Here is a 243793-nt window from a genome sequence, read left to right on the forward strand (position 1 = left end):
GATTACAAAGTAAACACTACAAACTTTCTTTAAATAAAGAACTACTTACGTTTGATCATTGATATGCATGTAAAAAGCTCGTCATACACATTAGCAGCACGTTAGCTGCACAACAACTGCAGCCACCCTCCTCCGGGGAACGAACTGTAAATTGCTCTCCGCCGGGCGGTTTGCCGATCCACGAAAACAATCGACAATCCAGTCGTCATGTCAAATAATCCAGGATAGTTATGTGTGATTTTCCGCTTCAGAGACTGTGAAACATCACTCGGTTCGGGTTAGCATGTCGGCTAGCTGTCATGCCTTTTGGTTTGTTTACATTCTCCGAAGCCGGGGAGGGGAAATGACATATGTCCGATTTAGGTGTCATAAAATATCGTTTGGGAGGTGCGACAGTAAAGGTGAAGTCGACAGTTTTGACCATTATAGAGTAATTTTGCCATGTCGTCCTGAATAAATGCATTTTTATTATTTCATATTCCATTTAGCACTAGACTGTTATTTGTCATGACCATGCCATTTATTTAGCAATTGGGGAAAATACATGGATAAAAAGAATATCCTGTAAAAATATTGAAGTAAAAAGACAGAAACAAGGACATTTTGCAGCTCTCTTCGTCTCGTTTTCCTCGTTGTGAATAGTTCCCCCTCGACGGGCTGACTGGTCCTTCTCAAGCCATTTATATAGCTATTGGGGGAAAATACTAGGATAAAAAGAATATCCTGTAAAATATTGGAGTAGAGCGACAGAAACAAGGACATTTTGCAGCTCTCTTCGTTGCGTTTTCCTCGTTGTGAATAGTTCCCCCTTGACGGGCTGCCTGGACCTTCTCAAGCCATTTACAGTGCCTTGCAAAAGTATTCGGCCCCCTTGAATCTTGTAACCTTTCGCCACATTTCAGGCTTCAAACATAAAAATATGAAATTTAATTTTTTTGTCAATAATCAACAAGTGGGACACAATCGTGAAGTGGAACAACATTTATTGGATAATTGAAACTTTTTTAACAAATAAAAAATTGAAAAGTGGGGCGTGCAATATTATTCGGCCCCTTTACTTTCAGTGCAGCAAACTCACTCCAGAAGTTCAGTGAGGATCTCTGAATGATCCAATGTTGTCCTAAATGACCGATGATGATAAATAGAATCCACCTGTGTGTAATCAAGTCTCCGTATAAATGCACCTGCTCTGTGATAGTCTCACGGTTCTGTTTAAAGTGCAGAGAGCATTATGAAAACCAAGGAACACACCAGGCAGGTCCGAGATACTGTTGTGGAGAAGTTTAAAGCCGGATTTGGACACAAAAAGATTTCCCAAGCTTTAAACATCTCAAGGAGCACTGTGCAAGCCATCATATTGAAATGGAAGGAGCATCAGACCACTGCAAATCTACCAAGACCCGGCCGTCCTTCCAAACTTTCTTCTCAAACAAGGAGAAAACTGATCAGAGATGCAGCCAAGAGGCCCATGATCACTCTGGATGAACTGCAGAGATCTACAGCTGAGGTGGGAGAGTCTGTCCATAGGACAACAATCAGTCGTACACTGCACAAATCTGGCCTTTATGGAAGAGTGGCAAGAAGAAAGCCATTTCTCAAAGATATCCATAAAAGTCTCGTTTAAAGTTTGCCACAAGCCACCTGGGAGACACACCAAACATGTGGAAGAAGGTGCTCTGGTCAGATGAAACCAAAATTGAACTTTTTGGCCACAATGCAAAACGATATGTTTGGCGTAAAAACTACACAGCTCATCACCCTGAACACACCATCCCCACTGTCAAACATGGTGGTGGCAGCATCATGGTTTGGGCCTGCTTTTCTTCAGCAGGGACAGGGAAGATGGTTAAAATTGACGGGAAGATGGATGCAGCCAAATACAGGAACATTCTGGAAGAAAACCTGTTGGTATCTGCACAAGACCTGAGACTGAGACAGAGATTTATCTTCCAACAGGACAATGATCCAAAACATAAAGCCAAATCTACAATGGAATGGTTAAAAAATAAACGTATCCAGGTGTTAGAATGGCCAAGTCAAAGTCCAGACCTGAATCCAATCGAGAATCTGTGGAAAGAGCTGAAGACTGCTGTTCACAAACACTCTCCATCCAACCTCACTGAGCTCGAGCTGTTTTGCAAGGAAGAATGGGGAAGAATGTCAGTCTCTCGATGTGCAAAACTGATAGAAACATACCCCAAGCGACTTGCAGCTGTAATTGGAGCAAAAGGTGGCGCTACAAAGTATTAACGCAAGGGGGCCGAATAATATTGCACGCCCCACTTTTCAGTTTTTCATTTGTAAAAAAGTTTAAATTATCCAATAAATTTTGTTCCACTTCACGATTGTGTCCCACTTGTTGTTGATTCTTGACAAAAAAATTTAAATTTTATGTCTTTATGTTTGAAGCCTGAAATGTGGCGAAAGGTTGCAAGGTTCAAGGGGGCCGAATACTTTTGCAAGGCACTGTATATAGCTATTGGGGAAAAATACTTGGATAAAAAGAATATCCTGTAAAAATATTGGAGTAGAGCGACTGAAACAATGACATTTTGCGGCTCTCTTCGTCGCGTTTTCATCGTTCTGAATAATTCCCCCTCAATGAGCTGAATAGTAAAACCGATAAGCCCAGTCTACCGCTGACGTCATCCGCCTTTTGGGGACGCTAAAGCCCTATAATGGTAGGCGTGGCTAACCGGCAGATTAAAAAACTAATTTCTCGTCATCTGCGCTTTGTTAAACTGTTGTATATAGTCGAATCGTCTCAAAATATGATTTTAATTCACATAATAATGCCATTTAAGACTTTTTTTCTCCTGTCCTATGCTCTTTAATCTTTGCGTTAGCGGGGGTTTAATTAGTCGATGGAGTTGATTTCAACCACCATTGACTCGCGCTAACTTAGCCACCCCGGAGCCCTGAAACTAACAAATAATTGACAAACTGCACGGAATTTGTTCAAATCCAACTCCAACGACTAAATAAACCCCCGCTAACTCCAAGATAAAGGCTAATGTCAAAAATTCTGAACTTCCCCTTTAAAATAAAGACCTAGCTGTTAAAATATTGTACATAAAAGTTGTAAAGCAATAAAACAACAAAAATTAATGAAATGAACAAGAATCCAACGTATTTCATAACGAGTCAAAATCATATTTCGAGCAGATCATGTGACTAGCACCTAAGAGACTAGCTTTTGCTTTGCTAAGCCAAAACTACACCTGTGGAGGCAAGATGGATATTTAGAATTTCTGTAACCCTAAGCTTTCAAACGCAACCAACAACAACTGAGCTTGGACAGTTTTATATATATATGTATTAGGGCTGTCAAAATTATCGCGTTAACGGGCGTTAATTTTTTTGATTAATCACGTTAAAATATTTGATGAAATTAACGCATGCACTGAATGAGCCGCTCTCGCATTGCCTCAAACAGATTTCAATGATGCCGTTTATGGACATTAAGAGTGAAGAGAATGCCACCGGCCGCTTGGAGGCAGCGCAGCGCCGTTCCATACTAATGTTATTCCTTCTAATAGTGGGAGAATTAGTAGTTGTGAAACGTTTATGCTGTTGCTTTTTGCTCCACACATATTTCGATAAGTTTGCTTTCTTTTAGTGGCAATTAAGTGTCTCTTGTTGTATTTTGGGTAAGATATGCACAGAGATATATCTGTTATAAAGGCGAGTGGACACAGGCGTTCTTTGGGCTGCGCCGTTTATTGGCAAAAGCTTCTGCAACTCCTTCACAACAAACAGAAGTATCATTTAGTGAAAGCAGAACAAAAATAATATTGCTATCTCTCAAAAAAAATAATGTTCACAAAAAGAAAAGCACTTCAATTTGTAGTAATGAGACCCTATTCTCACACAGCTAAACAACAATGCAAAGTGAACTGGCATTACTCAGAGTTGGTCACTCAATTCTTATTATTGTTATTTTTATTCTTATTATTTTATTAACTCTACTTTTGATTGAAAATTGTACACGTTTTATTAAAACGAAAATATGAAGAGGGGGTTTTATTATAAAATTACTATAACTTGTAACTATAACATTTATCTTTTATGAACTACAAGTCTTACTATCCGTGGATCACAAACAGAAAGAATGTTAATAATGCCATTTGTGGATTTATTGTTATAATAAACAAATACAGCACTTATGTACAGTATGTTGTATGTATATATCCGTCTTGTGTCTTATCTTTCCATTCCAACAATAATTTACAGAAAAATATGGCATACTTTAGAGATGGTTTGAATTGCGATTAATTACGATTAATTAATTTTTAAGCTGTGATTAACTCGATTAAAAATTTTAATCGTTTGACAGCCCTAATATGTATATATACAGTATTGGCAAAAGTTTGGCGACACCTCAAAAGTGGATACTTTGAAGAATGTAGAATATAAAACCTGCTTTCAGTTATTTCACTTTTTTTTGCCATTCCACCTGTACATTCATTATTTTGATGTATTCAGAGAGGATTTACAATAGTAGTGAAAATATATAAAACGTAAAAATGTTTAGGTGTGTCCAAACTTTTGACTTTAGTTTCAGTCATCAACATTCTTTGCCCCCAGCCCCACAAAAGTTCAATTCAATTCAATTTTATTTGTATAGCCCTAAATCACAACAAGGATGTCTCAAAGGGCTTTGCAGAGGCAATATAATACACAATCAGAAACAGCAAGTAAAGCAAACAAAGATGAATAAAGCAAGTTCAAGTCCTGGGCATCCCCGATCCTTAGACCCTCCATGTCGGCAAGGAAAAACTCCAAACACTCCAGAGTCTTTGGGAGAAAATGTGAAACCTTGGGGAGTACCACAATCAGGAGAGATCCACTCCCAGGACGGATAGACAGGAAGCACCAGGACTGCTAATGGGAATTAGCAGGATGCAGTGGAGTAAAGGAACAAGAAGAGGTCCATCTAGCCAGATGAGACGGGGGTAGTAACGAGGACGTCCATCCAGCCAGGGGTCCGGACAGTCAGGAGGCTGCACCTGAAAAATAGCCCCTCCCCAGAGGGAAGGGGGGAAAGGGGACACCGGGTGACTAGTGATGAAGAGACTAGACAACAAGATATTAACAATGGAAAATAGAAATAAAGTAAGACAGTTGGTAGGTAGAGTGAGAAAAAGGAGATAGAACTCAGTGGCTGTACTTCCCCCAGCATTATAGCTTCTAGTGCAGCTTAGACTAAACTGTGAGTCTACTCCAACTTCAACTAGCCTGACCATAAGCTTTGTCAAATAGGAACGTTTTTAATCTCATCTTAAATGTGCAGACTGTCTCGGCTTCTTTAATACTAGCTGGAAGCTGATTCCATAAAACGGGGGCTTGGTGGCTAAAGGCTCTAGCTCCGACAGTACTTTTAGAAAACCTGGGAACAGGCGTTAACCGAATATTTTCCGTCATTGACCGGTTTTTTAAAATGGCGACGGAAAAAACCAAGAGAGTCTGGCTGCAGCCCGCCTCTCTCAGTACCCTGCGCCGCTCAGTACCCATCCCGCAGACAGGAAGTGACGCAATATCGCAGCTCTCAGACCGGAAATGACAACATGAAGCAGCGCTCGAGCTCCGAGCTTCCGGTTTCATCGTAATAGTTAGCGTCCATTCGAACGTAAATACTAGTTTACTTTTCTTTTCGCACGTCTTTTATTTTCGGTTTCAGCATCACTCATTATTATTTAAATAATAATTTATTTACATGCTCCTTAAATTGATTTGGTGTAATCGGGAGATTAACTCTTTAAGCGCGGTCAGTTTGTTAAAGCCTGCTGATTTTACCAAAATGAAAAACACGGTTACAGTACATCAAAATTAAAATACACACTACTGCAATAAAGGTTTAATTAGTGACTGAAAGATCGCCTGTGACCTATCACAGTGTGTACTTTAGTTTGTCAATTGTAAAATATACTCCAATTGAGAATCATTACAAAATTGCTGTCATCCTTACATTTTTATGAACGGAGACATTAATATAGCTTCATTACAATTTAATGTATCTAAAACGTAATATTCTCTCAATGTTGCAACCAAACCAATTTTGTCTTTCATTTTGCTACTTAAATTCATTCATGTGGGTGAAGATCCTAATTAACTAATTCAGAAACTATATTAAACTTTCTGCTCCAGGAAAGGCACCTTTATTTCAAACAGAAATGACAAAAGTTGTCATGTGTTAGTTGTTTTTTTCTTTTATCCCAGACAATAGTTGTAGGTTGTTTTAATTACCTGACATTTTTCGGCAAGCACTCCCGCCTTCATCACAGGTAATTAAAACTACCTACAACTAACATCTGGGATAAAAGAAAAAAAAAAAAACTAATTTATAAGTGTAGAAAAATGAACTCAATACAACCAGTTCTGGTGTGGTAAACTTTATTTTTTTTAGTTTTATTATTTTTTATTATTATTGAGAGAATAGATCTTTTCTTTAGTCAACAATCTCCTCAAAAAAGGTAAATCCATCTTCCAGATGGTTGAAACAGAACTTGAATGGCTCCAAGACATTGTAGTTCGTGCTCATCCTCTTCCATCTGCAGGATGCTTGGGAACTCCTACTGCATTGATTTTTTTTTTCCCCCTAGCCCTGTCCGAGGCTTTTGTGCTGTCTTGCACAATCCTTTTACCAAAACTGTTCATTGGAAAAGAGAAAGAAAAGAGCTATTTGAATATTACATAAGTAAAATAAAAATGATGCTTTGTTAATTTTATACTTGATTTTTCTTTTCAGGCATTGCATTAAACTAGGTATATAAACAATCTTACCATTTTTTCCCGCCATATCTTTTTGGAGTGGGCCACCACTAACTTGAAGGAGCTGTGGTTGCACCTCTTCCTAAAAATAAATCAGTGAATAAAGGGGGGCATGTTCAAAAGTGCGTCAGAGTAATGGACACTAAAAAGTCTTTAAAAGCTGACCTCACCAATTATATTCAAATTTCTCTTCTGTAACTGATAGACTGGTGGCACTTCACCCTGCAGTAATGCTTTTGCCTCATCTGTCCAATGGGCAAACTCTTTCCTGTGGCTCACATAAGTTGAAAAAATACAAAAATAAGTATTCCACATTTTCCAACAAAGAATTAAGGTGCTGTGCACCTACTTTCCTATGAATGCCATATCAACAGTTTCAAAGACTTACCATGCACCCAAGTTTGAAATTGTCCGCTAGCAATATACACCACCACTTCCTCAGAGTTGGCATATCAGTCTAACAAAAATTAAAAACAAGTGTAAATAAAGAATAACGACAAGGATATTTTGTAGCCCAATTTGAATGATTCGGTGAACTTCATTTTACAATGGTTAAACTCAAAGAGAGCATCCAGAACAGTGCAAAGAGCATACTACAAATGGATAAATGAATACAAATATCACAGAGGACAAAATTGGACAGTTAAACTCACCTACCATCAACATGAAGATGCCACAGTCCTTCCCCTATGGCTGTCCTGGAAAACCCTAACGTAAGAATTTAACCGAGTCACTTCCTTCAAGTTTTGAATCAATGAATATACACACTTTTACAAATACCTCTATTTCACTTCCAATCCTCTTTTTCCATGTCCCCCTGTTGATTGACTGTCAACGTTTTCTGCAATTGAAAATATAGGTTCATATTAAATACAGTAGTTAAACAATTACAAACATGTTTCCATGCATAAGAACACCAACCAGTCAGGTTTAAATGATTCATGCAAACAAAACAAGGGCGTAGGTTTGCATAGGGACGGTAGGGACATAACACGACCAACTTTTCAGGATGCTAAAGTTGTCCCCACCAACTTTTCAGCAACCTTATTTGCATTATATTCGTCCCTACCAATGTTGAGACCGGGCCAACGTCCTTGAAACAAAACATTCGCAATTTTAGAATTTTGCTTCAAATGATTGGATGAATCATCTGGAGTGCAATTCTGCTTTAATTGAAGGGGCAACATAAAAGGATCGACTGGAACATACCTTCAAAACCAAACAAGGCTATTCTGGATCATCATGGAAACGCCATGCCAATATGAATGGATACTGAATTTCATTAGAGATAACAATAGTTCCCTGATCTCATGATTGGATCTGTTTTTCTTCCCACAAAAAATTGGAATTTGGGTCATTTAATTTGTTATGATTTGACTGTTCTTTGAAAATGAACCAATGCTCCAAGTTGTAGTTGTTACTAATCAGCCTTACAGGCAAATGCATGTGTGGGTCACATCCTGTAGGCTTTCACCATGTTGCAACAACATAGGGGTCAGCCACAAATATGGTCCTTCCCTGAAAAATACATAATCTATACACACGGACATATGTTATATAAATACAAACGTACGCAGACACCTACATGAGCCCATACAAGCATTCTGTAGGCTACATAGTTAAAATACCCTACACACGCCAAAAAATACTTTTTTATACCTTTGAATGAGCTACTTGTTAGACAAGTTATAAATATGCATTTCATATCTGCAAAAAACAAACACAAAAAGTTACATTTTACTTAATTGTACAAGTGACATTATGTTCTTTAGAGAAACTAAATCCTCAAAATTCACAGTTGATTCCATTTCATTGTTCAGGCCAACGTTCCAAAAGTCAGCACGTGTCAATCAAACTTTCTTTTTTTAGACAATCAACACCATTTCTGGCCTCTTTATATTCAAGATTTGCATAAGCTAATGAGAATGTTGATTGGTTAAATAAACAAAGAGTAAATAATCAATTATGTCCAATTGTTAACTAATATAAGGAATAATAAGCCTATCCAGATTTCCACTGAGCACAACATTTGTCTCAGACATAAAAACATACCAGCCGTTCCTGGGCAGGATGAGTTTGAACCGTCCATGAAGCTCGGCATGGTCTTATATTGTCACCATTGGTCCTGTCTGCCACGTGGGTTTTACTGTGTTCGATGTCTATCAAAAAAAAAGTGTTAAGCACAGTCCAAAATCTAAAGTACATTACTACTTATGCTACTTACTTCCATTTGGATCTGTGTGACATCCCTGTATCTGCATGGGAAGACTACCATTTGGGGGTCGTGATTTAGTTTCTTCCCAATGGGGTGGTGATCTTGGAGCTAGTAAAAAAAAACAAAATAATGAAAAAATATATAGCTAAGCAGAGTAACAATATCAAGAAAAAATTACAACCTTGTCCTATTTGGATCATGTGACAACATTCAAACGACAAAGGACCAGACAAAACAAATGAAGGCAAAACAACAACACCATACAACAACAAAAACAGCGAGCTGCGAATTGCAGGCATGTACATAATGAAAAATAAGAGTGCAATATAATGAAAACTACACAAAGAAGACTGTTCATTGTGAAAAAAAAATGTAAAAAGCATTAGCAGCATTAGCCAATTCGCTGCTGAATTCATCAGTACGTATTAAACAATATAAGTAGAGCAAAGTCACATGCAGTTAGTAAAGGAATACATTATTTAAATTACATTAAGAATACTAGATATAAGTACGGTCTTTTGAACTCAGAATAAACACTTCATATTTTCACCGCAAGTGTTGTTTAACTATTTAACATTTTTAAACATGCATACGCTTTTAAAAACTTTTTTTCAGTGCGGCCACTTACCGTGTTTTCTTCGCGAGAGGTGAAATAACGTAACTTGTTTTCGTCGCAAGGGTTGACGAGATTTCCGGTCTGAGGGGACTGAGAGCGGCGGTATTGCATCATTTCCTGTCTGCGGGATGGGTACTGAGAAGAGCGGCGCAGGGTACTGAGAGAGGCGGGCTGCAGCCAGACTCCTCTCGAAAAAACTGATGTCCATCTGTCATTTTGACAGGTTGCAATTCACACCCCAGACCACAGGGCGGCGAGTGATATTAATTAGCTATTGTCTCTCTTGATGCATGACGTCGTTGGCCTTACTCGGAAAAATGTAAGGCAACGGAGTGTCCGAAGTTTCTTCAAAAAGTCCCAAAACGACGATGGTGTTGATAAAAGAGGTGAAAAAAGAGGGACTGATGCAGTGGAGGATGAAGGACAGCCTCTGCAACAATCCCACTTGAGACATTTGATTATGCACAAGCCGGCACGCAATGGCGTACCGCACGCAGGCTATTTTTAGACCGTGACGTTGCATCGTAAAGCGGAAGTAAAGCCGAAGTGGGACATTATAGACCCACCCTCGCATAGACCTGACGTAAAAAGTGCTACTTTTCTCCGGTAATCTTTCAAAAACGAACATGCCGATCACGCGTTGCTTTTTTGAAACTTGTAGAAACGACTCTAGACATTACGACACATGAAGGATGTTTTCTTCATACGTTTCCGGGAACCAAAAACTAGGGAGGAAAAAATGTTAAGACCGAATCAACTTGCGCGGACTTTTAACACCAGCTCGGCGAATTCATTCACGTTTCATATGCAGTAAACATTATGTTGGGTTGGCATGGTCTTTCAGAGGACAAAGAGGTAAGCCATTTTTATATTTTTAACTTAATTTTTTAGCGTAACGTTGTGCCGTACTGCTTCTGAAAAGAATTACAATGGTATTTGACTGCCACTGTTACCGTTTCTGTTATATATATAAAAAAAACAACTTTAGTAAGGGGGAAGTGTAAATAAATTATAGGATTAAGATATGTTATCAATGAAAAAATTACAAGTGTTCGTTGGCTGTCACTGAGTAGCATTTGCGATCGCTACACAAAGCTAACTAAATTACCCCCAAGAACGGTAAGAGACGTAGGACAACCAGAGGATATATAAGAAAGACAGGGCTGATGGTAAAGGGTAGCTTGTTGAAACAGGAGAATGTCATTGTCAGTCGCGTCGATAAAAAAGCTAAAGCTATGCTTAGGTCGGCTCGTAGCCTACCTACTGGGGCCACAGTCAGCTGTTTTTGTCACTGCGGAGAAAAAGTTACATATTCATCTGCTTGATGTGTGATGGCACAGTGTGGATTCTCTGTTAAGCTTGTTCGGACAGAATATTAATTAAAAATGAATGAAAACTAAACACTAGTGAATATCTTATTATTATCATTTTAAAAATTTAAGTGACGGGTAAAAATAGATTATGGCCGGATTTTTATGACCCTGTCAGTCAAAATGACAGACAACGAAAAAGTCTAGCGCAACCTCTGCCTGGGAACTACCAGTAGACCTGCATTCTGAGAGCGGAGTGTTCTGTTGGGGCGGTATGGAACCAGAGCATCGGTGAGATAAAATGGCCCCAACCCATTGATGGTCTTAAATGTAAGAAGGAGGATTTTAAATTTAATTCTAAACTCGACTGGAAGCCAATGAAGAGCCTGGAGCATAGGGGTGATGTGCTCTCTTCTATTGGTTCCTGTTAAAAGTCTTGCTGCTGCGTTTTGGCCAAGCTGAAGACCTTTTCGAGAACTTTTAGGACAAGCTGCAAGTAGGGAGTTACAGTAATCCAATTTCGATGTAACGAATGCGTGAATTAATTTTTCTGCATCGTTTTTAGATAAAATATTTTCAATTTTGGATATGTTGCGCAGGTGAAAGAAGGCCGTTCTGCAGGTTTGTTTAATTTGAGCTTTAAACGGTAAGTCAGGGTTGAATAGAACTCCTAGGTTTTTAACTATGGTGCTGGAGGCTACACTTACATTGTCCAGAGTGACTATCTGGGCAGCTAAAGAATCTCTCACACTTTTCGGGCCTATTATAAGGACTTCTGTCTTTTCAGGGTTAAGTAGAAGATAGTTAGTGCTCATCCAGGTATTTATATCTCGGACGTAGGTGCTTAGTTTGTCCACTTGCCTGATCTGCTCAGGTTTAATTGATAAATACAGTTGTGTCGTCAGCATAACAATGAAAGTTAATGCTATGTTTTCTGATGATACTACCTAGAGGAAGCATATACAGCGTAAACAAGATGGGCCCGAGGACCGATCCATAACTAACTCTAGAGTACGGTGATGATTGCTGGTTTAAGTTGACAAACTGGTACCTATTAGATAAATATGATTTAAACCAGCAGGGCTGCTCCTCTAACGCCTATGTCACATTCTAGTCTCTGCAATAAGATGTTATGGTCGATTGTGTCAAAGGCTGCACTTAGGTCCAACAGAACCAGGATCGAGACTAATTCAACGTCAGCGGCTAGTAACAAGTCATTAGTTACTTTGACTAATGCAGTTTCAGTGCTATGATGAGCTCGAAAGCCAGACTGGAAATGTTCAAATAAACTATTGTCCTGTAGGTGCTGACAGAGCTGTTTAATTAGCACTCTTTCAAGGACTTTGAGAGAAATGGTAGATTAGAGATAGGTCTATAATTGGCCAAGATGTCAGGATCAAGACTAGGTTTTTTCAAAAGCGGTTTAATAACTGCATATTTAAATGACTGCAGCACGTAGCCAGTAACTAATGAGGTATTTATTATATTTAGGATAATGTCAATAGCTAGAGGCAGGGTCTCTTTAAAAGTTTGGTTGAATCATCCACAGGAGAGCTCCAGCAAAGGGCGGTGGGATGGGCGGCTGGGCAGAAACTCCATGCTGCAGTCCCACTGCCCTAAGCCAAGCTCTCCTATTTTAATGCATACATTGCACTACCCTCCCCTCACACTCCCATCACGGTGCTGGGTGATGGCTGCCAGTCGGGAACCTGGCAGCCACAGTAATAGGGTGGTAGGTGGGTCCCACACTTTTTCCACATGGCGTGGCTCCTGGGGTGTGGCCTCCCTTCTGCCTGGGCTGCCGGCCGTGGGGGCGGGTTGGGGGGTCGGGGCTCCGATCTTGCATCGCCCCGTGGCCGTTCCTGGGCGTTCTCCTGCTTCCGCCTCCCCCTCTCTTCTCTGGCTGGGCATCCGCCTTGCGCTCCGTTGCAGGTCGCTGGCTGGGCGCCGGTGTATCTGCGGGGTGTCGCCTGCACCGGCGGGGGGACCCTGCCTTGCCTGGGGCTTGGTGGGCCGCTGGGGGTCCCGTGGCGTGCTGTGGGGTTGGGGGGCTGCGGCTGTGGCTCGTGGCCCGGGTGGGTGGGCGGGCGGGGGTGGGGGTAGACGTGGGGTTGGTGGGGCGTCCCCTCCGGCCATCCCTGAAGGCCAGTTGATGGGTGCGCGGGTGGCCCGGGGGACCACCCTGGGTCCCGGGGGGGGGGACGGCTCCTTTGCTGGGCTGCAGGAGGAGGGATGGGCTGCGCTTCGCCCCCCGGCCCCCTGCCCTCCCTCCCCGGGCTGGCTGGGTGGGGGCCGTGGCCCTGGGATGGCGCCCGCGCGGCTTCTCCGCCCGTCTGCGTGGCTGTCGCGCGCCCGGTGGGGCTTGCGTGCTGCTGGATGTGGTAGGGCATGCTCGGGTTGGGGGTCCCGGTGCTGGGATTGGCGATGCGGCGGCGTAGGGTTGGTCGCCAACGGGCTCACACTCATAAGAGATTCACACGATTACTGGGTTCTAGATCACAGAACTGATTTGTGTACACTCTACCCCTTTCAAGCACTTGGCTTATAAGCTTATAGACACCCCCACCTACATCCCCCCACACATGGTGTAAACCGGAAATACACCTCGCTGACGATAGCACCAACATATTAGTGACTCGTCTAGTTGTTCAATGTATTTCTTGTTTTGTTTGTGTATGTATTTCTTTTCTTTCTTCTTTTGTATTCCTTTTCTTCTGTCCCCCCATAATCCCTTCCTGTTCGCTGTTTTGTCATAATAAAAAGATATTTTGAATGATCACAATGGGAGTATGTCAGACTCTCAATGTGAAACATTAAAACTGTTCAGACTATTCGGGCACTTAGATTTCCATTCTCTGTGTCAAACAGCTGAACAGGACAGGTTTTTAAAAAAAAAATTAAAAAAAAAAATAATAATAAAAGTTTGGTTGGGATCGGGTCTAGGAGGCACGTTGATGGTTTGGAGGACATTATAATTGAAATGACATCGATTTGGTCTACAGTGGTAAAGTTATTTAATGTTTTAGAGGGGTTTATAGGAGATTCTGAATTTTTAGTCTGCACTTTATCAGACCTAGTAGTTGGAAGTAATTCATTTATTTTATTTCTAATAGTTGCAATTTTATTGTTAAAATTTTTTAGCAAGTCATCACAGCTAAAGGTGGTTGGGATATAAGGTTCTATTGAGCTGTGACTGTCAGCCTTGCTGCAGTGCTGAACCTAGGATTATTTTTGTTTTCATCTATTAAGGATGAGTAATATCTGGTTTTAGTTGTACGCAAGGCCTGTTTATAAGTCACTAAACTGTGTTTCCAGGCAGAGAAAGTGTGCTCTGTGTTGGAACGGCGCCAAAGTCTTTCTAATTTAATTGTTTAAGAGAGCGTGTTTCAGCATTATACCAGGGAGAGGCTCGTCTCGGCTTGACAAACTTTAATTTAGGGGGAGCGACAACATCGAGAGTAGTCCGCAGAGTAAACATAACACTATCAGCAAACTCGTCATTAACAGCAATGCCGGACATTATTCCTTCATAATCAGATGAAATGGAAGCAAATATTGGCTGAATTATCGGTTTATACTCTGAAACAGAGCGATCACATAATGTCCTTTTCATCTGAGTTCTAGTCACTAGTGAAATATGAGTTCTAGTCCCTAGTGAAGGATTATCTTGGAAGCACAAACTGAAAGGTAATTAGAAAATGATCAGACAATACAGGGTTGTGAGGATGGACACTAAGATCACTGATCTCTGTACCATAGGTTAAAACCAGGTCCTGGGTGTGCTTGTGACTGTGAGTTGGTTTATTTACATTTTGAATGAAGCCAGTCCCATCTAGTAGGTCATTAAAGCCTTACCAAGAGAGTCACCGTCATTATCAACATGTATATTAAAATCCCCTACAATTATAATTCTATCCCTGCTTAGCAAAATAATGGATAAAAAGTCAAAGAAATCTAACAAAAACTGTTGAGTAGGGACCAGGGGGACGGTAAACCACTATGAAAAGTGTTGAGGTGGTTGCAGCTCAACGTTTCATTCGTAGGAAGAATTAACGGAGAATAAGTTGTCTTTTAGCCAAAACTCGGCGTATTTAATTCCCCTTCACATGCGGATACATCCTCTCTCATTGCTGTCTTCACAGGCGATCCCACAAATCAAAGTCGCCAAAGTCAAACACAAAGAAGTAATAAAAGTAGCACTTTAGACAATTAAGTCCCATTCTGCCATCTTGTGGCGAAAGGTTAATATGTCAATAATAACAAGCAATAGGAGCATTGTTTCCACATCAACTGAGGACACATTTATGAATACAAAACATTTCCTCCACCATTTCTCTCAACAAAAAGAACTGGTTTTTGGTTCTTCCAGTTAGCATCTATAATTGATAGCAATAGACTTTCAAAGGAGTTATAAATTTAATTAGCTTTACTTTTTGGGCTCATACCTAAACAAGATATTACTGCCACCCCCCCACCACGGACCGTGCTTCTAGCTGCGTGAAAATTCATGTGACTTTGGGTTGTGGATTCATTAAGTCTAAAAAAGTCATCCTGCTGAAGCCAAGTTTCAGTCAGGGCCAAAATATGAATATTATAATCCCCAATTAAGTCATTAACTAACAGAGATGTGGGCGAGATTGACCTGGTGTTTAATAATCCGCATTTTCTATATTTATTGAAAGTTATTTTATTTTCACTGCAATCAGGGGCTCTATGTATTAAATTTTTTGGCCTCGTTTCTATAGTACTCTGTTTTCTACTGTTCACTATACGAGGCACGGACACAGTCTCTATCTTCTGTCCTAAATGTTGGATTTGTGACAGCGCGGAAAAAGACGAGTGATCACTATTAACAGAGTTGTGTTTTACACTACAACACTGGGCCCGGGCCCCCACTCTGGACTGTCACTTTGGGAGACTAAGGCTACGTTCATACTACAGGTCTTAATGCACAAATCCGATTTTTTTGTGTTTTTCCGACTCGAGTGAGGCATTAACTTGACGGTCTGAACGTGACAAATTGCATAGAACGGGACCATTTCAATTCCGATCTGGGTCACTTTCGTATGTGGTCTAAATCCGATCTGGGCCACATTTTTCCAGACTGTCGCGGCGGTCTGTACTGTCCAGTCCCGCAAATCGGATTTAATGCAGCAATTACGTCATCAAATAGCGAGAGAGTCATTACCGTAGCGATGCAGCTGTGCGTTATTAGCGCCTAGCTTGCAGTGAACACGGCTTTTGGGGAAGGGCTGGGCTTTACAACATTCATTCATTCATTTTCCATGCCGCTTATTCCTCACGAGGGTCGCGGAGGTGCTGGAGCCTATCCCAGCTAACTACGGGCAGTAGGCAGGGGACACCCTGAACTGGTCGCCAGCCAATCGCAGGGCACAAGGAGACATACAACCATTCACCCATACACTCATACCTATGGACAATTTAGAGTGTTCAATCAGCCTACCATGCATGTTTTTGGGATGTGGGAGGAAACCGGAGTTCCCGGAGGAAACCCACGCAGGCACGGGGAGAACATGCAAACTCCACACAGGAAGGCCGAAGCCTGGGATTGAACCCTTGATCTCAGAACTGTGAAGCAGACGTGCTAACCACTCAGCCACCGTGCCGCCTTTACAACAGTCATAAAAAATAAAAATGGGTTGAGGATAAGCCTGAGAATGCTCAGTTTTGTCTGTTCCAAGTGAGCAATATTTCAACATTGCCTACACGGCCGAGAGTCGGGGCAAACTGCCCGTATGTGTGTGTGACGTGCACGGACAGTGCGTGCATGCTATCGATCCATATCAACTTTGAATATAAGCCTAAACGGGGATTATTTATGTCTGTTATTTGTGTCCTCCTTTTGAAAAGCAAAATATGATATCCCTGGAATGACGGATGACGTGTGTCATTTGTTTTGATGCTTCTGCGCATGCGGGTCTTCTTGGTCAGCGCGTGTCGGACTGCGAATTAGTGCGCATGCGTAATACTTGAACGGTCTCAACGGACAAAGGCAGTCTGAACGGGCACGCCAAAAAAACGAATATGACAAAAAATCGGATTCGTGCATTAAGACCTGTAGTATGAACATAGCCTAAGTTTGGCGGCCATGTTTCGAGTTAAGAGAGCAGCACAAATCGGATGAATGCCGTCGTTACGTACGAGGCCGGGCTTCCCCCAGAACGCATGCCAATTATCAATAAAGACTGTCGTTTTCTGGGCACCATCTAGACAACCAGCAGTTAAATGATGAGAACTGAGAGTACATCTCATCATTGACCAGATTAGGCAGAGGACTAGAGAATGCTACGGTGTCCGCCATCGACTTAGAAAGCTTACACACCGAGGCTACGTTTAATTTAAGCACCTCAGACGGTCTCCGCTGGGCGTCGTTATCGCCTGCGTGAATCACGGTACAGCGGAACCTCTTCCTACTCTGCTTTAAGAGCCTGAGGTTTCCTTCGATGTGACCGACTCTGGCCCCTGGGTAACACCTGACAGACATCGCCGGGTGGTTCAGCCGGTGTGTCGCTGGGGGGTCAAACCTATTGCTGACATGAAGCTGCTGGTGCACTAAGGTTGTGTGTTTACCACTACGCTTCCCCCGTACAGTCACAAATCCATCCTTAATTTCCCCCGGCTGCACGGGGCTCGCTGGGGGGCTAACTGCGCTAGCATCCCTGCTACCGCAAGCACGACCTGCGGGCCCTGCAACTACCTGGCTATAGCTCGGATTAGCTTTCGTCTCTAGAGTGCAGAGCCGTGCTTCTAGCTCAGAAACCCTGGTCTCCAGCCCTGAGACTAAGCTACACTTCCTACAGCTACTACTGTCCTCGACGAAGGAGCCAGGGTGCTCGCTATGCATACAGCACACTGAGCAGAAAAGACAGGAGGGAGAAGGCAGAGGGCTAGCCATGGCTCGGATAGGCTAGGCTAGCAAGATAGAGCTAAAGAGGAGAGTAGTTTTAATCCACGAGCAGGCGTTTACGCTGTTAAATCGTGGTAAAAACAAATTGAGGAGCACTAGGAGAGTCGAACCTGCCTAGGATCGATTCTCCGATGTGTCCGTGGGATAAAACAAATTGAGGAGCACTAGGAGATTAGCGACTAGTAGCAGTGCTAACAAACAAACAATGCACTCACCGGATGTGACGCCAGCAACCGTTTAGATGGAAAAGTAAAACTCCACCTATGGTTACAAACACTGACAATAAAATGTCCATAAAAGCTGGTTACAAACTGTAGAAGTGCTGGCTGTTTTATTACCTGTAGGCTTTGTTTCGAGGGTTAGGGTCGCGTTGTGCTGTAATTCCAAGTGCTTCCTTGTTGAATTGGATGTAGAGTTTTTAGCGGCCGACAGTCTTTTTCAGCCAGCGTAAAGTTTGCAACTCACCGAGATATTTTTGTCATCTTTACTGGACAGAAATTTGAAGTAATGGCTGTATTTCCAGTGAGCAAAGCATCCATTTGCGGTATATATCCTGCCTTTCACTGTTAGCCTCGCTGCCTCGTCAGAATGCTATGTTGTTGACCGCCGTGGCAGACAGCGCCCAGCCTCAAACAGCATTGTAATACACGTGACCCTATTTTTTTTCCCCGATGAGAAATGCTCTTCGTACATGACTACAGTATTCTTCATTCTACATACATTATGAGGCAAAAACAAAATAGTAACGCACAGGCACTAGGGAAACTAACTTTAATCGGATTACTGGCTTGGGAAAATGAACGCGTTAGATTACTCGTTACTGAAGAAAGCAATCAGATTACAGTAACGCGTTACTGACAACACTGCTTATAACTCAATGTGAAAAGTAAGGTGTCATTATCATATCTTGGGCAGAAAATAATACAAATAGCCAGCAATCAAACAATTGAATGCATTCATTCGTTTTCCATGTTGCTGATCCATCTTAAAGTGTATGTCAACACCTGGGGAAATGCTAATATTCCATCATTTATCCATAAACGAATGCCTTTTGGATTCATATCATGTCACTTCGTGTAATTACACACATCGCAACACCAAGAAAATGAGAGAAATTTGGGTCAATTTCAAGCTAAAAAGACCCGCCCCCGAGATCCCGGAAATCTGGCAGATTGTGGGCGTGACATCAAAACAAGGAAACAACCGCCTCAGTGCTTTAGCACTGAATGGCGGCGATGATGGCGGACAATTACGTTTCTAGTTGCAGCGACGAATCCGACGTAACGAACATTCTTCTAATGGTGAAGAGGAGAGTTATGAACCTTTCTTTGGTGTTTTGGGTTATCAATTTGAGCCCAAACGAAAGCCAATGCAGCCTAATGAAAGGACCATTGAGGGGAGCAATCACACTGATGAAACCCCGACAACAGTTCGTGTGGGGAAACACCAAATGGTATGTTTTGCATTTCTTTTTGTGAAGCTGATACACCGTGACCGCAAAGTAATGTATAGAATAATTATCATTTAATATGTTATATTCAGTTGGACTCTCAATCTTATCCAATGGTGCTAAAAAACTATTTACATCACAAACATACATGTGCAACACGGAAATGGCGTAAATTAACGCTTAACGACACGGCGAAGTCATTAAGTGAGAGGGCTACGTGCAGTTGTTATGTGACCCAAACATGGCAAACGTAAGTTAATATTCCTTTCTTTAAAGAAAGTTTGTAGTGTGTACTTAGGAATCGCTGCATTTGCGGTCCTTTTTAACGTTACGCGCATGCCAACTTTGTCAGAACACCGGCAATGTGCGGCAGAAAAATACAGCAAATATAAAATAGCATTTGTTTTTAGCCCCGTCGTGTTAAGTGCAGGGAAAAAATACAACTCACCTGCTGAATCAGTGGGAGGGCTGAGTTTTGTTTCGTTGAGACGAGATGGGAGAGTGAGAGAAGCTAGCATCAAGCTAGCGATGTTGGAAATTGTAGCACAGTTTTCAGCGCGCTCCAAGCGATGTTGGGATATTCCGAAATGACTTTAATCCAGAACTTCGGTAGAGTTGTTGTCTCAAATGTACGCTTAAGTCGCTGTGATTTGCGATCTCTACAAGCTGATATTCCTGTTCCACAGACATGCTCGAATCACTCGATTTATTCACATACGGGTCACGAATTCACTCCTTCGCAGTTCGTGGGTCTTTAGTGATAGGGAAGTAGCATAAATTTTGTTTTCTTTGAGGTTGTAGGCACATCTTCTGGCTCGTCAGGTTCCCGTTTCCCTGTAAAATTGCAAAATTAGCCCTCTTAGCACTGACGAACTTTACTCATTGTCTGCGTAGTCCAGCTCTTTTTCTCACGTTCGGGAACTCATGGGGACTACATTGCGACAAATGGCTATTTGTAAACCACATAGCATGACAGGTTTAAACCATTTTAGCTATTTTTTGATAGAAAAGGAACGCAACTCTCTCGTCGATAAACAACGATGGCACCTGCCTCGACCTTTTGTTTCCTTGTTATGACGTCTCCGCCCCATTCGGCTGTTTCCGAACACTTTCGGAAATGTTCGTCATTTTCGATCTATTTTCGATAATTGCTCATTAATGTGATTGATTTTTTTTGTTAACTTTATCAATATTTGTTATCTTGGCACATAACGGTTCTATTGATGTCTCACACCCCCTTTGCGTTTTCATACCCTTTAAATACGACAAAAAGTTAGCTATTTTTTATGTATTTACTAAATCTTTAGCCACAGGTGCTTTTTAACTGAACTAAATTGGTAGCGGTAAAGTACACTATTTAGTAATTTGAACCATCACACTAGTTGTTTCACACAGTATTTAAAAAAACATTTTATATCAAGTACATTCCACTGAAAAACAACCCGATACAGTAAAGAAAAAGCACCACATCTCTTTCCAGGAAACATAACTTTATTCAGATTTAAGTTCTATTTTACTTTGGTCACCATATGTATCGAAGAATATCAGAAGAACTTGTCAGTCAAAATCGAAGTGGCTGACTTGAAACGTCTGTCAAATGAGAGAGAGAAAAAAAGACAGGCTCAGGGAATGATTTGAAATTTAGAAACAAAACAAAAAAACGAAAATAGAACTGTACTAGAGATTTTAGTCATGTATGAGCTATAAAAAGGAGGCATTTGGGTCAGCCTGATAGCAAAGGTTTTTCTCTTATTCAAACAGCGCAGGCGTTGGATTTACATGACAAAGTGTACGTGCTGCACAAAAAATGGGGAAAAAAAAGGGTAATTCAATATTTACTAATTTTTTTTATTTTATTTTTTATAGTTAGCTGCTTCTCACATACAGGCCTATTATCCATCAATTATTACATTATTACTTATTACAAACACAGACATTACACACTTGGTTTCGTGGTTTTAATTTTCAATGTGCAAACGATATCGGTACATATTGAATAGGGTTGTGTATCCTTTGGAATTGAACGGTTCCGATTCTGATTCCACTTTTCGATTCCGGTTCCGAACGATTCTGATTCTTTTAAGAGGCGGCATCAAAAAAAAAAATAAATAAAAATTACATTATATGAACTTCTCATAGGGCTATTTTTGTATATAAATATCAGTCTGTGAACTTAAATGTGATGAGGATTCTTTCCACAAGAGTGCACTTTCACAAAGGTGTTCATTTTTCAAAAACATTTACACATATTCTTTTGCCATACATGCACCTTAGTTGGGAGCTACGACCAAGCATTAGTATACAGTGAGGCAAATAAGTCTTTAGTCAACCACCAATTGTGCAAGTTCTCCTACCTAAAGATTAGAGAGGCCTGTAATTGTCAAGATAGGTAAACTTCAACCATGAGAGACAGAATGTGGAAAACCCCCCAGAAAATCACATTGTTTGATTTTTAAAGAATTTATTTCCAAATTAGAGTGGAAAATAAGTATTTGGTCACCTACAAACAAGCAAGATTTCTGGCTGTCAAAGAGGTCGAACTTGTTCTAACAAGGTCTAACGAGGCTCCACTCGTTACCTGTATTAATGGCACATGTTTAAAGTCATTATCGGTATAAAAGACACCTGTCCACAACTTCAGTCAGACACACTCCAAACTCCACTATGGCCAAGACCAAAGAGCTGTCGAAGGACACCAGAGACATAATTGTAGACCTGCACCAGGCTGGGAAGACAATCTGCAATAGGTAAAACGCTTGGTGTAAAGAAATCAACTGTGGGAGCAATTATTAGAAAATGGAAGACATACAAGACCACTTATCATCTCCCTCGATCTGGGGATCCATGCAAGATCTCGCCCCGTGGCGTCAAAATGATAACAAGAACGGTGAGCAAAAATCCCAGAACCACACGGGGGACCTAGTGAATGACCTACAGTGAGCTGGGACCACAGTAACAAAGGCTACTGTCAGTAACACAATGTGCCGCCAGGAACTCAAATCCTGCACTGCCAGATGTGTCCCCCTGCTGAAGAAAGTACACGTCCAGGCCCGTTTGCGGTTCGCGAGAGAGCATTTGGATGATCCAGAAGAGGACTGGCAGAAAGTGTTATGGTCAGATAAAAACAAAATAGAACTTTTTGGTTGAAACACAGGTTCTCGTGTTTGGAGGAGAAAGAATACTGAATTGCATCCGAAGAACACCATACCCACTGTGAAGCATGGGGGTGAAAAGATCATGTGAAGCATGGGGGTGGAAACATCATGCTTTGGGGGTGTTTTTCTGCAAAGGGACCAGGATGACTAATCTGTGTAAAGGAAATAATGAATGGGGCCATGTATCGAGAGATTTTGAGTGAAAATCTCTCCCAAAGCAGAGAAGATATAGCATTTGCTGCAACCACACACTGTCATGGTGCACCACTTCCACACAGTCATGGCCACTTCCCATCATGCATTTGGGAAAACTCTATTCAAACACTTCGTTTAGCCCAACGAATACACTAGATGGCAATATTTAGTCACAATATACAAACTCACATGTATCCTTTAAGAATTACAAGTCTTTTTATCAGTGGATCCCTTTCACAGAAAGAATGTTAATAATGTTAATGCCATCTTGTGGATTTATTGTTATGATAAACAAATACGGTACTTATGTACAGTATGTTGAATGTATAAATCTGTCTTCATCTTTCCATTCCAACAATGATTTACAGAAAAATATGCTTTTTTTTTTTTAGATGGTTTGAATTGCGATTAATTATGATTAATTTTTAAGCTGTAATTAACTCTATTAAAAATTTTAATCGTTTGACACCCCTAATATTTTTTAATTAAACCGTTTTCTAATTGTATTTAATGTTACAGACAAAATGTCTCACACTCATCCAGAGTCTTTAGTTTTGGTTTAAAGATTGGTTCATAATAACAACAAACATCCTCCCCTGCCATTTATTGTCGCACTCACAAAGTGTGGCACCGAAAAAAACTTGGAACATTGTCAGCATTGTCATGTTGGACAATAAAAAAAGATACTTGGAGCAATTGAATTACGTTTTATTTATTTATTTTTCTTAATGCATTGGCAAAATGTATATGATCGGGAAAAATTATCGGGAATGTTTGGAATTGAATCGGGAGCAAATAAAAGCAATCGGATTTGGAAATATCGGGATCGGCAGATACTCAAACTAAAACGATCGGATCGGGAGCAAAAAAACATGATCAGAACAACCCTAATATAATATAAAACATGTTTTTTCTCACTTATTTCCCCCCAAAGTACGATTATGAAAAATGTATATATGGCGGAAAACACTCAGGTGACTCGAAGTTCCGCTTTGAGACCCCCAATTTAGCCAACTTTCAAAATTGTCCCATATGCATGTGTGATACATCATTGGAAAGCTTAAAATCTCAATTTTCCGAATGGATAAAAATTTTGAACAGGAGGGCATTTTAGAAAAAAAAAAGTTTTTAAACAGCAAAACCCCAACTGGAGGCGAGAGCACGCGAGAGCAGAATTACAGACGCCATGACTTTAACGAAATATTATCGAGTGCTTACCTTGTTTCGATCCAAAAACTCCATGTAGCATATATCACTGAGTGTCAAGACACAGCTGTGAATGGCCACAGCTGGATTTTGGGGGGATTTTATGGGTGAAACATGGTAATTCAACGGGTCGCGATGCAGAAATCGCAGACATCAAGGAGTGGTTGAGAGTTTATTTTTCATATATTTACCTTTTTAAACTTTTTTTCCAATTTTTTTTGTTTGGGTCGATTATTTATCATCTAAAATATCGGAGAAAATGTGACAGTAACAAAAAAAATACAATTAAGCGATAGTTATGAGGTAGATATCCGTGACTTTTTTACGGACGCCATTTTTTTCATTGTGACATAATTTGTTTAAAAGTTTAAAATATGCGAGTGAATAATTTTTTTAAGCGTTTTTTTTTTTTTAAACGAAATATGAGACATCAATTAATGATTATAAGCTAAAAACAACAGACATTTTCAATGATAAATATAATTAATTACCTTTTTTTTACAGCTGGGTTGAAATAAAAGCGGTTGCGCGACGTCTGTAAACGGGGGTTTTCAGGGCAAAACGGACAAATTAAAAATAGTTCGGAGGCTTCATGTGCCATCAATCTGCTATGGCAGCTTATAGACCCTACCCACGTGATGTCACAACTCCGTCCTCCTGACTGGTGCCGCCCAATTGTCCGTCAACACATCGTGTTTACCTGTTACGGCTACGTACATTCCTCCTATTTACGGCGTGTTTTTCTGCTCGTTAACATTAATAATCAAAATGGTGAAGGCGTGTGTGGCGGTCGGTTGCAATAACAGAGAAGATAGACGGAGAGACTTGAAGTTCTACCGGATTCCGAGAGACCCGGAGAGGAGAGAGCGAGATGGGCTGCTGCAATTCGACGAGAAAACTGGGCTCCAAACGATTACCACAGATTATGTCGTAGTCATTTTATATCTGGTAAGATGCATTTAATATATATTTAGAGGGTTTTGGGCTGACAACCACAATTAAGATCATTGCTAGGCTAATCGCCGACAACATACACGTATGTATGTAGTGAGAGTGCTATCGCTAAACCATATAAACATTAAAAGCCCTAGCTCCATTGACAAATGACATGAAATACATTAGACTTGACAGTGGATATTAGCAAGAACAAAAGATTTTGAATTGAAAATTTCGTAACTCACCTTTCCAAGCACAAGATAGATTCCTGCCGAATTTTCGTGGCCGAGGACCTGTTTCACCCAACCAGCAACGAAGTATTTATAAGCCTCCAAGCTCTTAAAGTTTTTCAAACTTTTGTGAGAATAGGCCGATTTTGTGTGGACAAGATAGTTGTAAATATCAGGGTAGCTAGCAGATGTCAGGCAAATACGGCGAAGACAGCGGGTCGAAAAACATCGATTTAGGCATCAAATATGGATCTGGCGAATGGATAAACTAAAGCTTTTCCACATAACGCCTTTTATGCAACGCACCCAGTGAGTTTACGGCATCCGAAAGCACCGGGTCTTCCACGAAATGCATTATAAATTGCTCGATCAAATGAGACCATTGATAATACAGACACAAAATGACGGACAAGGGGGCGGAACAATACAGCGATCACGTGATTTTGTGACGTCGGTGGGTAGGGTCTATTGACATGTTGTTCTATCAGACACAACAGTTGTTTTGGCTTCAAATGCAGCAGTTTCTTTTAAAGAGGAGTGCAAGAGCAGAAACTGCTTTTTCAGTCTTGTCTGTGTTTTCCGCCATATATATTTTCATAAATGCTTTTTAAGCACTTGAAATGTAATAATTATGATCCGTTTTAAACATAACTGTCCGACTGAATCATTTTTAAACAAGAATAAAGTACTGTAGTAGACAAATGCTTGGCTTTATGAAATGCTTGTTTTTACCTAACATGGCTGTGACTCTTGGAGTGACATGTAGAAATTGCAAACTCCTCATAATCACTTCTGGCGTTTATTTAAATGTCTTGAAGTCTCCACATTCTCCCCCCACAGACACACACATTCATTCCAGCCCGCGCTTCCTTGCAGAAACTGTTTAACAAGTTAAACGATGATTGACAGATTGCTGCCTGGCTTCTTTAATAAGCAAGTGCCGCAGTGACTGTGAGCTGGGAAAGGGGGTGAGAGAGGCTGTGCGAGTGAATGAGCAGAACAAAGGTTTGTGGATAGGAAAAAAAAACTATCGCACGTCCTTGCGATGGGACTTTCGCGCATGCGCACATCGCGATGGTGATGTTTAACCCGAAGACACCGAATGTGTCGGCAGCGACGCGTTTACGCATATCGTCTTTGAAGCTTCGTCATGCTGTAATTACGTCACCCACGTGCCGCTGGTTGGTCTCATTTGAAAGTGCGGAAGTTGATGTCTACACCAGTTTTTATTTGAAGTCAATCGACCAAGAAAAACGGGAGATAGTGTCATTTGAGTTTTATAGTTTTATTGCACTCATAAACATGCATTCAAACGCTGCATGGACCATGTATCTATCTTCATATTTTCATCATTTTTTGTCCTTTTTCAAAACCGAAAGTAGCGCAAAAGACTACATGTCAAGATGTCAAGAAGGACGAACAGAATGCGATCATTTTGAATAAATTTCCGAACGAGGCGCCAACTAATGAAAGGGAGGCATGCGACGCAAGCAACGGCCGGTTGGTTTGAGCGAGCGACTTTGAAACGTGCAGAATGAATCTAAAAGTACATTTAGCGCAAGCCAATGCATTATTTCATTAACTCAAGGAAGAAGATGAGCCCTATTTGTTGTCTTTTTCTTTGCATGAGTCGGCGTCTCGGCGAATAGAAGTGACGGCAGCGCGCAAACGGCGAAAGAGTAGGGTGTGTGACGTTGTGTGTGATGCTGCTCTGTGACCTGTTCAAGCTTTATTGAGTGCGCAAAAAACACAAAAAGAAAAAAAAAACAACCTTTATTGGGTCGCATGCCTGAAAATTGAACTGAACTACTTGTCAATATTTTTTAAAATACTTTTTTTCAATGTTATATATATTTTTTCTTTACTATAATCTTTTCAATATTTATGTACATGTGTGTTCGAGAAGCTTGATTGCATGTAGGTATATACTTTTGATAAGGTGATGGGTACAACACCTAACTTCACAAAGAGATATCCTCCAAATCCTTTTTGTGTTAGATGATATACAGTGCCTTGCAAAAGTATTCGGCCCCCTTGAATCTTGCAACCTTTCGCCACATTTCAGGCTTCAAACATAAAGATATGAAATTTAATTTTTTTGTCGAGAATCAACAACAAGTGGGACACAATCGTGAAGTGGAACAACATTTATTGGATAATTTAAACTTTTTTAGCAAATAAAAAACTGAAAAGTGGGGCGTGCAATATTATTCGGCCCCTTTACTTTCAGTGCAGCAAACTCACTCCAGAAGTTCAGTGAGGATCTCTGAATGATCCAATGTTGTCCTGAATGACCGATGATGATAAATAGAATCCACCTGTGTGTAATCAAGTCTCCGTATAAATGCACTTGCTCTGTGATAGTCTCAGGGTTCTGTTTAAAGTGCAGAGAGCATTATGAAAACCAAGGAACACACCAGGCAGGTCCGAGATACTGTTGTGGAGAAGTTTAAAGCCGGATTTGGATACAAAAAGATTTCCCAAGCTTTAAACATCTCAAGGAGCACTGCAAGCCATCATATTGAAATGGAAGGAGCATCAGACCACTGCAAATCTACCAAGACCCGGCCGTCCTTCCAAACTTTCTTCTCAAACAAGGAGAAAACTGATCAGAGATGCAGCCAAGAGGCCCATGATCACTTTGGATGAACTGCAGAGATCTACAGCTGTGGTGGGAGAGTCTGTCCATAGGACAACAATCAGTCGTACACTGCAGAAATCTGGCCTTTATGGAAGAGTGGCAAGAAGAAAGCCATTTCTCAAAGATATCCATAAAAAGTCTCGTTTAAAGTTTGCCACAAGCCACCTGGGAGACACACCAAACATGTGGAAGAAGGTGCTCTGGTCAGATGAAACCAAAATGGAACTTTTTGGCCACAAATCAAAACGATATGTTTGGCGTAAAAGCAACACAGCTCATCACCCTGAACACACCATCCCCACTGTCAAACATGGTGGTGGCAGCATCATGGTTTGGGCCTGCTTTTCTTCAGCAGGGACAGGGAAGATGGTTAAAATTGACGGGAAGATGGATGCAGCCAAATACAGGAACATTCTGGAAGAAAACCTGTTGGTATCTGCACAAGACCTGAGACTGGGACGGAGATTTATCTTCCAACAGGACAATGATCCAAAACATGAAGCCAAATCTACAATGGAATGGTTCAAAAATAAACGTATCCAGGTGTTAGAATGGCCAAGTCAAAGTCCAGACCTGAATCCAATCGAGAATCTGTGGAAAGTGCCGAAGACTGCTGCTCACAAACACTCTCCATCCAACCACACTGAGCTCGAGCTGTTTTGCAAGGAAGAATGGGCAAGAATGTCAGTCTCTCGATGTGCAAAACTGATAGAAACATACCCCAAGCGACTTGCAGCTGTAATTGGAGCAAAAGGTGGCGCTACAAAGTATTAACGCAAGGGGGCCGAATAATAGTGCACGCCCCACTTTTCAGTTTTTTATTTGTTAAAAAAGTTTAAATTATCCAATAAATTTTGTTCCACTTCACGATTGTGTCCCACTTGTTGTTGATTCTTGACAAAAAATTTAAATTTTATATCTTTATGTTTGAAGCCTGAAATGTGGCGAAAGGTTGCAAGGTTCAAGGGGGCCTTTTACTTTTGCAAGGCACTGTATATAATTTTCTTTTCTCACTATTTTGCACTGTATATAACCTGTTTTGACCACAGTATGTGTAAAGGCCAAAAACGCCTATGACCATACCTGCTGTTTGTGTTGAATTGTCAAACATAAAACTATTCAATCTTATTTTTTTTCTATTGAATAAATATGATCAAGCTTCAAAACGGTTGGTCGAGCATGTTTGGTTGTCTGTGGGACGTCAACATTACAATTTTTTTTTTAAAGATTTTGGGATTTTTTTCTCTTTTTGGGTCCAAAATGTGGATTAAAAGTGGTCAGTGAAGAAAACAACAGTTTGGACATGAAGTTCAAGGTGTCCTGAAAAAAGGGACCCAACTTGGCCATTGTAAACAATTTTTTCTTTGTAATATAAAGGCAACATCAAACGCATGCAAATTCGGCCAAAATAGGCTTAGGTGTTAAAGGGTTAAACGGTATATCGTTCAGGCTTACTTGAAAGTTCCTCTCTGAGACCCCCAATTTGGCCTAATTACAAAATTGTCCAATTTGCATGTGTGATACATCATTGGAAAGCTTAAAATCTCAATTTTCTGGGGGAAGAAAATTTTTGAACAGGAGGGCATTTAAAAAAAAAAAAAAATTTAAACAGCAAAACCTTAACTGGAGGTGAAAGCACGCGAGAGCATAATTATAGACGCCATGATTTTAGCGAGATTATCGTGTACTTACCTTGTTACAATCCAAAAACTTCATGTAGCATGTGTCATCGGGTGTCAAGACACAGATTCCAATGGCCACAGCCGGATTTTGGGGGGGATTTTAGGGGTGAAACATGGTACTATTACTAGGGTCGCGATGCAGAAATCGCAGACATCGAGGAGTGGTCGAGATGTTCTTTTTCATATATTTACCCTTTTAGGCTTTTTTTCCCCCCAATTTTTCTTTGTTTGGATCGATTATTAACATATTGGGGAAAATGCGACAGTAACAAAAAAATAAAATTAAGCCATAGTTATGAGGTAGATATCCGTGACTTATTTACAAACAGCATTTTTTTCCCATTGTGACGTAATTTGTTTAAAAAAATAATTCACTCGCATATTTTAAACTTTAAAAGTCGTTTTTTTTTTTTTTAAACAAAATTTTAGACATCAATTAATGATTCTAAGCTAAAAATGACAGACATTTTAAATAAGAAATATAATTACTTACCATTTTATAGCTGGGTTGAAAAAAAAAAAGCGGTTGCGCGACGTCTGTAAACGGGGGTTTCCAGGGAAAATAAAACAAGCAAATTAAAAATAGTTTTAATGCGCTGAATGATTGACTGTAGTTTAAGAGTAGATTGCAATTCATTCCATTTAAGAGTAGCATAATAGCTAAAGCCAGTTCTGCCAACATTAGTGCGTGTGACTGGAATGTTTAGGGTTAAGTAGTTAGTTGATCGTGTTTTGTATTTACTGGATTTGAATGACAGGAGAGATGTGAGGTAGTAAGGACGTTTACATAGAAAAGCCTCATAGATGAATAACATGATGTGAATATTTCTTCTTGACTGTAGTGAAGACCAACCAACGTTTTGATAAAAGGTACAATGATGAGTGCAGAAATTGTCATTGGTGATGAAATCTAGTGCACTGTGATAGACCGGCTTTAACTGACGAAGAGTTGATGGAGCTGCACGACAGTACAGGATGTCCCCATAATCAAGAACAGAACACAATGGTTTTTCGGTTCGAGGTTGACAGACAGCCTTTGATTCTATACAGGAAGCTAAGTTTGAATTTAAGTTTACGAATTAGATGATGAATATGAGTTTTGAATGATAAATTACTGTCAATCCAAATTCCTAAGTATTTGTATGAATCAGTGAGAGAAATTTGGGTACCATTTAGGTATTTGATTCCGGGTAGGTCATTGTCGGTAATGGTGGAAGTGGAGAAAACCATGTATTTGTTTTTTTCAGCATTTAAAACTAAATTGTGCCCCTCACCTCTGGAACAAGTTACCCGAACATCTGAAGTATGCTCAAACTGTTAGCTCCTTTAAATCAGGGCTAAAAACGCTTTTGTTTGGCACTGCATATCCATAACTGTCTATATATTTCAACCTACCTGCCTTCTATTCCTCTTGTGCTTATCTCCATTGCTGATTTCAATGATTATTAGTAGTAATAGTTTTTGCTTTATTTTAATTTTATTTTTATTTATTTATTTTTATTCTGTGATTAAATGCGATCTTTTGTCTTGGTTTTTACGTTGTGTTGATTTAAATGTGATTTTTATGGTCTTCATGTGATGTAAAGCACTTTGAATTGCCTTGTGTTGAATTGTGCTATATAAATAAATTTGCCTTGCCTTGCCTTGCCTTATGAAGAGATCTTTGTAAACAATCAAAAGCAGTCTGTAAATGAGTCAGAGCTAGAGCTGTGGAAGAAACAGGAGGAAAATCAGCAATCATCAGCAAAAAAGTGGACATTACAACATTGATTAGGAAGAATAATATTATTAAAGTGTATGTCAACACCTGGGGAAATGCTAATATTCCATCATTTATCCATAAACGAATGCCTTTTGGATTCATATCATGTCACTTCGTGTAATTACACACATTGCAACACCAAGAAAATCAGAGAAATTTGGGTCAATTTCAAGCTAAAAAGACCCGCCCCCGAGATCCCGGAAATCTGGCAGATTGTGTGCGTGACATCAAAACAAGGAAACAACCGACTCAGTGCTTTAGAACTGAATGGCGGCGAAGATGGCGGACAATTACGTTTTTAGTTGCAGCGAAGAATCCGACGTAACGATCATTCTTCTAATGGTGAAGAGGAGAGTTATGAACCTTTCTTTGGTGTTTTGGGTTATCAATTTGAGCCCAAACGAAAGCCAATGCAGCCTAATGAAAGGATCATTGAGGGGAGCAATCACACTGATGAAACCCCGACAACACTTCGTGTGGGAAACACCAAATGGCATGTTTTGCATTTCTTTTTGTGAAGCTTATACACCGTGACCGCAAATAAAGTCATGTATAGAATAATTATCATTTAATATCCTATCAACGGTTTCGCTCTGCCAACCAACACAAATATGAATGGGATTAGAGCAGGGGTCCCCGGTGTGATTTGGGTCTTTTTTTCACGGACCGGTGTCCCTCTTTTATATTCAGTTGGGCTCTCAATGTTATCCAATGGTGCTAAAAAAATATTTACCATCACAAACAGACTGATCATGAGCTGTTGCTTGTGCGACCTTGGTGGAAGGGGGACGGGTCCCGATAAGCTTTGGCTTTTTTTCCGTTCCCTTTGTCATGTCTCTTTTCATCTTCTTGGAGAAAACAAATATTTTTTATCTTTCTTTTCTTCCTTTCTTTTCTTCCCTTATTACATGATTTAATGCTGATGATGATGATGTTGATGTGATGATGATGATGACAAATGACAATGACAATAAATTCAAATTCAAACATACATGTGCAACACGGAAATGGCGTAAATTAACGCTTAACGACACGGCGAAGTCATTAAGTGAGAGGGCTACGTGCAGTTGTTGTGTGCGCCAAACATGGCAAACGTAAGTTAATATTCCTTTCTTTAAAGAAAGTTTGTAGTGTGTACTTAGGAATCGCTGCATTCGCGGTCCTTTTTAACGTTACGTGCATGCCAACTTTGTCAGAACACCGGCAATGTGCGGCAGAAAAATATAGCAAATATAAAATAGCATTTGTTTTTAGCTCCGTCGTGTTAAGTGCAGGGAAAAAAATACAACTGACCCGCTGAATCAGTGGGAGGGCTGAGTTGGTTTCGTTGAGACGAGATGGGAGAGTGAGAGAAGCTAGCATCAAGCTAGCGATGTTGGAAATCGTAGCACAGTTTTCAGCGCGCTCCAAGCGATGTCGGGATATTCCGAAATGACTTTAATCCAGAACTTCGATAGAGTTGTTGTCTCAAATGTACGTTTAAGTCACGGTGATTTGCGATCTCTACAAGCTGATATTCCTGTTCCACAGACATGCTCGAATCACTCGATTTATTCACATACGGGTCACGAATTCACTCCTTCGCAGTTCGTGATTGGGAAGTAGCATAAATTTTGTTTTCTTTGAGATTGTAGGCACATCTTTTGGCTCGTCAGGTTCCCGTTTTTCCCTGTAAAATTGCAAAATTAACCCTCTTAGCACTGACGAACTTTACTCATTGTCTGCGTAGTCCAGCTCTTTTTCTCGTGTTCGGGAACTCATGGGTACTACATTGCGACAAATGGCTATTTGTAAACCACATAGCATGACAGGTTTGAACCATTTTAGCGATTTTTTGATAGAACAGGAACGCAACTCTCTCGTCGATAAACAACGATGGCACCTGCCTCGACCTTTTGTTTCCTTGTTATGACGTCTCCGCCCCATTCGGCTGTTTCCGGAACACTTTCGGAAATGTTCGTCATTTTTTATCTATTTTCGATAATTGCTCATTAATGTGATTGATTTTTTTGTTAACTTTATCAATATTTGTTATCTTGGCACATAACGGGTCTATTGATGTCTCACACCCCCTTTGCGTTTTCATACCCTTTAATGTATAACGTAAAAAGGAGTGGTCCAAGGACAGACCCCTGCAGCACCCCATTTTTAATAGTAAGTGGACTTGATTGAACACCGTCAGCAGCAACAGTTTGTATTCTGTCTGTAAGGTAGGACTTAAACCACTTGAGAGCATTAATATCTAAACCAATGGCCTGCAGTTTATGAAGAAGAATTTCATGATCAACGGTATCAAATGCTTTTGAAAGATCAATGAAAAGAGCAGCACAGAACTGGTTGTTATTAAGAAAGGAGACAATGTTATTTAAGACAGAAACTGTAGCTGTAATTGTACTGTGACCTGGGCGAAAAATAGACTGTTGCGGTTGAAGTATGTTAGATGAGTCAATAAAAGAACGTAGTTGAGAATTGATCAAAAATTCAAGAATTTTATATAAAAACGGAAGCTTGGATATTGAACGGTAATTATTGAGGTCAGAGATGTCACCATTTTTATGTAGCGGGAGAACAGTAGCAGTTTTCCAAGAGGTTGGTATGATGCCAGAATTAAGGGTTTGGTTAAAAATATGAGCTAAATATGGACTGATAAAATAAGCACTTACAGTGCCTTGCAAAAGTATTCGGCCCCCTTGAACCTTGCAACCTTTCGCCATATTTCTGGCTTCAAACATAAAGATATAAAATTTTAATTTTTTGTCAAGAATCAACAACAAGTGGGACACAATCGTGAAGTGGAACAAAATTTATTGGATAATTTAAACTTTTTTAACAAATAAAAAACTGAAAAGTGGGGCGTGCAATATTATTCGGCCCCCTTGCGTTAATACTTTGTAGCGCCACCTTTTGCTCCAATTACAGCTGCAAGTCGCTTGGGGTATGTTTTGCACATCGAGAGACTGACATTCTTGCCCATTCTTCCTTGCAAAACAGCTCGAGCTCAGTGAGGTTGGATGGAGAGTGTTTGTGAACAGCAGTCTTCAGCTCTTTCCACAGATTCTCGATTGGATTCAGGTCTGGACTTTGACTTGGCCATTCTAACACCTGGATACGTTTATTTTTCAACCATTCCATTGTAGATTTGGCTTTATGTTTTGGATCAATGTCCTGTTGGAAGATAAATCTCTGTCCCAGTCTCAGGTCTTGTGCAGATACCAACAGGTTTTCTTCCAGAATGTTCCTGTATTTGGCTGCACCCATCTTCCCGTCAATTTTAACCATCTTCCCTGTCCCTGCTGAAGAAAAGCAGGCCCAAACCATGATGCTGCCACCACCATGTTTGACAGTGGGGATGGTGTGTTCAGGGTAATGAGCTGTGTTGCTTTTACGCCAAACATATCGTTTTGCATTGTGGCCAAAAAGTTCAATTTTGGTTTCATCTGACCAGAGCACCTTCTTCCACATGTTTGGTGTGTCTCCCAGGTGGCTTGTGGCAAACTTTAAACAAAACTTTTTATGGATATCTTTGAGAAATGGCTTTCTTCTTACCACTCTTCCATAAAGGCCAGATTTGTGCAGTGTACGACTGATTGTTGTCCTATGGACAGACTCTCCCACCTCAGCTGTAGATCTCTGCAGTTCATCCAGAGTGATCATGGGCCTCTTGGCTGCATCTCTGATCAGTTTTCTCCTTGTTTGAGAAGAAAGTTTGGAAGGACGGCCGGGTCTTGGTAGATTTGCAGTGGTCTGATGCTCCTTCCATTTCAATATGATGGCTTGCACAGTGCTCCTTGAGATGTTTAAAGCTTGGGAAATCTTTTTGTATCCAAATCCGGCTTTAAACTTCTCCACAACAGTATCTCGGACCTGCCTGGTGTGTTCCTTGGTTTTCATAATGCTCTCTGCACTTTAAACAGAACCCTGACACTATCACAGAGCAGGTGCATTTATACGGAGACTTGATTACACACGGGTGGATTCTATTTATCATCATCGGTCATTTAGGACAACATTGGATCATTCAGAGATCCTCACTGAACTTCTGGAGTGAGTTTGCTGCACTGAAAGTAAAGGGGCCGAATAATATTGCACGCCCCACTTTTCAGTTTTTTATTTGTTAAAAAAGTTTAAATTATCCAATAAATTTTCTTCCACTTCACGATTGTGTCCCACTTGTTGTTGATTCTTGACAAAAAAAATTAAATTTCATATCTTTATGTTTGAAGCCTGAAATGTGGCGAAAGGTTGCAAGATTCAAGGGGGCCGAATACTTTTGCAAGGCACTGTAATTGAAGAAGATATGGATCTAGATGTTCTGCACCAGCATTTTTGGAAGCCTTCCCTTTACTCAAAATTTGAATGATATCAATTCAAGTGAATGAGGATATCTGGTGAGGTTTGGTGAATTAAGACTTTAATAATCTATTTTTGGGAGCAGAGAAAGCTTAGTTTTCCACCATATATTTCCAGAAGGGCTCTTATTTTTTTTAGAATTACAACTCTGATTTTTTTTCCCTTGCTTGAACAAATGGATGCAAAGCTTAACACAGTGACGGTTGGAGAATAACCATCCCTCAGTATGGCGGAGGAGTTACCTGATCCCTTACTTCCCTGAATACCTCTCTGTGGGTGTACGCGTCTTCGCGCTCTGTGTAATGGGTACCCACGTCATTAGCCGTTTTAGCCTCGGCAGACATTTCGATTGCCTTGCCGTAATCACACCTGAAAAGGAAGTTATGCTTAGTTATTTCATGTCAAAATAACGTGGGTCATAAGACAACTTGTATTTTATGTGCGCTAGGATCAGACAGTCAACCCGTTCGGGCAGTTTATGGATGAACATGGCTGTTATGGCTGTTATATTTGTATTCTGTTAACATTTGAAAATGAATGTGCACTAGTGGCTATCCTCAACAATAGATCTGCTCTAAAAATTAACTTTTTACATTGACCACATTGTAACTTTGAAATATTACCAGTTCCAAAACTCGAAAGGAAACAGATCACCAACCTTTCTACTGTTTTAATTGCTTTAATGTTATTTCATATACTAGTCCTTCACAAAAAATTAGCATATTCTGATATAGGTCATTATTTTCTGTAATGTACTGATAAACATTAGTCTATCAGGATTTCATTTTCCAGCATGATCTGGCACCTGCCCACAGTGCCAAAACCACCAGTAACTGGTGCACTGACCATGGCATCACTGTCCTTGATTGGCCTGCTAATTCCCCTGACCTGAACCCCATCGAGAATTTGTGGGGTATAGTTAAGAAGAAGATGAAAGACACCAGACCTACAAATGCAAATGAGCTGAAGGCCGCTATCGAAGCATCCTGGGCATCAATAACACCTCAGCAATGCCACAGGCTGATTGCCTCCATGCCACGCCGGATTGATGCAGTAATCCGTGCAAAAGGATTCCCAACCAAGTACTGAGTGCATCAATGGACATTTTCAAATGTTTGATTTAGTTTTGCTGTTATAAAATTATTTTTTTACTTGGTCTGAGGAAGTATTCTAATTTTTTGATATAGGATTTTTGAGGTTTCTTAAGCTGTAAGCCAAATTCAGCAATATTAAAATAATAAAAGGCTTGAAATAGTTCAGTTGATGTGTAATGAATCCAGAATGTATGACATTTTTGTTTTTTTTAATTGCATTACAGAAAGTAAAGAACTTTATCACAATATTCTAATTATCTGAGACAGTCCTGTATATAGGAAAGTCAGTTGTGTCCTCACCTTGGATGTTCGACATGTCCCAATGATTCGTAAGCAAAGGCACATTTGTTGTCGATTTCGATGGCTTCTTTGATGAGGTCCAGGCCCAACTCACACAAGCGTCTCCAGTCCATGCCTCGTTTCCACTGGAGCTGTAATAATCTGCAGTAAAACAGGGATCGAGAATTAATTTAAAAGTCCCATAACATCTTTTCAGCTGACACTTCACACATTCAAGTTACAAAGTAAAAGAGAAGGCAAAAAAAAAATCACCTTTCAGGTGATATTGCTTGGCATTATAAGGTCTCCTTATGTGCATGTGTGGCATAGGCGGATTTTGACTTTTGGGGCAAAGGGGGGCACAACATGTTGATGACGCAGTGTCAGCAAAAAAATCTAACTTACAAGAATATTTATAATAATAAGTTGTGTTTCCCATCATTCCTTAGGGGAATTCTAAATCAGGCTGCTGGAAGGACAGCTATACTTATCGCCAAGATCATCATCCATTGAATATGGTACACCCGCCAGTGTCGTGCTGAAGGAATTCGGCCACCCGGGCCAAGCCGCGGAAACGGAGACAGCCGAACGAAGTGGCGCTCTGCTGACGCCGCCCCCAAAGAGACTGGTGGGGGCAAATATTGCGCACGTTCCCTTCCTGTGTTAACCCTTTGTACTAACTCCATGATCCAAAAGTTTGAAGAAGGCTCACCGAAAACAAGTTGACAATTTATTCGTCGACAATGGTCAAAAAACAAGGTCAAAAACATACGACGGAGGGACAATTCTGGATCCAGGGTCGTCAAAACAACGGCTACATAGCAATGATCCCGAGCAGCAAAAACGTTTGCTATCTCAGTGTCCAGTCTTTTTTGAAAGCTGCCGTGGAGTGGGCCGGGCCGAAGGTGTGGCTGGGTGTTGTCTTGGGATCATCCCTCTGTGGCCGGTTTTGGGCGGTTAGATTTGTGCGTGGCTGGGACGTGGTTGCCACAGCGGCCGACGCTGGTCTTGACGTCCCAAGCGCCCGCTATCAACTTTGTTATCCTGGCTGGGCGAGACCCTACTTGGTTTAGGACAGAGCGCCCTGCTCTTTGTCCTTGGAGTAGCCGGGAGAACGGATTGCAGGAGTTGGTGCGTCAATCTTGCTCGTGACGCACACTTTGGGCTTCTGTGATAAGATGGCGTTGTGCATCTATTCTGCTTCTCTTCATTAAACTATGGTGTGCTATTTATTTTCTATTCGATGTTTTAGAGTAGTACAAACAATCCTACAGTACAAATGAGAAATTATACTATTCCCTGATTGATTGTATTACGTGTGTTAGAGTAATGCAAACTGTTAGACTGTGCCTACGAGAAACGGTACCATCTTATTCATTTCCCCCTCAAAAGCGCCGACAGGGCTGATAAGGTGATTCACTTTACTGTGTCCAAGGGCATGGAGTTAAGTCTGCCTAAACTATAGTTAGATGCTTTACTATAATGAATGTGTTAGAGTTTTAGAGTAATACAAACAATCCTACAGTACATATGAGAAATGATACTATTCCCTGATTGATTGTATTACCTGTGTTAGAGTAATGCAAACGGTTAGACGGTGCCTCGTTACCTCAGTCAAAAATTGTATCTCCTGGACGGAGCTGGGGGAGGTATAGTTGTGTCTTCATTATTCAAAAAAAAAATTTTTTAAAGTTGCATCAATCAAAATATATATTTTCAATAAAAAAAGTCACTTCAATCAAAAAAAAAGTTTGAATGCAAAAATAAATTTGAAACTCAGAAAAATGCATTTAAAAGCTATTTTTATTTGAATTTTTTTTTTTTTTTTAATTTAAGTCAATTTTTTTTGATTGGAGCATTTTTTTAATTAATGTTTTGTGTTAGAGCCACATTTTGGCTTGGACATTTTTGTCTTTATTATTGAATTAAAAAATTAGTTGCTTCTTACAAATTTTTTTTTTTTTTTTTTTTCAAAAGAAAAATCAATCAAAATAAGAAAATTTTCAATCATAGAAAAAAAAAAAGTTTTTGAATGCAAAAAAATATTTGAAACTCCAAAATTTGCATTTGAACACTTCATTTTTCATTAAAAAAAAGTTTTGATTTGAGCAATCCCTTTTGTGTTTGGGCCATATTATGGGTAGGGTTGCGCTAGACATTTTCGTTGTCTGTCATTTTGACTGACAGGGTCATAAAAATCTGGTCATAATCTATTTTTACCCGTCACTTAAATTTTTAAAATGATAATGATGACATATTCAAAAGTATTTAGTTTTCATTCATTTTTAATTAATATTGTAACGCTTGCTTGGGGCGAAAAATTAGACACGGAAGTCGTGGTATTTTTCTCCCTCTTTTTACTCTGCTTACCGCCAACACCAACAAAACAACAACTCCGCCGCCAAAGAAAAAGAGGCAACTATATAGACCCCAATCACCAACATCACACAATGATCTTAATTGTGGTTGTCAGCCCAAAATCTTCTAAATATATATTAAATGCATCTTACCAGATATAAACTGACTACTACATAGTCTGTTGTGATTGTTTGGTGCCCAGATTTCTTGTCGAATTACAGCAGTCCATCTCGCTCTCATCTTCCGGTCTCTCAGAATACGGTGGAACTTCAAGTCTCTCAGTCTATCTTCTCTGTTACTGCAACCAACCGCCACACACGCCTTCACCATTTTGATTATTAATGTTAACGAGCAGAAAAACACGCCGTAATAGGAGGCATGTACGTAGCGGTAATGTGTAAACACAACGAGCTGACACACAATATGGCGGCTCCAGTCAGGGGGGCGGAGTTGTGACGTCATGTGATTGGGGTCTATACACAGGCTGCAATCTAGTCCACCAATTGGATGACGCGCTGGCACACCGGGTACACCAATAAGAACCTCGCATTGATGTGTCAATCACGGTGCCGCCGCCAGACCCCGGTGACGCTACAATATTCCAAGAGAGTCTGGCTGCAGCCCGCCTCCCCTCCAATATTCTGACAGAAAAGCCAATGACGTCATGCATTAAGAGAGACAATAGCTAATTAATATGCTCACTCGCCACCCTGTGGTCTGGGGTGTGAATTGCAACCTGTCAAAATGATGGACGGACTTCAGTTTTTTCCGTCACCGTTTTAAAAAACTGCTCAACGACGGAAAATATTCGGTTAACGCGACCCCTGGGTAGGACGTCAATAATTACCCCAAAAAGTTGCTTCAATCAAAAAAAAAAAATTCAATCAAAGGAAAAAATCATTTGAAAAATAAAATTGCCCTCCCCTATTTATTTATTTATTTATTTATTTATTTATTTTAATAATATGCAAAGCAAATGACCGTCTAAAGTGCTAGTCACATGATCTGTTCGAAAAATAATTTTGACCCATTCTAAAAATATCTTTTTTTGTTTTCTTGCTTTACAACATTTCTATACAGTATTTGGCGGAAAACACTCAGGTGACTTGAAGTTCCGCTCTGGGTCCCCCAATTTGGCCAACTTTCAAAATTGCATGTGGGATACATCATTGGAAAGCTTAAAATCTCAATTTTCTGGGGGAAGAAAAATTTTGAGGGCATTTTTTAAAAATATATATAATTTTTAAACAACGAAACCCTATCTGGAAGCGAGAGCAGAATTAAAGACGCCACGATTTTAAGATATTATTATTTAGAGATATTATCGCGTATTTACCCTGTTTCGATCCAAAAACTCCATGCAGCATGTATCAACGAGTGTCAAGACAGAGCTGTGAATGGCCACAGCCGCATTTTTTGGAGATTTTATGGGTGAAACATGGTGATATAACATGGGTCGTGATGCAGAAATTGCAGACAACACGGAGTGGTCGAGATTTTTTTTTTTTATCATATAGTTACCCTTTTAAATGTCATTTTTCCATTTTTCTTTGTTTGGATCGATTATTTATCATCTAACATATCGGGAAAAATGCGACAGTAACAAAAAATACAATTTAGTGATAGTGATGAGGTAGATATCCGTGACTTTTTTACGGACGCGAAATTTTTCATTGTGATATAATTTGTTTAAAAGTTTAAAATACGCAAGTTTTTTTTCCAAGTGTTTTTTTTTTCCTTTCATTTTTTTTAAAGTCATTTTTCTTTTTGGGACTAAATATTAAACATAAATTAATGATTCTGAGCTAAAAATGACAGACATTTTGAATAACAATAATTACTTACCTTCTTTTTGTGGCTAGGTTGAAACAAAAGCGGTTGCGTGATGTGTGCAAACAGGGGTTTTCAGGGTAAAATGGACCAATTTAAAATAGTTCGCGGGCTTAAAGCGCCATGAATCTGCTATGGCAGCATATACACATATTGTTCTATCAAACACAACATTTGTTTTGTCTTAAAATACTGCAGTTTCTTTTAAAGAGGAGTGCAAGAGCAGAAACTGCTTTTTTAGTCTTGTCTGTGTTTTCCGCCATTTACACATACACATACAGTGCCTTGCAAAAGTATTCGGCCCCCTTGAACGTTGCAACCTTTCGCCACATTTCAGGCTTCAAACATAAAGATATAAAATTGTAATTTTTTTGTCAAGAATCAACAACAAGTGGGACACAATTGTGAAGTGGAACAAAATTTATTGGATAATTGAAACTTTTTTAACAAATAAAAAACTGAAAAGTGGGGCGTGCAATATTATTCGGCCCCCTTGCGTTAATACTTTGTAGCGCCACCTTTTGCTCCAATTACAGCAGCAAGTCGCTTGGGGTATGTTTCTATCAGTTTTGCACATCGAGAGACTGACATTCTTGCCCATTCTTCCTTGCAAAACAGCTTGAGCTCAGTGAGGTTGGATGGAGAGTGTTTGTGAACAGCAGTCTTCAGCTCTTTCCACAGATTCTCGATTGGATTCAGGTCTGGACTTTGACTTGGCCATTCTAACACCTGGATATGTTTATTTTTGAACCATTCCATTGTAGATTTGGCTTTATGTTTTGGATCATTGTCCTGTTGGAAGATAAATCTCCGTCCCAGTCTCAGGTCTTGTGCAGATACCAACAGGTTTTCTTCCAGAATGTTCCTGTATTTGGCTGCATCCATCTTCCTGTCAATTTTAACCATCTTCCCTGTCCCTGCTGAATAAAAGGAGGCCCAAACCATGATGCTGCCACCACCCTGTTTGAAATTGGGGATGGTGTGTTCAGGGTGATGAGCTGTGTTGCTTTTACGCCAAACATATCGTTTTGCATTGTGGCCAAAAAGTTCAATTTTGGTTTCATCTGACCAGAGCACCTTCTTCCACATGTTTGGTGTGTCTCCCAGGTGGCTTGTGCCAAACTTTAAACGAGACTTTTTATGGATATCTTTGAGAAATGGCTTTCTTCTTGCCACTCTTCCATAAAGGCCAGATTTGTGCAGTGTACGACTGATTGTTGTCCTATGGACAGACTCTCCCACCTCAGCTGTAGATCTCTGCAGTTCATCCAGAGTGATCATGGGCCTCTTGGCTGCATCTCTGATCAGTTTTTTCCCTGTTCGAGAAGAATGTTTGGAAGGACGGCTGGGTCTTGGTAGATTTGCAGTGGTCTGATGCTCCTTCCATTTCAATATGATGGCTTGCACAGTGCTCCTTGAGATGTTTAAAGCTTGGGAAATCTTTTTGTATCGAAATCCGGCTTTAAACTTCTCCACAACAGTATCTCGGACCTGCCTGGTGTGTTCCTTGGTTTTCATAATGCTCTCTGCACTTTAAACAGAACCCTGAGACTATCACAGAGCAGGTGCATTTATACGGAGACTTGATTACACACAGGTGGATTCTATTTATCATCATCGGTAATTTAGGACAACATTGGATCATTCAGAGATCCTCACTGAACGTCTGGAGTGAGTTTGCTGCACTGAAAGTAAAGGGGCCGAATAATATTGCACGCCCCACTTTTCAGTTTTTTATTTGTCGAAAAAGTTTAAATTATCCAATAAATGTTGTTCCACTTCACGATTGTGTCCCACTTGTTGTTGATTTTTGACAAAAAAATTAAATTTCATATCTTTATGTTTGAAGCCTGAAATGTGGCGAAAGGTTGTAAGATTCAAGGGGGCCGAATACTTTTGCAAGGCACTGTATATAGAAAAGTCAAATACATGCAATGACAGTTTTCATCCACCAGGGGGCAACTGCTTAAGAGCGTCACCCTTACCCTTTGTGAACATAATGGTTGGCGTTGTCTGGTTCTACTTCAATACACTTGTCGTACATCTTGTCTGCCTTGCTGAAGCGTCCCTCCTCGGTTAAAGCCTGGGAAAGACAACGAAAGAATGTTAAAGTTCAGTTGTCACAGTAAGAATGAATACACATTGCTACCTGAGCGTATAGTGCGTAGCCCTCTGCACAAGTGGGAAACCTTTTGATAACGTCCTGGAATCCATCCATGGCTTTCTGAACGTGTGTCTTGGATGGGAAGAGCTCGGCCTTTGCTTGTTTGTACTGAAGACCACAATTGTCTCTTTTAACCCAAAATATTCAACAAACGTGATGGATGGTCATTAAAACTCACCAGAGCGAAGGACCTCTGCGCCTGGGTGAGAGCAAAGTCAGGTCTGAGCAGGATGCTTTTGTCAAAGTCTTCTACAGCTTCATCCGCCTGGTACAGCACCATGTTAAGCTGAGAGTAAATAGAACCGCAGTATGTCACCTTTGGGAGCCCAAACGTCCACTTTTGCTCAGACTAGACCTCTTTTGATATCCTATTTTAACCGTCTGGCCGGGTTTTATAAATTCATGAAAAAATCCGGTTTTTATGATTTTTCACGGGACCAATTTGAAGAGAATCCCTCCGGCCGCTGGGGGGCAGCACTTGCCTGCGTTGACGTGGCTCCTACGAGTATTAGCGGGAGAATGAGTAAGTCTTCTTCTTGTTTTTTGTTGCCAGTTTACGCCTTGCATCATGGGACATTACCGCCATCTACTGGGTTGACGGTTTGGCGGGAGATCAGGCAGTTAGAGACCACAATAAGGAGTAGTTCTGTGACGTTCATAGTAGGGCTATCAAACGATCAAAATTTTTAATCGAGTTACTCACAGCTTAAAAATGAATCGCAATTAATTGCAATTCAAACCATGTCTAAAATATGCCATTTTTTTTGTAAATTATTGTTGGAATGGAAAGATAAGACACAAGACGGATATATACATTCAACACACTGTACATAAGTACTGTATTTGTTTATTCTAACAATAAATCCACAAGATGGCATTAACTTTATTAAAGGGTATGTAGCAGCAAAGGGGGTGTGAGACATCAATAGAACCGTTATGCCCAAGATAACAAATATTGATAAAGTTAACAAAAAAATCCATCACATTAATGAGCAATTATCGAAAATAGATCGAAAATGACAAACATTCCCGAAAGTGTTCCGGAAACAGCCGAATGGGGCGGGACGTCACGACAAGTGATTGACAGTCGAGGCGGAGCCAGGTGCCATTGTTTTTTAACGAAGAGAGAGTAACGTTGGGGTTTGTTTAACGAAAACATCACAAAAATGGTTCAAAACTGCTATGCTATGTGGTGTACAAATAGTTATGGATACTATATTCCGATAAATGAGTTCCTGAACGCGAAAAAAAAAGCTGGACTACACAGAAAATGGGTAAAGTTCGTCCGTGCAAAAAGGGCTAATTTTCTCGACAGCCTCCGGCACGCTTTTCTGTGGTGCGCATTTTCCAACTGAAAGCTTCTCGAACTATGGACAAGAGAAATCGGGTTTTGCTACAAGATTGCTGCTCAAAGGAGATGCGGTGCCGACCATACAGGCACAGCCACCTAAATGTCCCGAGATATCAAGAGAGAGAAAGATGACTGGTAAAGGAGGCTAAAGCTAAGCAAAGGAGGGAGCAGCCAAGCTCGAAATGGCCAGAGTGAGTACTCTTTTATAATTAAAAAAAAAAAAGTCACGCATTGGATACAGGACTCGACACATGTATAAATTATCGTTCGTAAAATATATAGAACAAATCTTCTGATCCCGTTCATATTTGTGTCTGTTGGCAGAGCGAAAAGCTATGATAGCGCAATATATGATAATTATTCTATGCATTCCTTTATTTTGCAGTCACGGTGTATCAGCTTCACAAAAAGAAATGCAAAACAAATCATTGGTGTTTCCCACATGATCTGCTGCCGATGTTTCATCAGTGTCATTGCTCCCCTCAATGACCGTTTAATTACGCTGCATTGGCGTTCGTTTGGGCTCAAATTGGCACCGATTAAAGCTTTGTAACTCTCCTCGTCACCATTAGATGAACATTCGTTACGTCCTTCTACGTCGGATTCGTCGCTGAAACTAGAAACGAAATTGTCTCCCATCATCGCTGCCATTCAGTATTAAAGCACTGAGCCTTTTTCTTGTTGAAGAAACAGCCCTCACTGTCAATTCTGAATTCTCTTTTATTGACAACGAGGGGTGTTTCTTCATGAAGGAACCTGGAATATGTGCAGGACGAACACAATGCATCAGCATAAACAGCTCAAAACACCCCTAATTCTCCCCACACTAGAAGGAATTATATTGATGCAGACAGGCGCTGCCCCCCTAGTGGCCGGTGGCACTCTCTTCACTTGTCGTGACGTCACGTACACAATCTGCCAGATCTCGGGCGCCGGTCGCTTTAGCTTGACAATCGAGCCAAATTTCTCTCATTTTCTTGTGTGTAATTACACGAAGTGGCATGATATGAATACAAAAGGCATGCGTTTATGGATAAATGATGGAATATCAAAATTTTCCCAGGGCACTACATCCCCTTTAACTACGTAAGGTACTGATTGAAATACACCACAAGGTGTCAATAGTGAGCCAATGTGTTTGTTTTTTCCCTGACTGACGTTGTAGCCGTTTTTTTTTTTTTAGACTGGGTCTATTGTGATTCACGTTCATTTGAGTGCTGGCTTCACAACGAACAAGACCTCTGATAGTTTGTATATTGTGAAAAAACATTGCCATCCAGTGTATTTGTTGAGCTAAACGAAATGTTTGAATAGAGTTTGACCAAAGTCTGAGTAAGGTTTATGAGTATTTTGCATAGCTATTTTGATTGGGAATGCCAGTTCTCTTTGCATTTTTGTTTAACTGTGTGAGAATAGGGCCTCATTAATACAGATTGAAGCGCTTTTCTTTTTGTGAACAATTTTTTCGAGAGATGGGAATATTACTTTTGTTGTGCTTTCCCTAAATGATACTTATGTTTATTGTGAAGGAGTTGCCCAAGCTTATGCCAATAAACGGCGCGGTCCAATGAATGCCTGCGTCCACTCGCCTTTTGTTTTTTGTTTTTTTGCCTCTTAGCTCTCGCAAAAAACACCGTCATTGTATTGCGTTTGAGGCAATTCATGAGCAGGTCATTCCGCGCATGCGTTAAATGCGTCAAATATTTTAACGTGATTAATTAAAAACTTTAATTACCGCCCGTTAACTGGATAATTTTGACAGCACTAGTTCATAGTGCTCCATACACCTTTCAAGTTTATCTCTTAAAGGGTATGAAAACGCAAAGGGGGTGTGAGACATCAATAGAACCGTTATGTGCCAAGATAACAAATATTTATAAAGTTAACAAAAAAATCAATCACATTAATGAGCAATTATCGAAAATAGATCGAAAATGACGAACATTTCCGAAAGTGTTACGGAAACAGCCGAATGGGGCGGAGACGTCATAACAAGGAAACAAAAGGTCGAGGCAGGTGCCATCGTTGTTTATCGACGAGAGAGTTGCGTTCCTTTTCTATCAAAAAATAGCTAAAATGGTTCAAACCTGTCATGCTATGTGGTTTACAAATAGCCATTTGTCGCAATGTAGTACCCATGAGTTCCCGAACGCAAGAAAACGAGCTGGACTACACAGACAATGAGTAAAGTTGGTCAGTGCTAAGAGGGCTAATTTTACAATTTTACTGGGAAACGGGAACCTGAAGAGCCAGAAGATGTGCCTACAACTTCAAAGAAAACAAAATTTATGCTACTTCCCTATCACTATAGACCCACGAACTGCGAAGGAGTGAATTTGTGACCCGTATGTGAATAAATCGAGTGATTCGAGCATGTCTGTGGAACAGGAATATCAGTTTGTAGAGATCGCAAATTACGGCGACTTAAGCGTACATTTGAGACAACAACTCTACCGAAGTTGTGGATTAAAGTCATTTCGGAATATCCCGACATCGCTTGGAGCGTGCTGAAAACTGTGCAACAATTTCCAACATCGCTAGCTTGATGCTAGCTTCTCTCACTCTCCCATCTCGTCTCAACGAAACAAACTCAGCCCTCCTACTGATTCAGCGGGTGAGTTGTATTTTTTCCATGCACTTAACACGACGGGGCTAAAAACAAATGCTATTTTATATTTGCTGTATTTTTCTGCCGCACATTGCCGGTGTTCTGACAAAGTTGGCATGCGCGTAACGTTAAAAAGGACCGCGAATGCAGCGATTTCTAAGTACACACTACAAATTTCTTCAAAGAAAGGAATATTAACTTGCGTTTGCCATGTTTGGCGCACACAACAACTGCACGTAGCCCTCTCACTTAACGACTTCGCCGTGTCGTTAAGCGTTAATTTACGCCATTTCCGTGTTGCACATGTATGTTTGTGATGTAAATAGTTTTTTAGCACAATTGGATAACATTGAGAGTCCAACTGAATATAAAAGTGGGACACCGGTCCGTGAAAAAAAGACCCAAATAACACCGGTCCGTGGTGCAAAAAAGGTTGGGGACCCCTGCTCTAATCCCATTCATATTTGTGTCAGTTGGCAGAGCGAAACCGATGATAGCATATTATATGGTAATTATTCTATACATTATTTTGCGGTCACTGTGTATCAGCTTCACAAAAAGAAATGCAAAACATACCATTTGGTGTTTCCCACACGAACTGTTGTCGGGGTTTCATCAGTGTGATTGCTCCCCTCAATGATCCTTTCATTAGGCTGCATTGGCTTTCGTTTGGGATCAAATTAATAACCCAAAACACCAAAGAAAGGTTCATAACTCTCCTCTTCACCATTAGAAGAATGTTCGTTACGTCGGATTCGTCGCTGCAACTAGAAACGTAATTATCCGCCATCATCGCCGCCATTCAGCACTGAAGTACTTAGCCGGTTGTTTCCTTGTTCTGATGTCACGCCCACAATCTGCCAGATTTCCGGGATCTCGGGGGTGGGTCTTTTTAGCTTGAAATTGACCCAAATTTCTCTGATTTTCTTGGTGTTGCGATGTGTGTAATTACACGAAGTGACATGATATGAATCCAAAAGGCATTCATTTATGGATAAATGATGGAATATTACCATTTCCCCAGGTGTTGACATACACTTTAATGTCGATCATTTGTCTGGTCTATATTGGCTTATATGTGTCCAGAGATGCAGTATATTGTATTAGTCTTATTACGTATTACTTGTTCTGCGTTCATGTATCCTGTTGAATGTTAGTATTATATTTATGGATGGGAATCGAGAACCGGTTATAAGAACCGGTTCCACATGTATCAATTCCATGGAATCGTTTGGCAGATTTTTTAACCATTCTCTTATAGATTCCTAACAGTACTATCAATTTATACATAGCCTATTGTGTGTGTGTATTGACTGGACGACATTTCCATGGGTCTGCATTACAGTATTTTTCGGACTACAAGTCGCACCTGAGTATAAGTCGCACAAGCCATAAAACGCCCAACAAAGAGAAAAAAAACATATAAGTCGCACCGGAGTATAAGTCGCAATTTTGGGGGAAATTTACTTGATAAAATCCAACACATAGAACAGATATGTCATCTTGAAAGGCAATTTAATATAAAAATACAATAGAGAACAACATGCTGAATAAATGTACAGTGTACAGTGCATGAACAACAAAATGCGAATATACTGTCCTCACCAGGACGCTACCGCTCGGTCCTGGCTATATACAGCGAACTCCAAAAAGACAATGCTGGACGTCCGCATAATTTGCTGAATCAATTTGGTCCTCGACAGCAAACAGGTTCGCATCAACGTAAATAAATGATTATTAGGTACTATTACAGCAATAACGTAACAGGTTAGCATGCATTCGCTAGCATTAGCACACCGTTCAAACAACCACACAACTGGCTCTAAGTGTCCGATTGCGGGTGGAAAACACACAACAACAACAGAAAAGATGATACACGCAGGCATTGCCTCTGCAGAGATATTTTAAAAGCATAAACAATGAACGTAGGTTCGCAGCAGTCTTTCTCTCTCGCTAACTCACTCACTCAGAGCTACGTAGCTGTCTGTCTTCTTCTGGCGTGCGAACGCTCTTCTTCACATAAACAAGTGCGAGTGCGCTCCCACGTGGGCGTGAAAGCGCCACAAACTAAATGCATCCATTTCAATATAAAAAAAGTCAATAATACAATTGAACATACATTGCCAAAGGCAGAACGCGAACGTGGCCATAGCTATTAAGAGTTATTCAGATAACTATAGCATGCTAACAAGTTTACAAAAACATCAGTCCAAAACACCAAAATAACATGTGAAAATATATCATAATGTGTTAATAATTTCACACATAAGTCGCTCCTGAGTATAAGTCGCACCCCCAACCAAAATATGAAAAAAACACGACTTATAGTCCGAAAAATACGGTATATCTTTTTTTTTTTTTTTTTTTTGCGTTTTTATTGTTTGATTATTTTTTTAGTAAGAATAAAGCCTGTTGAGTAATACAAATATTTCCATCTAGTACAGTGGGGCAAATAAGTATTTAGTCAACCACCAATTGTGCAAGTTCTCCTACTTGAAAAGATTACAGAGGCCTGTAATTGTCAACATGGGTAAACCTCAAGAGAGACAGAATGTGGGAAAAAAAAAAAAAAAAAACAGAAAATCACATTATGATTTCGATATCCATGACTTTTATACAGACGCCATTTTTTTCATTGTGATGTAATTTCTTTAAAGGTTTAAAATATGCGAGTAAATAAAATATTAGACATCAATGAATGATTCTAAGCTAAAAATGACATTTTGAATAATGTACTTACCATGTTTTCATGGCTGGGTTGAAACAAAAACTGTTGCGCGACGTCTGTAAACGGGGGTTTCCGGGGTAAAACGGGCAGATTAAAGTGTATGTCAACACCTGGGGAAAAGCTAATATTCCATCATTTATCCATAAACGAATGCCTTTTGGATTCATATCATGTCACTTCGTGTAATTACACACATCGCAACACCAAGAAAATGAGAGAAATTTGGGTCAATTTCAAGCTAAAAAGACCCGCCCCCGAAATCCCGGAAATCTGGCAGATTGTGTGCGTGACATCAAAACAAGGAAACAACCGGCTCAGTGCTTTAGTACTGAATGGCGGCGATGATGGCGGACAATTACGTTTCTAGTTGCAGTGACGAATCCGACGTAACGAACATTCTTCTAATGGTGAAGAGGAGAGTTATGAACCTTTCTTTGGTGTTTTGGGTTACCAATTTGAGCCCAAACGATAGCCAATGCAGCCTAATGAAAGGATCAGTGAGGGGAGCAATCACACTGATGAAACCCCGACAACAGTTCGAGTGGGAAACACCAAATGGTATGTTTTGCATTTCTTTTTGTGAAGCTGATACACAGTGACCGCAAAATAATGTATAGAATAATTATCATTTAATATGCTATCATCGGTTTCACTCTGCCAACCGACAAATATGAATGGGATTAGAGCAGGGGTCCCCAACCTTTTTTGCACCACGGACCGGTGTGATTTGGGTGTTTTTTTCACGGACCGGTGTCCCTCTTTTACATTCAGTTGGACTCTCAATGTTATCCAATGGTGCTAAAAAAATATTTACATCACATACATGTGCAACACGGAAATGGCGTAAATTAACGCTTAACGACACGGCGAAGTCGTTAAGTGAGAGGGCTACGTGCAGTTGTTGTGTGCGCCAAACATGGCAAACGTAAGTTAATATTTCTTTCTTTAAAGAAAGTTTGTAGTGTGTACTTAGGAATCGCTGCATTTGCGGTCCTTTTTAACGTTACGCGCATGCCAACTTTGTCAGAACACTGGCAATGTGCGGCAGAAAAATACAGCAAATATAAAATAGCATTTGTTTTTAACCCCGTCGTGTTAAGTGCGGGGAAAAAATACAACTCACCCGCTGAATCAGTGGGAGGGCTGAGTTTGTTTCGTTGAGACGAGATGGTCCCGAGATGGGAGACTGAGAGAAGCTAGCTAGCATCACAAATACAAGATGTTGGAAATTGTAGCACAGTTTTCAGCGCGCTCCTAGCGATGTCAGGATATTCCGAAATGACTTTAATCCAGAACTTCGGTAGAGTTGTGGTCTCAAATGTACATTTAAGTCGCCGTGATTTGCGATCTCTACAAGCTGATATTCCTGTTCCACAGACATGCTCGAATCACTCGATTTATTCACATACGGGTCACGAATTTCCTCCTTCGCAGTTCGTGGGTCTTAAGTGATTGGGAAGTAGCATACATTTTGTTTTCTTTGAGGTTGTAGGCACATCTTCTGGCTCGTCAGGTTCCCGTTTCCCTGTAAAATTTCAAAATTAGCCCTCTTAGCACTGACGAACTTTACTCATTGTCTGCGTAGTCCAGCTCTTTTTCTCGCGTTCGGGAACTCATGGGTACTACATTGCGACAAATGGCTATTTGTAAACCACATAGCATGACAGGTTTGAACCATTTTAGCGATTTTTTTGATAGAACAGGAACGCAACTCTCTCGTCGATAAACAACGATGGCACCTGCCTCGACCTTTTGTTTCCTTGTTATGGAGTCTCCGCCCCATTCGGCTGTTTCCGGAACACTTTCGGAAATGTTTGTCATTTTCGATCTATTTTTGATAATTGCTCATTAATGTGATTGATTTTTTTGTTAACTTTATAAATATTTGTTATCTTGGCACATAATGGTTCGATTGATGTCTCACACCCCCCTTTGCGTTTTCATACCCTTTAAAAATAGTTCGGGGGCTTAATGCGCCATGAATCTGTTATGGCAGCATATAGACATTGTTTTATCAAACAACAGTTGTTTTGGCTTAAAATACAGCAGTTTCTTTTAAAGAGGAGTGCAAGAGCAGAAACTGCTTTTTCAGTCTTGTCTGTGTTTTCTGCCATACATTTTTTTTCATAAAACTGAATTTTTCTATCCAGACGGAAGAGGCACAATTTAAATATAATAAAGTTATACAGGCCATCTTTGAGTGATCTTCGAGTAAAATTCAAGTATCTCAAGGCCGGGCCGAGTGTCCTTTTCTTTGGAAATCAAAATATGGACACCCTATCGTTACTCCTACCTGCCCCCTGTGATGGTACACATCGGGATTGCATGCGTCGATCTCTGCTGCCATGTTGAAGTGCTTTCTGGAAAGCAAGCGTTCGTGAGTCTGGTTGTACAGGCTCCCACGCTTGATGAGGGCGTTGGCACGCAGCTGCGGACAACCATGGAGAAGAAAATGAATGAGCAGGTATATAAGGAAGCATTTTAAATAGGATTTTCCCCAGTGCTTTATCAGGCTGGTAGGCCACCATGCTTAGATCTTGGGGCTTTGGGTAGATTTAGTGTCTCTGCCTACTAGCAGAAGTGTGCCATTATATAACAACACTCTTGAGTTATAAAGTGTAGCAGTCCGCGTTTATCGTGGACTGTCAAAGCGTAATAGTGCTAGCATTCCCGCGGCATCGTTTGTGAGAAGACGAGCTAATCACCAGTATAGGCTGACAACATGTTTTATGATAATACAGAAGAAGAATTTAAGGCTAACTTTTTTTTTGTTATTAATAAACAGCCACATTTTGCTTAGACGAAGTTGCTATACTAGCGAGCCACTTGCTGTGTTCGTGAGGCACTATCGGATTTTATTGCTAAAGAGGACTAATGATTTCTACCACGACATAAGAACAAGTTAAGGCTAGCCATGAGTAGTTTTAGAGATTTAAAAAGAAAGGACATCCACATTATGTTACAACGAAGCTGCCATGGTAGCGCTAGCACTTACAGCCTTTAACTCCGAGTTACTATGGAGATTTTAAAGCGCCTACGACAGTAAAAAAAGTTTAAATAGCAATATTATGTGAATTAGAATCATTTTGAGACGATTCGACTATATACACAACCATTTGGCAAAGTGCAAATGACGAGGAATTAAATCTTTTAATCCGCCGTTTAGCCACGCCTACCATTAAAGGGCTCTAGCGTCCACAACAGGAGGATGACGTCGGCGGGGTCATGGTTTCATCTGATTTAGAATTCAGTCCATAGAAGAGGAATTTTTCAGAAAGGAAAATGTGACGAAGAGAGTAGCAAAATGTCATTGTTTCTACTTCAATATTTTTACAGGATATTCTTTTTATCCAAGTATTTTTTCCCAATTGCTAAATAAATGGCGTGGTCTTTACAAATAACAGTCTTGTGCTAAATGAATATGAAATAATAAAAATGCACTTATTCAGGACGACATGGCAAAATTACTCCATAATGGTCAAAACTGTCGACTTCACCTTTACCGTCGCACCTCCCGAACGATATTTTATGACACCTAAATCGTGCTTCTGTCATTTCCCTTCCCTGGCTTTGGAGAATGTAAACAATGGGAGGCGTGACAGCTAGCAGACATGCTAACCCAAACCGAGTGATGTTTCAAAGTCTTCAAAGTGGAAAATCACACATAACTAGCCCGGAACATTTGACATGACGACTGGCATGTCGATCGTCAACGCTGATCGGCCAACCGCCCGGCGGAGAGCAATTTACAGCTCGTTCCCCGGAGGAGGGTGGCTGCAGTTGTTGTGCAGCTAACGTGCAGCTAATGTGCATGAGGAGAGCTTTTTACATGCCTATCAATGATCAAACATAAGTAGTCCTTTATTTAAAGAAAGTTTGTAGTGTTTACTTTGTAATCGCTGTATTCGCGGCTATTTTTAACACAAAGTTGCAATTTCTGATCGGTCGGAAAATTTGACAGAACACCGGGAACATAAAGAGGGCAGTAAGCCGAGTAGACTATAGCCTAACCGATAAAATGCAAGCCACCTACATATTAAAATGATCCCAGTATTTGACATAATACAGAAAACGATGTTTACTCACTTCCTCAATATCCACCGATAAATGGGAACCTTTTGAAACCCCAAAAAGGCGCACACGTTTCTCTCTCATACAGCAAGAGTTTTCTGCAGCCGTTTGGCTGGCGTGATGCGAAAAATAAACGTATTAATCCGCAAAATCAGCCGAATCCTTAGTCCTTCCCATACAACAGTACGGCTGTATAGTGAAGAGGACTCCTTCTACCGTACACGTCACAGCGCCCTCTTTCTCAACTCGAGACTGTTGCCAGAAGTCACTCATTTTCGTGGCGCGGGATTCAAAAAACTAAATAAATATAGCGATCGCTTCCACATACATCCAAGCGGTCCATTTCATTCAGGACTAGGGTTGTCCCGATCCGATATTTGGCTCGGATGGACTGCCGATATGCGCAAAAAAATGCGCATCGGTATCGGGTCGGCCGACACGGATATATTCCGATCTAGACCACCGATACAGTTTTTTTGTGAATTCCGGTCCGGGTTTCCCAGCGCACCGATTTACATAATACATTCCAGTTTTTTGCTTTGGTTTCCCTAAAATCCGGTCCGCATTTTAAGGCACACCTTCAGCACACTAGCATTACCGTCTCCCAATTTACCTCCGTGGCATCTCCTACATTATGACTGCAATGTAAGTTTAAAGTTAATCGGTAAAAATGTCAGCTGTCACCTGAGCATCTTGAAATGCTTGTCTTTGTCCCCATCATGCTGGGACTGCATCCAGGGCAAACAGCTGAAGGGAATGTGTAGAATAGATGGAGATGGAGCAACAAAGTGTGGAGAAGATTGGAGAGTAGAAGCCATTTTTGGTTTAAAATGGTATTATTTGCACTGATTTTTTTAAAGCCTTGTTACAGTTGTTCAAGAGCAGAGAACTGATGCTGAGTTAATTGTTTATTTTCCACTGAGGTTGTTTGTGTGTTTTGCTTTCTTAAGACCGTTTACAATATTATTTGCACGTTTTACTGACTGAATATGCCATTTCTGTTTGTTATTTATTATGTTTTGTGTTTATCACTGAATAAAAAGGTCAGTTTCTTGTTACCAACCATTGTGTGTTATTCAAACTCGCCTAATTCAGCTGGGTAGTTGTTATCAAGAGTACTAAAACCATTTTCAACATGAGTCTGACACAGAGGTTGCGCTAGACTTTTTCGTTGTCTGTCATTTTGACTGACAGGGTCATAAAAATCCGGTCATAATCTATTTTTACCCGTCACTTAAATTTTTAATAATGACATATTCACGAGTATTTAGTTTTCATTCATTTTTAATTAATATTCTGTCCGAACAAGCTTAACAGAGAATCCACACCGTGCCATCCCACATCAAGCAGATGAATATGTAACTTTTTCTCCGCAGTGACAAAAACAGCTGACCGTGGCCCCAGTAGGTAGGCTACGAGCCGACCTAAGTATAGCTTTAGCTTTTTTATCGACGCGACTGAGAATGACATTCTCCTGTTTCAACAAGCTATCCTTTACCATCAGCCCTGTCTTTCTTATATATCCTCTGGTTGTCCTACGTCTCTTACCGTTCTTGGGGGTAATTTAGTTAGCTTTGTGTAGCGATCGCAAATGCTACTCAGTGACGGCCAACGAACACTTGTATTTTTTTCATTGATAACCTATCTTAATCCTATAATTTATTTACACTTCCCATTTACTAAAGTTGTTTTTTTTATATATATAACAGAAACGGTAACAGTGGCAGTCAAATACCATTGTAATTCTTTTCAGAAGCAGTACGGCACAACGTTACGCTAAAAATAAGTTAAAAATATAAAAATGGCTTACCTCTTTGACCTCTGAAAGACCATGCCAACCCAACATAATGTTTACTGCATATGAAACGTGAATGGATTCGCCGAGCTGGTGTTAAAGTCCGCGCAAGTTGATTCGGTCTTCACATTTTTTCCTCCCTAGTTTTTGGTTCCGGAAAAGTATGAAGAAAACATCCTTCATGTGTCGTAATGTCGAGAGTCGTTTCTACAAGTTCCAAAATGCAATGCGCGATGCATGATTTTTGAAAGATTACCGGAGAAAAGTAGCACTTTTTACGTTGGGTCTATGCGAGGGTGGGTCTATAATGTCCCACTACGGCTTTACTTCCGGTTTACAATGCGACGTCACGGTCTAAAAATAGCCTGCGTGCGGTACGCCATTGCGTGCCCGCTTGTGCATTATCAAATGTCTCGAGTGGGATTGCTGCAGAGGCTGTCCTTCATCCTCCACTGCATCAGTCCCTCTTTTTTCACCTCTTTTATCAACACCATCGTCGTTTTGGGGCTTTATGAAGAAACTTCGGACACTCAGTTGCCTTGACATTTTTCCAAGTAAGGCCAACGACGTCATGCATCAAGAGAGACAATAGCTAATTAATATGCTCACTCGCCGCCCTGTGGTCTGGAGTGTGAATTACAACCTGTCAAAATGACTGATGGACTTCAGTTTTTTCCGTCACCGTTTTAAAAAACCGGTCAATGACGGAAAATATTCGGTTAACGCGACCCCTGGTCTGACAACTACGTAAGGAGGCAAAATAACTTTAATACGTGCTCAGATTGGCCGGTATTGGTATTGGCCAGTATCAGTATCGGATCGGAAGTGCAAAAACCTGGATCGGAACATCCCCATTCAGGAGCATAAAATACCGCGTGTATTATGAAATAAACATGCTTTTTTGTGTAACAGGCAGTGTAAATGTGATTTTTATGATCTTCATGTGATGTAAAGCACTTTGAATTGCCTTGTGTTGAATTGTGCGATATAAATAAATTTGCCTTGCCTTTTGTGGTTTCAGGCTGGCTATATAAAAAAAAAAAAAAAAACAGTATGGACAAAAACAGTACGACTTGTGACACCAGTTGGCTGTATATGAATGACAAGAACATAGCATATTAAGGAGAAGGATGCCACTTGACATGATTTAATTTGAATAACAGATTTTTGGTTATTGAAATCTTTCAGTGAACCGTATTTCTACATAGAAAACCTCATATTAAAACACAGACACCTGCGGCTTATAACATAGTGCATTTTTTTTTCTCAAATTTTGGATAGTGAAGCTCTAGGTGCGCTCTGTAGTGCCGAATTTACGGTAATCAGGGCATCGATAGTGAAAGCTGACGGCAACCCAGCTCACTCCCAACCCTGTACATGCCACCATCCTTAAAGTGCATATGACACGAAAAAGCATGTTTATATCATAATACACGCGGTATTTTATGCCCCTGAATGATATGGAGCGCTTGGATGTGTGTGGAAGCGATCGCTATATTTATTTAGTTTTTTGAATCAGCGCCATGAAAATGAGTGACTTCCGGGTTCGGTCTTGCATTGAGGAGGAGGGCGCTGTGACGCGTACGGTAGAAGACGTCCTCTTCACTATACAATGTATTGTTGTGTATGAGGACGAAGGATTCAGCTGATTTTGCGGATTAATACGTTTATTATTTGCATCACGCCAGCCAAACGGCTGCAGAAAAATCATTCTGTATGAGGGAGAGGTGTATGCGCCCTTTTAGAGTTTCAAAAGGTTCCCATTCACCAGGGATATTTACTGTGGGACCATTGGACTTGCATCTTGTTTTGTATTATGTCGAATACGAATACAGCGATTACAAAGTAAACACTACAAACTTCTTTTAAATAAAGGACTACTTACGTTTGATCATTGATAGGCATGTAAAAAGCTCTCCTGGTGCTCATTAGCAGCACGTTAGCTGCACAACAACTCCAGCCACCCTCCTCTGGGGAATGAACAATCGACAACTCAGTCATCATGTCAAATAATCCAGGGGAGTTATGTGTGATTTTCCGCTTCGAAGACTTTGAAACATCACTCGGTTCGGGTTAGCATGTCGGCTAGCTGTCACGCCTTTTGGTTTGTTTACATTCTCCGAAGCCGGGGAAGGGAAATGACATACATTATGTCCGATTTAGGTGTCATAAAATATCGTTCGGGATGTGCCACAGTAAAGGTGAAGTCGACAGTTTTGACCATTATGGAGTAATTTTGCCATGTCGTCCTGAATAAATGCATTTTTATTATTTCATATTCCATTTAGCACACGACTGTTATTTGTGTCATGACCATGCCGTTTATTTGGCAATTGGGGAAAATACTTGGATAAAAAGAATATCTTGTAAAAATATTGAAGTAAAGAGACAGAAACAATGACATTTTGCTGCTCTCTTCGTTGAGTTTTCCTCGTTGTGAATAGTTTCCCCTCGACGGGCTGACTGGTCCATCTCAAGCCATTTATATAGCTATTGGGGATAAAAATACTTGGATAAAAAGAATATCCTGTAAAAATATTGGAGTAAACGCTCACATATCTTCAACAGCGCCGATGAAGCCGAACACTTCGTTAAGAAAATTCAGTCGGATGACCAACCAGACTGAGGTATGGATGAACAGATGACACCGTGGAAAGGTGATCTAAAACTACTGTTGGAATACTAATTTGATATCCTGAGGCTGTAGAGACATGAGTGGAGTTCAGAGTGAAAGTTAATTTGTTACACAGTTCTGATTTCTCTCACTCCCCTGCTTATTGTTAAGGGACAATTTACTGATTTAATATACACTGTTCAACTAAGAAAATATGGAGGTCTCATCATTTGTTGAGCTGTTTTAAAAGATTTATTTGAATTACAGTAGCAGAGTAGTTAGATTTATTCTGTATTTTAAATTTTACATCAGCATAGCTATACTGTTCCTCACATGGTGTGGACCAGCTTTTTGCTTTCTGGAAGTCTAGTCAATAGAGGGGGGTAACACCTGATGGGAGAACATTCAGGTGGATTGATAATGGTTAGGGGAAATGGTTTTTTGTTCTTTGTTCTTTTTGTTTTGTTTGAAATTACTCAAGTGTTGGGGAAATTCCAAATCATTTACTTATATGTCCGTTGATCTAAAGGTCAAAATTACATCCTGGAACTGCAGAGGGCTACAAAAAGCAAAAAAAAATCAAACAAGTTATGAACAGGATTAAAACATTACAGTCTAATATAGTATTCCTTCAAGAAACCCATCTAACACAAGAAAATGAGCTCAAAGTAAGGAGGAGATGGAAAGGTAAAGTTTTATCAGCTCCCTTTACCTCTCAGGCAAGGGGTGTCATGATTTTGATTCACGATTCTATTCCACTACAGATTGTCAATGTTATCAAGGACAAGGCAGGACGATACCTGATTATTCAGGGAAGAATTCTCAGGGAACAATTCATTCTGATAAATATCTATGCCCCGAATACAGATGAACCCAAATTCTTCCAGAACTTATTTCTTACTATTGCTTCTTTGCCTGGTGCTTGTATTATGGCAGGCGACTTTAATTGCACTTTAGATCCACAGAAGGACAAAAGTACAGGAATAGATCAATCACATTCGAGAAGCAGAGGTGTAATTCATAATTTCATGAAAGAAATTAATCTAGTTGATGTTTGGCGAGCGGACAATCCCAATGGGAAAAAATATTCATGTTACTCCAGTACGCATCAGTCATATTCCCGTATAGATTTCTTTCTGGTTTCAGCACTACTAAGATGTAAAATAAAGAATGTTTCCTATGATGCCATTCTCCTGTCAGACCATGCCCCAACCTCCTTAGTCTATTATGATCCCAAATTGGTCAATGATATTCCTAAATGGAGATTTAAAACAAAATGGATGGCGGATACTGGCTTTGTTAATTTTCTAGATGAACAAATTAAATACTATTTTGAAACAAACAACAACAACAGAAACGTCAGGAAGTATTAGATGGGAAGCGTTTAAAGCCTTTATCAGGGGACAAATAATTAACATTACAAGCTCTAAAGCCAAAGAAACTTATATGAAAACAAAATCTTTAGAAACAAAAATTAAGAAATTGGAAGGAGAATACTACCAGTCAGGTTCTAAGGATACTCAACAAGAACTTTTCCAACTTAAAACACAATACAATGAAATATCTGCTACCAAAGCTTTATCAAGTTTACTACGACTTCAACAGACATTCTATGATCAAGGCGAAAAGCCTGGCAGAGTGCTCGCATGGCGCATCAAACAACTACAGAATGAAAGACTTATAAGCTCATTACAAAACGACAATAATGAAAATATTGTAGATCCAATTAAAATGAATGAAATCTTCACAAAATTTTATGAAAAGCTTTATAGCTCAAATATAGATCCAAATACAACTGAATTGAATAATTTCTTGAACAATATTCAAATTCCTAGGATATCAAACATAATTAAAGAAGAATTGGAGAAAGATATAACTTTGGCAGAATTATCTCTGGCTATTGACAACATTAGAGGAGGAAAAACCCCTGGACCGGATGGGATACCCATAGAGGTTTATAAAAAGTACAAACATAGACTGTTAACACCATTATTAGAAATGTTTAAAGAATCTTTTCATAATGGAATCCTCCCAACATCCTTAAGAGGAGCTTTAATCACGTTGCTGCCTAAACCAGGCAAACTGAATAACAAGTGTGAAAATTTTAGGCCAATCAGTCTATTAAATGTGGATTTTAAAATTTTGAGTAAAATAATAGCCAGGAGGCTTGAGAATATAATGCCAAATATTATTGACAAAGATCAAAATGGCTTTGTACAAGGTAGGCAAGGCTTCCATAACGTTAGGAGAATCTTAAATATATTACTCAAGGAAAAAGGAGCAACAGATACAGCATTACTGTCATTAGACGCTGAAAAAGCTTTCGATAGGGTCGAATGGCCCTATTTATTTGAAATTCTTAAACGTTTTGGCCTTGGAGAAAATCTTAATGGATAAAACTACTTTATACAGAACCATACGCTGAATCGTAATAAATCCAAAACTATTAAAATACAAAGAGGATGTAGACAAGGAGACCCCGTATCCCCTTTACTATTTATTATGGCTATAGAACCCCTGGCAATAGCAGTAAGAGCACACCAAAATATAACTGGTATAACAATTGGGCAACAGGAACACCGCCTGGCTCTATTTGCAGATGATATAATATTTCTTAAAAATATAGAAAAATCCATTCCTGAATTATTAGAACTTATTAACATATTTGGAAAATTCTCAGGATATAAATTAAATCAATCAAAATCATCAATAATGCTTTTAAATCCATTAGAAAGTAGAAGCCCCCCTAAAACTGCCACTCAATTTAAAACCGTAGATTGTTTTACATATCTGGGCATTCAAATTGTCCCACGCCTCGAAAATATTGCAGCCAGTAATTATGAACCATTAATTCAAGAAATTTCAAAGTCGCTGGATAGGTGGGCACCCATACCAATGTCACTAATAGGGAAAATAAACATCCTTAAAATGAACGTACTGCCTAAATTGTTGTATTGGTTTCTAAATATTCCACTTCCTCCTCCAAGTAGCCTGTTCACTCAGCTTAAAAAATTGTTAGGTTTTTGTGGAATAATAGACGGCCTCGGACTCGACTCTCACTATTGTACTTACCCTTTGATAGAGGGGGACTTAAGTGTCCTAACCCACTCTGGTATTACTGGGCAGCACAGCTGAGAGCAATGATGTTTCACTTCTCAGAAGGAGACGCTCCTCTGTGGAAGAAAATGGAGGAACTCCAACTAACTATGCCCCTTCCTACATACCTATACTCAGCAAGCACTAAAATCCTAAAAAAGAATACAAAAAATCCTATAGTAAAAAATATGATTACAGTGTGGCATCAAGTTAAAAAATATCTGGGAGAAACGTCCTCTCTCTCTCTGCCTTCAGCCCAATATGGAGAAATGAATCCTTCCCTCCAGGGAAAACAGATGGGGGATTTAAATCTTGGGCTTCCAAAGGACTAAGAAAAATAGGAGATCTTTACAACATGCAAAAGGTTCTGATGACATTTGGAGAAATAGTTGATAAATTTAATATACCACGTAATCACTTTTTTAAATATGTACAGTTGAGAAATTTCATCAGAACGCACCAAAATCAAATGCTATGCTTTCCCGAAATGTCTACCACAGAAAAACTAATGAATGATAATTGTTTAAAGTGCCTGTGACACGAAAAAGCATGTTTATTTCATAATACACGCGGTATTTTATGCTCCTGAATGATATGGACCGCTTGGATGTGTGTGGAAGCGATCGCTATATATATTTAGTTTTTTGAATCCCGCGCCAGGAAAATGAGTGACTTCCGGCTTCGGTCTTGCATTGAGGAGGAGGAGGGCGCTGTGACGTGTACGGTTGAAGACGTCCTCTTCACGCTACAGTGTACTGTTGTGTATGAGGACGAAGGATTCAGCTGATTTTGCGGATTAATACGTTTATTTTTCGCATCACGCCAGCCAAACAGCTGCAGAAAAATCATTTTGTATGAGGAAGAGGCGTATGCGCCTTTTTGGAATTTCAAAAGGTTCCCATTCACCGTGGATATTTACTGTGGGACCGTTGGACTTACGAGGAAGTGAGTAAACATCTTGTTTTGTATTATGTCAAATACGAATACAGTGATTACAAAGTAAACACTACAAAATTCCTTTAAATAAAGGACTACTTACGTTTGATCATTGATAGGCATGTAAAAAGCTCTCCTCATGCTCGTTAGCAGTTAGCTGTTAGCACGTTAGCTGCACAACAACTCCAGTCACCCTCCTCCCGGGAACGAACTGTAAATTGCTCTCCGCCGGGCGTTTTGCCGATCCGCGAAGACAATCGACAACCGGGTCGTCATGTCAAATAATCCAGGCTAGTTAAGTGTGATTTTCCACTTCGAAGACTTTGAAACATCCCTTGGTTCGGGTTAGCATGTCGGCTAGCTGTCACTCCTTCTGGTTTGTTTACATTCTCCGAAGCCGGGGAAGGGAAATGACATATGTCCGATTTAGATGTCATAAAATATCGTTCGGTAGGTGCGACAGTAAAGGTGAAGTCGACAGTTTTGACCATTATGTAGTAATTTTGCCATGTCGTCTTGAATAAATGGATTTTTATTATTTCATATTCCATTTAGCACAAGATTGTTATTTGTCTTGACCATGCCATTTATTTAGCAATTGGGGAAAATACTTGGATAAAAAGAATATCCTGTAAAAATATGGAAGTAAAGAGACAGAAACAATGACATTTTGCCGCCCTCTTCGTCGCGTTTTCCTCATTGTGAATAGTTTCCCCTCGACGGGCTGACTGGTCCTTCTCAAGCCATTTATATAGCTATTGGGGAAAAATACTTGGATAAAAAGAATATCCTGTAAAAATATGGAAGTAAAGAGACAGAAACAATGACATTTTGCCGCTCTCTTCGTCGCGTTTTCCTCATTGTGAATAGTTCCCCCTCGACGGGCTGACTGGTCCTTCTCAAACCATTTATATAGCTATTGGGGAAAAATACTTGGATAAAAAGAATATCCTGTAAAAATATTGGAGTAGAGAAACAATGACATTTTGCGGCTCTCTTCGTCGCGTTTTCCTCGTTCTGAACAATTCCCCCGCAATGGGCTGAATAGTAAAACCGATGAGCCCAGTCTCCCGCTGACGTCATCCACCTGTTGGGGACGCTAAAGCCCTATAATGGTAGGCGTGGCTAACCGGCAGATTAAAAGACTAATTTCTCGTCATCTGCACTTTGCTAAATTGTTGTATATAGTCGAATCGTCTCAAAATATGATTCTAATTCACATAATAATGCCATTTAAGACTTTTTTCTGGTGTCATATGCTCTTTAAGGAGGGGTTTAATTTCCAAAATGTATAAACGCCTGGTAGATGGAAGCACAGAATCATCTGCAGGACGACTGGGGGCATGGAGGGAGGACCTTGAGGAAGATCTCTCAGTGGAAAAGTGGGAAGAGGCATGTACTAAAGCACAACTGAGAACTACTAACACCCGCCTAAGACTACTGCAATACAATTGGTTGATGCGAACGTATATAACCCCAGAAAAACTTAACAGATATAACAGTGCTATACCAGATACTTGTATTAAGTGTGAAGAAGCAAAAGGTACATTTTTCCATTGTATTTGGCAATGTACAGAAATACAAACATTTTGGCAAGAAGTGAAACAATGTTTTCAAAATATTTTACAAATTCAAGTACCCTTAATTCCACAGCTGTTTTTATTAGGTTTATACCCAGATAAATTGAAGATTAAAAGGAATCAACGAGTATTTGTAGATTTAAGTATACTGACAGCAAAGAGAGTAGTAGCCCTCTCATGGAAGAACACCAGGAGACCAACACTGAGCAGGTGGTTATCTGAGTTATCTTCAACGCTCCCCTTAGAGAAAATTACCTATACAATAAAACACCAACAGCATCATTTTCATCAGATATGGGACCCCTTCATTTATTATGTGTCAAGAACAGATCTGTCATGTGTGATGGAAGAGCCCGGGGATATGTAAACAGTAGCCCTCTGCAGTAATCAATAGAATAGAAATGTGTGTGGGGGTCTATCTTTTCCCCACTTTTTGCAATACAGTGAATTGAAATGGACTAGAACTCATTATCTTGACCCCCAACCAAGAGACAGAGTAATTTGATGTGTTTGTGTTTGTTTAATACATGTTATTGTATTTTTGTTATGTTGTGGAAATAAATAAATAAAAAGACTGTTGGTAAAAAATATATATATATTGGAGTAGAGAGACTGAAACAATGACGTTTTGCGGCTCTCTTCGTCGCGTTTTCCTCGTTCTGAATAATTCCCCCTCAATGGGCTGAATAGTAAAACCGATGAGCCCAGTCTACCGCTGACGTCATCCACCTGTTGGGGACGCTAAAGCCCTATAATGGTAGGCGTGGCTAATCAACAGATTAAAAGACTAATTTCTCGTCATCTGTGCTTTGCTAAATTGTTGTATATAGTCGAATCGTCTCAAAATATGAATCCAATTCACATAATAATGCCATTTAAGACTTTTTTTCTCATGTCGTATGCTCTTTAAGTTTCCTGATATTACAACTAGTGATGCACGATAATACATTTTTCAACCGAGATCGATAACCGATAATTTCCTGCCCTTTCCACCCGATAACCGATAATGTCACGCCGATAATTCTATTCAAATATGTATGTAAACTTTTAAAGTATACAAAGATCAAATGTTACTGTGCAAAAATGTAATTTAGTGCTATTTTTTTCCAAATCAAATGTGAACAAGTAATAAATTCCAACATCTAAATAAAGACAGATTGTCTGACATTGTGTAATGGTAAGCTTTTGGCAACAATTACTTAAAGAGTAAACAATCAAGTTGCATAAAAATGCCTTTAAAAGTAAGCCGTTCCTAACATATATCACATTACTACACTGCAAAGACACCTTAAAACTAGCAGAATTGGACAAAACCGTTGATTGCGCACATTTGGAGGCTAAATCAAATACAGTGGTACCTCTACATACGAAGTTAATCCGTTCCAGGACCTTGTTTGTAAGTCGAAATGGTCGTATGTCGAGCAGGATTTTCCCATAGGAATACATTATAATTCCATTAATTCGTTCTACAGCCCAAAAACCTTCACTAAATCCTTAAAAAATACTGCTGGTACTATTACAAATGGCAATTACACATAGCAAAACAAACAAATTATAAATCAAAATCGGAATAATAATAATAATAATTCCTGTATTAATGTAACGAATCGGGTTCTAATGTGGCTGACGTTTTTTGCGGACCCGGAACGCACCGCGGGGCTGACGTGCCAGAGACAGACCGGTGAGCTTGAGTTTCACTTTCACTTTGAATGTTTTCTTGAGAATTGCGGCAGACAGGTGTTTTTGTTTTGAATAAGTTGTGAAATAAATGATAAAAATGTGGCGAAGTTGGCGATTTCTCTGTAGATGTTACCACAATAAGAATTTTCAGCTTAACTTATAAAGACTGGCGAACGATGGTCGGAGGAGGACCGTGGAGATGTATTGTTGAGCCATTTCACGGATGTCCACCCTACGCTCATATTTTTCTGTCATTTGCATCTTCATTTAGAAGGTAAGCGTCAACTTTTTCCTTGTTTCACCACCTATACCAACCTTTTCTGAAACCAGTGTTGATTTGTCACACAAGAAAATCCGCCGTCCATCCGTCTGCGGTGCTGCCATTGTCGTCGTATTTCGAGCATGTCGTCGGATGTAGAAACAAATGGCGAGTCAAATTTTACGTCGGATGTTGAAAAGTTCGTGTGTCGAAGCGATCGTATGTAGAGGTACCACTGTATACAATTATTGGATTGCATTATCGGTTTAGTTTCGTTTTATCTGCATTATCTGTGTGACGTCATTGCCATTTTTGCCATTATCGGCCGGTAATTATCGGTGACCGATATTATCGTGCATCTCTAATTCCAACCATTCATCCATCCATGGGATCCGGTGCTACTAGCAAGTGTACCTTGACGTTGGCTTCCTGCATATTGATGATGCGGTCCAAGTCGACACCAGCGTCCACTTCGTTGCGAGTCAACAGGTGAAAGGTGGCGCGCAGGAGCAGCGCCTCAGCCATGTAGCAGCCCTCCGAGTCCACCTCCTTAGTGCATTCGCTGATGATTTTGTCGTAGTCCTCCTCATCCATGTATTGCTTGGCTTTCAGGTAGCCCGAACTCAGGTGGTGACTGTTGGGAGAAATGTTTTTGTAACGAGTATGAGCAGTGTTGTTCAGAGCACCACTGAGGTGACAAAATAGTGGGCATATCAGGTAGATCATGTTTGGCTACTGGAGAGCAGCGGCAATGAATAATGACAAATTTGTTTGATTGAATGAAAAGTGTATTAAAGAAATGTGATACAGAGACATATTTCCAAAATCTGACTGTGTACACAATTTAAAGTTGATCAACAGAGAGAGGGGAAAAAAAAACAAAAAAGTTTGCTTTCCCCACCCCGACGTTCGTAAGTTACAGTCAACAGCATGAATGAATGCCTTCAGTTTTATGGAGATACAAGGTGGGTGTCCATTTGCGCTACTTGAATCATTACAAGTTGAATGGGTATTTGAAGTGCTTGACTTGAGTCGTGGGGAGAGAAAAACGGACTGCAGAGCCTCCTACCAGACCCTGACTTGTATTGAAGACAAGGAAAAAGGATCGTCAGGCTCCTGGCTCAAGTTCTAGCTCGCCATCCGTATGTTGGAGTGGTCCCAAGGCAGGGCAGGACCACCTGGCCTGCATGAACCAACCAACCCAGTTACAAAAAAGCAATACTATTCACATGTTAGCATTAGCATGTTAGCATTAGCATTTTAGCATTATCATGCTAACATAAAAATACACAATAACAAAACACCAAGACATGAAAACGCAATAGTATTCACTTGTTAGCATTAGCATGCTAACGTAACAAAATACAATAATAAAGCACCAACAGACAAAAATCGCATGAACCCATAAAGTAGTGTAAGTTAGCATGGTGGCTAATCCGCTAACAACGGATGGAAAAAAATTCAGACTCACCGGTTCACTTGGATGTAGTTGAGCACACACACACTAAACAGGTCTCCAAAACAATTAAAAAGGTCTGTGGCCTATACTGCGAACGGAGTTCAACCTCCCCAGAAGGAATCCTGCTTACCAGCGGGTAACCGGAGTTGACAAATCCTGGTTATCTAGTTTGTGGTCAATCGGTGCTACGACGCCGATTATGAGGTTGATTAGTCGAACCTACAGTGCCTTGCAAAAGTATTCGGCCCCCTTGAACCTTGCAACCTTTCGCCACATTTCAGGCTTCAAACATAAAGATATAAAATTTTAATTTTTTGTCAAGAATCAACAACAAGTGGGACACAATCGTGAAGTAGAACAAAATTTATTGGATAATTTAAACTTTTTTAACAAATTGAAAAGTGGGGCATGCAATATTATTCGGCCCCCTTGTGTTAATACTTTGTAGCGCCACCTTTTGCTCCAATTACAGCTGCAAGTCGCTTGGGGTATGTTTCTATCAGTTTTGCACATCGAGAGACTGACATTCTTGCCCATTCTTCCTTGCAAAACAGCTCGAGCTCAGTGAGGTTGGATGGAGAGTGTTTGTGAACAGCAGTCTTCAGCTCTTTCCACAGATTCTCGATTGGATTCCGGTCTGGACTTTGACTTGGCCATTCTAACACCTGGATATGTTTATTTTTGAACCATTCCATTGTAGATTTGGCTTTATGTTTTGGATCATTGTCCTGTTGGAAGATAAATCTCCGTCCCAGTCTCAGGTCTTGTGCAGATACCAACAGGTTTTCTTCCAGAATGTTCCTGTATTTGGCTAAATCCATCTTCCCGTCAATTTTATCCATCTTCCCTGTCCCTGCTGAAGAAAAGCAGGCCCAAACCATGATGCTGCCACCACCATGTTTGACAGTGGGGATGGTGTGTTCAGGGTGATGAGCTGTGTTGCTTTTACGCCAAACATATCGTTTTGCATTGTGGCCAAAAAGTTAAATTTTGGTTTCATCTGACCAGAGCACCTTCTTCCACATGTTTGGTGTGTCTCCCAGGTGGCTTGTGGCAAACTTTAAACAAGACTTATTATGGATATCTTTGAGAAATGGCTTTCTTCTTGCCACTCTTCCATAAGGGCCAGATTTGTGCAGTGTACGAGTGATTGTTGTCCTATGGACAGACTCTCCCACCTCAGCTGTAGATCTCTGCAGTTCATCCAGAGTGATCATGGGCCTCTTGGCTGCATCTCTGATCAGTTTTCTCCTTGTTTGAGAAGAAAGTTTGGAAGGACGGCTGGGTCTTGGTAGATTTGCAGTGGTCTGATGCTCCTTCCATTTCAATATGATGGCTTGCACAGTGCTCCTTGAAAGGTTTAAAGCTTGGGAAATCTTTTTGTATCCAAATCCGGCTTTAAACTTCTCCACAACAGTATCTCGGACCTGCCTGGTGTGTTCCTTGGTTTTCATAATGCTCTCTGCACTTTAAACAGAACCCTGAGACTATCACAGAGCAGGTGCATTTATACGGAGACTTGATTACACACAGGTGGATTCTATTTATCATCATCGGTCATATAGGACAACATTGGATCATTCAGAGATCCTCACTCAACTTCTGGAGTGAGTTTGCTGCACTGAAAGTAAAGGGGCCGAATAATATTGCACGCCCCACTTTTCAGTTTTTTATTTGTTAAAAAAGTTTAAATTATCCAATAAATGTTGTTCCACTTCACGATTGTGTCCCACTTGTTGTTGATTCTTGACAAAAAAATTAAATTTCATATCTTCATATTTGAAGCCTGAAATGTGGCGAATGGTTGCAAGATTCAAGGGGGCCGAATACTTTTGCAAGGCACTGTATGTCAACCCAGTCAGAGTTACTTCACATCTACTAGTGATAAACTCATTCCAATTCACACTGGAAGCTTGTTTTTATGTTAATTAGTTGTTTGTAGAATATCTTAGAATGATTTCCTGACCAATGTATCGATAATCGTTGTATCGCTATATCGTCAGATCGTCGTTATCGTGAGCTTTGTATCGCAAATCTTATCGTGAGGTACCAAGATGTTCCCACTCCTAGTTAGAGGAATGTGAAATTTCCGATTCTTAGATTATTCGCCGATGATTCGGCCATGGAAGATTCCAGAAAGATTCACAAACATCTAAATTCTAATTATTTATTTATGTCAGGTAAAGCGGAACAAAAACACAGCGTTAAGGACGCAACAATAATCGGTTTTATATTGAACCGTTCGATATGCCCTCTTCGATTCAATACGCAAAAACATTCGATCCAAACAAAAAGCTCCCAAAAAATGTATTTTCCCAACTTTTTTTTTTGTCCAGCGCATATGTTTATTTCATATTTTCCGCAGTATTTCATGCTCCTGAATGAAATGGACCGCTTGGATGTGTGTGGAGGCGATCGATATATTGTTTTTTGAATCCCGCGCCATGAAAATTTGCGACTTCTTGGATTGACGAGGATTCCGAATGTGACGTCAGCGGGATAGTCATCTTCAATATACAGTGGGGCAACAAGGTATTTAGTCAACCACTAAGTGTGCAAGTTCTCCCACTTGAAAATATTAGAGAGGCCTGTAATTGTCAACATGGGTAAACCTCAACCATGAGAGACAGAATGTGGGGGAAAAAAAAAATAACAGAAAATCACATTGTTTGTAAGGCTGTCGCAATATGCAATAATTCCATTTATCGCACGGTAAATAAAAATGAAGGCGATAATTTTTCCGCTGCGATTTATCGCCCGTGCGGCTGACGTGCTGTTAAAAGTTCGGCTTCCTTGTTACCAACTACGCAAAATGCATTTTAGTTCTGTTTTTAGTTTAGTGCAGTTTAAGTTTAGTGCAGGTGGGGAAAAAAAGAGAAAAGGTGACGCTTACCATTGAAATGAAGACGTTAATGACAGCAAAATGCAAATGTGCATCCATGAACTGGGTCGTAGAATGCCGATCTCGGCCGGCGGTCCCCCTCCGTTCGCCAGTCTTTATAAGTTAAGGTGACAGTTCTTATTGCGGTAACATCGCCTAAGAAATCGCCAGCTTCGTCAGGTTTCAAATCATTTATTCCATCAACTCGCCGAGTTTCCACTGCTGTTGACGCCAGGATCGAAACAGAAAGTAAAATAGCGCTCTCCTGCTCACCGTCAGGCCCGCGGTGCGTTCAGGTACACTAAAAAAAAGTCCGCCACATTACGCGGTGCGTTCAGGTACACTAAACAAAGGCCGCCACATTAGAAGCCGATTCGTTACATAATTACAGGTACTGTACGGTATTATTGTTATTATTGCTATTATTATATTATTGTTATTCTGATTTTTATTCATATTTTATTTGTTTTGCTCTTTGTAATTGCTATTTGCAATAGTAACAGCAGTATTTATTTAGGATGTAGTGTGGGTTTTTGGGCTGTGGAACGAATTATTGGAATTATAATGTATTCTTATGGTAAAATCCTGCTTGACATACGACCATTTTGACTTACAAACAAGCTCCTGGAACGAATTAACTCCGTATGTAGAGGTACCACTGTATTACACATGAAACGCCATAGCAGAAGCTATGAGGGGAAACGTTTTCATTTGCCTAGATCAGGGGTGGGCATTACGTCGATCGCGATCGACCAGTCGATCGCAACGCTAGTGTGGGTAGCTCGCAGCATCAAAAAAAAAAAAAGTTTTTTTTTTTTTTTTTTAAATGTACATAGTTGATTATGTTATGTGAGCAAACATAATTTACCGTCCATTTTTTATTTATATTTTTTTAAATGTACAGCTATTTGTGTTTTGTGAGCAACATATTTTTTGTAGTTCACCCTCCTCTCTTAAGGTAGATCGCGGGAGGTTGTCTCATTTAAAAGTAGATCTTGGAGCAAAAAAACATTGAGCACCCCTGGCCTAGATGCTTAAATTATTAAGTGGAATTTTATTTTTCTTAAAAAAACACATTTTATTTCTTCTGTGTTTCTGTGCAGTATTAATATTGTTGTCTTTTCCTAAAAAGTATTTTGGAATTTAAGAGTAAACATTTATTGCGTTTAAATGGGTGTACATGATCTATTAATATATACTGTATTCTCACAGTGTTATTGTATTTTTTTTTTAATGGGGGGGGGGGTGCAATAATATCGCATATCGCAATAATTTATGAAATAATTTATCGCACACTAAAATTTGTTATCGCGACAGGCCTAATTGTTTGATTTTTTTAAATAATTTATTTGCAAATCATGGTGGACAATAAGTATTTGGTCAATACCAAAAGTTCATCTCAATACTTTGTTATGTTGTACCCTTTGTTGGCAATAACGGAGGCCAAACGTTTTCTGTAACTCTTCACAAGCTTTTTACACACTGTTGCTTGTATTTTGGCCCATTCCTCCATGCAGATCTCCTTTAGAGCAGTGATGTTTTGGGGCTGTCGTTGGGCAACACGGACTTTCAACTCCCTCCACAGATTTTCTATGGGGTTAAGATCTGGAGACTGGCTAGGCCACTCCAGGACCTTGAAATGCTTCTTACGAAGCCACTCCTTTGTTGCCCTGGCTGTGTGTTTGGGATCATTCGTCATGCTGAAAGACCCAGCCACGTCTCATCTTCAATGCCCTTGCTGATGGAAGGATATTTTCACTCAAAATCTCTCGATACATGACCCCATTCATTCTTTCCTTTATACTGACCAGTCGTCCTGGTCCCTTTGCAGAAAAACAGCCCCAAAGCATGATGTTTCCACCCCCATGCTTCACAGTGGGTATGGAGGTCTTCGGATGCAATTCGGTATTCTTTCTCCTCCAAACACAAGAACCTGTGTTTCGACCAAAAAGTTCTATTTTGGTTTCATCTGACCATAACACATTCTCCCAGTCCTCTTCTGGATCATCCAAATGCTCTCTAGCGAACCGCAGACGGGCCTGGACTAGGCCTGTCGCGATAACAAACTTTAGTGTGCGATAATTTTTCTCATAAATTATTGCGATATTATTGGGCCCCCAATTTTTTTTAAACCAATTTACAAAAACACAGTGAGAATACAGCATATATTAATAGATCAAGTACACCCATTTAAACACGATAAATATTTACTCTTAAGTTCAAAAATACTTTTTAAGAAATCACAACTAAAAACAATAGACCATGCCTCTTAAGTAAAAAAAAAAAAAAACAATATTGATACCGCACAGAAACACAGAATAAATATAATGTGTATAAAAAAAAATTGCACCTGAATTTTTCTTTAACTAATTAACTAACCTAATAACTTTTAGGCAAATGAAAACTTTTACCGTCATAGCTTCTGCAATGGTGTTCCATAGGGATGCAACGATACAGTTAAGTCATGGTTCGGTACGATTTTTGATACGGGGGACACGATTTTTGAGCCGATTCAATACATTTAATGCTCTGTAAAAAAAATAACAATTATATTTTTGTTTCGTTTTTTTGGTGTGTTTTTTTTTTTTGTTAACGAGCAAAAATTAAATTGCCATCATATAAACATGCATTTTAGTGCATAATATTTTTGTGCTTACTTCTTACTGATCTGAAAAAAATTTGTATGAAAGTGCTGAGAACAATCTTTACTGTTTGTAAAGTGAGGGAGGGCACACTGTTGATTGATACAGCTCTCTGAGTAGCTAGGTTTACTACATGAGCAAGACATCCTATTTGTGGTCCGAATCCATCTGTGTCACGTACTGAATTAACAATATTTGCAACATTATCTATAGTCACTGGTATGGATTGATTTGGCCTTCTTAACTTCCATTCAGTCATGACAGTTTAGAATTCATCGATGTAGTATATGGACTACATGTCCCATAATCACTCTGGGCTCACGTAGCCAATGGCATGGAACGTAGCACATGTAGTTTGCCATTTCATGATATCTAGTGTCTGCGCGCATTAAGAAAGTTAGCAAGCGCCGCTGAAGTCACGTCTGCACATTACTACACAGCACCAGCAAATGTCAAAATGACTTTCATAAACAGGACGAGTTTGAAGGAGCTGTTCGTTGTCAAAGCGAGGTTGTCCGTAGCAGCCAGGTCGGTAACAATGTTTTGGCGGACTTCGTCGTAAATATCCGGCGTTGTGCTCCTGACGGAGCGCCCACACGTCAACAACACCGGCGCGCCATAGATGGTCTACAGTCACCCCGGAGGACTGACGCGGCCGGTATACGTTGAACAATAGGATATAATGGGAACGATTGGCTCCGGCGCTAGTTTTTGCCGGACCTGGAACGAAGATGCATTTTGCGCAGTTGGTAACGAGGAATCCGTACTTTTAACAGCACGTCTGCCGCACGCGCGCACGCACGTGCACGCGAGGCGATAAATCGCAGCGGAAAAATTACCGCCTTCATTTTTATTTATCGCGCGATAAATGGAATTATTGCATATTGCGACAGGCTTAGCCTGGACGTGTACTGGCTTCAGCAGGGGGACACATCTGGCAGTGCAGGATTTGAGTCCCTGGCGGCGCATTGTGTTACTGATAGTAGCCTTTGTTACTGTGGTCACAGCTCTCTGTAGGTCATTCGCTAGGTTCCCCCATGTGGTTCTAAGATTTTCGCTCACAGTTCTTGTTATCATTTTGACGCCACATCTTGCATGGAGCCCCAGATCGAGGGAGATTATCAGTGGTCTTGTATGTCTTCCATTTTCTAATAATTGCTCCCACAATTGATTTCTTTACACCAAGTGTTTTACCTATTGCAGATTCAGTCTTCCTAGCCTGCTGGAGGTCTACAATTTTGTTTCTGGTGTCCTTTGACAGCTCTTTGGTCTTGGCCACAGTGGAGTTTGGAGTGTGACTGACTGAGGTTAGACTAGAAAAGGTTAGACCTCTTTGACAGCCAGAAATCTTGCTTGTTTGTAGGTGACCAAATACTTATTTTCCACTCTAATTTGCAAATAAATTCTTTAAGAATCAAACATTGTGATTTTCTGTTTTTTTTTTTTTCCATATTCTGTCTCTCATGGTTGAGGTTTACCCATGTTGACAATTACAGGCCTCTGTAATCTTTTCAAGTAGGAGAACTTGCACAATTGGTGGTTGGCTAAATACTTATTTGCCCCACTGTATATAAAACTAGATGCGAAATGACAGACTCGGCGGCATTAGCATATGTATAGAGAACTAGATGCGAAATGACAGATTTGCCGGCGTTCATAAACGTCTCTGGAAGGCTCTGTTGTAGCCAACCTAATTAACTTTTTATCGAAAATACTCTTAAATTGGCAAAATCTTGACTTGAATCTATCCTTAAATGATGAAACAGTTTTAAAACTTCACATGTCGAAAGTAGACAAAAGGGAAATTATGGAATAACGGGAGCAATTTTGAAAACCAACAGTTGATTCACAACAGTAAATAGTTTAAAGCTGCCAATACAGACTGGGTACTTGAGATTTTTTTTATTAATGTTGTGAACTGTTAACATGTTACTTAAATAGTAGTTTGTTTAATAAGCCTGAGAGAATTTTTGTACAATTTTGGAACTAATGTACGAAGCATTAAAGGGTATATAGTGCCCTGGGAAAATTTTAATATTCCATCATTTATCCATAAACGCATGCCTTTTGTATTCATATCATGCCATTTCGTGTAATTACACACAAGAAAATGAGAGAAATTTGGCTCGATTGTCAAGCTAAAACGACCGGCGCCCGAGATCTGGTAGATTGTGTGCGTGACGTCACGACAAGTGAAGAGAGTGCCACCGGCCACTAGGGGGGCAGCGCCTGTCTGCATCAATAGAATTCCTCCTAGTGAGGGGAGAATTAGGGGTGTTTTGAGCTGTTTATGCTGATGCATTGTGTTCGTCCTGCACATATTCCAAGTTCCCTCATGAAGAAACACCCCTCGTTGTCAATAAAAGAGAATTCAAAATTGACAGTGAGGGGTGTTTCTTTAACAAGAAAAAGGCTCAGTGCTTTAATACTGAATGGCGGCGATGATGGCAGACAATTTTGTTTCTAGTTTCAGCGACGAATCCGACGTAGAAGGACGTAACGAATGTTCATCTAATGGTGACGAGGAGAGTTACAAAGCTTTAATCGGTTTTATAAGTTACCAGTTTGAGCCCAAACGAACGCCAATGATGCGTAATTAAACGGTCATTGAGGGGAGCAATGACACTGATGAAACATCGGCAGCAGATTGTGTGGGAAACACCAATGATTTGTTTTGCATTTCTTTCTGTGAAGCTGATACGCCGTGACTGCTAAATAAAGGAATGCATAGAATAATTATCATTTATTGCGCTATCATAGCTTTTCGCTCTGCCAACAGACACAAATATGAATGGGATCAGAGGATTTGTTCTATATATTTTACGAACGATAATTTATACATGTGTCCAGTCTTGTATCCAATGCGTGACATTTTTTTATTATAAAAGAGTACTCACTCTGGCCATTTCGAGCTTGGCTGCTCTCCTCCTTTGCTTAGCTTTAGCCTCCTTTGCCACTCATCGTCCTCTTTCTTGATATCTCAGGACATTTAGGTAGCTGCGCGTGTATGGTCGGCACCGCATCTCCTTTGAGGAGCAATCTTTTAGCAAAATCCGATTTCACTTGTCCATAGTTCGAGAAGCTTTCAGGTGGAAAATGCGCACCACAGAAAAGCGTGCCGGAGGCTGTGTCTAGAAAATTAGCCCTCTTTGCACGAAGGAACTTTACCCATCGTCTGCATAGTCCAGCTTTTTTTTTCGTGTTCGGGAAGTCATGGATACTATATTCTAGGGTTGTTCCGATCATGTTTTTTTGCTCCCGATCCGATCCCGATCGTTTTAGTTTGAGTATCTGCCGATCCCGATATTTCCCGATCCGATTGCTTTTTTTGGCTCCCGATTCAATTCCGATCATTCCCGATAATTTTTCCCGATCATATACATTTTGGCAATGCATTAAGAAAAAAATGAATAAAACTCGGACGAATATATACATTCAACATACAGTACATAAGTACTCTATTTGTTTATTATGACAATAAATCCTCAAGATGGCATTTACATTATTAACATTCTTTCTGTGAGAGGGATCCAAGGATAGAAATACTTGGGACTTTGTGTATTGTGACTAAATACTGCCATCTAGTGTATTTGTTGAGCTTTCAGTTCAGATACTGCAGCATGCCCCAAGGCATGATGGGAAAGTGGAACCATGATGGGAAAGTGGAACCATGACTGTGAGTCATCGTAAGAATGGATATACTATCTCTGCTTGGAAGACAAGTTATGGTGTAAAGACAATGATTTATTGCAGCCTTGTTTCACAAAATCTTCCCATGATAGTCCTAATCATGGGGTGGACTTATGCAAAACTATAATCAAATGAAGGGAGATGTCAAAGGCAGGCAAATATCATATTACTCAATTGTTGCTGACCTTTAACTCTCTACGTAGGTAAAATGGCGGCACAACAGATTTAGTATGACAATGAATGAAAGGGTCATACATCGCAAATAAGAATAGCTTAAATACTTTAATGTGATTCATTTATAAATCATGTAAATACCGCCCTCTTCAGGATATTTACGAAAACCCAATGCAAAGCCTACACTAAAGACTGGATGACAGTAACATATTATTTCTGTAACATTAAAAACAATTAGAAAACGATTAATTAAAATATTTGTATATTATAAAATGGCATGGCCGACATGTTTTTGCCGATTCCGATACTTTGGAAAGTACGTGATCGGACCCGATCGATCGGGAGGCCGATCGGGGCATCTCTACTATATTCCGATAAATAACTATTAGTACACCACATAGCACAGCAGTTTTGAACCATTTTTGAGATGTTTTCGTCAAACAAACCCCAACGCTACTCTCTCGTCGTCAAAAAACAATGGCACCTGGCTCCGACTCGACTGTCAATCACTTGTCGTGACGTCGCCACCGCATTCGGCTGTTTCCGGAACACTTTCGGGAATGTTCGTCATTTTCAATCTATTTTCGATAATTGCTCATTAATGTGATTGATTTTTTTGTTAACTTTATCAATATTTGTTATCTTGGCACATAACGGTTCTATTGATGTCTCACACCCCCTTTGCCGCTACATACCCTTTAAAAGCAGCTAAAAGCTGGGGGGGTGGTGGGGCATCAATAATCAATTTGTTGCCTCTGAATCGTAATCGAATCGTTAGGTGCCCCAAGATTCCCACCTCTATTAACCATGGTGGCAAAATGTTCTCTAGTACCTAGCTGTGACCTCGGCGGCCTCGCCCTCATTGTCCTTGTCTTCATCTTTCTTCTCGCCCATCTGTAGCGGCTGCGAGATGATGTCATCGGTGAAAGAACCAAAGTAGGATTTGATGTACTGAGGAGAAGGCATCGTCCACTCTCGGTTCTAGAACCCAAAGAAAGGTTTTACTATTTTTTTTGTCGAACAACGTGGACGTTAATATCAAAAGCACAGCACACACCTTATATTCGTCTAGGGCCTTATTTCCCATAGGGGGCGTCTTGCTCTCCTCGTTCAGCTCGTCCTCCGGGATAGACGGAGCGATGCGATCTGACAGAAGTAACGCAACAACCGTTAACATACCTGTCAAGTTGTACGGTTTCGGCGTAATTTGTTCAAGTGAGCACTGATTTTTAAATGTGTACACCATACATTAAAAATCTGTACGTTTTTCTTGCATTCCGTTTTTCTTTCTCCGGATTTCAGCAGCGAGACAATGTGCGTTACTATGCGTTACTACGTTGGTTGAAAGACGTGAGAAAAGTCATACACGGAGAGAGAGGAGAGTGTTTGATGTATGTTTGATGTTTGATGTGTTTGCTGTAGCAAACACGATGCTAGTTCAGATGGCTCCAATAGTTCCTGACTGTAGCCGACAGCCTACAATCTACGCCTACATATCACATGCATATAGAACTACATGTGAAATGACAGACTCGGCGGCGTTAGTTCTCAGGAAGGCTCTGTTGTAGTGAACCTTCCTAGCGAACTTTTTATCTAAATACTCCTAAATTGGCAAAATCTTGACTAGAATCTTTCTTTAAATGATGAAACCGTTTTAAAACTTTCACATGTCGAAAGTAGACAGAAGGGAACTAATGCAAAAACGGGAGCAATTTTAACAACTTTTACAGTTTATTCACAACATTAAAGACTTCCAACCATAGGAAAGGTTACTGTGTTTTTTGAAAAAATGAGGAGGAAAAAAAAAAAAAAAAAGAAACATAACACCAGTTACTTTGCCAAGTAACCAATTACTCTTACATTCAGGTAACTGAGTTACTAACAATTACTTTTTGGGAGAAGTCATTTGCAACTGTAATTAATTACTTTTTAAAAGTAAGATTAACAACACTGGTCATGAAGATGGAAGTCTGCAGAATGAGAAGTGACGAAAGCGGAGATTTTATTTTGCCATTTTGTTGCCGAACACAATTTACCTGCAACTATTGCTGATCACTTCTCACAATTAGCAAAAGAAATGTTCCCTGACTCAAAGATGGCATCGGTAGGTTAATTTTATCAATTGACCTTTTTAATTTATAATTGGACACACTAACGCAGTGTTTTTTCCAACCAGTGTGCCGTGAGAGATCGTAAGGTGTGCCGCGAGAAATTATCTAATGTCGCATTTATATATAGCGGAAAACACAGACAAGACTGAAAAAGCTGTTTCTGCTCTTGCACTCCTCTTTAAAAGAAACTGCTTGATTTTAATCCAAAACAACCGTTGTGTTTGATAGAACAATATGTCTATATGCTGCCATAGCAGATTCATGGCGCATTAAGCCCCCGAACTATTTTTAATTTGTCCGTTTTACCCTGAAAACCCCCGTTTACAGACGTCGCGCAACCGCTTTTGTTTCAACCTAGCCATAAAAAGGTAAGTAATTATATTTATTATTCAAAATGTCTGTCTTTTTTAGTTTAGAATCATTCATTGATGTCTAATATTTAGTTTAAAAAAAGAAAACGACTTTAAAAAATTATTCACTCACATATTTTAAACTTTTAAACAAATTACGTCACAATGAAAAATTTGACGTCTGTAAAAAAGCCACGGATATGTACCTCATAACTATCGCTTAAGTGTTTTTTTTTTTTTTGATGCTGTCGCAATTTCCCCGATATGTTAGATGATCCTAACCTTCCAAGCGAACCTAATTAACCTTTTATCTAAAACATTCCTAAATCAGAAAAATCTTGACTTGAATCCATCTTCAATACAGTTTTAAAACTTTCACATGTCAAAAGTAGACAGAAGGGAAATTATGGAATAACGGGAGCAATTTTAACAACTTTAACAAGGCAAGGCAAATTTATTTATATAGCACAATTCAACACAAGGCAATTCAAAGTGCTTTACATCACATGAAGATCATAAAAATCACATTTAAATCAACACAACGTAAAAACCAAGACAAAAGATCGCATTTAATCACAGAATAAAAATAAATAAATAAAAATAAAACAAAAATGAAAATAAAACAAAAACTACTACTACTAATAATAATTGAAATCAGCAATGGAGATAAGCACAAGAGGAATAGAAAGCAGGTAGATTGAAATATATAGCCAGTTATGGATATGCAGTGCTAAACAAAAGTGTTTTTAGCCCTGATTTAAAAGAGCTAACAGTTTGAGCATACTTCAGACGTTCGGGTAACTTTTCCAGAGGTGAGGAGCATAATAACTAAATGCTGCCTCACCCTGCTTGGTTCTTGTTCTTGGAACATGCAGAAGACCGGTTCCAGACGACCTTAGGGGTCTAGATGTCTAATAGGAATCGAACAAGTCAAGCATGTATTTTGGTCCAAGGCCATTAAGTGTTTCGTAAACGAGCAGTAGTATTTTATAGTCTATCCTTTGACTCACTGGAAGCCAGTGTAGCGATTTCAAAACCGGTATAATGTGGTCCAGCTTCCTTGTATTTGTAAGGACTCTGGCTGCAGCATTCTGTACTAGCTGCAGCTTCCTGACTGATTTAAAAAAAAAAAAAAAATTTAATCAAGACCTGTAAATATACCGTTGCAATAGTCCAATCTGCTGAAAATGAATGCATGCATAAGTTTTTCCATGTCTTGTTGAGTCAGAATCCCCTTAATTCTGGTTATATTTTTTAGGTGGTAATAAGCGGATTTAGTGACGGACTTTAGATGGCTATCAAATTTTAGGTCTGAATCAATAATTACGCCAAGGTTTCTGACTTGATTTGTAGCTGTAAGTGACATTGTGCTAAGTTGGCTGCTTATCTTTGACCTTTCCTTTTTTGGCCCAAAAATGATCACCTCTGTCTTCTCCACACTTAACTGGAGAAAATTCTGGCACATCCATTCATTGATTTGATGAATGCATTTACTCAGGGAGACTAAGGGACTATAATCATGTGGGGACACAGAAATGTACAGTTGTGTGTCATCTGCATAGGCGTGATAAGAGATGTCATACTGTTCCATTATCTGAGCTAACGGAAGCATATAGATGTTAAATAAGAGTGGTCCAAGAATTAACTCTTGAGGGACTCCACACGTGAATTTGGTTCGTTCTGACTGATAAGTTTCCGATTGACACAAAGAAATCCCTATCATGTAAATAGGATGTGAACCACTGAAGAATAGTGTCAGTAAGCCCTACCCACTGTTCCAATCTGCTGAGTAGTATGTTGTGATCAACCGTGTCAAATGCGGCGCTGAGATCCAATAGTAGCAGAACAGATGATTTGCCTGCATCGGTATTCCGACGAATATCATTTAGGACTTTGATAAGCACGGTCTCAGTGCTGTGTTGTGGCCGAAATCCAGACTGAAATGAGTTAAAAAGATTTGTTTTGCATCATAAAAGTCTGGATCTGTTCGAACACAACTCTTTCGATAATTTTCGATAACAGTTGATTCGAAAAAATAAATTAATTGAATTTAGTTTAAAGCTGATGATACAGAAGGGGGACTTGAGTATTTTATTGACTGTTTTAAAATATTAACTTGATACTGAAATAGTAGTTTATTTAAACCTGAGAGGCTTTTAAAACAATTTTTATCACTAATGCACGAAACATTAAAAGCATCTAATAGCTTGGGGGGGTTTGTGGGATTTTCCACTGAGGTTGTTTGTGTGTTTTGCTTTTTTGAGACAGTTTACAATATTATTTGCACGTTTTACTGACTGACTATGCCATTTCTGTTTGTTATTTATCATGTTTTGTGTTTGTCACTGAACAAACAGGTCAGTTTCTTGTTACCAACCACTGTGTGTTATTCAAACTCAACGAATTCCGCTGGCTAGTTGTTATCAAGAGTACTAAAACCCTTTTCAACAAGAGTCTGACAACTAATTAAGGAGGCTAAATAACTTTTAAACTTTAAAGCATGCTCAGATTGGCCGGTATCAGTATCGGCCAGTATCGGTATCAGATCGGAAGTGCAAAACAATATCAGTATCGGATCGGAAGTGCAAAAACCTGGATCGGGACATCCCTTTTTTAAATCAATTCTAAAATGGACCGGAAGCCAGTGGAGCGATGATAGCAAGGGGGTAATATGTTCATGTCTAGGTGTACTGTACCTGTTAAAAATCGAGCAGCAGCATTTTGAACAAGTTGGAGACGAGAAATCTAGGACTTGGGAAGACCAACATAAAGCGTGAATTGCTTTTTCAAGGTCGTCGCGAGTAAGAAAAGGCTTCACTTTGGCCAAGAGACGGAGCTGGAAAAAACAGATTTTTAACATGCGTCTTAAAAAAGGACAGGGCCGTTCCTGACCAGTAGTTTGGTTCCCTAGGCAACACATTTGCTGGCAACCCCCCCCCCCCTTTTTTTTTTTTTTTTACCACATATACAGGACTGTCTCAGATAATTAGAATATTGTGATAAAGTTCTTTACTTTCTGTAATGCAATTAAAAAAACAAAAATGTCATACATTCTGGATTCATTACACATCAACTGAACTATTTCAAGCCTTTTATTATTTTAATATTGCTGATTTTGGCTTACAGCTTAAGAAACCTCAAAAATCCTATATCAAAAAATTAGAATACTTCCTCAGACCAAGTAAAAAAATAATTTTATAACAGCAAAACTAAATCAAACATTTGAAAATGTCCATTGATGCACTCAGTACTTGGTTGGGAATCCTTTTGCACGGATTACTGCATCAATCCGGCGTGGCATGGAGGCAATCAGCCTGTGGCATTGCTGAGGTGTTATTGATGCCCAGGATGCTTCGATAGCGGCCTTCAGCTCATTTGCATTTGTAGGTCTGGTGTCTTTCATCTTCTTCTTAACTATACCCCACAAATTCTCGATGGGGTTCAGGTCAGGGGAATTAGCAGGCCAATCAAGGACAGTGATGCCATGGTCAGTGCACCAGTTACTGGTGGTTTTGGCACTGTGGGCAGGTGCCAGATCATGCTGGAAAATGAAATCCTCATCTCCATAGAGCTTTTCAGCAGATGGAAGCATGTAGTGCTCTAAAATCTCGTGGTACACAGTTGCATTTACTCTGGACTTGATGAAACACAGTGGACCAACACCAGTAGCTGACATGGCTCCCCAAACCATTGCTGACTGTGGGAACTTCACACTGGATTTCAAGCAACTTGGATTTTGTTCCTCTCCAGCCTTTCTCCAGACTCTGGCGCCTTGACTTCCAAATGAAATGCAACCTGTGAACAGCCTGCTCTTTGAGAAATTTCTTTTTGTGTCTTACCCTCCTGATGGAGGGTATCAATGATGGTCCTCTGGACAGCAGTCAGATCAGCAGTCTTCCCCATACTTGTGATTTAGTTTACTGAACCAAGCTGAGTGTTTTTAAGGCTCAGGAAACCCTCGCAGGTGTTTCGAGTTAATTACAGTAGATGATTCAGGTGATTAGTTGAATAGCCTACTTGTATACTTTTTCATGATATTCTAATATTTTGAGATAGGATTTTTGAGTTTTCTTAAGCTGTAAGCCAAATTCAGCAATATTAAAATAATAAAAGGCTTGAAATAGTTCAGTTGATGTGTAATGAATCCAGAATGTATGACATTTTTGTTTTTTTAATTGCATTACAGAAAGTAAAGAACTTTATCACAATATTCTAATTATCTGAGACAGTCCTGTATTTAAACACTCACACTGAAAAAGCACATTATCTCTTTGTAACTGTATTATATTATAAAACACAACGAACAAGTGCAGAAATTAAAAGAAAAATGCTGGAACAACTATTCAAAAACACCAATAAAAACACTTCAAAAATGAATGCATTAAATAAATTACAATTGTTATTACAATATGATTAACACCCGCCCACACGAACCTATATAAAGAAACACAGAACACTTTAAAATGAATTTTTTTTTTTTTTTTTTTCACCTTGACCTATAACCTTACTCAGCTTGTCTTTACTGATGTAAAAGCATCTATTGCACTTTCAAATGACAGTTGTTTTGGAAGGTGCACTTCTTTCCTGGACTTGGTGGGCTTGGACTTGGTGCTGATGTGGATACGTTCGCTGTAAAAGATGGCCCAGGATGTACAGAGATAGAAGGAAAATATTTCAGAAGAGCATTTACAAAGAGAAGAAAGTGGAATGTTACATTATATTAGTCAAATAGTTGTTGATTGTGAAACTAGCATGACATAACCATAATAGCGCCTAAATTCTGGCAGCCTACTGTACCTGTCTATTGGATCTGGCCACTATCTTTGATAGGCGTAGTTAAAAGAAAATAAATTCTTGAAGCACAGCAACTACACAGGACTATCCAATAATTTAATTTTTGATTTAATATATGATAGCAAAAAATAATAATAATAAATTGAATATGTTTTTACTTGAACTTGATCGCCATTTTAATTAATTAATGACACATTTAATAACAAATGTTTGCATTTAAATCCGTGGCACTTTTAGTCCCCCATACCGCAGAACTTTTAAATTATTAATTGCATATTTAATGGTGTATTTATTTAATTACCCTTGGCACTTTTAGGCAAGGCAAATTTATTTGAAAAGCGCAATTTGACACAAGGTAAAAGTGGTTCACATCACATGAAAATAAGCAAGACAATTTTAGTCTCCTATACACTTTGTCCAAATTTGTCTAAAATTGGAGGGGGAGTAAATTTAACTGAAACTAATCCACAGCTGGCTGAATACAGAAAATATTTCTAAAACAACAGCCTAGCTAATGATACAGTATAATTTAGCTTATGCACTAAGTCATATAAACTCTATGTAAATAACCGCTAGCTTGCAGTTGCGCCAAGTCTTCGTGCTTATGCTGTTGAAAACAATCACAACAAACCTGTTTTTCTTCACGTCTTTGCTCTCTTCTTTCTTTTTCTTTTGACTCGGAGGGCTTCTTTTCATGAAGTTGACTTGTCACCGTAACGTCGCTCAATTGCAAAGGCTAAAAACAGCCCCTTCAGGTAGCTCTCTGGTCTGCTGGGTGGTGAGAGAGACTAGGGTCTGTGGTGAAATTATCGCATCACAGGAAAAAGTGAAACGAGCAGAAGGCACACTAGAAAATGATTTCATTATTATTTAAGGACTTATTATGAACGGTTTTGTTGTTTTATTTGTTTTATTGCTTTGTATAATTATTTGAATACTCCTTTCATCAAATAGTATTTGAATATTTTTCTTGATGCTTTGGACGCTGGTGTGCACTTAGGCGGTTGCTTAGCTCGCCTTATGAGCGGCACGGGTCTGAAAAAGGGAGCCAGAGCGCCAGAGTTGGGCTCAAGGGCATTTAACATACAAGGTGTGCCAAAAGCAATATATTCAGTTTTGCTTTCGTTAAGATGTCAAACGTTTTGTGCTAGCCACTGCTTCACATCGGATATGCACTCCATTAATTTAGTGAGAGCAGTTTGTTCGTTGGGTCTCTGGGGGAGATACAGCTGCAGATCATCAGCATAAAAATGGAAAGATATATTATGTTTTTTTATAATTGATCCTAATAGAGCCTTGTGGCACCCCACAAGACAGAGAGGTTTGTGAGGAGGAAAATTCCCCAATCATTGCCGAGAAGATCCCAGGTACGATTTAAACCACTGTAGAGCATTACCACGGATACCTATAAAGTGTTCTAAACGAGATACAAGGACTGTGTGGTCAACTGTATCAAATGCTGCTGTGAGGTCTAGTCAAACAAGGATTGCTGGGTTTCCATTATCTACAGAAAGGGCAATGTCGTTGTGCACTTTTAACAGTGCTATGTCTGGACCTGAAGCCTGATTGGAACTTGTCAAGGGTGGAGTTTGCCTCTAAAAATGTTTGCAATTGAATTAAAACAACTTTTTCTAGAACTTTAGAAAGGAAAGACAAATGGGAGACGGGTCTAAAATTGGACAGCACAGAGGAGTCGAGATTTTTTTTCGTAAGAAGGAGTCTGACAACAGCCTGTTTGAAGGCAGCTGGGACAGAACCGGAACTGAGAGATAAAAAGTTACTTAGGTTCGCTAGGAAAGTTCACTGCTACAGAGCCTTTCTGAGAAGTCTACTGCTTTAAAGAGCATACGACATGAGAGAAAAAGTCTTAAATGGCATTATCATATGAATTAGAATCATATTTTGAGACGATTCGACTATATACAACAATTTAGCAAAGCGCAGATGACGAGAAATTAGTCTTTTAATCTGCTGGTTAGCCACGCCTACCATTATAGGGCTTTAGCGTCCCCAACAGGTGGATGACGTCAGCGGTAGACTGGGCTCATCGTTTTTACTATTCAGCCCATTGAGGGGGAATTATTCAGAACGAGGAAAACACGACGAAGAGAGACGCAAAATGTCATTGTTTCAGTCTCTCTACTCCAATATTTTTACAGGATATTGTTTTAATCCAAGTATTTTTCCCCAATAGCTATATAAATGACTTGAGAAGGACCAGTCAGCCCGTCAAGGGGGAACTATTCACAACGAGGAAACGCGACGAAGAGAGCTGCAAAATGTCATTGTTTCTGTCTCTTTACATCAACATTTTTACAGGATATTCTTTTTATCAAAGTATTTTCCCCAATTGCTAAATACATGGCATGGTCATGACAAATAAAAGTCTTGTGCTAAATGGAACATGAAATAATAAAAATGCATTTATTCAGGACGACATGGCAAAATTACTCCATAATGGTCAAAACTGTCGACTTCACCTTTACTGTCGCATCTCCCGAACGATATTTTATGAGACCTAAATCGGACATATGTCATTCCCCTTCCCCGGCTTCGGAGAATGTAAACAAACCAAAAGGCGTGACAGCTAGCCGACATGCTAACCGAACCGAGTGATGTTTCAAAGTCTTGGAAGCGGAAAATCACACATAAATAGCCTGGATTATTTGATATGACGACTGGGTTGTCAATTGTCTTTGCGGATCGGCAAACCGCACGGCGGAGAGCAATTTACAGTTCGTTCCCCGGAGGAGGGCGGCTGCAGTTGTTGTGGAGCTAACGTGCTGCTAATGTGCACGAGGAGAGCTTTTTACATGCCTATCAATGATCAAACGTAAGTAGTCCTTTATTTAAAGAAAGTTTGTAGTGTTTACTTTGTAATAGCTGTATTAATATTTGACATAATACTAAACAAGATGTTTACTCACTTCCTCCTAAGTCCAATGCTCCCACTGTAGTCGGGCTTGTTTTGGACAATATCCACGGTGAATGGGAACCTTTTGAAACTCCAAAAAGGCGCATACACCTCTCCCTCATACAGAATGATTTTTCTGCAGCCGTTTGGCTGGCGTGATGCGAAAAATAAACATATTAATCCACAAAATCAGCTGAATCCTTCGTCCTCATACACAACAGTACACTGTAGCGTGAAGAGGACGTCTTCTACCATACACGTCACAGCGCCCTCCTCCTCAATGCAAGACCGAAGCCGGAAGTCACTCATTTTGATGGCGCGGGATTCAAAAAACTAAATAAATATAGCGATCGCTTCCACACACATCCAAGCGATCCATATCATTCAGGAGCATAAAATACCGCGTGACGTGTATTATGAAATAAACACGCTTTTTCGTGTCACATGCACTTTAAGATGTTGGCTGTTTACTAACGCCGCCGAGTCTGTCATTTCGCATGTAGTCCTATATGCATGTGATATGTAGGCGTAGATTGTAGGCTGTCGGCTACAGTCAGAAAATATTGGAGTCATCTAGCCTAGCATCGCGTTTGCTACAGCGTCACAACAAACACTCTTTTCCCTCAGTGTCTCTCACTTTTCTCACGTCATCCAACCAACCTAGTAACGCATAGTAAGGCTCATTATCTCGTTGCAGAAACGGTGACAAAATCCGAACGGAGAAAAAAACGTAATGCACGAAAAACGTCCAGATTTTGAACGTAGGGCGTACACATTTAAAAATCAGTGCTCACTTGTACAAATTACGCCGAAACCGTACAACTTGACAGGTATGGGCCGATGATTTGTTCTCATCAGCAAAACAGCCAGAAGGATTTGCTGACTGTCCAAGTGAAACTTTTTTTAAAGGACCGATTTCTGAAGAGGTCAGTTTACGCACAGAGTTAATCACATGATAATAATAATAATATAATAATAATTTAACACCCCCCCCCCACACACACACACACACACACAATTCACGTAGGTCACCCTTTTTGACTTCAAAACGGCGAATTTCACCAAAAGGTGAAACATTTTGAAGCCATTAATTTAGTGTCAGGACCGATCAAGGTTTGACTAGTTTTACTCACCTTCCAGGCATTCTTTCTTATCGTCCAGTCTTCTATTAGCCTCGTAAAGCTTCAAGAAAGCTGCGTAGTTGTGTGGGTCGAGCATTAGTACCCGTGATCTGTCTCGCGACACTTCAGTCCATTTCCTCTATAGTAAAAGGCAACCGTTGGTAACAGAAAAGTTTCCCATATGCAGCAGAGTCACAAGAAAGCGCTCTTTGCTAATTTAGGAGAGTATGTGCCAACCTGCTTCTCATAAGCCTCCGCTCGGTTGCGATAGAACACCGACAGGTAGCTCTTCTGTTCAGTGGGGCAGAGTTCAATGGCCTCTGTGTAACACTGGATGGCGTTCTCATACTTGGCCGCCTTAAAGTATTTGTTGCCTTTTTGATTTGCCTCTCGGGCACGTTCAAAACGACCCTAAAAAGGGGAGAAAGATGTCTATTAGGCCAGTGTTTTTCAGCCGGTGTGCCGCGGCAGTGCCGTGAGAGATCGTCAAGTGTGCCGTGAGAAATGATCCAATCGGTCTTTGTCAGTTGATGTAACGCTTGCAACAGCTGCAGCACATTTTATACGGCTATGGTCGTCTCGTTTGAAAGTGCGGAAGTTTAGGTTTACTCTCGTTTTTACTAGGGCTGTCAAACGATTCAAATTTTTAGTCGAGTTAATCACAGCTTAAAAATTAACTAATCGTATTTAATCGCAATTCAAACCATCTATAAAATATGCCATATTTTTCTGTAAATTATTGTTGGAATGGAAATATAAGACACAAGACGGACATATACATTCAACATACTGTACATAAGTACTCTATTTGTTTATTATAACAATAAATCAACAAAATGGCATTAACATTAACATTCTGTTAAAGCGATCCATGGATAGAAAGACTTGTAGTTCTTAAAAGATAAATGTTAGTACAAATTATAGAAATTTTATTTTAAAACCCCTCTTAATGTTTTCGTTTTAATAAAATTTGTAAACATTTTTAATCAAAAAAGAAACTAGTAGCTTGCCATTGTTGATGTCAATAATTACACAATTCTCACCTTAAAAGCAGTCGCACCAAAGCGCCAGCAGAGGGAGACAAAAAAAACAAGTAACAAGTGGCCATGACACTGTTCTCTCATTTTAATCTGGGCATCTGCGTTAATTGTAGAGGTGTGCAAAATTTCCGATTCTTAGATTATTCGCGATCCGGCTGTGGAAGATTCGAGAACGATTCACAAACATCCAAATTCCGATTATTGAAATATGCGAAGTAAAGCAGAAGTACAACACACTGAGCGGCCCGTGCGGTCTTCGGGAGCGAGAGTAGCTAAACATCATGCTTCTCATTACCCGGCCCCTCGGGTAACGCCAATGCTCAACTCTCGGCTCTAGCTCAACTCATGCCACGAGATTAAAAAAACAACAACATACCTGACTGCTGCCGAAAAGCTGCTACAAAGTACATCCACATTATGTTGCGGTAGATATCATTTATATACGACTAGATGTAATATAGATTCAGTAGCGTTAGCAGCACATCTACAAAAAGTTAGATGCGGGCGTTAGTAAACGGCTGCCATTTTAAAGCAGTACACTTCCCTGCAAGGCTGTTGTAGCGAACCTTCCAAGCGAACCTAATTAACTTTTTATCTAAAATACTCCTAAATCGGTAAAATATAGACTTGAATCTATCTTTAAAATAATTTTAAAACTTTCACATGTCGAAAGTAGACAAAAGAGAAATTATGGAATAACAGGAGCAATTTTAACAACTTTAACGGTTGATTCACAACATTAAATTAATTGAAAGTAGTTTAAAGCTGCTGATACAGAATGGGGACTGGAGTTTTTTATGTACTGTTATTTTTGTATATTTGTTTACTGCTATATGTTAACTTGATACTGAAATAGTAGTTTGGTTCAGCCTGAGAGTATTTTTGAACAATTTTGGAACTAATGTACAAAACATTAAAAAAAAAAAAAAAAAAAAAGGAGGGGGGTGCATCAATAATCGTTTTATAATCGAATCGGAGCCTCTGAATCGTAATCGTAATCGAATCGTTAGGTGCCCAAAGATTCCCAGCTCTAGTTAATTGCGTCAAATATTTTAACGTGATTAATTTAAAAAATGACCGCCCGTTAACGCGCTAATTTTGGACACCCTTATTTTTACTTGAAGTCAATCAACCAAGTAAAACGTGAGATAATGACATTTAAGTTTTATTGTCCACTCAAATCAACATTAAAACGCTGCATTGATTGTTTGTTTAGGTCCATATTCCCATCATTTCTTGTCCTTTTCCAAAACCGAAACATATCCAAGGATACACTTCTGACGTCACAATGGAAGCAGACAATGCGACAATTATAAATATGGCGGAAAACACTCAGGTGACTTGAAGTTGCGCTCTGAGACCCCCAATTTGGCCAACTTTCAAAATTGTCCGATATACATGTGTGATACATCATTGGAAAACTTGAAATCTCAATTTTCTGGGGGAAGAAAAAACTTTGAACAGGAGGGCAAAACAAACACAAGAAAAAAAAAAAAACATTTTTAAACAGCAAAACCCTAACTGGACGCGAGAGCACGCGAGAGCAGAATTAAAGACGCCACGATTTTAACGAGATATTAATAATAATATTAATACATTTATTTCTAGAGCGCTTTTCAGACCACACAAAGACGCTTCACAAAAGACATGGAATCACAGTACGATCAGGGGTCGCGTTAACCGAATATTTTCCGTCGTTTACAGTTTTTTTAAAACGGTGACGGAAAAAAATGAAGTCCATCCGTCATTTTGACAGGTTGCAATTGACACCCCAGACCACAGGGTGGCAAGTGAGCATATTAAGTAGCTATTGTCTCTCTTGATGCATGACGTCGTTGGCCTTACTCGGAAAAATATCAAGGCAACTGAGTGTTTGCCTGGCACGGCCAGACTGTTCTCCCTGTATTTTTCAAACAGAGAGAAAAGTCTGGGACACAGCCTCTCGAGTAGGTACAAAATCAATCGACAAATCAGATTTGTTTATTTGCGTGACGTGCTCTTCAAGAGTAACGTCACTCTTGCGCGTCGAAAGTCGTCTCTACATCAACACGGATGGCGACGGGAAAGCCGAGAATATGTTCCAATCCGCGGTATTCAGTTTTAAATGAGCTAAAACACATCGACACGAGTCATTGACAACAGTCTGTCTCGCGCTAGCCATGTTGAATAAACTCCGTTGTCCTCGTATGTTTACTTCCGCGCGCAAGTCCCTCGTCCTGCCCTCGTTGCTTTGTATGGAGTTAGATTTTAACTCCATAGCTTTGCTAACGGCACGTCTGCCCGTCGCTGATTGGTGCACTCCGCTGTCTGTTTGCCTCTTGTTAAGCTTGTTCGGACGGAATATTAATTAAAAATGAATGAAAACTAAATACTATTGAATATGTCATTATTATCATTTTAAAAATGTAAGTGACGGGTAAAAATAGATTATGACCGGATTTTTATGACACTGTCAGTCAAAATGACAGACAACGAAAAAGTCTAGCGAAACCTCTGAATACGATATAAAGGTATTAGAAGGATAAAAGATTAAAAGCAAAATAAAGAGAAGTAAAGATATAACAGAGCTAGGGGTTATGGTGGATAAGAAAGAGTGAACAGGCGTGTTGTCAGTCTGGATTTGAAGAGTGATAGGGTAGATATGCTGCGGAGATCAGGGGGTAGGGAATTCCAAGCTGTGGGGCAAACTGACTAAAAGCTCTGGAACCAAAGGTGGAGAGGCGGACACGGGGGACGGAGAGGGGGAGAATAGTGGTAGGGCGAAGTGGACGGGTTGGATTGTTTAAACGGAGTAGATTGCAAAGGTAAGGAGGGGCCAGGCCGTGGAGTGTTTTGAAGGTGATGATGAAGATCTTGTAATTGATTCTTTTTTTGACGGGAAGTCAGTGAAGTTGACGGAGGATGGGGGTGATGTGGTGTGTTGCAGGGGTTCAAGTGATGAGGCCTGCTACTGAGTTCTGGAGGAGCTGGAGTTTCTGGAGGGACTTGTTAGGGAGACCGAAGAGCAGTGAGTTACAATAATCGAGCCGGGAGGCTATTAGATTACAGACCAGGGTGGAAGCGGTATGGCGGGTGAGAGAAGGGAGGAGACGAGAAATGTTGGTATGGTGGAAATAGGCTGATCTGGTGATGCTGTTGATATGTGACCGGAAGGAGAGCGTGCTGTCGAGGATGACACCCAGACTCTTAACCTGAGACGAAGGTAAGATCGGTGCATTGTTGATGATAATAGAGAACTTATGGACATGAGAGAGCATGACGGTGGTTCCAACTAGGAGGACTTATGTTTTGGAGCTATTGAGTAGGAGGAAGTTAGAGGAGAACCAAAAGTTAATGTCATCCAAGCAGAGGGTGAGGGAGGAAGGTGGGAGGGAGGCAGTTGGTTTTGAGGAGATGTAGAGCTGGGTGTCATCCGCGTAATCCGTGAATGTTGTGTTCGCGGAAGATGGAACCGAGGGGGAGAATGTAAATGATAAAGCGAAAAGGCCCCAGGACAGAACCCTGGGGCACGCCAGCGGAGACAGGGAGGGAATTGGATTTATGCAGCCGAATTTGATGAATTGTGTGCGGTTGGACAGGTAGGAAGTGAACCAGGATATTATCGCATACTTACCTTGTTTCGATCGAAAAACTATGTAGCATGTATCACCGAGTGTCAAGACACAGCCGTGAATGGCCACAGCCGGATTTTGGGGTGATTTTATGGGTGAAACACGGTGATTTAACAAGGGTCGCAATGCAGAAATCGCAGACAACGAGTGGTCGAGATTTTCATATTTTTACCCTTTTAAACATTATTTTTCAATTTTTCCTTGTTTGGATCGAATATGTATCATCTAAAATTTTGGGGAAAATGTGACAGCGACAGAAAAAATACAATTAAGCGATAGTTATGAGCAGATTTGTCAATGAGTAACGCGTTACTGTAATCCGATTACTTTCGTTCGGTAACGAGAAATCTAATGCGTTCATTTTTCGAAGCCAGTAATCTGATTAAAGTTTGTTTCCTCAATGTCTGTGCGTTACTATTTTGTTTTTGCCTCATGATGTATGTAGAATAAAGAATACTGTAGTCATGTACAAATAGAATCTGAATAGAAAATATTGCTCTTGAGTTTGACAGTGACATCGGATGTCACGTTTTCTCATCGGGGAAAAAAAACGGGTCACATGTATTACCATGCTATGAGCGCTGTTGGCAGCCAACAAACAACGTAGCCTGGCTATCTCTCAGGATGCTAACAGTGGAAGACATGGGAGAAGGACCACAAACGGCTGCATTTGCTTATTGGACATAAAGCCATGACTTCACATTTACCTCCAATAAACATGACAAAAAATATCTCCGTCCGTCGCAAACTTTGCGCTGGCTCAAAAAGGCAGTCGACTGCTAATAACTCTACATCTAATTGAAGGAACCACTTGGAATTACAGCACACCGCGACAAAAATCGAAACAAAGCCAACAGGTAACGAGACACCCAGCAATTTTAGAGTTTGTAACCAGCCTTTATGTACATTTTATAGTTATACTTTGCAACCATAGGCGGAGTGGACTTTTTGTGTGTGTGTGCGAGTCCAAAGCAAAAGAGCGAGTCCAAAGTTTGGCCACGCCTCATCATTTGTGCGTTTTATATATTTTCACTCCTATTGCAAATTATCACTGAAAATATCAAAACTATGAATGAACATGAGGAATTATGTACATGAAAACAGGTTTTATATTCTACATTCTTCAAAGTATCCACCGTTGAGGTGTCTCCAAACTTTTGGAATATACTGCATGCGTTATGAAATACTTTGTAGTAGGCCTCAACGATATATCGTTTAAACATCGCCATCGCAATGTGTGCGTGCGCAATAGTCCCATCGCAAGGACGTGCGATAGTTTTTATTTTTTTTAATCCACATACGCCCTGCTTTCTGCTCTGCGCACATCCTCACACCCTTCCTCTCCCAGCTCTTTGAACCTCACAGTCACTGCCGCACTTGCTTATTAAAGTGAACGATGCGGGTATCTTTGATCTTGCCAAAGAAGGGGACATCAAAGCGCAGCAGGTGTCAATCATCGTTTAACTTGTTAAACAGTTTCTGCAAGGAAGCCGCTTTGGAATGAATGTGTGTGTGTGGGGGGGGGGGGGGGGCGTTTGAGACTTATAAATTAAATGCCAGAAGTGATCATGAGGAGTTTGTATTTTCTACATGTCCACCAAGAGTCACAGCTAAGGTAGATAAACAGAAGTATTTAATAAAGCCAAGCATTTTTCTACTACAGGACTTTATTCTTGTTGAAAAATGATTTGATTGGACAGTTATGTTTAAAATTGATCATAATTATTATATCTGAAGTCCTTAAAACCATTTATATCCATTTGTGTATATATATATATATATATATATATATATATATATATATATATATATATATATATATATATATATATATATATATATATATGGCGGAAAACACTCAGGTGACTTGAAGTTCCGCTCTGAGACCCCCAATTTGACCAGAATTCAAAATTGCCTGATATGCGCGTGTGATACATCATTGGAAAGCTTAAAATCTCAATTTTCTGGGGGAGGAAAAATTTTGAACAGGCGGGCATTTAAAAAAAAAAAATTTTTTTTTAAACAGCAAAACCCTATCTGGTGGTGAGAACACACGAGAGCAGAATTACAGACACCATGACTTTAACGAGATATTATCGCATACTTATCTTGTTTTGGTCTGAAAACTCCACCTAGCATGTATCACTGAGTGTCAAGACACAGCTGTGAATGGCCAAAGCTGAATTTTTGGGGGATTTTATGTGTGAAAAATGGTAACATAGCAAGGGTCGCGATGCAGAAATCACAGACATCAAGGAGTAGTTGAGATGTTCTTTCTCATATATTTACCCTTTTAAATGTTATTTTTCAATTTGTCTTTGTTTGGATCGATTATTTATCATCTAACGTATTGGAGAAAATGCGATAGTAACAATAAAAATACAATTAAGCGACAGTTATGAGGAAGATATCAGTGACTTTTTTACGGACACCAATTTTTTCATTGTGACGTCATTTTTGTAAAAGTTTAAAATATGCGAGTGAATAATTTTTTTCTAAGTAATTTTTTTTTAATTGAAATATTAGACATCAATTAATGATTCTAAGCTAAAAATGACAGACATTTTGAATAATAAATATGATTACTTAACTTGTTTTCATGGCTGGGTTGTAACAAAAACGGTTGTGCGACATCTGTAAACGGGGGTTTTCAGGGTAAAACGGGCAAATTAAAAATAGTTCGGGACCTTAATGTGCCATGAATCTGCTATGGCCGCATATAGACATATTTTCGTATCAAACACAACAGTTGTTTATGCATAAAATACAGCAGTTTCTTTTAAAGAGGAGTGCAAGAGCAGAAACTGCTTTTTCAGTCTTGTCTGTGTTTTCCGCCATATATACATATATATATATATATATGTATATACACACACACACACATTTTTTAAAATCATACTTTGGGGAAAAAGTGAGAAAAAAAACATGTCTTATATGTATCTCTTTCCAATGCTAAATCTGAATAAAAACATTGAGCACACACACAAAAAAATTAAAATTTGGGGGGCGGGGTGCGCAATTTTGCGGTTTTTCACTTATCGCGGCGGGTTCTGGTCCCCATTAACCGCGAAAAACGAGGGATGCTGTCAAATGCGAAGTTGCGAACTCTCAGGATGCTGACTCTAAAATGACGAGCGGTCAAATGACTTTTGTTAACGCTGCCTTTATTTGGTTAACAAGACTCAGGCACAATACAACACACGCGGGTATGCAAGCTCAAACAACAGCCTAATAGTACAACCGTGTATCGGATTAGCTGCCGTAAATCAAGTGTCGTTATTGCCACAAATGTAAACAAAGCGCTGCATAATGGATACGTGTCAGACAGCGGCTAGTTCGGGTGGCCCATCAGCGGCTGTGACGTCTGCCCATCCGGCGTCAATCAGAGCACGCCACGTTGGGAGTGGAGGCAGCCAGTTGGCTGACGCGGCAATCAGATGACTGACAGTCTCAAAAAAGATAATTAAACGATGAGGGCCGTCGCACCACTCAGAAGTGCAGTGAGCAGCGTGGGTAACGGTTAAATGTAAACATGGAAGCAGGTTGGCCCTCCGGGTGGGGAATTCAAATGAAAAAAGAATATAGATGGAACAACTCTCAGAAAATGTAAATAAGTTGGTTTGATTCAGCGATTGGCTAGAGGATGAGTAGGGAAGAAGACCACATTTATGTGTACACTACACACACTTTGCACAGATTATAAATCATACCTGTTAAGTTGTAGAAATTGCAAATAGGGAGATTTCTGTTTGCCAACCCCTATGACGCGCGTGACAATCGCTAAGACAAAATGCAACCATTTTTTTTCAAGTTCATTTTGGTCACAACATGTGTAAAAATTAACTACACTGTCAAATAACCTCTTTTTGGTGGCATCAGAGATAGTCTTCAACTTGCTCCATGTATTGTCTGGCATCATGTGATACTGCTATGTTGCCTGTGTCATGCCAGTTCTCCTTGTTCCTGTAATCAACATCTAGGATATCCTCAGCTTTCCTGATCACATCCATTTGCACAAATTTGGACATCAGCTTCCTCAGCAGCCTCTTCATCTCATCAACCATCACTCCAATTAGGGTTACGTCAGACTAAATCAGCAAGATTAAAAACATTAATTACATCATCTAGAAAATTAATCATATTTGTTTTTAAAAGTATCTTTGTCATGGCAGTTTTTTAATTGAATTGTAACCTAGAATTGAAACTATATTTTTTGTTTCAGCACAGTAATAATGATATAATGTAATAAAGTGTATAGTATACACTTTAGCTTTAGCATAATAGCGAATCTAAATGATTAAACTTCAAGTAAGTAACGATACGCTTTCTCACTTAAATTCATATATTGTGGGGGTAGGACCGCAGTGGTTTAATATTCCATAATGTTTGATCCACGAAAACACAGAGTAAAGCAGCGACTTCTTCCTCGTCATCGTTCTCCCATCATTAGCTCTAATGCTATTAGCATTAGGCTAGTTAGCTATCGCTGGCAGGTAAGACTTACGGCAATTATGTTGACGAACGTCGTTTTTCCCGAATACTGGAGGCCGACCACGGTCAGCTCCATCTCTTCCTTCCAAAATAAAGACTTGAACCAGTCTAAAAGCCGGTTTATTAGTGCCAGCATCTTGGGAAGTCGGTGGTGCTTCGCCTCTTCCCTCCCTGTCAGAGGGGGAGGGAGGGCAGGGAAGTCGGAGACGGCCAGGCTATTCGTTGTTGGTCACGTTCCGAATCGGGCCGAATGGTATCGTTACAAAACGGTGACAAACAAAAACGTAAAAAAAAAAAAAAAAAAATTGACATTTTTGGAAAATCGGGAGATTTGGCTTTTTAATTGTGAGGCGTGAGCATTAGGGTCAAAATCTGGAGTCTCCCGACCAAATCGTGAAACTTAACAGGTCTGATTTAATAAATAATACTGTTTCAGTTACTGGTCTAAGGCTCTGTTGTGTGTTTGTTTTTGCAGAGAAAAAAAATTTCTTCAACAGAAACAATGTTAATGTTAATGCCATCTTGTGGATTTATTGTTATAATCAACAAATACAGTACTTATGTACAGTATGTTTTAAAGCCGATAATGGCAATTATGACGTCACACCGATAATAGATATTCTAAAAAATTCAACCGATAACGCAATCCGATAATTCTATACTTTATTTAGCCTTCAATTGTGGTGGTGGTGGTGGTGTTATACTTATATAGTGCTTTTTGTGCAACCGACACAGTTTTGTCTAATTCTGGGCCGGCACCCCAACCCCACCTTAAGTTATTTTTGTGCAATTAAGTAATTAATTTGTAAGCATTATGAATATTAATTAATATACAATGATTCGACGTTGGAATTTACTACTTGCTCACATTTGATTTGGAAAAAGTAGCGATAAATTGTATTTTTGCACAGTAACATTTCATCTTTTTTATAATTTAAATTTGTATATATGTATATCTTTTCAATTGAGTTAACGGCTTGACATTATTGGTTATCGGCTGGAAGGAGAAGGTGATTATTGGTTATCGGTATCGGTTGAAAAATGCATTATCGTGCATCACTAGTATGTTGAATGTATATAGCCGTCTTGTGTCTCTTTCCATTCCAAAAATAATTAACAGAAAAATATGGCATATTTTAGAGATGGTTTGAATTGCGATCAATTACGATTAATTAATGTTTAAGCTGTGATTAACTCAATTAAAAATTGTAATCGTTTGACAGCCCTAAATAACCCTTACTTTTCAAGGCTGTGGTCATAAAGTTAATGAGAAACTTGAAACTGTTCAGTGTTGCAACTGTTCAATTTTGCACATCAGATATTTTTTTAAAGAAAAAGTCTTAGCCAAAGTTATTTATTTTTATTTTGTTTTTCAAAATATCAACATTTCAGAATATTGTATTTTCTGTTTTTGAGCAAAATTCTTTGTATAGGCTAATCTTCCTATTGTTGAAAGCACAAAAGTGTGTCATAAACAACTAGCACAATTATATTTTGCAGTTTGTTTTCTTACTGTACTGAAAATGAACCGAACCGTGACCTCAAAACAGAGGTACGTACCGAACCGAGATTTTTGTGTACCGTTACAGCCCTAGTGGCAAGTAGCGCCATCTACTGTCGCAGAGTTTGAAAAAGAAACGAATGAGTCTCGGCCCAAAATCAGATTGTTTTTGTTTTTTTTTGCGTGAGAAATTGGACGTGTGTGCTTGAGAAAACAGGCAATTGCGTGAGAGTTGGCAGCTCTGATTTGAATGAATAGGTTCAAAACGGTTCGTTGAGCATGTTTGGTTGTCAATAAGACATCATATTATAAATTTTGACAAAAATTTGGATTTTTTTGTTGTTGTCTTTTTGGTCCCAAAATGTTGATTTATAATTGGTCAGTGAAGAAAACAACAGTTTGGACATGAAGTTCAAGGTGTCCTGAAAAAAGGAACCAAACCAGGCCATTGCGAACAATTCTTTCTGTGAAATATAAAGGCAACATCAAAGGCGTGGAAAATCAGACAAAACGTGTAGCATTTAGTCCTACCTTGCGGTTCCATAGATACACGGCTGTCACCCCGACTATGGGCGCGCCGAACAGCAGAGCGAGCTGCCAACTGGGGACGCCGGTGCCTGACTGCGGCTCGAATGGCTTGGAGGCAGCCATTATGAGCAACCCTGGTGTGGCTAGCGAGTCAGCAGCACTGGGCCAGTCGTCTTCTGCGCAGCGTATGCCGTGCGGAACTCTGGGATATGAGATGATGGAGGGAGATATGGGACAAAAAGATTTGTTGTCGTGTTTACACATTCATGTTCGTATATAAAATATTTGTGTTCTTATATAAACATTTGTATTCATATTTACGGATTCGTGTTCATAATTAGGCCTTTGTATCTGTAAACACAAAATTCTGACGTCAGATTTTTTGTGGGTATGTAAATACTAGTGTTGCACCGATACCATTTTTTGGTACTACAATAGGTAGGATGTGTCTGAGAACTTTTGTACATGTCCTTACATGATCAAACTTAAAGTAAATATTCCTTTCTTTAAAGAAAGTTTGTAGTGTTTACTTTGGAATCGCCGCATTCGCAGCCATTTTTAACATTACGCGCATGCGCCAAACCGCAAGGTAGCAATTTTTGATGGGTTGCAAAATTTGTCAGAACACCGGACTCACGCAGCGACCGACTGTCTTCTCCGGTTCTCACGTGTCCGCCCGAGAAGTGCCATTTTCGGCTTGGGATCGTCACGACGACCGCCCTCACCTACGGTTCTCCCTCGGCCGCCGAGAATGCGCTTTTTACGGGCCGTTTGCCTTTTGGCTTTGACATTTAATACAGTGGTAGGTGAGGAAAGACCGCTGTTTACTGTGTCTAAAAATGATTATAGCGGACAGCCGGAAGCCAAATCAATTAAGACGCCACTTGAAGACATTAGAACCCAATCTCATTGATAAGCCGCTTGGTTGTTTTTCAGCGAAAACGAGCCGAATATTGCCAATAATTGTCCCGCTTTGTCAGTGTTATATAAGTAAACCAGTGAGCACTGTTAGCATGCTCAGTGGAAAATAACCCCACACCATTGAAAACTGGAGGTGATACTGTGAGCAGTGAGCAGCGAAAATAAAAAGTGTCCTTTTGTCCAAGGACACTTTTTTTTTTTTTCAATTCGGTTTTGTTTTTTCGGTCAAATTTTTTGGCATATTGTCCTCACGAGTTAATGTTTCTAATCAATTAGAATTTGTTATTATTTACTGAGTTTATTTTTCAGTACCAAATGTTAAAAATGTACCTTGAGTCTATTTTTACAGATTGGATGTGAATTTTTTAAATTTTTTTTTAAATTCAGGCAAATTGATGAGCTTTAAAGTGTATGTCAACACCTGGGGAAATGCTAATATTCCATCATTTATCCATAAACGAATGCCTTTTGGATTCATATCATGTCACTTCGTGTAATTACACACATCGCAACACCAAGAAAATGAGAGAAATTTGGGTCAATTTCAAGCTAAAAAGACCCGCCCCCGAGATCCCGGAAATCTGGCAGATTGTGGGCGTGACATCAAAACAAGGAAACAACCGGCTCAGTGCTCTAGTACTGAATGGCGGCGATGATGGCGGACAATTACGTTTCTAGTTGCAGCGACGAATCCGACGTAACGAACATTCTTCTAATGGTGAAGAGGAGAGTTATGAACCTTTTTTTGGTGTTTTGGGTTATCAATTTGAGCCCAAACGAAAGCCAATGCAGCCTAATTAAAGGATCATTGAGGGGAGCAATCACACTGATGAAACCCCGACAACCAGGCCCGGAGTGACTAATCGGGAGCTTCTGGACGATTCCCGATGGGCCGGTCGGCCAGATGGGCCGGTCCGGGTTTTATATATAAAAAGAAAAATTACACAGTTATAATTTTTTTTGTTTGGTATTTATTTATGACAGTGTCAGTGAGTATAACTTACATTCTGTTCCCGCTGTCCCTGTGGGCCGTCTTTAAAAAAAAAAAATATATATATATATATATATATATATATATATATATATTTCCCCCCAAACACATCCTCACGTGTGCAGACGAAAAATACAGCATGCAGCTCCGCCCCCTAATTGTAGTCTGCATTGAGCCAAATTAGCTGCTATCTCGGTGCTCGGATGGATAAAAAGAGCAAGGGTGGCGCTGAAAAAATAAGAATTAAAAAGAGAAAAGCACTCGTTAAAGAATCGGCAAAATGCGCAATAATATCTAATTTTTTTTTAAGCAACGACCTCTCTGCCTCAAACTACAGAGGATTACAACAAAAGTGGTAAGGCCAGATGGCGTATAAAATGCAACTTGCACCGTTTGATACGACAATATGTAATTGTGGAAACTTTGGCTGCTTGTAGCACCTCACAAGGGGTATGTAGCAGCAAGCATTAGCCATAATGAACACACAGGTGCAGAGCTGGAAGGTAGGATTGCCATGTTGTTCAGTGAGTGAAAATTAGAATTAATATAATCAATTACGTGGCATTTTTAAAGTGGAAATGGAAAATGGATAATAGTATCATTAGAAGTTGTTACAACGTGCAATACTTTTTCATATTGTTATGTTGCTATGTTTGTTTTATCTGTAAGCACTCATTTTGTTTATTTATGATGTTGTAGAAAAGGTCTTATTTATTAATTGATTTTTCAAGGGTATCATTTAATATAGTTTTTTTAAATCCATTTTTAAATTTTAATGAGTGGGCCGGTCTGAGGCACAAAATTCCAGGGCCGAAAATGGGTCCCACTCCGGCCCTGCCGACAACAGTTCGTGTGGGAAACACCAAATGGTATGTTTTGCATTTCTTTTTGTGAAGCTGATACACCGTGACCGCAAAATAAAGTAATGTATAGAATAATTATCATTTAATATGCTATCATCGGTTTCGCTCTGCCAACCGACACAAATATGAATGGGATTAGAGCAGGGGTCCCCAACCTTTTTTTCACCACGGACCGGTGTGATTTGGGTCTTTTTTTCACGGACCGGTGTCCCTCTTTTACATTCAGTTGGACTCTCAATGTTATCCAATGGTGCTAAAAACTATTTACATCACAAACATAAATGTGCAACACAGAAATGGCGTAAATTAACGCTTAACGACACGGCGAAGTCGTTAAGTGAGAGGGCTACGTGCAGTTGTTGTGTGCGCCAAACGTAAGTTTATTAACTTACGTTTCTTTCCTTTCTTTAAAGAAAGTTTGTAGTGTTTACTTAGGAATCGCTGCATTCGTGGTCCTTTTTGATGTTACGCGCATGCCAACTTTGTCAGACCACCGGCAATGTGCGACAGAAAAATACAGCAAATATAAAATAGCACTTGTTTTTAGCCCCGTCGTGTTAAGTGCAGGGAAAAAATACAACTCACACGCTGAATCAGTGGGAGGGCTGAGTTTGTTTCGTTGAGACGAGATGGGAGAGTGAGAGAAGCTAGCATCAAGCTAGCGATATTGGAAATTGTAGCACAGTTTTCAGCGCGCTCCAAGCGATGTCGGGATATTCCGAAATGACTTTAATCCAGAACTTCGGTAGAGTTGTGGTCTCAAATGTACGTTTAAGTCGCCGTGATTTGCGATCTCTACAAGCTGATATTCCTGTTCCACAGACATGCTCGAATCACTCGATTTATTCACATAGGGGTCACGAATTCACTCCTTCGCAGTTCGTGGGTCTTTAGTGATTGGGAAGTAGCATAAATTTTGTTTTCTTTGAGGTTGTAGGCACATCTTCTGGCTCCTCAGGTTCCCGTTTCCCTGTAAAATTCCAAAATTAGCCCTCTTTGCACTGACGAACTTTACTCATTGTCTGCGTAGTCCAGCTCGTTTTCTCGCGTTCGGGAACTCATGGGTACTACATTGCGACAAATGGCTATTTGTAAACCACATAGCATGACAGGTTTGAACCATTTTAGCGATTTTTTGATAGAACAGGAACGCAACTCTCTCGTCGATAAACAACGATGGCACCTGCCTCGACCTTTTGTTTCCTTGTTATGACGTCTCCGCCCCATTCGGCTGTTTCCGGAACACTTTCGGAAATGTTCGTCATTTTCGATCTATTTTCGATAATTGCTCATTAATGTGATAGATTTTTTTGTTAACTTTATCAATATTTGTTATCTTGGCACATAACGGTTCTATTGATGTCTCACACCCCCTTTGCGTTTTCATACCCTTTAAAAAAAAACGTAAAAACACAAGGCAAGAAGAGGGATTATTTTCTGACTGGCATGTTTTAAATGCTCAGCTGTAATACAATCGGTACAACCAGCCTTATTGTTTTGTAGTTCAGTAATAGCTTTGTGGATTTCATCCGGGGTTATCACTAAAATCTCACTGAGGTCAACATTATCCGGTATGTATATATCACTTAATACAGTTAAACAGCTCATAGTAGTGCTGTCTCCATAATTCCGCAATGTTGTTCGAGCCACATACTCCGTTAATGTTAAAAGGCAAGGGAGCTTTATAATTATTCAATATTTTCACCTCTTTCCAAAAGTCACTGTATCTATGATTACTAGAGCTTATTATTAGAGCCTACATGTATTTAAATCAGAGGATCACTTTAAAAGTGATGATGAGGATCTTGTAGTTGATTCTTTGTTTGACGGGAAGCCAGTGAAGTTGACGGAGGATGGGGGTGATGTGGTGTGTTGCGGAGGTTCGAGTGATGAGGTGTGCTGCTGAGTTCTGGAGGAGCTGCAGTTCTGGAGGGACTTGTTAGGGAGACCGAAGAGCAGTGAGTTGCAATAATCGAGCCGGGAGGGTGAAATCGATAGAGCTACTTGCTTGCAAAAAAAAACAAAAAAAAACGTATTTTTCTGACTATAAGTCGCAGTTTTTTACATTGTTCGGCTGGGGGTGCAACTTGTACAGACCTGTTAAGTTTCACGATTTGGTCGGGAGACTCCCGATTTTGACCCCAATGCTCACGCCTCACGATTAGAAAGCCAAATCTCCTGATTTTCCCAAAATGTCAATTTTTTTTTTTTTTTACGTTTTTGTTTGTCACCGTTTTGTAACGATACCATTTGGCCCGATTCGGAAAGTGCCCAACAACGAATAGCCTGGCCGTCTCCGACTTCCCTGCCCTCCCTCCCCTTCAGAGCCGGAAAAGCCCAACCAAACATCTGACAGGGAGGGAAGAGGCGAAGCACCACCGACTTCCCAAGATGCTGGCACTAATAAACCGGCTTTTAGACTGGTTCAAGTCTTTATTTTGGAAGGAAGAGATGGAGCTGACCCTGGTCGGCCTCCAGTATTCAGGAAAAACGACGTTCGTCAACGTAATTGCCGTAAGTCTTACCTGCCAGCGATAGCGAACTAGCCTAATGCTAACAGCATTAGAGCTAATGATGGGAGAACGATGACGAGGAAGAAGTCGCTGCTTTACTCTGTGTTTTCGTGGATCATACATCATGGAATATTAAACCACTGCGGTCCTACCCCCACAATATATGAATTTAAGTGAGAAAGCGTATCGTTACTTACTTGAAGTTTAATCATTTAGATTCGCTATTATGCTAAAGCTAAAGTGTATACTATACACTTTATTACATTATATCATTATTACTGTGCTGAAACAAAAAATATAAAGTTTCAATTCTAGGTTACAATTCAATTAAAAAACTGCAATGACAAAGATACTTTTAAAAACAATTATGATTAATTTTCTAAATGATGTAATTAATGTTTTTAATCTTGCTGATTTAGTCTGACGAAACCCTAATTGGAGTGATGGTTGATGAGATGAAGAGGCTGCTGAGGAAGCTGATGTCCAAATTTGTGCAAATGGATGTGATCAGGAAAGCTGAGGATATCCTAGATGTTGATTACAGGAACAAGGAGAACTGGCATGACACAGGCAACATAGCAGTATCACATGATGCCAGACAATGCATGGAGCAAGTTGAAGACTATCTCTGATGCCACCAAAAAGAGGTTCTTCGACAGTGTAGTCAATTTTTACACAAGTGTTGTGACCAAAATAAACTTGAAAAAAAAAATGGTTGCATTTTGTCTAAGTGGCGCGCGCACGTCATCGGGGTTAGCAAACAGAAATCTCCCTATTTGCAATTTCTACAACTTAACAGGTATGGTTGTACTCTGGAGCGACTTATGTGTGCAATTATTAACACATTATGATATCATTTCACATGTTATTTTGGTGTTTAGGAGTGACACTGAAAGTTTGGTAAATTTGTTAGCATGTTCTTGATGGGAGAAATATAATATATAATATGACCCGGAATGAAATGGCACATTGGGTTGATTCCCTTAGTGACTGTATCAGCCTATTGTGATGAATCCCTTTTATGACTATAACCTTATTTTCGCCACTTTGGCGTCCTTATGATGTCATCTTCGCTACTTTGGCGTCCTTATGATGTAGGATTCCCTTTGCCTTGATGTTATCTTCGCCACTTTGGCGTCCTTATGATGTAGGATTCCCTTTGCCTTGTTTTCCTCGCCACTTTGCCATCTTTGTTATATGTGATTGCAAAACATGTGTCACAAACACATCTAGCGATATCATTGGGCGAGTGGTCATCATCTGAGAAAGGAGGTTGGCCCCCTCTCGCTGACGTGATGTACCACTATAAAAGCTAGGATTTTTCCTTCCCCTGTTAGTCAGCCGTGGTAGTCGTACGTATCGCTCGGCCTGTATTCCTCTGCAACTCTCTCGGGGTGTTGGCTCTCCGCCTGCTTGTCAACGGTAAGAGTTTTGATTGCTTAATGTAATATCTTGTGTGCTTTAACAGTAGCGCAGGGATCTTAGAAGTGACAATCTGTATCTAGCGTTATTGCTTGCTTTCTTCCTTTTTCTACATTAAACATTGTATCGTTCTAATAAACTTCATTCATTTGCAATTTCTAATCAATAAACATTGTCTATTTGGCGAAAGTGTGCCTGTCTATTTAATAAACATTGTCTATTTGGCAATAGTGTGCCTTTTGCTGACTCACTGCGCACCTTGAAATTTCGTAAAACAGTTCTTTATGCTATAGTTATCTGAATAACTTAATAGCTATGGCCACGTTCGCGTTCGGCCTTTGGTAATGTGTGTTCAATTGTATTGTTGACTTTTTTATATTGAAATGCATGCTTTTAGTTTGTGGCGCTTTCACGCCCAGGTGGGGGCGCGCTTGCTTTGTTTACGTAAAGAAGAGCGCTCACGCCAGAAGACCTACAGCTACGTAGCAGAGTGAGTGGGCGAGTTAGCGAGAAAGAAACATGACTGCGAACCTACGTTCATTGTTTATGCTTGTAAAAAACTACAGAGGCAACGCCTGTGTGTATCATCTTTTCTGTTGTTGTTGTGTTTTCCACCCGCGATTGGACACTTAGAGCCGGTTGTGTGGTTGTTTGAACGATGCGCTAATGCTAGCGAACGCATGCTAACCGTTTTTGTCATTGTTGTAAAAGCAGCTAATTATCATTTATTTACGTTGATGTGAACCTGTTTGGTATCGTGGACAAAATTGATTCAGCAAATTATACGGACGTCCAGCATCGTCATTTGGGAGTTTAGCCCGCTGAATAGCCAGGACCGAGCCGTAGCGTCCTGGTGAGGACAGTATATTTATCTGGTCTTTGCTTTTTGGCAAAGCCCGATAATTTTATTCTGAGACTTTATTGTTATTATTTATTAATCAACTTATTCTCCGCATTTTTTCGGCGCGCCGCACAGCCCGTACCACTGCACCGATCGGCACCGTTCAGGTATCGACACGTCCGGAATTTTCGTGTGACTGGCTTTTTGTCAAACGGCCCCGAAAAATTTTCAGTTTTCACGTAAACGCCGATTTTCCGATTTTTAAAAAAAAAAAATTCAAAACGCTACTTGTCCTACGACTTTTGACCAAATCCCATAATTCGGACATCAAAAATTCCGGGACGGTGAGGGGCATAAAGATTGTTTACAGAATTTGGAAAAAATTTACGGTTCCCCGGTAATTTGCCAAAAACTTTCCCATTCATTTTAATGGGAAATGTCCCATTCACTTTGAATGGGATTTCCAATAGAATCTACATTGCATTGTTGCCATTCACGGTCATGTATGTAAAATCTATTGATGCTAATGGACTTGAATTCAATTGACTATATGGATGTCGATGCCATTGACGGCCATGGACCTCAAAAATTTTTCCCATTCATTTTCAAAGGGCAAAAAACAACATTTCCCCAATCAACAAAAAATGACCAGATATCAATAAGACGTGTCCCCCAAACGACCCCGATTCCATTGACGCTGATAGGGGGTGCTGCCATTGACGGCCATGGACGTACAAATTTCCCATTCATTTCTCATGGCATTTACTTTGTTTAATGCCATCGACGGGCATGTTTCTCCATTGTATTGATGCCAATGTACTTGCTTTCCATTGACGCCTATGTAAGTCGTTGCCATTGACAGCCATGAACGTCCCAAAATTTTCCCATTCATTTACAATGGGGAAAAAACAACATTTCCCCAATCAACAAAAAATGACCAGATATCAATAGGACGTGTCCCCCAATCTTCCCCGCTTCCATTGACGCTTATAGAGGGTGCTGCCATTGACGGCCATTGATGTCCAAATTTCCCATTCATTTCTAATGGCATTTACTTTGTCTAATGCCATTGACGGGCATGTTTGTCCATTCTATTGATAGCCCTGGGCGGGGGTAAGATCTGTATCTCCACACAGCAAAGACCAGAAGTAATTTCTCCCAAAATTGCAGTTTCTAGTCATATTTCGTTGTTCATGCATCATGTAACATTATCATACTGTGCACCTATTCAGCATGTTGTTCTCTATTGTGTTTTTATTAGGGCTGTCAAAGTTAACGCATTAACGAGCGGTAATTTTTTAAATTAATCCTGTTAAAATATTTGACGCAATTAACGCACAAATGCCCCGCTCAAACATATTAAAAGAACAGCAAAGTGAAAGGTGTACTTGTTGTGTTTTTCGGAGTTTTGCCGCCCTCTTCTGGCGCTTGGGTGCGACTGATTTTATAGGCTTCAGCATCCATCAGCATTGTGTAAGTAATTATTGACATCAACAATGGCGGGCTACTAGTTTATTTTTTGATTGAAAATTTTACAAATTTTATTAAATCGAAAACATGTAGAGGGGTTTTAATATATAATTTCTATAAATTGTACTAGTTATTATCTTTTATTTATTTTCTATAAATTTGTATAAATATTTATATATTTTGTTATATATTTATATATTTTATTTATTATTTTTATTTATCTTTTAAGACCTACAAGTCTTTCTATCGTTTTAACAGAATGTTAATAATGGTAATGCCATCTTGTTGATTTATTGTTATAATAAAGAAATACAGTACCTATGTACCGTATGTTGAATGTATATATCCATCTCGGTCTTATCTTTCCATTCCAACAATAATTTACAGAAAAATATGGCATATTTTATAGATGGTTTGAATTGCGATTAATTACGATTAATTAATTTTTGAGCAGTAATTAACTCGATTAAAAATTTTAATCGTTTGACACCCCTAATTTTTATATTAAATTGCCTTTCAAGATGACATGTCTGTTCTATGTGTTGGATCTTATCAAGTAACTTTCCCCAAAAAATGCGACTTATACTCCGGTGCAACTTGTATATGTTTTTTTTCTCTTCGTTGGGCATTTTATGGCTGGTGTGACTTATACCCAGGTGCGACTAGTAGTCCGAAAAATACAGTAATCTAATATTCTCTTGTTTATTTAGCACCTTTGGATAACTTTGAGAGTCCAACTGAATGTAAAAGAGTGTTTATTCACCACAACAAAAGCTTCTCGAGCAAAATAGTATCAGGGTGAAAAATTTGACAGAAATCTGGCTGTGAACGTGTGTAAATGTGAAGTCATCAGCCAATCAAACTAGCGTTTGATGGGGTAAAATGGACTAGCATATTCAGCAAGTGAAGAGGGGTCAATGCAAGTCTCAACGTATTGAAAGTACCTTAATTAGGGCCCGAGCACTAAGCGTGCGAAGGCCCTATTGTTTTGCAAAGGATTATTATTATTATTTTATTTTTATTTTTTTTTCATGGCAAATGAAAACGGCCACGAAAAGTCACGAAAATTTGCACATACGTGCGGAAAATTGTAAATTTCGATAATTTTGCAATGTTGCAAAAACATGTAATAAAATGGCTCAGTGGCGCCCACTTGAAATTTTAAAATTGGCCTATAACATTAGGGTCTGTCAGCGTAGAGCAATGAAATTTGGGGGGTCTATACCTTGTCCAAAACCGCTCCAAAAAAGCATTTACACCCATATTCCAAACCCAACAGGAAATTGGTTATTTTGGATCGAATATGAAATTTTTATCGATTTACAGGGTGCACATTTGAGACCTTTTCGCCGAGGGAGTTAGTTGGATCATCTTCAAAATTGGTGACTGTTCAGGAGACATATGAGATCTTAAGTTTTGAAAATGGTGCGTTTTCATTCACGGGTCTGACCTGGGCGTGGTGCCAAAGTCGGCCATTTTTTCGGCAAAATGACAAATTCAGTAAATGGCTAATAGTTCGTTGACACAACGTTCAATCTTTTTCATATCTGGCATGTATGTGCGGTATCCCACCCTTAACATGAGTGCATTGAAATATTACCCATTAGGCCTAGCGCCCCCTGGTGAGAACAGGAAATGCCTTTTTTTATGAGACAGGTTCCTCCTCCAAGGGAAAAAAATCTGTTGACCTCAAACCTGCATCAGGGGCACCTTAAGACCTGTGTTCAGGTGCCTGATTAAAAATATTGAGGTTTCGTTGAGGCGGAGGGGTCCAAACAGGAAAGTGAAAATAATCGTCAACAATTTGTCACGTAAAAAACTTTGAAAAGTCATAACTCAGCAGATATTCAACATATCTGCGCCAAACTTCCCGTGCTTGTTGAGCGTCATACCCTGAAGGGTCTTGTAAGGGTCATTTGCATCAACTCTACAGTGCCAACTAGTGGCGACAGAAAGGAGTTTTAAAAAAGGCCTTTCCCATTGGGTTTTTTCAACGTAGAGCAATGAAATTTGGGGAGTATATACCTTATGCAAAACTGCTCCAAAAAGTCTCTTGCACCCATTTTCCAAATCCAACAGAAAATCAGGTATTTTGGATCGAATGTGAAATTTTTATCCTTTTGTAGTACAGTTTACGTTTGGAGGCCTGAACATGCACGAACACTCACCATATTTTGCACATACATGCGGCTTTGCGTGTATTTCAATAATCTTGCGATGTTACAAAAAAATGTAACAAAAGGGCTCAGTGGCGCCCCCTTGAATTTTTCAAAAAGGCGTTTCCTATTAGGTTTTTTTAACGTAGAGAAATGAAATTTGGGGAGTCGATACCTTGTGCAAAACTGCTCCAAAAAGTCTCTTGAACCCATATTCCAAACCCACGGGTCTGACCTGGGCGTGGACCTAAGTCGGCCATTTTTTCGGCAAAATGACAAATTCAGTAAAAGACTAATAGCTCCTTGACACAACGTTCAATCTTTTTCATATCTGGCATGTATGTGCGGGATCCCACCCTTAACACGAGTGCATTGAAAATTTACCCATTACGCCAAGCGCCCCCTATTGGGAACAGGAAATGCCTTTTTTTTTCTAAACAGGCTCCTCCTCCAAGGAAAAAAAAATATATTCACCTGAAACCTGCATCAGGGGAGCCATAAGACGTGTTCAGGTGCCTGATGAAAAATACTGAGGTTTGGTGGAAGCAGAAGAGTCCAACAGGAGAAGTGAAAATGACTGAAGCCCTTTCGTCTCACCACAAGTTTTGAACAGTCATAACTTCTACAACATATCTGCGCCAATCATCTCGTGCTTGTTGAGTCATACTCTGAAGGGTCCTGTAGGGGTCATTTGCATCAACCCTACAACGCCAACTAGTGGCAATAGAAATTCACTCATTTTTCTAATATATGTCCAGTTCTTTTCAGGTTGGTCATTATAGTTTCAAGACCTTTTTAAATATTTATTTTACGGCCCATGTCCACATGTCTCTGTCTGTTGCCGTGACGACCCTTTATTCGCTCCTTTTTTGTAGTACTCTGTCCAATAGCGGTTTTTATCTATTAGGTGTGTGAATGTAAAGAGGCGACTTTCGAGCATGTTAGGTTCTAATGAGATGATTAGAGAGGACGATCTGCCACCACCTTGACCTGCACTGTCCGAGTTGCGTGACGTCCGAGTTGCGCTAGATTGCGAGGGCCCGTTCAGTCCTGCTTGCAGGCCTAATTCCCTTTATAATGGTAGGGTTAATTCTATCCTTGTGACATGGGATGACAATTTGAATTATTTATATAATTGTATAATTATAAATGCATAATATAATGCAAATAAGGTTGTGTAAAAGTTGGTAGGGACAATATAAGCATCCTGAAAAGTTGGTAGTGATATATCCCTACCGTCCCTATGCAAACCTACGCCCTTCGTCTGAACATAATGAAAATAATTCACTTCATAATGGTTAGTTATTTTCTATCCTTATATTTGGGAAGACAATCAAGATTACCCATACAACTGAACTCATTGTATCATGCAAATAGGTGGCTTATAAGTTGGTGGGGTCAATTTGAACATTCTGAAAAGTTGCTAGTGTTATATCCCTACCGCCCCATTGCAAACCTACGCCCTTGATATCTACAGACCCTACTCACCTACGTCACAATATGACATGTTGCTGTATCCGGCCGCCATATTGTCCGTCATTTTTTAGACCTACTCTCATTGTTTTCAATTAGTCGTGAAAGTTATAGAGCAATTCATGGAAGCCCCGGTGTTATCTGACGCTGTAAACCAGACATGTCCAAAGTCCGGCCCGGGGGCAAAATGCGGCCCTTGGTCGAATTTCATCCGGCCCCCAGCCTCTGTCATAAAATCAATAACGTCTGGCCCGCACACAGACTTAATAAATTGGTCAGCAATACTGCTACCAGCATATGAAGTAGCTTACACACTAAATGCTGCTCCTCATTTACCCGCTAAGAGGCAACAGCACTCTACGCAACATTACCCTGTGTGACCCTTCCAGTTTTCTAAAATGGCGCTAACAAAAAAACAAAAAAAAGTTGACTGCGACAGCCGACGCTTCAAGGATAGGGGGAAATTTGACTATTTCTTCACTGAAATACACAACAACTGTGTCTGCCTGATTTGCAAAGACACTTGCTGTTTTTAAAGAGTTCAATGTGAGGCGATATTATCAAACAAGACAAGAGATGTACGACAAGATTAGTGCTGCAACAATTAATCGATTAAGTCGAGTATTCGATTACAAAAAAAACTAATTTTGTTACTTCGAGTATTCGTTTAATAAAAGTGCCGTTTTAATGGTTTATTTTGAAAGTGTTTGCAATTAGTTTTATTGATGAGGGTGGATACACTACCCTCTGGTCTGCCTCTTTTCACATGGCTGAATCCAACTGCTCCCTGTTAAGACCAACATAAGCTTTTTAAGTTTTTATTTGAGCTAATGTTTTTTAATGCATTCTCAATTTAGTTTATAGGTATATTTAGACATTTTTGGTGGGAATTTGTGTCTGAGCCATTTGTTAAGAGCATTGTAAAAAAAAAAAAGGAAAAAAAAAAAACATTAGCATTTAAGCTAACAGACTTTTTCTATGTAAGTTAGCCAGTTGTTCTTATGTCGTACATTGATCCTCATTTATCCTCAGAGAGTCAAAACAGAATGCCATAAAGGCTAGTTGCGAGATTGTTTAAATTATTAATTAAAAGTAATAATAAAGCAAATGTGACACATAGAATGGCTTGCTAAGATTTGTTTAAATATATTGTTCTACGTAAAGGACGTCAGCCAGGATCGGCCCCCCATATTTTTACCACACCAAATCTGGCACCCTTTGCCAAAAGTTTGGATACCCCTGCTGTAAACCCATTGGATGCGTTGCATAAAAGGCGTTATGTGGAAAAGCTACAGTCTATCCATTTGCCAGATCCATATTTGAAGCCTAAATCGATATTTTTCGACCCACTGTCTTCGCCCTCTCTGCCTGACATCTGCTACCCTGATATCTACAACTATCTAGTCCAAACAAAATCAGCCTATTCTCACAAAAGTTTGAAAAACTTAAAGAGCAGCACTCCAAGCAACATTACATTACCCCGTGTGACCCTTTACTTCCAATTTTCTAAAATGGCGATAATAAAAAAAAAAAGGTGACTGCGACGCGTCAAGAATAGGTGCATATTGGACTATTTCTTCAATAAAATACACAACTGTGTCTGCCTCATTTGCAAAGAGACAGTCGCGGAAGATACGCAACGAGAATTTAAAGCAACTTGAAGCTAATTTAATTTCACAGCAGCAGTATTTCGCAAGAGCCCGAAGGTCGAAAGAACGCGACAAAGGCGAGATTGTTGAAATTATATATTAAAAAAATAATAATAATAAAGCAAATGTGACACACAGAAGGGCTTGCTAAAATTTCTTTGAATGTATTGTTCTACGTAAATCAGCCCAGGTAGCCCCCCACATTTTTACCAAACCAAATCAGGCCCCCTTTTCAAAAAGTTTGGACACCCCTGTTTAACCGATGATCCGTAGACGAGGCCAGCTTCTTTCACTTGTTACCAGCTAAATATTATTCAAAAAATAAAGATGGTGGAACAAATAAGCATCTTGAATTTGAAACAGTATGTTGTCGGCGATTAGCCTAGCAATGATCTTAATTGTGGTTGTCAGCCCAAAACCCTCTAAATATTAAGGTTGCACTGATGCCGATACCAGTATCGGCAGGGGGCGCCGATCCGGCCCGAATTGGTGGTATCGGTATCGACGAGTACCAACATTTAGGGCGCCGATACCATGTACTGACATCATTTGAACGCAAATATACTGTCCTCCCCACGTGAGCGAACTTCCCTAAATCAGTACATCTGTATGTCTTTGTCTTGAAATGACCACACGAAATTTACACCTTCGTCTTCAATATTACGGATGTATACTACAACTCCTATCCGGGATGTTAGGCTGCTCATTTAACATGGTATTCACAAATGATTGGCATGCACAAGCTAACGCTTGTTATTGTAGCGCCGATGGGATCAGAAAGGTTAAGACTGTGGGAGACTCAGCAAACTCATGGTTTAATGATGAACAATGAGTGGCAAATTAAGAGCCTCGTACTTCAAACTCGTCCTGTTTATGAAAGTCGATTGTAATATGCTGGTGTTGTGCAGTAATGAGCAGAAGTGACTTCTGTGGCCAGAAAACACTCTAGCGGCGCAGCACGCACACTAGATATCATCAAATAGCAATCTAGATGTCCTATGTTAGATCCCATGCCATTAGCTGCGTGAGCCCAGAGCGATGCGTAGTCCATAGACTACATTGATTAAATAGAAACCGCCATGACTGAATGGAAGTTAAGCAGGCCAAATCAACCCATACCAGTGACTATAGATAATGCTGCAAATACTGTTAATTCAGTACATGTTACAGATGGACTCGGACCACAAATAGGATGTTTAAATATAGCTGCTAAGAGAGCTGCAGCAATCAACAGTGTGACCCACTTTACAAACAGTAAAATAAATAAACTTAAAAAAATAATAATGATAATAACAGTTGTATTTTCTGTTTCAGAGCATTAAATGTATTGAATTGTATCGAAAATCGTACCGAACTGTGACATAACTGTATCGTTGCATCCGTTATACGCATATATATATATATATATATATATATATATATATATATATATATATATATATATATATATATATATATATTTTTTTTTTTTTTTTCAAACAGAGTGGTATCGGAATGGTATCGGTATCGGCCGATACTGCACAGCCAGGTATCTGTATCGGTATCGGGCCCAAAAAATGGTGTCGGTGCAACACTACTAAATATAGATTAAATGCATCTTACTAGATATAAAATGACTACTACATAATCTGTGGTAGTCGTTTGGAGCCCAGTTTTCTCATCGAATTGCAGCAGTCCATCTCGCTCTCCTCTCCGAGTCTCTCGGAATACGGTAAAACTTCAAGTCTTTCCGTCTATCTTCTCTGTTTTTCCAGCCGACCGCCACACACGCCTTCACCATTTTGATTATTAATGTTAACGAGCAGAAAAACACGCCATAATAGGAGGAATTTACGAAGCGGTAATACATTAACATGACGAGTAGACGGACAACATGGCGCGGGGGCATGGCTGTGACGTCACGTGAGTAGGGTCTATTGGCTGCCATTCCAAGAAATTGGAACGCTATCGGCTGCCATTTCAAAAAATGTCCGAAATGGTAGAATGAATTTAAGACGCAACTCGTATCGGCATTTGCTGCCACTTGGTGTAACTCGCAACACTGTTGGCAGCCATTAGTGCCAGTTAACGTTAAGTTTGGTTATTTTTTGAAATTCTTTTCATGTCCCAATTAGGGGTGTGACAAAATATCAAAATGGTGATATATCGTGATACTTTGTATCCCAAAAGGTTATCGAAATGCTCCTGCCAAGAATCGAGATATCGTTTTAAAAAGGTGTCAATGTCTAAAAAATAAATAAAAAGAAAGGAGCCAACAAGTTGCTACCAAAGTCTTCCACCACAATAGTGTCTCAGTTAACTCTAAAGCTGCACTGACGGTGCTCGACAACCCATTTAGACTGGAAACGTTCGTTCATTCGAAACCAGAGCGTTCAGTCATTCTGTCCCAATTTTTAAGGCGTTTACAGTAAGCTTGAGAACGATAAACCGATACGACCGGATATCCGGTTTTACAGGTGAGAGATACAGCTGTATCGATTGTAAAGTTACCATTCGACAGTAATTTGCCATTAAATATTCAACGAACCGATTGTAGAGCTATAATTCGGCTATCGCGAGCACAAGAATCGGCTTCTAATGCCTAATTCAATGCATTGCTTAATGGAATGATAATTTAGCTTTTACTTCACTTGCTGCGCTTGTGTCATTCACCACACAGCGCGCTTAGATTGAGACCGCACGCATGCTATAATATGGACAAGCACAACTCACGGTATGGTTGCCTCTACTTCCCATGCATTTCGGCAGAACCGCTACTAGTCGCCGTCATTGCCCGATCGTCACGGGCGTGCCACAACGCGAGAGCTAACAAAACCACTGTAACGCACGCTCCATAGCTTTTTCTTCCCAGCCCAAAACGAAAACGAAACCGGTAGGGACAACAAAGCAACATGCTAAAACAATGGACAGTTTGAGCACCGACGCCAGCGACGTGCAGCGATTGATTTTCAACGCACCCAGGAAATACAAAAGTCGGACTTCGAAGTGAGGAAGGCAGCCAGATCTGTTCGCATGAGACAGAGCTAGTGTGAAGTGAGGAGCGGTACAGGGATTTTGAGTTTTTAACCCTGAAAAATAACCCACTACAATGGTGGAAAGGGCAGCACGCTCCTTTGGAGATTTTTTTCCCACGAAACGCAGTCTACTTAAACTAATCCACATGTTAATGTTTATCTTCCTCAAGAAAAAAATCTGCCCTTCAAAAAAGATATGGACAGTGATGAGGAATAAAAAAAAATGTGGAAGCACAGGCATAAGTGAAAGACTCTGCTGTGTATAAGGTAAAAGTAATGATTATTGACCTGTCTGTCTAAAATGCCATGTTTTTATTCCCCCAATTATACCAGTGGTAAAGCATAATTTATTTATGATAACATTGCGGGTTTAATTCTTTTTTTTCTAGAGCTGCTGCATATAATTAATATTTTTTGTTGGTAAGATGTTTACGTTGAAAGTTTGCACTTAAATTGCTTACCTCTTGTGTTTGAAACACCAGGAAATACACTAATTGATTTACTGCACTTTATTGTTTTATTGTCACTGCTTTATTGTCACTGGAGTTTTATTTTATTATAAATCCCATCCAACAAAATGACGGTCATATAGTAAGCCTTATTTTTAACATTGGTATGAAATTTTGTTGTTTAATTTTGCTATTAGAAATGTGGTCTTTTTTATATGTTTAAAATATTGTTCGAACACACACAACAAATGTTTACTATCTTATCGTTTTCACTCTGTATCGAACCGTATCGTTCTTAAACTGTATCGAATCGGTCGGCCTTAAAAACGTATCGTTTTTTTAATCGAATCGTAACCTGTGTATCTAGATACATATCGAATCGGCTTCATGCCAGAGATTCCCATCCCTAGTTTACAGGTCACTTGCTGTTTTATTTGAGGGCATTTGCAGGTCATTTCCTGTTGAGTTTGAGTCACTGCCTATGGCGGAAAACACTTAGGTGACTTGAAGTTCCGCTCTGAGACCTCCAATTTGTCCAAATTTCAAAATTGTCCGATATGCACGTGGGATACATATTTCGAAAGTTTAAAATGTCAACTTTCTGGGGGAAGAAAAAATTTGAACAGGCGGGCATTTAAAAAAAAACAACAACAAAAATTTCAAACAGCAAAACCCTAACTGGACGTGAGAGCAGAATTAAAGATGCCACGATTTTAATGAGATGTTATCGCGTACTTACCTTGTTTTGATCCAAAAACTCCAAATGTAGCATGCATCATCGAGTGTCAAGACACAGATGTGAATGGCCACAGCTGGATTTTTTGGGGGATTTTATGGGTGAAACGGTAATATAACAAGGGTCGCGATGCCGAAATCGCAGACATCAAGGAGTAATCGAGATTTTCATCTGTTTACCCTTTTAAACTTTTTTTTCCCCAATTTTTCTTTGTTTGGATCGATTATTTCTCATCTAAAATATTGGGGAAAATGCAACAGTAATGAAAAAAGTGCAATTAAGCGAGTTATAGTTATCTGTGACTTTTTTACAGACGCCAATTTTTTCCACTGTGACGTAATTTGTTTCAAAGTTTAAAATATGAGAGTGAATAATTTTTCAAAGTCCTTTTTTTTTTTTTTTAAAAACGAAATATTAGACATCAATTAAGGATTCTAAGCTAAATATGACAGACATTTTGAATAATATAATTACTTGACTTCTTTTTATGGCTGGGTTGAAACAAAAGCGGTCATACGACGTCTGTAAACGGGGGTTTCCAGGGTAAAATGGACAAATTAAAAATAATTCGGGGGCTAATGCGCCATGAATCTGCTATGGCAGACATATTGTTCTATCAAACACAACGGATCTTTTGGCTTAAAATTCATCAGTTTCTTTTAAAGAAGGGTGCAAGAGCAGTTTTGTCTGTGTTTTCCGCCCTATTCATTTGAGTGATTCCCAGGTCACTTCCTGTTCTGTAACTCAAAATAAACAGGAAGTGACCCATAAAATACACCAAAATCAACAGGAAGTAACTGAAAATCAACAGGTAAATGACCTTAAAGAGCATACGACATGAGAAAAAAAGTTTTAAATGGCATTTAAATGGCAAATTGGAATTATTCAGAACGAGGAAAACGCGACAAAGAGAGCCCCAAAACGTCATTGTTTCAGTCTCTCTACTCCAATATTTTTACAGGATATTCTTTTTATCCAAGTATGTTTCCCCAATAGCTATCTAAATGGCTTGAGAAGGACCAGTCAGCCCGTCGAGGGGGAACTATTCACAACGAGGATTTTTTTTTTTTACAAAATATTCTTTTTATCCAAGTATTTTCTTTTTATCCAAGTATTTTCCCCAATTGTTAACTCGTTCACTCCCAGCCATTTTCACCAGAGCAAGGCCCTTCGCTCCCGGCCGTTTTTTCCAGATTTTGACTGATTTTGCAAGGCCCACAGAAAATTCTGTTCCATTGCTATATAAACATGGAACCCACCAAAAGAAAGATTAGACTCTCTTCTTTCAGCAGACAAAAAAATTAAGTTCATATCTTTTTCCATTCTTTAGAAATCAGCATTAGAAAATGGCTTAGTTTGAGCAATTTTCCAATTTCTGATTAAAAAACGGAGAAAATGAGCTTTTTGTAAACGCATACATTTCAAACATAAGTTTGACTTTAACACGGCTTTTTTTTGCTTCAGTGACGACCCAAACATCTGAATAATGTTTGCCTTTTGCAAAATAACATGAACAACCAGCCAAATAGAGCTTTTGATAGCAAAGTAGCATTTGATTCACACATGACTACTGAGAGATGACGGTTTGTCGCCGAGATGACGCCGTTGTCGCCACGTCAGCCGTGTAAACTTTTCCCTCATCGTTGTCTGTCTCACAAAGATGTATTATTTTTGCGTTTCTGCGGGGTCTGCTTGGCGAGCCGCTTTACTGAGGGTCTCACTCGTTTTGCGCAGTTTTGAAACGCCTGGCCTTCCAGGCGTCCTCTCGTTGTTTTGTTCGGTCGGAGCGCCGCCTGGGCTCCTCCGCCAGCGCTCTAACAATGCTGGCCGGCCGTTCACTGCTGTTGAATCGGGTTGCCTGGTCTTGCAAAATGCGCTACTGCCCTCCAGTGGCCAGTTTGATTGCTTTAAAAGGGGTTTGGAGTGTTGTTCTTTGTTTATGCTTTGAAGCGGTCTGCAATGTTAAGAGTCTTTAGCTCAAATGCTGTGTCCAGCTCTTTTACTCTCCTGCACTCTGTGAACTCTCGTACACTCTCTCTAATGAGCCGGAACGCGCGCGGCTCTTTATAATGTGTCACGTGACTGTGACGCAGCCGGTAACGTGCTCGGCCAAACAGACACACAAGTACGGTGGGTGAATTATGTCCAACAAAGGGTCACCACTAGCCTGGCTCTGCCAGACTATTCTCCCTGTATTTTTCAAACACTGAGAGAAATAGTCTGGGAACCATCCCATTAACGGCCTTTTCGAGCAGATACAAAATCAATCGACAAATCAGATTCGTTTATTTGCGTCACGTGTTCTTCACGAGCAACGTCACTCTTGCGCGTCGAAAGTCGTCCCTTCAGCAACACAGACGGTGAACGGCAGAGCCCAGAATATGTTCCAATCCACGGTAAAATCAGTTTTAAATGACCAAAAACACATCGACACGAGTCACTGACAACAATCTGTCTCGCGCTAGCCATGTCGAATAAACTCCGCTCTCTTCGTATGTTTACTTCCGCGCGCAAGTCCGTCATCCTGAAGTCGCCATTTTACTAACGTCACGTCTGCCCGTCGCTGATTAGTCCACTCCGCTCTCTGTATGCTGTGGCTTGCTCCGCCCTGGAAATTGTTTCCGTGGGAAGGGTGGCCAGACTCAATAGCTGGAACAGCGTTGAGTCTGGTGTACCAGGCTAGGTCACCACACAGGTCCCCCCAGAATTCACCCACAAAAGACACCAGGCGCAACCCGAATCAAAAGTACGGAACGGAAGGGTTGCGCGGCCGGGGCGTCCGTCAGACGACCGAACGGACGGTCAGGCGGCCGTCCAGGATGCCAGAGGCGGGACGCCCAAGCAGAACAGTCTGGAGGACGCCCAGGATGCCAGGCAGCGGGCGACCGAAAGCGACGGTCAGGCGGCTGTCCAGGACGCCAGATACAGGACGTCAGAGCAGAACGGTCCGGAGGACGCCCAGGACGAGGAGCGCGCCGTGCAGCACCGCCCAGGCGAGGCCGGAGAAGCGGACGCCGAGAGAGGCGGCACGCATTGCTCAACGGCGGTCGAGACGTGCGATGAGCAGCACCACCCGGTCGAAGCTGCAGACGAGGGCGACGGGCGCGGTGGTCAGAATCGACCGGTCGAGGCCGGAGACTAGGGCGATCGGCGTGGCGGTCGGAGTTGCCCAGCCGTAGATAAGGGCGACAGGCGAGAGGAACCAAGTCGACCGGTCGTAGCAGGTGCGGGGGAAACGCCGAAACCGGAGCGACGCCATCATTGTCAAAAGGCGGTGGACGAGGAGAGACGTTGGGGGCGGCGTTTGCTGGCGCTGGCCGATGTGCAACCTCGGAGACTACCGGAGGCGCCGGCACAGCAGCAAGGCTAGCGGCGATGGCCAGCGGCGTAGGCTGATGACTGACCTCGGAGACTCCCGGAGGCACTGGAGTGAGGTCAGAGGCGGCGGCGGCCAGCGGCGCCGGTAGAGGGGCGACCTCGGAGACTTCCAGAGGCGCAGGTGCTGGAGCGACGTCATTAGGAAGGCCAGAAGCAGGCGCAGCAATGACGTCGTGAGGCGAAGTGTCGCCGAGAAAACCAGTGCCGGACGGAACGCCGTCGAGTGGACCAGGGCCGGACGGAACGCCGTCCAGTGGACCAGGGCCTGATGGAACGCCGGCGAGTAGGCCCGAAGCAGACGGGGCGTCGTCGAGAAGGCCGCAGGTGGACGGGGCGTCGTCGAGTAGGCCACAGGCGAGCGCACCGTCGTCGAGTAGGCCGTAGGCCGGCGCATCAGCGCCGAAGCCGAGAAAGCCAGGGACGGGCGCAGCGGCGTCGGTGGAGAGTGGCGCCAGAGCCGAGGCAAGCGAGAGCGGGGCCGGAGGCAAGAGAGCAACGTCGGCGTCGGGAAGTGCCAGAGCGGAAGCGCGCAGCAGTGGAACGGGTACCGGGACAGCAGTACGGCTGCGAGGAACCGGGGCGGAAGTGCCGCCATCTATGGCGGGTACCCCGGGCAGCAGGGCTCTCGAGGCGGGCACCGTGGGCGTCAACGAAGTCAACTTGTATGACGGTACAAAAAGTCTGAGGAGGTGCGCCTTGAGCCCCGTGTACTTGTCGACCTTCGGTGGATAAACCACGAAGCGCTGTGCCCTGACCACCGTTGAGTACCCGAGCGCGGCCACCACGTGGTAGAAGCGCATGTTGTCGTCGGAAACACCACGGAAGACGAACTGCTCCTCCGCGTTAGCGAACCACGCGGCCGCAGAAGACTCGTTGAATGTCGTCAGCTCGAAAAAGCTAGAGTCCGCCATTGCAATAAAGTGTTCAAAATGCCTCTGAGACTTCAGCGAGGCTCGTCGGGGTCACCAGTAAAGCGGTCTGCAATGTTAAGAGTCTTTAGCTCAAATGCTGTGTCCAGCTCTTTTACTCTCCTGCACTCTGTGAACTCTCGTCCACTCTCTCTAATGAGCCGGAACGCGCGCGGCTCTTTATAGTGTGTCACGTGACTGTGACGCAGCCGGTAACGCGCTCGGCCAAACACACACAAGTACGGTGGGTGAATTATGTCCAACAAAGGGTCACCACAGCTTCTTATTAAAAAAAAACGCAAAAGATGTATAAATACGTTTCTGGGACAGTTAAGCATTTAAAAATAGAACGTATTTATACGTTTCTGGGAGCAAATGAGTTAAATAAACGGCATGGTCATGACAAATAAGTCTTATGCTAAATGGAATATGAAATAATAAAAATGCATTTATTCAGGATGACATGGCAAAATTACTCCATAATGGTCAAAACTGTCGACTTCACCTTTACTGCCGCACCTCCCGAACGATATTTTATGACACCTAAATCGGACATATGTAATGTCCCTTCCCCGGCTTCGGAGAATGTAAACAAACCAAAAGGCGTGACACCTAGCCGACATGCTAACCCGAACCGAGTGATGTTTCAAAGTCTTCGAAGCGGAAAATCACACATAGCTCGCCTGGATTATTTGCCATGACGACTAGGTTGTCAATTGTCTTCGCGGATCGGCAAACCGCCCGGTGCAGGGCAATTTACAGTTCGTTCCCCGGAGGGGGGCGGCTGCGGTTGTTGTTGTTGAGCTAACGTGCTGCTAATGTGCACGAGGAGAGCTTTTTACATGCCTATCAATAATCAAACATAAGTAGTCCTTTATTTAAAGATAGTTTGAAGTGTTTACTTTGTAATAGCTGTATCAATATTTGACATAATACTAAACAAGATGTTTACTCACTTCCTCGTAAGTCCAATGGTCCCACAGTAGTCGTCGGGCTTGTTTTGGCCAACATCCACGGTGAATGGGAACCTTTTGAAAGTCCAAAAAGGCCTCTCAACGCCTCTCCCTCGTACAGAACGATTTTTCTGCAGCTGTTTGGCTGGCGTGATGCGAAAAATAAACGTATTAATCAGCGCCCTCCTCCTCAATGCAAGACCGAAGCCGGAAGTCACTCATTTTCATGGCGCGGGATTAAAAAAAACTAAATAAATATAGCGATCGCTTCCACACACATCGATGCGGTCCATATCATTCAGGAGCATAAAATACCGCCTGTATTATGAAATAAACATGCTTTTTCGTGTCACATGCACTTTAAATGGCCAAAATGACCTCATTGCCTGGCAATGGCTGCCAATGACGGCCATAGAACGAATGTTCATTCGCTGCCACTCTCCCACTTCAAATGGATTGGACGTCTACTAGTGATAAACTCATTACAATTCCCAGCAGAAGCTTGTCTTTCGGTTTCTTAGTTGTTTGCAGGGGCGGACTGGGACTAAAAAGCAGCCCTGGACTTTGACTCAGCCCAGCCCACAAGAATCGCTGTACATAGACCCTCTAGGAGAATTAAAAAAAATATTTTATTGTAAAATGGATCAATTTCGTTCACTTTGAGAGAAAAATGAAGAAAATGTGTCTAGACTTTGACTGTCTGACTTGGGGCGCTCAAAGTACTGCAAGGCTGAACTGGAGTTGGATTCATCTTTCTCTATAATCAACCTGAATAAACAAATAAAAGGATTTATTTTTGAAAGCAGATTTTATGTATTCAATTGATTATAATAACACCTATCCCCTGTGTCTATAATATGACTTCATTGTTTATGCCATAATTAATCTTGCCACGCCAATAATAAATTTAAATGAAAATACAATAAACATTTCAAGACAAATCCTGTATACATAACCTTTATTGGAAAGTATTAACCAGAAAACAAAACGATATATAAATGATTAAAAATATATATCATATCAATTTAACTACCTAAACTTTAAAGTAAAACCATTCATTTTATTAATATTTTGTTATATTTCTTCTGAATTAATATTGCTGCTGCGTGTGCATAGGTTGTTTTACAGCTAAAATGTTTTTTGCTGGCACTAGCCCTTTAATTGCCATTTATTTCATTTAAATTGTAGCTACCTGGTGGATAACAATTGCCAATATACCTAGCAAGTAACCCTCTTCATTCCATCAGCCAGGTGGCAACTAGAAAGTCCGCCAAAGCTCTTATCGCTCTATCCTTCTCTGGTGGCTACCACTACCACCACTATTTAGTGTTTCAAGATTTATTTATGTGATATTTTTTTGGACATGTATTTTCTAATGGGTGCACACTTTAGTTAATATTTGTCTGAATGCTTACTAGATTTTATTTGCCATTTTGTGGTAACGACCACAGCTGTGTAAGATCTGGCACCTACCATTCTGAAGGGGGGTTATTTAAGTTAAGTTAATTATGATTGTTTTGGAGTAAAGTTTTCACCGTTTAAATGCACATTAGTTATTGTTTGATTATATGTACATTTTCATCTGTCATTGTTTTATTAAGTTACAATGTTTGGCTAATTTGTCATACCTCCTTCAGGTGGTCGTTAGTAGAGTCCAACCTGATTTAAACGGCCACAGAGATGTGTCTGGAGGTCAGGTCAGTTTGGTTGAAGCCTTTTGTCATGTTGGCCTCTTTTATGTTGGGCCCAAGATATTTTGTTAAACTGTTGTTTTGTGACTTTATTAAATTGAATTTTTACCTAAGTTGAAACACCAGTGTCCACGTGTATGTTTGGTCCACTACACTTTCCCTTTCATGGGCCACACCAAGTCTTTCAGCCAGGCGCATTGCTGCCACCTGTCGGATTGGATGCGAACTGTAGATAATCACAGAGTATAGCGGGGATAAAAACAGTTGCCACGTTTACATGGAGCCAAATATTCCAATTACAATCGGAATATTTGTTCAAACCGAATAAATGTGTTCCATATAAACACCTCATTCGGAATGAACAGGCCCAAACCGAATGGAATTTCATTCCGATTCACAGGGGTGGAATATTCCTTTTCCCAAACCGATTAGAAGTAAAATTATATCATGTAAACAGGGAAGCGGAATGGTGTCTGGTTGCGTTCTTTCTGCGCATGCTCCGTACTGACGTGGTGACGTCACTTGGTGACGTAAGTAACGTCACTTGCAACATGGCTTCCAAGCACACGCACAGCGCACCCACACAACTTTTTAAATGAACGGCGTATCATTCTGAAGTTTTGTTTCCACTCGAAAAGTTAAAACAGCAGCTGATCTGACGATCGATCTCCATGTTTTGCAACGTGACGCTTTGTTTTGATTAATCTGCGCATGTCAGACGGCAGTTGTCAAACGTCCTTTCGGAATAAAGGCAGTCACATGTAAACGCTGGATCGGAATAGATGAAGTGACATGTAAACAGCTGATGTGAAATTTCCATTTGGAATGATTTGAATCGGTATGAATAAAAGTCAGCATGTAAACGTGGCTAGTGATGTATGTATGGCGGCAGCCGGCCGTCCAGAGCACCGGCCGTTCTGTGATCCTCCAGAAGCTACAGATTACCAGTCCGCCCCTGCCTCTAGTTAACAGCATATCAGTGCTAATGCAAAACAATGCAAACTGACTGCACAAAATTGCATAGGTGGTGGCGGGCGCGGATGCGCGTGCACAACCCGGAAGTACTCCTTTCAACGCACACGCGGTCAATTTAGCCGCAAAACGTGGCGGCAACTAACCTATTTACACTCAATCGGACTTACAACACATCCCACAGATGCTAAACGAACACATCACCTCACGGCATAAATTTGCAACACGCATTTGATGTAAACAAAGCTTACCAACTTGGAGCGATGACTGCCCGTCGTTGCTACGGCAAAGCTACGAAATGGCCGCGCATGCAGGGGTTCCAACCTTTTGCTGATACCCACCTTCATTCACCGATATCCACAGATCAACATTCCCTCGCAACGTCTCAACACTCTGCTCGAATGTCCACCCACCTGGCCCATGCCACAACCAGTGTTGTTAATAACGGCGTTAGAATATAACGGCGTTACTAACGGCGTTATTTTTTTCAGTTATGAGTAATCTAATTAATTACTTTTCTCATCTTGGCAACGCCGTTACCGTTACTGAGGCAGGAAAGGCGTGCGTTACTATGCGTTACTAAGTTGGTTGAATAAAAAAACTCTGAAACGGACTCATGGAGACGAGAGAGCAGAGCAGGAGTGGGGAAGACGCCGTTGCAACCGCGATGCTAGGTGGCCGACAAACAACGCCCACATGACACGGTAGATATCATATTATAGAACTAGATGCAGATTACAGACACAGCTGCATTAGCAACATATTTTAAAGTGCCTGTGACACGAAAAAGCATGTTTATTTCATAATACACGCGGTATTTTATGCTCCTGAATGATATGGACCGCTTGGATGTGTGTGGAAGCGATCACTATATTTATTTAGTTTTTTGAATCCCACGCCAGGAAAATGAGTGACTTCCGGCTTCGGTCTTGCATTGAGGAGGAGGGCGCTGTGACGTGTACGGTAGAAGACGTCCTCTTCATTATACAGCTTACTGTTGTGTATGAGGACGAAGGATTCAGCTGATTTTGCGGATGAATACGTTTATTTTTCGCATCACGCCAGCCAAACGGCTGCAGAAAAATCATTTTGTATGAGGGAGAGTTGTATACGCCTTTTTGGAGTTTCAAAAGGTTCCCATTCACCGTGGATATTTACTGTGGGACCATTGGACTTATGAGGAAGTGAGTAAACATCTTGTTTTGTACTATGTCAAATACGAATACAGTGACTACAAAGTAAACACTACAAACTTTCTTTAAATAAAGGACTACTTACGTTTGATCATTGATAGGCATGTAAAAAGCTCTACTCACGCACATTAGCAGCAAGTTAGCTGCACAACAACTGCAGCCACCCTCCGGGGAACGAACTGTAAATTGCTCTCCGCCGGGCAGTTTGCCGATCCGGCGAAGACAATCGACAACCCAGTCGTCGTGTCAATAAATCCAGGCTCGTTATGTGTGATTTTTCGCTTCGAAGACTTTGAAACATCACTCTGTTCGGGTTAGCATGTTGGCTAGCTGTCACGCCTTTTGGTTTGTTTACATTCTCCGAAGCCGGGGAAGGGAAATGACATATGTCCGATTTAGGTGTCATAAAATATCGTTCGGGAGGTGCGACAGTGAAGGTGAAGTCGACAGTTTTGACCATTATGGAGTAATTTTGCTATGTCGTCCTGAATAAATGCATTTCTATGATTTCATATTCCATTTAGCACAAGACTGTTATTTGTCATGACCATGCCATTTATTTAGCAATTGGGGAAAATACTTGGATAAAAAGAATATCCTGTAAAAATATTGTAGTAGAGAGACTGAAACAATGACATTGTGCGGCTCTCTTCGTCGCGTTTTCCTCGTTCTGAATAATTCCCCCTCAATGGGCTGACTGGTCCTTCTCAAGCCATTTATATAGCTATTGGGGAAAAATACTTGGATAAAAAGAATATCCTGTAAAAATATTGGAGTAGAGAGACTGAAACAATGACATTTTGCGGCTCTTCGTCGCGTTTTCCTCGTTGTGAATAATTCCCCCTCAATGGGCTGAATAGTAAAACCGATGAGCATAGTCTACCGCTGACGTCATCCACCTGTTGGGGACGCTAAAGCCCTATAATGGTAGGCGTGGCTAACCGGCAGATTAAAAGACTAATTTAGTAATTTCTCGTCATCTGCGCTTTGCTAAATGGTTGTATACAGTCGAATCGTCTCAAAATATGATTCTAATTCACATAATAATGCCATTTAAGACTTTTTTTCTCGTGTCATATGCTCTTTAAGGACTACATGCGTTAGTAAACAGCCGCCATTTTAAAGCAGTAGACCTCTCAGGAAGGCTCTGATGTAGAGATCCTTCCTAGCGAACCTAAGTAACCTTTTTTTTTTTTTTTTTTTTTTTAAATCTAAAATGCTCCTAAATCGGAAAAATCTTAACTTATCTTTAAATGATGAAACAGTTTTAAAACTTACACATGTTTAAAGTAGACAAAAGGGAACTAATGCAATAACGGGAGCAATTTTAACAACTTTAACGGTTGATTCAAAATTTTAAATGACTTCCACACATAGCAAAGGTTACTATCGAGTACCCTTGTGTCTAGTTAAGTGGAGGGTAAATAATTGGCTAGGGCCAATTGTCCCCCAAACCCTTTAAACTTCACATTGCGTGACCTGTTTTTTTTTTTGTTTTTTTTGAGAAAAAAAATAAAATTATCACTAGTTACTTTGCCAAGTAACTAATTACTCTTACATTCAGGTTACTAACGCAATTACATTTTGGGAGAAGTCATTTGTAACTGTAATTAATTACTTTTTTAAAGTAAAATTAACAACACTGCCCACAACACATGTGACGCGGGACCAAAACAGGAAATAGCTAAGAGGTTGTCATGGAAACACGTATGGGGAACCTTTTATTTTAGCATTTTCTATTCAAAATGCTCTTCGTACATGACTACAATATTCTTCATTCTACATACGTTATGAGGCAATGAAAAAAATAGTAATGCAGAGACACTAAGGAAACTAATCAGATTACTGGTGTGGAAAAATTAACGCGTTAGATTACTCGCTAAGTAATCAGATTACAGTAACTGACAACACTAGTCCGTTGGGGAGGTCGAATCTCGGATTCAGGAGGAGCAGTGGAGTTTTCCTCCCCGCCGTGGAACCGTGGACCAGTACTGCACCCTCATTTTTGGGGGGGTACATTATTTATGCCTGTATACATCTAAACAAAACAAGTTGAAAACGCACTGTAGTACTTTGTGTGTCAAATTCGCCTCATGTAGCACGTTTCACCTATGTAGGACATTTTGGCAGGACACCGGTGCCAGACTTAAAGTGCCTGTGACACGAAAAAGCATGTTTATTTCATAATACACGCGGTATTTTATGCTCCTGAATGATATGGACCGCTTGGATGTGTGTGGAAGCGATTGCTATATTTATTTAGTTTTTTTGAATCCCGCGCCAGGAAAATGAGTGACTTCCGGCTTCGGTCATGCATTGAGGAGGAGGGCGCTGTGACGTGTACGGTAGAAGACATCCTCTTCACTATACAGCGTACTGTTGTGTATGGGGACGAATGATGCAGCTGATTTTGCGGATTAATACGTTTATTTTTCGCATCACGCCAGCCAAACGGCTGCAGAAAAATCATTCTGTATGAGGGAGAGGCGTATGCGCCTTTTTGGAGTTTCAAAAGGTTCCCATTCACCGTGGATATTTACTGTGGGACCATTGGACTTACGAGGAAGTGAGTAAACATCTTGTTTTGTATTATGTCAAATACGAATACAGCTATTACAAAGTCAGCACTACAAACTTCCTTTAAATGAAGGACTACTTACGTTTGATCATTGATAGGCATGTAAAAAGCTGTCCTAATGGTCATTAGCAGCAGCCCGTTAGCTGCACAACAACTCCAGCCACCCTCCTCCGGGGAACGAACTGTAAATTCCTCTCCGCCGGGCGGTTTGCCGATCCGCGACGACATTAGACAACCGGGTCGTCATGTCAAATAATCCAGGATAGTTACAGTGCCTTGCAAAAGTATTCGGCCCCCTTGAATTTTGCAACCTTTCGCCACATTTCAGGCTTCAAACATAAAGATATGAAATTTAATTTTTTTGTCAAGAATCAACAACAAGTGGGACACAATCGTGAAGTGGAACAACATTTATTGGATAATTTAAACTTTTGTAACAAATAAAAAACTGAAAAGTGCGGCGTGCAATATTATTCGGCCCCTTTACTTTCAGTGCAGCAAACTCACTCCAGAAGTTCAGTGAGGATCTCTGAATGATCCAATGTTGTCCTAAATGACCGATGATGATAAAAAGAATCCACCTGTGTGTAATCAAGTCTCCGTATAAATGCACCTGCTCTGTGATAGTCTCAGGGTTCTGTTTAAAGTGCAGAGAGCATTATGAAAACCAAGGAACACACCAGGCAGGTCCGAGATACTGTTGTGGAGAAGTTTAAAGCCGGATTTGAATACAAAAAGATTTCCCAAGCTTTAAACATCTCAAGGAGCACTGTGCAAGCCATCATATTGAAATGGAAGGAGCATCAGACCACTGCAAATCTACCAAGACCCGGCCGTCCTTCGAAACTTTCTTCTCAAACAAGGAGAAAACTGATCAGAGATGCAGCCAAGAGGCCCATGATCACTCTGGATGAACTGCAGAGATCTACAGCTGAGGTGGGAGAGTCTGTCCATAGGACAACAATCAGTCGTACACTGCACAAATCTGGCCTTTATGGAAGAGTGGCAAGGAGAAAGCCATTTCTCAAAGATATCCATAAAAAGTCTCGTTTAAAGTTTGCCACAAGCCACCTGGGAGACACACCAAACATGTGGAAGAAGGTGCTCTGGTCAGATGAAACCAAAATTGAACGTTTTGGCCACAATGCAAAACGATATGTTTGGCGTAAAAGCAACACAGCTCATCACCCTGAACACACCATCCCCACTGTCAAACATGGTGGTGGGAGCATCATGGTTTGGGCCTGCTTTTCTTCAGCAGGGACAGGGAAGATGGTTAAAATTGACGGGAAGATGGATGCAGCCAAATACAGGAACATTCTGGAAGAAAACCTGTTGGTATCTGCACAAGACCTGAGACTGGGACGGAGATTTATCTTCTAACAGGACAATGATCCAAAACATAAAGCCAAACCTACAATGGAATGGTTAAAAAATAAACGTATCCAGGTGTTAGAATGGCCAAGTCAAAGTCCAGACCTGAATCCAATCGAGAATCTGTGGAAAGAGCTGAAGACTGCTGTTCACAAACACTCTCCATCCAACCTCACTGAGCTCGAGGTGTTTTGCAAGGAAGAATGGGCAAGAATGTCAGTCTCTCGATGTGCAAAACTGATAGAAACATACCCCAAGCGACTTGCAGCTGTAATTGGAGCAAAAGGTGGCGCTACAAAGTATTAACGCAAGGGGGCCGAATAACATTGCACGCCCCACTTTTCAGTTTTTTATTTGTTAAAAAAGTTTAAATTATCTAATAAATGTTGTTCCACTTCACGATTGTGTCCCACTTGTTGATTCTTGACAAAACAATTAAATTTCATATCTTTATGTTTGAAGCCTGAAATGTGGCGAAAGATTGCAAGATTCAAGGGGGCCGAATACACTGTATGTGTGATTTTCCGCTTCGAAGACTTTGAAACATCACTCTGTTCGGGTTAGCATGTCGGCTAGCTGTCACGCTTTTTGGTTTGTTTACATTCTCCGAAGCCGGGGAAGGGAAATGACATATGTCCGATTTAGGTGTCATAAAATATCGTTCGGGAGGTGCGACAGTAAAGGTGAAGTCGACAGTTTTGACCATTATGGAGTAATTTTGCCATGTCGTCCTGAATAAATGCATTTTTATTATTTCATATTCCATTCAGCACAAGACTGTTATTTGTCATGACCATGCCATTTATTTAGCAATTGGGGAAAATACTTGGATAAAAAGAATATCCTGTAAAAATATTGAAGTAAAGAGACAGAAACAATGACATTTTGCGGCTCTCTTCGTCGCGTTTGCCTCGTTCTGAATAATTCCCCCTCAATGGGCTGAATAGTAAAACCGATGAGCATAGTCTACCGCTGACGTCATCCACCTGTTGGGGACGCTAAAGCCCTATAATGGTAGGCGTGGCTAACCGGCAGATTAAAAGACTAATTTCTCATCATCTGTGCTTTGCTAAATTGTTGTATATAGTCAAATCGTCTCCAAATATGATTCTAATTCACATAATAATGCCATTTAAGACTTTTTTTCTCGTCTCATATGCTCTTTAAGTCCGCATTGCCGACAGTAAGTCGAATTCATTCCGAGTGAGGGTTGGACTCTGCCAAGGCTGCCCTTTGTCACTGATTCTGGTCATAATTTTTATGGACAGAATTTCTAGGCGCAGCCAAGCGTTGAAGGGGTCCGGTTTGGTGGCCTCAGATGATGTGGTGCTGTTGGCTTCATCAAACCGTGACTTCCAACTCTCACTGGAGCGGTTCGCAGTCGAGTGTGAAGCGGTTGGGATGAAGATCAGTACCTATAGACCGGCGTATTTTCTGGGCGTCCTTGATCTATGACAGATCACTTTAATTCGCATTTGATTTATGATCAGTACAATGTGCAATCACCGCCAAAGTTTGCGCTCTCGTTGTAGCAGTGCCGTCTGACAGTTATGTCGGGAGATCCATCAGTTTTCTGGAACGTCGCCTAGGGACTAGTATCAACATGATGCTTGGAGCAGTGGTTTTGTCCGCTGGTGTGGTTATATCTAACCTGAGGCGCAAAACAGGAATGCTTCAGTGTGACTTGAGGTGAGTACATACACCAGTTTAAAGTTTACGTTTCAATCCCAAAAAAAAAATGTGTGCCACATCCAATACATGGGTCAGGAAATCATTTAACGAATTTCTACAACAAAGAAAAACAACCTCTTTTCATTCTTCTGCGGTGAATTCCAATAAGTTCATCACGAGTAGACGTCCAGTCCATTTGAAGCGGGAGGGTGGCAACGAATGGATGAATATTTTCTGCCATCCATCCCAGTTCAAACGGACTGCACGTCTATAGACCCTACTCACCTACGTCACAAAATGACGTGTCACTGTATCCGGCCGCATATTGTCCGTCATTTTTTAGACCTATTCTCATTGTTTTCAATTAGTCGTGCAAGAGCAATTCATGGAAGCCCCGGTGTTATCTGACGCTGTAAACTCATTGGACGCGTTGCATAAAAGGCATTATGTGGAAAAGCTTCAGTCTATCCATTCGCCAGATCCATATTTGATGCCTAAATCGATATTTTTCGACCCGCTGTCTTCGCCCTCTCTGCCTGCCATATTCTACCCTGATATCTACAACTATCTTGTCCACACAAAATCAGCCTATTCTCACAAAAGTTTGAAAAACTTTAAGAGCAGCACTCTAAGCAACATTACATTACCCCGTGTGACCCTTTACTTCCAATTTTCTAAAATGGCGACGATCAATAAAATGTTTTTTTTTTTTAAAAAGGTGACTGCGACGCGTCATAGGTGCATATTGGACTATTTCTTCAATAAAATACACAACTGTGTCCGCCTCATTTGCAAAGAGACAGTCGCGGAAGATACGCAACGAGAAATTCAAGCAACTTGAAGCTAATTTAATTTCACAGCAGCAGTATTTCGCAAGAGCCTGAGGGTCGAAAGACAATGCCACAAAGGCGAGATTGTTAAAATTATATAATAAAAAAAATAATAATAAAGCAAATATGACACACAGAAGGGCTTGCTAAAATTTCTTTAAATGTATTGTTCTACGTAAATCAGCCCAGGTAGCCCTCCACATTTTTACTACACCAAATCAGGCCCCCTTTGCAAAAAGTTTGGACACCCGTTTAACCGATGATCCATAGACGAGGCCAGCTTCTTTCACCTGTTACCTGCTAAATATTATTCAAAAAATAAAGATGGTGGAAGAAATAAGCATCCTGAATTTGAAACGGTATGTTGTCGGCAATTAGCCTAGCAATGATCTTAATTGTGGTTGTCAGCCCAAAACCCTCTAAACATAGATTAAATGCATCTTACCAGATAAAATGACTACTACATAATCGTTTGGAGCCCAGTTTTCTCGTCGCATTGCAGCAGTCCATCTCGCTCTTCTCTCCGGGTCTCTCGGAATACGGTAAAAACTTCAAGTCTCTCCGTCTATCTTCTCTGTTTTTGCAACCGACCGCAACACACACCTTCACCATTTTGATTAATAATGTTAACGAGCAGAAAAACGCCATAATAGGAGGAATTTACGAAGCGGTAATGCGTTAACATGACGAGTAGACGGACAACATGGCGCGGGGGCGTGGCTGTGACGCCACGTGAGTAGGGTCTATAGCATGTCAATGACAGCTTAGAAGTTAACTTTGCGGCATTTTGGTTCATTTCCTGTTGAATTCGGATCACTTCCTGGAGATTTTGAGGCATCTTTTAGATGTTCATCGAAGTGCACTGTCTCTATTAAAAAAAAAATATATATATGTATATATATATATATATCAGAGGTTGCGCTAGACTTTTTCGTTGTCTGTCATTTTGACTGACTGGGTCATAAAAATCCGGTCATAATCTATTTTTACCCGTCAATTAAATTTTTGAAATGATAATGACATATTCACTAGTATTTAGTTTTCATTCATTTTTAATTAATATTCTATCCGAACAAGCTTAACAGAGAATCCACACCGTGCCATCACACATCAAGCAGATGAATATGTAACTTTTTCTTCGCCCCAGTAGGTAGGCTACATATGGAACAAGGAAATTAACAGTTCACCTGCTGTGGCCTGAACGCAGTCTCCACACCTTCCTCCTGGTGCGCATGGACTTGAACGGCGTACCGCAAGCAACACGTCACTTCCACTCATTAATACTCATGACATTAGCTACTCTTGCTAAGTAGGGACAAGCCACCGTTTGTCCCTAATAGGAAATGAATGGAAATCGTGTACGAAGGAGATGTTTACAGCGCTAAGCCTACCAATTCTCTCCGAAAATGATGCGCCTGGTGCCAAATTGACTGGCAAAGATGTGGAAGTTAGTGTCGAAGGTTGAAAAAGACATAAAAAACGAGCCGACCTAAGCATAGCTTTAGCTTTTTTATCGACGCGACTGACAAGGATATTCTCCTGTTTCAACAAGCTATCCTTTACCATCAGCCCTGTCTTTCTTATATATCCTCAGGTTGTCCTACGTCTCTTACCGTTCTTGGGGGTAATTTAGTTAGCTTGGTGTAGCGATCGCAAATGCTACTCAGTGACAGCCAACGAACACTTGTAATTTTTTCATTGATAACATATCTTAATCCTATTATTTATTTACACTTCCCCTTTACTAAAGTTGTTTTTCTATACATATAACAGAAACGGTATCAGTGGCAGTCGAATACCATTGTAATTCTTTTCAGGTCATTCATTGTCAGACAGAAGCACTACGCTACGCTAAAAAAATAAGTTAAAAATATAAAAATGGCTTAGCTCTTTGTCCTCTGGAAGACCATGCCCACCCAACATAATGTTTACTGCATATGAAACGTGAATGGATTCGCCGAGCTGGTGTTAAAGTCGGCGCAAGTTGATTCGGTCTTCACATTTTTTCCTCCCTAGTTTTTGGTTCCGGAAACGTATGAAGAAAACATCCTTCATGTGTCATAATGTCTAATCGTTTCTACAAGTTCCAATAAAGCAATGCGTGATCAGCATGTTCGTTTTTGAAAGATTACCGGAGAAAAGTAGCACTTTTTACGTTGGGTCTATGCGAGGGCGGGTCTATAATGTCCCACTTCGGCTTTACTTCCGCTTTACGATGCGACGTCACGGTCTAAAAATAGCCTGCGTGCGGTACGCCATTGAGTGCCTGCTTGTGCCTAATCAAATGTCTCAAGTGGGATTGCTGCAGAGGCTGTCCTTCATCCTCCACTGCATCAGTCCCCCTTTTTTCACCTCTTTTATCAACAACATCGTCGTTTTGGGGCTTTTTGAAGAAACTTGGGACACTCAGTTGCCTTGACATTTTTCCGAGTAAGGCCAAAGACGTCATGCATCAGGAGAGACAATAGCTAATTAATATGCTCACTCGCCGCCCTGTGGTCTGGGGTGTGAATTGCAACCTGTCAAAATTACAGATGGACTTGTTTTTTTCCGTCACCGTTTTAAAAAAACGGTCAACGACGGAAAATATTCGGTTAACGCGACCCCTGATATATATATATTACAGATGCACCGATACTGGTATCGGCAGGGGGCGCCAATCCAGCCCAAAATGGTGGTATCGGCGAGTACCAACAAAGAAGGCCACGATACTATTTACCGGTCCATTATTATAACATTTGACCGCAGCATTTTTTTTTTCCACCTGCCGCTCACTACACTCTCTCTGTGTTGTGTGATGACACGTGAGCACCAAGCAGCTATCGCTATTGGCCTGCTCCAGACCAATGAGAGCGGGCCACTCCTAACCAATGACAAGGCCGCTTTTTTATATGGAGAAAACACAAACCAGGAGAAATGGCGGCGGTCGGGAAGTATTTCAAAACAGAAATCCCGTCAATTAAAATCAATAACTGCATGCAAGATTTGCGGCCTGAAAGTTTCGAGATGTGGAGTTAAATCGGCCAATTTCAATACCTCGAACCTGATAAAACATTTAAAGACGAAATGTGAACGAACACAACGAGTTTGAGCCTGCAAGAGCCGGAGTGGTATCCAGAGGAAGGGGGCTGGACCGGAGCAACAATCTCTGGTCACTTCACTACGTCTACTTTACTTTTATTGTGTTTCACTGAAAGAAATGCCGCAGTAATTTGGGAACTGTTTCCAAAGTAGGGTTGCCACCTTTCAGAAATAGAAATAAGGGAGTCCCCCCTCCCGAAAAAAGGAGGCTAATAGAGAGACTGGATGCTGTGGTAATTATTATTACAATTGTTAGCGTCCGCAAATGCGAAAACAAGGTTGGAACTCGAAGCAGACAGCAAGCGTGGGATACGTACAAGGGTTTAATGATTGCAAACAAAAAATAACACGCGATCGCGGGATAGAAGAAATAACAAAAGGAGTCCGTGACAGCCGGTCGTCTACAAACTCGAAGGTTATCTAAGACGATAGGCAGCCAAAATAAAAACACTCAAGCAAAGCAAAAAATGAATTGAAAAAACATGTTTAAGAGGGTAAATATATGAAAATGAAAATCTCGACCACTCCTTCATGCGATTTCTGCATCGCGACCCTTGTCATATTACCATGTTTCACCCATAAAATCCCGAAAAAATCCAGCTGTGGCCATTCACATCTTTGTCTTGACACTCGATGATACATGCTTTATGGAGTTTTTGGATCGAAACAAGGTAAGTACGCGATAATATCTCGTTAAAATCTTGGCGTCTTTAATTCTGCTCTCGCGTGCTCTCACCTCCAGTAAAGGTTTTGCTGTTTGAAAAATATATGGCGGAAAACACTCACTTGAAGTTCCACTCTGAAACCCCCAATTTGGCCAACTTTTAAAATTGTCCAATATGCATGTGTGATACATCATTGGAAAGCTTAAAATCTCACTTTTCTGGGGGAAGAAAATTTTTGAGCAGGAAGGCTTTTTTTTTTTTTTAAACAGCAAAATCCTATCTGGAGGTGAGAGCATGCGAGAGCAGATTTACAGACGCCACGAATTTAACGAATTATTAAAACTCCATGTAGCATGTATCACCGAGTGTCAAGACAAAGCTGTGAATGGCCATGGCTGGATTTTTTGGGAATTTTATGAGTGAAACATGGTAATATAACAAGGGTCAAGATGCAGAAATCGCAGACATCAAGGAGTGGTTGAGATGTTCTTTTTTTATATTTTACCCGAATAAAGGTTTTTTTTTTTTGGTTTTTTTTTTTCCTTTGTTTTGATCGATAATTTATCATCTAACATATTGGGGAAAATGCGAAAGTAACAAAAAAAATAATATTAACTGATAGTTATGAGGCAGATATCTGTGACTTTTTTTAAAGACACCAATTTTTTAATTCTGAAGTAATTTGTTTAAAAGTTCAAAATATGCAAGTGAATAATTATTTTAAGTCTTGTTCTTTTTTTTAAAAGGAAGTATTGGACATTGAATAATCAGAAAAAATTACAGACATTTTGAATAATAAATATTCTTTTTATGGCTGGGTTGAAGCAAAAGCGGTTGCACGATGTCTGTAAACGGGGGTTTCCAGGGTAAAAGGGACAAATTAAAAATACTTCGGGGCTTAATGGGCCATGAATCTGCTATGGCAGCATATAGACATATTGTTCTATCAAACACAAAAGTTGTTTTGGCTTAAAATACAGCAGTTTATTTTATAGAGGGTTGCAAGAGCAGAAACTGCTTTTCCAGTTTTGTTTGTGTTTTCCACCCAATATATTTTTAAAAAGCCCCGCTGTTCAAAATTTTTCTTCCCCCCAAACATTGAGATTTTAAGCTTTCCAATGATATATCACACGTGCAAATCGGACAATTTTGAAATTTGGACAAATTGGGGTCTTAGAGGGGAACTTAAATTCAACTGAGTGTTTTCCGCCATATACAGTGCCTTGCAAAAGTATTCAGCCCCCTTGAACCTTGCAACCTTTCGCCACATTTCAGGCTTCAAACATAAAGATATAAAATTTAAATTTTTTGTCAAGAATCAACAAGTGGGACACAATCGTGAAGTGGAACAAAATTTATTGGATAATTTCAACTTTTTTAACAAATAAAAAGCTGAAAAGGCCCCCTTGCGTTAATACTTTGTGGCGCCACCTTTTGCTTCAATTACAGCTGCAAGTCGCTTGGGGTATGTTTCTATCAGTTTTGCACATCGAGAGACTGACATTCTTGCCCATTTTTCCTTGCAAAACAGCTCGAGCTCAGTGAGGTTGGATGGAGAGTGTTTGTGAACAGCAGTCTTCAGCTCTTTCCACAGATTCTCAATTGGATTCAGGTCTGGACTTTGACTTGGCCATTCTAACACCTGGATACGTTTATTTTTGAACCATTCCATTGTAGATTTGGCTTTATGTTTTGGATCATTGTCCTGTTGGAAGATAAATCTCCGTCCCAGTCTCAGGTCTTGTGCAGATACCAAGAGGTTTTCTTCCAGAATCTTCCTGTATTTGGCTGCATCCATCTTCCCATCAATTTTAACCATCTTCCCTGTCCTTGCTGAAGAAAAGCAGGCCCAAACCATGATGCTGCCACCAGTGTTGTTAATCTTACTGAAAAAAAGTAATTAATTATAGTTACAAATTACTTCTCCCAAAAAGTAATTGCGTTAGTAACTCAATTACCTGAATGTAAGAGTAATTAGTTACTTGGCAAAGTAATTGGTGATAATTACTTTTTTTTTTTTTCCCCTAAAAAAAAAAAAAAAAACATTGGCCACACTATGTGAAGTTTTTTGTGAAGGTTTTTGGTACAATTGGCCCGAGCCCAATTCTTTACCCTAATTTACCCTTTACCCTGAATCAACTGTAAAAAGTTGTTAAAATTGCTCCCATTATTGCATTTGTTCCCTTCTCTCTACTTTCGACATATGAAAGTTTTAAAACTGTTTCATCATTTAAAGATAGATTCAAGTCAAGATTTTGCCGCTTTAGAAGTATTTATATAAAAAGATTAAAAAAAGATAAAAAGTTACTTAGGTTCGCTAGGAAGGTTCTCTACAACAGAGCCGTCCTAAAAAGTCTACTGCTTTAAGATGGCGGCTGTCTACTAACGCATTTAGTGCCATGCAGTGTTGTTAATTTTACTTTAAAAAAGTAATTAATTACAGTTACAAATTACTTCTCCCAAAAAGTAATTGCGTTAGTAACTCAGTTACCTGAATGTAAGCGTAATTAGTTACTTGGCAAAGTAACTAGTGATATGTTTTTTTCTTTCTCAAAAAAAAAAACACACACACACAGGTCACACAATGTGAAGCTTAAAGTGTTTGGGGGACAATTGGCCCTAGCCCAATTCTTTACCCTCCACTTAACTAGACACAAGGGTATTGCGATAACTAGCTAGTAACCTTTGCTATGTGTGGAAGTCATTTAAAGTTGTGACTCAATCGTTAAAGTTGTTAAAATTTCTCCCGCTATTGCATTAGTTCCCTCCTGTTTACTTTAAACATGTGTAAGTTTTAAAACTGTTTCATCATTTAAAGATAGATTTAAGTTAAGATTTTGCCGATTTAGGAGCATTTTAGATTTTAAAAAATTACTTAGGTTCGCTAGGAAGGATCTCTACATCAGGGCCTTCCTGAGAGGTCTACTGCTTTAAGATGGCGGCTGTTTACAAACGCATGTAGTCCTTAAAACATGTTGGCAGTGCAGCAGTGTCTATCTATGCATCTAGTTCTATAATATGATATCTACCGTGTCATGTGGGCGTAGTTTGTCGGCTATGGCTGCTGTCAGGTATTATTGGAGCCACCTAGCATCGCGGTTGCAACGGCGTCTTCCCCACTCCTGCTCTGCTCTCGTCCCCGTGAGTCCGTTTCTCTCAGACTTTTTTTTATTCAACCAACTTAGTAACGCATAGTAACGCACGCCTTTCCCGCCTCAGTAACGGTAACGGCGTTGCCAAGATGAGAAAAGTAATTAATTAGATTACTCATTACTGAAAAAAATAACGCCGTTAGTAACGCCGTTATATTGTAACGCCGTTATTAACAACACTGGCTGCCACCACCATGTTTGACAGTGGGGATGGTGTGTTCAGGGTGATGAGCTGTGTTGCTTTTACGCCAAACATATCGTTTTGCATTGTGGCCAAAAAGTTCAATTTTGGTTTCATCTGACCAGAGCACCTTCTTCCACATGTTTGGTGTGTCTCCCAGGTGGCTTGTGGCAAACTTTAAACGAGACTTTTTATGGATATCTTTGAGAAATGGCTTTCTTCTTGCCACTCTTCCATAAAGGCCAGATTTGTGCAGTGTACGACTGATTGTTGTCCTATGGACAGACTCTCCCACCTCAGCTATAGATCTCTGCAGTTCATCCAGAGTGATCATGGGCCTCTTGGATGAGTGATCATGGGCCTCTTGGCTGCATCTCTGATCAGTTTTCTCCTTGTTTGAGAAGAAAGTTTGGAAGGACGGCCAGGTCTTGGTAGATTTGCAGTGGTCTGATGCTCCTTCCATTTCAATATGATGGCTTGCACAGTGCTACTTGAGATGTTTAAAGCTTGGGAAATCTTTTTGTATCCAAATCCGGCTTTAAACTTCTCCACAACAGTATCTCGGACCTGCCTGGTGTGTTCCTTGGTTTTCATAATGCTCTCTGCACTTTAAACAGAACCCTGAGACTATCACAGAGCAGGTGCATTTATACGGAGACTTGATTACACACAGGTAGATTCTATTTATCATCATCGGTCATTTAGGACAACATTGGATCATTCAGAGATCCTCACTGAACTTCTGGAGTGAGTTTGCTGCACTGAAAGTGAAGGGGCCGAATAATATTGCATGCCCCACTTTTCAGTTTTTTATTTGTTAAAAAAGTTTAAATTATCCAATAAATGTTGTTCCACTTCACGATTGTGTCCCACTTGTTATTGATTCTTGACAAAAAAATTTCATTTCATCTTTATGTTTGAAGCCTGAAATGTGGCGAAAGGTTGCAAGATTCAAGGGGGCCGAATACTTTTGCAAGGCACTGTATATATTGGCTACGTCCACGAGAACTACTTCTGCTCTCTGGTGAGAACTACGGTGCAAGTAGCTACCCAGACATTCAGCTGGCGTGTTTGCTATGCGGCTCTGGTGAGCTGACGCCAGATCTGGCACACCTGCTGTCGGGGTAGTTCAATTGATTCCATTTATCACAATGCGATTTTGTTTTCTGCCCATTTTTATTTTATTTATTTATTTTTTATTCATTTCATTTCAGGCAGTTATTCATCTTCACGAATTCAGTTCTTTGCTTTCAAGAAACACAGAGAAAAAAGAAAAAAAGAAACAAAACCAAAACAAATGCCTGAAAGGGAGTGGGACGAAGAAAACTTATTAAATCCCACCCCGAGTTCTCAATTATCATCACATAAATATTTTCCTGCAACCTGTTTTTTTTTTTTTTTTAAGTTACATAGTATACGTTATTCCCCAACACATGTAACGGGAGGGCAGAACCCTCAATGCCGATTCCCTCAGTCAGCAATAGAGAAAAGAAAGACAACAAAACAATAATATGTAGATGGCGGAAAACACTCAAGTGACTTGAAGTTCCGCTCTGAGACCCCCAATTTGGCCAGATTTCAAAATTGTCCGATATGCATGTGTGATACATCATTGGAATGCTTAAAATCTCAATTTTCTGGGGGAGGAAACATTTTGAACTGGAGGGCATTTTTGGAAAAAAATATTTTTTTTAAACAGCAAAACCCTATCTGGAGGCGAGAGCATGTGAGAGCAGAATTAAAGACGCCACGATTTTAACAACATATTATTGCAAACTTGTTTCGATCCAAAAACTCCATTGAGCATGTATCATGAGTGTCAAGACACAGCTGTGAATGGCCACAGCCAGATTTTTGGGGGATTTTATGGGCGAAACATTGTGATATAGCAAGGGTCGCGATGCAGAAATCGCAGACAACAAGGAGTGGTTGAGATTTTCTTTTTCATATAGTTACCCTTTTAAATGTTATTTTTCAAATTTTCTTTGTTTGGATCGATTATTTATCATCTATTCTAATATATCGAAGAAAATGCGACAGTAACAAAAAAAATAGAGTTAAGCAATAGTTATGAGGTAGATATTCGTGACTTTTTTACAGACGCCAAATTTTTCATTGTGACGTAATTTGTAAAAGTTTAAAATATGCAAGTGAATAATTTTTTTAAAGTCGTTTTCTTTTTTTTAATTAAATATTTCTTTTTTTAAACTAAATATTAGACATCAATTAATAATTCTAAGCTAAAAATTAGAGACATTTTGAATAATAAATATAATTACTTACCTTCTTTTTGTGGCTAGGTTGAAACAAAAACGGTTGCGCGACGTCTGTAAACGGGGGTTTTCAGGGTAAAACGGGCAAATTAAAAATAGTTCGGGGGCGCTTTGTAAGCCATGAATCTGCTATGGCAGCATATAGACATATTGTTCTATCAAACACAAACGTTTTTTTTGGCTTAAAATACAACTGTTTCTCTGCAAGAGGGGTGCAAGAGCAGAAACTGCTTTTTCAGTCTTGTCTGTGTTTTCCGCCATATGTATTAGGGCTGTCAAAATTATCGCGTTAACGCGTGGTAAGTAATTTTTTTAATTAATCACGTTAAAATATTTGACGCAATTAACGCACATGTCCCGCTGAGACAGTATTCTCTGCCTTTGGTAAGTTTTACGGCAAGGCTTTTTGTGCTGTCCAACAGCGAACTCTTGTGGTCACTTTGCGACATGGTTTATTTTTTTCTTGCCAGTTCAATATGGCTGCACGACGTCTCGGGCTGACGCCTACGTTGTAATGTTGTGCTTATATGATCCTTGGACATGATTTGTCCGTAAGTATGGTTGTTGTAAAGAACGTACATATTACGTTAGTAAGCGAAATGTTATATTCTTTGTATGAGACGCTTTTTGTTTATGTTTAGTGAACCTGTATAGCGTGCTAAGCTAACGTTGTTGCTAATGCAATGCTTGTGTACTTTTTTTGGGTAGTTTTACGACGGTCTGAAGGGGACAATGGTTTGAGGCCATTTTATTAATAAATCAGATGAAAAAGGAAGAAGTCTGATTATTGAGGCGTCGTTCACTAGCTGTCTAGCTTTGGAAAAAGTAGATGCTTCGGGGTGAGGACAGCATAGACCCGATTTAAATGACAGTAGAGTGAAATGCCCACTACAGTCCTTATGTACCGTATGTTGAATGTATATATCCATCTTGTGTCTTATCTTTCCATTCCAACAATTTATTTTACAGAATTTATATATAATTTACAGAAAAATATGGCATATTTTACAGACGGTTTGAATTGCGATAAATTACGATTAATTTAAGCTGTAATTAACTCGATTAAAATTTTTAATCGTTTGACAGCCCTAAATACATATACAGCAGGGGTCGCGTTAACCGAATATTTTCCCATCCGTCATTTTGACAGGTTGCAATTCACACCCCAGACCACAGGGTGGCGAGCGAGCATATTAATTAGCTATTGTCTCTCTTGATGCATGACGTCGTTGGCCTCATTCGGAAAAATGTCAAGGCAACTGAGTGTCCGAAGTTTCTTCAAAAAGACCCAAAACGACGATGGTGTTGATAAAAGAGGTGAAAAAAGAGGGACTGATGCAATGGAGAATGAAGGATGACAACGAATCAAGTGAATCGCCGGTTCACTCCTCACTGCGGCAAGCAGTTGAAAACACCGCCAATTACCAAGAAGGGCAAGTGATAACACGGTTAAAGCGGCATAAAGCCAAAAAAGCGGACCAGACGAGCCACAGCTTGAAATTATTTCAAGGAAAATATGGAGGGTGCCACCACTGTGTGTACTCTTTTTGCTAAACTGAGTTCGCATACCACGGTAGCACGTCGGCTATGAACGAACACTTGACGCGCCGTCACCCAGGTGTATTTCGGAAGACAACAGGAAACAACAAGCTAGCGGATTGTAATCCATAAAATTTTCTAACGACTTTTTTAAAAAGTTGCTTTTATGTGCGTTGCATCAACGTGCATTTTTATTTAATAATAATAATTTTAAAAAATTAAAAAATATATATATAATGGAATTATATAATATTTAATATTATAACTTGGGGGGTGTATATATATATATATATATATGTATATATATATATATATATCCTGTATATACATAATATAATAAAAATATATATGGAAACACAGCACTGGCCTGTTTACTGTAATCCATGACTTCACTAACGTTAGTTACTTTATATTATAAAGTATTAATGTATTATTGTGTGTATATACATATAGTGACTGCATCAAGATATAGTCATTTTAAAAATTTAAGTGACAGGTAAAAATAGATTATGACCGGATTTTTATGACCCTGTCAGTCAAAATGACAGACAACGAAAAAGTCTAGCGCAACCTCTAATATACAGTTCACACACATTTATATTGCGTGTATCCATACCAATATGTAAGAAGACTTCCACAAACATATATATACATTTAAGACCCTCCCTGAATATATTTTGACCAAATGAATTGTTTATAGTGCAACTTAAATATATGAATATTTTTACACTCTCGAAGTAATGAACTCAGATTGTTCCATAATTTAAATTTAAAATTTATGGGTTTACGTTAAAGATTTTGCAGTTCATCTCAAAAACAATAAATTATCTTGTTCAGAACAATTCTAGACTTTTGTAGGGATGAAATCTAACACTTTTCCCTCTGAAAACAGACCCGACAACGACCCGGCACCCGTCCATGGCGTTACCAACGACAACGACCCGGCGCCTCATAGGGGAGTGTGACTGACGGTGCAGGGCCCTGGCCCAGGCTCGTGAGCCTCTTCAAACTGCGGGAGATATTAATCGGCCCCCAGGGAGGGGGAACTACTTTCCGCCCGGTGCGCGTCGTCACCCGGAGGTGGGAGATAGGGATAAGAGTACTTGACGAAAATCAAATCAATAAAATCAAGTTTAATCCAAATGACTGACAGCATATGTTGCATTTAATGCCAGTTCCTACACAAGGCATGTTGACAATGCATGTCAAGCATGTAGCAGTCCATGAGTTGGTCAAACGTTCCGATTTGTTGGTTTCCGTCTGAGGACTTGTTCGTGATTGCAGCTAATGGATCGAAAAACAATACACATACTATCACTCGTTTTTTATCCAAATAATGTGCGTGGCAGTCCTCTTGTGTGCAAAGTAAGGTGTTTTTATCATCTCTTGGGCAGAGCAGGAGATAGTCATGTAGGATTTGTAATGGGCAAAGCAAAGTTGACTCCTCTTCCAGAGCAAACAATTCCAAGGTTGGAACTCTGTGCTGCTGTGCTTGCGGTAGAGTTAGCAGACCTAATCTCGGAAGAGCTCGACCTCCAGCTGGATGCCACAACCTTTTATACAGACAGCAAAGTAGTTTTGGGCTACATTTCCAATGAAACCAGGCGCTTCTACGTTTACGTAAGCAACCGGGTGCTACGTATTCGAAGGTGACATAAAATTGAAGCTTGGATCATTTTTAATTTGAGCCTGTTGGCTGACAAATTCTACAAAATAGTGGAAGGGAGGAAATGAAACATTATATTCCTGCTTGTACAGTGAACCAATTGTTGCCCACTTCTGCTGCATATTAAATGGAAGTTTTTGCACAATTGGGTGAATGCCTCTTGCTGTGTCAAGAAAAGAGAGACCAGGCAGGTCTCCTTCTGCTCTGGCTGATTCAAGTTCCATCAGAAGATCACTCAATTTTGTTAATTTTGAATGATCTCGGTTTGCTAATTTTGGAAAGGCATCCACTCGTTTGAAGAGAGCATCTTCTATTGCTTCTGCTGAGCCATAAGTTCGTTCGAGCCTATCCCATATCATGTCCAATCCCGTTTGTGGATTGTTTATGTGTATTGCTCTTATCTGTTCAACATGTTCTGACGACTCTTTGCCAAGCCACCTAAGCAGAAGGTCCATCTCTTCACATGGTGTCAGGTTCAAGTCTTGTGTGGCGTTCTGAAAAGAACGTTTCCATGCACGATAGTTTTGTGGCTTGTCATTAAACTGAAGCAAACCTGTAGCTACAAGTTCCCTTCGAGCAAAGTACCTTACAAAGTCACTCATATTATCATTGTTGTTGTTGGAGACTGAAGGTGTGTTGACGCGTTGAGGTACGTGATGAACATTCACATGTCGATGTCCAGATAGCAGCATAGGAGTGTCACATGGTTTCTCGAACATCACTCCACGATGCCTTTGAAGACCTTCATCCTTATAAGTGTGAGTTCGTTGTGTGGTGAGATGAGAAGATGCATGAGCTTGGTTTGTTAAGAAAGGTTTAGCTTCCGGTTTAAGCTGTGAAGGAGAATAACTGTAAGTGTGACTTGGTTCCGTTTTTGGCAGGACACCAGCATCATGAAGTTCTGACTCTCTTTCTTTCGCTTGTTCGGTAACATATTGTTCAATGCGTTTTTGAGCTTCTAAAAGAGCAGAATCAGCACTTAAACTGCTGCGATGCTCTTCCATCTCGTTCTCTACAGCAGCTTCGAGTGCTTCTGCCTCAGCAACGGCTGCTGCCGTTTCTTTTTTAGCATTGAGCAAGTCCATGGATGCTTCCAACTTAGCTTTTTCAAGTTTCAACTTCATCTCTTCTTCTGCGTCGAGAAGACGTGCTTTTGCTGCTTCTGCTCTCGCCCTTGCCCTGGCTGCGGCGGACCCAGTTGATGAAGCACTTAAAGAGTTTGAGGTGTGGGAGCGCGTCTTTAATGAAGCTTCTGTAGCTTCCAAAATGACATCGCAGGGCACGGTTTCTCAAAAGACGGGCACTTTATTGCTTTTCTGTGAAATGCCTTCGAATGCCGTGAAAACTAAAAGATGTACAAATAAAGCTTAGACACTTAAACAAAAAAAGGTAACGTGCTAAACAGAAAACAAAGCTAACCTCGTGGCCGCCTGCCACTTTGGAGGTCCTGGGCGATTGAACGCAAACTCGTGTGCATACAAAGCTTTACAAAACAATAGTCCAATTAATAACAGTTACAAACACATTGTACATATCATAATATAACAGAAAATACCTTGCGCAGCTAGCACCTGTTTATTTCTATGCAGCTCGTCAAGTCTCTGCTGCTGCGTGTGGCTTAATGGAAGTCCTTTTTTGTCTGAGCGAGAGCAGGTCTCGCTGTAACTCACGCCACGCAAATCTCGCGAGACTAGTGGTAACCAAAGCAATTACTATACAAATATTTACAAACAAGTAATTTTCAATATGAATGAAACGACTTTCAATAAATACTGTAACTTTTTACCTTCAACAATTACTAAAACATTATTTTAATACAAGAACTATTTGTTAACCGTTACACTCCCACAACTAGCCAGGAATCAAACAATTTAATGCATTCATTCGTTTTCCATGTTGCTAATCCATCGTAGGCATTTATTTACGGCATATCATGGACTTCATTACCTATTGACATGACAGTTCGTCATTCTTTGCGTTTAATAGTTTTAGCTCTGTGGCATGATGCATTGTCCACTTGGAAAATGACATTTTCAATTGAAGGGATAAGAAAGCTGTCTAAAATTTCAATGTAAACTTGTTTAAGGTTTAACCACAGCCATCTCCCCAGTGTCTTTGCCTGACATGCAGCCCCATAACATAAGAACTGAGGGAATTTTGATGTTTTCTTCAGGCAGTCATCTTTGTAAATCTCACTGGAACGGCACCAAACAAAAGTTCCAGCATCATCACCTTGTCCAATGCAGATTCTTGACTCATCACTGAAAATAACCTTCATCCAGTCATTCACACAGTCCACGATTACCTCTCCTTAGCCCATTGCAGTATTGTTCTTTTAAGTTTCAATGTGTGTCAAAATTAAAGCCCACAACATGCTGCCTTGACATCCTTCCTTCAAACTTTATCAAAACTGTTTTTTATAGCCCCAGACATACTTCAGATTAAAAGGCTTCTCTCCAAACAGCAGAGTTTCCACAGACTTTAAAAACCTCTTCTAAAAAAAAAACAAATCTGGATGCCTCAACCATTAGTAATTATAGGCTCATATCAACTGACATTCCTGGGGAAAATTATCGAAAGGGTTGTGTTCGAACAGATTCAGGTTTTTATGATGCAAAACAATCTTTTTAACTCATTTCTGTCTGGATTTCGGCCACAACACAGCTCTGAGACCGTGCTTAAAGTCCTAAATGATATTCGTCGGAATACTGATACAGGCAAATCATCTGTTCTGCTACTATTGGATCTCAGCGCCGCATTCGACATGGTTGATAACAACATACTACTCATCAGATTGTAACACTGGGTAGCGCTTACTGACACTGTTGTTCAGTGGTTCACATCTTATTTACATGATAGGTATTTATTTGTATCAATCGGAAACCATCAGTCGGAACGAACCAAATTCACGTGTGGAGTCCCTCAAGGGTCAATTCTTGGACCACTCTTATTTAACATCTATATGCTTCCCCGAGCTCAGATTATGGAACAGTATGACATCTCCTATCACACCTCTGCAAATGGCACACAACTCTACATTTCTGTGTCCCCACATGATTATAGTCCCTTAGTCTCCCTGAGTAAATGCATTCATCATATCAATGAATAGATGTGCCAGAATTTTCTCCAGTTAAATGTGAAGAAGACAGAAGTGATCATTTTTGGGCCAAAAAAGGAAAGGTCAAAGATTAGGAGGCACCTTAGCAAAATGTTACTTACAGCTACAAATCAAGTCAAAAACCTTGGCGTTATTATTGACTCAGACCTAAAATTTGATAGCCATCTAAAGTCCGTCACTAAATCTGCTTATTACCACCTAAAAAATATTGCTAGAATTAAGGGGCTTCTGACTCAACTAGACATAGAAAAACGTATGCATGCATTCATTTTCAGCAGATGGGACTATTGCAACAGTATATTTACAGGTCTTGATAAAAAGTCCGTCAGGAAGCTGCAGCTAGTACAGAATGCTGCAGCCAGAGTCCTCACAAATACAAGTTAAACCGGACCACATTACACCGGCTTTGAAATCGTTACACTGGCTTTCAGTGAGTCTAAGAACAGACTATAAAATACTACTGCTCGTCTACAAAACACTTAATGGCTTTGGACCAAAATACATGCTTGATTTGTTAGATTCTTGTGAAACATCTAGACCCCTAAGGTCGTGTGGAACCGGTCTCCTGTATGTTCCAAGAACGGAGCTGGGTGAAGCAGCATTGAGTTATTATCTGGAACAAGTTACCTGAAGGTCTAAAGTATGCTCAAACTGTTAGTTCCTTTAAATCAGGGCTATGAACGCTTTTGTTTAGCACTGCATATCCATAACAGCAGTATTTCGCAAGAGCCCGAGGCTGTCGTATTGTCCGTCATTTTTTAGATCTATTCTCATTGTTTTCAATTAGTCGTGCAAGTTATAGAGCAATTCATGGAAGCCCCAGTGTTATCTGACGCTGTAAACTCATTGGATGCGTTGCATAAAATGCGTTATGTGGAAAAGCTTCAGTCTATCCATTCACCAGATCCATATTTGATGCCTAAATCGATATTTTTCGACCCGCTGTCTTCGCCCTCTCTGCCTGACATCTGCTACCCTGATATCTACAACTATCTTGTCCACACAAAATCAGCCTATTCTCACAAAAGTTTGAAAAACTTTAAGAGCAGCACTCTAAGCAAAATTACATTACCCCGTGTGACCCTTTACTTCCAATTTTCTAAAATGGCGACAATCAATTAAAAAAAATTGTTTTAAAAAGGTGACTGCGACGCGTCAAGGATAGGCGCATTTTGGACTATTTCTTCGCATTTTGGACTATTTCTTCAATAAAATACACAACTGTGTCTGCCTCATTTGCAAAAAGACAGTCGCGGAAGATACGCAACGAGAAATTCAAGCAACTTGAAGCTAATTTAATTTCACAGCAGCAGTATTTCGCAAGAGCCCGAGGGTCGAAAGAGAACGCCACAAAGGCAAGATTGTTGAAATTTTATATTAAAAAAAATAATAATAAAGCAAATATGACACACAGAAGGGCTTGCTAATATTTCTTTAAATGTATTGTTCTACGTAAATCAACCCAGGTAGCCCCCCACATTTTTACCACACCAAATCTTGCCCCCTTTGCAAAAAGTTTGGACACCCCTGTTTAACTGATGATCCGTAGACGAGGCCAGCTTCTTTCACTTGGTACCAGCTAAATATTACCGTAATTTCCCGAATTTTTTTTCCCCAAAATCAACTGGTAAACTCATGGTGCGCATTATAAACGGGTACATGGATGGAGACAGAAATATATATGTATTACATATATATATAAACCGATTTTTTTCATTGACACGGCCACGTTGTGTTGAAGAAACGTATGCGGCCACCCGTTGCCGACCATTGCGGTACGTGACGTCACCGTTTTGTTTCGGTATTACTTCATTCGGCCAAATGATTTCGTCTGTGTTAAATTCTGCTTTTTTCACTCTTCATAAAGCACAGAATTTAGTTTCTTGAACTCATTTGAGTCGACGTTTATTGCAGCTCCGCAATTCGGACTATAACAAATGTAAGGACACACACTTCCTGTGTCCGTCAACTATATCGGTCCCTCGGGAAACTCAAACCCAAATAACAATAGTTCCTTTTGTTACTAGTGTCGTGCTGACAGCTATGAGCCTCTCACGGATTTCCGACTTACGTTCTCACTTTCATTTTACCGTATCAATCCATGGAAGAAACATTTATTCATCATGAGGAAACGAGCAAGTTATACAGCAGCCTTTATAAGAAAAGTCACATCTGTTTTGTTTTCTCCTAGATTCTGGTAAGTTGGAGAAGTTGTCAAATCATAGCCTGGCTCTGCCAGACTATTCTCCCTGTATTTTTCAAACACTGAGAGATATAGTCTGGAACCCCTCCCATTAACGGCCTTTTCGAGCAGATACAAAATCAATCGACAAATCAGATTCGTTTATTTGCGTCACGTGTTCTTCACAAGCAACGTCACTCTTGCGCGTCGAAAGTCGTCCCTTCAGCAACACAGACGGTGAACGGCAGAGCCGAGAATATGTTCCAATCCACGGTAAAATCAGTTTTAAATGACCAAAAACACATCGACACGAGTCACTGACAACAATCTGTCTCGCGCTAGCCATGTCGAATAAACTCCGCTCTCTTCGTATGTTTACTTCCGCGCGCAAGTCCGTCATCCTGAAGTCGCCATTTTTCTAACGTCACGTCTGCCCGTCGCTGATTGGTCCACTCCGCTGTCTGTATGCTGTGGCTTGCTCCGCCCTGGAAATTGTTTCCGTGGGAAGGGTGGCCAGACTCAATAGCTGGAACAGCGTTGAGTCTGGTGTACCAGGCTAGTCAAATCATATTATTACCGTAAATATTGTCAGTTCACGTTAATGTTTTGAACTACCAATGTGCTATGCTTGAGCTGTGTTTCACCAGTCAGTAAAATGACATCTCTGTATCTGTACACAAGCTCTGTTTTCTTGTATTCTTCTATTTATTGGTGCTAAAATTAGGGTGCGCGTTATAAACGGGTACAATAATTTCCCCTAGATTTTACAAGTAAATTTGGGGTGCGCATTATACACGGGTGCGCCTTATATTCGGGAAATTACGGTATTCAAAAAATAATGATGGTGTAAGAAATAAACATCTTGAATTTGAAACTGTATGTTTTCGGCGATTAGCCTCGCAATGATCTTAATTGTGGTTGTCAGCCCAAAACCCTCTAAACATATATTAAATGCATCTTACCAGGTGTAAAATGACTACTACATAGTCTGTGGTGATCGTTTGGTGCCCAGTTTTCTCGTCGAATTGCAGCAGTCCGTCTCGCTCTCCTCTCCGGGTCTCTCGGAAAACGGTAGAACTTCAAGTCTCTCCGTCTATCTTCTCTGTTACTGCAACCAACCGCCACACACGCCTTCACCATTTTGATTATTAATGTTAACGAGCAGAAAAACACGCCATAATAGGAGGAATTTACGTAGCGGTCATGCGTAAACCTGACGAGCTGACGGACAATATGGCGTGGAGGCGTGGTTGCGACGTCATGTGAGTGGGGTCTATTGGTGTTTCTCCAAAAATCCATCTGGACATGCTCAGAAAACACTTGTAGATAACTTAAAAAAAAAAAAAAAAAAAAAAACACCCGAACAATTAATTTGATAGTTTTTATTCATAGTTTTTTAAAGACTACTTAGATGGACTCACGATTTCTCAAGAAAGCAACTAAAAGGCTTGCCCCCCCCACCCCCACCCCCCTACCTTCCTCTTTTATTTTGTTAACATTAGTTTAGTTATTTAATACTTCATCTTATTTCTTGTTCATTATAATATCAATGTTATCTATGGTAACATTGAACTATTAATGTTTATTTTCTTGTTTTTTTTGGTTGTTTTTTTTTTTTTGTGTGTGTGTGTGTGTGTGGGTCTTGCTGTATTTTGTTTTGTTAGTGATGTATGTAAGAAGAACCTGCTCACAAAACAGCCAATCACAACTCTGGAATTGTGTCAGTCTAAACGTTCACTTTTCGTTCGTATACCAGATGACCATGCTAAGATTAATAGATCTGTTATTTCTGTTCTGGCTGAGATGTACTGCATTAAAAAATTCAAATAAAAAGATATATATAAAAAAAAAAAAATTAAATTAAAAAAAACACCCAAAGAACAATTAATTTGATAGTTTTTAACCATGACTTGGAGTAATATTTTTGTGATTGTGTTTTACAACAGATTATTTGGCTGTACTGGTAGTTTTTTTTTTCTAAAGTAGTTACGGGTGACTTGTGTCTCTAAAAACGCGACAAGGGGGGAGACAAAACTCATGCACTAGTAATTAGTGATTTTTAACCTGTAACAAAGAAAAAACACAAGTAGAACAAAAAAAAAAAATCACTTGCAAACGGAAAAAAAGAATTTAATACATTTTTTTCCCATGTTTATTTCACAATGCAAAATTGTTTTGAACGTTTTTTTTGTTTGTTCTCAGATGAACAACAAGTTGAGGAAGGAAATTTGGATATAGACATTGAAGGAACAAAAGAGGCAAAGACTTGACTGAGTCACAGCCAAAAAGTGTTGATGACAGTGTTGATTTCTATTCACTATTCCCCCTCCCAATTAAAGTCTGTGACAGTCACAGCCAATTATACTGTTAAACTGGAAATTATGTTGTTGTAAAGTGTATTAAATTCTTATTCATTTGCCCCTTTTGATTTATGAGTACCTGCCCCTCCAGGTCTCTGCACGGCCCTGAAACCCTGAGTCTAGTCTTTTCTCAACTCATTCCTCAAGCACTTACTGCAAATGTTCCTTTATAGAAGATAATGGATGGATGGATACTTAATTGCTGTACTTAGTACAGGGATTTTAATAAACTCTTCAGACTCATTTTTGGCAGGTTGTGAAATTAAAAAAGACAACACTGTGTGAAAAGCATAATACTGTAATTGCTTCCAAATGATCTTGATTGTCATGTACTGTACACTTAGTGATTATATAAAGTTAAAAAGCAAAACTGCTTCATTGATTTGTCCTTTTTTTGGACACCCGCATTACAGTGTCAGATTTTTAAAAATACTATGGCACATTCATGGTCTGGCATTCGCCAGTAAAAACTGCTTCATACGATGAATATAATTTTACATTTACAAGCAGCAGTTAAACTGAGAATAAAAACAGTGCTTTGGTGGTTCCAGTGTGTCAATTTCACTTCCCTTCTGTGAGACTGGCCTCTACAGAGTAGTGTCTCCATTGCTTAAACAATGTGAAACTCGGCGAGCAGAGCAACCAAGAGGAAAATGGCGTAGAAGGTGAGGAGAAAGACGCCGTAAGGCCGACCCAAGTGGAAACGGCTCAATGGAACGATGAGGAAGGACAGAACCAAAGACAACCCTAGAGAACCTGCCAGGATCCACGTCAGCAGTCCCTCTGGTTCCAACTGAGAAGGAAAAGAAGCAGTGGTTAATTCATGGATGGCGATAGATTTTATAAATACAGTAATGTAGTAACAGGTGTGGATAGAGTAGCCCAAAATTTTATTCAAGTAAGAGTAGTGTTACTTCAAAATAACATTACTCAATTAAAAGTAGTCATCTGAAAAAATGTACTCAAGTTGGAGCCGGGCGGTATACCGAAAATTTTCCGTTACCGAAATTCTTCATGATGACCGACGTAATTTTGACCATGTCGGTAAATTCAGTAATTTATTAAAACAAGAAAAGTATTTTCATCCCGCTTTGAATCTGTTGTTCGGCTATGTTTTAAGAGTGTTTTAAGAAAGCACTCAGTGTGCTTACCTTCATCAGGGGTCGCGTTAACCGAATATTTTCCGTCGTTGACCGGTTTTCTAAAACGGTGACGGAAAAAACTGAAGTCCGTCATTTTGACAGGTTGCAATTCACACCCCAGACCACAGGGTGGCAAGTGAGCATATTAATTAGCTATTGTCTCTCTTAATGCATGACGTCGTTGGCTATTCTGTCAGAATATTGTAGCGTCACCGGGGTCTGGCGGCGGCACCCTGATTGACACATCAACGCGAGGTTCTTATTGGTGCACCCGGTGTGCCAGCGCGTCATCCAATTGGTGGACTAGATTGCCGCCTGTGTATAGACCCCAATCACATGACGTCACAACTCCGCCCCCCTGACTGGTGCCGCCATATTGTCCGTTAGCTCGTCGTGTTTACACATTACCGCTACGTACATGCCTCCTATTACGGCGTGTTTTTCTGCTCGTTAACATTAATAATCAAAATGGTGAAGGCATGTGTGGCGGTTGGTTGCAGTAACAGAGAAGATAGACGGAGAGACTGAAGTTCTACCGTATTCTGGGAGACCCGAAGAGGAGAGCGAGATGGACTGCTGTAATTCGACAAGAAATGTGGGCACCAAACTATCACCACAGACTATGTAGTAGTCATTTTATATCTGGTAAGATGCATTAAATATATATTTAGAAGATTTAAAACGAAATTCTATTGAATATGTCATCATTACCCTTTTTAAAAATTAAGTGACGGGTAAAAATAGATTATGACCGGATTTTTATGACCCTGTCAGTCAAAATGACAGACAACGAAAATGTCTAGCGCAACCTCTGGTATGAAGTCGCAGGGTTATCAGGAACTCAAACGAACAGAAGCCCGGTAGGCTAACGCTAGCGGCCAGTGCTACAAGCAAACATGATGGAGTTGGCCTTAAGGGAGCTTCGCTGAACTTTCAACCGACATTAAGTAGATTCTTGCCGGCTAACGCTACAAATGAACGTGATGGAGTCTGATAGCGGCTCTAACCTTGTCAAAACGGCTGAACTTAATGAGTGGATTGGGCACGGACTGCATCTTGCAATTAGTATGTCACATTATTTTGAATCGGTGTGTGTGTGTGATTTCTTTGATACATTTTATGATGGTAAAGCATTCATCATAAATTATAATTCAACAGTGAAGCCTATGATATGACAGTTTATTGGCCACAGCTATTTTCTGTATGTATTTTTTGTATGCTTGCTTTATTCTGTGTCATGACTGCCATCATAAAATCTTAAATGTTTCATTGGCAAAAGAGCAATATAGCTTCAGGTACAGACTGCATCTAGCAATTAGTGTGTCGCATTATTTTGTATCTGTGTGTGTAATTGATATATTTTATGATGGTAAAGCATTCATCATAAATTATAATTCAACAGTGAAGCCTATAATATGACCGTTTAATGGCCACAGCTATTTTTCTGTATGTGCTTGCTTTATTCTGTGTCATGACTGCCATGATAAAATCTTAAATGTTTCATTGGCAAAAGAGCAATTTAGCTTCAGGCACGGACTGCATCTAGCAATTAGTGTGTCGCGTTATTTTGTATCTGTGTGTGTGTGTGATTTCTTTGATATATTTTATGATGGTAAAGCATTCAGCATAAATTACAATCCAACAGTGAAGCCTATAATGTGACCGTTTAATGGCCACAGCTATTTTTCTGTATGTGCTTGCTTTATTCTGTGTCATGACTGCCTTAAATGTTTCATTGGCAAAAGAGCAAATTAGGTAAAAAAAAAAAAGCACGGAGAAACAGTTAATTTGTATTAATATTATATTATCGTCATTTATCATTATCGAGGTAAATCTGCTCAATATACCGTGATACGTACTTAAGGCCATATCGCCCAGCCCAAACTCAAGTACAGTGGGGAGAAGAAGTATTTGATACACTGCCGATTTTGCTGGTTTCCCCACTTGCAAGCCATGTAGAGGTCTGTAATTTGTATCATATGTTCTCTTCAACTGTGAAGGACGGAATCTAATACAAAAATCCAGAAAATCACATTGTATAATTTTTAAATAATACATTTGTATTTAACTGCATGAAATAAGTATTTGATACATTACCAACTAGTAAATATTTCGGCTCTTGGTTCTTTTTTAAGAACCTCTCCTGTTCTCCACTCATTACCGGAAGTAACTGCACCTGTTTGAACTTGTTACCTGTATAAAATACACCTGTTCACATGCTCAAACAAACAAACTCCAACCTCTCCACAATGGCCAAGACCAAAGAGCTGTGTAAGGACATCAGGGATAAAATAATAGACCTGCACAAGGCTGGGATGGGCTACAGGAAAATAAGCAAGCAGCTTGGTGAGAAGGTAACAACTGTTGGAGCGATTATTAGAAAATGGAAGAAGTTCAAGTTGACGGTCAATCTGCCTCGTTCTGGGGCTCCATGCAAGATCTTACCTCGTGGGGCATCACTAATCATGAGGAAGGTGAGGGATCAGCCCAGAACTACACGGCAGGACCTGGTCAATGACCTGAAGAGAGCTGGAACCACAGTCTCAAAGAAAACCATAGGAAACACATTACGCCGTCATGCATTCAAATCCTCCAGCGCACGCAAGGTCCCGCTGCTGAAGCCAGTGCATGTCCAGACACGTCTGAAGTTTGCCACTGACCATCTGGATGATCCAGAGGAGCACTGGGAGAAGGTCATGTGGTCGGATGAGACCAAAATGGAACTTTTTGGTCCGAACTCGGCTCGTCGTGTTTGGAGGAAGAAGAAGGATGAGTACAACCCCAAGAACACCATCCCAACCGTGAAACATGGAGGATGAAACATCAGTTTTTTTGGGGCTGCTTCTCTGCCAAGGGTACAGGACGACCGCACCATATTGAGGGGAGGATGGATGGGGCTATGTATTGCCAGATCTTGGCTGACAACCTCCTTCCTTCAGTGAGAGTCCTTAAGATGGGTCGTGGCTGGGTCTTCCAGCATGACAACGACCCAAAGCACACAGCCAAGGCAACTAAAGAGTGGCTCCGTAAGAAACATCTTAAGGTCCTGGAGTGGCCTAGCCAGCCACCAGATCTGAACCCGATAGAAAATCTATGGAGGGAGCTGAAAGTCCATGTTGCCCGGCAGCAGCCCCGAAACCTGAAGGCTCTGGAGAAGATCTGCATTGAGGAGTGGGCCAAAATCCCTGCTGCAGTGTGTGCAAACCTTGTCAAGGGCTACAGGAAACGTTTGGTATCTGTAATAGCAAACAAAGGTTTCTGTACCATTAAGTTCGATTTTTGTGATTTATCAAATACTTTTTTCATTCAATTAAATGCAGATTTATTATTTAAAACTCATACAACGTGATATTGTTTTTTTGTATTTTTTGCTGGGAAAGCCAGCAAAATCGGCAGTGTATCAAATACTTGTTCTCCCCACTGTTTGAGTAAAAAAGTATTTGGTGAATGGAGTACTCAAGTAATTAGTAACATTGTGAGAAAATCCTTAAAATGTTTTATCTTAAGATGATTATGTAAACTGTTATTATTATACTGTACTATAATATATTGCATAACCACATTAAGCCAAAGTACGATGCAGGATTAGGGTCAAATCAAGGAGAAGAAACAAACAAAAAAAAGGACCACGAGATTAAAGTCGTACTGGTAATACAAGAAAATAAGTCGTATTATTATACTGTATAGGGTAAACCGCTACACACTTTACGTACAGTGCCTTGCAAAAGTATTCGGCCCCCTTGAACCTTGCAACCTTTCGCCACATTTCAGGCTTCAAACATAAAGAGATAAATTTTTAATTTTTTGTCAAGCATCAACAAGTGGGACACAATCGTGAAGTGGAACAAAATTTATTGGATAATTGAAACTTTTTTAACAAATAAAAAACTGAAAAGTGGGGCGTGCAATGTTATTCGGCCCCCTTGCGTTAATACTTTGTAGCGCCACCTTTTGCTCCAATTACAGCTGCAAGTCGCTTGGGGTATGTTTCTATCAGTTTTGCACATCGAGAGACTGACATTCTTGCCCATTCTTCCTTGCAAAACAGCTCGAGCTCAGTGAGGTTGGATGGAGAGTGTTTGTGAACAGCAGTCTTCAGCTCTTTCCACAGATTCTCGATTGGATTCAGGTCTGGACTTTGACTCGGCCATTCTAACACCTGGATACGTTTATTTTTGAACCATTCCATTGTAGATTTGGCTTTATGTTTTGGATCATTGTCCTGTTGGAAGATAAATCTCTGTCCCAGTCTCAGGTCTTGTGCAGATACCAACAGGTTTTCTTCCAGAATATTCCTGTATTTGGCTGCATCCATCTTCCCGTCAATTTTAACCATCTTCCCTGTCCCTGCTGAAGAAAAGCAGGCCCAAACCATGATGCTGCCACCACCATGTTTGACAGTGGGGATGGTGTGTTCAGGGTGATGAGCTGTGTTACTTTTACGCCAAACATATCGTTTTGCATTGTGGCCAAAAAGTTCCATTTTGGTTTCATCTGACCAGAGCACCTTCTTCCACATGTTTGGTGTGTCTCCCAGGTGGCTTGTGGCAAACTTTAAACAAGACTTTTTATGGATATCTTTGACAAATGGCTTTCTTCTTGCCACTCTTCCATTAAGGCCAGATTTGTGCAGTGTACGACTGATTGTTGTCCTATGGACAGACTCTCCCACCTCAGCTGTAGATCTCTGCAGTTCATCCAGAGTGATCATGGACCTCTTGGCTGCATCTCTGATCAGTTTTCTCCTTGTTTGAGAAGAAAGTTTGGAAGGACGGCCGGGTCTTGGTAGATTTGCAGTGGTCTGATGCTCCTTCCATTTCAATATGATGGCTTGCACAGTGCTCCTTGAGATGTTTAAAGCTTGGGAAATCTTTTTGTATCCAAATCCGGCTTTAAACTTCTCCACAACAGTATCTCGGACCTGCCTGGTGTGTTCCTTGGTTTTCATAATGCTCTCTGCACTTTAAACAGAACCCTGAGACTATCACAGAGCAGGTGCATTTATACGGAGACTTGATTACACACAGGTGCATTCTATTTATCATCATCGGTCCTTTAGGACAACATTGGATCATTCAGAGATCCTCACTGAACTTCTGGAGTGAGTTTGCTGCACTGAAAGTAAAGGGGCCAAATAATATTGCACGCCCCACTTTTCAGTTTTTTATTTGTTAAAAAAGTTTAAATTATCCAATAAATGTTGTTCCACTTCACGATTGTGTCCCACTTGTTGTTGATTCTTGACAAAAAAATTAAATTTCATATCTTTATGTTTGAAGCCTGAAATGTGGCGAAAGGTTGCAAGATTCAAGGGGGCCGAATACTTTTGCAAGGCACTGTACATGTACTGTACCTTAGCTGGGAGCTACGACGAAGCATCAACGTACAGCCATCTATTGATTATAATTTGATGAGCCAAAAGAGAAAATATTTCCTTATTTATGAAGCAGATTCTAAAATATAGACTCAGGAGATTCACAATATTATTCCAATTTGCTATCATGTCACTCACGTCGTAAAGCTACTACGTAGCTGGGAGCTACGACGAAGTGCTGGTAGGCTATAAATCATTGTATTGATCATGATTTGATGTAGATGAGCCAAAATATGAAGGATTTCCTTTTACTTATTTTTAAAACTGATTTTAAAGACACAATATGCTTTCAATATTGTGGATTTTAGCAGAGGCAAAGCGCTACGGAAAGTAAGCAGCAGTTTATTCAGCTACATTAGCCCAACAAATTAATACGACTTTTATTCTGGTAGTAACAGTTCGACTTTTTTTTTCTCATGGTAATAGTATGACTACGAGAATAAAAGTCATATTATTAGTTGGGCTAATGTAGCTGAATAAACTGCTATTTACTTTACGTAGTGCTTTAAATTAATACTGCACGAATGCTATTTTGAGACCGTGATGTCGCATTGTAAAGTGGAAGTTGGACATTATAGACATGCCCTTGCATTATATTTCGGCTAGTTTTCGCCGGTAATCATTCAAAAACGAACATGCCGATCAAGCACTGCTGATATGGAACTTATAGAAACGACTCTAGACATTACGACATATGAAGGATGTTTTCTTCATACGTTTCCCGAAACCAAAATGTCGGAGGAAAAAATGTGAAGAATAGATCAACTTGCGCGGACATTTAATGCCAGCAAGGTGAAGCCATTCACATTTCATATGCAGTAAACATTTTGTTGGGGGGCATGGCCCTTCAGAGGATGGAGAGGTAAGCCCTTTTGATATTTTTTACTTATTTTTTAGCATGGCGTTTTGCCGTGCTGTTTCTGTCTGACAATGAATGACCTGAAAAAATTAAAATGGTATCTGACTGTCACTGTTACCTTTTCCGCTGTAAAAAGACAACTTTAGTAAGCTGGAAGTGTAAATAATAGAATTAAGATTTGTTATTACTGAAAAAATTAAAAGTGCTCATTGGCTGTCAACGAGTAGCATTTGCGATCGCTACACAAATATAGCAATGTAAATTGCCCAAAAGAACGGTCAGAGAGGTAAGACAGCCAGAGGATATAATACATAAGAAAGACAGGGCATATGGTGGTAAAGGATGGATTGTTGAAACAGGACAATGTCATAGTGGCGTAAGAAAAAGGTGTCGATAAAAAAGCTAAGGCTAAGCTTAGGTCGGCTTGTTTCTTTTTTCCGTCTTTTTCAGCCCTTGACACTCGAGCCGTCTCTTTAACTTCCTCCACATCTTTACCAGTGAATTTGGCACAGGGGACATCATTTTCGGAGAGAATTGGTAGGTTTAGCGCTGTAAACATCTCCTTCGTACACCGTTTCCATTTATTTACTATTAGGGACAAACAGAAGCGTGTCCTCCTCCTTAGTTGCTAACGTCATGAATATTATTGAGTGGCCCGCCATTCCAGCGAGAGAAAAAAAATCTACAGAAATTAAGCACCATTCATCCAAAGACCACGAGTGCCCTCTAGTGGAGAAAACATTTCCTACTACAGTGGCTTTTAACCTAGCTAAAAGTACCAAACGCCAGGACTTTCACAGGTGCACTCACCAAACCCTTCGGAATTTAATAACAAATTTCACAAATTTCATTACAAATTTAAAACTGAGCAAGCTAACATCTAAGTAAATTCCTGATTAAATTTCCTACTTCTAATTTTGCCTTTTGCTGTTGATTTTAAAAAAGTGTACATGCAGCTTATGCTGTTATATCATCCCTACCAATGTTGAGACCAAACGTACGCCCTTTATTGCCACAATGTTTTTAATTTCAAGTTTTCTTTAAGTGTTTTAGTGGGTCATGTCAATGATCTACTTTTATTTTGTACACCATTAAACAACTGTGTGAACATCACCCGAGACTGGTGATTCCATGATTTTTGCCAGAGGATGAATGACGTGTGTTTCGTGCATGCGTGTGCATGTGTGTGTGAATTACCTGCACTTCAATGTGTGTTTTGATCCTCTGCACGAGACAGCCCAAACCCACTCCAAACAACATATCTGGTAGAGATGCAGTTAAGAATAACTGCATAGCGTTTCGTAATACAGTGGTACCTCTACATACGATCGCTTCGACACACGAACTTTTCGACATCCGACGTAAAATTTGACTCGCCATTTGTTTCTACATCCGACGACATGCTCGAAATACGACGACAATGGCAGCACCGCAGACGAATGCACGGCGGATTTTCTTGTGTGACAAATCAACACTGGTTTCAGAAAAAGTTGGTACAGGTGGTGAAACAAGGAAAAAGTTGACGCTTACCTTCTAAATGAAGATGCAAATGACAGAAAAATATGAGCGTAGGGTTAGCATCCGTGAAATGGCTCAACAATACATCTCCACGGTCCTCCTCCGACCATCGTTCGCCAGTCTTTATAAGTTAAGCTGACAATTCTTATTGTGGTAACATCTCCAGAGAAATCGCCAACTTCGCCACGTTTTTATCATTTATTTCACAACTTATTCAAAACAAAAACACCTTCTGTCTGCCGCAATTGACGGTGTTCTCAAGAAAACAATCAAAGTGAAAGTGAAACTCAAGCTCACCGGTCTGTCTCTGGCACCTCAGCCCCGCGGTGCGTTCAGGGTCAGCAAAAAACGTCCGCCACATTAGAACCCGATTCGTTACATTAATACAGGAATTATTATTATTATTATTATTCCGATTTTGATTTATAATTTATTTGTTTTGCTATGTGTAATTGCCATTTGTAATAGTACCAGCAGTATTTTTTAAGGATTTAGTGAAGGTTTTTGGGCTGTGGAACGAATTAATGGAATTATAATGTATTCCTATGGGAAAAACCTGCTCGACATACGACCATTTCGACTTACAAACAAGGTCCTGGAACGGATTAACTTCGTATGTAGAGGTACCACTGTATTATTTTACTGATCTATTGTCTCATATTCATCTTTTAAAGGGATCCTCTATTTTTAAGACAAGTAATTCTTAAAAGATAATTGTTAGTATGAGTTATAATAATTTGATATTAAAACCCCTCTTACTGTTTTTGTTTTAATAGAGTTTGTAAAATTATTTTAAGTGATAGGTCGCCATTCTTGTTACGTCGTAGTGCGTGACGTCACTGGTCCCGTTGGGGAAATTCCAGCGTGTCACTTGTTGGCTTTCCCAACATGTCGTCAGTTCTACCCTTCCTATTTGAACCAGATCTGAAAAGTGAAGAACAGGACAGCACTGTCGGTCGTTAACAAGACGAGCCTCAGGGGAAATGCGTGCAGCAAATACCTGATAAGACAAAAGTTGGTCAAAACTAGTGATGCGAGAGTGTAATCAGTGCATGCTGTTTGGAACTCCGGTTGGGAGCGAGAGTCCCTGTCCGGTTTTATTAGCAGATATTCAAGGTAAGCATATTGCGTTTTCAAACTTATCCCAATAAAATTATGTAGATTGTTAGCATCCAGAGCTGTCGTGTGTTTACAGTACAGGCCAAAGAACACACCTTGTGTAATCTATGTCTTGTACATTGTAACGCGTGGTAGCTAGGATACGTGTGTAATAGTACCAAAAAGGGGAGAAGCTTCCACTATGCACATTTATTCACAAAAAAAAATATTTCCACCTTGACCACTCTTCACTCGGGATCTCAGCAGTACGCAAACACGCGTTCCCTGACAAACTCCTAACATTGTTGTGAGGATTACGTCAGAGTCACTCAACACTAGAAGGCATGAGCGACATTTGAATGAAGTCAGAGACTCACAACTATGATGTCAGCGCATGCGCACTTCCTTTTGGAACGTTGGCCTTTTCTGAGGGGGAAAAGTTTTGTTCGCCCCAGAAAGAAATTTTAAAAAGATAAAGAAAAGCAAATTGACGAATGCATCAACTGTTGCTGTGTGGCGTCTGTTGCTTGAAGCGAATTCAGACGGTCGTGAAAATATTGAGCAGAAACCACTCGGTAAGATGTGGGAACAATTTGCTAATTCGCTAATGCTAAATTTGCATTCATGGCTAACTGCTAGGACCTTATTCATGCAGGCCAAAAGCCTTGTGTGAGAGGAAGAGGACCAGGCGTCGTCAGTTAAGACTATTCGGTGAGATATTTTCATTAAAATATACTGCTGTTTGAAATGGTATAAAATATATTTTCCATTTAAAAGGGAAAGAAAGGTAATTTCTGTTTTTGGTTATGGAATATGTACCATTTACAAAGGGGGCCAGATTTGGTGTGGTAAAAATGTGGGGGGCCGGCCTTAGCTGACGTCCTTTATGTAGAACAATTTATTTATGCAAATTTTAGCAAGCCATTCTGTGTGTCACATTTGCTTTATTATTTTTTTAATTAATGATTTTATTTTTTTAATTAATAATTTCCACAACAGTGTTGCAACTCGCCTTTGTGGCGTTCTCTTTCATCTCTTCTCGCTGTAAAATTAAACTAGCTTAAAGTTGCTTCAATTTCTCGCTACGTACCTTCCCTGTAATCTTGTCGTACATGTCAGCGTGTCTGTTTAGTTATATCGCCTCGCATTGAACCCGTTAAAAACAGCAACTGTCTCTTCGCAAATGAGGCAGACAGTTTTTGCGTATTTCAGTGACGAAATAGTCCAATTTCCACCTATCCTTGAAGCGTCGGCCGTCGCAATCAACTTTTTTTTTGTTGATTGTCGCCATTTTAGAGAATTAGGAGTAAAATGTCACGCGGGGTAATGTTGCTTAGAGTGCTGCTGCCTTTTATTGGGTAAATGAGAAGCAGCATTTAGTGTGTAAGCTACTTCATATGCTGGTGGCAGTACTGCTGACCAATTTATTAGGTCTGTGTGCGGGCCAGACATTATTGATTTCATAACAGAGGCTGGGGGCCGGATGAAATTTGACCACGGGCCGCATTTGGCCCCCGGGCCGGACTGTGGACATGTCTGATTTACAGTATTGCATGAAGAAATGCTTTTGAGAGCCTAATTGACATTTTTGTGTTATGGAAATGTCATTTATTGCATACAAAATGGTTTGTAATTGACTAGAAATATTTTCTTGAGTGTTTACTCTCAGTAGTGTTTGAAAAAGTTGTACAACAAAAATGAAACTGAAACATTGAAACTGAAAAGATTGTAACTCAGGACCTGTGTTAAATACAGGTCAGGTTTTTTTTCTGATTGGAAAAAAAGAACATCAGATTGGATTCAACAATGGCGAGCTAACCCAGCGTGATTGAAGAACCAAGAACATCGCTAATTCTGGAATAACAGATGGACTGTCTGTCCGGTAGGATTGTATCAGTCATTGGACTGATATATACATTTTTTTCTTCAAAAAGAGTGCACTCTAACTAAGCCTGTCGCAATATGCAATAATTCCATTTATCGCGCGATATATAAAAATGAAGGTGGTAATTTTTCCGCTACGATTTATCGCCTCGGCAGACGTGCTGTTAAAAGTTCGGATTCCTCGTTACCAATTGCGCAATATGCATCTTCGTTCCAGGTCCGGCAAAAACTAGCGCCGGAGGCAATTGTTCCCATTATATCCTTTTGTTCAACGTATACCGGCCGCGTCAGTCCTCCGGAGTGACTGTGGACCATCTATGGCGCGCCGGTGTTGTTGACGTGTGAGCGCTCCCGTCAGGAGTGACATTTCACGCTGGGCGGCTATTTTTCGGCAAAACGCCGGATATTTACAACAAAGTCCGCCAAAACATTGTTACCGACTTGGCTGCTACGAACAACCTCGCTTTGACAACGAATGGCTGCTTCAAACTCGTCCTGTTTATGAAAGTCGATTGTCATATGCTGGTGTTGTGTAGTCATGAGCAGACGTGACTTCAGTGGCGCTTGCTAACTTTTTTAATGCGCGCACACGCTAGATATCATGAAATGGCAAACTAGATGTGCTATTTCCCATGCCATTGGCTACGTGAGCCCAGAGTGATTATGGGACACGTAGTCCATATTTTACATCGATGAATTCTAAACTGTCATGACTGAATGGAAGTTAAGAAGGCCAAATCAATCCATACCAGTGACTATAGATAATGTTGCAAATATTGTTAATTCAGTACATGACACAGATGGATTCGGACCACAAATAGGATGTCTTGCTCATGTAGTAAACCTAGCTGCTAAGAGAGCTGTGGCAATCAACAGTGTGCCCTGCCTCACTTTACAAACAGTAAAGATTCTCAGAACTTTTATGCAAAATTTTTTCAGATCAGTAAGAAGTAAGCGCATAAATATTATGCACTAAAATGCATGTTTATTTGATGGCAATTTAATTTTTGCTCGTTAGCAAAAACAACAACAACAACAAAAAAAACGAAACAAAAAATATAATTGTTACTTTTTTACAGAGCATTAAATGTATTGAATCGGATCAAAAATCGTGTCCCCCGTATCAAAAATCGTACCGAACCATGACTTAACTGTATCATTGCCTCTCTATGGAACACCATTGCAGAAGCTATGACGGGGAATGTTTTCATTTGCCTGAATGCTTAAGTTATTAAGTGCAAATTTTTTTTTTTTTAATTTAAATACATTTTATTTATTCTGTGTTTCTGTGCGGTATCAATATTGTTGTTTTTTACTTAAGAGGCATGGTCTATTGTTTTTAGTTGTGATTTCTTAAAAAGTATTTTTGGATTTAAGAGTAAATATTTATCGCGTTTAAATGGGTGTACTTGAACTATTAATATATACTGTATTCTCACTGTGTTATTGTAAATTGGTTAAAAAAAAAAATTGGAGGGGCGCAATAATATCGCATATCGTAATAATTTATGAGAATAATTATCGCACACTAAAATTTGTTATCGCGACAGGCCTAACTCTAACGAACATTTGGAAAAAAAAAACTATTGCAATAGTAAAAACTTGAGACATTGTATTAGTTGCCATTGCAACTAATATTCGACGATTTTGACTTTGACAAACACTTGGCTGAGACCCAACACGACTTTTTTTTTCATGTTGTTAATTTTATAGTGTGTAAAATAATAGTTCATTGTGTGTTTAATTGTTAAAAATTGTTTTTATATTGTTCATTAAAAATCTATAAAAAGCATTCCAATTGCCTAAACCTGATGTTTGATGTGGTTATCGTATCCAAACAAAATAAAGCGAACCTAGATTGCAGCCCCTATCGGTATAAGGGTATAGATAGGAGCTAAACTTGTCAATGTCTTCACTAGATTTTCTATTCATTTTGCAACTCATTTGAAAAACATAAGTGTGACTTTTGAAGGAAAACACAAAATTGTCTGGGTGACCCCTAACTTTTGAACGGTAGTGTATATTTTAATTGAATGAACTTTTTTCTGATTGAATAATAAAGACACAAGTCTACCTCCATACAGTGGGGCAAATAAGTAATTAGTCAACCACTAATTGTACAAGTTCTCCCATTTGAAAATATTAGAGAGGCCTGTAATTGTCAACATATTTAAACCTCAACCATGAGAGACAGAATGTGTGTGTGTGTGTGTGTGTGTGGGGGGGGTTTTAAACATTTATTTGCAAATCATGGTGGAAAATAAGTATTTGATCAATACCAAAAGTTCATCCCAATATTTTGTTATGTACCCTTTGTTGGCAATAACGGAGGCTAAATGTTTTCTGTAACTCTTCACAAGCTTTTCACACACTGTTGCTGGTATTTTGGCCAATTCCACCAATCAGATCTCCTCTAGAGCAGTGATGTTTTGGGGCTGTCGTTGGGCAACACAGACTTTCAACTCCCTCTTCACCCAGTGGCGTCAAAATGATAACAAGAACGGTGAGCAAAAATCCCAGAACCACACGGGAGGACCTAGTGCAGAGGTGTCCAAACTTTTTGCAAAGGGGGCCAGATTTGGTGTGGTAACAATGTGGGGGGCCGACCTTGGCTGACGACCTTTTCGGAGAACAATATATTTAAGCAAATTTAAGCAAGCCATTACGTGTGTCACATTTGCGTCATTTTTTTTTTTAAATTAATAATTTCAACAATCTCGCAACTAGCCTTGTGGCGTGCTCTTTGAACTCTCGGGCTCTTGCAAAATACTGCTGCTGTGAAATTAAACTAACTTCAAGTTGCTTCCATTTCTCGCTGCGTATCTTCCCTGTAATCTTGTCGTACATGTCAGCGTGTCTGGTTTGGTAATATCGCCTCACATTGAACTCTTTAAAAACAGCAACTGTCGCTTTGCAAATGAGGCAGACAAAGTTGTTGCGTACTTTATTGAAGAAATACTGTAGTCCAATTTCCACCTATCCTTGAAGCGTCGGCTGTCACAGTCAACTTTTTTTTGTTGATTGTTGCCATTTTAGAAAATTGGGAGTAAAGGGTCACACGGGGTAATGTTGCTTAGAGTGCTGCTAGCTTTTAGTGGGTAAATGAGGAGCAGCATTTAGTGTGTAAGCTACTTCATATGCTGCCAGTACTGCTGACCAATTTATTAAGTCTGTGTGCGGGCCAGATGTTATTGATTTTATGACAGAGGCTGGGGGCCGGATGAAATTTGACCACGGGCCGCATTTGGCCCCCGGGCTGGACTTTGGACATGCCTGACCTAGTGAATTACCTACAGAGAGCTGGGACCACAGTAACAAAGGCTATTATCAGTAACATAATGCGCTGCCAGAGACTCAAATCCTGCACTGCCAGACGTGTCCCCCTGCTGACGAAAGTACACGTCCAGGCCCGTCTGCGGTTCGCTAGAGAGCATTTGGATGATCCAGAAGAGGACTGGGAGAATGTGTTATGGTCAGATGAAACCAAAATAGAACTTTTTGGTAGAAACACCGGTTCTTCTGTTTGGAGGAGAAAGAATACTGAATTGCACCATACCCACTGTGAAGCATGGGGGTGGAAACATCATGCTTTGGGGCTGTTTTTCTCCAAAGGGATCCGGACGACTGATCTGTGTAAAGGAAAGAATGAATGGGGCCATGTATCAAGAGATTTTGAGTGAAAATCTCCTTCCATAAGCAAGGGCATTGAAGATGAGACGTTGCTGGGTCTTTCAGCATGACAATGATCCCAAACACACAGCCAGGGCAACAAAGGAGTGGTTTCGAAAGAAGCATTTCAAGGTCCTGGAGTGGCCTAGCCAGTCTCCAGATCCTAACCCCATAGAAAATCTGTGGAGGGAGTTGAAAGTCCCTGTTGCCCAACGACAGCCCCAAAACATCACTGCTCTAGAGGAGATCTGCATGGAGGAATGGGCCAAAATACCAGCAACAGTGTGTGAAAAGCTTGTGAAGAGTTACAAAAAACGTTTGGCCTCCGTTATTGTCAACAAAGGGTACATAACAAAGTATTGAGATGAACTTTTGGTATTGACCAAATATTTATTTTCCACAATGATTTGCAAATAAATTCTTTAAAAATCAAACATTGCGATTTTCTGTTTTTTTTCCACATTCTGTCTCTCATGGTTGAGGTTTACCCATGTGGACAATTACTGGCCTCCCTAATATTTTCAAGTGGGAGAACTTGCACATTTAATGGTTGACTAAATACTTATTTGCCCCACTGTACGTATGTCGAGGTTGCGCAGCACACGCACGCACAAATGTATGAACGAGTGCACACCGCCCTCAATTTTATTTAGCGTGCAATAAATTGATTTATTGCGTATCGTGACAGGCTTATTCTTAACTCGAAAATGACAAGAGCATGTGAGGTGGAAGTAAGGATACTGAAAATGATGCCCCCGAAGCAGGCTGATATGGCCATCCTGGGGTAACCCTGTCGAGCGAGGGTGATGTCTGAAAAACAGTCTAATTTGACAAAAAGGGAATCTGAATATTAAAAGCATGGTTCATGATTTTGATCCTCGTAGCCGAGGCGTATAATATATCAGAAAAGTGAGTACACCCCTCGCATTTCTGCAGATATTTAAGTTGACTGTGTGCAGCTTAAATAATGGAGTTAATTTATTTTCCCATCAAAATATAGCCATTAATATCTAAACCCCTGGCAACAAAAGTGAGTACAACTCTCTCGTCGATAAACAACGATGGCACCTGCCTCGACCTTTTGTTTCCTTGTTATGACGTCTCCGCCCCATTCGGCTGTTTCCGGAACACTTTTGGAAATGTTCGTCATTTTCGATCTATTTTCGATAATTGCTCATTAATGTGATTGATTTTTTTGTTAACTTTATCAATATTTTTTATCTTGGCACATAACGGTTCTATTGATGTCTCACACCCCCTTTGCGTTTTCATACCCTTTAATAAATAAAATAACCCGGTCAGCTCCCCTGTCGTCCCCGCATCTCAGATTGTCAAATGCTGACGAGAAATAATTGTTTGCTCTTTACGATGTCGCCTTTCTACTCTCATTAGTCTGTTAAGAACAATGTAGACATATTGCGACATCTCCCATGTCCGCGCACGTTGTTTTTGGGCGCTTGAGTAGCACATGATGGACGGATTGACATAATTTGTCAAACCAACCAACACCCAACACGCTCTGACAAGAAAAAAAAAAAATAAAACACTCGGGAAAAAATTGACATGTATATAGTTTCATTGCAAATCAGTATTATGGTGATCATACTAAATATTCTTTTTTTCTGTGCACATATGAGGTAAATATCGCTGCCATGAAGCCTCCATATAGTGACAGTTCTCTGCCCCCTTCACTGCCGTCACGCGACCGCAGCTCAGCTTTTGCTTGCCTCGTAGCTACCCATGTTTTACATTACTGTAAATTTGATAGTATGTCATCATAGGTAGTCACGAGTCTGTTGAGAAAAGTAGTACACTAAACCATGCTCGCTAGATTTGTGTGGTGTTTTTGTCTGTTTGAGCAGCATTTGATAGGCTCCACGTTAACAAATGTGTGACAAAGTCCTTTCCTTTCATTTTTTGATTCGTTCACCGCATAGTCATTACTGGAAAGTCAAGTTAGCAGCAAGCTAGGTCAGGAGCCGGAGGACCGAGTAAGTGAACGGGAAGTGACATAACTCTCGCCCCCTGCCTGCACGCTGGCTGCTTATTGGCCATACGTGGAAGTGAGTGACAGACGCCCTGATTCTGTTTCCGCTCCCTCCCCTGCCCGCGATAAGGCTGGCGTCTGATTGATCGTGTGCGATGTCAGAAGACGCTGCCGCTTGCTCAACGCCCTCCCACGCAGCGAACAAGCACCAACTTCATAGAACGAATCAGTGCAGATGGTGATTAGTTCGGTCTCGTTCACCCAAACCGTTCAAAAAGAACGAATCGTTCGCGACCGATACAACACTAGTGTTACTAGGTCCAGGTGTGCATAGGGAGTGGGTGTGTTCAAATTTGTAGTGCAGCTCTCACACGCTCTCATACTGGTCACTGAAAGTTCCAACATGGCACCACATGGCAAAGAACTCTCTGAGGATCTTAAAAGTCATATTGTTGCGCTACATGAAGATGGCCAAGGCTATAAGCCATGACACCAATTTGATGTAGAGTGCGGCGTATGGTCTGAGGACAAACAGGCTGACCCCCTGCCTCTTCAATCTCTGCAGCAATGTTGACAGTACTCCTGTAACGAGGCACATGACATTTTGGAGGGAAAATGACAAGCAGTACTCAATTTGGACATTTAGGGATGTAGTTTCTAAGGGGTGTACTCACTTTTGTTGCCAGCGGTTTAGATTAGAGATGTCCCGATCCGATACCTGGATCGGATCGGACGCCGATATGGGCAAAAAAATGCGTATCGGTATCAGATCGGCCGACACGGAAAAATTCCGATCCAGACGTCCGATCCAGTTTCTTTTTTAAAAATCCGGTCTGGGTTTTCCAGTGCACCGACTTACATAATCCATTCCAGTTTTTGCTTTGGTTTCCCTAAAATCCGGTCCGCATTTTACGCACACCTTCAACACACTACATTACTGTCTCCCAAATGACTGAGAAGACTCTCGGTAAAAATGTCAGATGAGCCATTATCTCTCCTGAGTAAAGTGGGATTTAGACGCATCGGGCAGACTTTTTTCAAAAAATATAAATTTATATTGTAGGAAAGCCCCATTGTGAGTGTGTGTTTGTTTAATTCTTGCTGCGCTGGCCCTTTAAGAAAGTGAAGCGCACGAGCTACATTCTCTCCTCCCTTGACTGCCGTGTGCACGAGTTACTTCTCTCCTCCTTTCACGGCGTGCAGTTCGTTCTAAAGCTGCCGTTCTGTTTGTTTGCCATCCGAATGTTGTGAGTGAATGAGGGAGGTGGGTATAGTGTAAATACTCTGGCAGATGACTTACCTGTTTATGGTCCATTGCATTGGTTAGGCGCGACGAGCTAACCGCTAGGCGCTAATGCTAATCGTTGGTCCTTTTGGCTACATTGTGAAGGCTAAGAGTTTTGTTGTTGCCAATTCCCATATCAATATTGTTGTTTACTTTCCTGCTTAACGTGTATGATCATTATTGTTAATAATTAGTATTGTATTCATTACGAAAGCAGTGTATTACATTTATATTTAATTTTTTTCCTGTTAATTTAGATATACGTTTGTACAGTATATGTTATAGGCTATATATATTATTTTACAAATAATATGAAATCAAATCAAAGGCAGAGTGTAATAGTTAATAGTTTGAGGTTGTTTGTGTTTTGCTTTTTTAAGACAGCTTACAATATTATTAGCATGTTTTACTGTCTGAATATGTCATTTCTGTTTGTTATTTATAATGTTTTGTGTTTATCATTTAATAAACAGGTCAGTTTATTGTTACCAACCATTATGTGTTATTCCAACTCACCTAATTCAGCTGGCAAGTTGTTATCAAGATTACTAAAACCTGTTTCAACATGAGTCTGACAACTAAGTAAGGAGGCTAAATAACTTTAAACTTCAATACATGCTCAGAGAGGCCGGTATCGGTATCGGCCAGTATCGGATCGGAAGTGCAAAACAATATCGGATCGGAAGTGCAAAAACCTGGATTGGGACATCCCTAGTTTAGATATTAATGGCTATATTTTGAGTTATTTTGAGGGGAAAAATACATTAACTCTATTATATAAGCTGCACACAGACTACTTTTCACAGTGTCAAAGTGTCATTTTGTCAGTGTTGTCCCATGAAAAGATAAATATCTGCAGAAATGCGAGGGGTGCACTCACTTTTGTGATACACTGTACGCGTTGAGTGTGCTCACCGCCTATGCTGTTCCCCCAGGCCAAGAGAGTCAAGCCCAGCACAGTGTTACTGAGACTGAGCACCACTCCCAGCATGTGCAGAATACTGACCACTTCGGATGCAGCAGCACTGATCAGCACCGCGCTCACCACGAATCCTAAAAGAGCAAAAATCTGCCATTCGAACAGAACAATAGATTTGTTTTAGTGGTGCAAAAAAAGCCCGACACATCTTTACACACACTTACAGGGTGATATTTAGGTGGACACTCGTTCGTGGTGCTGCAGAACACGATAGAACACAGGAAGAGTCCCAGCAGAAGAGTCAGCAACCACAAAGGAAACTGGCCCTCGATTAAATAATTTGCAACTAGACAAAGCAAGAATCCTTATTGTTGAGATAAAAATAAAAACATGTCTACATTGGCATCAGACGAGATGAAAATGCGTCATTTATCCACTTACACATTCCCGACTGGAGAGTGAGGACGCACACGAGTGGCGCGGTGACCAAATGAAGACAGTTGAGCGGTCGTCTCCAGTTCTTGTCTTCTTTGTCCAGATCTACAACGGGAATGCACAGCAGCAGCATGACCTCCACGGGGGTCTGAGAGGCCGACGCCGCCCTTTAATAACGCGTTCACACCGTTCGCACTTTGTTGGAGCGTGTCTTTGGCGCACCTTCAATACTTTGACGACTCGCCATTTCCAGTTTTTTCTCCTCCACTTCCTGTTGTCCACCGGATTGATAGAGTTCAGAAAAATCTGCCAGGTGGACTCGTTGTACTGCAGGAGCGGCCTGTACTCTGACTCTAAAACACACAAGATATGGACAAATACACAACTGACAACAAAGTAAAATGCTATTTAAACATCTCGAGTCTTATCCCATAGCAAAAATTTGCTACTCATCTGTTGCTTAAAGAGCATACGACACGAGAAAAAAAGTCTTCAATGGCATTATTATGTGAATTACAATCATATTTTGAGACGATTCGACTATATACAACAATTTAGCAAAGCACAGATGACGAGAAATTAGCCTTTTAATCTGCCAGTTAGCCACACCTACCATTATAGGGCTTTAGCGTCCCCAACAGGTGGATGACGTCAGCGGTAGACTGGTCTCATCGATTTTACTATTCAGCCCATTGAGGGGGAATTATTCAGAACCAGGAAAACGCGACGAAGAAAGCCGCCAAATGTCATTGTTTCAGTCTCTCTACTCCAATATTTTAACAGGATATTCTTTTTATCCAAGTATTTTTCCCCAATAGCAATATAAATAGCTTGAGAAGGACCAGTCAGCCCGTCGAAGGAGAACTATTCAGAACGAGGAAAACGCGACGAAGAGAGCAGCAAAATGTCATTGTTTCTGTCTCTTTACTTCAATATTTTTACAGGATATTCTTTTTATCCAAGTATTTTTCCCCAATAGCTATATAAATGGCTTGAGAAGGACCAGTCAGCCCGTCGAGGGGGAACTATTCACAATGAGGAAAACGCGACGAAGAGAGCAGCAAAATGTCATTGTTTCTGTCTCTTTACTTCAATATTTTTACAGGATATTCTTTTTATCCAAGTATTTTCCCTAATTGCTAAATAAATGGCATGTTCATGACAAATAACAGTCTTGTGCTGAATGGAATATGAAATAATAAAAATGCATTTATTCAGGACGACATGGCAAAATTACTCCATAATGGTAAAAAATGTCGACTTCACCTTTACTGTCGCACCTCCCGAACAATATTTTATGACACCTAAATCGGACATATGTCATTTCCCTTCCCCGGCTTCGGAGAATGTAAACAAACCAGAAGGCGTGACAGCTAGCCGACATGCTAACCCGAACCGAGTGATGTTTCAAAGTCTTCAAAGCGGAAAATCACACATAACTATCCTGGATTATTTGACATGACGACCCGGTTGTCTAGTGTCGTCGCGGATCGGCAAACCGCCCGGCGGAGAGCAATTTACAGTTCGTTCCCCGGAGGAGGGCGGCTGGAGTTGTTGTGCAGCTAACGGGCTGCTGCAAATGACCATTAGGACAGCTTTTTACATGCCTATCAATGATCAAACATAAGTAGTCCTTCATTTAAAGGAAGTTTGTAGTGTTTACTTTGTAATCGCTGTATTCGTATTTGACATAATACAAAACAAGATGTTTACTCACTTCCTCGTAAGTCCAATGGTCCCACAGTAAATATCCACGGTGAATGGGAACCTTTTGAAACTCCAAAAAGGCGCATACGCCTCTCCCTCACACAGAATGATTTTTCTGCAGCCGTTTGGCTGGCGTGATGCGAAAAATAAACGTATTAATCCGCAAAATCAGCTGAATCATTCGTCCCCATACACAACAGTACGCTGTATAGTGAAGAGGACGTCTTCTACTGTACACGTCACAGCGCCCTCCTCCTCAATGCAAGACCGAAGCCGGAAGTCACTCATTTTCCTGGCGCGGGATTCAAAAAACTAAATAAATATAGCGATCGCTTCCACACACATCCAAGCGGTCCATATCATTCAGGAGCATAAAATACCGCGTGTATCATGAAATAAACAAGCTTTTTCGTGTCACAGGCACTTTAATCTCGTCTCGTGAGACGAATTTGATCATCTCAAATTTATCTCATTCTCTGCTTATTTGTTTCTGAGTTTGTCCTCCTAAGGGTACCCTTAGAAGCAAGTGATGAGTCAAATTGAGCAAAGACATCATTGAGACAAAGGAGGTTGATTGGAGAAAGCCAGGTTTGAGCAATATTTGAGAAGAGAAATTCTCTTAATTAAAAATGGAGTTAGACTCGTACAGCACCATTCGGGCACTCAAAGCACTTTGACACTATAATCCTCATCTACCTGCTGGTGACGTAACAACCTCGGGTTCAGTGTCTTGCTCAAGAATACTTAGATGAATTCATCCGGACAGAGAGTTGAACTCACAAACTCTGGGTTGGGGAACGACTTCTCTACCACTGAGCCACACACGGGCTCAGATGCACTGTGCTCGATGTGACGTGGCACATAAATGGAAAGCAACTTTAGAAACAGCGTGTAGCAGCGATGAAGAAAATTTATTATATTTTTGTTCATGTAATTTATATTTCTTTCATATTCCAAAGAAACCCTTCCAAATCGCAGACATGTTTCCTGTGCGCCAGTACAGTGGTACCTCTACATACGATCGCTTCGACACACAAACTTTTCGACATCCGACGTAAAATTTGACTCGCCATTTGTTTCTACATCCGACGACATGCTCGAAATACGACGACAATGGCAGCACCGCAGACGAATGCACGGCGGATTTTCTTGTGTGACAAATCAACACTGGTTTCAGAAAAGGTTGGTACAGGTGGTGAAACAAGGAAAACGTTGACGCTTACCTTCTAAATGAAGATGCAAATGACAGAAAAATATGAGCGTAAGGTGGGCATCCGTGAAATGGCTCAACAATACATCTCCACGGTCCTCCGACGACCATCGCTCGCCAGTCTTTATAAGTTAAGCTGACAATTCTTATTGTGGTAACATCTCCAGAGAAATCGCCAACTTCGCCACGTTTTTATCATTTATTTCACAACTTAGTCAAAACAAAAACACCTTCTGTCTGCCGCAATTGACGGTGTTCTCAAGAAAACATTCAAAGTGAAAGTGAAACTCAAGCTCACCGGTCTGTCTCTGGCACGTCAGCCCCGCGGTGCGTTCAGGGTCAGCAAAAAACGTCCGCCACATTAGAACCCGATTTGTTACATTGTTACAGGAATTATTATTATTATTATTATTATTCCGATTTTGATGTATAATTTATTTGTTTTGCTATGTGTAATTGCCATTTGTAATAGTACCAGCAGTATTTTTTAAGGATTTAGTGAAGGTTTTTGGGCTGTGGAACAAATTAATGGAATTATAATGTATTCCTATGGGAAAATCCTGCTCGACATACGACCATTTCGACTTACAAACAAGGTCCTGGAACGGATTAACTTCGTATGTAGAGGTACCACTGTAGATTGTAATATGCTGGTGTTGTGCAGTAATGAGCAGAAGTGACTTCTGTGGCCAGAGGCAGAGAACACTCAAACGGTGCAGTGCGCACACTAGATATCATCAAATAGCAATCTAGATGTCCTATGTTAGATCCCATGCCAACTGTCGCGCGCACACACTAGATATCATCAAATAGCAACCTAGATGTGCTATATTAGATCCCATGCCATTAGCTGCGTGAGCCCAGAGCAACGCGTAGTCCATAGACTACATTGATTAAATAGAAACCGCCATGACTGAATGGAGGTTAAGCAGGCCAAATCAACCCATGACAGTGACTATAGATAATGCTGCAAATACTGTTAATTCAGTACATGTTACAGATGGACTCGGACCACAAATAGGATGTTTAAATATAGCTGCTAATACAGTAAAATCTAGTAAAAATAAGTAGTAAAAATACAGTAAAAATTGTTTTCAGCACTTGTATACAAAATTTTTCTTCAGGTCAGTAAGAAGTAAGCACATAAATATTATGCACTAAGATGCTTGTTTATATGAAGGCACTGTTATTTTTGCTTGTTAGCAAAAAAACAAAACAAAAAAAAAAAACTCAATAATAATAATATTAACAGTTGTATTTTCTGTTTCAGAGCATTAAATGTATTGAAAATCGTTTGTCTGGTACACCAGACTCACCGCTGTTCCAGCTATTGAGTCTGGCCACCATTCAAGCGGATACAATTTCCAGGGCGGAGCAAGCCACAGCAAACAGACAGCGGGGTGGACCAATCAGCGACGGGCAGACGTGACGTTGGTAATATCACGAGGGACGGACGAGGGACTTGCGCGCGGAAGTAAACATACGAAGAGAGCGGCGTTTATTCAACATGGCTAGCGCGAGACAGACTGTTGTCAATGACTCGTGTCGATGTGTTTTTGGTCATTTAAAACTGATTTTACCGTGGATTGGAACATATTCTCGCCTCTACCGTTGACCATCTGTGTTGTGGAGATGACTTTCGACGCGCAAGAGTGACGTTGCTCTTTAAGAACACGTCACGCAAATAAAGGAATCTGATTTGTCGATTGATTTTGTACCTGCTCGAAAAGGCCGTTAATGGGATGGTTCCCAGACTATTTTCTCTCAGTGTTTGAAAAATACAGGGAGAATAGTCTGGCAGAGCCAGGCAAGAAAATCGTACCGAACCGTGACTTAAGTGTATCGTTGCATCCGTTATACGCACACACACACACACCCACATACACATATAGTCTGTTTTGGGACCAAAATTATTTAATATTTATATCAATGATATATATAGTGTATCTCAGTTATTGAAATTTATACTTTTTGCAGATGACACAAACATATTCTATAGTAGTGAAAACCAAAATGAATTGGTAACTACCGTAAATGAGGAATTAAGTAAATTAAAGAGGTGGATGGATATAAATAAATTATCATTTAACTTAAATAAGACAAAGGTAATGATATTTAGTAACCTAAAATGTAATGCAGAACTACAAATAAAGATTGATGGGGTCCCAATCGGGAATGAATTCAAATTTCTAGGAGTTATTGTAGATAGTAAATTATCATGGAAACCCCACATCAGACACATCAAAACCAAGATCTCCAAAAGCCTGTCACTAATAAACAAAGTGAAATCATACCTTGATGACAGTGCACTCCGCACTTTGTACTGTTCTCTAGTGCTCCCATATTTCACATATTGTATTGAAGTGTGGGGAAACACTTACAAATCTGCCATCAACTCATTAGTCACATTTCAGAAACGTGAGGTACGAATCATACATAAGGTTGGATTTCTCGATCATACCCACCGTTTATTTGCTCTCTCAAAACTATTAAAAATCAAAGATCTTGTAAACTATCATACAGTTATAATGCTATTTAAAGCAAAAAATGAATTACTGCCCCAAAATTTACAAAACCTATTTAAAGTGCCTGTGACACGAAAAAGCATGTTTATTTCATAATACACGCGGTATTTTATGCTCCTGAATGATATGGACCGCTTGGATGTGTGTGGAAGCGATCGCTATATTTATTTAGTTTTTTGAATCCCGCGCCAGGAAAATGAGTGACTTCCGGCTTCGGTCTTGCATTGAGGAGGAGGGCGCTGTGACGTGTACGGTAGAAGACGTCCTCTTCATTATACAGCTTACTGTTGTGTATGAGGACGAAGGATTCAGCTGATTTTGCGGATGAATACGTTTATTTTTCGCATCACGCCAGCCAAACGGCTGCAGAAAAATATTTTTGTATGAGGGAGAGGCGTATGCGCCTTTTTGGAGTTTCAAAAGGTTCCCATTCACCGTGGATATTTACTGTGGGACCATTGGACTTACGAGGAAGTGAGTAAACATCTTGTTTTGTATTATGTCAAATACGAATACAGCGATTACAAAGTAAACACTACAAACTTCCTTTAAATGAAGGACTACTTACGTTTGATCATTGATAGGCATGTAAAAAGCTCTCCTAATGCATTAGCAGCAGCATGTTAGCTGCGTTAGCTCCAGCCACCCTCCTCCGGGGAACGAACTGTAAATTGCTCTCCGCCGGGTGGTTTGCCGATCCGCAACGACAATAGACAACCGGGTCGTCATGTCAAATAATCCAGGATAGCTATGTGTGATTTTCCGCTTTGAAGACTTTGAAACATCACTCGGTTCGGGTTAGCATGTCGGCTAGCTGTCATGCCTTCTGGTTCATTTACATTCTCCGAAGCCGGGGAAGGGAAATATGTCCGATTTAGGTGTCATAAAATATCGTTCGGGAGGTGCGACAGTAAAGGTGAAGTCGACAGTTTTGACCATTATGGAGTAATTTTGCCAGTAAATGCATTTTTATGATTTCATATTCCATTTAGCACAAGACTGTTATTTGTCATGACCATGCCATTTATTTAGCAATTGGGGAAAATACTTGGATAAAAAGAATATCCTGTAAAAATATTGAAGTAAAGAGACAGAAACAATGACATTTTGCAGCTCTCTTCCTCGCGTTTTCCTCGTTGTGAATAGTTCCCCCTCGACGGGCTGACTGGTCCTTCTCAAGCCATTTATATAGCTATTGGGGAAAAATACTTGGATAAAAAGAATATCCTGTAAAAATATTGTAGGAGAGAGACTGAAACACTGACATTTTGTGGCTCTCTTCGTCGCGTTTTCCTCGTTCTGAATAATTCCCCCTCAATGGGCTGAATAGTAAAACCGATGAGCATAGTCTACCGCTGACGTCATCCACCTGTTGGGGACGCTAAAGCCCAATAATGGTAGGCGTGGCTAACCAGCAGATTAAAAGACTAATTTCTCGTCATCTGTGCTTTGCTAAATTGTTGTATATAGTCGAATCGTCTCAAAATATGATTCTAATTCACATAATAATGCCATTTAAGACTTTTTTTCTCGTGTCATATGCTCTTTAAGGTTCGTGATAATATCCATAGTCTGCGAGGCTCTGGAGATTTTATGTTGCCAAGGTTTCGAACCACTTGCAAACGTTTTCGTGTGTCTGTATGTGGAGTGAAACTCTGGAACGATTTAGACAATCATTTCAAGCAGTGTCAGCATATCCAAAAATTTAAATCGCTGTATAAAAATATGGTCTGGTCACAATATAATGACATTTGCTTACAATGTGTGTTGCTGTTTATGTCAGTTGGTGTAAATATTGAAATTTTTTGTGAATGAGCCAACATTAGTTGGTTGTCTGTTGGTTTAGTTGTTTTTGTCTGTTTTTCCTTTTTCTTCTTTTTCATTGTGTGGACAGGAGTATCCCACGAGTAAGGATGCTGGACAATGAGATCAGGGGTGGGACAAAATAAGTTTTTTCTTCTTCCCACTCCCTTTCGAGTGCAATTATTTTTGTTGAATTATATTGTATGTTTTTTGTTTCTTTTGTGTGTGCATGCTCGAAATAAAAAAAAAAGTTTCATATACATCAGGGGTCGCGTTAACCGGATATTTTCCGTCGTTGACCGGTATTTTAAAACGGTGACGGAAAAAACTGAAGTCCGTCCGTCATTTTGACAGGTTGCAATTCACACCCCAGACCACAGGGTGGCGAGTGAGCATATTAATTAGCTATTGTCTCTCTTAATGCATGACGTCGTTGGCTCTTCTGTCAGAATATTGTAGCGTCACCGGGGTCTGGCGGCGGCACCGTGATTGACACATCAACGCGAGGTTCTTATTGGTGCACCCGGTGTGCCAGCATCCTTGTCATCCAATTGATGGACAAGATTGCCGCCTGTGTATAGACCACAATCACATGATGTCACAACTCCGCCCCCCTGACTGGAGCCGCCATATTGTGTGTCAGCTCGTCATGTTTACTCATTACCGCTACGTACATGCCTCCTATTACGGCGTGTTTTTCTGCTCGTTAACATTAATAATCAAAATGGTGAAGGCGTGTGTGGCGGTTGGTTGCAGTAACAGAGAAGATAGACTGAGAGACTTGAAGTTCTACCGTATTCTGAGAGACCCGAAGATGAGAGCGAGATGGACTGCTGTAATTCGACAAGAAATCTGGGAACCAAACGATCACTACAGACTATGTAGTAGTCATTTTATATCTGGTAAGATGCATTTAATATATATTTCGAAGATTTTGGGCTGACAACCACAATTAAGATCATTGTGTGACGTTGGTGATTGGGGTCTATATCGTTGCCTCTTTTTCTTTGGGGGCGGAGTTGTTGGCAGTAAGCAGAGTAAAAAGGGAGAAAAATACCACGACTTCCGTGTCTAATTTTTCGCCGCCAAGCAAGCGTCACAATATTAATTAAAAATGAATGAAAACTAAATACTATTGAATATGTCATCATTATCCAGGGGTGCACATAATTTTTTTGCCCAGGTTCTCAGAGGAGGACCTGGAGATGTGACTTGGTCCTCATTGAGCTTGAGAGCCGACCCGCCTGATGCGATAAATTTATGACAAGCTTTACTTAGAGCCAATTAACTTTAATTAATTATATTAACAATTAATGCTTGATTAACATCAACTGGCACAACAAAATTGCCATTACTTTGAAGTGAAATGTAAAGAAATAAGAAGCACCAATTCAAAATAAAGGGCATTATGCTGCTCCCACATTAACTCCAAGCCTTTTTAAAAGTGGGATATCCTCCTCATAAGACCTCATTGAACGTGCATGTTTAGCTTTGTAAAATGCGAGCAAAAACATGTTTGTCAGTGCATGTCGCTGTTCATTACCTTTATTCCGCCACTTGTCCATAGGGTGAGTGGGGTCCTGTTTGACATCGATAGTTTGTTTAATTGCCACATGCTCTGTTTTTTTTTCGTGCTTTTCAAAGTTTGGATGGCTGAAATTCTTTGACCCTACATAAAATGCGCTGCTCTTATCGGTGACATTGGGATTCTCACGGCACATTTTGTACCGCATTTCCGTGCGAGCATCATTTGCTTCTAGCCATGGTACCTCCTGTCGCCACTTTTCAGCAAAAGTCCTTTTTTTCGGTAGCTCCGGTGACGTCTCTGTCGTCTGTCTGTCTTTTGACGGGGGTGGGGGAACACGGAAGTAATTTAGTGATGGCCAAATGAAGCCTCATGAAGCAATGAAGCTTTGCAGCCAATTGGTTTGCACATGTAGCAAAGCTTCATGGTGCTTCATTTACCCTATGGCGCCATCAAGTGGTCTAGAAGCCCAAGAGGTCAACATTGTTAAGAATTCAATGGCTATTTGCTTAAGACAAAGATATGAATGTGCTTGTGTAAGTAATTTAGTATGTGAACAAAATACAACAAGTGCTAAGGGTAATTTGTTATTCATTTTTATTTAGAAATAATAGCTTTCCCACAGTGGCTGGCTTTAAACAGTTTCTTTTTTTTTTTTTGGAAAATATTTCACCAGCTAGGCGGCACGGTGGCTGAGTGGTTAGCACGTCTGCCTCACAGTTCTAAGATCATGGGTTCAATCCCGGGCTTCGGCCTTCCTGTGTGGAGTTTGCATGTTCTCCCCGTGCCTGCGTGGGTTTCCTCCGGGAACTCCGGTTTCCTCCCACATCCCAAAAACATGCATGGTAGGCTGATTGAACACTCTAAATTGTCCGTAGGTATGAGTGTGTGCGTGCGTGAATGGTTGTATGTCTCCTTGTGCCCCGCAATTGGCTGGCAACCAGTTTAGGGTGTCCCCTGCCTACTGCCCCGAGTTAGCTGGGATAGGCTCCAGCACCTCTGCGACCCTCGTGAGGAAAAGCGGCATGGAAAATGAATGAATGAATGAATGAATTTCACCAGCTTTAGAAAATATTCTTTCACAAGGCACAGATGAAGCTGGGGTGCAGAGAAAGTGCCAGTTTATATAAATTTGGGTTGGTATTCTTTTGTGCCTCCCAGTACACTAATGGATTGTTCATTCTGTTGATGTTTGGTTCAGATAAGTACACACACACACTCACATTTATATTAAAGTAGTTTTTCTCCCTTACCTTTTTGAAAGCATTCAAATCAAAATGTTCCCATACAGGGGAGGATCGCTCTTTTCGCGCAGGTTCCATCGCAAGCAAAGGACAAGGCTCGAAAAAAGATTGCACTGGTTGCACTGTTGCGCACAGATGTAACAAGTACAAGAGCCCGAAATCCACAAAATGTGAGATAACAGGCGATCGCCATTGCGTTTTGCAACCAATTTATACCGTAGTCTGTCCTGTTTTTGCAATGTGCGCCAAACGTTGGATCACTTCCGAAGCACTCACGAGATTCAGCCGGCCGCCGGCGAGGCTTCCCGCGTCATCATTTCCGGGTTTTGCCGAAATGAAGCGCGCCTCGCTACAAGCTTCGTGGAAACCCCCCTCCCATTACTCGACACAAGCTTCGGAACCTCGGCTCATTTCGTCCCATAACTAAAGCAATTACTCAGTGTGGCCTGCCTCTTCAAAATTTTGAGAAGAATTTTCTCGTGTCCGCCGCAAATAGAGTGGTCAGCCATCGGTACGCAAAAGCGTATGGAAGCCGTTGAGGGCCAGCGCATTTGTCTACGTCCAGTCCGCATGCGCGCATGCGGACCACTTATGTGCACCCCTGTCATTATCATTAAAAAATTTAAGTGACGGGTAAAAATAGATTATGACCGGATTTTTATGACCCTGTCAGTCAAAATGACAGACAACGAAAATGTCTAGCGCAACCTCTGATATACATATAACTTTTTTTTTTTTTTTTTTTGCAAACAGAGTGGTATCGGAATGGTATCGGTATCGGCCGATACTGCACAGCCAGGTATCTGTATCGGTATCGGGCCCAAAAAATGGTATCGGTGCAACACTACTTTTAAGAGCTACAAGTCTTTCTATCCGTGAATCCCTTCAATCAATTCAGCTTTTCCATGTAGACAAAAGCCTATTGTCAGTATTTATTCACATGCTCGCATGCTCTTTTGCTTCAAATAAATACTGGTAAAACTGCTTAGTTGCGTTTGTTTGCTTTGGAATCCACTATCAGCATTTTACGCACCGTTACACAGAGGGAAGTGGCCTCTTAAGCCCTCTTAGTCATAGTCTTATCAGACGGTTCATTTTTTTAAATGTTTTCGGTCTGACACCGGTTTTTAACAAATTTCTGGGTACAGAATCCCAAACAAATCTCAGTTTTTCTCTATCACTTCAAGTGTTTGAACAATAGGTTTCTAGTTTTCTAAAAACTTTATCATTATTCATTCTGTGAATAATGGAAACCTACTTGTCCTTGTTTTACTAAACCGCGGACTATCACAGCAGCATTCTCCTCGTATCTCGTTAAGAGCACTTTTTTGGTTTAAATCGTACCTGGAACATAGGACCTTCTCGGTAATAATTGGAGAATTTTCCTCCTCACAAACCTTGTGGGGTGCCACAAGGCTGTATTTTAGGGCCTGATCTGTTTGCACTTTATCTGCTACTTCTAGGATCAATTATAAAAAACATAATACAGTGATCCCTCGCTACTTCGTGCTTCGAATTTCACGCCCTCAGTCTATCGCGGATGATTTTTTCAGGAAAAAAAAAATATATATATATACATATATATATATATTAGGGCTGTCAAAATTTACGCGTTAACGAGCGGTAATTAATTTTTTTAATTAATCCCGTTAAAATATTTGACGCAATTAACGTACAAATGCCCCGCTCAAACATATTAGAAGGACAGCAAAGTGAAAAATGTACTTGTTGTGTTTTTCGGAGTTTTGACGCCCTCTGCTGGCGCTTGGGTGCGACTGATTTTATAGGTTTCAGCATCCATCAGCATTGTGTAAGTAATTATTGACATTAACAATGGCGGGCTACTAGTTTATTTTTTGATTGAAAATTTTACAAATTGTATTAAAACGAAAACAAGAAGAGGGGTTTTAATATAAAACTTCTATAACTTGTACTAGTTATTATCTTTTATTTATTTACTATAAATATTTATATATTTATATAATTTATTATTTTTATTTATCTTTTAAGACCTACAAGTCTTTCTACCTATGGATCGCTTTAACAGAATGTTAATAATGGTAATGCCATCTTGTTGACTTATTGTTACAATAAACAAATACAGTACTTATGTACTGTATGTTCAATGTATATATCCATCTCGGTCTTATCTTTCCATTCCAACAATAATTTACAGAAAAATATGGCATATTTTAGAGATGGTTTGAATTGCGATTAATTACGATTAATTAATTTTTCAGCTGTGATTAATTCGAATAAAACTTTTAATTGTTTGACAGCCCTAGAATATATATATATATATTAGGGGTGTCAAACGATTAAAATTAATATATTATTATATTATATATTAATATTATATATTAATATATTAATATGCCATATTTTTCTGTAAATTATTGTTGGAATGGAAAGATAAGACACAAGAGGGATATATACATTCAACATACTGTACATAAGTACTAGAGGTGTGCAAAATTTCCGATTCTTAGATTATTCGCGATTCGGCCGTGGAAGATCCGAGAACGAATTACAAACATCCAATTTCCGATTATTGAAATATGCCAAGTAAAGCGGAAGTACAACACACTCAGCGTGCTGCGCGGTCTTCGGGACGCAATTAGGGACGGAGCAAGAGTAGCTAAACATCATGCTTCTCATTACCCGGCCCCTCGGGTAATGCCAATGCTCAACTCACGGCTCTAGCTCAACTCATGCCACGAGATAAAGAAAACACAACAACATACGTGACTGCTGCCGAAAAGATGCTACAAAGTACATCCACATTATGTTACGGTAGATATCATTTATATAGGCCTAGATGCAATATAGATTCGGTAGTGTTAGCAGCACATCTACAAAAAGCTAGATGCGGACTTAGTAAACGGCCGTCATCTTATAGCAGTACACTTCCCTGCAAGGGTGTTGTAGCGAACCTTCTAAGTGAACCTAATTAACTTTTTATCCAAAATACTCCTAAATCGGTAAAATATTGACTTGAATCTATCTTTAAAATAGTTTTAAAACTTTCACATGTCGAAAGTAGACAAAAGAGAAATTATGGAATAACGGGAGCAATTTTAACAACTTTAACGGTTGATTCACAACATTAAATTAATTGAAAGTAGTTTAAAGCTGCTGATACAGAATGGGGACTAGTTTTTTATTTACTGTTATTTTTGTATATTTGTTTACTGCTATATGTTAACTTGATACTGAAATAGTAGTTTGGTTTAGCCTGAGAGTATTTTTGAACAATTTTGGAACTAATGTACAAAACATTAAAAAAAAAAAATGAGGGGGATGCATCAATAATCGTTTTATAATCGAATCGGAGCCTCTGAATCGTAATCGAATCGTTAGGTGCCCAAAGTTTCCCAGCTCTAATAAGTACTGTATTTGTTTATTATAACAATAAATCCACAAGATGGCATTAACATTATTAACATTCTTTCTGTTAAAGGGATCCACGGATAGAAAGACTTGCAGTTCTTAAAAGATAAATGTGAGTACAAGTTATAGTAATTTTATATTAAAACCCCTCTGTATGTTTTCGTTTTAATAAAAATTAGTAAAATTTTCAATCAAAAAAATAAACTAATAGCTCGCCATTGTTGACGTCGCCGAGCGGGACGTCACATGGGCTCCCTGCCGTTCTTCCACAGTGTCTTTAACTACGTAATGTATTGATTAAAATGCACCACAAGGTGTCAATGGCGAGTTTTAAATTACCGTATTGGCCCGAATATAAGACGGCCCTGATTATAAGACGACCCCCTCTTTTTCAAGACTCAAGTTTGAAAAAAGACTTTTTGAACACCAAATCAATTTTTATACAGAAAATAATTACAGTACATCCGAAACACATGATTGTAACAATATATTTGAGACAAAAAGCATGTTATTTTGCCTCATTCAAATCTTAATATCTGAATATTTGAATATGTAAACTAAAGTGCAATCACATTCGTAAATGAATGGCTTCTGGTTTTTGAAATGTAAATAAACAAATCTATTTTGATAAAACAACAAAATTGCAATAACGGCATTAACCATCAAAGTGAAGTCTAACTTTAACCGTAGTCTTGAAACAAATCTGAATAAGGAAAAACATTGCAATAAAATAATGCAAACTGGTTAAACTTGAGAGTAGCTGAGATTTGTCATGACAGAACAACGCTTCAATGATATCTGGCGCCATCTAGCGTCGTGAATGGGTATAATGTCTAGACCGCTAATATAAGACGACCCCCTCTTTTTCAGTCTTATTTCAATGCAAAAAACACCGTCTTATATCCGGCCCAATACGGTAATTAGAGATCTAGCCAATAAGTACGTTTTGCCCCTTGATGGACGTCGTAGTTTCATTGTACCTTACGTTCCTTTGAGTGTAGACTTCACAACGTACGAGACCTCTGATAGTTTGAATATTGTGACTAAATATTGCCACCTGGTGTATTTGTTGAGCTAAACGAAATGTTTGAATAGAATTTGACCAAAGTCTGAGTAAGTTTTATGTGTATTTTGCATAGCTTTTTTATTGGGAATGCCAGTTCTCTTTTCATTGAGCGTTTTCTTTTTGTGAACATGACTTTTTTTGAGGGATAGGAATATTCTTTTTGTTGTGCTTTCACTAAATGATACTGTGGTGACTTAACTGTTCCGCCCAAATGCATGATTGGAAGTTGGGCAACCATGACTGTCAGTGGTGGCTGCAAATGGTATATGTTGTGCGTTGTGTTCAATGAAGCGTGTTAAGAAAAAGATCATGTCCTGTCATTCTTCCGCACGTCGCTCGCCACAATAGTTATGTTTGTTGTGAAACAGTTGCCAAAGCTTATGCCAATAAACGGCGTGGTCCAATGAACGCCTGTGTCCACTCGCATTTCTCTACCTCTTAGCTCTCAATGTGCAATAAAACCGCGTCTTTGTAATCTGTTTGAGGCAATGCATGAGCAGGTCTTTCTGCGCATGCGTTAAATGCGTCAAATATTTTAACATGATTAAATAATAAAATTAATTACCGCCCGTTAAAGCGATAAATTTGATAGCACTAATATATTCTTATATATATATATTTTTTTTAAAATTAGAAAATATGGCATAAAAGCTGCCCGTTCGTGAGCAGAAGGCAAGGAGAGCCCGTCCTCAAACTCAAAATCCACTGATCTGATTCGCTGGCCAGCATCACTCGAGAATAACGCAAGCTGATTGGCCGGGACGTTTAACCTTTTGTTTGTATGTCGTACAGCTTTCAGACTTTTTCAACATAAATCCAGCGTTGGATCGCAGCATGTCTCGCTTCCACCGACTCCGAATAACTGAAGTGGATTGTGGGATGGCGCCTTACTTGAAGGCGTGGTGCACTGAACGTCGAATCTGACCTGTCAATCATTATGAAGTCTATGCGCTACTCTTACTTGAGTAAAATTTTTGGCTACTCTACCCACCTCTGTCAATGGCACTGTAAGAGTTAAAAACAGTTTTTGTGTCTACTCATGTATGTGTCATTGTGTGTCTGCTTTCCCACCGTATTCCTCCGTTCCAGCGAGGAGAGGGGGAATGTTATCATACGAGTCCGACGACTCAAACGCCTCTGCGGAGGAAACAAAGTATTAAGGAATTTGTCTCGGTTCCTGCGTATTCAGGCGTGTTAATTAAACCTTGAATATGTGAAACACTGTCGATCGTGGCACTTTGCATCCGTTTCTGTCTGCTATAGATGTAGGCGCTGATGATGACTGTCATCACATACACCACATACAGGCCCAAGTACCCTGCAAACATGAAATATGCACAAAAATATTACAAGCCATAGACATCATCACTATTGACCTGTCACTTCGTCATTCTTTGTGCGACGCCTTATCAGAGGGGGCTGAGCTTCATTTAGTAATAGCTGAAGACTGCAAACGCATGTCGGATTTAAGCTTGGATTTACTTACGATTGGATTTACAGTGCCTTGCAAAGGTATTCGGCCCCCTTGAACCTTGCAAACTTTCGCCACATTTCAGGCTTCAAACATAAAGATATAAAATTGTAATTTTTTGTCAAGAATCAACAACAAGTGGGACACAATCGTGAAGTGGAACAAAATTTATTGGATAATTTAAACTTTTTTAACAAATAAAAAACTGAAAAGTGGGGCATGCAATATCATTCGGCCCCCTTGCGTTAATACTTTGTAGCGGCACCTTTTGCTCCAATTACAGCTGCAAGTCGCTTGGGGTATGTTTCTATCAGTCTTGCACATCGAGAGACTGACATTCTTGCCCATTCTTCCTTGCAAACCAGCTCGAGCTCAGTGAGGTTGGATGGAGAGTGTTTGCGAACAGCAGTCTTCAGCTCTTTCCACAGATTCTCAATTGGATTCAGGTCTGGACATTGACTTGGCCATTCTAACACCTGGATACGTTTATTTTTGAACCATTCCATTGTAGATTTGGCTTTATGTTTTGGATCATTGTCCTGTTGGAAGATAAATCTCCGTCCCAGTCTCAGGTCTTGTGCAGATACCAACAGGTTTTCTTACAGAATGTTCCTGTATTTGGCTGCATCCATCTTCCCGTCAATTTTAACCATCTATCCTGTCCCTGCTGAAGAAAAGCAGGCCCAAACCATGATGCTGCCACCACCATGTTTGACAGTGGGGATGGTGTGTTCAGGGTGATGAGCTGTGTTGCTTTTACGCCAAACATATCGTTTTGCATTGTGGCCAAAAAGTTCAATTTTGGTTTCATCTGACCAGAGCACCTTCTTCCACATGTTTGGTGTGTCTCCCAGGTGGCTTGTGGCAAACTTCAAACGAGACTTTTTATGGATATCTTTGAGAAATGGCTTTCTTCTTGCCACTCTTCCATAAAGGCCAGATTTGTGCAGTGTACGACTGATTGTTGTCCTATGGACAGACTCTCCCACCTCAGCTGTAGATCTCTGCAGTTCATCCAGAGTGATCATGGGCCTCTTGGCTGCATCTCTGATCAGTTTTCTCCTTGTTTGAGAAGAAAGTTTGGAAGGACGGCCGGGTCTTGGTAGATTTGCAGTGGTCTGATGCTCCTTCCATTTCAATATGATGGCTTGCACAGAGCTCCTTGAGATGTTTAAAGCTTGGGAAATCTTTTTGTATCCAAATCCGGCTTTAAACTTCTCCACAACAGTATCTCGGACCTGCCTGGTGTGTTCCTTGGTTTTATAATGGTCTCTGCACTTTAAACAGAACCCTGAGACTATCACAGAGCAGGTGCATTTATACGGAGACTTGATTACACACAGGTGGATTCTATTTATCATCATCGGTCATTTAGGACAACATTGGATCATTCAGAGATCCTCACTGAACTTCTGGAGTGAGTTTGCTGCACTGAAAGTAAAGGGGCCGAATAATATTGCACGCCCCACTTTTCAGTTTGTTATTTGTTAAAAAAGTTTAAATTATCCAATAAATGTTGTTCCACTTCACGATTGTGTCCCACTTGTTGTTGATTCTTGACAAAAAAATTAAATTTCATATCTTTATGTTTGAAGCCTGAAATGTGGAGAAAGGTTGCAAGATTCAAGGGGGCCGAATACTTTTGCAAGGCACTGTAACTACAAAAGTTGTACTGCATACAAACAGGAAGGATTGTCTCAGGAGTGATTTGTTTGAGGATTCAAGGTAAATACGGTATTTTTCGTACCATGTATGCGTGATTGAAGCATTTATTCGCAGGAATTTTCTTCTTTGTTTATACATGGAGGCGGCTAATTTTTGTAACTGACTAGCCTCATAGTTTACTTTTAACCAAGAATCAAGACCAGGGGTGTCCAAACTTTTTGCAAAGGGGGCCAGATCTGGTGTGGTAAAAATGTGGGGGGCCGACCTTGACTGACGTCCTTTACGTAGAACAATATATTTAAGCAAATTTTAGCAAGCCATCCTGTGTGTCACATTTGCTTTATTATAGGGCTGCAGCTATCGAATATTTTAGTAGTCGATTAATCGATGGACTAGTTTGTTCGAATAATCGAGTAATCGGATAAGGAACATGAAAAATTAAAACACCTGAGCTGAGAGCTGAACCTCAAACGATATCTTTTTTTTTTTAAATGAGGATCTGTGTACAACAAAAGAACAATGGGCTAACTTGGATAGAAAAAGTCTACTAGCTTAAATGCTATAAAATGTTAAGTTTTTTTTTGTTTTTGTTTTTTACAATGCTCTTAACAAGTGCTTCAGGCACATATTCCCACAAAAAACGGCTAAATATACCTACAAACTAAATTAAGAATGCATTAAAAAAACATTCGCGCAAACAAAAAGTTAGCTTATGTCGGTCTTAACAGGGAGCAGTTGGATTCAGCCATGTGAAAAGAGGCAGACCAGAGGGCATTGTATCCACCCTCATCAGTAAAATTAAATGCAAACACTTTTAAAATCAACCATTACAATGTCACTTCAATTAAACGAGTACTCGAAGCAACAAAATTTAGTTCGCTTATTTTTTTCTAATCGAATACTCGAGTTAATCGATTAATCGTTGCAGCACAACTTTTTTTTTTTTTTTTTTAAATAATTTCAACAATTACGCAACTAGCCTTTGTGGCGTTCTCTTTCGACTCTCGGGCTCTTGCGAAATACTGCTGCTGTGAAATCAAACTAGCTTCAAGTTGCTTCAATTTCTCGCTACGTATCTACCCTGCAATCTTTTCGTACATGTCAGCGTGTCTTGTTTGGTAATATCGCCTCATATTGAACTCTTTAAAAACAGCGACTGTCTCTTTGCAAATGAGGCAGACACAGTCGTTGCGTATTTTAGTTACGAAATACCTATCCTTGAAGCTCCAGCCATTGCAGTCAACTTTTTTTTTGTTGATTGCCGCCATTTTAGAAAATTGGGAGTAAAGGGTCACATGTGGTAATGTTGCTTAGAGTGCTGCTTCCTTTTAGTGGGTAAATGAGGAGCAGCATTTAGTGTGTAAGCTACTTCATATGCTGGTAGCAGTACTGCTGACCAATTTATTAAGTCTGTGTGTGGGCCAGACGTTATTAATTTTATGCCAGAGGCTGGGGGCCGGATGAAATCTGACCACGGGCTGCATTTGGCCCCCGGGCCGGACTTTGAACATGCCTGGTGTAAAGGAAAGAATGAATGGGGCCATGTATCGAAACATTTTGAGTGAAAAATCGCCTTCCATCAGCAAGGGCATTGAAGATGAGACGTGGCTGGGTCTTTCAGCATGACAATGATCCCAAACACACAGCCAGGGCAACAAAGGAGTGTCTTCGTAAGAAGCATTTCAAGGTCCTGGAGTGGCCTAGCCAGTCTCCAGGTCTCAACCCCATAAAAAATTTGCAGAGGGAGTTGAAGTCCGTGTTGTCCAATGACAGCCCCAAAACATCACTGCTCTAGAGGAGATCCGCATGGAGGAATGGGCCAGCAACGGTGTGTGAAAAGCTTGTGAAGAGTTACAGAAAACGTTTGGCCTCCGTTATTGCCAACAAAGGCTACATAACAAAGTATTGAGATGAACTTTTGGTATTGACCAAATACTTATTTCCCACCATGATTTGCAAATAAATTATTTAAAAATCAAACAATGTAGTTTTCTGTTTTTTTTCCACATTCTGTCTCTAATGGTTGAGGTTTAACCGTGTTGGCAATTACAGGCCTCTCTAATATTTTCAAGTGGGAGAACTTGCACAATTAGTGGTTGACTAAATACTTATTTGCCCCACTGTAGGTGATTATATCTGCATTTGGTGATTGCATCTAGTGTAAAATCTGAGACTTTTATAGCCATTTTAAGTTATACTTATATACAGGGGTGCACATAATTTTTTTGCCCAGGTTCTCAGAGGAGGACCTGGAGATGTGACTTGGTCCTCATTGAGCTTAGAGCCGACCCGCCTGATGCGATAAATTTATGACAAGCTTTACTTAGAGCCAATTAACTTTAATTATTTATATTAACAATTAATGCTTGATTAACATCAACTGGCACAACAAAATTGCCATTACTTTGAAGTGAAATGTAAAGAAATAAAAAGCACCAATTCAAAATAAAGGGCATTATGCGGCTCCCACATTAACTCCAAGCCTTTTTAAAAGTGGGATGTCCTCCTCATAAGACCTCATTGAACGCGCATGTTTAGCTTTGTAAAATGCGAGCAAAAACACGTTTGTCAGTGCATGTCGCTGTTCATTACCTTTATTCCGCCACTTGTCCATACGGCGAGTGGGGTCCTGTTTGACATCGATAGTTTGCTTAATTGCCACATGCTGTTTTTTTTCGTGCTTTTCAAAGTTTAGATGGCTGAAATTCTTTGACCCTACATAAAATGCGCTGCTCTTATCGGCGACATTGGGATTCTCACGGCACATTTAGTACCGCATTTCCGTGCGAGCATCATTTGCTTCTAGCCATGGTACCTCCTGTAGCCACTTTTCAGCAAAAGTCCTTTTTTTCGGTAGCTCCGGTGACGTCTCTGTCGTCTGTCCGTCTTTTGACGGGGGTGGGGGAACACGGAAGTGATTACTCAGTGTGGCCTGCCTCTTCGACATTTTGAGAAGTTATTTTCTTGTGTCCGCCGCAAATACAGTGGTCAGCCATCGGTACGCAAAAGCGTATGGAAGCTGTTGAGGGCCAGCGCGTTGTTCTACGTCCAGTATGCATGCGGACCACTTATGTGCACCCCTGCTTATATAGAAAATAATTAATCGGGATTTTATTTTTCCGCTGCTCATGGAGACTCATACAGTTGTGGTCAAAAGTTTACGTACACTTGTGAAGAACATAATGTCATGGCTCTCTTGAGTTTCCAGTTATTTCTACAACTCTGATTTTTCTCTGATAGAGTGATTGGAACAGATAATTCTTTGTCACAAAAAACATTCATGAAGTTTGGTTCTTTTATGACTTTATTATGGGTGAACAGAAAAAAGTGATCAAATCTGCTGGGTCAAAAATATACATACAGCAGCGCTAATATTTGGTAACATGTCCATTGGCCATTTTCACTTCAATTAGGCGCTTTTGGTAGCCATCCACAAGCTTCTGGTTGAATCTTTGACCACTCCTCTTGACAGAATTGGTGCAGTTCAGTTAAATTTGATGGCTTTCTGACATGGACTTGTTTCTTCAGCATTGTCCACAAGTTCTCAATGAGACTTTGGGAAGGCCATTCGAAAACCTTAATTCTAGCCTGATTTAGCCGTTCCATTACCACTTTTGATGTGTGTTTGGGGTCATTGTTCTGTTGGAACACCCAACTGCGCCCATGACCCAATCTTCGGGCTGATGAAGTTAGGTTATCTTGAAGAATTTGAAGGTAATCCTCCTCCTTCATTATCGCATTTACTCTCTGTAAAGCACCAGTTCCATTGGCAGCAAAACAGCCCCACAGCATAATGCTACCACCACCGTGCTTGACGGTAGGCATGGTGTACTTGGAGTTAAAGGCCTCACCTTTTCTCGATTTTTACCACAGAACTTTCCTCCAGAAGGTCTTATCTTTGTCCATGTGATCAGCAGCAAACTTCAGTCGAGCCTTAAGGTGCCGCTTTTGGAGCAAGGGCTTCTTTCTTGCACGGCAGCCTCTCAGTCCATGGAGATGCAAAACACGCTTGACTGTGGACACTGACACCTGTGTTCCAGCAGCTTCTAATTCTGGGCAGATCTGCTTTTTGGTGATTCTCGGTTGAATCTTCACCCTCTTGACCAATTTTCTCTCAGCAGCAGGTGATAGCTTGCGTTTTCTTATTGATCGTGGCAGTGACAAAACAGTGCCATGCACTTTATACTTACAAACAATTGTTTGCACTGTTGCTCTTGGGACCTGCAGCTGTTTTGAAATGGCTCCAAGTGACTTTCCTGACTTGTTCAAGTCAATGATTCGCTTTTTCAGATCTATGTATGTACAGTGCCTTGCAAAAGTATTCGGCCCCCTTGAATCTTGCAACCTTTCGCCACATTTCAGGCTTCAAACATAAAGATATGAAATTTAATTTTTTTGTCAAGAATCAACAACAAGTGGGACACAATCGTGAAGTGGAACAACATTTATTGGATAATTTAAACTTTTTTAACAAATAAAAAACTGAAAAGTGGGGCGTGCAATATTATTCGGCCCCTTTACTTTCAGTGCAGCAAACTCACTCCAGAAGTTCAGTGAGGATTTCTGAATGATCCAATGTTGTCCTAAATGACCGATGATGATAAATAAAATCCACCTGTGTGTAATCAAGTCTCCGTATAAATGCACCTGCTCTGTGATAGTCTCAGGGTTCTGTTTAAAGTGCAGAGAGCATTATGAAAACCAAGGAACGCACCAGGCAGGTCCGAGATACTGTTGTGGAAAAGTTTAAAGCCGGATTTGGATACAAAAAGATTTCCCAAGCTTTAAACATCTCAAGGAGCACTGTGCAAGCCATCATATTGAAATGGAAGGAGCATCAGACCACTGCAAATCTACCAAGACCTGGCCGTCCTTCCAAACTTTCTTCTCAAACAAGGAGAAAACTGATCAGAGATGCAGCCAAGAGGCCCATGATCACTCTGGATGAACTGCAGAGATCTACAGCTGAGGTGGGAGAGTCTGTCCATAGGACAACAATCAGTCGTACACTGCACAAATCTGGCCTTTATGGAAGAGTGGCAAGAAGAAAGCCATTTCTCAAAGATATCCATAAAAAATCTGGTTTAAAGTTTGCCACAAGCCACCTGGGAGACACACCAAACATGTGGAAGAAGGTGCTCTGGTCAGATAAAACCAAAATTGAACTTTTTGGCCACAATCCAAAACGATATGTTTGGCGTAAAAGCAACACAGCTCATCACCCTGAACACACCATCCCCACTGTCAAACATGGTGGTGGCAGCATCATGGTTTGGGCCTGCTTTTCTTCAGCAGGGACAGGGAAGATGGTTAAAATTGACGGGAAGATGGATGCAGCCAAATACAGGAACATTCTGGAAGAAAACCTGTTGGTATCTGCACAAGACCTGAGACTGGGACGGAGATTTATCTTCCAACAGGACAATGGTCCAAAACATAAAGCCAAATCTACAATGGAATGGTTCAAAAATAAACGTATCCAGGTGTTAGAATGGCCAAGTCAAAGTCCAGACCTGAATCCAATCGAGAATCTGTGGAAAGAGCTGAAGACTGCTGTTCACAAACACTCTCCATCCAACCTCACCGAGCTCGAGCTGTTTTGCAAGGAAGAATGGGCAAGAATGTCAGTCCCTCGATGTGCAAAACTGATAGAAACATACCCCAAGCGGCTTGCAGCTGTAAGTGGAGCAAAAGGTGGCGCTACAAAGTATTAACGCAAGGGGGCCGAATAATATTGCACGCCCCACTTTTCAGTTTTTTATTTGTTAAAAATGTTTAAATTATCCAATAAATGTTGTTCCACTTCACGATTGTGTCCCACTTCTTGTTGATTCTTGACAAAAAATTAAAATTTTATATCTTTATGTTTGAAGCCTGAAATGTGGCGAAAGGTTGCAAGGTTCAAGGGGGCCGAATACTTTTGCAAGGCACTGTATATTTTTGACCCAGCAGATTTGATCACTTTTTCTGTTAACCCATAATAAAGTCATAAAAGAACCAAACTTCATGAATGTTTTTTGTGACAAAGAAGTATCTGTTCCAATCACTCTATCGGAGAAAAGTCATTATGTTCTTCACAAGTGTATGTAAACTTTTGACCACAACTGTATATGGCTAAGGTAGGTGCCTGTTTTGGTTTTAGGCCCCGCACCCTGTCAACTGATAGTGATGTCTATGATATTTTGGTCCAAAAGACTAGGACTAAGGCAAAAATGAAAAGGCTTGCCAAAAACAACAGTGCAAGCAAAGCAGGGATATCGATTCTTGTGTGTTTTACCCAGTGTTTCTCCAAGTGTGGTAGTCCCTCTGTACAGGATGAGGTAAGTCCAGAAAACTGCCACCATGTAGAAGATGACGTCACGCAGAAAAGGACGAGAGGCGACGGTGAAAGGTTTGACCAGGGCCACGCTTCCCGCCACGACCGTAGTGACAAATATACCGGCACCTGCCAACAACGCAGATCATTTGCACGAGTCGGCATTCCGATTCGAATCTTACGGTGCGACGACTTACCAAATAAAGCTCCGACTGCCAGCCCGGCGGTGTGAGGGTGAGAAAACGCGGCTATGGCGCTGAAGATGTCCGGAGCTCCATTACCAAGAGCGAGGAAGGTCACACCCTTGGCACAAATGTTAGTCAAGGAAAAACTTCAAGTAATTTGAAGACATAAAAAATTGTTCTATTGCTATTTTTTTTAAATGAAGGATACAGCTACGTTGTGAGTGAGACGCAGACTTGTGGAGATCGCGGAGAGGTTGGGACAAAAACTTGAGAGAAGCACACAAGAACTTTTAATAATATATATGCAAACATCTCCTTTCCTGCTCACGGTCAATGGGCTGACGTAGAAAAACAGAACAAAGTCCACTTTCATAACGACACAAGTGAAGTGAAACAAATGAGAACTTTACAGTCTAATGTTCATGTGACCGAAGTAGCCACACTATGAATAGGTCAATTCACAGCCTCTATGGCTGAATATAATCAATATATTACAGAATAAAATGATTGTGGCCCTGAAACTTACAATTTAGATGCGACGAGACCAAGTATGACGAACAAAAAGAACAGCCATATAATCTGTGGAAGATTAGAAAAAAGACATATTAGATGTATTCTATTTTTTTCTGGGATCGAAAAATAACATGCTGAGAAGGTTTCGGAATCATTAGCGAACGACATAGCCTGGTCAATAAATATTGGGTCGGCAACACGACATATTTCGGCGGAGTTCCCCCACCGTAATGTTTATTAAGATCATCGAACAAATGTGAATCACAAAGATAACTAGGGATGTCCCGATCGATCGGGATGCCGACCGATCGGGTCCGATCAAAAAAAAATATCGGCCAGGCCTTTTTTTAATAAATATATATTTTAATTAAATCGTTTTCTTATTGTATTTAACGTTACAGACATAATATATTACACTCATCCAGAGTCTTTAGTTTAGGCTTAATGTAGGGTTATCAAAAATATCCGGCAATTAATTTATTAAAAAATGTGTCACATTAAAATATTTAACACTATTAAAATCTCCGCTGCATGATCCTCTCACTCATTATCGCGCTCAATCTGTAATGACACAGTTTTACCTTTATAGAGAGATAAAAGGCAGCGCAACATGAGTAGAGAGAACTTTGGCAGCCTTTGAAGCGTTTCTTCAATTGGCTAATACGTTGCAATCCCTCTCCCTATGATTAGAAATCTCATGGGAAGCAAGGTGGCAATAGATCTTTGTCTTTACATCTAAAGTTATTTCCCAAAGCAGAGAAGATATATCCATTGATACAGACCCGGCTACAGAAATAAATTACAGGGGGGGCATTACATTTTTTTTTTGGGGGGGGGGCACTTCTTCAACGAAAATGTAGCCGTAACAGTGGCGTTTTTACCTGTTACAGTGCCTTGCAAAAGTATTCGGCCCCTTTGAACTTGCAACCTTTCGCCACATTTCAGGCTTCAAACATAAAGATAAAAAAATTTAATTTTTTGTCAAGAATCAACAACAAGTGGGACACAATTGTGAAGTGGAACAAAATTTATTGGATAATTTAAACTTTTTTAACAAATAAAAAACTGAAAAGTGGGGCGTGCAATATTATTCGGCCCCCTTGCGTTAATACTTTGTAGCGCCACCTTTTGCTCCAATTACAGCTGCAAGTCGCTTGGGGTATGTTTCTATCAGTTTTGCACATCGAGAGACTAACATTCTTGCCCATTCTTCCTTGCAAAACAGCTCGAGCTCAGTGAGGTTGGATGGAGAGTGTTTGTGAACAGCAGTCTTCAGCTCTTTCCACAGATTCTCGATTGGATTCAGGTCTGGACTTTGACTTGGCCATTCTAACACCTGGATACGTTTATTTTTGAACCATTCCATTGTAGATTTGGCTTTATGTTTTGGATCATTGTCCTGTCTGAAGATAAATCTCCGTCCCAGTCTCAGGTCTTGTGCAGATACCAACAGGTTTTCTTCCAGAATGTTCCTGTATTTGGCTGCATCCATCTTCCCGTCAATTTTAACCATCTTCCCTGTCCCAGCTGAAGAAAAGCAGGCCCAAACCATGATGCTGCCACCACCATGTTTGACAGTGGGGATGGTGAGTTCAGGGTGATGAGCTGTGTTGCTTTTACGCCAAACATATCGTTTTGCATTGTGGCCAAAAAGTTCAATTCTGGTTTCATCTGACCAGAGCATCTTCTTCCACATATTTGGTGTGTCTCCCAGGTGGCTTGTGGCAAACTTTAAACGAGACTTTTTATGGATATCTTTGAGAAATGGCTTTCTTCTTGCCACTCTTCCATAAAGGCCAGATTTGTGCAGTGTACGACTGATTGTTGTCCTATGGACAGACTCTCCCACCTCAGCTGTAGATCTCTGCAGTTCATCCAGAGTGATCATGGGCCTCTTGGCTGCATCTCTGATCAGTTTTTTCCCTGTTCGAGAAGAATGTTTGGAAGGACGGCTGGGTCTTGGTAGATTTGCAGTGGTCTGATGCTCCTTCCATTTCAATATGATGGCTTGCACAGTGCTCCTTGAGATGTTTAAAGCTTGGGAAATCTTTTTGTATCCAAATCCGGCTTTAAACTTCTCCACAACAGTATCTCGGACCTGCCTGGTGTGTTCCTTGGTTTTCATAATGCTCTCTGCACTTTAAACAGAACCCTGAGACTATCACAGAGCAGTGCATTTATACGGAGACTTGATTACACACAGGTGGATTCTATTTATCATCATCGGTCATTTAGGACAACATTGGATCATTCAGAGATCCTCACTGAACTTCTGGAGTGAGTTTGCTGCACTGAAAGTAAAGGGGCCGAATAATATTGCACGCCCCACTTTTCAGTTTTTTATTTGTTAAAAAAGTTTAAATTATCCAATAAATTTTCTTCCACTTCACGATTGTGTCCCACTTGTTGTTGATTCTTGACAAAAAAATTAAATTTCATATCTTTATGTTTGAAGCCTGAAATGTGGCGAAAGGTTGCAAGATTCAAGGGGGCCGAATACTTTTGGAAGGCACTGTATATTTTATGATGATAGTGTCAGTCAGTGAAACTGCAGGAGGTGGCAGCGCTATCCCTTCATGTTGACTTTCGGCCGCGTCTTTGTCATGGCTTGAGTTTGTCTTTAGTTTCTTGAAAAAAACACGGATGTCCATTTCAATTTGAATAACCAACGGAATAGCCGCTAAATCGCCATTTCTGTACCCGGAGCAATCCCTGTCCAATCGCATTACCCAATGGCCGGCTACTCAGCCCCCCCCCCCCCCCTTATCTGTGATTGGCTAGAAATTGCCTACATTCGCTGCTCAGATTGGTTGAATTGAATGATGACAGCTCAAGATAGGATGAATAGTGTCGTGTTTTTCAACCTTTTCTGAGTCACGGGACGTTTATACGTTGGAAAAAATCTCGCGGCACACCACACCAAAATGTTCCAAAAATACTTTCTGTACAGTATATTTAATTACAAAATAATTTCGCAGTATTTATACTTACTCAGTGTGAAACGTTTAGCAATTAGGCTTGAAAAAGTATCAGACAGGGGACTTGAGCCATGTCTTTAAGCACATCAGGGCTGACAATGGCTTTGCAGGCAGGTAGTAATAACGTCTCCGCCACAGTTTGGGACTTTTGGGATTTAGCAACAAAGTAACTGCCTTTCAGGACTTTCTTATTTACCTTTGTAGTTTTTCTCAAAAAAGTTGCCCATTTCTCTGTGTTTTCACAAAGGCGTACAAAATAGTCCATCGACTTGTTCTGAGGCGACAAGCATTCGTTTGGAGATGACGTTTAAGCTTGTATGGCGCCAGATAGCCGCTCGTGTCGCGTTCAAGAACTGCTCGGATTTCTAGCCATCTCCCACCTTGCTGTCTTCGATAATGTGTTGGAATAAAACAAAAAGGGATGATTAACGGTCGCCACATATGGATAAACTAGAAAGGACACTTTTGTGTATATCGACACTTGACGATTCAAATAATGGACAGTAGACGTGGTGGGGTCCACATTGTTGCGTAGAGCAAGGTGGCTGATGGCAAGAAATCCGAGCAACTCTTGAACGCAACACGACTCATCGGCACACAACCGAGAACTTTTTGCCTACTCCTTCCTTTCTACTGTAACTTTGCCCGACGACGTTAAAAAAAGTGACATTGGATCATTTCTCGCGGCACACCAGACGATCTCTCACGGCGGCGGCACAATCGGTTTAAAAACACTGGAATATCCTGTTTCATCCTCTCCGTGTGTGTATGTTTTTGTGGAAGATTAAAAAAAAACAAAAACATTACACAGTACAGTTTAATCGAGCTAGGGCGGGCACGGCCGTCCCTCATGCCCCATGCCGCCGGGTCTGCATTGATAGCACGACGCACAGTTATGGTTTTACTTCCCATCATGGCTCCACTCCCATCATGCATTGCGGCATGCCTGCAGTATCATTTACTGAAAGCTCAACAAATACACTAGATGGCAATATTTAGTCACAACATACAAGGTCACATTTATCCTTTAAGAATTACAAGTCTTTCTATCCGTGGATCCCTCTCACAGAAAGAATGTTAATAATGTAAATGCCATCTTGAGGATTTATTGTCATAATAAACAAATACAGTACTTATGTACTGTATGCTGAATGTATATATTCGTCCGAGTTTTATTCATTTTTTTCTTAATGCATTGCCAAAATGTATATGATCGGGAAAAATTATTGGGAATGATTGGAATTGAATCGGGATCGGAAAAAAGCAATCGGATCAGGAAAAATCGGGATCGGCAGATACTCAAAATAAAACGATCGGATCGGGAGCAAAAAAAACATGCTCGGAACAACCCTAAAGATAACCCAAGTAAATATAAAACATAGTTTTTAAAGTGCATATGAAATGTCATTAAAATCTCAAATAGCATTATTATTGTAATTAAAATCATTTTGAGACGGTTAAAACATATTCTGTGGTAAGAAAAGGTATCTGAACCTTTTGGAATTTCTCACATTTCTGCATAAAATCAACATCAAACATGATTTTATCATTTTCAAAATCACACAGATGAAAAAACAGTGTCTGCTTTAACTAAAACCATCCAAACATTTATAGGTTTTCATATTTTAATGAGGATAGCATGCAAACAATACCAGAAGGAGGAAAAATAAGTAAGTGAACCCTCTGCCTAAGGAGACTTAAAGACCAATTGAAACCAATTTTTACCAAACAATTTAAGTCAGGTGTGTGCCCAGTAAGGGTGTAACGGTACACAAAGATCTTGGTTCGGTACGAACCTCGGTTTTGAGGTCACGGTTCGGTTCATTTTCGGTACAGTAAGAAAACAAAATGCAGCATATAAATGTGCTAGTTGTTTATTACACACTTTTGTGCTTTCAACAATAGGAACATTAGCCTATACAAAGCTAGAATTCTGCTCAAAAAGATATTTAAAGATAATAATCCAACAACAATTTGCCTTTCAGACCCTGCGTATTGGTCAGCTTTCTTTCTGAAAGAAAGAAGAAAAAAGAAGAAGTGCTATAGAGAAAAGCAATCCCAATGACAAAGATTTAAACACGTATTTTACAAATGAAATGCCTCAATGAATCAATGAATTTTTTTTTTTTCTTATGAAGGGTTTTCAAAAGTTTTATTGGTGGATTTTCTCAAGTTAAAGCGCCAACACAGAAATTAATAAATTTAATTGTGTAAGCAGGATCTGTGTATTATTCCTATTATTTAATTACAGGTGTTTTAGCTCATTTCGATTTATTTTATTTGAATGGGCTATTATTTATTTTATTATGTGTTTATATTTTACAAATGTGATGTAGTATTCATTTATATTGTATATTTTATGTTGTATAACTTTAGTTCCTATGTGAATATTAGTTCCTTCTTGTTTTGTTGTAGTAGGAGGGTTTTGTATTGAACACGGGGCCGTGTTGGTTATTATTAGAGCAGAGAAGACAGCAGTAAATCAACAAAGACAAGTCAACTGTTACCCGATCTACCACTCAGGAGATCTGATGGACTCAAAAAGAGGATTACAATTGCATATTAGTTTGAAAATCGACCGGATCCACCGTATTTTTACACGAGTGACTTCCGGTCTGCCCAATCCTAGCTAGTAGTATTGACGCAGGAGGGCGTCAATATTGCTATTGATCCTGAAAATATACAGTGGGGCAAATAAGTATTCAGTCAACCACTAATTGTGCAAGTTCTCCCACTTGAAAATATTAGAGTGGCCTGCAATTGTCAACATGGGTAAACCTCAACCATGAGAGACAGAATGTGGAAAAAAAAAACAGAAAATCACATTGATTGATTTTTAAAGAATTTATTTGCAAATCATGGTGGAAAATAAGTATTTGGTCAATACCAAAAGTTCATCTCAATACTTTGTTGTGTACCCTTTGTTGGCAATAAAGGAGGCCAAACGTTTTCTGTAACTCTTCACAAGCTGCTGGTATTTGGCCCATTCCTCCATGCAGATCTCCTCTAGAGCAGTGATGTTTTGGGGCTGTCGTTGGGCAACACGGACTTTCACCCCGTGGCATCAAAATGATAACAAGAATGGTGAGCAAAAATCCCAGAGCCACACGGGGGGACCTAGTGAATGACCTACAGAGAGCCGGGACCACAGTAACAAAGGTTACTATTAGTAAGACAATGTGGCCGCCAGGCACTCAAATCCTGCACTGCCAGATGTGTCCGCCTGCTGAAGAAAGTACACGTCCAGGCCCGTCTGCGGTTCGCTAGAGAGCATTTGGATGATCCAGAACAGGATTGGGAGAATGTGTTATGGTCAGATGAAACCAAAATAGAACTTTTAGGTAGAAACACATGTTCTCATGTTTGGAGGAGAAAAAATACTGAATTGCATCCGAAGAACACCATACCCACTGTGAAGCATGGGGGTAGGAACATCATGCTTTGGGGCGTTTTTTCTGCAAAGGGACCAGGACAACTGATCTGTGTAAAAAAAAGAATGAACGGGGCCATGTATCGAGAGATTTTGAGTGAAAATCGCCTTCCATCAGCAAGGGCATTGAAGATGAGACGTAGCCGGGTCTTTCAGCATGACAATGATCCCAAACACACAGCCAGGGCAACAAAGGAGTGGCTTCATAAGAAGCATTTCAAGGTCCTCGAGTGGCCTAGCCAGTCTCCAGGTCTCAACCCCATAGAAAATCTGTGGAGGGAGTTGAAAGTCCGTGTTGCCCAACGACAGCCCCAAAACCTCACTGCTCTAGAGGAGATATGCATGCAGGAATGGGCCAAAATACCAGCAACAGTGTGTGAAAAGCTTGTGATGAGTTACAGAAAACGTTTGGCCTCCGTTATTGCCAACAAAGGGTACATAACAAAGTACTGAGATGAACTTTTGGTATTGACCAAATACTTATTTTCTACCATGATTTTCAAATAAATTATTTAAAAATCAAACAATGTGATTTTCTGGTTTTTTTTCCACATTCTGTCTCTCATGGTTGAGGTTAACCCATTTTGACAATTACAGGCGTCTCTAATGTTTTCAAGTGAGAGAACTTGCACAATTAGTGTTTGACTAAATACTTATTTGCCCCACTGTAATACAAATAAATTGTTTAAAAAAATCATACACTGCGATTTCTGGATTTTTTTTTTAGATTCTCTCACAATGGACAAGCACCTACTATGAAAATTTCAAACCCGCCAATCATTTCTAAGAGGGAGAACTTGCAAAATCCCAGGGTGTTCAAACATTTATTTTCCTCACTGTAAAACATACAGTTTTTAAAGCGCAAATGTAAATTGTGCCCATATCCTAATATTTATGGACGTGACTGCATTAATGCCGCTATCTACAGCGGCTTTGAGGTCTTGCAATCTGTGACGTCAAGACTGAGGAAAAACCCAAAGTGTTGATAAAGTGAAGTTCCCCAAACTTCCTCAAATGGCACACAACCGCACACGTACACGAGGCTTACACAGAGGATGACTGTGAGTGGTGTAAGGTTGGGGGGAAGCAGACAGAAGGCCACTTGAAGATAGTTAAAGAAGCCATCTTCAATGCTGCAGTCGGGTGTGTTCTTGACAAACGCACAGCGGTCTGCAGCACTGACGTTCATCACATCATCACACTGAACACAAAAATACACATACACTGTAAATATCAACTTACATTATTGCCCTCTGTGCTCCAAAAACCTTTCAAATATTCAATATCACAGTTCAAAGTTTTAACAAATTGTCGGCAAAATGGTATGTAGTATTGTCATAGTAAGCACATTTCCGAAAATAGTACAGTAGCTTGCATTCGCTAATAATGTGGTAACACACATTGCTTAGACAACCCCTGGCAAAAAGTATGGACTAGTAGTAAGACTAAAAGTAAGGACTGAGGGAATTTTGATGTCTTCTTCAGGCAGTCATCTTTGTAAATCTCACTGGAACAGCACCAAACAAAAGTTTCAGCATCATCACCTTGTCCAAAGCAGATTCTTGCATCTTGACTAGGGCTGCAGCTATCGAATATTTTAGTAATCGAGTAATCGACTGAAAATTCTATTCAAACCTACATCCCTGCATCAAATTTCAACGTGTTAAAGCAGGGGTCCCCAAACTTTTTCCTGTGAGGGCCACATAACTTTTCCCTTCTCTGATGAGGGGCCGGGTCAGTTTGTAACAGAAAAAGTGTGACGATTGCCGCAGTGCCTAAATGTAAAAATGTATTGTTTTTCAGAAAGCCACAATCAAATAACCCTTTCTGGATTCTTCCCGGAACAAAATTAAATCAAAATAATAATAATATAACGTAACATAATAATATAATACAATATAATAATTAGGGCTGTCAAAATTATCGCATTAACAGGCGGTAATTAATTTTTAAAATTAATCACGTTAAAATATTTGACGCAATTAACGCACATGCCCCGCTCAGACAGATTTAAATGACAGTACAGCGAAATGCCCACTTGTTAATTGTGTTTTAAGGAGTTTTGCCGCCCTCTGCTGGCGCTTGGGTGCGACTGATTTTAAAGGCTTCAGCACCCATGAACATTGTGTAAGCAATTATTGACATCAACAATGGCAGGCTACTAGTTTATTTTTTGATTCGAAATTTTACAAATTTTATTAAAACGAAAACATTAGGAGGGGTTTTAATATAAAATTTCTATAACTTGTACTAACATTTATCTTTTAAGAACTACAAGTCTTTCTATCCATGGATCGCTTTATGTTAATGTTAATGATGTTAATGCCATCTTGTTGATTTATTGTTATAATAAACAAATACAGTACTTATGTACCGTATGTTGAATTATGCATCCATCTTGTCTTATCTTTCCATTCCAACAATAATTTACAGAAAAACATGGCATATTTTATAGATGGTTTGAATTGCGAGTAATTACGATTAATTAATTTTTAAGCTGTAATTAACGCGATTAAAAATTTTAATCGTTTGACAGCCCTAATAATAATATAATAACAGTACTATTAATTAAATAGATAATAATCAAATAACCCTCTGTGGGTTCATCACAGAAAAAAGCCATGAAATAAATAACACTATTGGGAAAAAAAAAAAAAAAAAATTGTTCAGGGGGCCGGGCCGTAGTTTGGGGACCCCTGTGTTAAAGCATTGAAAATATGCAATCATATACAATGAAACTGACAAAAAATAAGGAAGTTCGAATTAATGTATTTTCTGAATTTGGTTTAGTATACATTATTTTAAGTGTTTATTTCATGTTGAATGCACAAGCATAAATTACGTTTTTCCCAAATAGTTTTATTATTATGTTATTCCTGTCATAAAAATGTCATTTAACGTTTTCTTTTTTTTTGCATTGAACCGTATTTTTGTACCGGAGAAATCAGCGTAATTTTTAGGTTTAGCATTATTTTAAGTGGTGACATTATTGTAATACTGTACAATGAAGAAAAATGTTTAATAAACAAATAAATACACACAATGTGTATTACAGGAACCAATCAATCGTGTGAGGTGTTGCCTACTTCGCTTTTTTAGGTTTGGTTAATAAATACTGTACAAGTAGGTACATGATTTCAGCAGTCGTTGTTCGTGCCTACAGGTCATGTGACTCAAACCTGGTGGTAAAATTTTGGAATCTATTTAACGAGGATATATTTTCCATTAAAGCAGCTAATAGACATTTTCTCCCATGAAGAGTGACAGTTCATGTCCACTTCTTATCGCACCAACCTCGTCGTTGTTATTCTGAGACATGACGGCCAGTGAAGCATTTACGGACCCTCCGTCTATTGCAACACCTGTGCTGGTCTTGAAGACAGTCAAGTTCGACGTAGCTTCCTGGAACAACGAGGTCCCGACCAGGAAAAGAAGCAGAGTACTCACAGACATGACAATCTCAGTCTTTGTTTTTATCCAGGAGCCACGTCCATTCTGGTGACAGCTTACAAGCAAGACGACAGCGGAGGTTCCCGACCTATGCAGTTGTCAGTCAGCTAAAACCGAACCAAAAATAGTGTCGCTCAACACTGAAATGACAAAAAGCTCAGTTTCTGTAAAGGTGAACATTCGCATGAATGTGTAGTCTGATTATTTGGCCGTCTTTACGCATGCGACTTCTAAATATATAAAAAGAAAGAAAAAAAAAAAAGGTCGGGGAATTCGCAACACTTTAAGGAAAGCTCCGCCCATCACAACACCAACGACGTGTGCTTCCTTCAATGACTTCTTGTAATGTCGAAACTTACCACTCGCTTCACTTTTTACAATAAATACTTAGAACAATCGTAAAAAAAAATCGTATTTTTATTATTCGTGTTGAAAAGCATTGAGCAGGATTTAATACGAAACTAAAATTATACACGATATATACAACTAAATACCCCAACAACATGGTCGACATATGAAATGGAAAAACTCAATTATTAAAACGTTGTTACGGTGGCACATCTTTTACTATGCCCACGTTTTCAAAGTTTTTAAGGCACCACGATTATGAACAACGTCACCATTTAACTACCAGATTTGCTATGCAATTAAATTTGGATTTAATTTGTTAAAAAGGTATGAGCAGAGGTGGGCAGAGTAGCCAAAAATTAGTAGCGTTACTTCCAAATATTATTACTCAAGTAAAAGTAGTCACGAAAAAAAAAATGTACTCAAGTACAAGTAAAAAAGTATTTGGTGAAAGGAATACTGTGCTCAAGTAACATGTAACATTGTGAGTAACTGCTTAAGATGGTAGATCTTGCCAACGGCATTTTTCCTCAGCACAATTTATTAATATGAACTTTTATCATATTGTACTATATAATATTACATAACCACATTAAGCCAAAGAAACACACAAAAAAGAAAACATTGAATTCCGACAAGAGAAAAAAAATCTACAGAAATGACCGTAATTTTTGGACAATAAACCGCTACTTTTTCCCTCATTTTGAATCCTGCGTCTTATAATCCATTGCTGTTTATTTGTTGATATATTTGGGTTAATAGACAACACTTTATCTGACAGCGACGTCATAAGACTGCCGTAAGACTGTCATAATTATGACATGACATTATTATGGGCATTAATGAATGCCTATGACAGATGTCATTAAGTGTCATCTGGCAAATTTGGTCACTAACTCCATTTATGTCCAATTTGGAACTTTTACATCCGTTCAAAAGGGAGATAATTTGCCGGATGGCACCAAATGACATCTATAATAAGCATTCATTAATCCTCATGACAGTGTCATGTCATAATGATGATTGTCTATTGACATTCTTATGGCACCACTATCAAATAAAGTGTTGTCTAATTCCATAACTAGCAATGTATGAAACAACTAGAACAGTAACTGAAGAAATAATTAGCAGAGAAAATGAATTTTGATTTGTTATTTACATCTGTATCGCTACAATACATGTTAGGAGGCATGTTGGACGACAACAGTGTTTACAGCAGGTGGCAGCAGAGGTTGAATGTCTCCCTCAAGAGAACAGTGAAGCTTCTTGAAACAATGATTCATGGTGGTTCATTCGGTCATGTCTTATGATGCCGCTGTCAAATAAAGTGTTATCGGATTATATCTTTTAGTGTAAATATCTCATAATACAGTGAGGACAGCTGCGGTTTATAGTCCAGTGCGATTTATCTACTGTATGAACAAATGCCGTTTTCGTGTCAAATTTGGTGGGTGGGGGGTTTTAGTCAGGTGCACCCTATAGTCAGTGCGTAATTTGTAAATCATAAAGTGCCGGAACGCAAAGTACATATGACAGCGCAGGGATGACGAGACAGGCACATGGCCCGGAACATACGCAGAAAATGATACTGAAAACAACACGCACATGCCCACTTGGCATGCTGTGGGACTTACAAGCCTCAATTTCAGATAACATCCATGGTATAAATGTTATGACATCAATTTACAATTTTTTAGGCTATACGCTACACAGTACGGGCAATTGCCCAGATAAGCACAGGTGGGACTTACAGTACACAGTCAGCAATTAGTTTCTCAACAGGCCTAACTTGTAAAACATTAAAAAAAAATCATAGATTACAATAAATAACACAAACCCATTCTTTTGCGAGTTTCATCCCCCCCTCGTCTTCTCTGGCCCCAAAGTTCCCACAACCTTGCAAATTGTGCAGTCCAAACCCGAATTTTCCATAAGGGTACTAGCCTGCTGATCCGGCTGTTGGTGGTCCAAATGGCTGACTGCTGGCGCTGTAGCTGGCCCTCACTCCGGGTGGCGCTGAACCTGACCAGCTGCTGCCATGGTAGCAGCCTCCTGCCCCGGCTTGGCTGGCTGTCCGTGAACCTGGCTAGCTGCTGCGACGCTAGCCTCCTGCTGCACCCCGTCCTGACCGTTAGCATGATCATTGCAGCTGCCCTCATCGCCGGTTATTGCTTTTCTGACTCGTTTTGAACCATCTTCCTTCTTTTTTTAAAAAAATACAGTAAATTCAACTTACATTCTTTTGTTTACATTCTGTTTGGCATGTTGAAATACAGTTTGATCCATTTTTTTGTCAGGGGCGTAATTTATTGGTCCAGCTTTTCAGTGCATCAACAAATCTCCGACTTTTTCAAATGATGGTCATTTTTTATGAACAACATGCAGTTCTTGGAATTTGTCCTGTAAATTAATTTATGGATATTATTATTTAATTTTATACATTTTTTAAAAAACATTTTTATATTATTATGATTTTCCATACACGAGAGGTGCCAGATCAGCCCACATAAGTCCCGGAACACAGGGATGCCAAAATCAAGAGGTGCCGGATCTTGTTCCAGCAGGATCCGGCACAAATTAACCGCTGCCAATAGTGTCAAAATTTCGGTAAGCATGATTCGTTCAAGGAGCATGAGTGCCCTCTAGTGGAGAAAACATTTTTAATATGAAACTAAAAGGATCATACTCCGGTTTTCCGTGGTCAATCAGTGCCAAATAAAAACTGGGAGATAGATTAAAATTAAAATCTTATATGTAGAATAAAGAGGAAAAATGTAACAACTAGTGTAGCTCAAAGTAGCAGAGTAAAAGTAGCGTAGTTTTTCATAAATCTAATCAAGTATGAGTAAAAAGTATGGCTTGCTAAAACTACTATTAGAAGTACATTTTTTCTCAAAAAGTTACACAACTAAATGTAACGGAGTAATTGTAATGTGTTACTACCCACCTCTGGGTATGTGATATATTAATTAACAAAGCTGAAGTTAGAGGTACAGTGGCCTACAATATGTATCAGTGTCCACCCTCCGTTTCCTGGTCATACACAAGAGCTGAATCAACTCCTGCTGAAGTGGCATCGTAGTATCCTCTTGCCTTATTTGATGCCACCACACATAAGTCTTGTTCACACCACCTGATGAATCAATATAAAAAGATTACACCGGTAAATGCTTTGTTTTTTCATTCAGTTGTCTGATCATTTTAAAATTGTACCTGAGTGCTGCATAGACATCAGCTTGAGACCTTCCATTCCAACTTGCATGATCAATGAGAAGGGCACCTATGACGAAAGAAGGTAAAAGTTATCCAGTGAGTCGATATAAGTTTAATCTACTCTACAGTCCCTGACAAAAGTCTTGTCGCTTATCCATTTTGTAGAAACTCTTTTGTAGAAACTGTCACTGTTTTCTGAGTGAATGTCGGATCCATGCGGGCTCCAGTAGGTCTCCTGCAATATTTGTGGCGACTGCGGTGTACTGAAAAATCCACCTTTTGCCACAAAACAGTGAAAATTGGTGGCGGCAAAAATCATGGTCTGGGGTTACATCCAGTATGGGGGTGTGCGAGAGATCTACAGAGTGGAAGGCTACATAAATAGTCTAGGGCTGTCAAACGATTACAATTTTTAATCGAGTTAATCACAGCTTAAAAATCAATCGTAATTAATCGCAATTCAAACCATCTGTAAAACATGCCATACGTTTCTGTAAATTATTGTTGGAATGGAAAGATAAGACACAAGACGGATATATACATTCAACATACAGTACATAAGTACTGTATTTGTTTATTAAGACAAGAAATCAACAAGATGGCATTAACATTATTAACATTCTCTTAAAGCGATCCATGGATAGAAAGACTTGTAGTTCTTAAAAGGTAAATGTTAGTACAAGTTATAGAAATTTTATATTAAAACCCCTCTTAATGTTTTCGTTTTATTAAAATTTGTCAAATTTTCAATCAAAAAATAAACTAGTAGCTCGCCATTGTTGATGTCAATAATTACACCATGCTCACACATTGTGCTGAATATTTTAACGTAGTTAAAAAAAATAATGACCGCCCGTTAACGCGATAATTTTGACAGCCCTAATTAAAACCTCTCCTAATGTTTTCGTTTTAATAAAATTTGTAAAATTTCGAATCAAAAAATAAACTAGTAGCCCGCCATTGTTGATGTCAATAATTACTTACACAATGTTCATGGGTGCTGAAGCCAATAAAATCAGTCGCACCCAAGCGCCAGCAGAGGGCGGCAAAACTCCATAAAACACAATTAACAAGTGGGCATTTCACTGTACTGTCATTTAAATCTGTCTGAGCGGGGCTTGTGCGTTAATTGCGTCAAATATTTTAACGTGATTAATTTAAAAAATTAATGACCGCCCGTTAACGAGATAATTTTGACAGCCCTAATTAAAACCCCTCCTCATGTTTTCGTTTTAATAAAATTTGTAAAATTTCGGATCAAAAAATAAACTAGCAGCCCGCCATTGTTGATGTCAATAATTACTTACACAATGTTCATGGGTGCTGAAGCCTATAAAATCATTTGGACCCAAGCGCCAGCAGGCGCCAAACAACAAAAAGCAAGTAACAAGCGGACATTACACTGCTGTAATTTTAATCTGTTTGAGCGGGGGCATGTGCGTTAATTGCGTCAAATATTTTAACGTGATTGGTTAAAAAAATTAATTACCGCCCGTTAACGCGATAATTTTGACAGCCCTAAAATAGTCTGAAATATCTTACATTCCTAACTGTAAAAAGGGACACATTATGCAGCAGGATGGTGCTCCATCGCATACTTGAATCTCTACCTCAAATTTCCTCAAGGGATGAACGGGATGAAAGAGGAAGCATGGAAGACGAAACCCAATGATGAACTCTGGGCGGCGCGCAAGCCTGCTTTCTTTGATGTTCCTGATGACTTCATCAACAAATTGTATGAATCCTTGCCAAAGCCCATGGAAGTCATACAAAATATTCAATTTGGATCTCACAGCACCACTACTTAATTCGCCTATGTTATATAACATATTTTTGTATTTGAAGCACATTTTTTGTTCAATTTTTTACACTACTTTCTGTCGGCGACAAAGCTTTTGTCTTGCCAAAATTGATGACCTTTATGTCTTCATTAAATGATAAATCTTTTTTCAATGAAACAAATATATTTTTGTACATTCAACATCATTTGGGAGGGTCTTAGCTTTCATATGAGCCATTTCTGAAACCAATTGAATAATTAAAAGTCAGGTTATTAGCAATTGTTTCTACAAAATGGATAGGCGACAAGACTTTTGTCAGGGACTGTATAGTGTATGATTGCATTTAATGTCTATGTACCCATATAGATGCGAGCCAGGGTAAATGCCAAGTCTCTGGCTGCAAGTTCCAGGTAGCCTGGCATTCTAGTGGCTGCCTCCTGGATAAAGCCTTCTAGTTGAGAGAGAGCCCCATCTACTGCTCTCACAGCTGGATCCAGAGAGGACACACTGGAAGCTCCTGCAAGCAGGGTCTACACCCACACAGTATCGCTAGATCATTCCTGTCTGACTAGTTTGCAGACTCGCTTGGTGTGTTATCCAATTTTACTTTGACATGAGTGAAGTAAGCACGGAGAACCATCCCTGAACTTCGAGCCACACATCGCAGCACATCCAGGGACAAAACATTTGTTGTACCTTCCCATATGCTCAGCACCTAAACACAAAAACAGAACGTGTTAGGTATATGTTTTGGTCCTGTATTCAAATTTGACTGTGTGACAATTAATAGGCAGTGTTGCCAGTGCTTCTCAATTATTTTCCGTTACGCCCCCCCAAGGAAGACGTAAATGTTTCGCGCCCCCCCCCAAACTCTGTAAATAGTATCAATTGTCTATAATATTACTATTAAAAGTACGCCTCTTCCTCACATTGTATCCTTTTTTTTCTATTAGAGAAAATAACAGAGATCAACTTATAAAGTATAACTTTATTAACATTGTTTTGTTTGTAACAGAAAAGACTTAACGCGCATCAATTTGCCTGAATAAAAAAAAATAAAAATAAAAAAGTCACATCCAAACTGTAAAAATACACTCAAGGTACATTTTTGACCATTTGATACTGAAAAATAAAATCAGTAAATAATAACAAATTCAAAATGATTAGAAACATTAACTCATGAGGACAATATGCCAAAAAAATTGGATCGAAAAAACAAAACTGAATAGAAGAAAAAAAAAATGTCTTTGGACAGAAGGACAGTTTTATTTTTGCTGCTCGCTGCTCCCAGTATCACCTCCAGTTTGCAATGATGTGGAGTTATTTTGCAATGAGCATGCTAACAGTGCTCGCTGGTTTACTGATATAACACTGACAAAGCGGGACGATTGATGGCAATATTCGGCACGTTTTCGCTGAAAAACAACCAAGCGGCTTATCAATGAGGTTGGGGTCTAATGTCTTTAAGTGGCGTCTTAATTGATTTGGCTTCCGGCTGTCCGCTATAATCATTTTTAGACACAGTAAACAGTGGTCTTTCCCTGTCTACCACTGTATTAAAAGTCAAAGCCAAAAGGCAAACGGCCCGAAAAAAAGCACATTCTCGGCGGCCGAGGGAGAACCGTAGGTGAGGGCGGTGGTCGTGACGATCCCAAGCCGAAAACGGCACTTCTCAGCCGGACACGTGAGAACCGGAGAAGACTGTGGGTCGCTGCGTGAGTCCAGCTCTGCATGAGTCTCTTCCGTGTGCTCTTACTTACTTCAAAAATACTGCGCGCACTTTGAAAATGAGAGTGCCACTGCCACCCACTGAGTGGATGTGCAAGTACAATTTATTCTAGTACGGCCAAAAAAAAAAAAAAAGCATGTTCCCCGAGGTCACACGCGCCACCCCTGGCATCGCTCTGTGTCCCCCTGGGGGGGCGCGCCCCACTATTTGAGAAGTACTGCTGTAATCTGATTAGAGTTGAAACGAATACTCGAGCAACTCGAGTAACTCAAGTTTAAAAACTGATCTGAGTAATTTTATTCACCTCGAGTAATCGTTTATTTTGACCACTCTAAGCATCACGTTTTGCTCGCACTCCTTTTAATGCGGGACAGCGCGCTGATGTCACGTGAGTAGAGGAAAAAAACAAACAAACAAAAAAAAACCAACAACAACAACTTACTGTAGCCGACAGCCGCTACAAACGACGCCGACGTTGCTAAATACTAGCCCGCACGATCCTACGTTGGTAGCCGGTAGCGTCTGATGAGTCTCATAGAGATCACATGTATGTTGAACTAGATGCGAAATGACAGACTCAGCAGCGTCTGGGCAGCGTTAGTAAACAGCCGCCATCTTAAAGCAGTAGAGCACTAAGCAGTAATAAAGAGCGCTAAGCGCTAATAAATAAGATTAACAAAACTGTCACTAGCTCACGTAACGTTAGCCCTGTAGAGGGCTAGGTTTCTATTAATTATGACCACTTTCGATGCGTGGCTAACGTGTCTTAGATACAGGCTTTAACACAACATAGCGTTGTGGAGTGATGAGGGTGTAAAATAAAAACTCAATAATGCTAACTGTCAATTTTAGCTCAGTAGTCATTGCTGGATAAAACACCAAGTAGCACTGGTCCCTAATGTGCTCCAATACAGCCTGTATCATACATTTATTTTGAACACTGCAAAAACTCAAAATCCTATCAGGACTTACAGTTTAGACTAACTTAAAACTTAACTAGAACTTAAAAATGGCTTGACACAAATAGAAATTCAATTGAAACACGTGGGGAAAAAATCCAAACTTTTAAGTGATGTGTGTTATCAAGCGTAACGGCATTTTTTAGGTATACATATATACACATATATATATATATATATATATATTTAATAAGATCTAAAGGTTTTTTTGAGTGAAAGCAGTGAATTGGTCTTTTTTTATTCTAGTTATATCTGAGATGCAATTGTTGGCTGTTTTCAACAATATACATCGAAAATAAAGACATTGATTGACTGAAAATGGTTCAAGATTAGATGAAATGTCTTGTTTTCTCATGTATATTTATAATTGCTCTTCACCGAAAAATATATTTGTTTCATCCGATTACTCGATTAATCGATAGAATTTTCAGTCGATTACTCGATTACTAAAATATTTGATAGCTGCAGCCCTAAATCTGATTACTTTTTTCAGTAACAAGTCTAACGCGTTCATTTTTCTACACCAGTAATCTGATTAAAGTTAGTTTCCTTAGTGTCTCTGCGTTGCTATTTTTTCATTGCCTCATAACGTATGTAGATTGAAGAATATTGTAGTCATGTACGAAGAGCATTTTGAATAGAAAATGCTTAAATAAAAGGTTCCAGGTACGTGTTACCATGGCAACCTCTTAGCTATTTTCTGTTTTGGTCCCACGTCGCATGTGTTGCGGGACTGAAGGCGTGGGCCAGGCGGGTGGACATTCGAGCCGAGTGTTGAGACGTTGCGAGGGAATGTTGATCTGTGGATATCCATGAATGAAGGTGAGTATTTTTCCTTCATTCTGGAGGGTATCAGCAAAAAGTTGGACCCCCTACATGCGCGGCCGTTTCGTAGCTTTGACGTAGAAACGACGGGCAGTCATCGCTCCAAGTTGGCAAGCTTTGTTTACTTCATATGCGTGTTGCACATTTATGCCGTGAGGTCCAGCCTATTGCTGGAACCCTCCAAAATGAAGGAAAAATATTCTATTTCATTCATGGACGCACACAGATCAACATTCCCTCACACATCTCAAGAGGTGACTGCAATTGGCTCGAATGTGCACTCACACTGGCACACGCCTTTCTCAGTCCCAAAACACTTAGCGCATGTGACTTGAGACAAAAACAGGAAGTAACTATGAGCTGTTACCATGGAAACATAGACCTAGTGGGAACTTATGGAACATTTTCTATTCAAAATGCTCTTCGTATATGACTACAACCTTCTTCATTCTACATACAATATGAAACAATCACGAAATGGTAACCCAAAGACACAAAGTAAAACTCACTTTAATCAGATTACTGGTTTAGAAAAATGAACGGATTAGATTGCTCGTTACTGAAAGAAATTAATCATATAACAATAACGCATTAGTGACAACCAGTGTTGTTAATAAAGGCGTTAGAATATAACGGCATTACTAACGGCGTGATTTTTTTTAGTAGTGAGTAATCTAATTAATTACTCTTCTCATCTTGGCAACACCGTTACCATTACTGAGGCTGGAAAGGCGCGCGTTACTATGCGTTACTAAGTTGGTTGAATAACAAAAGTCTGAGAGAGACGGACTCACAGAGACGAGAGAGCAGAGCAGGAGTGGGGAAGATGGCGTTTTAAACGCGATGCTAGGTGGCTCCAATAATACCTGACTGTAGCCATAGCCTACAAACTACGCCCACATGATACGGTAGATATCACATATTATAGAACTAGATGCAAATGACAGACACTGCTGCATTGGCAACATGTTTTAAGGACTACATGCGTTAGTAAACAGCCACCATCTTAAAGCAGTAGACCTCTCAGGAAGGCTCTGATGTAGAGATCCTTCCTAGCGAACCGAAGTAAAAAAATTTTTTCTTTCTTTTTTTAAATCTAAAATGCTCCTAAATGGGCAAAATCTTGACTTAAATCTATCTTTAAACGATGAAACAGTTTTAAAACTTACACATGTTGAAAGTAGACAGAAGGGAACTAATGCAATTACGGGAGCAATTTTAACAACTTTAACGGTTGATTCACAACTTTAAATGACTTCCACACATAGCAACGGTTACTATCTAGTTATCGCAATACCCTTGTGTCTAGTTAAATGGAGGGTAAAGAATTGGGCTAGGGCAGTGCTTCTCAATTATTTCCTGTTACCCCCCCCCCCCCCCCCCCAGGAAGACGTAAACGTTCCACGCCCCCCCCAACTCTCTGCCACCACTGTAAATACAGTGCCTTGCAAAAGTATTCGGCCCCCTTGAACCTTGCAACCTTTTGCCACATTTCAGGCTTCAAACATAAAGATATAAAAATTTAATTTTTTGTCAAGAATCAACAACAAGTGGGACACAATCGTGAAGTGGAACAAAATTTATTGGAGAATTTAAACTTTTTTAACAAATAAAAAACTGAAAAGTGGGGCGTGCAATATTATTCGGCCCCCTTGCGTTAATACTTTGTAGCGCCACCTTTTGCTCCAATTACAGCTGCAAGTCGCTTGGGGTATGTTTCTATCAGTTTTGCACATCGAGAGACTGACATTCTTGCCCATTCTTCCTTGCAAAACAGCTCGAGCTCAGTGAGATTGGATGGAGAGTGTTTGTGAACAGCAGTCTTCAGCTCTTTCCACAGATTCTCGATTGGATTCAGGTCTGGACTTTGACTTGGCCATTCTAACACCTGGATCCGTCTATTTTTGAACCATTCCATTGTAGATTTGGCTTTATGTTTTGGATCATTGTCCTGTTGGAAGATAAATCTCCGTCCCAGTCTCAGGTCTTGTGCAGATACCAACAGGTTTTCTTCCAGAATGTTCCTGTATTTGGCTGCATCCATCTTCCCGTCAATTTTAACCATCTTCCCTGTCCCTGCTGAAGAAAAGCAGGCCCAAACCATGATGCTGCCACCACCATGTTTGACAGTGGGGATGGTGTGTTCAGGGTGATGAGCTGTGTTGCTTTTACGCCAAACATATCGTTTTGCATTGTGGCCAAAAAGTTCCATTTTGGTTTCATCTGACCAGAGCACCTTCTTCCACATGTTTGGTGTGTCTCCCAGGTGGCTTGTGGCAAACTTTAAACAAGACTTTTTATGGATATCTTTGAGAAATGGCTTTCTTCTTGCCACTCTTCCATAAAGGCCAGATTTGTGCAGTGTACGACTGATTGTTGTCCTATGGACAGACTCTCCCACCTCAGCTGTAGATCTCTGCAGTTCATCCAGAGTGATCATGGGCCTCTTGGCTGCATCTCTGATCAGTTTTCTCCTTGTTTGAGAAGAAAGTTTGGAAGGACGGCCGGGTCTTGGTAGATTTGCAGTGGTCTGATGCTCCTTCCATTTCAATATGATGGCTTGCACAGTGCTCCTTGAGATGTTTAAAGCTTAGGAAATCTTTTTGTATCCAAATCCGGCTTTAAACTTCTCCACAACAGTATCTCGGACCTGCCTGGTGTGTTCCTTGGTTTTCATAATGCTCTCTGCACTTTAAACAGAACCCTGAGACTATCACAGAGCAAGTGCATTTATACGGAGACTTGATTACACACAGGTGGATTCTATTTATCATCATCGGTCATTTAGGACAACATTGGATCATTCAGAGATCCTCACTGAACTTCTGGAGTGAGTTTGCTGCATTGAAAGTAAAGGGGCCGAATAATATTGCCCCACTTTTCAGTTTTTTATTTGTTAAAAAAGTTTAAATTATCCAATAAATGTTGTTCCACTTAACGGTTGTGTCCCACTTGTTGTTGATTCTTGACAAGAAAATTAAATTTCATATCTTCATGTTTGAAGCCTGAAATGTGGCGAAAGGTTGCAAGATTCAAGGGGGCCGAATACTTTTGCAAGGCACTGTATACTGTAGTATCATTTGTATTTAAAATTCTTATTATTATAAGTACAACTCTGCATTAACATACATTGTGTTCTTTTTGATATTAAAGAAAAAAGTAATATACAGTGGGGAGAACAAGTATTTGGGTAAGTAATTGGGTTTCCCATTGGCAGTGTATCAAATACTTGTTCTCCCCACTGTAGATCAACTTACAATAAAGTGTAAAAAAAACAACAACAAAAAAACATTTCCATTCAGTAAAAATACACCCAAGATAAATTTTTTGACACTTTTTGCTGCTGAAAAATAAAAATTAATAATATCAATAAATAATAATACATTCAAATTGATAAGCAACATTAACTCATTAGGACAATATGTCGAACAATTAAACCGAAAAAACAAAAATTAATACAACAAGAAGGACAGTGTCATTGGACAGAGGGACAGTTTTTATTTTATTTATTATTATATTGCACTGATCAGCTTGGTATGCCACTTTATATGATGCTGACAGTGCTCGCTGGTTTACTGATGTAACATTAACAAAGCAGGAGGATTGTTGGCAACATTTGGCACTCGCTGAAATAAAAAAAATCCTGCTGTCCGCTGCGAAAGTAAACAGTCTGGTCTTTCCTCGTCTCCCACTGTACTAAAAGTCAAAGCTAAATGCTACATATGCTTCGTCATATTTCCTTGTCTAAGCTTTTCATATCTCCAGACCTCTTTGCTGTGTGCTCTTGTTTTGTTCAAAAATACTGCGCACACGCTGAAAATGAGAGTGGAACTGCCACCCACTGAGTGGATGTGCAATTACATTTAATTCTACTATGACAAAAATGTATGTTCCCCAGGGTCACATGCGCCACCCCCAGCATTGCTCTGTGCCACCCTGGGGGAGCCCGCCCCACTATTTGAGAAGTACTGGGCTAGGGCCAATTGTCCCCAAAACCCTTTAAACTTCACATTGTGTGACCTGTTTTTTTTTGTTTTGTCTTTTTTTTTTGAGGAAAAAAAAAAAACATGAAAATTATCACTAGTTACTTTGCCAAGTAACTAATTACTCTTACATTCAGGTAACTGACTAACACAATTACTTTTTGGGAGAAGTAATTTGTAACTGTAATTAATTACTTTTTTAAAGTAAAATTAACAACACTGGTAAAGAGACGCCACAAAAATGACAAAAACCTTTTTTTTTTCTAACTATGATTGATACATCATAGAATGTTTTCATATATGCAATTAAGTGTGTTTTAATGCCAAAAAATCTGGGTTTCGTTACCTGCGCATCTCGAAGTAGGACAGGTAGCCCGGTGTCCTCAATGTAGCCCTGCCCGCCAAAACTCTCCAAACCCTCTGACACCACAGCGACTGCCTGAAATTATTCATGAGCTCAGGGGTCCATATTCACTATTCAATGTATACTGTAAGTGTTCACCTGTTTGCCAGTGTATAGTTTGACAACGGGTGTGAGCAGACGTAAGAGGTGAGCGTCAAGCTGCGTGGCGACGCCGCTCTCTTCTCGTCCCAGTAGCCGACACACATCCATCACCAAGAGGAAGGCGCCACGGGTCTCGACCTGCATGCGTGTATGGCAGGCATACAAAAAGTCCAGGTAGAAGGTTTCGGTCGTGTGCAGATAAGCAGGGTATTGCTTTTGTCATGTTCAAGAACTGCTCGGATTAGTAGATTTGACTCGGAAAAGGTTGAAAAACACTGTACCAGTGTTGTTTTCATCAACGATGACTATAGACCCCAATCACGTGACGTCACAACTCCGCCCCCCTGACTGGTGCCGCCATATTGTCCGTCAGCTCATCCTGTTTACATATTACCGCTACGTACATATTATGTCTGTAACGTTAAATACAATTAGAAAACGATTTTTATAATATATATATATATATATATATATATATATATATATATATATATATATATATATATTAGGGCTGTCAAACGATTAAAATTTTTAATTACAGCTTAAAAATTAATTAATCGTAATTAATCGCAATTCAAACCATCTATAAAATATGCCATATTTTTCTGTAAATTATATATATATTCTGTAAAATAAATTGTTGGAATGGAAAGATAAAACACAAGATGGATATACACATTCAACATACGGTACATAAGGACTGTAGTGGGCATTTCACTCTACTGTCATTTAAATCATTGAAGTCTATGCTGTCCTCACTCCGAAGCGTCTACTTTTTCCAAAGCTAGACAGCTAGTGAACGACGCCTTAATAATCAGACTTCCTTTTTCATCTGATTTATTAATAAAATGGCCTCAAACCATTGTCCTCTTCAGACCGTCGTAAAACTACAAAAAAAAAAGTACACAAGCATTGCATTAGCAACAACGTTAGCTTAGCACGCTATACAGGTTCACTAAACATAAACAAAAAGCGTCTCATACAAAAAATATAACATTTCGCTTACTAACATAATATGTACATTTTTTACAACAACCATACTTACGAACAAATCTGGTCCAAGGATCATATAAGCACAACATTACAACGTAGGCGTCAGCCCGAGACGTCATGCAGCCATATTGAACTGGCAAGAAAACAATAAACCATGTCGCAAAGCGACCACAAGAGTTCGCTGTTGGACAGCACAAAAAGCCTTGCTGTAAAACTTACCAAAAGGCAGAATACTGTGTGAGCAGGACATGTGCGTTAATTGCGTCAAATATTTTAACGTGATTATTTTTAAAAATTAATTACCGTGCGTTAATGCGATAATTTTGACAGCCCTAATATATATATTAAAAAAAGGCATGTCCGATATTTTTTTACCGATTCCGATACTTTGAAAATGACGTGATCGGACCCGATCGATCGGGACATCTCTAATAGAAATGACTGCTAAAACAGTTTTCTTTGCATTTCAGTAGTTTAAGAGGTTTGAACCCCCCCCCAAAAAAAGAAAGAAAAATTAAAATTTCTGGCTCTGTGGCGAACATCACGTTGGGGAGTTCCGGCAAGAAATTCTGGCCACTTTCACCCCTGACTATAAAACGTTAATGGTCGCAGAGATGTGTAAGAAAAGCAAGGATAGGAAATGCTGACAGGAACTTGCTGCCTCATGGCCAGCCTACCTCCAACCTGGCGAGTGTCTGCACATGCAACGGGTGCTCTTTAAGCTGCTTTCCGAAGGCGGTGCGGCGAGTGGAGTAGTCACGCGCTAACTGGACCACCCTGTGAGCACAGAGCACGCAAGTATAATTAATCAAGCAGAAGAGAATCAGCTTTATCAGTAATTAATACAAGTGAAAGAGTTCTATTGTGCCTTCTCATTGCTGCTGCTGCAGAGATGCTGTTGTGGATTCTGGTTATAGTTAGCATGTTCGCAATGGAGGCCACACCTCTTCCTTCTTCTGACAGCTGGTTAAAAAAAATCAGAGAAAATAGACAATAATTTGTACATAGTGTTATTTGGGAGTGTGCAGCCTCCATTTGGATTCAGTTTATACAAGTGTCCGGATTTAACCCTGTGTGCTCGTAGGCCGTCCAGAAGAAGCTCGGCTGTGGGCATCTGTCTGGTTCCCAGTTTGTCCTTCAGCTTCTGAACCTCAATCCCTCTCAGACAGCCATTACGGTCTCGACTGACCTCCGCGTAGAACAGGGACAAACCTCTGCTGCCCTGAAAAACACACATGTCATCAATGAAATGTCACCCTCACACTTACAGTGTGTGCAGTACCGGTGTGGTTTTTCCTGATTGGTCACACACTCTGGCTAGTGTGAGAGTCATGTCTGCATCGGTAGCGGAGGTGAACCACTTGTAGCCGTAAAGTTTGTACCAACCATTTGTTTGGGGAACTGCCACTGTTTCTGTACCACCGGCTGAACACACGCACACAGATAGACAAATGTAATAAGCACAGAAACACAGGAGTGGATGTTCTAATAGTGTAAGTATTGGAAGTCCAACTCACCTACATCAGAACCTCCTTGTCGCTCTGTCATCCACTGTCCTGATGTCCAGAAATGTTCAGGCTGACGGCTAGTTAGTCGGTTGAAGGCTTCTTGTACAGGCCAAGAAATGCCTATGGACTTTACATACAGTTGTGGTCAAAAGTTTACAAACACTTGTGAAGAACATAATGTCATGGGTCTCTTGAGTTTCCAGTTATTTCTACAACTCTGATTTTTCTCTGATAGAGTGATTGGAACAGATACTTCTTTGACACAAAATACATTCATGAAGTTTGGTTCTTTTATGACTTTATTATGGGTGAACAGAAAAAAGTGATCAAATCTGCTGGGTCAAAAATATACATATAGCAGCTCTAATATTTGGTAACATGTCCCTTGGCCATTTTCACTTCAATTAGGTGCTTTTGGTAGCCATCCACAAGCTTCTGGCAAGCTTCTGGTTGAATCTTTGACCACTCCTCTTGACAGAATTGGTGCAGTTCAGTTAAATTTGATGGCATCTGACATGGACTTGTTTCTTCAGCATTGTCCACCAAACACATTGCTGGGCATTGTGGCCAAACAGCTCGATTTTTGTTTCGTCTGACCACAGAACTTTCCTCCAGAAGGACTTATCTTTGTCCATGTGATCAGCAGCAAACTTCAGTCGAGCCTTAAGGTACCGCTTTTGGAGCAAGGGCTTCCTTCTTGCACGGCAGCCTCTCAGTCCATGGAGATGTAAAACACGCTTGACTGTGGAAACTGACACCTGTGTTCCAGCAGCTTCTAATTCTTGGCAGATCTGCTTTTTGGTGATTCTCGGTTGAATCTTCACCCTCCTGACCAATTTTCTCTCAGCAGCAGGTGATAGCTTGCGTTTTCTTCCTGATCGTGGCAGTGACAAAACAGTGCCATGCACTTTATACTTGCAAACAATTGTTTGCACTGTTGCTCTTGGGACCTGCAGCTGCTTTGAAATGGCTCCAAGTGACTTTCCTGACTTGTTCAAGTCAATGATTGTTCAAGTCAATAATCACTCACAAGAAATTGCTAATTTGTGTTGCTGTATGTATATTTTTGACCCAGCAGATTTGATCTCTTTTTCTGTTAACCCATAATAAAGTCATAAAAGAACCAAACTTCATGAATGTTTTTTGTGACAAAGAAGTATCTGTTCCAATCACTCTATCGGAGAAAAATCAGAGTTATAGAAATAACTGGAAACTCAAGAGAGCCATGACATTATAGTCTTCACAAGTGTATGTAAACTTTTGACCACAACTATATATCAAATTATAATCAACAGAAGAATTTATACTAATGCTTCGTCGTAGCTCGCAGCTTAGGTACATATATTTAAAGTGCGTAGCGGCTCACAGCTACCTTACTCCTACGTAATATTTGCGACTTTCTCTCGAGTTCTCATATTTATGCATTCAAGCTTCATCTACACCCAGTGAACGTGTGTTCTCCACTGCAAGAGACACTATTTGTCCAGAACGCTCATGCTTACTGCTTGAGAAGGCAGATATGATCATTTTCCTCAACAAAACCTGTTTCTGATTTGACCCTGTACCCATGCTAATCTGGACTGGGTTTTACAAGTTGTTTTTTTGTTTGTGTATTTCGTATTCTGCTCAAGGTTAGCCCATTAGTGGGAGCTCAGTAACATGTAAAAATGCCCGCAGTATAAGACACACTAAAACATAGGCAAAAGAATATGTGTAAATGTTTTCCCCGTGAGCTTTTTAAAAATAAACATCTTTGTGCATGTGCACTCCTGTGGAAAGAAACGTTATCATATTCAAGTTCAAAGACTGACATACACTTACCGGCCACTTTATTAGGTACACCATGCTAGTAACGGGTTGGACCCCCTTTTGCCTTCAGAACTGCCTCAATTCTTCGTGGCATAGATTCAACAAGGTGCTGGAAGCATTCGTCAGAGAGTTTGGTCCATATTGACACGATGGCATCACACAGTTGGTACAGATTTGTCGGCTGCACATCCATGATGCGAATCTCCTGTTCAACCACATCCCAAAGATGCTCTATTGGATTGAGATCTGGTGACTGTTGGAGGCCATTTGAGTACAGTGAACTCATTCTCATGTTCAAGAAACCAGTTTAAGATGATTACAGCTTTATGACATGGCGCATTATCCTGCTGAAAGCAGCCATCAGAAGTTGGGTACATTGTGGTCATAAAGGGATGGACATTAGCAACAATACTCAGGTAGGCTGTGGCGTTCCAACAATGCTCAATTGGTACCAAGGGGCCCAAAGAGTGCCAAGAAAATATTCCCCACAGCATTACACCACCACCACCAGCCTGAACCATTGATACAAGGCAGGATCCATCCATGCTTTCATGTTGTTGACGCCAAATTCTGACCCTACCATCCCAATGTCGCAGCAGAAATCGAGACTCATCAGACCAGGCAACGTTTTTCCAATCTTCTCTCGTCCAATTTCGATGAGCTTGTGCAAATTGTCGCCTCAGTTTCCTGTTCTTAGGTGAAAGGAATTGCACCCCGCATGGTCTTCTGCTGCTGTAGCCCATCTGCCTCAAACTTCGACGTACTGTGCGTTCAGAGATGCTCTTCTGCCTACCTTGGTTGTAACGTGTGGTTATTTGAGTCACTGTTGCCTTTCTATCAGCTCGAACCAGTCTGGCCATTCTCCTCTCACCTCTGGCATTTCCGCCCACAGAACTGCCGCTCACTGGATATTTTTTCTTTTTCGGACCATTCTCTGTAAACCCTAGAGATGGTTGTGCGTGAAAATCCCAGTAATCCCAACAAACATGCCACGTTCAAAGTCACTCAAATCACCTTTCTTCCCCATACTGATGCTCGGTTTGAACTGCAGGAGATTGTCTTAAACCATGTCTACAGTGGGGAGAACAAGTATTTGATACACTGCCAATGGGTCATTGGCAGTGTATCAAATACTTGCTCTCCCCACTGTACATGCCTAAATGCACTGAGTTGCTGCCATGTGATTGGCTGATTAGAAATTAAGTGTTAACAAGCAGTTGGACAGGTGTACCGAATAAAGTGGCCGGTGAGTGTATAAATACAAGTTAAAAAATAGCCTTGTGAGAAATTCATAGTTAATTGAAAGTTCATAACTTCATATAATTAAAAATAATAATAATTGAGAAGTTAAGAAATTAATACAAACCATGCATTTTTTTGGACACTGCCTATTAAAAGAATCGGAATCGAGAATCATTTGGAACAAGAATCGCAACGTGGAATCGGATCTGTTCAAATTCAAACGATGCCCAACCCAAATTATCGGCCCCTCTAACTACTAATGATCAGCATCGGTCCTGAAAAACCCACGTCTATCTCTACAGCACACCATGTCATAAAACCTATATTCTATACATCATACTAAAATAATGAGGATACATGAAAGATACATAATTTGTAGTAAATAAAGTTGGACCAATCAAGTGTTTTTTTGTTGTATACACCAAAGTAGTGCTGCAACGATTAATCGATTAAATAGAGTAATTCAATGAGAAAAAAGCTTCGAATCAAATCCTGCCGCATCGCTGATTTGTTTCATTAGAGTGGCGTTGTAATGGTTTGTTTTGAAAGTGTTGCAATTTATTTAATTGATTGGGATCAGGAGTGCCCAAGTCCAGTCCTCAAGAGTCCTTATCCAGCTTGTTTTCCATGTCTCCGTCCTTTAACACACCAGAAAAAAATGATCAGCTCATCAGCAAGCTCTGCAACAGCCTCATCATGATCCTGATGATTTGATTCAGGTGTGTTGAAGGAGGGAGACATGGAAAACAAGCTAGAAAGGGGCTCTCAAGGACCGGACTTGGGCACCCCTGATTTAGTTGGATACACTGTCTTCTAGTGGCAAGAGTGAATATGACATAACTCCTCTAACATGGCTGAATCTATTTGCTCCCTTTTAAGATCAACATGAGGTCGAAAGTTTTTGTTTAAGCTAATTTGTTTGTTTATGCATTTGTAATTTAGTTTAGAGGTGCATTTAGCATTTTTTTTAATATGTGGGAATATGTATTTGAACAATTTGCTAAGAGCTTTGAAAAAGTTAGCATTTTATAGCATTTCAGCTACCGGACATTTGGTATGCAAGTTAGCCAATTGTTCTTTTGTTGTACTTAGATGCCGATTGATTGATTTTTTTAGACCGTTTGAGGCTAAGCTCAGCTATTTTAATTTAAATGCATATATTGCTCTTGTAAATGAAAGTGCAATTTTTGTTTGAAGAAACACTCAGCTATTTTACGTATTTTGAATTCGCATTTAAAGCTCTTTTAAAAGTGCAATGTTCGCGAGCCAAAATAAATATTATTGCAGGCATAAGTGTTTGTAATCCGATTACTCTATTATTTGAACAAACTAGTCACTAGATTAATCGGTTACGTAAATGATCGGTAGCTGAAGCCCTACGCCAAAGTACAGTGGGGCAAATAAGTATTTAGTCAACCACCAATAGTGCAAGTTCTCCCACTTGAAAATATTAGAAAGGCCTGTAATTGTCAACACGGGTAAACCAGAAAAAAAAAAAAACAGAAAATCACATTGTTTGATTTTTAAAGAATTTATTTGCAAATCATGGTGGAAAATAAGTATCTGGTCAATACCAAAAGTTCATCTCAATACTTTGTTATGTACCCTTTGTTGGCAATAACGGAGCCCAAATGTTTCTGTAACTCTTCACAAGCTTTTCACACACTGTTGCTAGTATTTTGGCCCATTCCTCCATGCAAATCTCCTCTAGAGCAGTGATGTTTTGGGGCTGTCGTTGGGCAACACGGACATTCAACTCCCTCCACAGATTTTCTATGGGGTTGAGATCTGGAGACTGGCTAGGCAACTCCAGGATCTTGAAATGCTTCTTATGAAGCCACTCCTTTGTTGCCCTGGCTGTGTGTTTGGGATCATTGTCATGCTGAAAGACCCAGCCACGTCTCATCTTCAATGCCCTTGCTGTTAGAAGGAGATTTTCACTCAAAATCTATCGAAACATGGCCCCATTCATTCTTTCCTTTACACAGATCACTCGTCCTGGTTCCTTTGCAGAAAAACAGCCCCAAAGCATGATGTTTCCACCCCTATGCTTCACAGTGGGTATGGTGTTCTTCGGATACAATTCAGTATTCTTTCTCCTCCAAACACACGAGCCTGTGCTTCTACCAAAAAATTCTATTTTGGTTTCATCTAACCATAACACATTCGCCCAGTCCTCTTCTGCATCATCCAAATGCTCTCTTGTGAACCGCAGACAGGCCTGGACGTGCACTTTCTTCAGCAGGGGGACACGTCTTGCAGTGCAGGATTTGAGTCCCTGGCAGCGCATTGTGCTACTGATAGTAGCCTTTGTTACTGTGGTCCCAGCTCTCTGTAGGTCATTCACTAGGTCCCCCCGTGTGGTTCTGGGATTTTTGTTCACCGTTCTTGTTATCATTTTGACGCCACAGGGTGAAATCTTGCATGGAGCCCCAGATCGAGGGAGATTATCAGTGGTCTTGTATGTCTTCCATTTTCTAATAATTGCTTCCATAGTTGATTTCTTGACACCAAGCGTTTTACCTATTGCAAATTCAGTCTTCCCAGCCTGGTGCAGGTCTACAATTTCATCTCTGGTGACCTTCGACAGCGCTTTGAACTTGGCCATAGTGGAGTTAGGAGTGTAACTAACTGAGGTTGTGGACAGGTGTCTTTTATACTGATAATGAGTTAAAACAGGTGCCATTAATACAGGTAACGACTCGAGTGGAGCCTTGTTAGAAGTTAGACCTCTTTGACAGCCAGAAATCTTGCTTATTTGTAGGTGACCAAATACTTATTTTTCACTCTAATTTGGAAATAAATTCTTAAAAAAAATCAAACGATGTGCTTTTCAGTTTTTTTCCCCCCCATTCTGTCTCTCATGGTTGAGGTTTACCCATGTTGACAATTACAGGCTCTAATCTTTTCAAGTAGGAGAACTTGCACAATTACTGGTTAACTAAATACTTATTTGCCCCACTGTACTTACCGTGTTGAAAATCTATCAAGGTATTCACCTGTATGACTTTGGCAGCTCCGTCAGTCATAGCCAGAGGACAAGTGTAGAGGCCAGACGAGGGGGAGAAGATGTACAACTTGCTCATTTGATAAACCCGACTAGAACAAAAACAAACTTGGATCAACTCATCTTGTCAATGACAATACTGGTTATTCAATTAAGAGGAGGACGCAAGGGCTCGACGGTTAAAAACCTCCATTCTGCATGCGGCCTCTCGTAAGCGATCGCGACCAATCCCTCCTGCGCTGACAGATCTTTCATGCGTTTCCATGCTGGAGAGGTCACAATGTGGTCCACCCTGCGTCCCCAAGGGTCAAAGTGCACCAATCGAGGGGGAATGACTTCACACTCTCTTCCCCACGCATCTACCTCCGTCGCCACACGCTCGCCAAAGGCACACAAATCTGCAGACACTGCCTAGGAAATGGAAATTACACGGTAAATGATCGTATGTACTGCAGTTGCTGCCTATTTTTTTACTTTAGGATGCTAATTAGTATATTGACAATCTTGTATGAGTATGTGCTTGCCTGTAAAATCGCTTTCTGACAGTAATTTCAAATTTCAGCACTGCTTTTTCCATGATATTTACTTCTGTTGTCAACAATAATCCATGCGGCGATGCATCCCGATGCGGGGCATGGACGATTCGATTCGATGCGGGCAACAAGCCGAATCGTTCAGCGCATTTTAAAATATTTAAGACTAATAGCCTAGATTTTGAGCCCGAACCCGACCCGACCTGAATTTCGGGCCGAGTCGGGCCTAAAATGTCAATGATTTACATTCGGGCCGGGCCGGGCCGGACTTCTCGCTCGCTTTTTTTTTTTTTTTTTTTTAAATAAATATATGGCGGAAAACACAGACAAGACTGAAAAAGCAGTTTCTGCTCTTGCACTCCTCTTTAAAAGAAACTGCAGTATTTTAAGCCAAAACAACTGTTGTGTTTGATAGAAGAATGTCTATATGCTGCCATAGCAGATTCATGGTGCATTAAGCCCCCGAAATATTTTTAATTTGTCCGTTTTACCCTGAAAACCCCCGTTTACAGATGACGTGCTTCCACTTTTGTTTCAACCTAGCCATAAAAAGAAACTAAGTATTTATATTTATTATTCAAAATGTCTGTCATTTTTATCTTAGAATCATTAATTGATGTCTAACAGCTGCCACCTGCTGTCAATATTGTTGTCGACCAACATGCCTCCTAGCCTGCATTGCAGTGCTACAGATGTAAATAGCCATCAAAATTCATGTACTGTGCTATGTTCCATTTGTTTCATTAATTGATAGTTTTGGTGTTTGGTAACACTTTTTTTGACAATGGCACCATAAGACTGTCATAAGACAATCATAATTATCACACTGTCATGAGCATGAATAAATACTTATAACAGATGTCATTTAGTGTCATCATGCAAATTATCTCATTTTTGAATGGATGTAAAAGATCCCAGCTGGACATAATCACATAATATGCCGGATGACATTTAATGGCATCTGTCATAAGCATTCAGTAATGCCCATGATAGTGTCATGTCATAATTATAGTTTTGAAAATAGGCCCCCTACGGATCGGCCCCGTTTCCCGTGTCATGTCAAGTATTATGAAGTGTATGGCTCATGACAGTGTCATGCAGGGGTCGCGTTAACCGGATATTTTCCGTCGTTGACCGGTTTTTTAAAACGGTGACGGAAAAAACTGAAGTCCGTCCGTCATTTTGACAGGTTGCAATTCCCAACCCCAGACCACAGGGTGGCGAGTTAGCATATTAATTAGCTATTGTCTCTCTCAATGCATGACGTCGTTGGCTCTTCTGTCAGAGTATTGTAGCGTCACCGGGGTCTGGCGGCGGCACCGTGATTGACACATCAATGCAAGGTTCTTATTGGTGCACCCGGTGTGCCAGCGCGTCATCCAATTGATGGACAAGATTGCTGCCTGTGTATAGACCCCAATCACATGACGTCACAACTCCGCCCCCCTGACCAGAGCCGCCATATTGTGTGTCAGCTCGTCATGTTTACTCATTACCGCTACGTACATGCCTCCTATTACGGCGTGTTTTTGCTCGTTAATATTAATAATCAAAATGGTGAAGGCGTGTGTGGCGGTTGGTTGCTGTAACAGAGAAGATAGACGGAGAGACTTGAAGTTCTACCGTATTCTGAGAGACCCGAAGATGAGAGCGAGGTGGACTGCTGTAATTCGACAAGAAATCTGGGCACCAAACGATCACCACAGACTATGTAGTCGTCATTTTATATCTGGTAAGATTAGACATGTGCCGGTTACCGGTTTCACGGTTTACCGTGGTGTGAAAACGTCGCGGTTTCAAAACCACTAAAATTTTCCGTCACACCTTAGTACGGTATTCGCTATTTTTCATGTGCCAAAATGCAGCCGAACTGACTTGGTGCGGCAGCGCTCACCCTTCCCGTTTGTTGCCGTGAGTGTCAGTGATGCTATTCAGCTAAACAGCCAGCAAACCCCCAAAAGAAGCCCTCCAAACACAAGGCGTACTTTTCTTCAATTTATTGAGCTCTCAAATCGTAGTGAAATATACAAATGAATACATTTAAAACGTTGTACAATTGTATTTTTCCACGTGTGATTCGGTTCAACAGGATAGCAATAGCAACATTAAAAAGTTCGCCAAAAACAAAACACACATTTCCCTTTCAAATTCAATATACAAACTAACTAAAACTTACAAAGACGAATGTTAGCCTAAGCTAAGCTGGGAGAGCAGCTTTGTCGAGGTTTTATAACTCTCAGCCGCTGAGTGAGAAACAAGCTTGAATGAAGGGGGAAGAAAAAGGAGCGCGTCAAAGATCGCTAATTGAGAGAGGGAGGTCTCACTCCTCACTTTTTTTTTTTTTTTTTTTAAGATGAAACCTTTCCACAACAGTATTTACATTTTAACTAATTTATAAAACTAACTTATAAATTTTTAACTAACTTATTAACTTATTAAATTTTTGTTCTTTTTAACACAAAGGCATGGCATCATGTAGACTAGAGTTGACACAGTGGCTGAAAATCGCGAAACTTCACTTGAGCCCCCCCCCCCCCCACACACACACACACACAAAAGAAAAGTCATAAAGTATATATTTTTAATTTTATTTAGAAGTGTTTTTACTTTTTTATAGCAATTATTTTCTTTTTACTCTAATATTGAGCAACTTGAGCTGTGGCTGTGGGTATAGTCTAGGTTCTATATATTTGAATTTTATATTTAAAATATTTATTTTTTGATTATTTTCACATAATATTCATGTTCCAATTTGCAAATAAGTTTTGAAAAAAAATCCTGTTCAATGGAAAAAATTTTTTTTTTTTTTTTTTTGGAAAACCCATACATCTCAAAATTTTGGAGCTATGATTGAAATACCGTGATACCGTGAAACGAGGTAAACCACCTCCGTGAAGTTGGCCCCCCATCAGACGCAAATTTATATAAAAATTATGTCAATCGTTTGTGCTATGATTGTGCTGGTTTGTGCTGCAAAAAGTTTCGTTTGTGCCATCATCGTTTTGCAGTTATTAAACATTGTTTTTTAGGTCATCCAGAGTTCACCCAGCCCCCCATCTGTGGCAGAATGGAACCCCAGTGGTGTCATTTGATTCTGCCTCGTTAGTGCTGGATTGTGCTGAAAAAAGTTTTGTTTGAACTGCTACGGTTTTCGAGATATTCATAAAAATGTACAGTGATGACGTCACGCGCAGCCCCCCATCAGACGCAAATTTATATAAAAATTATGTCAATCGTTTGTGCTATGATTGTGCTGGTTTGTGCTGCAAAAAGTTTCGTTTGTGCCATCATCGTTTTGCAGTTATTAAACATTGTTTTTTAGGTCATCCAGAGTTCACCCAGCCCCCCATCTGTGGCGGAATGGAACCCCGGTGGTGTCATTTGATTCTGCCTCGTTAGTGCTGGATTGTGCTGAAAAAAGATTTGTTTGAACTGCTACGGTTTTCGAGATATTCATAAAAATGTATAGTGATGACGTCACTCGCAGCCCCCCATCAGACGCAAATTTATATAAAAATTATGTCAATCGTTTGTGCTATGATTGTGCTGGTTTGTGCTGCAAAAAGTTTCGTTTGTGCCATCATCGTTTTGCAGTTATTAAACATTGTTTTTTAGGTCATCCAGAGTTCACCCAGCCCCCCATCTGTGGCGGAATGGAACCCCGGTGGTGTCATTTGATTCTGCCTCGTTAGTGCTGGATTGTGCTGAAAAAAGTTTTGTTTAAACTGCTACGGTTTTTGAGATATTCATAAAAATGTCTAGTGATGACGTCACGCGCAGCCCCCCATCTGCGGCGGAATGGAACGGCGATGATGCCATTTTTTTCTTCATCGTTAGTGCTGGTTTGTGCTGCAAAAAGTTTCGTTTGTGCCATCATCGTTTTGCAGTTATTAAACATTGTTTTTTTAGGTCATCCAGAGTTCACCCAGCCCCCCATCTGCGGCGGAATGGAACCCCAGTGGTGTCATTTGATTCTGCCTCGTTAGTGCTGGATTGTGCTGCAAAAAGTTTTGTTTGAACTGCTACGGTTTTCGAGATATTCATAAAAATGTCTAGTGATGACGTCACGCGCAGCCCCCCATCTGCGGCGGAATGGAACGGTGATGATGCCATTTTTTTCTTCGTCGTTAGTGCTGGATTGTGCTGCAAAAAGTTTTGTTTGAACTGCTACGGTTTTCGAGATATTCATAAAAATGTCTAGTGATGACGTCACGCGCAGCCCCCCATCTGCGGCGGAATGGAACGGCGATGATGCCATTTTTTTCTTCGTCGTTAGTGCTGGATTGTGCTGCAAAAAGTTTTGTTTGAACTGCTACGGTTTTCGAGATATTCATAATAATGTGAAGTGATGACCTCAGTTTTCAGCGCTGCGGGCCGCACAATAGATCAGGAATAAGATTGCGTCCACTGACAGGTTTCAGTGACGTTCTCCGCTGATCTATCGGTTGTTGTCTCCTACGTCATCACGACCACCTGAGCCGCCATCTTTCGTGTATCTCAGTGACCTGGACTACATCCGCCGCAGTCACGTTTGTTTTGTTGAGTTTTGCGGGGAAGCAGCCACGCGAATGTCACATCAAAATGGAAAAAAGCCTGAAGAACGACAAGACTCCTTATGTGGAGAAGCTTGAAAAGGAAGCGAGAGATCGGTATTTGTCAGTTATGGTGCTTCTGCCGTGGTCTGAAGACCAAAGATGACTTGTTGCGTGTGATAATGAGAACTGCCCCATTATTATTTAACCTGTGTTGGTCTACACAACATGACACAGCTAAAGACATATGTCAGTTCTGCTCTCTGTGCTCCACTTAAGTTAGTGGTGATTGGTAGTTTGTGATTTGCTTTAACTGACAATTTGGCAACATTAAAAGTACTTGGCCAAAGTAGTAAACTGTCGTCCTTTGTATAAACATTATTATGCGTGTGTGTGTGTGTATATATATACATATATATATATACATACATACATAAAATACAGTATTGACACAAATGCTGTACTTACAAAGAATAGGATTCAAGATGACAATGTTTTATTAAGTACAATCAAGTCACAACAAAATACAAAAAATCAACAACAGCTAAATTTGAAAGGCTGAAACTGTTAGCATACTAAATGGTACCTTTCACGTATAACAGTACAAACTACAAAACAGTTGGGCAAAGGTTTGTAAGGGCACCGCAAACATAAAACAATCTTTACAACAATGTGCAATCTTCGCCATCACATGGCAGAACCACGTTAATAGGTATAGTTCCTGTTAGGATCTTATACTTCTGGCAAAGATTACCAATTACCTGTTCAACATGGATCCTCAAATGTGCCATCTTCCTAGTCTCCTCCACATCCCTACCAGCTAACTGACAGCGACCGTTTGTGAACGCAGGGAGTTGGACCTCTGCACATAACATACCCACGTGTTCTTGAATATCAAAACCTCTGTCAGCCAAGACAATGTCCCCAGGCAAAAGGTTATTGAGCAAAGCACTGTTCAAGGTGATATGTTTGTCACTTGTGCAACCACCCCAACCTTTTGACATGAAACAAATTCCCCACTTTGGTGTGATTCCAATTAGGTATTTCATGGTGTAGTTATGCTTATAACTAGAAAACATTTGCGCACGGGCCTTAATATTTGATGGTTTCTCTGTAATTTTATTTTATTTTTTTTTTAAATCAATAATCACTGCAACTCTGCGTCTGAAGGACTCAACAAACTCGTGAGGCATTGTTTTATAGAGTGTTTCTCTGTTGGGCCAAACAATTGCTCGTCTCAAATTAGCATGTACAAAGGGCACCATGTCATTGAATACTCAGTACACAGTCTTACGGGAAACATGGAATATGTGTGCAATGTGTAGTGCAGACAGGTCCTAACGCAGGCGCATGAAGGTCAGAAGGAGCATCTGAAGGGCGCTGAAGGCTCCTCCTGTAGCGCACCAACGTCCTCCTCCATCCTCAATTTCTCATGCCTACTTCGTCTAGAAGAGCGGTCCACGTTGGTGGGTTGAACACATGTGTGTCCCAGGCGTAAGGATGGTGCCCAGTCAGGGTCTGCCTCATTTCTTTCATATGCTGGTTTTCCTGCAATTACAAAAGTCGTATCAGTCATACAACAGGTTAACATTAGTTACTTAAATTGGATTTTAAAGCTCTGTAGTGTGTCTAAACTGGTGGGAACTGCCTTCATATGGCACTGATGTGTATGCAACAGATTTTTTAAAATTTATTAATTATTTATTTTTTAAGTTTAACTGATCATTAGGCATAACAAACAAGCAGAAGATTTCTTCTGGTGATTTAGTAGATCTGTAGTCTCCTCCACAGACTGCTTGGTCAAGCATATCAGTAGCCTAAGCGGGAGGTAAATATAGCATTTTTTTCTAACACATCTCCCATACTTATAATCATTCATGGTGTGCTGTTACATCTTCATTAATACCCTTACTTTGTTACCTTTGAACTGTTTTTTTGTGTACTAGTATCATACGGTGAACGCCTGTGGTTTATGCACAGTTAGCCAGTAGGGCTACAGTTAGCCTCTCTTAGACACTAGCGTGGTTAGCCAAAGCAAGCAACACAACCACACGCCATAAGCGTTTAAATGCAGTCAGTATCAGCGTCCGAAGAACATTAACACTTCCAGTTACTTACCTTTATGGAAATGTAGGGAACAGACCGACATGTTTTCAGTTGATGAATGAAAAGCGATGGCCTTTCTTCTCACCGCTGCAACCATTCAAGCCTCTTGGTCAACTCATCGGAGTTCCATATTTTCTCTTCCAGGCGGGAATGCTAAAAAAAAAAAAACGTATCCCATCCTTTTTGCATTCGTTTCTATCATGGGACCTAGAATGGCAGTCTTTCAAACAACACGAGTGTACCATTTTCAACGATTACCACGCAGAATGGATGCCGAGCAAAGGATCGCGTCACGGGCTTGTTGTTGTTGTACAATACACGAAAACCCACAATGCATTGCGCCAGAAACGTCACGAGACAAGAACCGATTGTGCGGCCCGCAGCGCTGAAAAAAAGGTCATCACTTTACATTATTATGAATATCTCGAAAACCGTAGCAGTTCAAACAAAACTTTTTGCAGCACAATCCAGCACTAACGACGAAGAAAAAAATGGCATCATCGCCGTTCCATTCCGCCGCAGATGGGGGGCTGCGCGTGACGTCATCACTAGACATTTTTATGAATATCTCGAAAACCGTAGCAGTTCAAACAAAACTTTTTGCAGCACAATCCAGCACTAACGACGAAGAAAAAAATGGCATCATCGCCGTTTCATTCCGCCGCAGATGGGGGGCTGCGCGTGACGTCATCACTAGACATTTTTATGAATATCTCGAAAACCGTAGCAGTTCAAACAAAACTTTTTGCAGCACAATCCAGCACTAACGACGAAGAAAAAAATGGCATCATCGCCGTTCCATTCCGCCGCAGATGGGGGGCTGCGCGTGACGTCATCACTAGACATTTTTATGAATATCTCGAAAACCGTAGCAGTTCAAACAAAACTTTTTGCAGCACAATCCAGCACTAACGAGGCAGAATCAAATGACACCACTGGGGTTCCATTCCGCCACAGATGGGGGGCTGGGTGAACTCTGGATGACCTAAAAAAACAATGTTTAATAACTGCAAAACGATGATGGCACAAACGAAACTTTTTGCAGCACAAACCAGCACAATCATAGCACAAACGATTGACATAATTTTTATATAAATTTGCGTCTGATGGGGGGCTGCGCGTGACGTCATCAATGTACATTTTTATGAATATCTCGAAAACCGTAGCAGTTCAAACAAAACTTTTTTCAGCACAATCCAGCACTAACGAGGCAGAATCAAATGACACCACCGGGGTTCCATTCTGCCACAGATGGGGGGCTGGGTGAACTCTGGATGACCTAAAAAACAATGTTTAATAACTGCAAAACGATGATGGCACAAACGAAACTTTTTGCAGCACAAACCAGCACAATCATAGCACAAACGATTGACATAATTTTTATATAAATTTGCGTCTGATGGGGGGCCAACTTCACGGAGGTCGTGAAACCGCGGTATTTTTGCTCACGGTTATCGTACCGTCAAAATCTCATACGGGCACATGCCTAGGTAAGATGCATTTAATATATATTTAGAAGATTTTGGGCTGACAACCACAATTAAGATCATTGTGTGACGTTGGTGATTGGGGTCTATATCGTTGCCTCTTTTTCTTTGGGGGCGGAGTTGTTGGCGGTAAGCAGAGTAAAAAGGGAGAAAAATACCACGACTTCCGTGTCTAATTTTTCGCCACCAAGCAAGCGTTACAATATTAATTAATTAAAAATGAATGAAAACTAAATACTATTGAATATGTCATCATTATCATTTTAAAAATTTAAGTGACGGGTAAAAATAGGCTATGACCGGATTTTTATGACCCTGTCAGTCAAAATGACAGACAACAAAAATGTCTAGCGCAACCTCTGGTGTCATGTCATACTTATGACGGTCTTATGACAGTCTTATGACGCCACTGTCAAATAAAGCGTTACCTATTAACCCAAATAAATCAACAAATAAGCGGCACTGGACTATAAGCCGTAGGATTCAAAATGAGGGCAAAAAGTAGCGGCTTAGAGTCCGAAAATTTCGGTATATCTGAAAGTATACTATTTTCATTTGACTTCAACCAGGAGCCAATAAAAAGTTGTTTAATGTCTGACCGCTTGTGTTGCCTCATGGTTCACGAAAAATATGCTTTGCTTTAGAATTTTAATGCATGCCAGGCTTTAATGCATCGCGATGCATTGCCGAATCGAATCGAACCGAATCGTGACCCTCTGAATTGAATCGTGGCCCTCCGAATCGTAATCAAATCGTGAGGGCAGTGCCGATGCACACCTCTACTAGTTACGCACCTCGTGAGGCAGGTGTCTCCTCAAGTATCCCCTCAAAAGGGCATCCTCCAGAAAAGGGTTCTTGAGCACAGGTCGGTCCTGAAAGAACGATCCAAGCCTGGCTGCAGAAAAAGGCAGAGCTGCCGCCGTTTCCCAGAGTTGCTCTTCCTCAGATGGCCTCGAGCCTGCTTTAACACTACTGATATATCTGATGTTGATAGGGGTCCTGGTGGCACCACACAGCACCTTCCAGCCACTACAGCCTGCAGAGAGGCACTGCTTTGCGCCAGACATGGCTCTCTGTCCCCGAGCTGAAAAGGAGTGGGAGTCAGAAAAACAAGCTATTTTCATGCTTCTGTTGTGAGTTTATCGCTAGTAGACGTCCAATCCATTTGAAGTGGGAGGGATGGCAGCGAATGAACAAATTTGGCAATGGCATCCAATGAGTTTCATTTGGGGGCATGTCAAGTAGTGGCGTGGGAAGTGGGGTGCTGCAGCAACATGTACAATGGGGTAAATAAGTATTTGTGCAAGTTCTCCCACTTGAAAATATTAGAGAGGCCTGTAATTGTCAACATGGGTAAACCTCAACCATGAGAGACAGAATGTGGAGAAAAAAAAACAGAAAATCACATTGTTTGAGTTTTAAAGAATTTATTTGCAAATCATGGTGGAAAATAAGTATTATTGGGATAAATTTGATAACCCTACCTTAAGCCTAAACCAAAGACTCTGGATGAGTGTAACATATTATGTCTGTAACGTTAAATACAATTAGAAAACGATTTAATTAAAATATAAATATTTACAGTATATTAAAAAAAGGCATGGCCGATATTTTTTTGCCGCTTCTGATACTTTGAAAATGACGTGATCGGACCCGATCGATCGGCATCATCTCTAAATAAAATACCTAGCTGAAAATAAGCTTAACATACTTATTTTAAGCAAAAGCTTTGTATATTTCATATAAAAAAAACTTGTCAGATATGTTCTTATTTCAAGAATAGATATTGTTGAAAACATTATTTGAAAGCTTTTTTTCTTGATTTAGGTGAAAAATTACCAACTTTTAGATGTATGGGCTTCAGAACAAAAACTAGTAATATTTACTTCAAGTAAGTGGAGGAATCTGACGCATTAATCAGTTAACTAGCCTTTAACACGCAAAACAAGATGGAGAAAATTATTCGACGAGATTTTTAAAAAAATGATCAGATTAAGACGTTATACTTGAAATTTGCAGTGTGAAACAAGGGTCCCCAGGGGCCCCAGGCAACATGGGGCCCTTTGAGCATGTGGAAGTAAGGGGGACAGTTGGACTTGGAGCAATAGCATATTTAATAAAAGTCTAATAACGCCTCGCTCTCATGGAGCGCTTTTTAGGACATTCAAAGTGCCCCCCCCCCAGTTGCATTAATACATACATATTTGTGCAGTAAAATGAACACGAAGGTGGTGGGGGGGGCGGGGGGTTCGAGTCTTGGCCATAAAAATGGCGAAAACTAAGCGCTTTACACTCATATGGATGTACAACATCATTTTAAGATGCTAAACTAACACCTTCCCTCTTAAAGCAAATGTGCAATGCGAATATAATGTAAAGAACGCTCTCCTCGACGCAGCGAGAACGAGTGGGATCAACCAGCCGACGTAACAGGAAAAACACGAAACGGTCGCGCTGATAACGGCTCTAACTTATCATAAGAACTTTATGGCATGAACAGGAAATACTTACATTCGTTCATGGACGCACAGATTAATCCTCTAACAGGTGGGGTGGCCGTCCTCTGCTCGAAATGCGCACCGTACGCTTACGCCTATTCTTGTTCTCAGAATATGCAGCGCTTGTGACATAGGACAAAAACAGGACTGGTTCCTATGGGAACGTACGCAGCGGCATACCGCATACCCAAGGAACCTTGCTAAAAGGAGTATTAAAATTGCTAATAAAATCGTTTAGGATTGTTTTAGATGCATATATGTTATATTTTTCTTATAGAGTATTCAATGAGGAATACGTTAGACCCATTAATAGACTTTCTTGGAAAAATCACCATTTCTTTAAGTAGTCACATGAATAATGAGATGGACTGTGAAAACCAACATAAAATATTACAGCAAGGACATTTCATAAAGTTCTTGGTGAATCACTCTTTGCACATACATGCAGTGTTAAAACTGATTGGACTTGCTTAAACATGTATGCAAATTGGGACTGATAACAAAAATGTTGGATAATCTGCCAAATGATTCCATGGTATTGAATCACTCCCAATACTTGTAGCTACAACAGTGCGGTGAAGGTGAGTGTGTTAAATCTTTGTGTGTCAAATCTGTTGGCCCTCTGGGGGCCCCTGCTGGCTGGGGGCCCTAGGCAATTGCCTGCGTATGCCTAATGGGACGCTACACCTCTGGTTAGTTTGCATTTACCATTTAGCCCATTTTAGCCTATCAATTAATTAGGTTCACATTGGTGAGAAATGTAGCCCTGACCCTTGTTCACCCAATCTGTTTGATTTTATTGAGGTCCCATCCCCTGGAGCCTGTCCTGCAGTTGATTTCCTCTATTTAGGAGTGTTATTCATTTTAATTTGTTTAGACCCAAATGATAAAAGTGGAGAAAACCAAACCAAACGCAGAAGTCGAAAATGCTGTCAGAAACTGGGCAACCACAGGTAGGTTGACCTCGTATCTGGGTCAAAGTTCATTTAATGTCATTATCGGTGCGGAATAACATGTTTCTTATTGTTTAGTCATGTTTTGGTTAGCTTCTCTACCGAGTTAGCAGAGTTTTACGAGAACTTTGCAAACCAGTTGAACTCGGTCTAGTTGCCCAACTAGTTTCTTTTATAGCTATTTATGGTGACAACTAGAGTGTTCAAAGTGATTTTGTCATGTTGCGTCATTAAGCCAAACGTAAATAAGAGGTTAGGGAAGGAGTGCTTACCTAGCAGAGAAGCAGCTGTTTATTTTCACCAAGCCTTTCAAAATAAGAGCATGCAGTAGTCGTCTGCATTATAGGTCAGGTGACTGAAAACTTAACCTATTAAAGAGATATCGCCCACATATACGTGGATATTTGGTATATAAAATAGGGTGACTAAAATGCTTTTAAATAAACACATTTTAATATTTTATTATTGCTATGAATAAATAAAATTATAAATGAATAAAAATTTTAATAAAACTAAAATGAATAAAAACATACACTGGTTATGGCCCCTCATAACTGACGTTAATGAAGAAATTTTTAAAAAAAATAAATTTAAAAAAAAGGTGGGGATGCGCGCGCCTTCGTCCCTTGGGCCTGTCTTCAACTCCGTCAGCCTCTCCACTGCTGCCATTCTATCCGTGGGGTCTTCGGCGGCCCCCGTGGGTGGGGCTTGCTGTCCCTTGCTGTGGGGGTGGTTGTCCCCTGGTCTCAGGCCTATGGTGTGGTGCCTGTTCGGGGATGCGGGGTGGATGCCCAGGGGGCAGGAGCGGCGGAGGTGGGGTGGGTATTCTAGGACGGGGGGGTGGTTGGGGCCCTGGTGCTTCTCTCCCCCTGCGGCCGGTGGTTCTGGCAGGCGGGGCCCCGCCTGTGGGAGCCTGCCTATAAACTCACGCAAGCTTCATTTTGCACTGCAAGTATCTTTCACCTTCTGGCACCTACTCACTCATTCGTGTCTTCAGAGAGAGTCGGAATAGGGCCGTACAGTCCCGGGCTGACTCCCCCTTGATTTTAGCCGCCCCAAGGATTTGGGGCGGCTAGGACTGGTTGGGGGTGGTGACATGACAATTGCTTCCCTGCCGCAGGCACCGTCATTTCTTCACTTCTTTTAACACACCAAGAGGGGCTTCGGCGAGAGGCGGTGAGATGTGCGGCTGGGAAGAACTTCCATGCGGCGGTCCCACTGCCCTCAGCCGGGCTCTTCTATTTTAATGCATATACTGCACTACCCTCCCCACACAATCCCATCACGGTGCTTTGGCAGCTATAGTAATAGGGCGGAGATGGGACCCACACTTTTTGGCGCGGCTCCCGGGTGTGGCCTCTCCTTCACCTGGCTGCCGGTTGCGGGGCTCTGGTCCCGTGCCGCCCCGCGGCAGCTTCTCTGCACTCTCTGGCTTATGCCATCCCCTCTCTTTTCTACGGGGCGGGTCGCTGGTGGGTTGGCAGGGTGTCCTCCACTCCGGGTGGGGACCCTGTCCTGTGCCGTGACTGTTGCGGGGTTGCAGCGGTGGCTGGTGGGCTGGTCTGTGCTGGGGGCGGGCGTGGGGAGCGGTGGCGCGTCCCCTCATCCCTTCCCTGAAGCCCGGTTAATGGAGGCGCGGATTGTCCGGCGGGGGACCCTCCTGGATTCCTGGGG

At 40.3% G+C, this 243793-nt stretch overlaps 3 protein-coding genes and 3 long non-coding RNA genes across 12 annotated transcripts; 1 reads left to right on the forward strand and 5 right to left on the reverse strand.

Moving 5' to 3' along the window:
* Window positions 1–5601: 5601 nt before the first annotated feature.
* LOC130913653 (uncharacterized) lies at window positions 5602–9586 on the reverse strand. 2 transcript variants are annotated; one of them, XR_009062797.1, is made up of 9 exons: window positions 9168–9586; window positions 8996–9094; window positions 8824–8930; window positions 7552–7612; window positions 7429–7479; window positions 7160–7228; window positions 6942–7045; window positions 6784–6853; window positions 5602–6649 (listed from the first exon to the last, which is right to left on the reverse strand). It is a non-coding gene; the product is annotated as an uncharacterized LOC130913653 (long non-coding RNA). The 2 variants fall into 2 exon arrangements; XR_009062796.1 differs by having other exon boundaries at window positions 8996–9586.
* Window positions 9587–20763: 11177 nt separating this feature from the next.
* LOC130913652 (mitochondrial import receptor subunit TOM70-like) lies at window positions 20764–99547 on the reverse strand. 2 transcript variants are annotated; one of them, XM_057832428.1, is made up of 15 exons: window positions 99519–99547; window positions 99201–99399; window positions 88264–88437; window positions 88039–88165; window positions 77794–77882; window positions 77569–77717; window positions 66305–66524; window positions 52153–52287; window positions 43351–43458; window positions 43158–43280; window positions 42994–43091; window positions 36842–36982; window positions 35690–35816; window positions 30974–31042; window positions 20764–20880 (listed from the first exon to the last, which is right to left on the reverse strand). In XM_057832428.1, the coding sequence occupies exons 1-14, from the start codon at window positions 99530–99532 to the stop codon at window positions 31037–31039; spliced, it is 1710 nt and encodes a 569-aa protein (XP_057688411.1). In that variant the 5' UTR covers window positions 99533–99547; the 3' UTR covers window positions 20764–20880; window positions 30974–31036. The 2 variants fall into 2 exon arrangements, with proteins under 2 accessions (XP_057688411.1, XP_057688412.1); XM_057832429.1 differs by lacking the exons at window positions 99201–99399; window positions 99519–99547 and adding an exon at window positions 97182–97344.
* A 4760-nt stretch (window positions 99548–104307) lies between these two features.
* On the forward strand, window positions 104308–146136 carry LOC130913654 (uncharacterized). The gene is made up of 4 exons (XR_009062798.1): window positions 104308–104486; window positions 104905–105907; window positions 132275–132431; window positions 145027–146136. It is a non-coding gene; the product is annotated as an uncharacterized LOC130913654 (long non-coding RNA).
* On the reverse strand, window positions 138834–208382 carry LOC130913650 (mitochondrial sodium/calcium exchanger protein). Of its 4 annotated transcripts, XM_057832424.1 has the most exons (15): window positions 207953–208376; window positions 205707–205859; window positions 198264–198316; window positions 197946–198003; window positions 197750–197855; window positions 197514–197681; window positions 189305–189418; window positions 189172–189237; window positions 173853–173983; window positions 173637–173778; window positions 173420–173541; window positions 173192–173345; window positions 169746–169826; window positions 162033–162097; window positions 153206–154253 (listed from the first exon to the last, which is right to left on the reverse strand). In XM_057832424.1, exons 1-15 carry the CDS (start codon window positions 208109–208111, stop codon window positions 154071–154073), a joined length of 1755 nt encoding a protein of 584 aa, XP_057688407.1. In that variant the 5' UTR covers window positions 208112–208376; the 3' UTR covers window positions 153206–154070. The 4 variants fall into 4 exon arrangements, with proteins under 4 accessions (XP_057688410.1, XP_057688407.1, XP_057688408.1 ...); XM_057832427.1 differs by lacking the exons at window positions 153206–154253; window positions 162033–162097; window positions 169746–169826 and adding an exon at window positions 138834–138875 and having other exon boundaries at window positions 173157–173345; window positions 207953–208380; XM_057832425.1 differs by lacking the exons at window positions 162033–162097; window positions 169746–169826 and having other exon boundaries at window positions 173157–173345; window positions 207953–208382.
* Window positions 208383–208536: 154 nt separating this feature from the next.
* LOC130913649 (acyl-CoA dehydrogenase family member 11-like) lies at window positions 208537–242424 on the reverse strand. 2 transcript variants are annotated; one of them, XM_057832423.1, is made up of 15 exons: window positions 242392–242424; window positions 239463–239752; window positions 230198–230421; window positions 230003–230102; window positions 223962–224079; window positions 223727–223869; window positions 223514–223666; window positions 223313–223407; window positions 223122–223221; window positions 221449–221589; window positions 221293–221385; window positions 214058–214165; window positions 213809–213980; window positions 211670–211736; window positions 208537–211589 (listed from the first exon to the last, which is right to left on the reverse strand). In XM_057832423.1, exons 2-15 carry the CDS (start codon window positions 239733–239735, stop codon window positions 211469–211471), a joined length of 1908 nt encoding a protein of 635 aa, XP_057688406.1. In that variant the 5' UTR covers window positions 239736–239752; window positions 242392–242424; the 3' UTR covers window positions 208537–211468. The 2 variants fall into 2 exon arrangements, with proteins under 2 accessions (XP_057688406.1, XP_057688405.1); XM_057832422.1 differs by lacking the exon at window positions 242392–242424 and adding an exon at window positions 241180–241199.
* Window positions 234817–237764, reverse strand: LOC130913655 (uncharacterized). The gene is made up of 3 exons (XR_009062799.1): window positions 237424–237764; window positions 237194–237334; window positions 234817–236623 (listed from the first exon to the last, which is right to left on the reverse strand). It is a non-coding gene; the product is annotated as an uncharacterized LOC130913655 (long non-coding RNA).
* Window positions 242425–243793: the final 1369 nt, after the last annotated feature.

The sequence above is a fragment of the Corythoichthys intestinalis genome, chromosome 3 (genome assembly GCF_030265065.1).
Source record: "Corythoichthys intestinalis isolate RoL2023-P3 chromosome 3, ASM3026506v1, whole genome shotgun sequence".
NCBI classification, from domain to species: domain Eukaryota; kingdom Metazoa; phylum Chordata; class Actinopteri; order Syngnathiformes; family Syngnathidae; genus Corythoichthys; species Corythoichthys intestinalis.

Bases quoted from the DNA above. Each gene is read 5' to 3' on its own strand.
- LOC130913652 (XM_057832428.1), bottom strand. The intron at 77,718-77,793 runs GTGTGTGCTGTG...TTTGGGTTCTAG, and splicing joins AGGCCCTAGACGAATATAAG to AACCGAGAGTGGACGATGCC. The intron at 43,459-52,152 runs GTAGGAGTAACG...ATTTACTCTCAG, and splicing joins TGTACCATCACAGGGGGCAG to CTTAACATGGTGCTGTACCA.
- LOC130913650 (XM_057832424.1), bottom strand. From the start codon at position 208,111: ATGTCTGTGAGTACTCTGCTTCTTTTCCTGGTCGGGACCTCGTTGTTC. The intron at 198,004-198,263 runs GTAAGTTTCAGG...GCTTCTCTCAAG, and splicing joins GGTCTCGTCGCATCTAAATT to TTTTTGTCCCAACCTCTCCG. The intron at 154,254-162,032 runs GTAATTCACACA...TTTCCTTCTCAG, and splicing joins AAACACACATTGAAGTGCAG to TTGGAACCAGAGGGACTGCT.
- LOC130913649 (XM_057832422.1), bottom strand. The intron at 223,408-223,513 runs GTTAAATCCGGA...TTTTTTAACCAG, and splicing joins ACGGCCTACGAGCACACAGG to CTGTCAGAAGAAGGAAGAGG. The intron at 223,222-223,312 runs GCACAATAGAAC...CTGTGCTCACAG, and splicing joins GCAGCAGCAGCAATGAGAAG to GGTGGTCCAGTTAGCGCGTG.